Consider the following 265,895-nt stretch of genomic DNA (forward strand, 5'->3'; position numbering starts at 1 on the left):
GCTCTGCCTGGGGCCCCTGTGCTCTGCCTGGGGCCCCATGTTCTGCCTGGGGCCCCTGTGCTCTGCCTGGGGCCACTGTGCTCTGCCTGGGGCCCCATATGCTGCCTGGGGCCCCTGTGCTCTGCCTGGGGCCCCATATGCTGCCTGGGGCCCCTGTGCTCTGCCTGGGGCCACTGTGCTCTGCCTGGGGCCCCATAGGCTGCCTGGGGCCCCTGTGCTCTGCCTGGGACCACTGTGCTCTGCCTGGGGCCCCATATGCTGCCTGGGGCCCCTGTGCTCTGCCTGGGGCCACTGTGCTCTGCCTGGGGCCCCATATGCTGCCTGGGGCCCCTGTGCTCTGCCTGGGTGTAGGACACTGGTGACGTCACTTATCTCCGGACATTAGCTCCGGACATTAGCTCCGGACATTAGCTCCGGACATTATCTCCGGACATTAGCTCCGGACAAAGCCACGGAAGTTGGCACAAATTGCAGGAAGTAGTATTCTAGGCAATTATATATTAGATGCCCATGTTCTTGTATGCAAAAGATAAAAAGATGAATGTTTCCAGCCGTCTGACATCTCTTACTAGGTCTTCTACAAGCCACAAGACACTTTGCACAAGCCAATATGCTTAGCAGGTCCCAGTTGACCTCCGGTCTTCACCCTGTAACCCCTGATCAGGGAACTGAAGTTACACAGGGGTCCCAGTGGGCGAATGTCATTCTGTGTTGCTGTGCAGCCTTCTCTATAATGTCCTGCAGCTATAACATCCTACTGATCATACCTTCCAGTGGTGGTCAGCGGTTTACAGCGGCGCATAGTTATTTTCCATCTCCAGAGTTACTGGATAAGGCTCTCCCTTCTGTAGAGTGTAAGCTCTCACAGTCAGCTGGCTCCTCTCTCTCTAACTATCCTGTAAAGTATAAACATATTGACCATAGAGTCCTTAAACTCAGTCACGAAGTGTATTCAATCTTAAAACCAATCTTTATTAACACATAGACAATACAAAACATTAAAATAGTGCCTCAGAATCAGAATACATATACACTCAAGGTAAGCGACGGGAACTACAGATGCATTCTATCCAATAACTATAGACGAGACGCCTCTGTGCAACTCAGTGTAAACACACCAGCCATACAGGTGACCCCCTTATACTGTCAATGTTGAAATATGCAAAAAAATGGGCAATCAGCCCGATACATATTACCTTAGTGGATTCACTGTTCCCCTGCCTCGTGGCACGCTATCCCTTGACAACCCCTATCCTGTAAAGTGCAAACTTTTATGGTTCCCTCTCTCTCTCCTCTCCCAATATGCATTTTCTGATCAATTACAAGCTTTTCAGTATTGAGATTCTCTCAAATTTATTTGTCACAAACCGCATTTTGGGAAAAATTTGGTTAATTCTAATTTCAATAGATCTGCTCTTCTCTACCAAGCAGAAAGCTGGGAGCTTAAGTCACCTGTGGTGCTGCCTCATAGGCCACACCAGGGAGCCAACTGCTCCTGACGGATAACACACACCTATTCCGTCAGAATACAGCTCTGAGCCACACCTGTATATCTTTTTGGACAGACCCTTCGCTGCCCCAAAGCTACTGGCCATGGCAAGTCCTCCATCACCATCGCTGCCAACAGGTGGAAATGTGACACTTCTTCAATCCATTAGGCTAAGTTCCCACAGTGAGTATTTAATCAATTATTTTTTGCTTCATATTTTCATGAACAAAATATGCAGCGTATTACAGTTCTAGCAAAGTGGATGAGATTTATGCAAATTTCATGCCCACTCTGCTTTTATTTAACGCTGCGGAAATTGACCTACGTTGCGTTTTACAAATCCATAGAATGGCAATTTCCCTTCCAGTAAATATGCAATTTTGTAGATTTCCCCCATACACTTAAATGAAATGCAGATAATTCAGATATAAAAAATGCACATGGTTTTATTAAGTTTCCACAGCAGAAACGCAGTGAAAATGTATGTAATCTGTTCATCACTTAGTCAATAATTTTATCAACGCTCAGCAAAAGTTTACAAACAAAAATACTTAATTAAAACTTGACATAATAACAGCAAAAAAACAAATATACACATGTAAAAAATGTAATATAAAAAGCAACGAAAAAACACAAATAGCTTAGTTTAGCAAATTGGTGCAGAAATTATGTAGAAAATATGCAGCATCTTAGGCATAGGGATGAGATAGGCCTTCTTCTGAGTGGCAACTGTGTTTTTCATGGATAGCTCACATACCTATGACAGTTAATTGGATAGTTCACCTGTTTGGTCCACACAAAAGCATGGAGACTTACCCGATATTGATCCAAGGGTTAGATCAAACTTACCAATGCAAGTCTATTGATCTGTGAAAAATATTGGAGAGCACTTGGATGCCATCCACATGTTGCCAGGTTTTCATGGACTGTTTGATAGGAAAAGCTTAACTGGTAATAGCCATTTTATTTTTATCTCATTAATCAATAGTACATGAAAACAAGAATCATTGTGATATATGTCATCAGGGAGATCTGTTTATTTCTCTATAAGGACTGATCATTCATTTTCAAAAATCTCACTTCCCAGGTAAAATCTGTATTCAGTGAAGATAGATGACAGTTGGGTTTTATAAGAATCTATGAAGAAGGGGAGGGGAGGAAGAAGGAGGAGCTCTGCCTCTTCATTCTTCCTCCTTCCCCCTCTCCCTTCTACATAGAATCCTATCAATAGTAACTGTCATCTTCTATCTCAGAAATGTAAAAATCTGTCTTCACTGAATACAGATTTTACCCTGGAAATTAGAATTTTAAAATTGAATGATTGAAATGAATTTTGAAAAAGAAAGAAGCAGATGTCTCTGAAATATATTATAAAGTGTCTTATTTTAAGGTATACTATTGATTTCTAAAATACAAATTAAAAGATCCCACTCCTGACACGCCGATGCAGGTAGCGGGGGTCCCCTACCTTGGCCTGTTCAGGGGGCAGGAAGCACCACACGGCAGGGGGACTGCCTGTGTAGGTGTCAGCAGGAGGAAGCAGCCTTAGAATATAGGCTGGCTTCTATGGTGGCCGCAGCTGTACCTGCTGTATGGGGGGCTTGGTGCTGCATCTGCCGGTCCTCCGGGTCTGCCCGTGCCCTGCGGTGGGGGTCCATATCGGTCCGGGGGGTTTGCTGCCATCCTGGACAGCTTCTCTGCTTGCCGGCCGCTGCGGCGTCCGGAAGGGGCGTGTCCGGATGACGCGGCGGGCGGCGCGACTTGATGATGCGGCCGGGCATGCGCAGTAGCGCCGTCTTCCGGCCGATGGCGGCGCCCGGTGTCTGGGGCGTGCCTGGCCCCGGAGGGGTCCGTCGGTCCAATCGGTGGGCAGCGGCGCCACAGCACGGAGCAGCGGACCCTAACGATATTCATATAGTCACCGGCACCTGGAGCTCCCTGCTGACCCCCATCCGGGGGCGGTACCCTGGGGGCATGGAGGAGGCTCATTATTTAAAGCTGCGCACATGGGCTGCTAAGTGTTCCGGACGCAGTCCATAATGGAGTCGCCAGAAGGAACTCAGAGCGGCCAGCAGCAACAGCAGCCACTTCAGTCTGAGAAGCCTCGGAGAAGCTCCCAGCGTCGGTCTAGTGGCAGTAGCCGCGCTGGTGGAGCTAAAGGGGCCCAGAAACCAAGACCAGAGTCCTCAAGCCGTAAGGAATCATCGGCTACGAAGAACCCCCCGTCTACGGTACCACTCATTTCTGGCTGGGTAAGTGATCTCCGTGAAAGTTCACTTATTGATTGATTGTTCCCCTTATATTCCCTCTCTCCTTACTAGGGGAGGAAATGTCTAACTAAGGGTACCGTCACACATTGAAATTTTCATCGCTGCGACGGCACGATTCGTGACGTCGCAGCGTCGTATAATCATCGCTCCAGCGTCGTAGACTGCGGTCACACGTTGCAATCACGGCGCTGGAGCGATGCCGAAGTCCCTGGGTAACCAGGGTAAACATTGGGTAACTAAGCGCAGGGCCGCGCTTAGTAACCCGATGTTTACCCTGGTTACCAGCGTAAACGTAAAAAAACAAACCGTACATACTCACCCGTCGGTGTCCTTCAGGTCCCTTGCCGTCTGCTTCCTGCTCTGAGTGCAGCCGTACAGTGAGAGCAGATCGCAGCACCGCTGCGCTCTGCTCTCACTTTCCGGCCGGCACTCAGAGCAGGAAGCAGACGGCAAGGGACCTGAAGGACACCGACGGGTGAGTATGTACGGTTTGTTTTTTTACGTTTACGCTTGTAACCAGGGTAAACATCGGGTTACTAAGCGCGGCCCTGCACTTAGTTACCCGATGTTTACCCTGGTTACAAGCGAAGACATCGCTGGATCGCTGTCACACACAACGATCCAGCGATGTCAGCGGGTGATCAAGCGACGAAAGAAAGTTCCATACGATCTGCTACGACGTACGATTCTCAGCAGGGTGTCTGATCGCAGTAGCGTGTCAGACACAGCGATATCGTAACGATATCGCTAGAACGTCACGAATCGTAACGTCGTAGCGATGGAAATTTCAATGTGTGACGGTACCCTAAGGCCAAACATAGGCAGTGTGCCGAATGTGCAGAGCCGCTTCCGGATGGGCATTTAAAAAGATTATGCAAATCCTGTATACAACAGTTACTACAGGAAGAGGCTCCTGATCTAACCTCTGCAATAAAGGAGATGGTTAGACAAGAAGTTAGAAGTTCTGTGAGATCCAGGTCTCATATAACGGAAGTTAAAAATTCATCCCCTGTATCATCAGTGCTATCGGACTCGGGGGAGCTGAGCTCGGGGTCCCTTCCATCATCTGCCTCCTCTGAGGAATTGGAGTCTAGTCGGGCCTGTCTGTCCCTTGATAGAGTCAACCATCTGGTTAAGATGGTCAACAGTACGTTGGGGATAGAGGACACCCAGTCGGAGTGCTCCATTCAGGACGTTATGTTCAGGGGTATAGAGCGAAAATCTCAAAGGGCCTTTCCAGTCGTTGATAAGATTAAGACGCTGATTTCAAAGGAATGGAAGAAGCCCAAGAGAAAGGGGTCACTTCCGCCTGCATTTAAAAGAAGATATCCCTTCGAGGAGGAGGCTTCATCCTCATGGGATAAAGTCCCAAAACTAGATGCGGCAGTCGCCAAAGCGTGCAAAAAGACATCTCTTCCCTTTGACGACCTGGGGAGCCTTAAGGACCCATTAGACAGGAAAGCTGATAGCTTCCTTAAAGGAGCCTGGGAGACTTCGGCTGGATCCTTGAGGCCTGCTATAGCAGCCACCTGTACAGCTCGATCCTTGATGGTGTGGTTAGGTCACCTTGAAGATCAGCTCAGGGATAAAGTTCCCAGATCTGAAATATTAGCCTCTATGCCTATAATACAGGATGCTGCAGCTTTCCTCTCAGACGCGTCAGCAGACTCGGTCAGATTGGCTGCCAGGTCCTCAGCGTTATCTAACGCAGCAAGGAGAGCGCTATGGATAAAATGCTGGCCAGGGGACTTGCAGGCCAGAACAAAGTTGTGTAGCATTCCCTGCGAAGGAGCTCATTTATTCGGACCTGTCCTGGATCAACTGTTAGAAAAGGCGGGAGATAGTAAGAAACGCTTCCCTTTTCTAGGAAGACCCTTCTACAGACGGGACTCCAATAGAGGATGGTCTAACCGCAGAAGACCCAACAGGGATTCTAACAGGAATTCTAACAGATACGACAGTAACAGAAGAAGGGGTAAAGGATTTATATTTAATCCTTCACGAGATTTCAAGAAACCACAATGACTGGCGGACCAGGTGGGGGGTAGGCTTTTGGCCTTCTACCCGGCCTGGGTACAGATCACGAGCAGTCCATGGATTCTAAACATTGTGAAAATGGGCTTAAAATTTGATTTCCACCATATTCCTCAGGACAAGTTTAAGATGACACCTGTTCGTTCCTCCTCTACAGAGCAGTTGGCGCTGGAGTCAGAAGTCCGGGAACTCCAACAGAAGAGGGTTCTGATTAGAGTCCCTACAGAAGAGGAAGGTAGGGGGTTCTATTCCCCTCTATTCCTGATCAAAAAGCCTGACGGTTCATATCGTACAATTATTAACTTAAAAGGACTGAACAATTTTTTGTTGATTCCATCCTTCAAGATGGAATCAGTTAAAACGGCAATAAAGTTACTTTTCAACCGTTGTTTTATGGTCGTCTTAGACCTCAAAGATGCCTACTACCATGTTCCAATACATGTAGATCACCAAAAATTCCTTAGGGTGGCGGTTTCACTTGCCGGCACGGTAGAGCATTTCCAATATCAGGCACTTCCCTTCGGAGTCGCTGTCGCACCCCGGGTGTTTACAAAAATCATGGTGGAGGTTATGGCACACCTGCATGAACATGACATATTAATAATCCCATACTTGGATGATTTACTGATTGTAGGTCATTCAGAATCACATTGCAAGGATCAGCTAGAGAGGGTGATGGGAGCATTGCACAGGCTGGACTGGATTATCAACCTTAAAAAATCACGTCTACAGCCCCTAACATCACAAGAGATTCTGGGGTTTATTATAGACTCTAGTCGGCAGGAATGTCGCCTGCTGGATGCAAAAATAACTAAGATTCAACGACTAGTCACCAGGGCAATCGACAATCCCTTAGTGTCTTTGAGAAGTGCAATGTCGCTCTTGGGTTCCCTCACTTCTTGTATCCCGGCGGTTCTCTGGGCTCAGTTCCATACCAGGACACTACAATGGGACGTCTTACACAATTCCTGTCGTCTAAAAGCTCACCTCGACAGTAAATTTTCACTTTCTGCGGAAACTACGCATTCACTTGTTTGGTGGACATACGCGTCAAATCTTTGTAGGGGGGTCCCTTGGACAAATAATATATCTAGAGTGTTAACTACGGATGCTAGCCCTAAAGGTTGGGGGGCTCACTTAGGGGAGGATTGCGTTCAGGGGTTATGGTCTTAGTCGGAGCTGGACTCATCCTCCAATCTGAAAGAGCTATTGGCCGTACAAAACGCCTTAAAAAGGTTCCTTATACCCCTACAGGGTCGACACGTGAGGCTGTTATCGAACAACCGGGTAACCGTGGCCTACATTAATCGTCAAGGAGGTACGCGAGCCAGTTCATTAATGATGGTCGCAAATCATATTTTTCAGATGGCCGAAGAACATCTTCTCTCCCTAACGGCTCTTCATATAAAAGGAAGTCTCAATACCAAAGCCGACTATCTAAGCCGCAACAAGCTCAAACAGGGAGAGTGGTCGCTGAATCCAGCTATCTTCGAGCAGATCATACAGATGTGGGGTTGTCCAGAAATAGACCTTTTTGCCAGCAGGGAGAACAAAAAATTACAACAGTTCTGCTCCCTAGATCCAAGAGACAACTCATATGCAGTAGACGCTTTTCTAATATCATGGTTAGTGTTGAGCGATACCGTCCGATACTTGAAAGTATCGGTATCGGAAAGTATCGGCCGATACCGGCAAAGTATCGGATCTAATCCGATACCGATACCCGATACCAATACAAGTCAATGGGACTCATGTATCGGACGGTATTCCTGATGGTTCCCAGGGTCTGAAGGAGAGGAAACTCTCCTTCAGGCCCTGGGAACCATATTAATGTGTAAAATAAAGAATTAAAATAAAAAATATTGCTATACTCACCTCTCCGACGCAGCCTGCACCTTACCGAGGGAACCGGCAGCGTTGTTTGCTTAAAATTCGCGCTTTAACTTCCTTACGTGAAGTCCCGGCTTGTGATTGGTCGCGCGCCGCCCATGTGGCCCATGCGGCCCTGCGCTTAGTAACCCGATGTTTACCCTGGTTACCAGTGTAAAACATCGCTGGTAACGTTGCTTTTGGTGTCAAACACGACGATACACGCCGGTCTGACGACCAAATAAAGTTCTGAACTTTGTTCAACGACCAGCGATATCACAGCAGGATCCTGATCGCTGCTGCGTGTCAAACTAAACGATATCGCTAGCCAGGAAGCTGCAACTTCACGGATCGCTAGCGATATCGTTTAGTGTGACGGTACCTTTAGATGTAAGAAGATGCCTCCTTAAATATATTTCTGCCTCGAATGACTGGAAAAAAGATAACTCCTTATTTGTAGCTTATCAGGGAGTGAGGAAGGGTCTTAGAGTATCTAAGAACACCTTAGCCAGATGGATCAGGGAGGCGATCTCTCTCGCTTATACGGCAGGTGGCGAGTTCCAGATGGTATAAAGGCACACTCCACGAGGGCCGTAGCATCTTCGTGGGCGGAGAGAGCAGAAGTATCAATAGAAGACATATGTAAGGCGGCCACATGGTCTTCTCCATCTACCTTTCTTAAACACTACAGATTAGATCTGGGTAGTTCCTCGGACCTCACGTTTGGGAGAAGGGTACTTGAGGCTGTTATCCCTCCCTAATGTTTCTTATTTCTCTGAAAGTCTCTCGTTGTGCTGTCATGGCGACTGAATAAATACGTACGCTACTTACCTGGTAGCAGTGTTTTTTCAGGAGCCATGACAGCACCCTTATATTCCCTACCCTATTCTTTTCTTGGATGATGTGTCACTTTCGTGTTTTTCCTCTTCCATGTTCACTCATATAATAAAATGTACCTAATTGTATGCTGCATCTGTGTTACTAACCAAGGTGGTCCTCTCATGCTCTGGAACCAACTGATGCGGGAGAGAGGTACCGCCCTTTTATGTCTGTAGGTTTCCTGTCCCTGAAGGGTGGATCCCCTCTCTCGTTGTGCTGTCATGGCTCCTGAAAAACACTGCTACCAGGTAAGTAGCGTACGTATTTTTTTCTGTGCCCCTCCGTTCAAAACATGGCCGCACCCAACCGAGAGAAGTCCTGTGGTATATATTTAATTGTTCGACTGGAAATTTTGCACCATTAATGCTGGGATTATAACTTTGGAATGGAGGGGCCCAGAAGAAAAAAGAAAAAATGTTCCAAAATCAGCAGAGCAGTAGTTGATGGTGGTATTCAGTTTAAATGAAAAAATCCTTTGAAAGGTCCTCTTTAGTGATGAGCGAGTATACTCATTGCTCGGGTTTTCCTGAGCACGCTCGGGTGGTCTCCGAGTATTTGTAACTGCTCGGAGATTTAGTTTTTGTTGACGCAGCTGCATGATTTACGGCTGTTAGCCAGCCTGAGTACATGTCGCAGTTGCCTGGTTGCTAGGGAATCCCCACAAGTATTCAAGCTGTCTACAACCTGCAGTACCCACCGTTCGACCAAACCGCTGCATGACCAGCTCTATCCTCACCTACTGTATTCTCACCCATCCCTTGTAGATTGTGAGCTTTCGTGGGCAGGGTCCTCTCTACTGTACCAGTTGTGACTTGTATTGTTCAAGATTATTGTACCTGTTTTTATTATGTATACCCCTCCTCACATGTAAAGCGCCATGGAATAAATGGCGCTATAATAATAAATAATAATAATGAAAAAACGCATGTAACCGAATTTAAGGTGCAGAAATGGTGCATAAATTCTGCAACATAAAACATGAACCGAAAGCTCATCATGGTAATGTAGCCTAACAGTCCACCAATACCAACACTACTACTATAAAAAATGATAATAGAATGAGTGTTATCTAGCAATGGAATTTCTCAAATATTGATATATTAATTCATATAAAAACTAAATTATGCCCCACCCACAAAAAAAAATAAATGCAAGAAACAAACTAAAGCAGACATTTATGACACATTCACAGGACATGCCATAATGTCTAGAGAAGATGATGAATAAAATTAATGTCATTTTTTTTAACACATTTAATTGTGGATTTTTTTTTTAATTCCAAGATCTGTTAATTAAAATGTGCATTGTTCGTGGGCATAGCCCTTTAAAGAGGACTAGTGAGGAGCAAGTGTACTCGTTGCTCGGGTTTTCCTGAGCACGCTCGGGTGTTCTCCGAGTATTTGTAACTGCTCAGAGATTTAGTTTTTGTTGACGCAGCTGCATGATTTACGGCTGATAGCCAGCCTTAGTACATGTCGCAGTTGCCTGGTTGCTAGGGAATCCCCACAAGTATTCAAGCTATCAGCTGTAAATCATTCAGCTGTGGCAACGAAAACTAAATCTCCGAGCAGTTACAAATACTCGGAGGACACCCGAGCGTGCTCGGGAAAACCCGAGCAACGAGTACACTTGCTCCTCACTAGTCCTCTTTAAAGGGCTATGCCCACGAACAATGCACATTTTAATTAACAGATCTTGGAGTTAAAAAAAAAATCCACAATTAAATGTGTTAAAAAATGTTCCTGTGCTGAGATAATCTTATAAATGTGCCCCTGCTGTGTACTCTGTACACAAACCGACTGTGTCATGAGGAAGAAGTCTAGAATGACTTTGAAAACTCTGAAATAAAAAATCCTTTATCATACTTCCATTTGGATCTTCATTGCCTACCAGCAGTGCTAGTAAACCACATTTGGCTTCTCTTTTTTTTCTAAATAAAAATATCTGTTGGACACAGGTCCCACCACTGGAATCAACAGGTCAAGAAGATAACCTACATTAATTCTATTCATCTCTTAGACATTATGGCATATCCTGTGAATGTGTCATAAATGTCTGCTTTAGTTTGTTTCTTGCATTTATTTTTTTTGTGGGTGGGGCATAATTTAATTTTTATATGAATTAATATATCAATATTTGAGAAATTCCATTGCTAGATAACACTGTCATTCTATTATCATTTTTTATAGTAGTAGTTTTGGTGTTGGTATTGGTGGACTGTTAGGCTACATTACCATGATGAGCTTTCGGTTCATGTTTTATGTTGCAGAATTTCTGCACCATTTCTGCACCTTAAATTCAATTACCTGCGTTTTTTCATTATTATTATTTATTATTATAGCGCCATTTATTCCATGGCGCTTTACATGTGAGGAGGGGTATACATAATAAAAACAGGTACAATAATCTTGAACAATATAAGTCACAACTGGTACAGGAGAGAGGACCCTGCCCGCGAGGGCTCACAATCTACAGGGGCTGGGTGAGGATACAGTAGGCGAGTATAGAGCTGGTCATGCAGCGGTTTGGTCGAACGGTGGGTACTGCAGGTTGTAGGCTTGCCGGAAGAAGTAGGTCTTCAGGTTCTTTTTGAAGGTTCCAATGGTAGGTGAGAGTCTGATGTGTTGTGGTAGAGGGTTCCAGAGTAGGGGTGATGCGTGAGAGAAATCTTGTATGCGATTGTGGGAAGAGGAGATAAGAGGGGAGTAGAGAAGGAGATCTTGTGAGGATCGGAGGTTGCGTGCAGGTAAGTACCGGGAGACGAGGTCGCAGATTCTTGGTTTAGGAATGTACGGATCCGTGAAATATTTTTGAGTTGAAGGTGGCAGGAAGAGGAAAGGGCTTGGATATGCAGTTTGAAGGAGAGATCATTGTCAAGGATTACCCCGAGACAGCAAGCTTGTGGGACTGGGGAGAGTGGCAGCCGTTTACTGTAATGGATAGGTTCGTTGGGGGGGGGTGGTCGCGTGAGATTTCATTGCGCTTTTTGACGCTGAGTTTTTTGTCTGTGTTTGGTGTGTAATGCTTTAAATACAGCAGTTTTATTTTTGATACTTTGTGCTATTTGGCTATGACAAAATGTTATCTGTATACTTAGGTGTGTACTACATGCGTTTTTGATGATTTCCATCATGGAAATATACTAAAAACGCATGTGAGTTTTTTGACCAATTGATTTTCCACATCTAATCCAAGTCTATGGGGAAAAGTGGCACAGAAAACTCAGCGTACCCACAAGAGAAATTGAGACGGATGGAAACACGCACCGCGTGTCACATTACACTGAGTAAAAAAAAAAGCACACCACAATGGGCAGGAGATTTCTATAAATCCCCAAATCCCATCTTCTTTGCTGGAACTGTAAGTTGCAGAGTTTTTGACCTAGGGAAAACAGAGTCAAAAACGCACCAAAACTCATCGTTGGAATTTAGCCTTAGAGTCTGATTTAAAATAATGTATTACATTATTATTAGTGCACTTTCATCAGAAAGTACTTTTATTATATATTCCAAGCTGCACTAAGTATCTTTACATTTCTTACAGTGTTTTACTAAAAGCATGGAATGTTATAGAAGGACCCAGCTACCTATCAACAAACAATAATCCGATGACAGTTTGGCAATTGTGTTATTTCAATATCAAAGAAGACATGTAAATTAGTTACAAGGCCGACTCTATTCATATGCTATTAGGAACACATCCCTAAGGAACTGACTCAGCCGTTATTGTCCAATTGGTTCTCCTAGGCACGCACACAGCTTTATGCAGCATTTACCCCACTCTCCTTGATTTACTATAATGAGGGTTCAGAATACATGAACGTTTCACTGATATACTGTATATCCACCCTCAAAAGCAAATCTAAATTTAATTCTATGCAAAAACTGAACCCAAATTAATTTTCTAAAAAATGCCTTAGCCATTATAACATCGTACACAGGGCCGTGTTTTCAGTGGTAATTTTGTATGCTTTTTTTTAAATTTTTGATGTCTTTAAAGATCCCAGGTCATAATAAATCTTAACTGTACAAAACACAAACAACTAAGGCCTCTTTCACACTTCCGTCATTTAGCTCCTGTCAAAATCCGTTGTTTTTTGGAAAAACAGGATCCTGCAAATTGTTCTGCAGGATCCTGTTTTTTCCCATAGATTTGTATTAGCGATGGATTGTGACGGATGGCCATCCGTTTCATCCTTCGTGCACTGGATCTGTCTAATAATTGCTGTCCGTCGGGCAGAGAAAACATTCAGAGGAACGTTTATTCTGCACATCGGAAAATCCGTCGCTGACAGTCATAAACTGGAATTCAGTGACGTATCCCATTTTTTTATTCTGATCATGCATCGAAAGATTTTCTAGTCAGGGGAATCAATCAATATATTCTCTCTCGAACTTTATACATTGAAATTCAGGCAGCGCCTAATTCGACGCATCTGTCACAACACATCTGTCCGTTTTCCACTATTTTTCAGACATCCGTCGATACGTCGCAGTGACGCATTCTGACGGACGCCTACCGACGGAAGTATGAAAGCCTAACACTTATCGCTCACTGTCCCCTGTACTGTCCTCATGTTGTAAGGTCGCAGGACTTCTAGCCGCGACCACCATAGACATGTGCAGTCATACCAAGCCTACCTGCAGATTGAAGTCTTAGCATAGCATGAAGATGTAGCACATGGTGGCAGCAAGAAGATGCACTGAGAACCATACAAGGGATAATGAGCAGCAAAAGTGGCCATGGAGGTAAGCAGTGTGATATTAGTTTTGCTTTTTACCTCTTGCTGAATTCGAATAGAGCAAATTACAAAAACCCTGCAGAATACAGATTTTTGTAAAATTCGAGTAGAATTGAATTCCACTTGAATAAATTCACCCAACTCTAGTATATGCTACATTTGAGGCCACCTAGTGGTTGTGATAGGATTTTCAGCATATAAAGGGTTTTCATACCATACAGCAATATTTCATTGAATTTTCTAAGACACTAGAGTGCTTAACGAAATTCAAGAAAAGTTGAGTGTATATTTCCTTATATAAACTGTTAGGCAAACAAGACATAAAAGTTTTATATGGTAATAACCCCCTGCCTGACCGGGCGATGTTTCCATTTTTGCACTTGTTATCTTCCTCCCCTCCTGTGGAGAGTCATAATATTCATTTTTCTGTCGACATAGCTATATCAGGGCTTGTTTTTTGCTGGATGAGTTGAATGACACCATTCATGTTACCATTTCAAATACTGGAAAATGGGGGGAATTGTGAAAAAAGTTAAAGTGATCATTTTTTTTCCCCACATTCCAAAGAGGTATCAAACTTCTAAAGTTTCATTTTTTGTTTTCAAACTGGTAAAAAAAGCTTGCTTTTTTTTTGTGGCTGGCTGACATTTTTATTGGTGCCATTTTCTGACCTTACCCCCGCTGTACTACGGAACACCACTGACTGTCCGCAGTCTCCGACATCATGTCTGCTCTATCTGAAACTCAACCTTTCCAAAACTGAACTTCTGCTCCCGAAGTCTACTGACCTCCACCACAGTAACACCCCAGCAGCAGGTGCACTGTCTGGGTTCTGGTTGTTATGTATGACACTGATCTTTCCTTCACTTCCCATATACAATCTCTTGCCGGCTCTTGTCGCTTGCACCTAAAGAACTTCTCTAGAATCCGTCCCTTTCTCACAATGGAAACAAAATCCTCACTGTTGCCCTGATCCACTCCCGCCTTGCTATTGTAGTGCTTTCCCCTCACTTAACTTTCCCCTCTCCAGTCCATCCTTAATGCAGCAGCCAGGGTCATCTATCTGGCTAATCGGTACTTTGCCACGTCTGCTCTTTGTCAGTCTTTGCATTGGCTGCACATACATTACAGGACCCAATTTAAACTGTTTGTTCTCAGTAGGCCAACATTTCCGATTTTAAAATCATTTTTTCAAGCTGGTGTTATAAAGTATTCTAATTTACTGAGATTACTACATTTGGGTTTTCATTGGCTGTAAGCCATAATCATCAACATTAACAGAAATACAGTACATCACTATGTTTGTAATAACTATATATGAGTTTCACTTTTTGTATTGAAGAACTGAAATAAATTAACTTTTTGACGATATTCTAATTTTTTGAAATGCACCTGTACCTCCAAATCAGCAAAAGAATGACTTTTCAAGATGTTTTGGAATGGCCAAGTCACAGACCAGACTTGAGCCAAATTGAAAATCTGTGGGTTTACCTGAAGAGGGTGCTGTACACAGGATACGCCTTCGCAATCTGCAAGATGTGGAGAGCTACTGCAAGGAAGATTGGGCAAATATTGCCGATTCTAGATGAGCTATGCTGATAGACTGCTACCGTAAAAGACTGTATTGCGGTCATAAATTCAAAGGGCATTACAACAAAGTATTAGTTTAAGGGTGTTCACATTTATACAACATTATTTCAGTTCTTTTTCCATTTGAACAGTTTTCAGTTTATTTTTCAATCGATTTGTGTAATTTATGGGTGACAGAGGTGGAAAAAGTTCTGAAATTAATCATCTTGGTATGATTTTTTTTTTTTACATGACAAAACCTGACATCATAAAAGGAGCTTGTAAACTTTTTATATCTGCTGTATACTACTGCAAATGATCCAATAGATTTGTAGAAGAAATTGTGGCACTCACCTATGCATAAAATTTAGAGACTTTATTTCCAGATAGATAAAAGTAACAGCGTGGTAGTGAAGGGCATACTCCTATGTACGGACAACACTCATTTCACTCCGAGCATTGACACAAATCTATCTGGACTTTATCGATATAACTAACTAGGGACTTGATTTGTTTTTCTTTCTATACATTTACATCATTGTTCTGTATGGGCTATGTTGCTTCTTTTTAGTATAAGCTATGCACATTATTTTAGGTCTCATTTTATCTCCTGATGTTTTTGGCTTTTTGCAGTTTCTTGGTTGAAGAGTGCTGGCTTGGGAATTTGGAGGACAACTATTTGTGGTTCCTTCAGTACTTTTCCACCTTGGGATTCCAGATGTGTGCCAGGTTTGGTCACTACTGGTTATTCCTCCATGTTTGGCATAGGGACATTGTATGGGAATTTTTCATTCCTTGGAGAACACATATTTTCACTTTAGTAGTTGTAAATTTCTACACCTTGGATCTACGTCCAGGCTTCTTGGCTGGTTGGTTGTGGAAGTATTGCGCCCACAACATTAGGACGGTGCTGCTGTTTTTTTTGTTATTAGAATCCAACAAATCTATAATATAACCAGAGATGTGTCCTTCTGTCCAAAGCCTCCGGCACCTGTGTGCTGTCATCATCTCCAGGACTTTGGTTAGAGTGGCATCTTCACCTGAGAGAGAGAAGAGACACAGACTCTTCCATTTTTCCATGAAGTATTCAAATACACTGTCAACAGTGCATACGCACCGAGCACAGTCGCAGCATTTGCTGACTGAGGAGCAAAATGACATTGAGGCCGGCTGTCAGTCAGGGCCAAGGACACAGGTTAAAGCCGCTGCTCTGTATACTCAGACCGGTGACTGAACCGGCTTTACCCCCCATGACTGAAACTGAATGCTGGTAGGGACAAGATCATTTTCTCCCCACTGCGTGCAGGCGCCGGCAGCATAATAATGCAGTTAACCTGCAGATTAGCAGCATATCTACAGGTTAACAGCGTTATTTCTGGTGACAGGTTCCCTTTAACATAGCACAAAAATGTACCAATAACAATGCTCGCCTCCCAGGCGTAGAACGGGTTCAAAAGCAAGTATACATATAGATATGCCAAGGAAAAATCGGTAACAACTGTAAACTCAGTTTTACTTACTACCAATAGCTGAAATTAAATGGCACTGAAATGGAGAGAACAGAAATAATACCTTGCTAATAAAAATGTTTTCTAGAAGATTGTGATTTTTTGCTTGTTTTGCCTTTATGGCCCAGCATTTCCCAACTGGGGCGTTAAGTTATGTTGCTACTTCCAGACCCATTTTGTGGTGGGTTCTGCTGACCTTAGCCCCTATAAACTCTGCGTCTAGGGACCCTAATATTTGTCAGTATTGCAGGGTATATAATATGGTGTGTGGATCTTTATGGCTCCTGCAGTTGTAGCTCTTATCTAGTCTGCATAGAAGTAATCTATAAACAAAAAAGGTTAAAAAGCTATCTACACCTAAGTGCTTAGCACTAATATTATCTTCTAATTTCACTCCACGGTGTTTGATGTGCACGCATGTTGTCAACAGTAACTTGGCAATTGCCTTTAATTAGCTGCTTCGCTTGAACTTATTTTGCATAATAAACATATATTTGTATTTAAAACCAGAAACAACCCCTTTGGGAAAAGTGGTCTCCTCCAATCATTTCTTCTTTGACAAGTCATGTTTTAAGGAGAATTTTTTTATTTTTTTTTAAACAGCACTACATAGCTAGTTACTTCTACTAACAGGCTTCCCCATAGTGTTTACCGTCTATTGCAATTTGTGTTGATTTAAAATAAGTAATTTGTAATAGAGGAAAGATAAATATCTTTGCACCATATTAGCCAGTAGATAGAGTACCACAATTGGGATGGTCCTAACTAGTGATGAGCGAATATACTCGTTACTCGTGATTTCCTGAGCACGCTCAGGTGTCCTCCGAGTATTTGTAAGTGCTCGGAGATTTAGTTTTCCTTGCAGCAGCTGAATGATTTACATCTGTTACCCAGCTTGATTACATGTGGGGATTCCCTAGCAACCAGACAACCCCCACATGTACTTATGCTGGCTAACAGATGTAAATCATTCAGCTGCGGCGATGAAAACTAAATCTCCGAGCACTTACAAATACTCGGAGGACCCCCGAGCATGCTCGAGAAATCTCGAGTAACGAGTATATTCGCTCATCACTAGTCATAACCTCTAGTATTAAAACCTTACCATGTGTTAAAGTGATGTCAGATGCTGCTGTAAGTAGTGCAAGGAAGAAGTTTGACTGATAAACTAAACTTCCTTTTGTTAATCGGTACCCCCACAGCATGATCGCGGGGTGCCAATGTTTGATATGCAACGATGGCCTAAGTGCCTGCCATAAGCCTCCGCCAATCGGGCCTGATAGAGTGTGGGAAAAAAAAAGCCATCAAATATTAAAAACCTCAAATCCCAGTTTAATAATAAAAATGTGATTGTTAAAAAAAAAACAAACAAACAAACCACAACCCTCCTCAAATAAAACACGTCTTGTATTGCTCTGTTGTGAATTCTGTTCTCGAACTCCCTCCTGTGGTTATGAATGGTACTTCGGCGAGTTCTGTTCATGGACTCCCTCTGGTGGCTGAGAGTGGAGCTGCTGGGTCTGAGGTTCCTTCTCCAGCTGATCTCGTTTAGGCCTTGGCTGGCTGCTCTATTTAACTCCACTCAGATCGTTACTTGATGCCAGCTGTCAATGTCCTAGTACTGGTTCAGTTCTCTTGGATCTTTCAGATGACCTGTCTACTTCAGCAAAAGCTAAGTTTCGGCTAGCTTATTTGTTATCTTTGTTTTTTGTCCAGCTTGCTATCATGATTTTGTTCTGTTAGCTGGAAGCTCTGGGATGCAGAATGGCACCACCGCGCCGTGAGTCGGTGCGGTGGTTTCTTTTGCACACTCTGCGTGGTTTTTTGTTAGTGTTTTATGCTGACCGCAAAGATACCTTTTCTATCCTCAGTCTGTTTAGTTAAGTCTGGCCTCCTATGCTGAAACCTGTTTCATTTCTGTGTTTGTGACTTCCATCTTAACTCACTGTTATGACCCCAATGGCAGAGGGTCTCAAAGGTACATACCAAGTCTGCAAACATAAAAAACCAGCTCATAGGGCAGTGGTAACTGGGCTAACCGTATATCTAATCCTAGCACCACAAATAGCAGCAGCCGGGGAACGTGCCTACGTTGGTTCTAGATGTCTCGCGCCAGCCGGAGAACTAACTAACCCTAGAAGGGAAAAGATATACCTTTCTTGCCTCCAGAGAAAAGACCCCAAAAGTTGGATACAAGCCCCCACAAATAATAACGGTGAGGTAAGGAGAAAAGACAAACGTAAGAATGAACTAGATATTTAGCAAAGAGAGGCCCACTGACTAATAGCAGAAAATAGTAAGATGACTTATACGGTCAGCAAAAACCCTATCAAAATTTCCATGCTGGATATTCAAGAACCCCCGAACCGTCTAACGGCCCGGGGGGAGAATACCAGCCCCCTAGAGCTTCCAGCAAAATCAGGAATCAAATTTAGTACAAGCTGGACAGAAAATAAAAGCAATACAAATAACCAAAAAACAAGGAAGCAGGACTTAGCTTAATTTTGCAAAAACCAGGACCAGCAGACAGGAGCAAACAGAAAGGATCTGATTACAACGATGCCAGGCACTGGACTGAGAATCCAGGAAGTTTATATAGCAACACCCCTGGACTAACGACCCAGGTGGGTGCCAAACTGAGGAAAGACAATCCCAGAGTCATATCACTAGTGACCACAAGAGGGAGCCAAAAAAGTCTAATTCACAACACTCACAGTCAATATATGTGGGGGCTGCCTATTTCTTTGGGGAATTTCTCTGAGGCAAGGTAGGCTGTATTTTCTATCTTTAGGGGTAGTTAGCTCTTAGGCTGTGAAGAGGCATCTAGGCAGAGTCAGGAACGCTCCACGGCTATTTCTAGTTGTTGTGATAGGATTAGGGCTTGCGGTCAGCAGAGCTCCCACTTCCCAGAGCTCGTCCTGTGTTACTAGGTTGCTCATCTGGTCATTTCTAGTGCTCCTAACCACCAGTTCAATCATAACAGTACAGCTGGCCCATAAAGTGTTAATGCATCTCAATAGAGGGATAAGAGAAGTTCTGAGACCAATTTTTTTTTTTTTCCTCTGCAGTGTGTTTTGTTTCTCTTTTCCCCTAAATCTCTGGGTGGTTCAGGACACAGGTGTAGATATGGACATTCAAGGTCTGTCCTCTTGTATGGATCAACTCACTGCAAGGGTACAAAGCATTCAAGATTATGTAGTTCAGAACCCGATGTTAGAACCCAGAATTCCAATTCCTGATTTGTTTTCTGGGGATAGATCTAAGTTCCTGAATTTCAAAAACAATTGTAGACTGTTTTTTGCTTTGAAACCCCGCTCCTCTGGTGACCCCATTCAGCAAGTAAAAATCGTTATTTCTTTGCTACGTGGCGACCCTCAAGACTGGGCATGTTCCCTTGCGCCAGGAGATCCTGCATTGCGTAATGTTGATGCGTTTTTTCTGGCGCTTGGATTGCTTTATGATTAGTGTTGAGCAATACCGTCCGATACTTGAAAGTATCGGTATCGGAAAGTATCGGCCGATACCGGCAAAGTATCGGATCTAATCCGATACCGATACCCGATACCAATACAAGTCAATGGGACTCATGTATCGGACGGTATTCCTGATGGTTCCCAGGGTCTGAAGGAGAGGAAACTCTCCTTCAGGCCCTGGGATCCATATTAATGTGTAAAATAAAGAATTAAAATAAAAAATATTGCTATACTCACCTCTCCGACGCAGCCTGGACCTCACCGAGGGAACTGGCAGCGTTGTTTGCTTAAAATGCGCGCTTTTACTTCCTTCCGTGACGTCACGGCTTGTGATTGGTCGCGTGCCGCCCATGTGGCCGCGACGCGACCAATCACAGCAAGCCGTGATTCTAGGCATTCATGATTTTAAAATTACGTTCCGGCTTGTGATTGGTCGCGTCGCGGTCACCTGGGCGACGCGACCAATCACAAGCCGTGACGTCACGGGAGGCAGGAGACGCAGAATGCAGAAATAGGCATCAGGACCTGAAATTACGTCACGGCTTGCTGTGATTGGTCGCGTCGCGGTCACATGGGCGGCACGCAACCAATCACAAGCCGTGACGTAATTTTAAAAATGCGCGCGTCTCCTGCCTCCCGTGACGTCACGGCTTGTGATTGGTCGCGTCGCCCATGTGACCGCGACGCGACCAATCACAAGCCGGAACGTAATTTTAAAATCATGAATGCCTAGAATTAGGCATGGAGGACCTGAAAATTACGTCACGGCTTGCTGTGATTGGTCGCGTCGCGGCCACATGGGCGGCACGCGACCAATCACAAGCCGTGACGTCACGGAAGGAAGTAAAAGCACGCATTTTAAGCAAACAACGCTGCCGGTTCCCTCGGTGAGGTCCAGGCTGCGTCGGAGAGGTGAGTATAGCAATATTTTTTATTTTAATTCTTTATTTTACACATTAATGTTGTTTCGATACCGATACCCGATACCACAAAAGTATCGGATCTCGGTATCGGAATTCCGATACCCGCAAGTATCGGCCAATACCCGATACTTGCGGTATCGGAATGCTCAACACTATTTATGATGAACCAGATTCAGTGGACCAGGCAGAGAAAATTTAGCTGGCTTTGTGTCAGGGTCAGGATGAAGCGGAGGTATATTGTCAGAAGTTTAGAAAGTGGTCTGTGCTTACTCAGTGGAATGAGTGTGCCCTGGTGGCAATTTTCAGGAAGGGTCTGTCTGAAGCCCTTAAGGATGTTATGGTGGGATTCCCCACGCCTGCTGGTCTGAATGAGTCTATGTCCTTGGCCATTCAGATCGATCGATGCTTACGTGAGCGTAAAAATGTGCACCATTTGGCGGTATTTTCTGAGCAGAAGCCTGAGCCTATGCAATGTGATAGGACCTTGACCAGAGTTGAACGGCAAGAATACAGACGTCAGAATGGGCTGTGTTTTTACTGTGGTGACTCCACTCATGCTATCTCTGATTGTCCTAAGCGCACTAAACGGTTCGCTAGGTCTGCCACCATTGGTACGGTACAGCCAAAATTTCTTTTGTCCGTTACTCTGATTTGCTCTTTGTCGTCCTACTCTGTTATGGCATTTGTGGATTCAGGCGCTGCCCTGAATTTGATGGACTTAGAGTATGCCAGGCGCTGTGGTTTTTTCTTGGAACCCTTACAGTACCCTATTCCATTGAGAGGAATTGATGCTACACCTTTGGCCAAGAATAAGCCTCAGTACTGGACTCAATTGACCATGTGCATGGCTCCTGCACATCAGGAGGATATTCGCTTTTTGGTGTTGCATAATCTGCATGATGTGGTCGTTTTGGGTTTGCCATGGCTACAGCTCCATAATCCAGTATTGGATTGGAAATCAATGTCTGTATCCAGTTGGGGTTGTCAAGGGGTACATGGGGATGTCCCATTGTTGTCTATTTCGTCTTCCCATCCTTCTGAAGTCCCTGAGTTCTTGTCAGATTACCGGGATGTATTTGATGAGCCCAAATCCAGTGCCCTACCTCCTCATAGGGATTGTGATTGTGCTATTAATTTGATTCCTGGTAGTAAGTTTCAGAAGGGCCGACTGTTCAATTTATCTGTGCCAGAACACGCCGCAATGCGGAGTTATATAAAGGAGTCCTTGGAGAAAGGGCATATTCGCCCGTCGTCGTCACCATTGGGAGCAGGGTTCTTTTTTGTGGCCAAGAAGGATGGTTCTCTGAGACCTTGTATAGATTACCGCCTTCTCAATAAAATCACCATCAAATTTCAGTACCCTTTTGTTGTGAACTGTGTTTCTGGGCTCCCTCTGGTGGTCACTAATGGTATTGTATGAGTCATGTCTTTCTGCATGCCTGGGCTTCAGCTGTTTCATTAAGCTGTGGGTTTTCCCTATTTAGTCCTCTTTAGGACTCAGTCTCTTGCCTGGTATCGATGTATTCAGTCCTATTTGGTCTCCTCCTGATTCCTTGCCATCTGTCTCATGCAAGAAAAGCTAAGTCCAGTTTGCATACTTTGGATCATTTGCATTATCAGTGTTTTTTGTTCAGCTTGCTCAAAATATGATTTTCTAGCTCGCTGGAAGCTCTAGGGTGCTGATATTCTCCCCTCACACCGTCAGTCGGTGCGGGGGTTCTTGAATACTCAGCGTGGATGTTTTTGCAGGGTTTTCTGCTGACCGCATAGTTCACTTTCTATTTTCTGCCTATCTAGATTAGTGGGCCTCACTTTTCTAAATCTAGTTCATCTCTACGTTTGTGTTTTCCTCTTGCCTCACCGTTATTATTTGTTGGGGGCTTTCTATATCTTTGGGGTTTATTTCTCTGGAGGCAAGTGAGGTCTTATTTTCCCTCTAGGGGTAGTAAGTTCTCCGGCTGGCTCGAGACGTCTAGAATCAACATAGGCACGTTCACCGGCTACTTCTAGTTGTGTGTTAGGATCAGGTATGCGGTTAGCCTAGTTTCCACCTCCCTAGAGCAGTTCTATGTTATTGCGGACTTAGTCTGAATACCAGAGATTCTCTACCACTAGAATCATAACACCCTTTGCCGCTACTGTCTGATTTGTTTGCTTGGATTAAAGGGGCTAGCTGGTTCACCAAGATAGATCTTCGAGGGGCGTATAATCTTGTGCGTATTAAACGGGGCGACGAATGGAAAACAGCATTTAATACGCCCGAGGGCCATTTTGAGTACTTGGTGATGCCATTCGGGCTTTCTAATGCTCCATCTGTGTATCAGTCCTTTATGCATGACATCTTCCGAAAGTACCTGGATAGATTCATGATTGCATATTTGGATGATATTTTGGTCTTTTCGGACGATTGGGATTCTCATGTGAAGCAGGTCAGAATGGTGTTCCAGGTCCTTCGTGCTAATTCCTTGTTTGTGAAGGGGTCTAAATGTCTCTTTGGAGTCCAGAAGGTTTCATTTTTGGGCTTCATTTTTTCCCCTTCTACTATCGAGATGGACCCTGTTAAAGTTCAGGCCATTTATGATTGGACTCAGCCTACTTCTGTGAAGAGCCTTCAGAAATTTCTGGGCTTTGCTAATTTTTACCGTCGCTTCATCGCTAATTTTTCTAGTGTTGTTAAACCATTGACTGATTTGACCAAGAAAGGTGCTGATGTGGTCAATTGGTCCTCTGCGACCGTTGAGGCTTTTCAGGAGCTGAAGCGTCGTTTTTCTTCTGCCCCTGTGTTGTGTCAGCCAGATGTTTCGCTCCCGTTTCAGGTCGAGGTGGATGCTTCTGAGATTGGAGCAGGGGCTGTTTTGTCTCAAAGAGGTTCTGATGGCTCTGTGATGAAACCATGTGCTTTCTTTTCTAGAAAGTTTTCGCCTGCTGAGCGCAATGATGTGGGCAATCGAGAGTTGTTGGCTATGAAGTGGGTGTTTGAGGAGTGGCGACATTGGCTTGAAGGAGCCAAACATCGCGTGGTGGTCTTGACGGATCACAAGAATCTGACTTATCTCGAGTCTGCCAAGCGGTTGAATCCTAGACAGGCTCGATGGTCGCTGTTTTTCTCCCGCTTCAATTTTGTGGTTTCGTACCTCCCGGGTTCTAAGGATGTGAAGGCTGATGCCCTTTCAAGGAGTTTTGTGCCTGATTCTCCGGGAGTTCCTGAGCCGGCTGGTATTCTCAAAGAAGGGGTAATTTTGTCTGCCATCTCCCCTGATTTGCGGCGGGTGCTGCAGGAGTTTCAGGCTGATACACCTGACCGTTGTCCAGCGGAGAAGCTGTTTGTCCCCGATAGATGGACTAGTAGAGTTATCTCTGAGGTTCATTGTTCAGTGTTGGCTGGTCATCCTGGAATCTTTGGTACCAGAGATTTGGTGGCTAGATCCTTTTGGTGGCCTTCCTTGTCACGAGATGTGCGTTCTTTTGTGCAGTCCTGTGGGACTTGTGCTCGGGCTAAGCCCTGCTGTTCTCGTGCCAGTGGGTTGCTTTTGCCCTTGCCGGTCCCGAAAAGGCCCTGGACGCATATTTCCATGGAGTTTATTTCTGATCTCCCTGTCTCTCAGAGGATGTCAGTTATCTGGGTGGTTTGTGATCGCTTCTCTAAGATGGTCCATTTGGTACCTTTGCCTAAATTGCCTTCCTCCTCTGATTTGGTTCCATTGTTTTTCCAGCATGTGGTTCGTTTACATGGCATTCCGGAGAACATCGTGTCGGACAGAGGTTCCCAGTTTGTTTCAAGATTTTGGCGGTCCTTTTGTGCTAAGATGGGCATTGATTTGTCTTTTTCTTCAGCTTTCCACCCTCAGACAAATGGCCAAACTGAACGAACCAATCAGACTTTGGAAACATATCTGAGATGCTTCGTTTCTGCTGATCAGGATGATTGGGTGTCCTTCTTGCCTTTGGCTGAGTTCGCCCTTAATAATCGGGCCAGCTCGGCCACTTTGGTTTCACCTTTTTTCTGTAATTCTGGTTTCCACCCTCGTTTTTCTTCAGGGTAGGTTGAGCCAACGGACTGTCTTGGTGTGGATTCTGTGGTGGACAGGTTGCAGCAAATTTGGACTCACATAGTGGACAATTTTACATTGTCCCAGGAGAAGGCTCAACGTTTCGCTAACCGCCGTCGCTGTGTTGGTCCCCGACTTCGTGTTGGGGATTTGGTTTGGTTGTCATCTCGTTATGTTCCTATGAAGGTTTCATCTCCTAAGTTTAAGCCTCGTTTCATTGGTCCTTATAAGATTTCTGAAATTCTTAATCCTGTGTCATTTCGTTTGGACCTTTCAGCTTCTTTTGCCATCCATAATGTGTTCCATAGGTCGTTATTGTGGAGATATGTGGCTCCTGTGGTTCCCTCCGTTGATCCTCCTGCCCCGGTGTTGGTTGAGGGGGAGTTGGAGTATGTGGTGGAGAAGATTTTGGATTCTCGTATTTCGAGACGGAAACTTCAGTACCTAGTCAAGTGGAAAGGTTATGGTCAGGAGGATAATTCCTGGGTGGTTGCCTCTGATGTTCATGCTGCCGATCTTGTTCGTGCCTTTCATTTGGCTCGTCCGGATCGGCCTGGAGGCTCTGGTGAGGGTTCGGTGACCCCTCCTCAAGGGGGGGGTACTGTTGTGAATTCTGTTCTCGAACTCCCTCCTGTGGTTATGAATGGTACTTCGGCGAGTTCTGTTCATGGACTCCCTCTGGTGGCTGAGAGTGGAGCTGCTGGGTCTGAGGTTCCTTCTCCAGCTGATCTCGTTTAGGCCTTGGCTGGCTGCTCTATTTAACTCCACTCAGATCGTTACTTGATGCCAGCTGTCAATGTCCTAGTACTGGTTCAGTTCTCTTGGATCTTTCAGATGACCTGTCTACTTCAGCAAAAGCTAAGTTTCGGCTAGCTTATTTGTTATCTTTGTTTTTTGTCCAGCTTGCTATCATGATTTTGTTCTGTTAGCTGGAAGCTCTGGGATGCAGAATGGCACCACCGCGCCGTGAGTCGGTGCGGTGGTTTCTTTTGCACACTCTGCGTGGTTTTTTGTTAGTGTTTTATGCTGACCGCAAAGATACCTTTTCTATCCTCAGTCTGTTTAGTTAAGTCTGGCCTCCTATGCTGAAACCTGTTTCATTTCTGTGTTTGTGACTTCCATCTTAACTCACTGTTATGACCCCAATGGCAGAGGGTCTCAAAGGTACATACCAAGTCTGCAAACAAAAAACCAGCTCATAGGGCAGTGGTAACTGGGCTAACCGTATATCTAATCCTAGCACCACAAATAGCAGCAGCCGGGGAACGTGCCTACGTTGGTTCTAGATGTCTCGCGCCAGCCGGAGAACTAACTAACCCTAGAAGGGAAAAGATATACCTTTCTTGCCTCCAGAGAAAAGACCCCAAAAGTTGGATACAAGCCCCCACAAATAATAACGGTGAGGTAAGGAGAAAAGACAAACGTAAGAATGAACTAGATATTTAGCAAAGAGAGGCCCACTGACTAATAGCAGAAAATAGTAAGATGACTTATACGGTCAGCAAAAACCCTATCAAAATTTCCATGCTGGATATTCAAGAACCCCCGAACCGTCTAACGGCCCGGGGGGAGAATACCAGCCCCCTAGAGCTTCCAGCAAAATCAGGAATCAAATTTAGTACAAGCTGGACAGAAAATAAAAGCAATACAAATAACCAAAAAACAAGGAAGCAGGACTTAGCTTAATTTTGCAAAAACCAGGACCAGCAGACAGGAGCAAACAGAAAGGATCTGATTACAACGATGCCAGGCACTGGACTGAGAATCCAGGAAGTTTATATAGCAACACCCCTGGACTAACAACCCAGGTGGGTGCCAAACTGAGGAAAGACAATCCCAGAGTCATATCACTAGTGACCACAAGAGGGAGCCAAAAAAGTCTAATTCACAACACTCACAGTCAATATATGTGGGGGCTGCCTATTTCTTTGGGGAATTTCTCTGAGGCAAGGTAGGCTGTATTTTCTATCTTTAGGGGTAGTTAGCTCTTAGGCTGTGAAGAGGCATCTAGGCAGAGTCAGGAACGCTCCACGGCTATTTCTAGTTGTTGTGATAGGATTAGGGCTTGCGGTCAGCAGAGCTCCCACTTCCCAGAGCTCGTCCTGTGTTACTAGGTTGCTCATCTGGTCATTTCTAGTGCTCCTAACCACCAGTTCAATCATAACAGTACAGCTGGCCCATAAAGTGTTAATGCATCTCAATAGAGGGATAAGAGAAGTTCTGAGACCAATTTTTTTTTTTTTCCTCTGCAGTGTGTTTTGTTTCTCTTTTCCCCTAAATCTCTGGGTGGTTCAGGACACAGGTGTAGATATGGACATTCAAGGTCTGTCCTCTTGTATGGATCAACTCACTGCAAGGGTACAAAGCATTCAAGATTATGTAGTTCAGAACCCGATGTTAGAACCCAGAATTCCAATTCCTGATTTGTTTTCTGGGGATAGATCTAAGTTCCTGAATTTCAAAAACAATTGTAGACTGTTTTTTGCTTTGAAACCCCGCTCCTCTGGTGACCCCATTCAGCAAGTAAAAATCGTTATTTCTTTGCTACGTGGCGACCCTCAAGACTGGGCATGTTCCCTTGCGCCAGGAGATCCTGCATTGCGTAATGTTGATGCGTTTTTTCTGGCGCTTGGATTGCTTTATGATTAGTGTTGAGCAATACCGTCCGATACTTGAAAGTATCGGTATCGGAAAGTATCGGCCGATACCGGCAAAGTATCGGATCTAATCCGATACCGATACCCGATACCAATACAAGTCAATGGGACTCATGTATCGGACGGTATTCCTGATGGTTCCCAGGGTCTGAAGGAGAGGAAACTCTCCTTCAGGCCCTGGGATCCATATTAATGTGTAAAATAAAGAATTAAAATAAAAAATATTGCTATACTCACCTCTCCGACGCAGCCTGGACCTCACCGAGGGAACTGGCAGCGTTGTTTGCTTAAAATGCGCGCTTTTACTTCCTTCCGTGACGTCACGGCTTGTGATTGGTCGCGTGCCGCCCATGTGGCCGCGACGCGACCAATCACAGCAAGCCGTGATTCTAGGCATTCATGATTTTAAAATTACGTTCCGGCTTGTGATTGGTCGCGTCGCGGTCACCTGGGCGACGCGACCAATCACAAGCCGTGACGTCACGGGAGGCAGGAGACGCAGAATGCAGAAATAGGCATCAGGACCTGAAATTACGTCACGGCTTGCTGTGATTGGTCGCGTCGCGGTCACATGGGCGGCACGCAACCAATCACAAGCCGTGACGTAATTTTAAAAATGCGCGCGTCTCCTGCCTCCCGTGACGTCACGGCTTGTGATTGGTCGCGTCGCCCATGTGACCGCGACGCGACCAATCACAAGCCGGAACGTAATTTTAAAATCATGAATGCCTAGAATTAGGCATGGAGGACCTGAAAATTACGTCACGGCTTGCTGTGATTGGTCGCGTCGCGGCCACATGGGCGGCACGCGACCAATCACAAGCCGTGACGTCACGGAAGGAAGTAAAAGCACGCATTTTAAGCAAACAACGCTGCCGGTTCCCTCGGTGAGGTCCAGGCTGCGTCGGAGAGGTGAGTATAGCAATATTTTTTATTTTAATTCTTTATTTTACACATTAATGTTGTTTCGATACCGATACCCGATACCACAAAAGTATCGGATCTCGGTATCGGAATTTCCGATACCCGCAAGTATCGGCCAATACCCGATACTTGCGGTATCGGAATGCTCAACACTATTTATGATGAACCAGATTCAGTGGACCAGGCAGAGAAAATTTAGCTGGCTTTGTGTCAGGGTCAGGATGAAGCGGAGGTATATTGTCAGAAGTTTAGAAAGTGGTCTGTGCTTACTCAGTGGAATGAGTGTGCCCTGGTGGCAATTTTCAGGAAGGGTCTGTCTGAAGCCCTTAAGGATGTTATGGTGGGATTCCCCACGCCTGCTGGTCTGAATGAGTCTATGTCCTTGGCCATTCAGATCGATCGATGCTTACGTGAGCGTAAAAATGTGCACCATTTGGCGGTATTTTCTGAGCAGAAGCCTGAGCCTATGCAATGTGATAGGACCTTGACCAGAGTTGAACGGCAAGAATACAGACGTCAGAATGGGCTGTGTTTTTACTGTGGTGACTCCACTCATGCTATCTCTGATTGTCCTAAGCGCACTAAACGGTTCGCTAGGTCTGCCACCATTGGTACGGTACAGCCAAAATTTCTTTTGTCCGTTACTCTGATTTGCTCTTTGTCGTCCTACTCTGTTATGGCATTTGTGGATTCAGGCGCTGCCCTGAATTTGATGGACTTAGAGTATGCCAGGCGCTGTGGTTTTTTCTTGGAACCCTTACAGTACCCTATTCCATTGAGAGGAATTGATGCTACACCTTTGGCCAAGAATAAGCCTCAGTACTGGACTCAATTGACCATGTGCATGGCTCCTGCACATCAGGAGGATATTCGCTTTTTGGTGTTGCATAATCTGCATGATGTGGTCGTTTTGGGTTTGCCATGGCTACAGCTCCATAATCCAGTATTGGATTGGAAATCAATGTCTGTATCCAGTTGGGGTTGTCAAGGGGTACATGGGGATGTCCCATTGTTGTCTATTTCGTCTTCCCATCCTTCTGAAGTCCCTGAGTTCTTGTCAGATTACCGGGATGTATTTGATGAGCCCAAATCCAGTGCCCTACCTCCTCATAGGGATTGTGATTGTGCTATTAATTTGATTCCTGGTAGTAAGTTTCAGAAGGGCCGACTGTTCAATTTATCTGTGCCAGAACACGCCGCAATGCGGAGTTATATAAAGGAGTCCTTGGAGAAAGGGCATATTCGCCCGTCGTCGTCACCATTGGGAGCAGGGTTCTTTTTTGTGGCCAAGAAGGATGGTTCTCTGAGACCTTGTATAGATTACCGCCTTCTCAATAAAATCACCATCAAATTTCAGTACCCTTTTGTTGTGAACTGTGTTTCTGGGCTCCCTCTGGTGGTCACTAATGGTATTGTATGAGTCATGTCTTTCTGCATGCCTGGGCTTCAGCTGTTTCATTAAGCTGTGGGTTTTCCCTATTTAGTCCTCTTTAGGACTCAGTCTCTTGCCTGGTATCGATGTATTCAGTCCTATTTGGTCTCCTCCTGATTCCTTGCCATCTGTCTCATGCAAGAAAAGCTAAGTCCAGTTTGCATACTTTGGATCATTTGCATTATCAGTGTTTTTTGTTCAGCTTGCTCAAAATATGATTTTCTAGCTCGCTGGAAGCTCTAGGGTGCTGATATTCTCCCCTCACACCGTCAGTCGGTGCGGGGGTTCTTGAATACTCAGCGTGGATGTTTTTGCAGGGTTTTCTGCTGACCGCATAGTTCACTTTCTATTTTCTGCCTATCTAGATTAGTGGGCCTCACTTTTCTAAATCTAGTTCATCTCTACGTTTGTGTTTTCCTCTTGCCTCACCGTTATTATTTGTTGGGGGCTTTCTATATCTTTGGGGTTAATTTCTCTGGAGGCAAGTGAGGTCTTATTTTCCCTCTAGGGGTAGTAAGTTCTCCGGCTGGCTCGAGACGTCTAGAATCAACATAGGCACGTTCACCGGCTACTTCTAGTTGTGTGTTAGGATCAGGTATGCGGTTAGCCTAGTTTCCACCTCCCTAGAGCAGTTCTATGTTATTGCGGACTTAGTCTGAATACCAGAGATTCTCTACCACTAGAATCATAACACCCTTTGCCGCTACTGTCTGATTTGTTTGCTTGGATTAAAGGGGCTAGCTGGTTCACCAAGATAGATCTTCGAGGGGCGTATAATCTTGTGCGTATTAAACGGGGCGACGAATGGAAAACAGCATTTAATACGCCCGAGGGCCATTTTGAGTACTTGGTGATGCCATTCGGGCTTTCTAATGCTCCATCTGTGTATCAGTCCTTTATGCATGACATCTTCCGAAAGTACCTGGATAGATTCATGATTGCATATTTGGATGATATTTTGGTCTTTTCGGACGATTGGGATTCTCATGTGAAGCAGGTCAGAATGGTGTTCCAGGTCCTTCGTGCTAATTCCTTGTTTGTGAAGGGGTCTAAATGTCTCTTTGGAGTCCAGAAGGTTTCATTTTTGGGCTTCATTTTTTCCCCTTCTACTATCGAGATGGACCCTGTTAAAGTTCAGGCCATTTATGATTGGACTCAGCCTACTTCTGTGAAGAGCCTTCAGAAATTTCTGGGCTTTGCTAATTTTTACCGTCGCTTCATCGCTAATTTTTCTAGTGTTGTTAAACCATTGACTGATTTGACCAAGAAAGGTGCTGATGTGGTCAATTGGTCCTCTGCGACCGTTGAGGCTTTTCAGGAGCTGAAGCGTCGTTTTTCTTCTGCCCCTGTGTTGTGTCAGCCAGATGTTTCGCTCCCGTTTCAGGTCGAGGTGGATGCTTCTGAGATTGGAGCAGGGGCTGTTTTGTCTCAAAGAGGTTCTGATGGCTCTGTGATGAAACCATGTGCTTTCTTTTCTAGAAAGTTTTCGCCTGCTGAGCGCAATGATGTGGGCAATCGAGAGTTGTTGGCTATGAAGTGGGTGTTTGAGGAGTGGCGACATTGGCTTGAAGGAGCCAAACATCGCGTGGTGGTCTTGACGGATCACAAGAATCTGACTTATCTCGAGTCTGCCAAGCGGTTGAATCCTAGACAGGCTCGATGGTCGCTGTTTTTCTCCCGCTTCAATTTTGTGGTTTCGTACCTCCCGGGTTCTAAGGATGTGAAGGCTGATGCCCTTTCAAGGAGTTTTGTGCCTGATTCTCCGGGAGTTCCTGAGCCGGCTGGTATTCTCAAAGAAGGGGTAATTTTGTCTGCCATCTCCCCTGATTTGCGGCGGGTGCTGCAGGAGTTTCAGGCTGATACACCTGACCGTTGTCCAGCGGAGAAGCTGTTTGTCCCCGATAGATGGACTAGTAGAGTTATCTCTGAGGTTCATTGTTCAGTGTTGGCTGGTCATCCTGGAATCTTTGGTACCAGAGATTTGGTGGCTAGATCCTTTTGGTGGCCTTCCTTGTCACGAGATGTGCGTTCTTTTGTGCAGTCCTGTGGGACTTGTGCTCGGGCTAAGCCCTGCTGTTCTCGTGCCAGTGGGTTGCTTTTGCCCTTGCCGGTCCCGAAAAGGCCCTGGACGCATATTTCCATGGAGTTTATTTCTGATCTCCCTGTCTCTCAGAGGATGTCAGTTATCTGGGTGGTTTGTGATCGCTTCTCTAAGATGGTCCATTTGGTACCTTTGCCTAAATTGCCTTCCTCCTCTGATTTGGTTCCATTGTTTTTCCAGCATGTGGTTCGTTTACATGGCATTCCGGAGAACATCGTGTCGGACAGAGGTTCCCAGTTTGTTTCAAGATTTTGGCGGTCCTTTTGTGCTAAGATGGGCATTGATTTGTCTTTTTCTTCAGCTTTCCACCCTCAGACAAATGGCCAAACTGAACGAACCAATCAGACTTTGGAAACATATCTGAGATGCTTCGTTTCTGCTGATCAGGATGATTGGGTGTCCTTCTTGCCTTTGGCTGAGTTCGCCCTTAATAATCGGGCCAGCTCGGCCACTTTGGTTTCACCTTTTTTCTGTAATTCTGGTTTCCACCCTCGTTTTTCTTCAGGGTAGGTTGAGCCAACGGACTGTCTTGGTGTGGATTCTGTGGTGGACAGGTTGCAGCAAATTTGGACTCACATAGTGGACAATTTTACATTGTCCCAGGAGAAGGCTCAACGTTTCGCTAACCGCCGTCGCTGTGTTGGTCCCCGACTTCGTGTTGGGGATTTGGTTTGGTTGTCGTCTCGTTATGTTCCTATGAAGGTTTCATCTCCTAAGTTTAAGCCTCGTTTCATTGGTCCTTATAAGATTTCTGAAATTCTTAATCCTGTGTCATTTCGTTTGGACCTTTCAGCTTCTTTTGCCATCCATAATGTGTTCCATAGGTCGTTATTGTGGAGATATGTGGCTCCTGTGGTTCCCTCCGTTGATCCTCCTGCCCCGGTGTTGGTTGAGGGGGAGTTGGAGTATGTGGTGGAGAAGATTTTGGATTCTCGTATTTCGAGACGGAAACTTCAGTACCTAGTCAAGTGGAAAGGTTATGGTCAGGAGGATAATTCCTGGGTGGTTGCCTCTGATGTTCATGCTGCCGATCTTGTTCGTGCCTTTCATTTGGCTCGTCCGGATCGGCCTGGAGGCTCTGGTGAGGGTTCGGTGACCCCTCCTCAAGGGGGGGGTACTGTTGTGAATTCTGTTCTCGAACTCCCTCCTGTGGTTATGAATGGTACTTCGGCGAGTTCTGTTCATGGACTCCCTCTGGTGGCTGAGAGTGGAGCTGCTGGGTCTGAGGTTCCTTCTCCAGCTGATCTCGTTTAGGCCTTGGCTGGCTGCTCTATTTAACTCCACTCAGATCGTTACTTGATGCCAGCTGTCAATGTCCTAGTACTGGTTCAGTTCTCTTGGATCTTTCAGATGACCTGTCTACTTCAGCAAAAGCTAAGTTTCGGCTAGCTTATTTGTTATCTTTGTTTTTTGTCCAGCTTGCTATCATGATTTTGTTCTGTTAGCTGGAAGCTCTGGGATGCAGAGTGGCACCACCGTGAGTTGGTGCGGTGGTTTCTTTTGCACACTCTGCGTGGTTTTTTGTTAGTGTTTTATGCTGACCGCAAAGATAACTAATCCTCAGTCTGTTTAGTTAAGTCTGGCCTCCTATGCTGAAACCTGTTTCATTTCTGTGTTTGTGACTTCCATCTTAACTCACAGTCAATATATGTGGGGGCTGCCTATTTCTTTGGGGAATTTCTCTGAGGCAAGGTAGGCTGTATTTTCTATCTTTAGGGGTAGTTAGCTCTTAGGCTGTGAAGAGGCGTCTAGGCCGAGTCAGGAACGCTCCACGGCTATTTCTAGTTGTTGTGATAGGATTAGGGCTTGCGGTCAGCAGAGCTCCCACTTCCCAGAGCTCGTCCTGTGTTACTAGTTTGCTCATCTGGTCATTTCTAGTGCTCCTAACCACCAGTTCAATCATAACATTGCTCCATTTGTAAGGAACATGTACTATAAAACTCTTACCTTTTCATATATTTTTTTATGGCATTCACTATGCATAATAAATGATACGACATTGCCGTTTTGTTCAATTTTCATCAACAACAGGAAAAGAGAGAATATTATATAAAAACCAAAGAAAAAAATGAGCGGCACTATCTTCAATCTGAGACTCTATCCAGGGTCTATAATCCGATGTCACTCACACGTGCCGCTAACTCACGACTTAGGGTGCTCCTCCAGGAAACAAAGCCTTCTATGTATATAATATGAGTAAGAACAAAGCCGAGGGCACTCACCAGTCTTCAAAAAATTACTTCTTTATTCAATATACATCCAGATAAAACTCATGGCCGGGGGAGTAGGAGCCGAAGCTCGTGTGAGCACGGGAGGACGACGGCCGTTTCGCGCTGTGCCTGCGCTTCTACGGGTCTCGTAGAAGCGCAGGCACAGCGCAAAACGGCCGTCGTCCTCCCCTGCTCACACGAGCTTCGGCTCCTTCTCCCCCGGCCATGAGTTTTATCTGGATGTATATTGAATAAAGAAGTAATTTTTTGAAGACTGGTGAGTGCCCTCGGCTTTGTTCTTACTCATATTATATACAGAGAATATTATATGTATCCCATATTGGTACCAAACTTAAACTATCTCCTTGTGCAAAAAAACAAACCATTATACAGCTTTACACAGAGAAAAAAATAAAGAGTTGTGGCTCATGTGGTTTTTTTGTGCAAAAGTAGTAAAAAACAGAAAAAAACAATAAATTGGATAACACTGTAATTGTATCAAAACACATAATTAAATTACCATGGTAATTCTATAGCACAATGAACTCCTTGCTTTTGTCTACACCTCCTACTAAAAAATGAACTATAAAATGCTAAAAAAGTCATGTGCCCAAACATAGTACCAGTTGCAAAAGTGGCATTTATCACAAAATGGTAGTATTAACCCCTTCACGACCTTGGGATTTTCCATTTTTCCGTGTTAGTTTTTCGCTCCCCTTCTTCCCAGAGCCATAACTTTTTTATTTTTCCGTCAATATGGACATGTGGGGGCTTATTTTTCGCGGGAAGAGTTGTACTTTTGAACTTTATTATTGGTTTTACCATGACATATACTAGAAAATGGGAAAAATATTCCAAGTGCGGGGAAATTGCAAAAAAAAGCCGGATTACTCACCGGTAATGCTCTTTTAATGAGTCCACGACAGCACCCCACATGAGAGAGAGGGATCCGCCCATAGGAACAGGAAACCTACAGAATAAAAGGAGGCGGTCCCCTCTCCTCCTCAGTTTAGTTTACAGAGTATAAAAAGGGAACCGCAAAAGCTTTAGTATTAATTCTTATTCAGCAAAATATCTTAAAAACTCTATACAACCATTATTTGTGAATTAAAGAAAGGGCTGTGCATAATCAGGGAGGGTTGTAAATGGGTGCTGTCGTGGACTCATTAAAAGAGCATTACCGGTGAGTAATCCAGCTTTTTACCCTTCGCCACGACAGCACCCCACATGAGAGACTTTCAGAGAGTCATTATTCGGGTGGGATTACTGTACTAAGCACAGCTCTACCAAAGGTCAAATCAGAAGATGAAGATAGATCAAGTCTATAATGGTTGTAAAAGGTAGAAGGTGTAGACCAAGTTGCGGCCTTACATATTAGATGGATCGGGACATCCGCTTGTTCCGCCCAGGAGGAAGGCATGGCTCGTGTTGAGTGCGCTTTAATACCCACTGGAGGAATCTCGCCTTTTGATGTATAGGCCAAGCAGATAGCATCTCTGATCCACCGAGATATGGTAGCTCTCGTGACCCCATGTCCTTTCTTGTGGCCCTGAAAGGAGATAAACAGAGCCCTACTCTCCCTCTATGTTTGACACCTTTCTATATAAGTCAGGATGGCTCTTCTGACATCTAAGGTGTGGAACTTATGTTGTTCAGGGGTTACAGGAGAATCAAAAAAGGAAGGGAGAAATATTTCCTGTGACCTGTGGTAGGTGGATGCTACCTTAGGGAGGTATGAGGGGTCTGGTTTTAGGACTATTCGATCATGGAATATCAGTAAGAATGGTGGGTCTACTGATAGGGCCTGGATGTCGCTAACACGTCTGGCTGAGGTCAGGGCTACCAAGAGGGCTACTTTATATGTGAGGACATTTAGAGGTATAGAATCTAGAGGCTCAAATGGGGAGCTGGTTAAGGCTTCTAGCACTAGATTTAAATCCCACGGAGGTAGACGGGGAATATGTACCGGGTTACTTCTTTCACAAGACTTAATGAATCTGGAGACCCATCTATCAGCGGCTATATTATATCCATATAGGGCTCCTAACGCTGATATCTGGACTCTTAAGGTGTTCACTGATAATCCTAATTCTCTACCTTTTTGTAGGAACTCTAGAATAGGTGTTATCGGAACCTGATTAGTGAATGGTATTGTATGAAATTCTAAGAATTTTTTCCAAACCCTGCTATATATCAGGGTGGTAGATCTTTTTCTACTTAGTAGCAGGGTTTTTACTAGCTGTTCTGAAAAACCCCTTGAGCTTAGTAACTGCCGCTCAAGTTCCACGCCGTCAAGTGAAGCCCTTTCACTTGCGGGTGGAAAAACGGCCCCTGGAACAGTAGTTCCCTGTCCAATGGAAGAATCCATGGATCGCATAGACACATGCTTTGGAGGCAGGAGAACCACGGCCTCTTTGGCCAGAAGGGTGCAATGAGGATCACCCTTGCACGTTCCCTCCTGATCTTCCTGATCACTAGCGGAATTAGAGACATTGGAGGAAAGGCGTAAGCCAGTCTGAAGTCCCAAGGATGATGTAGGGAGTCCAGCATGTCTGGATGATCCATGGAGTTCAGGGAAGCGAATCTTTCTACCTGTCTGTTGCCTCTTGTGGCAAATAGATCTATCTGAGGCACTCCCCATGCTCTTGTTATTAGTCTGAACACGGTTCTGTTTAAGGACCATTCTCCCTGGTGCAGCCTGTTTCGACTGAGGTAGTCCGCTTTGGTATTCTCTACTCCTCTGATGTGTAGGGCTGTTAGGGATGTAAGATGAGTCTCTGCAAACTGGAAGATTTCCCCTGCGATGGTCATCAGACTTCCTGACCGTGTACCGCCCTGACGGTTTACATAGGCCACTGTGGTGGAGTTGTCTGAGAAAACTCTTACATCTGCTCCTTGAATCTGTGGAAGAAAATAATTTAAGGCTTTTCCTACTGCTGTTAATTCTTTCCAATTTGACGAACATGATGATTCTGACTGATTCCAGGTATCCTGGACTATGTCATCCTCCATATGTGCACCCCATCCCGTAGGGCTGGCGTCTGTAGTAATTATTTTGGATGGATCTACTATCCACGGTACACCCCCTGAAAGGTGTCCCATATCTAGCCACCAGGATAGAGATTCTATGACATCTCTAGAGAGAGTTAATTTACTCTCTAGGTGTCCTTTCCGTCCCTGGGCTGACAGTACTTCGTACTGTAATTGGCGGGTATGGAATTGAGCCCATGGTACAGCCGGGATACATGAGGACAATGATCCTAGTAAGGACATAGCCTTTCTCAGTGTCATGTAGGGGTTTTTTATTGCTTCTGACACCTTTGACTGTATAGTCATTTTCTTTGAATGCGGGAGGAAGCTTTTTTGACTTACGGAGTCTAGCTGGATCCCTAGAAACATTTGAGTAGTGTCTGGATTCAGTCTGGACTTTTCGAAGTTGATAATCCAACCCAACTCCTGCAGGGATGAGATTGTGTTAGACAACCGCAATTTACATTGAGCCACAGAATTCCCTATCACTAAAAAGTCATCCAGGTAGGGTATTATTAAAGTGTCCCGTTGGCGTAGATGAGCCATTACCTCTAACATTACTTTTGTAAAAATGCGGGGGGCCATAGAAAGCCCAAATGGCATTGCTACGTATTGGAAGTGACGAACCTGTCCCTCCAGGATGACCGCTACTCTTAGATACTGCTGGTGTTCGGCATGTATAGGAAGGTGATAGTAAGCATCTTTTAGGTCTATCCGGCCATGACACACCTAGGAAACAAAAGCTTGATGGTAGAACTAATGGATTCCATTTTGAAAGTGTGGTTACGTAAAAAGGAATTTAGTTTTTTGAGGTTTATGATGGTTCTGAATGAACCATCTGGTTTATTGATCAAGAATAAAGGGGAATAGAACCCCCTCCCTTCTTGATCTCGGGGAACCTCTATCAATACTTTTTTAGATAGAAGCGACAGGATCTCTGATTCCAGAGCTTCTTGTTGTTGTTGACCTCTCGGAGATGTTACAATAAAAGAATCCCAAGGGATCCTATCAAATTCTAATCTTAATCCGTTTCCAATAATGTCCAGAATCCAAGGACTAGATGTTATCAACTTCCATTTAGCAAAGAAATATTTCAATCTACCGCCCACTTCATAATTAACGGTACTTATTACGTTTTTGGTTATAGGATCCGGAAAACAGAGCACCTCTTTGTTTTGGATCCTTTGCTTCCCAGCGCTCCCTTTGTTCAGTAGGTTTGTTCCTGGTGAAGGGGCGCCTCCTGAAATCTCTCCTGTAAGAGGGAAGGTACTGGTTAGGGAAGCCTTTCTTCCGCTCTCCTGCCTTATTTAAGAGCTCGTCCAGAGTTTTCCCAAATAGGAACTCACCCTGGCAGGGGATCGCACAAAGTTTTGCCTTGGCCTGTGCGTCCCCTTTCCAATTTTTCAACCAGAGTGCTCGCCGGGCTGTATTCACTAGGCCGGCTGACCTGGCTGTTAGACGTAGCGAATCCACCGACGCATCGGCTAGAAATGCTACTGCATCTTTCATTAGAGGGATTTTCGACAGAATTGTATTTCTCGAAGCTCCACTTCTAATTTGTTCCTCCAGCTGCTCTGTCCATACTAGCAGTGACCTTGCAGTACAGGTGCTAGAGATGGCTGGTCTGAATGCCCCCGTATTAGCCTCCCATGACCTCTTAAGTAAGGCTTCTGCTTTTCGGTCTAACGGATCAGTTAGAGTGCCTGAGTCCTCCACAGGAAAGACCCACTGTTTAGAAGTTGAAGCCACTGCCGCATCAACTTTTGGTATTTTTTGCCAGGAATTAAGTTCTTCGTCACTGAAGGGGTAGCGTCTTTTAGCAGAGGATGGTAAGAATCCTCTTGTATGTTGTTTCTCCCACTCTTTTTTAACCAGCTCCTTAATTGTGTGTATGGCGGGGAAGGACCTTCGTTTTCTTTGTCCTAACCCCGCGAACATGATGTCCTGCGCTGACTTCTTTCCCTTCTCATCTGGGCACCCCATCGTGCTCCTGACGGCTTTAATTAAACTGTCTACACTACTATTTGGTAGACAAAGCCCTCCTTCATATTCTGATGAACTTGGCTGGGACTCCTCTTCATCAGAGGATTTTTGTACTACCTCTGACTCCGAGCTTACTGGAGATCGGGACCTGCTAGGCTGACGGGTACTGGTGCTGCTTGTATGGGCCAGACCCTGCATCTCTTCACGAATTATGGCTCTAATGTCAGACGGAGTCATTACGTTTTCTTGCCGTAAGGTCAATACGATGCACTCTGCACATAACCTCTTAGTATATGAGTCCGGGAGGGGTTGCAAACATAAGGCACATTCTCTGTGTTTGGTTTTATGTGTCCTTTTCTTAGTCTAGAGGAAGGGGATATAGGAGGAACATATATCAGCATATGGGAAGAGACTCTTAAAACTCACCCAGTGAAGCTGACAGGTACCGGTTCTGGAGGCGGATTCTTAGCTGAAAGACCTTTCTGTTTGGTGGCAGATCGCTTTTCCTGGGATCGATCTCCACTTTTGGTGCTGCTCCTGGTGCTTGTCTCCTTACTGGGAGACTGCTCTGTTGCAGACAAGTGAACTACATCGGCCGGTGAAGCCATACTTACACACACCGGCCGACGCTAGTGCTGCACTTTTAAATCTGGCGCCGAATCTCCTGCCTCCCCGGACCCAACCCGGAAGTGCTCCAGCGGCTTCCGGGTTAGACGCGCCGCTCCTCCTTACCATGCGGCGGCTGCTGGATAAGAAGCCGGCCACTGAGCGCGCGCGTCCTCATGGATCCGGGCGGACCAGCGGCACCGAACCCGGACCATGGCGATGATCAGACGAGGGGGGAGGCTGCAAACAGTGGCTCCCCCGCCGCTGCCTCTGGTACCGCAGCCCCTGCCGTTCCCACAGAGACCGACGCAGGCGGGTGCATGGCCCAGGAATCCTCTTGGACTGCAGGTACTTCGGGTTCCCATAGAAACAGGAAACCTAAACTGAGGAGGAGAGGGGACCGCCTCCTTTTATTCTGTAGGTTTCCTGTTCCTATGGGCGGATCCCTCTCTCTCATGTGGGGTGCTGTCGTGGCGAAGGGTAAAAGTGCATTCCCATGAGTGTTTTTTGTTTGGCTTTTTTGCTAGGCTCACTAAATGCTAAAACTGACCTGCCATTATGATTCTCCAGGTCATTACGAGTTCAAAGACACCAAACATGTCTAGGTTATTTTTTTTATCTAAGTGGTGAAAGAAAATTCCAAACTTTGTAAAAAAAAATAAATAAAAATTGCGCCATTTTCCGATACCTGTAGCGTCTCCATTTTTCGGGATCTGGGGTCGGGTGATGGCTTATTTTTTGCCTGCCGAGCTGATGTTTTTAGTGATACCATTTTGGTGCAGATATGTTCTTTTGATCGCCCGTTATTGCATTTTAATGCAATGTCGCGGCGACCAAAAAAAGTAATTTTTATCGTTTCGAATTTTTTCTCCTTACGTTAAGCGATCAGGTTAATCCTTTTTTTTATTGATTGATCGGGCTATTCTGAACACGGCGATACCAAATATGTGTATATAAATAAAATTCCCTAGCAACCAGGCAACCCCCACATGTACTCAGCCTGGCTAATAGCTGTAAATCATTCAGCTGCCGTGATGAAAACTAAATCTCCGAGCAGTCATAAATACTCGGAGGTCACCCGAGCGTGCTCGGGAAAACCCGAGCAACGAGTACACTCGCTCGTCACTAATTAAATGAAATATTTTTGTTAAAAAAACAGCTTATGTTTATGATATTTGGTAGCACCATTAACGCTAGATTTTGGGCACTGATCATGTCCTCTTCTGTATGCAAGTATCAGAGAGCATGCCTTCAACTGTGCTTCGCGCTATACTTTGTACTAAATGCACAGGATCCTTCATAAGACGTGTTATAACAAACGCACATTTATTGGGAATTCCCCCGGAAGAAGCCAGCCCAATGGGGTGGGGAGACGCCACTCATTATCTCCAAGTAGCTATACTACATATACCCTTATTGGTCCTAGGTGTACCCCTCCACTGTTGAGTGTTTCCATGCATGTATTACCTTAGGGGATTGCCAATGACTATTAGGTTCTTGCTATTTGCCTAAATTATTCTTATAGCCTGGTGTACAAAGGCATTATTTATTATACATTATAAACTATGCAAATAGATTTGGCTTTTTATATACCTGGTTATAAATAATGATGTACTGATTTTGTGGTGTCTCTGTGTGTGTCTGCGGTTTGCTTTTTCTTTTGTTGCTATTTTTTATTGGATTATTAATAAATATTATATATTTTTATATATTCTAGATCCCTTCACACTTCTATTGAGGATTGTCGGTAGAATGGTGGTTAGATGATTATGTCTGAAGTGCCAGTTCCACATGAATTTTGGACACATTCTTGTTGCTAATTTACATTTATTGGGAAGCAGGTTTGAAAAAGTAATGTTTATTAAGAATATACATGGAAATTATCTCTTGCTCCAACATCTTGCTTTGTTTCAGCATCAAACAGCAGCTTGTGATGAAAGAGAAGACACACAGTTTGTCCTATTTGTTTATTAAAGGAGAACATGATCATTTTTGTCAGAAAAGTCCAGAAAAAAAATCTTTAATACCAGAATCTGATCCAACATAGTAACAGGCATATGTTAGAACACAAACATACACTCCTTTTCCTAAACAGAACATGATGAGTTAACAATTGTATAAAAAAGTAGACCGAGTGTGACCCCAGGTTTATTAGTGCTCTGAACGCTGAGCAACAGGTAAGTAGACATTAGGGCAGGTTTTGGAACCTTACTTTACAGCAATTAAAAAAATTGCTTTTACCATTGAGACAGTAACAGTATTCAACAACGGGTTTGCAGTGTTCAAGACATCACTTCTTCAAAAGGTTTTCTCACTTAAAGGCTTATATTTTGTCATACACCTGAAAGCTAACCACTTTCCCCAAAATAGTACATCTTTAACAAGTATGCTCACAAATTTTCTTCTTCGCGTAAAAACTGGAAGACGGAGGAGAAGTCCTTCTGGGCATAGCCTTTGGCACACATTAGTCTGTAAACCTGGTGCGAGAGGGATCCCAGCGGAGTTGGACTCTTCGTGCTTGTGGCAGAGTCTTGGGCTAAACCCAGATCCTGTCATAAAAATAAGTAGACAATGTTCGATAGTGTACAACATAAATCAATGACTTGCATCAAATAATATCCTTGCAAAATGGAAAGATCTTGTTCCAACATTTCATTTTTTTTTTTTTTTAACAAAACAAGGGCGGTACATAATTAACGCATTTGATATCCCAGTTGCCACTTGGCAAAATATACCTATATTGCTTATTACACAAATGCAGCTAATTCTGGCTAGCTACTACAAATGTATTCCATAAACAATAGAGAGACAACAGGGGTTCCTGTTCTCCTGTCACTCTGTATTGCATGTTTAGAAGTAGAAACAGCATGGATGATATTATACAGTAGTACTGAGCAGTGTAGAAGTGAATCCAGCACTAGAGCAAGATATAAACTTACAAAAAAAACAGCAGCACCACCAATGTGTCTACCTCCAGTTCTCTCTCTTACTCTGATCCTCTCCCTTCACCTCTCCATAGACCTCAGTAGACAGTGTGTAATCTGATTCCTCACTAAGAAAACTATCTTGTATTGAGCAAGATTTTAGCTGTTTTTCAAAGTGAATGATGAGTTTAAAAAGCATGGTAAGGAAAAGGAGTGGCTCATAAGAAAGAAAAGAAACATCACTGATCAGATATATTTCAGTTTTTTATGTACACTTTACTGTATTTACATATACTCATATTGTGCAAGTATAAAGAAGCATTCCAGACAGAACCGATAGACTAAGTTTTTGTTAGGGATAACTTCCAACAACTTTCCATTCTTGCACCAACTTTATTAACTCTTGCCCTACACAATGTGCAATATACTATATACTACTAAAGTGCTCTCTGTGCAGCTTTGGGAAAGCAGATATTACACTGTTAATTAGTTAAAAAGGTACTGGCACCATGGCAGTGCTACAATAATAGAGGGATTGCTCCCTTTCAATTCATTTTCTAGCCTGGCAGTAGTTTGTTATAAAACAAAACAAACCGTACTCGCCTTCCCCAGGTCCACCACTGCTCCCCTGGCGTCTGAGCTCACTGATTGGGTGTCGCTTTGCCAAGTCAGCATCAGCATCGCAGACAATGTCAGTGAAGAAAGAACGCCCCTTCAGAACCACTGAGCTCATAAAAGGCTGCTGCGCTATCGATATGATGCCATGGCCGCAGCCAATGCCAAGCACCGGGAGCAAAAGCATAGACTTACCTGTGGACCAGGGGAAGGTGAATACAGAGCAGTAGTTATTTTATAACCAGCTGCAGCAAGGGTAGAAACTTAATTGAAAAGAAACAACCCTGCATTTATATGTTGTAATAATGGTATGTAATTTTATGCAGGTGATCGATTCACTCTCTCATGTCCATTATAAAAGATAAGATGATGTCTGTATTACATGAGTGGATGTACTGCTGACAATTGTTAGGTCAGCATAAAAGATGCAAATAACATCTAATGAGAGAATTATCTCCATTGTTCAATGGTTGCACAATTTTACATTTGACCATTATTGGGAACAACCTATTGTTTGGACAGTTATTACAAAAGGTATACTTCTTATTACATCAGATTCATTAACGGGATATATTTTGATGTCTCAGATACATGTAAACTTTGTCCAGGATTCACAAGAATTACCGTATATACTCGAGTATAAGCCGAGAATTTCAGCCCATTTTTTTAGGCTGAAATTGCCCCTCTCGGCTTATACTCGAGTCATTCCCAGGGGTTGGCAGGGGAGGGGGAGCGGCAGCTGTCTAATAATACTCATCTGCTACTGGTGCGGTCACTGGACATCCCCGCTTCTCCGGGCACTGACAGCTTCTTCCTGTATTGAGATGTCACATGGTACCGATCATTACAGTAATGAATATGGACCCGACTCCACTCCCATAGGGGTGGAGCCGCATATTCATTACCGTAATGAGCGGTACCATGTGACCGCTCAATACAGGAAGAAACTGTTGGTGTCCGGAGAAACAGGGATGGGCAGGGACCGCGCCGGGAGCAGATGAGTATGACGGGGGGCAGTGCGCGATATTCACCTGCCCCCCCCCGTTCCACCGTCAGCGCCGCTGTGTCTTCTGCATTCTCTGCAGTGATGCTCAGGTCAGAGGGCGCGATGACACGATTAGTGTGCCCGCCGCCCTCTGCCTGAACAGTCACTGCGGAGGACGTGGAAGACACAGCGGTGCCGACGGTGGAACGGGGGACAGGTGACTATAGCAAGTGCCGGGGGCCTGAGCGACGAGAGGCGAGTGCAGCAACAGCATATGGGACATAATAGTCTATGGAGCATCTTATGGGGCCATAATCAGCATTTGTGGAGCATTATATGGGGCAAATGTGTCTATGGAGCATTTTATGGGGCCATAGTCAGCATTTGTACAGCATTATATGGGGCAAATATCTCTATGGAGCATCTTATGGGGCCATAATCAGCATTTGTGGAACATTATACGGACAAATGTGTCTATGGAGCATCTTATGGGGCCATAATCAGCATTTGTGCAGCATTATATGGGGCAAATGTCTGTAAGGAGCATCTTATAGGGCCCATCATAAACTATATGGAGCATTATATGGGGCGCATTTTGTATGGAGCATCTTATAGGGCCCATCATGAACTGTATGGAGCATTATATGGGGCTCCTGATTCAACATGGATATTCAAAAACACTTAACCTACTGATGTCTCAATTAATTTTACTTTTATTGGTATCTATTTTTATTTTTGAAATTTACCAGTAGCTGCTGCATTTTCCACCCTAGGCTTATACTAACTCATTAAGTTTTACCAGTTTTTTGTGGAAAAATTAGGTGTCTCTGCTTATACTTGAGTATATACGGTATATTGATAAAGAAGGGTCCATGGATCACAATGTATGTATTGGACAACTTCTAGAAATAAAACATACACTAAACATATTAAGCCTATTTATGATTAACTCATTAGAAAGAAATTGGAGAATTCTGCATCCTACGACTGAAAATGTTGTTTAATTCGCATTCAATTTGATGGATGGTACAATTCATGAGAATAACCTCTTCTCTCAGGGGAGACCCATCTCTATAGGAAGGTCACCCAAAAACACTCAATTGATTAAACACTTTATTTTTCTCTAAACATAATAAACCCAGCATAGTCAATTTAATAAGCTTGCATTCAGAGTCACAATGTATCACCGCAATTTACATAATAATCTACCTTTGCCATAAGAGTTGTTCCAAATCCACCTTGGTAATTATTGGCCGAGGGAACCCCTTCCATCACGCCAGGAACAGGATTATAGGTATCGCTTGACCAGCAACGTCCAGAGCTCATGTTCAGGATTTTGGCCAACAGCTTTGGGTCAAGCCCTAATCTATAAAGGGTCAAGGAAAGCATATTAATTTCCAAATGCATCCAGACACGGATGAATTGTTTTACACACAAGCAATATAATGTCATTTTTCACTCTTTATTAGGTGTCCAAAAATGGTAGGGAATTGATATGAAAGATAGACTAGCCAATATAAATTAAAAGGCATAAATCCATCATCATGTTATGCTTCTTTGTTTACAACTTCAATTTAGAGATTTAGCACATATGCTACACAATGACCTGAGTGGTTTCATTATATAGCTAAATTTCCACAGCAAATGTCAAGAAGTGACTTCTACTTAGGTAAGAAAAAAAAACCAGAAAAAAAACAGAAAAAACCCAGAACACTTCACTTGATTGGATGTATCTAAAAAATATATATTTTCAATTTTGTTTTGCTTTTTTACATAGTTCTATGAGATACAGATTCTTTTTCCATAATCTGACAGTAAAAAAATGAGTCACCCATTAAGATAAGAAAGGCAGAAGGAAGTACATTAGGGACACAAATAAGTACAATGCTGATGGATTAAAATTATGTAAAATTCAGAGGTAATACAAAGCCATTACATAGTTATGTGAGCCCTTAAAGCAGATCTTTCATTTCAGTTAACTTCAGAAAAGGCTGTCATGAGAAATTCCACCATTTCTGGCTTATATTCGGCATTTTCCACTGTTTTTTCCCTCTACAGGCTCTCCCTCTGATTTTCACTGGTCTCTGAGCTGGTGAGCATAAATGCGATACTAGAATGTCTCCTATACAAGGCACACAGAGAGAGAGACAGAGTCCTGCTCTCTTTTATGCTCCATCAAAGATGGAAGCATATGCATGGAAAAGATCATAAATAGTACTGAGCTCTGTGGCTGTGAATCCATCACTGGAGAGACTTAAAATGATTGCTTGACGCTACAGTTCAATCAGTCTGTTTCTTCATGTGTCTCACTGTGCAGCGTGTTCCTTGCTCCTCCTCTCCTCTAACCACAGAGTATAAAATGAGGTATAACTCAGCACACCAGTGAGCTGGCAGTCCATCTTTAACCAAGACGGATTTGAGCTGGGTTTTTTTTTTATCTCAGTGGACAATGAGTTCATGGGAAGGGGATGAAGCAGCTTATAAGTGAAGAACCAATCTAATTTCTTGGACATGATAGATTGTAAAAGTTTCTTATATTCGCCTGTACTGTTGATGCATGCAAAGCTTATTGAAAGGACAGGGACTATAAAAAAAAATTTTAAAATGGTATCTGCAATGTTTAAACCCGTGTAAAGAAAGTTTTCCTACGTAACAAAGTTTTAACCGGGAAATCAATCCAAAGTAAAATGTTGAGGAACTTTTTTTTTTTTTCTTTTTTCTTCACAGAAACCGTACCAAGCTTTTCTTTGAGAATAGAATTTCCAGCATGTGTTAGTTATACGAATAGTATAGATATATTTTTGTGTACATCACTATGTCATAAATAATGCACACGACATGCAGAAATTTTATTGTATCTGCCATCCAGTTACAATTAATTAGCAAAATAAATAAAGTGAAATAACAGACTGGAAATAGGAAAAAATAATTCCAAGCATAAAAAGGAAGCACTTCCCACACTCACAGAAACAGAGCTGGAAAAGTACATTAATGGCAAAGTAAAACTGGCAGTTAACAGTTTACAAGATCCTATCCAGATAGCAGTCTCCTTGTACAGTTCTTGCATGTGCTCATTATTAAATCTTCATTAAACGGTGCTGCCCAGGAAGCAGTTTACATGGAGATGTGACATATGGTCTCCTTCTATTTGCAGACGTGCACTAGAGTTCTGGGTCAGCTGCTGAGAAGGTTACTGATCCTAATAAAACAAAGCTTGGCCATGCAGAAACATCATTTGTTCTACCTCTAGGATTATGTCATAAAATCATATCCATTGCAGCCAAGAAATTACCTTCCAGACATTAGCCTCTGCTAAAGCAAATAAGATGATCATTTAGGCAATTTTGGTAACAAAATTGAAGGTTTGTGAGTCACGGAGGTCGGTGGGATGAACAATATGCATGAAAACCAAACATCATGTCAACCAGTGGCCTAGTTATAAGGGTGCAGAGGTAAAGTTTCCACCTGTGCCCTGGAGCCTAGGGGGCCCAAAGGCTCCTCAACCATATAGGATGACACTAGTATACCATCGAAACCTTCAAAAAGAACCTGAAGACCCACCTCTTCCGACAAGCCTACAACCTGCAGTAACCACCGATCGACCAAACCGCTGCATGACCAGCTCTATCCTCGCCTACTGTATTCTCACCCATCCCTTGTAGATTGTGAGCCTTCGCGGGCAGGGTCCTCTCTCCTCCTGTACCAGTTATAACTTGTATTGTTTAAGATTATTGTACTTGTTTTTATTATGTATACCCCTCCTTACATGCAAAGCGCCATGGAATAAATGGCGCTATAACAATAAATAATAATAATAATAGCATCATAAATGGAACATTTTAGTTTCAGGGCTCCATTACGGGTTTTGCATTGGAGTCCACTAAAGTCAATATGAACTTGGTAATAACCTTTTTCTTCTTTTTTTTTTTTTTTACAGCCCTTTCACACAACTTTAACTTGTCATATGTGCATGTCATCAATAACACAATTCCTAGTTATTATATGACATATGGGCTACATTATTTGACATTTTTCCTCTCTGTTGACTCCATTGACAAGAAACTTCTTTTTGCTTGCTCTGCTTCTTTCTGCATGTAGCTTCTCCCCTGCTCATCCCCATAGACTATTATAGGCAGCAGCTGTAATTTGATCCTTCACTGAAGACAGAATTTCAGACAGATTAGAGCTTTGGAGTGCAAATGATCAGCATTGGTGTGGGGAGTGACATTGTAATATAGCATATTAAATAGAAATGCCTCTTTCCCCAATTCATTGTTTATCTTATTATCCTTGCTTGTAATATTAATTTATGAAAAATACATGAAAAATGTAGATACACTTTCAGCTTAGATACTGTTACACTTGTGAATGCATATGATATATACAATTGCCTTATAATTCCAACCTCAAGGAAAATTGCAACTTGTTTGGACACATAAATTAAAAAAAAAAAAATCACCATTTACATGGTGACACTGGTTGCTGCACCTAACATTCCATATTAGCATTAAATGCGAAAGTGAGGAAAAAAAAGGCCATTTAACATATGTAGCATGCCTCTTTACAATATTCAAAAAAATAAATTTGCATGTGTTGTCACATTATTATAAACCAGCCTACGTGCATCTTTCTTGTAGGGCCCGATTTATCAAAGCTTTTGCTCCAAAAAAGTGGCGTAAATGCTTGGAAAAGCCACAAACTTTGGGACTTCTGGAGTTTTCACACCAATTTCTCCCACCTGAAATGGAAATAGCAGAAGCACGACAAGGGTGCGGCATGTGCGTGACACCTCAGCCAGTCTAATTTGTAACTAGCTGTGGCCTTCCGTATACCAGAAATCTCACTCTAGTCCATGACTGGCTTAAGAGTTCTGGTGTAGCGTACGCCTCTCGTCAGAACACCAGATTCATAAAGAGGTGTGCGCCTCCACAAGAATCAGAAGTGTCTGATTCCTTCACGCCCCCTCATGAAGACCAATCAGAACATTGTCTTTTAAATACATTCATTTAATAATGCTTTTTTCCTTCTATTTCCAAACCACCTTTCTGTGAGTGTACAACAAATTCTACACATGACAAAGCATAGTCTCCTGCATAAAGACTGAATAATGCTACCCTTTTTCATTTCTTTATTAATGCCCAAAACAGGTATTTCATTCGAAGATGTAAAAAAACCCAAACAATGTGACATCTCTCATTGTTGTAAATACCGCATTTTTTGGATTATAAGATGCACTTTTTCCCCCATTTGGGGGGAAAATGGGTGTGCGTCTTATAATGCGAATATACCTTACCGATACTGTTGGCTGGGATGAGGGGGTGTCCGTTGCTGCTGCCTGTGTCCGGCGCTGCTTGTGAGGGTGCCCGGCGCTGAGATCTCATCTCCATCTGAGCATGCGCCACCCCCGGCGGCCATTTTCCCGGAGTCCATCTCACAGGAAACCATGGAACTGCGGGGGCTCTGGCCTGTCACAAAATGTCAGCTGAGCAGCAGCACCGGAGACACCCGCAGCAGCGCTGGACACCCCCGCAGCATCGCCGGGCACCCTACAGCACCGGACACCAGCAGCATAACCGTACACCTGAAGCGGTGCGCTGCACATCGGAACACCCCCTCATACCAGTCTGTGGCAACACCCCACTCCTGTCTCTTCCAGCAGCGACCCTGCTTTACCTCAGCCACCACCCCCGGTAAGCAATAAGACGCATGGATTATAAGAAGCACCACCATTTTACTTAAAAAAAAAAAAATTCCTATTTTGCCCCTCAGAATTTGGGGTGCATCTTATAATCCGAAAAATACGGTACACAAATCCAACAATTATAAATAAGATGCTTCTATGTGCTGAATGGCTAAGCATGTGGCTAATAGGGGATCCGGATCAATAAACTAAACCATATTGACCGCTAAGTCTATGCTGGAAAAATTCCTAAATGTCACCACTAACTGGGAGTCTCAAGCATCACAAAATATTTTAAAGAACTATGTACTAACTGCATTCCAGATAACAGCTGGCCGCTTTTTAGAGACCGTCAAGCTGAGGAGAATTATTAAATCCATACCAAACTTAACCTTGTGACAAATATTGGTATTAAAGCCTCTCAGACACGTTATACGTTTGTTTTACTATGACATGGATAGTATCATGCCTGACATACGTGTCTCTTCAATTGCTTGATAAAAAGAAAAAAAAAAAAAACGGTTGTGCAGAAATGGTCATAAATGTTGTTTTTTAAAAAATGGTAGAATGATGTACAATGTTCATCTGACAAGGGTCAGACTGCTCTGTCCACTAGTGGTTACTAGAATAAAGTGGCATTAGTGCTAAGAAAGTCTCTAGTTAATTCTACTAGGCATTTTCATCGCAATTGGTGGTGTTACAGTAGCTAGTCGATGTCTGAAAAATCACTGATGACATTTTCTAACAATATGCACTCCTGTCTGCAGAGACAACCAATTTTAAGAAGCACTCAAAATATCACCCAAACCAAAAATATATGTATGGATGCCATTTTCATTCCTGTTACATATATAAATAGATCTTCTGTGTATCCCAAAGCCACAGCCATGTTCCCCCCTACTCACTGTCTTGCATCTGGCTGTAAGACAACTGGCTGTAGCAGGGGTTTCTTCAATCTCCAGAAGATAAAACAATTGTTAACCTTCACCCCTTAGCCGGTCACTACTAGGCTACAATAAAAGATGAGTATGAGATTATTCCTTGTGTTCTCAGCAAAATTTCTCCACACAGTTTCTTTTAGCTACAGTTTATTTACGGTGCTTTACTCTAATAAGCTTCCATTTCTCAATTAGTTTATCAGAATAACAACCAATGGCAATATGGCAATACATCTACATAGTAACATAGTTAGCAAGGCCGAAAAAAGACATTTGCCCATCCAGTTCAGCCTATATTCCGTCAGAATAAATCCCCAGATCTACGTCCTTCTAAAGAACCTAATAACTGTAAGATACAATTCCATATCACTGTCCAATGCCTAATTTGCAGTCTGAAAAGTCCAGTTGCAATGTCCACCATGCTGGTGGTTCTAAAAACCTTCCAAAAAATATATAAATATATGAGGAAGCCGTTAATTAAAAATTGTAACTTGAAATTAAACAAAGATCTATAGGGGCAGAATGGTGGCTGTGGTTCACACTGTTGCTTTGCTTGGTGTCCTGGGCTCAAATCCCACCAAGGAAAGTATCTGCAAGGAGTTTGTATGTTCTCCCCATGTTTGGAGTGTGGTAGGAAATCAGAGTACCTGAAGAAAACCCACACAGACACACTGATAAGGAATTTAGAAAGTGAGTTTGTTACAAATCATTAAAGGGAACCTGTCACCCCCAAAATCGATGGTGAGCTAAGCCCACCGGCATCAGGGCCTTATCTACAGCATTCTGTAATGCTGTAGACAAGCCGCCGATGTTACCTGAAAGAGGAGAAAAAGAGGTTAGATTATACTCACCCAGGGGCGGTCCCGCTGCGGTCTGGTCAAATGGGCGTCTCAGGTCCGCTCCGGCGCCTCCCATCTTCATTCCATGATGTCCTCTTCTGGTCTTCACGCCGCTGCTCCGGCGCAGGCGTACTTTGTCTGCTCTGTTGAGGGCAGAGCAAAGTACTGCAGTGCGCAGGCGCCGGAAAGGTCAGAGAGGCCCGGCGCCTGCGCACTGCAGTACTTTGCTCTGCCCTCAACAGGGCAGACAAAGTACATAAACCTATAAAAAATCCGCTGGGTTGAAAAATGAAAAAAACAGATGTAGACAATAAACAGAAAACAACCGAGCAGAGAGGTACCAAACAAATTGAATAATTTTTTATTATAGTATCAAATACACAAGCACATAATAATGACATATAGACAAAAAACTGGTGAAGGGGAAGGCGTGCCAAGAAAGCCCCAGCCTAAAAAAGATGTGAACAAATGGCTGGGGGAAGGCACAACAAATCCAGGTAACCTGACCACGAACACGCCGGGAGAAATACCCAAGAGAAAAATTATTTGAAATTAAATAAATAATGGTATTGCACAGTACATTGAGCCCAACCGATGCCAAGAAGCAAGGGTAATAATGAAGATATCAACTACATATAAAAGTTACTGTCATGACAGAAATAATGATAAAAATAACATTGCTGTCATAGTTGTAGAGCAGCTCAATCAGACAATGTACCACTGGTACTGTGCATATTACAAGGAGGGCATACAAGATGGACCTAGTAACTGTCCCGCAATCCCAGGCATAATATGTGCATGCTAGAAGATGACCGGTACATTACCTTGGGACATGATGGCCCATACCCCGTGGTGCGCTGCTGCATCCGCCGGCCGGGTGTCTCTGCATCATGGCGGGGGCGCGCCGATTGGTCCTTGCACCGGGCGCCACCTATACAAATAGCCCAAACCCCCCTACATTAAGCCACGCCTCCTGACGAAGCCTGCAACGGCGAAACGTGCGTTGAGGCCCTTTCCTGCACACACCACGCCGGTGTCTCTGTCCATCATGTCCCAAGGTAATGTACCGGTCATCTTCTAGCATGCACATATTATGCCTGGGATTGCGGGACAGTTACTAGGTCCATCTTGTATGCCCTCCTTGTAATATGCACAGTACCAGTGGTACATTGTCTGATTGAGCTGCTCTACAACTATGACAGCAATGTTATTTTTATCATTATTTCTGTCATGACAGTAACTTTTATATGTAGTTGATATCTTCATTATTACCCTTGCTTCTTGGCATCGGTTGGGCTCAATGTACTGTGCAATACCATTATTTATTTAATTTCAAATAATTTTTCTCTTGGGTATTTCTCCCGGCGTGTTCGTGGTCAGGTTACCTGGATTTGTTGTGCCTTCCCCCAGCCATTTGTTCACATCTTTTTTAGGCTGGGGCTTTCTTGGCACGCCTTCCCCTTCACCAGTTTTTTGTCTATATGTCATTATTATGTGCTTGTGTATTTGATACTATAATAAAAAATTATTCAATTTGTTTGGTACCTCTCTGCTCGGTTGTTTTCTGTTTATTGTCTACATCTGTTTTTTTCATTTTTCAACCCAGCGGATTTTTTATAGGTTTATATATTTGATGGCATAGAGGTAAGCCCTCTGTCGGCCAAGAGGGCATTTTTTCGGTTTAGGGCAGACAAAGTACGCCTGCGCCGGAGCCGCAGCGTGAAGACAAGAAGAGGATGTCATGGAATGAAGATAGGAGGCGCCGGAGCAGACCTGAGATGCCAATTTGACCAGACCGCAGCGGGACTGCCCCTGGGTGAGTATAATCTGACGTCTTTTTCTCCTCTTTCAGGTAACATCGGGGGCTTATCTACAGCATTACAGAATGCTGTAGATAAGCCCCTGATGACGGTGAGCTTACCTCACCATCGATTTTGGGGGTGACAGGTTCCCTTTAAGGATTTGTGGCAGCTCTTGGTCAGCTGCAATTTAAATGTACGGTAGTTCTTTTCCTTTGGTCCAGCAAGAGTTAATGTCAGTCTCCTGCTGGCAACTTGGCTGATGTTGGTTGGTAACCATTCCCACCTCCTTTAACTATTTACCCATCATATGACTCATCAGCTGATCATCGGTTATAGAGTTACTTCTATGCAGCCCAGCTAGGTGAATGGAGTTCTCCTTTGGTTGTGATATTGCCGCTGTTAATGTCTTGTTTACCTCTTGCAGTTTACTCTGCTACTGTGGAGCTTAGCAGCAGACTCTGAGCTGAGTTGCAATCTGTCAATCTCTTGTTTGTCTCTTTCCCTGTGTATTATTACTCGCAGTGGCAAGGCTAGCATCCTTACCGGCCAGTACACTAGCTAGAGTTAGTAGAGGTGACTGCCAGAGACTAGGGCGTTAGGGGAGAAAAGGGCCAGGCACAGGTTGGTGTCAGGAGGTGTCCCATCCCCCTCTCCCTACTGTTAAGACCTTCCACTCCTTTTATCATCCCATTGTACGTACATGTTGTGTCTTCTGCCAGATATACCTGTGTCTGTTTGTGATATTATAACCGACCAGAACCATTTTCCTGAGTCCCTATGGCTCAAGCTGAAGCTTTTGGACAACTGATACAGTCCCTGAATGAGGTTACTAATTTGCAGCCACAGGCGGTGCAGCAGCTTCAGCTTATGTCTGGGTTCTGGGTCTCAGCTCATGCCCAGGCTCAACCAGAGCCCCAATTACAGGTGCTTCTCACAAAATTAGACTATCATCAAATAGTAAACTTATTTCAGTTCTTTAATACAAAAAGTGAAACTCATTATATAGAATCATTACAGAGTGATCTCTTTCAAGTGTTTATTTCTGTTAATGTTGATGTTAATGCTTATAGCCAACGAAAAGCCAAAAGATATTATCTCAATAAATTAGAATAATTAACAAAAACACCTGCAAAGGCTTCCTAAAGGCCCCGTCTCACATAGCGATTTACCAACGATCACGACCAGCGATACGACCTGGCCGTGATCGTTGGTAAGTCGCTGTGTGGTCGCTGGGGAGCTGTCACACAGACAGCTCTCTCCAGCGACCAACGATCAGGGGAACGACTTCGGCATCGTTGAAACTGTCTTCAACGATGCCGAAGTCCCCCTGCAGCACCCGGGTAACCAGGGTAAACATCGGGTTACTAAGCACAGGGCAGCGCTTAGTAACCCGATGTTTACCCTGGTTACAAAAAAAAAAAAAACAGTACATACTCGCCTTTCGGTGTCCCTTGCCGTCTGCTTCCTGCTCTGACTGAGCCGCCGTTCAGTGAGAGCAGAGCGCAGCGGTGACGTCACTGCTGTGATCTGCTCTCACTTTCCGGCCGGCAGTCAGTCAGAGCAGGAAGCAGACGGCAAGGGACCTGACGGACATCAGATGGTGAGCATGTACTGTTTGTTTTTTTTTACATTTACGCTGGTAACCAGGGTGTAAACATCGGGTTACTAAGCGCGGCCCTGCGCTTAGTAACCCGATGTTTACCCTGGTTACCAGTGAAGACATCGCTGGATCGGTGTCACACACACCGATTCAGTGATGTCAGCGGGACCTCAACGACCAAAAAAAGGTCCATTCCATTCCGACACGACCAGCGACCTCACAGCAGGGGCCTGATCGCTGGTATGTGTCACACATAGCGAGATCGCTACTGAGGTCGCTGTTGCGTCACAAAACTAGTGACTCAGCAGCGATCTCGCTAGCGATCTCGCTATGTGAGACGGGGCCTTAAATGTTTAAAAAGGTCCCTTAGGCTACTTTCACACTTCCGTCTGTACGGGGCTGTCGCAAACAGTCGGCCCGACGTACCGACGGACAGTGTGCTAAATGTAGCACAACGTGGGCAGCGGATGCAGATTTACAACGCATCCGCTGCCCAGTGTGATGAGTGGGGAGGAGGGGTCGGAGTTCCGGCCGCGCATGTGCGGTCGGAAAAAGCGGAACCGACGGACAAAAAAAGTTGCATTGAACTTTTATTGTGCGTCGCGGCCGCCAAAACACGACGCATCTGTCGCACGACGGATGCGACGTGTGGCCATACGTCGCAATGCTTCGCTAATGCAATTCTATAGTAAAAAACGCATCCTGCGGGCAACTTTGCAGGATGCGTTTTTTCTCCAAAACGACGCATTGCGACGTACACCAAACAACGCCAGTGTGAAAGTAGCCTTAGTCTGTTACAGTAGGCTCCACCATCATGGGGAAGGTTGAGACTTGACAGATGTCCAGAAGGCAGTCATTGACACTCCACAAGGAGGGTAAGCCACAAAAGGTCATTGCTAAAGAAGCTGGCTGTTCACAGAGTGCTATATCCAAGCATATTAATGGAAAGCTGAGTGGAAGGAAAAAGTGTGGTAGCAACCGATTGTTACTGACCGGTAATAGGATTTTACAGAGTCCACGACAGCACCCATTACGAGAGACTTTCAGAGACTATTCATCTGGGAGGGACCACAGCACTAAGTACTGAACGCCCAAAGTCTAGGCTGGAATTGGATGATAGATCAAGCCGGTAGTGTTTATAAAAGGTGGAAGGAGATGATCACTTGCTGACTTACATATTATATCAATGGGAACATCCGCTTTCTCTACCTAGAATGAGGCTATAGCTCGAGTGGAGTGGTCCTTGATGCCTTTTGGTGGCGTTTCCCCCTTGGCAGAATAGACAAGACATATCGCATCCCTGATCCATCTGGCGATAGAACTTTTTGTGACACTCGAACCTCTCCTTTGATTTTGGAAAGAAACAAACAGCCTTGCTCTGCCTCCAGCTTTGTGTCTTATTTAAATATTCTAGTACTGCTCTCTTAACATCTAGTGTATGCCATTTCTGCTCTTCTGCTGTAACTGGATTATCGTAAAAGGATGGTAAATATATCTCCTGGCTCCTATGGAACCTAGAAGCTACCTTTGGTAAGTATGCTGAGTCCGATTTCAAAACAATTTTATCCTGAAAGACCATTAGATAGGGAGGATCCGCTGATAACGCTTGGATATCACTAAGGGTACTGTCACACAGTGCAATTTTGATTGCTACGACGGCACGATCCGTGACGTCGCAGCGTCGTATGATTATCGCTCCAGCGTCGTAGACTGCGGTCACACGTTGCAATCACGGCGCTGGAGCGATGCCGAAGTCCCCGGGTAACCAGGGTAAACATCGGGTTACTAAGCGCAGGGCCGCGCTTAGTAAACCGATGTTTACCCTGGTTACCAGCGTAAACGTAAAAAAAACAAACAGTACATACTTACATTCCGGTGTCTGTCCCCCGGCGTTCTGCTTGTCTCCACTGTGTAAGCACCATAGCCGGAAAGCAGAGCGGTGACGTCACCGCGTCACCGCTGTGCTCGCTTTCCGGCCGGCAGGCGCTCACAGTGCAGAGAAGCAGAACGCCAGGGGAAAAACACCGGAATGTGAGTATGTACTGTTTGTTTTTTTTACGTTTACGCTGGTAACCAGGGTAAACATTGGGTTACTAAGCGCGGCCCTGCGCTTAGTTACCCGATGTTTACCCTGGTTACAAGCGAACGCATCGCTGGATCGGTGTCACACACAACGATCCAGCGATGTCAGCGGGTGATCAAGCGACGAAAGAAAGTTCCAAACGATCTGCTACGACGTACGATTCTCAGCATGGTCCTTGATCGCTGCTGCGTGTCAGACACTGCGATATCGTAACGATATCGCTAGAACGTCACGAATCGTACCGTCGTAGCGATCAAAATTGCACTGTGTGACAGTACCCTAACTCGTCTAGCAGAAGTTAAGGCTAACAAAAGAGCTGTCTTTAGGGTTAGAATCTTAATTGAGGCAGAATCTAATGGCTCGAAAGGGGGTTGTGTTAACGCATCTAACACCAAGATTAAATCCCATGGCAGCAATCTAGCAATATGAACTGGGTTACTATTCTCAGTAGCTTTAATAAATCTAGAAATCCATCTATTTCCCGCCACATTGCTGTTATTTAGGGCTCCTAAAGCTGACACTTGAACCCTAAGAGTATTAACTGCCAACCCCAATTCTCGGCCCTTCTGCAAGAATTCTAGAATAGCCTGAATTGGAACATGATCTGTTAGGGGGTGCTGATGAAATGTAAGAAGCTTTTTCCAGAACTTAGAATAAATTTTGGTAGTAACCTCTTTTCGGCTATTTAGCAAAGTAGATATTAAGGCCTCTGAAAATCCTCTCCATTTTAGCAACTCCCTCTCAAATTCCACGCCATCAAATGAAGACCCTCCATATTGGGATGACGAAATGGACCTTGAGAAAGGAGCCCAGGACTCACAGGTAACACCCAAGGATCGGTTACTGACATTGCTCTGAGTAGAGAAAACCATGGTCTCCGGGGCCAGAAGGGGGCAATTAGAACTACTCTCGCCTTCTCCTCCCTGATCTTCCTGAGAACTCGAGGAATCAAGCACATTGGGGGAACGCATATGCTAGAGGGAAATCCCAACGGGCTTGAAGGGAGTCTAATAGGCCGGAGACACACTGGTGGGAGATACGGCCGAGTCTCGCTGGTTAAAAGCAAGCTGTGGCACGGGCACTCCGGAGCGGAGCGTGCAGCTCCATGTATTGCTATGCAGCTGCACGCTCCGCTCCGGAGTGCCCGTGCCACAGCTTGCTTTTAACCAGCGAGACTCAGCCGCATCTCGCAGCAGTGTGTCTCCGGCCTTATGCATGGTCTGTCTGCCACCTGAAGCGATGCAAACTTCCTGACCTGCCTGTTTCTCCTTGTAGCAAACAGGTCTATAACTAGTAACCTCCAGAGCCTGACTATTTATTTGAAAATTTGTCCAGGGATCATTCCCCCTGGCGTAGGCAATGTCAGCTTCCACATTGAGTTCCCCTTTTATGTGAACTGCTGAAAGGGAAAGAAAGTGAGTTTCAGCTAAGGTGAGTATCTCTGCAGTGGTGGACATTAGAGATTGTGATCTTGTCCCCCCCTGATGGTAGGCTACTACTGTCATATTGTCAGTCTGCACCCGTACATGTGAACCTCGCAGGGCCAGTAGAAACTGAAGGAACGCATATTTGACTGCTGCGAGTTCTTTCAAATTTGAAGAACTTTGGGATTCTAGGATTGACCACGCCCCTTGGGCCAGAACGTCCCCCATGTGAGCTCTCTAACCCAATAGGCTGGCATCGATCGTGACTGCGTTGTCCGGTATGATTCCCCATTGAACCCCCTTTGACAAATGGTACATGTCCAGCCACCACTTTAGGTCGTAGAGAGTGGCGGTTGATAGCCTGAGTTTCCCATTTAGGCGAACTTGAAGCTTCCTTTCTGCCTCGAGGATCTCAGATTGTAGTACGCGAGTATGGGATTGAGCCCATTGAACAGCCGGTATACATGATGTCAATGACCCCAGCAGGGACATTGGGTCTCAAAGTTAGAACTGGATTTTTTCTCACTGCCGTGACCTTGTGAATAATCCTTTGTTTTTTGTCTTCTGGTAGAAAACATAACTGATCTTCCGAGTTTAGAAGAATACCGAGGAAAACTTGATGCGTTGAGGGTTCTAGTCTTGATTTCTTTAGGTTGATCAACCAACCAAGGTCCTGCAGAGATGATATTATACAGTTTAAGTGGGCCTTACATTGGATAACCGAATTTCCAATTATCAGGAAATCGTCCAAGTAGGGTACAACCAGGGTATCTTTTTCTCTGACATAGGCCATAACTTCTGCAATCATCTTAGTAAATACCCTTGGGGCCATAGATAGGCCAAAAGGCATTGCCGTATACTGAAAATGCCTAACCTGATCGTTTAGAAGCACCGCCATTCTGAGGAACTGCTGGTGATCCTTGTAAATGGGTAGATGGTAGTACGCATCTTTTAGATCCAGCACAGACATGTAACACCTGGGAAATAGAAGTTTAGTTGTCGACCTAATGGGACTCCATTTTAAAAGCACGATACTGTAGAAATGTATTTAATTTTCGCAAATTTATGATGGTCCTAAAGAATCCATCAAGCTTGGAAATCAAAAATAAAGGAGAATAACATCCCTCCCTTTCTTGATCCTTTGGTACTTCTACAATAACTTCCTTTTTTCTCAACTGCTGAATTTCTATTTCTAAGGCCTGCTGTTGGTCTGAAGAATTAAGAGTAGTCAATACATAATAACTCAGAGGTACTTCACGAAATTTTAATTTCAATCCTGATGCAACTATACCCAAGAGCCAGCTACTGGATGTTATCTTGGCCCATTGGTTAAAGAAATATTTTAATCTACCACCCACTGGGAGGTCTGTTTTATCTGTAGTTGCATCTGCGTCTCGATGATGAAGAGCCACCTTTTTTCTTTGGCTCCGCCGGTTCCCAATCTCGGTCTGAAAGGCTCCGGAAAGGCATACGTCTCCTGAAGGCATTTCTGAAAGTAGGATTAAATACTTTAGGAAATCCCTTTTTCCTATCCTCTGCTTTTGCAAGGATATCATCCAGCACAGGGCCAAATAAGTACTCACCCCTGCATGAAATAGTACACAATTTTGCTCTGACTTGAGCATCACCCTTCCAAGTCTTAAGCCAGAGAGCCCGCCGGGCAGCATTCGAAAGACCTGCCGATCTGGCTGCTAACTTTAAAGAGTCTACCGATGCATCCGCCAAGTACGCTACCCCTACACAAATCTGAGATAGAGAGTCCAGCAGTTTATCTCTAGGGACCTTAGCTTTTAGCTGGTCCTCCAACTGACTTACCCAGACCATAATAGATCTGGCAGTACAGGTACTAGGGATTGCAGGCTTAAATGCTCCGGATGACGACTCCCAAACCTTCTTTAAGAACATGTCCATTTTTCTGTCAGATGGATCCTTAAGAAGGCCTACATCCTCCAGTGGTAGAGTGGCTGACTTTGATGTGGAAGCCACAGCTGCGTCCACCTTAGGGACTTTTACTCACTGAGACAAAAGTTCATCATCAAAGGGGTATCTCCTTTTTGTGGATGATGGTAAAAACTCCTTATCCTGCTTATCCCATTCACGCCTAACAAGATCTTTAACTGTGTCTACCGCCGGAAAGGATTTGCGATTTTTCTGACATAACCCCACAAACATGATATCCTGGGTGGATCTGGGTTCCTTATTATCTGCAACCCCCATGGTTGTGCAAACCGCCTTCACTAACACATCCATATTTTCTACAGAAAAGCATGGTCTTCCCTCTTCATCCGAAGAGGATGGTGATGAAGAGTCTGAACTTTCGCCCTCTTGTAGAGATGGGCTGGAATCAGACAATAAGCCCACACTAGGTTTTTCATGCCGTCTGCTTTTCAGGGAATATTTTATTTCTTCCCTAATAACCGCTCTTAGGTCCGATGTACGGAGGGGAGCTTCTTCCTCTAAAGTACGGCAAATACACACCGCACACTGCTCAACTGCTCCGACTCTGTTTTTTGAAATGCCACGTGCCTCCTGCCCGGCCTCTCCTGGAAGTACCTGCAACTACTTCCGGGTCACAAGCGCTTTGTCTTCCCTGGATGAACGCCGGAGCAGCGCTGCACTCACGCGACCCAGGGCGGCATTTCCTGGCCCCTGGGATCGCGACATCCTTGTGCCCAGTCGAGGAGGGGTCTGTGAGCAGTACACCCCCGATGCTGCTTCCAGTGCCCCCGTCTCTGCCGTTCCCACAGAGACCGCACAGAGGCTGATGGACTTGGGTGAGTCTTCAACCTGCAGGCTCCCGTGCAGGACATTAACCCAAACTGGAGAGGCGAGGGGGACCACCCCTTTTTAACCTGTAGGTTCCTGTCCTGATGGTGGGCGGATCCCCTCTCTCATAATGGGTGCTGTCGTGGCGATAGGAAAAAGGTGAACAAGCAACCGGGATAACCGCAGCCTTAAATTATTAAGAAAAGGCCATTCAAAAGTTTAGGGGAGATTCACAAGGAGTGGACTGCTGTTGGAGTCATTGCTTCAAGAGCCACCACACGCAGACGTATCCAGGACATGGGCTACAAGTGTCGCATTCCTTGTGTCAAGCCAATCATGACCAAAAGACAATGCCAGAAGCGTCTTACCTGTGCCAAGGAGAAAAAGAACTGAACTGTTGCTCATTGGTCCAAGGTGTTGGTTTCAGATAAAAGTCAATTTCGCATTTCATTTGGAAAGGCATTTGGAGAGGCACACAATCCAAGCTGCTTCAGGTCAAGTTGTAAAGTTTCCACAATCAGTGATGGTTTGGGGAGCATTGTCATCTGCTGGTTAAGGCTAGGTTCACATTGCGTTAGGGCAATCCGTTAAGCGCATAGCGCTAGTGTATTGCGCTAACGCAATGTTATCTATAGGGATCGCGTTTGCCGATCCCGCTAGCGCAGATCCCCGATCTGCGCTAGCGAGGACCGGACCTCGGACGCTGCAAGCAGCATCCGAGGTCCGTCAGAAAATAACGGCACATCGCTAGCGCGTGCCGAAAATGGTATGTGCTAGCGATGCGCTAGAGATCAGAATCACATTGCCGTCAATGGGTGCGCTAACGGACCCGTTGCATGGCGTTAATTGTGACAATTTCGCCATGCAACGCAGTCCGTTAGCGTTAACCCATTAACGCAATGTGAACCTAGCCTAAGGTCCACTGTGTTTATCAAGACCAAAGTTAGCGCAGCAGTCTACCAGGAAATTTTAGAGCACATCATGCTTCCCTCTCCCTTTTGGAGATAGAAATTTCATTCTCCAGCAAAGAAACCAAGGCCTGGTTTAATAACAACAGTATCAATGTGCTTGATTGGCCAGCAAACTCGCTTGACCTTTGTCAAGAGGAAGATGAGAGAAACCAGACCCAAGAATGCAGACAAGCTGAAGGCTGCTATCAAAGAAACCTGGGCTTCCATAACACCTCAGAAGTGCCACATGCTGATGGCCTCCATGCCATATTGATACAGCAATTGATGCAAAAGGAGCCCCGGCCAAGTATTGATTGCATTTACTGAACATACATTTCAGTAGGCCAACATTTCAGATTTTAAACCAATTTTTCAAGATGGTGTTATAAAGTATTCTAATTTACTGAGATAATGACTTTTGGGCTTTCATTGGCTGTAAGCCATATTCATCAACATTAACAGAAATAAAAACTTGAAATAGATCACTCGGTTTGTAATGACTCTATGAGTTTCACTTTTTGTATAGAAGAACTGAAAATTTAACTTTTTGATGATATTCTAATTTTGTGAGAAGTACCTGTATCGCTCCCCGACAGTTTCTCTGGAGGGAGAGAGAAATCTATGGTTTTCAAGGAAGTCTGTAAATTAGATTTAAGGCTCCATCCTCATTCCTCATAGAGTGAAGTACAAATTTGGGGGGATTGTGGCCTCCCTTCTTGGGGGTGATCCCAAGTCCTGGGCCTTCTACCCGCCGACCGACTCTCCATCTTTGCCGTCGGTGGACAAGTTTTTTGAAGCTTTGGCCTTGGTGTACGATCCTGATGGCATCTCCCTGGCTGAGTCTAAACTCCATAAGCAGTGGAATGATCCAGCCCTTAGGAGTCATTTTGTCAGGGTCTGCCAGCTAGGTTTCAAGATTCTCTGGTTCAATATGTTACTCCAAGGTAATTGGAGGCCGCCATCGCCCTTGCTACCAGGGTGGATAGACGCCTCAGGGAGAGACCTACAAAAACTCTGCCCCCTGTTGTTCTTCCTAGAAAGGAGGTAAACAGGTGCAGTATGACGAACCCATGCAGTTGGGGTGGGAAGGGGGTGTGTCTCCTTTCATACTTGGATGCCCACGGTTCACCATGGGATGTGGGCATGTTTTTTCTGTGGTCTTACGGATCATTACATTAAAGTTCTGTCCACCTTGCACCAAACCTATTACCCCATCTCATAAGCTGCGTTCCCCTGGTCATGTGGAGGGACACTATCAAGGCGTGTATACAGGAATCTGAGTAAAGTGAAGAGGTGGCACTCTGCTTTAAGGTAAAAAAAAATCTTGTTTATTCAAATCATCAAGATTAAAATAGTGGAAGCAGAGGAGTCAGTTCTGTTGTGGATGACGGACGATTTGCGTGCTTTTTACGCTTCAACAGGTTCAGGTCCTTGACCCATTGAAGAATAAGGAGCACGCAAAATGGCCGAAAAGCAGAGTGTCTCCTCTTCAAATATTTACTCGGATTACTGATGACATTGTATGTTTGGGTTGCTGCACCTGCATCCGTGAAGCTGAAGCGCTCCAGACTGCAGTGGATCCATCAAGATATGCACATTGTGTTTAGTGTTGGTGTCTCTATGCTTGTTTTCAATGTGTGTATACATTTCCTCCATTACTAAGTCTCCGTTCACCATTTCTGCTGAAATAGTGGTTGCCGGGAAAACGGAGACTACTCTGGTTTGTGTGGATAGTGGATCTGGATTCAGTTTGGCGGATTCTCACTTTGCTCAGATCAATGATTTAATCAGTAGCTGCTAGCAAGATCCATTCCTGTTCTTGCTATTGATTCTGCTCCTTTCAGCCAGAAGAGATTGACCCAAGTCATACATAATGTGAACTTGCGCACAGGGACTCCATATATAAATAGAGTTCCTTTCGTGCTACATCTTGGAAGGGTCTGCCTACTCCCTTCGTCTTAGGCCTTCACTGGCTGAAGAAACACAATCTGGTCACTTATTTGTGGTTCAGAGAAATAGTTAGTTGGAGCAATGTTTGGAAAAACAGTTGTCTGCGTGCTACTACCTCTGCAGTCTGTGTTAAATCTACCCCTTCTTCTCCAGTTAAGGTAATTAAGGTGTTAAAGGAGAATTGGGGCAAGACTCCACACACACCTTAGGTTAACTCTAGACCTCTGTGTCCTCCCGGGAAGATTGGTCAGGGGAAGGTGGTGGTTCACACTGAATATCCTGACGGTAAGAGTTTTGTGACATGGGGAGACATAATCATACTAAACGTTCAGGTTTTCACCTGTGTGTGTACAAGTGTGGGTGTCCACTAAAAACATCCGATGGAAGTATGGATCTGGGACTCTGAGTGGTAGGGTGATCGGTCTGTATAGGGTGGCAACCATTCTCAGCGCTGGGACTTTCCAGTTGGGAGTTACCCCCAGTGAAGCATATCCATGTCATCGCTAAGGAGATTTGTCGCGCCTCCGAAGCCTACGTTATTACCATCACTGTCGGTCTGTGTTTGCTATGACCTTAAGGACCAGGTGACTATGGAGGTGAATGCTAGTGTTTTGATGTGTCCCTGCCGTACATCATTTCCAGACAAGTCTGGCCTTAAGGGTCTTGCGATCCCTCGTAGAAAAGGGGATAATGTCATGTATTATTAAATGATTGGTGGCAGTTATGGGTTTGCTGGTATTTAAAGAGTTAATGTCAGTCCCTTGATGGAAGTTTCTTTTAGGCTATTAAGCTGATGTTGCTAGGTAATTAGTCTTACCTTCCTTTAAATAGTCATATGACCCATCAGCTGATTGCAGGTTAAAGAATTACTTCTATGCAGACCAGCTAGGAGCGTGGAGTTCTCCTTTGGCTGTGATATTGCTGCTGTTGGAGTCCAGTTTATCTGGTGCCGTTCACTCTGCTGCTGTGGAGCTTAGCAGCAGATTCTGAGCTAAGCTGTATTCTGCCACCTCCTTGTTTGTCTCTTTTCCTGTGTTATATTACCTGCAGTGGCAAGACTAGCATCCTTGCCGGCCAGTGTACTAGCTAGGGTTAGCAGAGGTGACAGTCAGGGGACCAGGTATGTGATGGTGGAGGGAGAATGATGGCTAAGGACCCGCATAGGGCATTAGGGGAGAATACGAACAGGCACAGGTTGGCGCCAGGTGTCGTCCCATCCCCCTCTCCCTACCGATAGGGCCTTCCTCTACCTTTATCATCCCCTTGTACCTATATGTTGTGTCGTCCGCCGGACATACCTGTGTCCGTTCGTGACAGAACCCCAATGGTGACAGTGATGATAATGCCTGCAAAGTGCTGTGGAATATGATGGTGCTATATAAGCAAAGCATAATAAATACAATAAATAATAAATACAATGATTCCGAGTGATAAATACCATTTTACCCCACAATTACTACATCTCAAGTTAAAATGTTTTATTATACAGGCAAAGGAGCAACTACTTTACTTTTCGGAATGGAAAAGTAAAGGAGAAAGGCGCAGTAGTGCCATATTTGCCAGAAAATCTGCAAATAAACATCTTGCTTCATTTTTTATGGCAAGAAACATTGGGTAGAGCAGAATGAAGAAGTCATTCCTGCCTCCTGTAAATTTCCTTATCCATTGACATTTGGTGCACTTCCAACTTAACAAGCCTAAGGATCAGTTTATTTTAATTTTGTTGCTGTCAGCCAGAGAACCTATTACATCTGAAGATCCTGCGATACCGGCACAGCTTCATCAACATCAAATAAATACCACAAGAAAAATAAATTGGGAGCGTTGAAAGAGATGATGCTGGCGGGAAGAAAAAAAAAAATAAACAAAATTCTTGACACATAGTTTTAACAATTAATTACAGAGCTAAAAATTTACTAGATAGTCACTGGGAAGACTCTGATAAAGCAAGTCAGCTTATACTCGCAGTATGACATATCCCCCGCAAATGCTTATTTTCTTCTGAAAACCTGTACGGCGTTAAGCCCTTTTTTGAAAGCAAGTGTACCATTAAAAGAGCAAGCGGGAAGCATTTTGCATTTCATCTTTTTCTGTATTCTTCCTACTGGTTTCCACATAACTGACAGTGAAAATTAGACATGGTATTAAAATCAGTTACTGAAGTCCTCTGTCTTCCTCTAAGACCAAAGCATGTAATGGTCTAAAGCCGGCTGGAATATAATTGTCATTCAGTACGAGTCTTTCCTAGAAAGTCATGCTTCATTGGAGAAGACTGAGTTTCCATTTGAAATCAACAAATTAATCCGAGACAGGTATCTGAAAGGGCAAGTTTAATAGGAAGCAGCTACTGGGCTCTCAACCATGATAAAATGTTATTGCTGTTCCCCTGTAAATTGGCTGGGAACATATGATACTTTCTGCATAAGAGGCCCATTGCTGTTCGAGAGATATACTGCTGAAGCTATCAAAATGATGACAGTCTGTCAGTCCCCATAATAGGCTGCCAATGGCTTTGCTGTGTGAGCGCTACTGTTTACAATTGGGAACATTCTCCCCGCAGTAATAAAAATAACATAAAAGAAAGCCATTATTGTTACAAAATATGAAATAAAACACTGAATCGCTTGTCACAATTTCAATAAGGAAAAAATGGAATCGCGAACGGGCTTTAAAGTGTTAAAGCTTATTTTCTTTTCCGCACTTTGATTTTAATATTACGTGTGGGTTTCATATAGTCACAACAGAAGAAAAAGTACAAAAGCAGTAATCACACTACGCATTCTGAAAATCCTGGGTCAACTGCAATAGAGGATATGCAACAAACAACTATTTCTGGTCGCAAGATCACGATAGAAAAATCATTAAAGTCAAAACCTATAGGTTGGGGAGAACTCTATTCTACTCTGCAATTGAATGATCTACACAGACTGAAATTAAAGGGAACGTGACAGCTGATGCATGTCGTCCATGGATCATGTTTGAGACTAAAACACTGCAGCATTTTAGAGAAGAACATACTTTTAAGAGCTGCCGCGGATGGAGCCACACAGGAGACTAATCAGGCAGACAGTGTCCTTGCAGCTTCTCCACCACAGCGTCTTAGAGTTAAACATATATGGCTAAATTCATGCTGTCAATGCCTGACACATGCTGCTCGTGGCTCAGGCAGCATGTATCAACCATCAGGTTTCCTTTAACCTAGTGGGAAACCTCCATTAATTGAGTCTCCAAAAATTATTTCTATGACTAAAAATGGACTAAGGTGACATTAAAAAAGACCTTTTACATGCCCCCCAAAAACTGAGTTAAATACCTGTAATAAACCACAAAGTCCCCTGATTTTACCACATTTTTCCTTTTTGCCATGCGTTACTCCATAGATGAGATATTCACATTTGTTGTTTTTGGAGCACAGTATGTGAAATCTCTGAAGAAACAGCCAGTTGATCTCTGCAAGCAGACTCTTCTCTTTTACCCCTCCCCCTCAGATGTTGCCTCAGAGGGTTGAAAGTACACGCACCCAGAGACGACACTGAGGTAACGCCTAGATAATCTCTGCAAGCAAAGATTTCACATACTGTGCTCCAAAAGCAACAACTGTGAATAGCTCTGAAATGGAGCAACACGGCACAAAACGGAATAGATTGCCAGAATTAGTGGAGCGCAAAGATTTTCATTAAGTATTTAACTCAATTTTTTTTTTTTTTTATTTATTTTAAAGAAGGGTCAGCTCATCTTTAAAATATAGAGAAAAATGTGGTCAAAGATCAGGTAGCCTTGTCAAACCAGCTGTCTAAAAGGAACTAAAAAAGTAATGCGAGACAGGCAGGTTATTAGGGGCACTTTGTTGGACAACCACATTTAAAAAAAATTGTAAACGTCATGCATTAGTCCCATTTTTTCTGCACTATTAATTGGATTTTTATAAAAATAAATAACTAACTCCACAAAGAGCTTATCTACTATATATTTGTCTAAGGGTACTTCCGTCTGTCCTTCTGTCTGTCTGTCTGTCTGTCGCGGTTATTCGTTCGCTGATTGGTCTCGCCAGCTGCCTGTCATGGCTGCCGCGACCAATCAGCGACGTGCACAGTCCGGAAAAAAATGGCCGCTCCTTACTCCCCACACTCACTGCCCGGCGCTAGCATACACCCCTCCGGTCACCGCTCACACAGGGTTAATGCCGGCGGTAACGGACCGCGTTATGCCGCGGGTAACGCACTCCGTTACCGCCGCTATTAACCCTGTGTGTCCCCCACTTTGTACTATTGACGATGCCTATGTGGCATCAATAGTACAAAATGTAATGTTAAAAATAATAAAAAAAAAAAACCTGCTATACTCACCCTCTGTAGTCCGCTGAGCCGCTCGTGCCGCCCGCCATCTTCCGTTGCAGGTTGCGGTGGCAAAGATGGTATGGCAGAAGGACCTGCCATGACGTCACAGTCATGTGACATGTGACCGTGACGTCATCACAAGTCCTGCGCGGAAAGGACCGGACGTGACGTCACAGTCATGTGACTGCTACACGGTCATGTGACCGCGACGTCATCACAGGTCCTGCGCTCAGACCAACCCTGGGACCGGAAGCTGCCGTGGACTACAAGGGGCCCTCGGAAAGGTTAGTATATGTTTATTTTTTATTTTTTAACCTGTGACAAATGTGGCTGGGCAATATACTACATGACTGGCCAATATACTACGTGGCTCTGTGCTGTATACTACTTCGCTGTGCAATATACTACGTGGCTCTGTGCTGTATACTACGTCACTGGGCAATATACTACGTAACTGGGCAATAAACTACGTAATTTGGCAATATACTACGGCGCTGAACAATATACTACGTCGCTGGGCAATATACTACGTCGCTGGGCAATATACTACGTCGCTGGGCAATATACTACGTCGCTGGGCAATATACTACGTCGCTGGGCAATATACTACGTGCCTGGACAATATACTACGTGGCTAGGCAATATACTACGTGACTGGGCAATATACTACGTGACTGGGCAATATACTACGTGGCTGGGCAATATACTACATGACTGGGCAATATACTACATGACTGGGCAATATACTACGTGACTGGGCAATATACTACGTGGCTGGGCAATATACTACGTGGACATGCATATTCTAGAATACCCGATGTGTTAGAATCGGGCCACCATCTAGTAAATATATATTCAAACTGGGTCTAGAGGTACAATGTATACTCTTATCCAAGACTTCTAATAATAATGTACTAATTATGCAAATTGTCTCTTCATAGAGGATGAGAGCTAGAACTCTAGTGCCACCTATTGGAAGGTGGCAATCCTACAAGTCAATGTTGACCCTTTAACGAGCCTTGTCACATGACTAAGGGTACCGTCACACAGTGCCATTTTCATCGCTACGACGGCACGATTCGTGACGTTCTAGCGATATCGTTGTGTCTGACACGCTACTGCGATCAGGATCCCCGCTGAGAATCGTACGTCGTAGCAGATCGTTTGAAACTTTCTTTCGTTGTCTAGTGTCCCGCTGTGGCGGCATGATTGCATCGTGTGACACAGGTTGTATACGATGTGCGCACAGTAACCAACGGCTTCTACATCGCAAATACGTCATGAAATTATCGCTCCAGCGCTGTGTATTGCAACGTGTGACCGCAGTCTACGACGCTGGAGCGATAATCATACGACGCTGCAACGTCACGAATTGTGCCGTCGTAGCGATGAAAATGGCACTGTGTGACGGTACCCTTAGGATAACAGCCAAACCAGAATCTTAATTTGCAGACACTGTTTCGGGGTACTACCCCTCGTCAGTGCAAAGCGGAGATCTGGTTTGGCTGTGTGAGAGGCGTCAGACCGTAATCCAAGAAGTATCGTTTCTCCTTGCGGTGATCGACATGCTAAGCATGCCGAGATGAGGAGACTTAAAGCTGCAATGCTCCTCTGGGTAATATGCTAATTATGCAAATTGTCTCATCAGAAAGGAAGAGAGCTAGCACTCTAGTGCCACCTATTGGAAAGTAGCAATCCTACAAGTCAATGTTGACCCTTTACAGTTATATGAAAAAGTTTGGGCACCTCTATTAATCTTAAGCTTAATGTTTTATAAAAATTGTTTTTTTCAACAGCTATTTCAGTTTCATATATCTAATAACTGTTGGACACAGTAATGTTTCTGCCTTGAAATGAGGTTTATTGTACTAACAGAAAATGTGCAATCTGCATTCAAACAAAATTTGACAGTTGCATAAGTATGGGCACCTCACCAGAAAAGTGACATTAATATTTAGTAGATCCTCCTTTTGCAAAAATAACAGCCTCGTCTAGTCGCTTCCTGTAGCTTTTAATGAGTTCCTGGATCCTGGATGAAGGTATTTTTGACCATTCCTCTTTACAAAACAATTCCAGTTCAGTTAAGTTTGATGGTCGCCGAGCATGGACAGCCCTCTTCAAATGATCCCACAGATGTTCAATGATATTCAGGTCTGGGGACTGGGATGGCCATTCCAGAACAGTGTAATTGTTCCTCTGCATGAATGCCTGAGTAGATTTGGAGCGGTGTTTTGGATCATTGTCTTGCTGAAAGATCCATCCCCTGCGTAACTTCAACTTTGTCACTGATTCATGAACATTATTGTCAAGAATCTGCTGATATTGAGAGGAATCTATGCATCCCTCAACTTTAACAAGATTCCCGGTGCCGGCATTGGCCACACAGCCCCAAAGCATGATGGAATCTCCACCAAATTTTACTGTGGGTAGCAAGTGTTTTTCTTGGAATGCTGTGTTTTTTGGCCGCCATGCATAACGCCTTTTTGTATGACCAAACAACTCAATCTTGGTTTCATCAGTCCACAGGACCTTCTTCCAAAAAGAAATTGGCTTCTCCAAATGTGCTTTTGCATACCTCAGCCGACTCTGTTTGTGGCGTGCTTGCAGAAATGGCTTCTTTCGCATCACTCTCCCATACAGCTTCTCCTTGTGCAAAGTGCGTTGTATAGTTGACCGATGCACAGTGACACCATCTGCAGCATGTTGATGCTGCAGATCTCGGGAGGTGGTCTGAGGATTGTCCTTGACTGATCTCATCATTCTTCTTCTCTGCCTTTCTGATGTTTTTCTTGGCCTGCCACTTCTGGCCTTAACAAGAACTGTACCTGTGTTCTTCCATTTCCTTACTATGTTCCTCACAGTGGAAATTGACAGGTTAAATCTCTGAAACAGCTTTTTGTATCCTTCCCCTGAACAACTATGTTGAATAATCTTTGTTTTCAGATCATTTGACAGTTGTTTTGAGGAGCCCATGATGCCACTCTTCAGAGGAGATTCAAACAGGAGAACAACTTGCAAGTGGCCACTTTAAGTGGCTTTTCTCATGATTGCATACACCTGGCTATAAAGTTCAAAGCTCAATGAGGTTACAAAACCAAAAAAAGTGCTTTATTAAGTCAGTAAAAAGTAGGTAGGAGTATTTAAAACAAGAAAACGATAAGGGTGCCCATACTTATGCACCTGTCAAATTTTGTTTGAATGCAGATTGCACATTTTCTGTTAGTACAATAAACCTCATTTCAAGGCAGAAACATTACTGTGTCCAACAGTTTTTAGATATATGAAACTGAAATAGCTGTTGCAAAAAAAACAATTTCTATAAAACATTAAGCTTAAGATTAATAGGGGTGCCCAAACTTTTTCATATAACTGTAACGAAGCCTTGTCACATGACTTAGGATAATGACTTATGATAATAATTATCTCGGCATGCTTAGCATGTCGATCTCCGCAAGGAGAAACGATACTTCTTGGATAACGATCTGACGCCTCTCACACAGCCAAACCAGATCTCCGCTTTGCACTGACGAGGGGCAGTACCCTGAAACACAGTGTCTGCAAATTGAGATTCTGGTTTAGCTATTATCCTAAGTCATGTGACAAGTCTCGTTAAAGGGTCGACATGGACTTGTAGGATTGCTACCTTCCAATCAGCGGCACTAGAGTTCTAGCTCTCTTCCTCTCTGAAGAGACAATTTGCATAATTAGCATATTACCCAGAGGAGCATTGCAGCTTTAAGTCTCCTCATCTCGGCATACTTAGCATGTCGATCTCCGCAAGGAGAAATGATACTTCTTGGATAATAATAATGTACAAAATCTTGTACGCTGCTAAACAGATATTCACTTTCAAATACTATATACGTATTTCTTTCAGGTATTCAAGTAACTTAAATGTGGGAAAATAAAGATATCATAGGCAGAAATGCATTGGCTTTTCTTACTTACCTCAACTGCTTTCTAGATATATTCTCACAGCTTGCAACAATGTTACGGATATTGATAAACCAATTATCGCTGATGCAAAACAAATTTCTATTTTATCTCAATTACTCTATGACACAAGATAGTTTACTAACCTCACACTTCAATAAAAACTCAATTTCCAGCGTTAATTAATAGACAGTCCAAGTATAAAATTTAACGTCAGCAGTGTGATTAAGTCACTAACAGTGCCGTACTTCTAAATCTTCTCGGAAAAATGCAACCACAGTATTAAAAAAGGTAAAGAGCACTACAAAGGAGAAAAGCTTCTAAAGTCTTACTTTATACACCTTCTAAATTGGCTAGGAACCTTAGGCTGTGATTACGATTCAAGGCAGTGTTTTTTGAGGAGGGGGTATCGGCATGATTTTACAAAATTGTGGTAAAAAATGTTGTGGGTAATAAACTTAAGATATCTTCACACTGTCTTTTTCAATGTGGATTTAGACGCACAACTGATTTAAAATACACATAAAAAACTGATAAATATTTTTTTAATTCTTTTTTATGTGAATTTATGTGTATCAACTCAAAATTTAAAATAGAAAAATTTGGTATGAACCTACTCAGAGGGCTCATATGTGACAGATATTGTTGAAGAAAATTCTGAAACTCTCTTATCCATCTGCAGAAACCAATGTGCTTGCTCCCGGTTGTTGAACCGAGGGGCTGTCAGGATTTCACTGTCAGTCTGTGTTCACATGATGGGTCTGTTTTTGCAGCAATTGTCCGAAAACTAGGTAAAAAGGCGGAAACTTCACAATGAAAATCACAGTAAAAACAGGCTTTTTTTTCTCTGATTCTAATCCCTAGTATTGGGTGTGACTGCCAGTCTCATCTTCAACTTCTACTCTTGATCGCACAATTGTGCATGTCATCAGCTTTCAGAATTTGTCTATTTTGCTGACAGCTAAAGTTGGGTGCATCGATTTGCAGGACTCCGGTCCATCGTCCAGGTCACTAGTCTCTGGCTGCTTGATGGCAGGTCTGCAAATTTTTTATTTTCAGCATGACGCATAGATGATGTCACACTAGCATGGCTAATCAAAAGCACGCTGGGGATCTCAGAAGGTAAGAGACTTGCAAGCTTCTCGCTCAATGACCAGAGACTACTGACCTGGCTGATGGATCACAGTCCTGTGAATCGATTTTCCCAACTCTAACGACAGCCCATTGATTTGTGATGCTAAATTTCTACTGTGGAGACGCTGTAAAGGAAGAGATCACTTCCTGCCTAGTTCACCTACAGGTAACAACTAATCCAAGGGGGTGGGGAATGGGTCAAACAAGACATGATGTAATCAAGGAACCAGTCAAAAAGAAAGCAAATGCAACAGTCAGTCATTGTCATTTGACAATCAAATATTCAATAAAAATCTTACATGTTCTGGAATCAATATCACCATTATATGTTAGCTATTTCAATTAAGACTTTTAAAATGCTTTTTAACAACTCAAAAAAACAAATATATTGCACATACCTGATTCCAAGATTCATAGTTTCCGCTGTTCCAATCATACTAATAGCTAAAAGCATGTTGTTGCAAATTTTTGCTGCCTGAAAATACATTTTATAGAGTCAATTAGTTTGGAAACTCCAGAAGAGTCATATTAGATTACTAACTCATGAAACAACACTATAATAAGTGAGTAAGTCATACCTGCCCTGTGCCAACCTCTCCACAGTAGACCACATTGGCTCCCATACATGTCAATAGCTCTTTAGCTGCATCAAACTCTTGTTCAACACCACCAACCATAAATGTCAAGTTCCCAGATCTGGCGGCACCAACACCTGGCAGAAGACGACAATGGGAATGATCAGAACAGAACATACATAATACAAAATACAATAGGGTGAAAACTGACAATCGGAACTTCATAGAGGACTCATTTCTATTATTTTAGCATACGCTATAGTTCCAGCCTTGAACTGTGCTTGTCAGTCTACCACATATATGGGAATACCATATTTTTACAAATACCTAGCACAGTATACATTAACCATATTTCAATAAGTAGTAAGGGTTGTTCAGATGGCCGTGGTTTATAAAAACATGGGATGTTCGTTACAAATTGGTCAATCGGTAAAAACAATTTTCTCACTTGACATTTGATCGCAGGTCTTATTTAACTCTGGGCAATGATCAGGAATGAATATTTGTTCAAATGATCTATGGCTTTTATTAAATTCCCTTTAGGTAGTAGAGGAGTTGACACTTAATGAAAGTACTAAAGTTACTTTTATTCTGTATGTGTTACCGGTCCAGAGTTTCTGTATGGAGAGCGAGATTGCCTTGTCTCTTAGGCCAGTCCTGTTTTCCCTCCGGCTTGTCAGATATTACTGTACCTGGATGTGCACGAAATATATCATCCACCCAGGTCTATTAAACCAGGACGACACCTGAGTATTTAAAAACTGCACATCCCTGACTCTTTCAATCTCTTCACGGTCATTATTTTAGGACTGATGCATCAACCTCGGCTGCTGCTACTTTGGCATTCTAGACCTCACTATCCCAGCATTGCTACAACTCCAGTACATTAGTTGCCGCAGTACCTGCAGTACCAATTGCCACGATTCCAGCCCTGCAGTACCACTTGCCATGATGCCAGTCCTGTCGCACCACTTGTTGCGATTTCAGCCCTGTCGCACCAACTGCCGCAATCCAGCCCTGCTGAACCACTTGCCGTAATCCAGCCTTGCTACAAAAATTGCTGCTGTTTCAGCTCTGCTTCATTTTCCACCATTGTTCCTACTCATCAGCCCCTGCCACACTACCTATTCATGCTGCGTAACAATTGTTCATCCGGACCAATGGTTTTAAGAATCCATATTCCCAGGTCAGACAAAACCCTCTTGCCTGAGAATGGCCCAATATAAAATGCTCCTTAATGCTGAATAAAAACGGACTTAAAGTTGAGATGATAGAATAACATCAGAATTGCTAACAAGGCAGGGAAAATGTGCGCCATCAGGGCTATAAACTTGTGCACCAAATGCCTCTCTTGTAATCATCAAGTGACCCTGGTGTAAACAGGCAACAAAGCCAAACAAGCTTTTTCCTGCCCTTGTACATCCATTACACTGGACGAGAAGATGAAGCAGATTAGAACATAAACGCATTATATATTATATATTTTCAGAGATAAATATTTACTAAGTAAGGGATTAGTGAAATCGCTAATTCCTGGAGAAGGCATTCTGAATGTCTAGTGTCCTTTTCCAGTTTCAGTTCTCACTATTTGACAGGAGAAAAAACAGCCCATTAATTACTGGCAATGATACTTTACTGATCCTTTAGCTGTGTTTATCCACAGTGCATAATAATGAATTCGAGTAATCCTGTGATATGACCTGAAACAAATTAAGATGACAATTCAAGCCAGATCTTACAAACAAGACCCAGTATTATCCATCATAGGTCAACAGCTTTTTATCTCGATTACAAGCCACTAAATAGCTACAGAGAGCCATTTATTAGAGCAAAATTAATGCTGACAATGGCTCTCAGCTGGTTAATTTTTTGACAGCTGCACTCTCTCAGATATACAAACACTTTAGGTTGTAAATCGCAAAAACTGAAATTACTTTTAGAAAAAAAATGCAGTATAAAGAACAATTAATCATTTCAGGGGAGGGAAAACAAGAAAATTAATACTTTTTTTTTTCCCCATAGTGAATTTTATTTACAAAGTACAACTGTCCCTAACTGGCAAGAATGAATGTAAATTCTAAAACATAAAAAATAAGACATTAGAAATTTACAAAAAAATGTTTTAAAAAATTAAATGTTTTTGCCAATTCATTAAGAAACCATCTGGAAAACACGTTTAACTTAAGTAGAAGGCAAGATGAAATTAGATCAGTTGGTATTGTGGTAAATGGTTTCACCTTTAGGGTGGCCATAAACCATATTTTGGAAACGAAAAATAAAGGGAGTTTAAGCATATAATTATTGCCCGCTGAAACCAAGCATAGGCACTCGGTGCACCCTTGGTGTGGCCCAATAGTTCACTACACTTCTGTGGCCACTGTAAAACAAGAGTTGTCAATCCAGGATGAGGAAGGTGGAGACAGATGGAAAACACATGGGGGGGGGGGAGGTCCATTAAACTTTTTGGCCACACCTAGGGTGCACAGATTTCCTGAGCTCTGTTTTTTAGGGAGTTTTTTAGCAAATGATTATTCAAACTATCATTTCCTTTTCACTTTGAAAAAGGTAGGGTTGACCTCAGCTAAGTTGCTGACCACATAGAAGGTCTATAAAAGGGAGACTTCTCTTAGATGTACGGTATATCTCACTAAAAAATACAAGAATGGTTCTACTTTCTTGCCAGGAGTATTGTGTACTGACGGTACAATTAGTTTTGTAGGTCAAACCATTAATAGAAAATAATTACACAATCTCCATAGATGATGCTCCAAAATCAGTCTCTTTGATATTAGACCCTGTGTAATTCCATGGCAGACTAGGAAGGCATTGTTAAGCAACCCACGATACCCTCCCTCTGTAAAGCCACCGAGATGCCATTGTTAAAGAGAATCTGTCAGCAGGTTTTTGCTATGCAATGTGAGACTAGTATAATCCAGGGGAAGAGATCTTGATGCCAGTAATGTGTTATTTACTGGGCTTTCTGCCACTCTCTCAGTACAAGTCAGTGTTTTATCAGCAGGAGATTATCACTAGAGGACTAGGCGTCTTGTGCCTCCTGGTCCAACCATTGATTAGCAACGTTCTGTCGCTATACATAGAAAGCTTCCAATCAGTGGTGTGGGTGGGTTATACACATTTCAATATTCTGAGCTTTGCTAGATCCCCAGCAGAGAAAAATCTGATTCTATTACAACTGCCACACCAGTAATCTAACGCATCACTGGAATCTGGGTCTCTGACCCTACATCATGCTGCTGTCAGATTACATAGTGAAACCTTCTGATAGATTCCCTTTAAATGGCCAGCATGGGACTTGGGTCCTAACCCTGCCAGTGCAATATGTCAGCTGTATGTGACAGCCGGCGCCAGCTGCTGATGGCGTGGATGCAGCTCCTGAGCCTCTGCACCAACCCTATGCCATAATAGTACAATCTTCTGCAGGAACCACTCATGCACCACAAGACTAACACGAAGGGCTTATAGATCGGGTGCCTGGGAGAACTACAATACCCAGATAGATTAGCGAAATTAGGATTATTTAGTCTAGAAAAAAGACTGAGGGGCGATCTAATAACCATGTATAAGTATATAAGGGGACAATACAAATATCTCGCTGAGGATCTGTTTATACCAAGGAAGGTGACGGGCACAAGGGGGCATTCTTTGCGTCTGGAGGAGAGAAGGTTTTTCCACCAACATAGAAGAGGATTCTTTACTGTTAGGGCAGTGAGAATCTGGAATTGCTTGCCTGAGGAGGTGGTGATGGCGAACTCAGTCGAGGGGTTCAAGAGAGGCCTGGATGTCTTCCTGGAGCAGAACAATATTGTATCATACAATTATTAGGTTCTGTAGAAGGACGTAGATCTGGGGATTTATTATGATGGAATATAGGCTGAACTGGATGGACAAATGTCTTTTTTCGGCCTTACTAACTATGTTACTATGTTAAGATCATTCCCCTTTATCGCTGACCAGTTTAAATCTAGCATCAGGTAAAAAAACATCATGGTCACTAATTACTGGACCATGAAAGAAGATTTTTTTTTAAATTGGTTCTAGTGCTAGCTGCAGAATGCACTCCTGCATGACTATGTAATGGGCAACATGAAACATTATATGTAACATTTGGCTACCATGTATGCAGTATACAACTACTTAATATACAAATGGTATGCAGGTCAACAGATTTATCATCATAAAAAAACAGAGCAGCAAAACTATTAATAACTGACGCTTCGATAATGCTATTGTTTACTGTGGTAATGATGATTTGCTATTATGCCCTAGATCATCATCAGAAACGTGAGCATGTACGGCCATTCCTTATGGAAGCGGATACTGGATGTCATTTAACATTACATTGAGACATACTTTCAACATTGATACAAAAGACCATCAATTTGTGATCTATATATTAGTCGCTGTTATAAAAGTATAACGGTTTAGACCATAAATTGGGGTTATTCACAGGGGCTCCGGTAATGGTAATGGAAGTCAATTTCTTATGGTGTTAGGGACAACGATTACATGGGGACACACTTCCATTGTATCAGGGAGAATACATTTTAGTGTACAGCTTGTAGAACAAATGGATTATACAGCTCTACAGAGAGAACAACATGCTCATACTGTAATCCCACCGGGAAAGTATTGAGTTACAATCAATGGCCGCAACTGGGACCAAAATAAGGGAGAATTGACTGTAGCAGACTTCTACCATCTGGACGAGTTGTAGTGTTTGCAATTATGCACATATGATGGGTATTGTGAGGATGAAGTCAATGTATAATGTGCCGGATGCCCAATACTATGCATTTACAAACACCAGTTTAAGGTGCAATACATACATCAGTAGCCCGGAAACCAGACCCTAAAATGCTGAGGAGCTAGGCTCATGAATGAATGGAGATGAGGTGGGGAATGTTGTATATCTCCATTATCTCAACGCAATCGCCAGTGAGCCAAATAGAAAGGTTTATAAAATAAGAAGGATGAAAATTAGTAATTGTGTAAAAAATAACTGGCGGATGAAGAGGAAACAGCCATCTGTCAGGTTCGGTCGCCATAATAGAGTAGCATAAGGTAAGTTTTAGACCTAGTTAAAAGGATCCTGTCATTAGGCTTTCCCTATATAAACCATATCCACCACATTTAGGTTCTTTCTAGAATAGCAGGTTAGTAACCGGTTGGTAAGTGCCCAGTTCTTTGGTCTAAAAAAGTAAATTTTACAATCCTCCTGCACTAATTGGCATAGTTTGGTCCAATTCGGTGTCAGCAGTCTGCGTTGAACACCTCCTCTATCCCCGCTATCGGAGGCTATACTGCTTAGACTGACGTGTGGGATGTCTCCTACGTCAGCCACAGTCTGGTCCAATCTTGCACCTACACAGTAGTGCAACAGACTGTGGATGATGTAGGAGCCACGATAATGAAGGCAGGAAGGTCGAAAACGGCTGAGATAGAGGAGGCAACGAGCACAGACCAGCAACATCCATCGGACCAGGCAAATTGGCATATGGCATGGGAGGATTATAAAAAGACTTTTCTTTGATATGCAGCTAGGATTTTATGAACTGGTTGCTGGAGTGTGGTCCAAGATAACTTAAAAAGGATGTTGATTAAGTAGTCACCATTACAAGGAAAACACTAGGTAAATACGACCTGGGGTCAGGGGTAAGCAGTAAACTGACCCGTAGCCAACAATGCCAGGCTGCTGCTGCCAAGGCAAATAAGATCAGGTGAAGCATCAAAAAGCAGAGCACAGACATAAAAATATAGCTTAGCCTCTATGCAAATCGTTTGATCACATATGGCATATTGTGCAGCTCTGCATACTAACAAATATGAAAAATAGCAGATCTGGAGCACTTAAATGCGTTTTTTAAAAACAAACAAACAGAATTGTGCATCAATAAGGCCTCTAAGGTAAGCTCAGTGGTTGGCTGCAGCGCTGTCGACGTGACAATCACAGCAGCAGCCTACAAACAATCACCGGAGCAGCGGAGACACAGCACTGGACCCGAGCAGGGCAAATACCAGCTGATTGTTATTTTCATCACAGCAAGCAAGAATTTTTACAGGGATAATCCGCTTTAAAAAATTAAGGTATTTCAGTTGGAGATAAAAAAAAAATAAAAAATCTTAGGAGTGACTGATTAATACCCACCTATAAAGATGTGACAGGATAAAGCAGAAATCTAATGGACTTATCACATTGAAAAGACACATCCACTACATATATAGGAAAGAGGGCACTGACCAAAACAGAATGGGATTCACTAATCGAGCAGGAGAACTGACCACACATTATATTCAATGGATTTTAAAAGTTGAGCACAATTAACCCCTTCAGCCCCAATCCTGTTTTCACCGTCATGACCAGGCCAAATTTTTAAAAATTTTTCTGACCACTGTCACTTCAAGAGGTAATAACTCTGGAACACTTCAACGGATCTTACGGATTCTGAGAATGTTTTGTTGGGAAATAATGCTCTTAATGTCAGTGGCAAAATTTCTTCGATATGACTTGCGTTTATTTGTGAAAAAAAAAAATGTAAATTTGGTGAAAATTTAACAATTTTCAAGCTTTTAATGTTTATGCCCTTAAAAACCCCTTACTACCATCGGACGTACTATTACGCTGATGGCAGTACCCCCACTTTGATGTGGGCTTCGGCGGTGAGCCCACGTCAAAGCCAGGACATGTCAGCTGTTTTGAACAGCTGACATGTGCCCATAATAGGCACGGGTGGAATCGCGATCCACCCGCGCCTATTAACTAGTTAAATGCTGCTGTCAAACTCTGACAGTGGCATTTTACAAGCGCTTCCGGCCATCTGGCCGGAAATGCACGCGCGTGCCGGTGACATGATCGGGGGTCATTGGTGCATCATCAGCATGACAACCAGAGGTCTCCTTGAGACCTCTATGGTTGTTGATGCCAGATTGCTGTGAGCGCCACCCTGTGGTCTAAGCATTGCCACTATGTAGCAGAGCCTATCAAGTTGTGGCAGCTTCTAGCCTCCCATGGAGGCTATTGAAGAATGCCAAAAGTAAAAAAAATATGTTTTTAAAAATATGAAGAAAAAAAAATTATATATATATATATATATATATATATATATATATATATATATGTATATAAAAGTTCAAATCACCCCCCTTTCGCCCCATTCAAAATAAAACAAACAAAAAAAAAATCAAACCTACACATATTTGGCTTCGTCGCGTTCCGAATCACCCAATCAATAAAAAAAATAGAATTAACCTGATCGCTAAATGGCATAGCAAGAAAAAAAACTTCAAAATGCCAGAATTAAGTTTTTTTGGTCACCGCGACATTGCATTAAAATGCAATAACGGGCGATCAAAAGAACTTATCTGCATCGAAATGGTATCATTAAAAATGTCAGCTCGTCACTAGTGTTGAGCGATACCTTCCGATACTCAAAGGTATCGGTATCGGATGGGATCGGCCGATATCCAAAAAATATCGGATATCGCCGATACCGATACCCGATACCAATGCAAGTCAATGGGACACAAGTATCGGAAGCTATCCTGGATGGTTCCCAGGGTCTGAATGAGAGGAAACTCTCCTTCAGGCCCTGGGATCCATATTCATGTAAAAAATAAAGAATTAAAATAAAAAATATGGATATACTCACCCCTCCGGCGGCCCCTGGACCTTACCGATTTAACCGGCAGCCTCCGTTCCTAAGAATGAGGAGTTTAGGACCTTCGATGACGTCGCGGCTTGTGATTGGTCGCGTGACCGCTCATGTGACCGCTCACGCGACCAATCACAAGCCGCGACGTCATCGCAGGTCCTAAACTCCTCATTCTTAGGAACGGAGGCTGCCGGTTACATCGGTAAGGTCCAGGGGCCGCCGGAGGGGTGAGTATATCCATATTTTTTATTGTAATTCTTTATTTTTTACATGAATATGGATCCCAGGGCCTGAAGGAGAGTCTCCTCTCCTCCAGACCCTGGGAACCATACACTGGGAACTTCCGATTCCGATTTCCAATATTACAAAAATATCGGAACTCGGTATCGGAATTCCGATACAGCAAATATCGGCCGATACCTGATACTTGCGGTATCGGAATGCTCAACACTACTCGTCACGCAAAAAATAAGCCCTCACCCAACCCGAGATCACGAAAAATGGAGACGCTACGGGAATCTGAAAAAGGCACAATTTTTTTTTTTTTTTTTTTTTTTTAGCAAAGTTTGGAATTTTTTTTCACCACTTCGATAAAAAAGAACCTAGACATGTTTGGTGTCTATGAACTCCTAATTACCTGGAGAATCATAATGGCAGGTCAGTTTTAGCATTCAGAGAACCTAACAAATAAGCCAAACAAAAAAACAGTGTGGGATTGCACTTTTTTTGCAATTTCACTGCACTTGGAATTTTTTTCCCATTTTCTAGTACACGACATGGTAAAACCAATGTACAACTCGTTCTGCAAAATAGAAGCCCTCACATGGCCATATTGACAAAAAAATTAAAACGTTATGGCTCTGGGAAGGAGGAGAACGAAAAACTAGAACGTAAAACCAAAAAAAAACTCGGGTGTTAAGGGGTTAAATCAGAGAGTTATGTCACACAAAATATTTATTAAATAACATTTCCCACTTGCCTAATTTACATCAGTGTAATTTTAGAAAAAAAAAAAAATTCTTGGTAGGAAATTATAAGGGTTAAAAGTTAACCAGCGAATTCTCATTTTTTCAATATAATTTCCAAAACCTTTTTTTTTTTTTTAACATTTACATTTGAAGTGACAATAATAATAATAATAATAATAATAATAATAATCTACAGCACTTTACAGTTTGCACACATTACATTTAAGGGGTCTATCTAACAGAAAATACCTTAAAAGTGACATCATTCTAAAAATTGCACCACTCACAGTACTCAAAACCACATTGAACAAGTATATTAATCCTTCACATGCTTCATAGTAATATTTATAATGTGGAAGGAAAAAAAATTAACATTTAAGTTTAGACCCCCAATTTTTTATTTTTACAAGGGTAACAAGGAAAAAATGCACCTCAATTTGTTGTTCAATTTCTCCTGAGCATGCCAATAACCCATAAGAGGGGGAAAACTACTGTTTGGGCGTATGGTAGGGCTCTGAAGAGAAGGAGCGCCATTTGACTTTTTGAATAAAAAATTTGTTGGAATCATTAGCGGATGCCATGTTGCATTTGGAAGAGTCTCTGATGTGCCTAAGCAGTGGATACCCCCCACAAGTGACCCCATTTTGGAAACTAGACCCCTCAAGGAATGTATCTAGATGTGTGGTGAGCACCTTGAATTTTTTATTTACACAAGGGTAACAGGAGAAAATGGACCCCAAAATTTGTTGAGCAATTTCTCCTGAGCACTCAGATACACCATATGTAGTTGAAAACGGCTTTTGAGAAAGAGCAAAGCTCAGAAGAGAAGATGCGTCATATTGGAGTTCAGATTTCGCTGGAATGGCTTGAGGGTGCCATGTCACATTCATTGGCATAGCCCCTGAGGTGCCAGAACAGCAGAACCCCTCAATATAGACCCCATTGTACAAACTACACCTCTCAATGAATTTAACTAGGGGTGCAGTGATCATATTGACATCAAAGGTGTGTCACAGAATTTTCTACCATTGAGTAATGAAGAAAAAATAATAATTACATTTTTACCACCAAATTTTGTTTTAGCCCCAGATTTTACATTTTCACACTGGGAAATTGGTAAAATGTGTCCCACAAATTCTGCTGTATGTAGAAATACCCTATATGGCAGTACAGTACTGCTTAGCCATACGGCGAGACACGAAAGGGCCGAAGCGCTATTTGCCTCCTGGACACAGATTTTCCTAGAATAGTTTGCAGACTCCATATACAGAGCCCCTATGTACTAGAAGAGCAGAACCCCATTTTGGAAATTATACCCCCTGGGAATTATTCTACAGGTGTTGTGACAATTTTGACTCCATGGGAGTTTTCCAGAAACAAGCAACAGTGGATGTTGCTGACTGAAAATGGCAAATTGCCATCGTAGTGACCAGTATGTTGTAGTGACCAGTACATTGTGCCCAGCTCATGTTTCTGGAGACACGAACCCATACATTAGGCAGGCTCTTATCGCTACAGAAATGCCAAACATGTGAACGTTAAATGTGGTTTAGGCACACTGTGGGGCTCAGAAGGGACAGGGACATTTGGGTTTGGGAGCGCAGAAATTGCTGAATTTCTTTGGGGAAGGGGGCGAGGAGCCATTTAGATTTTCCAGAGCCTTTGTGCTACCAGTAACATGGAAGCCTCCCATATTTATATTGACAGATGATGGACCTGCGAGGGTACTTTTTTGTGGATTGAGTCAAAGTTTTATTGGGAACATTTTACATAACGTTTGGGATTATATTTATCCCGTGCTTTACGCTGAGCAGTTACTTTGGGGTTTCCATCTAAATCTGTGAATGACATGATTCCAATGAAAACTCCGAAGGATTCATTCAGTATAATGAGGCAGCAGAGTTACCTCTGGTCAGTGATGTCCTTTTTTTCAGAAGTGCACAAAACTCTGGTGGACCGTGTTTTTAAGCAAACCTAAAAAGACGGACACTGCTGGATCATAAGCCAGATGGAGTCCACAGTGTCTCCATCTGCGTCATCAAAGGGAATCTTCTGCCGGGGTTTCTATTGGAATCACGTATTTCCGAGATTTACACAGATTGCCCTGTAGAGCGCTGTAAAAAATGTGAGCCAAGCCTTACTGAGATCTTTGGAAGGCAGAATGAACAAATGAAGAATTGGTTTTATTTATTTTTTACGCCATTCCTCATGCGATTAGTGATTAGACAACTTTATTCTTCAGGTCGGTGCGATTACAGCGATACCAGATTTACCAAGTCTTGCATTGCCACATTTTGAGAGATATCATTTTTGCATATTTCGTCCGACAGTCATGTGAAAGCTTGTTTTTTGCGAGACGAGATGACTTTTTAATGGTACCATTTTCGGACACATGACATTTTTTGATCACTTTCTATTCTGATTTCTGTGAGGCAGAATGAACAAAAAACTGCAATTCAGACAATGTTTTTTTTGTTATGTTGTTCTACGTGTGGTAAAAGTGATAAGGCGGCTTTATTCTCCGGTCAGTACAATTACATAGGTTTTTTTGTGTTTTGGCGCTTCTACACAATAAAAACTATTTTATATAAAAAATAACTAATTTTACATTCCTGTATTTTGAGAGTTAGAACTTTATTTATTTTTCAGCTGATTGAGCTTCATGGCAGCTTGGTTTTTGCAGGACAAGATGAAGTTTTCAGAGATCCCATTTTTATTTACATTCGTCTTTTATGGCGTTTATTCCACTTTATGTTTGGAGGCATGAAGACAAAGCATCATTTTTTGCCTTCCTTTTTATTTTTTATGGAGTTCACTGAAAGGGTTATCTGGTGAGACAGTTTTATGGGTCCGGATGCGGCGACACCAAATGTGTACTTTTTTTTATTTATTTTTTTTCGTAAAAATATTTATTTATGGGTAATCTATTTATATAATTGCCTTGTAATGTTTTAATTTCCTGTTCTGTCCAAATGTCACAGTATCCCAGAATTCCAAGCGGAGGAAGTTCACGGACTGCCATATTGGACACCCATGTGATGGGTGTCTCAATATGGAAACTGCTGCTGGTACCAACCTATTCGCGGAACACCGTTGCACCACACACACTCTATATGCCGTACGCACCACACACATTCAAGCAGCCTCTTGTGCGGTATCACCAGCGGAACACCGTCGCGAACACGCCGCTGCCGAATCAGCCAAATGATTCACTGACCGCCGCCATCTTTGTACAGGAGGAGTGCATACGCAGTTTTAATGTGACCGCCGCGATCTGTCTGCACAAAGATGGCGGCGGTCTGATTTACTGCGCGAATTACGTGCAGGTGCAGTGAATCATTCGGCTGATCCCGCCGACAGATGCGCGACGTGTCAACAGGCAGATGAAGCATGTCACATTTAGGGTATGTGCACAAGAATAATGGTCCACTGCGGATTTTTCCGCAGTGGATTTGATAAATCTGCAGGCCAAAAATGCTGCATTTTTGCTGCAGATTTATCGCGGATTTACCGCGGGTTTTCTGCGAATTTCACTGCGGTTTTACAACTGTGGTTTTCTATATGAGCAGCTGTAAAACCGGTGCGGAATCCGCAGAAAGAAGTGACATGCTGCGGAATGTAAACCGCTGCGTTTCCGCGCGTTTTTTTCCGCAGCATGTGCACAGCGGTTTTTGTTTCCCATAGGTTTACATTGTAATGTAAACTCATGGTTAACTGCTGCGGACCCGCAACTGCGGAAACGCTGCGGATCCGCAGTGTTTTCCGCATCATGTGCACATACCCTTAACCCCAGAGGGTGGTTTGCACGTTAATGACCGGGCCAATTTTTACAATTCTGACCACTGTCCCTTTATGAGGTTATAACTCTGGAACGCTTCAACAAATCTTGGCGATTCTGACATTGTTTTCTCGTGACATATTGTTCTTCATGATAGTGGGAAAATGTCTTCGATATACCGTATTTTCTGGTGTATAAGACGACTGGGCGTATAAGACGACCCCCAACTTTTCCATATAAAATATGGAATTTGGGATATGCCTGCTGTATAAGACGGGGGTCATCTTATATGCCCAGTCATCTTATACGGCGTGTGGTTCCCAGGGTCTGAAGGAGAGGAGACTCTCCTTCAGGCCCTGGGATCCATATTTATGTAAATAATAAAGAATAAAAATAAAAAATATGGATATACTCACCCCTCCGAGAAGCCTGGCTGTCACCGCTGCAAGCGTCTGCCTCCGTTCCTAAGAATTGCAGAGCGTGAAGGACCTTCGATGACGTCACGGTCTTGTGATTGGTCCGTGACCGCTCATGTGACCGGTCACCTGACCGTGACGTCATCGAAGGTCTTTCACGCTCTGGAATTCTTAGGAAAGGAGGCAGACGCTTACAGCGGTGACAGCCAGGCTTCTTGGAGGGGTGAGTATATCCATATTTTTTATTTTTATTCTTTATTTTTTACATGAATATGGATCCCAGGGCCTGAAGGAGAGTTTCCTCTCCTTCAGACCCTGGGAACATCCAGGATCGCTCCTTGCACACGCCGTACCCAGCGAATAAGACGACCCCCGACTTTTGGGACAATATTTAGGTGTTAAAAAGTCATCCTATATGCCGGAAAATACGGTAACTTGCGTTTATTTGTGAAAAAAATGGAAATTTGGCAAAAATTTAGAAAATTTTGCAATTTTCCAACTTTGAATTTTTATGCCCTTAAATCACAGAGATATGTCACACAAAATAATTAATAAGTAACATTTCCCACATGTCTACATCAGCACAATTTTGGAAACTTTTTTTTTTGTTAGTGAGTTATAAGGGTTAAAAGTTGACCATCAATTTCTCATTTTTACAACACCAATATTTTTTAGGGACCACATCACATTTGAAGTCATTTTGAGGGGTCTATATGATAGAAAATAACCAAGTGTGACACCATTCTAAAAACTGCACCCCTCAAGGTGCTCAAAACCACATTCAAGAAGTTTATTAACCCTTCAGGTGTTTCACAGGAATTTTTCACAGGCATGTTTAAAAAAAAAAATGAACATTTAACTTTTTTTCACAAAAAATTTACTTCAGCTCCAATTTGTTTTATTTTACCAAGGGTAACAGGTGAAAATGGACCCCAAAAGTTGTTGTACAATTTGTTCTGAGTATGCTGATACCCCATATGTGGGGGTAAACCACTGTTTGGGCACATGGCAGAGCTCGGAAGGGAAGGAGCGCCATTTGACTTTTCAATGCAAAATTGACTGGAATTGAGATGGGACGCCATGTTGCGTCTAGAGAGCCCCTGATGTGCCTAACATTGAAAGCCCCCACAAGTGACACCATTTTTGAAAGCAGACCCCCTAAAACTTATCTAGATGTGTGGTGAGCACTTTGACGCACCAAGTGCCTCACAGAAGTTTATAATGCAGAGCCGTCAAAAAATTAAAAATCATATTTTCTCACAAATATGATCTTTTCGCCCCCAATTTGCGTTTGGAGAGCCCCTGATGTGCCTAAACATTGAAACGCCCCACAAGACACACCATTTTGGAAAGTAAACCCCTAAGGAACTTATCTAGATGTGTTTTGACAGCTTTGAACCCCCAAGTGTTTCACTACAGTTTATAACGAAGAGCCGTGAAAATAAACTTTTTTTTTTTACAAAAATTATTTTTAAGCCCCCAGTTTTGTATTTTCCCAAGGGTAACAGGAGAAATTCGACCTCAAAAGTTGTTATCCAATTTGTCCTGAGTACGCTGATACCCCATATGTGGGGGGGAACCACCGTTTGGGTACATGGCAGAGCTTGGAAGGGAAGGAGCGCCATTTGGAATGCAAACTTAGATGGATTGGTCTGCAGGCTTCACGTTGCTTTTGCAGAGCCCCTGATGCACCTAAACAGTAGAGACCCCCCACAAGTGACACCATTTTGGAAACTAGACCTCCCAAGGAACTTATCTAGATGTGTTGTTAGAACTTTGAACCCCCAAGTGTTTCACTACAGTTTATAACGCAGAGTCGTGAAAATAAAAATTAATTTTTTTTCCCATAAAAATTTTTTTTTAGCCCCCCCAAATTTTTATTTTCCCAAGGGTAACAAGAGAAATTGGACCCCAATAGTTGTTGTCCAATTTGTCCTGAGTATGCTGATACCCCATATGTTGGGGTAAACCCCTGTTTTGGCGCACGGGATAGCTCGGAAGGGAAGGAGCACTGTTTTACTTTTTCAACGCAGAATTGGCTGGAATTGAGATCGGACGCCATGTCGCTTTTCGAGAGCCCTGATGTGCCTAAACAGTGGAAACCCAAATTCTAACTGAAACCCTATCCCAAACACAACCCTAACCCTAATCCCAACCATAACCCTAACCACACCCCTAACCCTAATCCCAACTGTAATTGTAATCCAAACCCTAACTTTAGCCCCAACCCTAACCCTAACTTTAGCCCCAACCCTAACTTAAGCCCCAACCCTAATCCTAACTTTAGCCCCAACTCTAACTGTAGCCCTAACCTTAACTTTAGCCTTAACCCTAAACCTAGCCCTAACCCTAGCCCTAACCCTAATGGGAAAATGGAAATAAATACATTTTTTATTTTTTTATGTTTCCCTAACTAAGGGGGGGGGGGGGGGGGGGTTGATTTACTTTTATAGCGGGTTTTTTAGCGGATTTTTATGATTGGCAGCTGTCCCACACTAAAAGACACTTTTTATTGCAAAAAATATTTTTTGCGTTACCACATTTTGAGACCTATAAATTTTTCCATATTTTGGTCCACAGAGTCATGTGAGGTCTTGTTTTTTGCGGGAGGAGTTGACGTTTTTATTGGTACCATTTTTGGGCCTGTGACATTTTTTGATCGCTTTTTATTCCGATTTTTGTGAGGCAGAATGACCAAAAACCAGCTATTCAACAATTTCTTTTTGGTGGGGGGGCGTGTATACCGTTCCACGATTGGTAAAATGGATAAAGCAGTTTTATTCTTCGGGTCAGTACGATTACAGCGATATCTCATTTACATATTTTTTTTATGTTTTGGCGCTTTTATACGATAAAAACTATTTTATAGAAAAAATAATTATTTTTGCATCGCTTTATTCTGAGGACTGTAAATTTTTTATTTTTTTGCTAGTGATGCTGTATGGCGGCTCGTTTTTTGTGGTACCATGGTTATTTATATCTGTCTTTTTGATTGCGTGTTATTCCACTTTTTGTTCGGCGGTAGGATAATAAAACGTTGCTTTTTTGCCTCTTTTTTTTTTTTTAACGGTGTTCACTGAAGGGGTTAACTAGCGGGACAGTTTTATAGGTCGGATCGTTACGGACGCGGCGATACTAAATATGTGTACTTTTATTTATTTATTTTTTTATAAAGAAATTTATTTATGGGAACAATATATTTTTTTTTCTTTATTTAGGATTTAATTTTTTTTTTTTTTTACTTTTTTACTTTGTCCCAGGGGGGACATCACTGTACAGTGACAGACCGCAGATCTGACACTTTGCAGAGCACTGTGTCAGATCAGCGATCTGACATGCAGGGCTCCTGGCTTACCAGCGCCTGCTCTGAGCAGGCGCTGTGAAGCCACCTCTCTGCAGGACCCGGAAGTAGCCCCGCGGCCATTTTGGATCCGGGGCCTGCAGGGAGGAGACGCTCGGTACAAGGTGAGCACATCACCTTGTACCGATCATTTCAGGGAAGCATGCAGGGAGCCCCCTCCCTGCGCGATGCTTCCCTATACTGCCGGAACACTGCAATCATGTTTGATCGCAGTGTGCCGGGGGTTATTGTGCCGGGGGCGGTCCGTGACCGCTCCTGGCACATAGTGCTGGATGTCAGCTGCGATAGTCAGCTGACACCCAGCCGCGCTCCCCCCGTGAGCGCGGCCGATTGCATATGACGTACTATCCAGTCACTGGGAATTACGTCCCAGGTCACCTTGATGGGATAGTACGTCATATGGGATTAAGGGGTTTTCCCAGTTCATTTTAAAAATTGACTGTTTCTGTTTCTGACCGTGTATGGAGCATACCACATCTTCTGGGCAGGAGAGGAAGCAAATGATAATACTGACATTACAGCAGGGGATCACAGTGGATTCATTTTGTGAGGTAAAATATTTCACTGACTGTTTTTAAAAAATATTTAACCTCACAAAATGTATCCTCTGCGATCTCCTGCTGTAATGTCAGTATTGTCTCTTCTTCCTCCCCTGCCCAGGATCTGTGGTATGTTCGGTACATGTTCAGACACTGACAATTTATAAAATTAACTTTTGTTTGTGGGAAAACCCCTTTAAAAATATCAACGGCAACATGGCTCCTCATAAAAAGTACGCCAATGACAATGAAAGCAGCAAAGGCACAACGCTGCAGACAACAAAGGGTAAATGAGACTCTTGAAGAGCAACAGCATCGCTGGGACAAAAACAATGCATATACCGTATTTTTCGCTTTGTAAGACGCTCTGGATTATAAGACACACCCTAAATTTTGAAGAGAAAAACAGGAAAAAACTTTTTTTAATAAATTGGTGGGGCTTCTTACAATCGATGTGTCTTATTGCTTACCAGGGGTTGTGTATGCGGTGGATCAGGGTCCCAGGGTCGATACTGGAGGCAGGAGTGGAGCATTGCTGCAGGCTGGGATGAGGGGGTCTGCAGGGGGGCTCCGTGCTGCAGGGGGGCTCCTGTGCTGCAGGCTGGGATGAGGGGTGCTGCAGGGGGGCTCTGGTGCTGCAGGGGGGCTCCCGTGCTGCAGGGCTGTCTCCAGTGCTGCAGGGCTGTCTCCAGTGCTGCGGGGGGCTCTGGCGACATTTTGTGAAAGGCCAGAGCCCCCAGCAGTTCGTCAATGCTGTCCTGTGCGGTGGACTTCGGGAAAATGGCTGCCGGGATCTCGAGAGATGAGATCTCAGCTGTTATGATCTGGTGGCCTAGGAGCAGCATGGATGAGCTCTGGAGTAGGTGGCCTCTATACTGACCGCAGACCCTGAACTTAACACCGCAACTATAAGTAGCCGTGGGATGTTCCTGTCACTCCCTCGACACCTCGTCACAGCCGGAGGACTAATTACCCCTAAAGAAAGAAACAGGAAAACTATCTTGCCTCAGAGAAAATCCCCAAAGGAAAGACAGCCCCCCACAAATATTGACTGTGAGAGGAGAGGGAAATTACAAACGCAGACTGAAAACAGAATTTAGCAAAGGAGGCCACGCTACCTAGAAAGAAAAGACAGGACAGAGTACTGTGCGGTCAGTATTAAAATACTACAAAAATCCACCACAGAGAATACAAAAATCTCCACATCTAACTAAAGGCATGGAGGGTAACTCTGCGACTCCAGAGCTTCCAGCTTGGCTGAATAAATCCTTACACAGACAAAGCTGGACAAGAAAAAACATAGCAATTCACTGAACTATAAAGTCCACCGCATGTGGACTGCAAAAACAAAGCCAGGACTTATCTTTGATGATTTGGACAATCCAGCAGGAGAAACCAAGCAGAGATGTGAATCCTCCAGAAATACAATGGACAACTGGCACTCACTAAAGGGTGAAGCCAGACTAAATAGCCCCGTCCAAAGTGGAAGCACCTGATGACTGCTGTGAAGGACAAACAGCAGCACTACCACTTATAACCACCGGAGGGAGCCCAAGAGCAGAACCCACAACAGAATTCACAACACTCAGCCCTGAAATCTCATCTCCCGAGATTCCGGCGGCCATTTTCCCGGAGTCAGTCATACAGGAAAGCATGGACGAACTGCCGGGGGGCTCTGGTCTTTCACAAAATGTCGCCAGAGCCCCCCCGCAGCACCGGAGCCTCCAGCATCACCCGGGGCAGCAGCGGACAACAGCGGCAGCGGTGGCGGGTGGCAGCGGTGGTGGACAACCGCGGCAGCGATGGCGGGCGGCAGCGGTGGCGAACAACCGTGACGGCGGACAGCCCCTCATCCCAGCCTGTAATGGTAAGCGGTATATCCGCTTTGTAAGACCCACCCCCATTTCCCCCCCAAATTTGGGGGAAATAAAGTGCGTCTTACAAAGCGGAAAATACGGTAAGCGTAGGCGTCAAGCACGAGTCCCCTGATGCAAAAGTCATTAGACTATCACAGGATGCCATTAGGCAACAACAGCGCCGCATGCCTGCCCCCATCGTGACATTACCGCCCTCCCGATGCGATGTTCGATTTTGTCCGAAGGCAGAGACAGTGAAGCCAGCGCTGATTGGGCAATGGCATCACGTGTCAAAACAACTGCATGCAAGTCCTGTGACTGACTGTCGACACCGTAGGAACGGCGTCAGCACGGGAGGCAAGTATAGGCTTTATTATTTTATCGGCACAAAACATTTTGATCAAGAAGAGGTTGTCCTAGTAGTGGACAAACCCTTTAATGATATCTTGATATCTTATTCCAGAGAAATCCACATTTTTCCTATATGTAAATGAGCTGTGCGCCGAACACTGATCTGCATAACAACCCGCTTCCAGAGATTATGATAAATGGAAGGAGGCTTTACCAGTGTGCCTAACAGACATGTACCTAACAGACAACAGTAGAACTGAACTTTGTCTTCTTACAAACACATTTGATGCAGTTCTCACAGCTCTGCTGTATTGTAACACAGTCTGCAAGTGAGATGAAAGCTGAAGCTGAACCTGTAGACCTGTCAGGTATAAACACACACAGATCTGCAGTGAGATCAGAAGAGCAGATAGTGGCCATTACACACCACACTAGTAATACCCCCTCATATTTCTAATAATCTCTGGAGGCAAATTCTCAAGCAAATCAGTGTCCGGACCACAGATCTTAACCCCTTCATGACCTTGGGATTTTCCGTTTTCCGTGTTCGTTTTTTGCTCCCCTCCTTCCCAGAGCCATAACTTTTTTATTTTTCTGTTAATTTGGCCATGTGAGGGCTTATTTTTTACGGGACGAGTTGTACTTTTGAACGACATCATTGGTTTTACCACGTCGTGTACTAGAAATCGGGAAAAAAATTCCAAGTGCGGTGAAATTGCAAAAAAAGTGCAATCCCACACTTGTTTTTTGCTTGGCTTTTTTGCTAGGTTCACTAAATGCTAAAACTGACCTGCCATTATTATTCTTCAGGTCAGTACGAGTTCATAGACACCTAACATGACTAGGTCATTTTTTATCCAAGTGGTGAAAAAAAATTCCAAACTTTGCTAAAAAAAAAAAAAAAATTGCGCCATTTTCCGATACTCGTAGCGTCTCCATTTTTCATGATCTGGGGTCGGGTGAGGTCTTATTTTTTGTGTGTCGAGCTGTCATATCGCCCATTATTGCATTTTAATGCAATGTCGCGGCGACCAAAAAAAACAATTCTGGCGTTTCAAATTTTTTTTCTCGCTACGCTGTTTAGCGATCAGGTTAATGCTTTTTTTTTTTTATTGATAGATCGGGCGATTCTGAATGCGGCGATACCAAATAAGTGTAGGTTTGAGTTTTTTTATTGATTTATTTTGATTGGGGCGAAAGGGGGGTGATTTAAACTTTTATATATTTTTTATTTTTTTTAACTTTTTTTTAACTTTTTTTTTTTTTTTTACTTTTGCCATGCTTCAATAGCCTCCATAGGAGGCTAGAAGCAGGCACCACTCGATCGGCTCTGCTACATAGCAGCGATCTGATGTTCGCTGCTATGTAGCAGAATTGCAGGTGTGCTGTGAGCGCCGACCACAGGGTGGCGCTCACAGCTGCCGGGGATCAGTAACCATAGAGGTCTCAAGGACCTCTATGGTTACTATTCTGAAGCATCGCCGACCTCCGATCATGTGACGGGGGTCGGCGATGCAATCATTTCCGGCCGCCCGGCCAGAAGCGGTAGTTAAATGCCGCTGTCTGCGTTTGACAGCGGCATTTAACTAGTTAATAGGTGCGAGCAGATCGCGATTCTGCCCGCGCCTATTACGGGCACATGTCAGCTGTTCAAAACAGCTGACATGTCCCGGCTTTGATGCGGGCTCACCGCCGGAGCCCGCATCAAAGCGGGGCTTCTGACCTCGGACGTACTATCCCGTCCGAGGTCAGAAAGGGTTAATCGCTCATTTACATATAAGAAATATAAGAATTTCACAGGAATAAGACATGAGATTTAAAATATCAAGGTATAATTTTATACCTTCATGCCCATATAGACGGCTTAGGAGGGTTAATCCTACTGCCAGATTCCCTAAAAGAATATACTTGTCTGCAGCAGTGCCAGCCCAGCAACAATTATGCAATAAATTTGAGAATTTAGTGCACTTATAGTATCATTATCTTGTTATTAAAAATACATTTTTCTACATGTGTCTTTTAGACTAATGGTACAAAATAAAAGAAGAGTAAATAACAAAAAAAAGAAAAGTCTCAAATAGATATAAAACAATCAAGGAAGCAAAAACTCATCATTGCATATGGTCACAGAAGATTTCATCTCAAAAATAAAAATAACGAGTGAATGTATACTATACAAATCTTCAAATTGTGTATATCAAGAAGTTTCTGTATGTTACATATCTTCTATCCAGTAATGTAGGAGGAAAAGTATATGCTGATATACAGAAAGATACTGCATAATTGCAAAGAGAAATACATTTAACCCGGTGCCACCATAAACATTAAATCACAATGTTTGCTGAAAAGAGCCAATCTGCTTTCACCAGACCCACAAAAAGAGGGTGCCAATGGGACCCTGCAAAGCGTCTAAAGCATCTTTAAAATGCAATTGTTGTAATCATTTGCTACAGATGCAGTCTCACAAGGGGCTGCTGTCACTGGGACCATTTACGACGTATTATGGTGTCTCTATTGTTTACCAGCGACATTCGCTAACCAGGCGACAGCTGGGACTGAAAGCTGCTACTCAAGGAACAATATAATCCCGTGAAAGCAATCAACAAATTTAAGGGTGTTAATTAACTTTACACTTTATCATGTTCAATTAGTTGTCTTTTTTAGCGGCGATTGCCCGGCACAATCGGTTTAGAGCGTGCCATGTTTGATTTGTAAGTGATCACAGTTTTAGCTGCAATGTCAGATGTTCTCTTGGGTTTTGATGACACAGACGAACGACTTGCACACATGCTCAGCAATGGGATGATCTGGTTTAATATAAACCACCATAACAGAAACCCTTGTTAACACATGCTGGTCAATGTCCAGTATAGGAAATCAATGTCTGCACCAGTAATCACATTTCTAATTTACTGCATTTCTAGACAAATATTTCCCCAACTATTCTAAACTGTATATATATATATATATATATATATATATATATATATATATATATATATATATATATATTTTTTTTTTTTCACACGTGCGCACACACAGTGTGTAAAATTGTATAGTACTAACCAAAATCAATCCTTGCTATTGGGCACAAAATCACAAAATCTGTGCATATGATATAGAAGAGCAAATGTCTATGCAGACTAATAAGTGCTCTGCCAACAATGACGTCAATACTACAATACTAACTAGTTTTTGTGATCTACTAATGAAATGCTAGATTAACACACAGAAATCCAGTACAACCTACCTTCTTCAGAGATATTATATATCATTTTGCTTGAAAAAGTTTGGCCCCCATGTCTTAAAACTTTTACATCATGAAACACTGAGAAGTGGCAAAATGTTCGTGCAATGCAGAATTGCGCTTTTGTAACTTTTGCCATTTTAAGTTTGAAGCAGCTTCACTAAATTGGGTAGAGCCGGAGAGGAGTAGGGGGTGAGGCTATGTCCGCCCATCAAATTCAATAAAAGTGCCGGCATTTCTTTCTCCGGAATTCCTTCTTCAGTCCCTGACTTGAGCAGCATTTCTGTAGAGACACACGCCACTGAGAAGATGCGCCAAATTCATTCATTACCTCTTCTATTAGGAGCAGGGGGGAAAAGTTTACCAAAAATAATTTTACTGTCTTTTAAAGGGTTATATTAGTGAATTCATTGAATTGCTAAAATACGTCCTTTGGTAAATAAAGTACGTCCCTTGCAGCCATTGGTAGCGTGGTCTCGCAACGATTCTGTTTCCATGCCCGAAATCAACCACTACCATTTCATTCATACAAGGGACTTGGCTCTCCTGTTTTCAGGTATAGTGGGGGTCTCAGCAGCCAAACCTCAGCGGTCATAGATTTATCATCTATCCCATCAATGTGGGCTAAATATTGTTTAAAGGACAAGCTCTTTATAAAGAAACAGTCAGGTGCAGAAAAGCCATTTACCTGCAGATTACATCTATTTCTGCAGGGAAATAGGGTTTAAATCCTGTGCAAATGGCCTTCTGGAGCAGTGGACACAGGGAGAAAATGGAAGCATATTCTCCTTGCAGCCGCTTGCTTCCAATCCCAGGGGTGGAAGAGGAAGGTGTAGCAATCACCGCTCAATATACAATCAGGGCAGCTATAATCACTCTCTGACACTGAAGGGCTGGGCAATGTCTGTAGGCCACTGTGAAGTATGCTGAAGGTTTCTTGCAAATGTAGGGCTTCGTTTCAGCAATTGGGAGTTGGGAATTTCAAGATTAATGGTGTCCTCAATGTTCAGAAATTGAGAAATACAGCCAGATACTTATCCGTTATACAACTCCATCAGCGAGATGTCTGACAGGTTCTAAATTGGTTCTACAGCAGGACAACAACCCCAAACTTACAGCCAATGTCATGAAGAACAAGGAGTCCTGGAAAAGATGATACGGCCCATAAAGAGCCATGTCAATATCATCGAGCATGTGGGATTGAAGAGACAGAAGGACTTCTGTGAGCCTACATCCATAGAAGACCTGTGGTAAATTCTCCAAGTTTGGAACAACCTCTCTGCCGAATTCCTCTAAATCTATACTCCAGCATATCTAGCAGAATCGACAAGGAACCTTTCATGTCAAAAACACTAATAACCTACAGACAAGGGGTTAATCCACAGGTTAATATAATTTTAAAGGTGGGCGGCTGCCACACTGAAAGCCCGACTTCCGGGAGGAAATTAACTTTATTCCTCCCGGCAGCTCTGGCTTTCAGTCAGAGACACGGCCAACAATGCTTTAGTCACCACTCAGTACATAGTGAGCGCTGGCTGTAACCGCACCCTGGCACTGGCCGACCGCCAACTCAGCAGTGCATGAATGCTATGCCAGCTGTCAGTCAATGCCGCCGCTCACTAGGCACTTATCAGTGACTGAAGCCGTGCTGATTTTCTCCCGATAGCTGGGCTTTCAGTGCGGCAGCCACCCGGCTTTATAACGCTATTAACCTGCAGATTAACACCATTTCTGTAAGTTAATATTTTTTTACATCACAGATTTCTTTTAATGTTGTGTTGAAGGCAAAGTGTGGTCACAGCAAATATTAACTTGATTTAATTTTAACTTTTGCTCATTACTTTTCATTTTGTCAATTGATAAACTATCAACTCTTCTATTTCTTAAACCATTCTTACTTTGCAACATTTTCTCACCACCAGCCTAAACTTGTGCAGACTCCTGTACATGGGATCCATAGTTATCAAAAGAAAAGCTGAAGTAGAAGTAGACTAAATTGTCTTTTGTTCCCCCATTGTTTTTCTCCTGCTTGGGAATATTGGGTCACATGGATATTATTGATGGGAATGCTGTATATGTAATATTTTGTAATACATAAATATTGAAGAAAAAAAAAGACTTATTGTCTTCGCCTTTAGGGTTGTACAGTCTTTACAGACAGCATTTTTTTAAGCAATTAAAAATGACAGAATCTTTGTCCCTATATCATTCTGCTGATTCCAGCGATGTATCACTTAGTTTACTGAGTGCAGCAGTTCTGATATACGGTAATCACAGTTTTCTCTGCTGCAGATCTAGCAGTGCTCAGTGGTGGGGGTTGGACTAGGAGGCACAAGGACGGCTTGTCCTGTAGTAATCTCCTTCTGATAAAACATTGATTGTATTGCAACTGCAATACACATCCCAGTAATTGACACATCAATAGAATCTGGGTCTCTGCTTCTACATCATGGTGCTATCAGATTACATAGCAAAACCTGGTGAGATTCCCCAAACCAGGACTAGTCTCTGCTGCCTAGGCGCATCACTTTTAGACAATAACTTTATCATTGGTTCATTGGTAAGGAGTAACCACTGAATGTTGGCAACACAGCCCAGATCGATGTCGATTGACAGTCATTTTGTATTTCTTCCATTTTCTTACTATTGCACCAACAGTTTTTCCCTTCTCATCCAGCGTCTTACTTATGGTTTTGGAGCCCATTTCAGCTTTGTGCAGGTCTATGATCTTGCCCCTGACATCCTTATAAAGCTCTTTGGTCTAGCCCATGTTGTAGAGGTTAGAGTCTTATTAATTGAGTCTTTGGACAGGAATCTTTTATAAAGGTGACTATGTAAGACAGCTGTCTTTAATGCAGGTAAAGAGTTGATTAGAAGCGTCTAACTGGTCTGTAGGAGCCAGAACTCTTAATGGTTGGTAGGGGATCAAATATTGTGTGTGTGTGTGTGTGTGTGTGTGTGTGTGTGTGTGTGTGTGTGTGTGTGTGTGTGTGTGTTAGAGAGAGTGTGACTGTGTGTGTATACACACAGACAGTTGAGTGAAAAAGTGTTTGCCCCCTTCCTGATTTCCTATTCTTTTTGCATGTTTATCACACTTAAATGTTTCAGATCACCAAATTAATTAAAATATTAGACAGAGATAACACAAGCAAACAAAATGCAGTTTTTAAATGAAGGTCTTTATTATTTTATTATTACTAGTGTTGAGCATTCCGATACCGCAAGTATCGGGTATCGGCCGATACGTGCGGGTATCGGAATTCCGATACTGAGATCCGATACTTTTGTGGTATCGGGAATCGGTATCGGGATTAATATCAATGTGTAAAAGAAAGAATTAAAATAAAAAATAGGGATATACTCACCTCTCCGACGCAGCCTGGACTTTACCGCCGTAACCGGGAGCCATTGTACCTAAGAATGCGCGCTTGAAAGACCTTAGGTGACGTCACTGCTTTGTGATTGGTCGCGTAGCGGTCACGCGACCGCTACGGACCAATCAGAGCGCCGTGACGTCATCTAAGGCCCTTCAAGCGCGCATTCTTAGGTACAACGGCTCCCGGTTACGGCGGTAAAGTCAAGGCTGCGTCGGAGAGGTGAGTATATCCCTATTTTTTATTTTAATTCTTTCTTTTACACATTGATATGGATCCCAGGGCCTGAAGGAGAGTTTCCTCTCCTTCAGACCCTGGGAACCATACAGGATACCGTCCGATACTTGGTGTCCCATTGACTTGTATTGGTATCGGGTATCGGGTATCGGTATCGGATTAGATCCGATACTTTGCCGGTATCGGCCGATACTTTCCGATACCGATACTTTCAAGTATCGGACGGTATCGCTCAACACTAATTATTACAGGAAAAATAAATTCAAACCAACAGGGTCCTGTGTGAGAAAGTGATTGCCCCCTATGCACAAACACACACACACAGTTGTGTGAAATAGCGACAACTCATTCAAGAGGTCACAAAAGACCCCAAAACAGCATCCAGAGAACTGCAGGTCTCACTTGCCTCAGTTAAGGTCCGTGTTCATGACTCCACCATAAGAAAGAGACTGGGCAAAAATGGCCTCATGGCAGAGTTCAAAGATGAAAACTACTGCAAAGCAATAAGAACATAAAGGCTTGTCTCCGTTTCTCCAGAAAAACATCTTTGTGATCCCCATGACTTTTGGGAGAATGCTCTGTGGACCGACAAGACAAAAATGTAACGTTTTGGAAGGTGTTTGTCCCATTACATCTGGCGTAGAAGTAACACAGCATTTCAGAAAAGTAACATCATACCGACAGTAAAATATGGTAGTAGTAGTTGTTGCTACTAAGGATGGCCCAACCAGTTATTGGGCTTAGGGGGCAATCACTTTTTCACACAGGGCCCTGTAGGTGTGGATTTATTGTTCCCTTTATTATTTTATTATTAAGAGAAAAAAAAAATAAAGAACAGCATCTAGTAAAACAGTTGGGTGCAAAGCTTCTTAGGTACATACCAGTCCTTAAAAATATAGAAAAAAAAAGTTGTTTTAATGGCCCATTGTGCAACATTTCGACTGTGCGTGAGCCCTTTTCAATATACAGCATATCATACACTATATATATATATATATATATATATATATATATATATATATATATATATATATATATATATATATATATATATATATATATATATATATATATACACACACACAAACATATACACACACATATATATACACACACACAAACACACACACGTATGCACACGTATGCACTGTAAGGAGCAGGCCACCAGAAATTACCACTGTTAATACTCAAAGCCTAATAATGAGTTAAGTTAAATTTTAAAGAAGGAAATTATGGGCTGTATACAAAAAACAGCTGAAACCTCAATACACAGCAGCAGAAAACATTAGTTTTCTGCGGAAGATCTGCAGGGAGCAGGGAAGCGGTCGATAGATCCTTAAATTGGAAGCAATAGTCGTTCTTCTGTCCCAAGTTGGCAGCTGCTGCATTTGCAGACCTGGTTCATTATTTACCCATAATGACCATCAAGCTCCAGTCAAAGTCAGATCACAACAACTGTCAGCAGCGCTTTTAATTAGCCTTGTTTGAATTCAGATAAATATCACAATAGCCGAGCTTCTGCTGAAAAAGCAACAGAATGCAGCAAGGGCTGGAATTATCTGCCACTGGAGCGCAAAGCATTGTGAAAACATTCACAGACAAGATGGATTGCGGAGACACAGAACATGCCACTTAACCAAGCTCTGTATGTGAAGACACAGGCACAGGCTGTGGCACCGAGACGCTCCTCTGACTAGTGGGAAAATTTCAAACATCGTGTGAAAGAGGCGACAGCTTAGACATAAAGCATTGCAAATTTCAACTGGCCATATGTATACTGAAGGAAGCGCTATCTGCTATGGCCTGTAACGCAGAAGAGTGGTTTATCAAAAGGATGCGACGAGGGTGCACAGATAATACAAAATTATCAACATCTGTCTTGTGAGGCAAAATTACACAATCTGTATTCTGCTCTAAAGAATGGACCATGGAAGGGGGTGATCAGAAACTAACACTGATTATATCCGAAATGCATATTTAGTAAATATAACAATCTAATTGCTTTTCTAATACACTTTAATCTTTTTGTTCAACAACTTACTGTTTGATGCAACTTCACTTGAGAATCTCCAATGTATGCTGGGATACGTAAATGTCATCAGGGACAGTGGCTGTGGTCACTGCCGCCGCCTCTGTCCCCTCCCTGAAACAAAGCATCCATTTCAGGTGCTGGGTTTGTCCCTGGTCTAGTGAGCATGTATCGGCTGTCAATTCTGACATATATTTAGCAAAATCTTGTCACTGTGCAATATTCTTTTTACTGCACAGTGACAGTGCACTCCCTCGTCGACTGTGACGAGCTGGCAAGAAAGCGCACTGCTAGTGCTCATTGTAAGGAGATGACCCCGAGGGCAGGAAAAGCAGAGACCAGCCACACCTCTGAAAGTGACGTCACTAACATGCATTGGGGATTCTCAAACAAAATTTCATCAAACAAGAACTTATAAAATGTATAATATATTAAAGAAACAGGCATTTAGGATTAAATTAATGTTAGTTTCAGACCACCCTTTTAATGACTTAAGAACAGCATCAATTTTTGAATTATATGTAAGGCATCATGTGGAAGGACCCTGTATGTCAGCAGATAGCTCCGCATGTACTTGGTGCCACTGTATTGTTACCTTGTTCCTTTATTTCCTGAGGAGCAATCCTTCTGTAGAAAACACTTTGCCGATTCACTACATCATTTTTTTTCATATATTGTAAAAAAGAGTTACCGTATGTTCCCATTGGGCAGCTACACATTGGCCACAGAGAACGTGCACCTACACGCTAATTTAATACCATAGGTGTGCAGGCGTTATCTACGTATTTTCTGCATTGGGTGGTGTGGCTGCCCCCTTGGCTGTGTACTATCCATCAATCTTACCCAGACAAGTTTTCATTACACCTAAGCTGGATCCCATCTATTCCCCGGTTCATGTGAGGCATTGTGGCACAGAGAAGCAAGTCAAGAGGAGTTAGGATCCATCCAATGAATTCACATTGTTGGTGTCGGATGGCTATTACCGTATTTTCCGGTGTATAAGACGACTTTTTAACCCCTAAAAATTGTCCCAAAAGTCGGGGGTCGTCTTATACGCCGGGTACGGCGTGTGCAGTGGGCGATCCTGGATGTTCCCAGGGTCTGAAGGAGAGGAGACTCTCCTTCAGGCTCTGGGATCCATATTCATGTAAAAAATAATGAATAAAGAATAAAAATAAAAAATATGGATATACTCACCCCTCCGACGAACCCTGGCTGTCACCGCTGCAAGCGTCTGCCTCCGTTCCTAAGAATGCAGAGAGTGAAAGACCTTCGATGACGTCGCGGTCAGGTGACCGATCACCTGACCGCTCACGTGACCGCGACGTCATCGAAGGTCCTTTACTCTCTGCATTCTTATGAACGGAGGCAGACGCTTGCAGCGGTGACAGCCAGGGTTCGTCAGAGGGGTGAGTATATCCATATTTTTTATTTTTATTCTTTATTTTTTACATGAATATGGATCCCAGGGCCTGAAGGAGAGTCTCCTCTCCTCCAGACCCTGGGAACCACACGCCGTATAAGATGACTGGGCGTATAAGATGACCCCCGTCTTATACGGCGGGCATATCCCAAATTCCATATTTTATATGGAAAAGTTGGGGGTCGTCTTATACTCCCAGTCATCTTATACACCAGAAAATACAGTACATTTTTTTGAAGAACGAAGTTCTTCCTGTTCTAGCTCTAGTATATAGGTCAGTCACCTTGTCACTACATGCATCCCATCATTTCTCAGATGCAATCCTTCTATGAAGAATATGTTTATGGTTCATGACACTATTTTTCTTTTACATACTGCATATTAGAGTATATTCACACAGGGAAGCCATGCAACAGAATTTCTCCTCAGATATAATGAGTGGATATTATTTTTGTACGCTACATACACTGTGTGCAGAATTATTAGGCAAGTTGTATTTTGATCACATGATACCTTTTATACATGTTGTCCTACTCCAAGCTGTTCAGGCTTGAGAGCCAACTACCAATTAAGTAAATCAGGTGATGTGCATCTCTGTAATGAGAAGGGGTGTTGTCTAATGACATCAAAACCCTATATAAGGTGTGCTTAATTATTAGGCACCTTCCTTTCCTTTGGCAAAATCCGTCAGAAGAAAGATTTTACAGGCTCTGAAAAGTCCAAAATTGTGAGATGTCTTGCAGAGGGATGCAGCAGTCTTGAAATTGCCAAACTTTTGAAGCGTGATCACCGAACAATCAAGCGTTTCATGGCAAATAAGCAACAGGGTCGCAAGAAGCGTGTTCGGCCAAAAAGGCGCAAAATAACTGCCCATGAATTGAGGAAAATCAAGCGTGAAGCTGCCAAGATGCCATTTGCCACCAGTTTTGATATTTCGGAGCTGCAACGCTACTGGAGTAACAAAAAGCACAAGGTGTGCAATACTCAGGGACATGGCCGAGGTAAGGAAGGCTGATAAGATAAGATAAAGCTTCAAGACTAGGCCAAGAAATATCTTAAGACTGACTTTTCAAAGGTATTATGGACTGATGAAATGAGAGAGACTGGATCAGTAAAGGGCAGAGAGCTCCACTCCGACTCAGACGCCAGCAAGGTGGAGGTGGGGTACTGGTAAGGGCTGGTATCAAAGATGAACTTGTGGGACCTTTTCAGGTTGAGGTTTAAGTGAAGCTCAACTTCCAGACCTACTGCCAGTTTTTGGAAGACAACTTCTTCAAGCAGTGGTACAGGAAGAAGTCGGTATCGTTCAAGAAAAACATGATTTTCATGCAGGACAATGCTCCATCACATGCCTCCAACTACTCCACAGCGTGGCTGGCCAGTAAAGGTCTCAAAGAAGAAAAAATAATGACATGGCCCCCTTGTTCACCTGATCTGAACCCCATAGAGAACCTGTGGTCCCTCATAAAATGTGAGATCTACAGGGAGGGAAAACAGTACACCTCTCGGAACAGTGTCTGGGAGGCTGTGGTGGCTGCTGCACGCAATGTTCATCGTAAACAGATCAAGCAACTGACAGAATCTATGGATGGAAGGCTGTTGAGTGTCATCATAAAGAAAGGTGGCTATATTGGTCACTAATTTTTTGGGGTTTTGTTTTTGCATGTCAGAAATGTCTATTTCTAAATTTTTATGCAGTTATTTTGGTTTACCACGGTGGCGCAGTGGTTAGCACAGCAGCCTTGCAGCGCTGGAGTCCTGGGTTCTAATCCCACCTTGGACAACATCTGCAAAGAGTTTGTTCTCTCCGTGTTTGCGTGGGTTTCCTCCGGGCACTCCGGTTTCCTTCCACACTCCAAAGACATACTGAATTTAGATTGTGAGCCCCATCGGGGACAGCAATGATAATGTGTACAAACTGTAAAGCGCTGCGTAATATGTTAGCGCTATATAAAAATAAAGATTATTATTATTATTACCTGGTGAAAATAAGCAAGTGAGATGGGAATATATTTGGTTTTTATTAAGTTGCCTAATAATTCTGCACAGTAATAGTTACCTGCACAAACAGATATCCTCCTAAGATAGCCAAATCTAAAAAAAAAACACTCCAACTTCCAAAAATATTAACCCCTTCATGACCCAGCCTATTTTGGCCTTAATGACCTTGCCGTTTTTTGCAATTCTGACCAGTGTCCCTTTATGAGGTAATAACTCAGGAACGCTTCAACGGATCCTAGCGATTCTAAGATTGTTTTTTCGTGACATATTGGGCTTCATGTTAGTGGTAAATTTAGGTCGATAATTTCTGAGTTTATTTGTGAAAAAAATGGAAATTTGGCGAAAATTTTGAAAATTTCGCAATTTTCACATTTTGAATTTTTATTCTGTTAAACCAGAGAGTTATGTGACACAAAATAGTTAATAAATAACATTTCCCACATGTCTACTTTACATCAGCACAATTTTGGAAACAAATTTTTTTTTTGCTAGGAAGTTATAAGGGTTAAAATTTGACCAGTGATTTCTCATTTTTACAACAAAATTTACAAAACCATTTTTTTAGGGACCACCTCACATTTGAAGTCAGTTTGAGGGTTCTATATGGCTGAAAATACCCCAAAGTGACACAATTCTAAAAACTGCACCCCTCAAGGTGCTCAAAACCACATTCAAGAAGTTTATTAACCCTTCAGGTGTTTCACAGCAGCAGAAGCAACATGGAAGGAAAAAATGAACATTTAACTTTTTAGTCACAAAAATGATCTTTTAGCAACAATTTTTTTATTTTCCCAAGGGTAAAAGGAGAAACTGGACCACGAACGATGTTGTCCAATTTGTCCTGAGTACGCTGATACCTCATATGTGGGGGTAAACCACTGTTTGGGCATACGGCAGGGCTTGGAAGGAAAGGAGCGCCATTTGACTTTTTGAATGAAAAATTGGCTCCAATCTTTAGCGGACACCATGTCGCGTTTGGAGAGCCCCCGTGTGCCTAAACATTGGAGCTCCCCCCACAAGTGACCCCATTTTGGAAACTAGACCCCCCAAGGAACTTATCTAGAAGCATAGTGAGCACTTTAAACCCCCAGGTGCTTCACAAATTGATCCGTAAAAATTAAACAGTACTTTTTTTTCACAAAAAAATTATTTTAGCCTCAATTTTTTCATTTTCACATGGGCAACAGGATAAAATGGATCCTAAAATTTGTTGGACAATTTCTCCTGAGTACACTGATACCTCACATGTGGGGGTAAACCACTGTTTGGGCACATGGTAAGGCTCGGAAGGGAAGGAGCGCCATTTGACTTTTTGAATGAAAAATGATCTCCATCGCTAGCAGAGACCATGTCACGTTTGGAGAGCCCCCGTGTGCCTAAACATTGGAGCGCTCCCACAAGTGACCCCATTTTGGAAAGTAGACCCCCCAAGGAACTTATCTAGAAGCATAGTGAGCACTTTAAACTCTCAGGTGCTTCACAAATTGATCCGTAAAAATTAAAAAGTACTTTTTTTTCACACAAAATTTCTTTTAGCCTCAATTTTTTCATTTTCACATGGGCAACAGGATAAAATGGATCCTAAAATTTGTTGGGCAATTTCTGCTGAGTATGTTGATACCTCATATGTGGGGGTAAACCACTGTTTGGGTGCACGGCAAGGCTCGGAAGGGGAGGCGTGCCATTTGACTTTTTGAATGGAAAATTAGCTCCAATCGTTAGCGAACACCATGTCGCGTTTGGAGAGCCCCTGTGTGCCTAAACATTGGAGCTCCCCTACACGTGACCCCATTTTGGAAACTAGACCCCCCAAGGAACTTATCTAGATGCATAGTGAGCACTTATAACCCCCAGGTGCTTCACAGAAGTTTATAACGCAGAGCCGTGAAAATAAAAAAATAATTTTTCTTTCCTCAAAAATGAGTTTTAGCCCAGGATTTTTTAATTTTCCAAGGGTAATGGGAGAAATTGGACCCCAAATGTTGTTGTCCAGTTTGTCCTGAGTACGATGATACCCCATATGTGGGGGTAAACCACTGTTTGGGCACACGGCAGGGCTCGGAAGGGAAGGCACGCCATTTGGCTTTTTGAATGGAAAATTAGCTCCAATCATTAGCGGACACCATGTCACGTTTGGAGAGCCCCTGTGTGCCTAAACATTGGAGCTCCCTAACAAGTGACCCCATTTTGGAAACTAGACCTCCCAAGGAACTAATCTAGATGTGTGGTGAGCACTTTGAACCCCCAAGTGCTTCGCAGAAGTTTATAACGCAGAGCCGTGAAAATAATAAATGTGTTTCCTTTCCTCAAAAATATTTTTTTAGCCCAGAATTTTTTATTTTTGCAAGGGTAACAGGAGAAATTGGACCCCAAAAGTTGTTGTCCAGTTTCTCCTGAGTACGGTGATACCCCATATGTGGGGGTAAACCACTGTTTGGGCACATGCCAGGGCTCGGAAGGGAAGTAGTGACGTTTTGGAATGCAGACTTTGATGGAATGCTCTGCGGGCGTCACGTTGCATTTGCAGAGCCCCTGATGTGCCTAAACAGTAGGAACTCCCCACAAGTGACTCCATTTTGGAAACTAGACCCCCCAAGGAACTTATCTAGATGTGTGGTGAGCACTTTGAACCCCCAAGTGCTTCACAGAAGTTTATAACGCAGAGCCGTGAAAATAATAAATGTGTTTCCTTTCCTCAAAAATATTTTTTTAGCCCAGAATTTTTTATTTTTGCAAGGGTAACAGGAGAAATTGGACCCCAAAAGTTGTTGTCCAGTTTCTCCTGAGTACGCTGATACCCCATATGTGGGGGTAAACCACTGTTTGGGCACATGCCGGGGCTCGGAAGGGAAGTAGTGACATTTGAAATGCAGACTTTGATGGAATGGTCTGCGGGCGTCACGTTGCATTTGCAGAGCCCCTGATGTGCCTAAACAGTAGAAACACCCCACAAGTGACCCCATTTTGGAAACTAGACCCCCCAAGGAACTTATCTAGATGTGTGATGAGCACGTTCAACCTCCAAGTGCTTCACAGAAGTTTACAACGCAGAGCCGTGAAAATAAAAAATAATTCTTCTTTCCTCAAAAATTATGTCTTAGCAAGTAATTTTTTATTTTTGCAAGGGTAACAGGAGAAATTGGACCCCAACAGTTGTTGCCCAGTTTGTCCTGAGTACGCTGGTACCCCAAATGTGGGGGTAAACCACTGTTTGGGCACACGTCGGGGCTTGGAAGGGAGGGAGCACCATTTGACTTTTTGAATGCAAGATTGGCTGGAATCAATGGTGGCGCCATGTTGCGTTTGGAGACCCCTGATGTGCCCTAACAGTGGAAACCCCTCATTTCTAACTTCAACACTAACCCCAACACACCCCTAATCCTAATCCCAACTGTAGCCATAACCCTAATCCCAACCCTAACCCCAACACACCCCTAACCACAACCCTAACCCCAACACACCCGTAACCCTAATTCCAACCCTAGCCCTAATTCCAACCCTAACCCTAAGGGTATGTGCCCACGTAGCGGATTCGTGTGAGATTTTTCCGCACGACTTTTGAAAAATCTGCAAGTAAAAGGCACTGCGTTTTACCTGCGGATTTACAGCAGATTTCCAGTGTTTTTTTGTGCGGATTTCACCTGCGGATTCCTATTGAGGAACAGGTGTAAAACGCTGCGGAATCCGCACAAAGAATTGACATGCTGTGGAAAATACAACGCAGCGTTTCTGCACGGAATTTTCCGCACCATGGGCACAGCGGATTTGGTTTTCCATAGGTGTACACGGTACTGTAAACCTGATGGAAAACTGCTACGAATTCGCAGCGGCCAATCCGCTGCGGATCCGCGGCCGATCCGCTGCGGATCCGCGGCCGATCCGCTGCGGATCCGCGGCCGATCCGCTGCGGATCCGCGGCCGATCCGCTGAGGATCCGCGGCCGATCCGCTGAGGATCCGCGGCCGATCCGCTGCGGATCCGCTGCCAAATCCGCACATGCCATAACCCTAACCCTACCCGTAACCCTAACCCTAGTTCTAACCCTAACCCTAGTTCTAACCCTAACCACAGTGGGAAAAAAAAAAAAATATATTTTCTTTATTTTATTATTGTCCCTATCTATGGGGGTGATAAAGGGGGGGGGTTTATTTATTATTTTTTTTATTTTGATCGCTGTGGTAGAACCTACCACAGCGATCAAAATGTACCTGTAAGGAATCTGCCGGCCGGCGGGCGTACTGAGCATGCGCCCGCCATTTTGGAAGATGGCGGCGCCCAGCGAGGAGACGGCCGGACACCGGGAGGATCGGTAAGTATGAAGGGGTGGTGGGGGGTGGATCTGAGCACAGGGGGGGGTGATCGGAGGACGGGGGGAGCGGACAGCAGGACGGGGGAGCGGGCAGGAGCATGGGGCAGCGGAGCACAGGACGGAGGGGACCGGACCCCATAACGGAGCGGTGGGGGGGCGATCGGTGGGGTGGGGGGTGGTCACTTCAGGTTTTCCAGCCATGGCCGATGATATTGCAGCATCGGCCATGGCTGGATTGTAATATTTCACCTGTTTTTTAGGTGAAATATTACAAATCGCTCTGATTGGCAGTTTCACTTTCAACAGCCAATCAGAGCGATCGTAGCCACGGGGGGGTGAAGCCACCCCCCCTGGGCTGAAGCACCACTCCCCCTCTCCCTGCAGATCGGGTAAAATAGGAGTTAACCCTTTCACCCGATCTGCAGGGAAGCGATCATTCCATGACGCCACATAGGCGTCATGGGTCGGATTGGCACGGGTTTTCATGACGCCTATGTGGCGTCATGGGTCGGGAAGGGGTTAAGCTCTGATATTTATGAGTCTTTTGGGTTGATTGAGAACATAGTTGTTGATCAATAAAAAAAATAATCCTCTAAAACAGAGGTGTCAAACTGCATTCCTCGAGGGCCGCCAATAAGTCATGTTTTCAGGATTTCCTTGTATTGCACAGGTGATAATTTAATCACCTGCACAGAATGATTCCAGCACCTTGTGGAATGCTAAGGAAATCCTGAAAACATGACCTGTTGGCGGCCCTCGAGGAATGCAGTTTGACACCTCTGCTCTAAAATACAACTTGCCTAACAATTCTGCACACAGTGTATTTACACAACAACATGTGACTTTTTATCATTTTATGCCACTTTCACTACTTTTGGAAAAGTGGATGGGAAAGTAGACGTGGTTTACAGGAATCTGTCACATCTTGCAGGTGTAATACTTGATAAATGCCTCTCAGCAAAATGTACGCGCTGCCCATTTAAGAATGGGGAAGTGTGCACACGCATGTACTAGGCGGAATCAGGAGCATGCCAGTGACCGTGCCAAGGGCCGGAGTGGTGAGTAAGCCGGCGTTCCTGTATGGAGGAAGGAGACAACATGAAGGGGCGCCGGCAGCAGCGCTACAATATGACACCGTGACTCTGTCAATTAATTCTATATTATTCTCTTTTCCTCGCATATTAATCTTTTTAACTGCTGTATAATGGTGCACACACACTAGCTTTACTATTTTTTTCAGTGTTTTATTGCTTTCATTCCCATTTTCTATGGCTAAGCTGTGATGCTCTGAGCACGGTGGCTCAGTGGTTAGCATTGCAGCCTTGCCGCGCTGGAGTCCTGGGTTTAAATCCCACCAAGGACAACATCTGCAAGGAGTTTATATATAAACCGGAGCGTCAGTAAATAACTGCACATTGCGACTCAATAATACATAACTAATATGGAGGAACAAGAGTCAAATGAGCTAAATAAAACAAAAATAGTACCATCAAGTTATATTTATTGAAAATTTATAAGACAATAAAAACATCATATATATTAGTATCACAAAAGTGAAATAGTGACTATATCAAGGTGCGCCTAAAATTCCAGGTACATAAGATAGAACAGTGATGTCCAAATAATTCCGATAAATGCAGTTTATACCACATGTGTGGGAGCAATCAATATATGTGTGTGCTCACATGTGTGAAATAGTGGTAACATAGCCTCCACTATCTAGCACACCTTACATTGCCATGCCGCATTTACCGTATCACTACCAAAGACAAAAACATATTGTTATATAGAGATAAATTACCCATAGATGTCAGTGGTGGTCCGTCCTGGTCCTGGATATGTGTTCAGAATGTTGAGACGTGGTGGACATCTGAACATTGGGGTGGACTTATTATAAAACGCTAAAATTCCCCGGTCTGGAAAACACCAACATATGTACTTACTCTATTGACCTTAACTGTACTGTGTTTACATATATGATTTATATATTTGTTTTTATAAGTATTCTTCTCCCTCCATTAAAGTTCGTCCATTCATATCTTTAGCATATTTTAGTGTTTTGATGTTGTTTGTAAATGTGGAATTACATCATATTTATAGTATGCTATTATTCTGTTCACTTATCTATTGCTGTGCAACTGCGCGTCCGTCTATGTTGATAATCTCCGGAATATATTGTTATTTTCCGGGTGGGCACCAGGTTATGTTACCATCATATAATATACCGGTGATGTACGCATGCGCAGTTGCCCGACATTTGTCATTCTCACATTTGTTCACTTTTTTGCTCCATTTCACTTATTATATTCACGTTAGCACAAAGCACTTGTCACTTTATGCGCTGGTATATGCTGCTCGCTGTTCTGTGTCTGTCCCTCAGTGGCGATTCTCTGTTGTGTGCGGTGGGCGTGGCGCCGACCCACTCACATGACAGGGATCTGATCACATGGGGTAGGACCTGGATACGGCGGCGGCGTTTTCCAGCGGTCAACACAACGCACCGGTTATCGTTAATACCGTCACATGGCTTAATTTAGTCATTATATAAGAGGGGCTGGGATCCCTTATTAGCCACACCCCCTGAGGAAGCGGGCACATACCAACGCGAAACGCGCGTCGGGGCACATATCCAGGACCAGGACGGACCACCACTGACATCTATGGGTAATTTATCTCTATATAACAATATGTTTTTGTCTTTGGTAGTGATACGGTAAATGCGGCATGGCAATGTAAGGTGTGCTAGATAGTGGAGGCTATGTTACCACTATTTCACACATGTGAGCACACACATATATTGATTGCTCCCACACATGTGGTATAAACTGCATTTATCGGAATTATTTGGACATCACTGTTCTATCTTATGTACCTGGAATTTTAGGCGCACCTTGATATAGTCACTATTTCACTTTTGTGATACTAATATATATGATGTTTTTATTGTCTTATAAATTTTCAATAAATATAACTTGATGGTACTATTTTTGTTTTATTTAGCTCATTTGACTCTTGTTCCTCCATATTAGATCTGCAAGGAGTTTGTATGTTCTCCCCGTGTTTCCTCCGGGTTCTCCGGTTTCCTCTCACATTCCAAAGACACACTGATGGGGCTCACAATCTAAAATCCCTATCAGGGACAGCAATGATAATGTGTGCAAAACTGTAAAGCGCTGCGGAATATGTTGGCGCTATATAAATAAAGAGATTAATTATTATGCTCTCTTACTATACAGATTCTCCACAAAATGGCTGCTGAATTTGTAACTGTGGTATTATACAGACTAGATCAGTCCCTCCTAATTCAGCTATGCTTTACTATGTAATGTGATAACTACAAGGCATTACTCTGAAGTCCAGACATTTCATCACATTAAACACATCCTGTGCCATTAACAGCTGGATTGTGATTTCTAAAAACAGGAGAAAGGGTTTTGATGCACTTTTTTTTTTTTTAGTTTTTTGCAGCGGTTTTGGCATGCTAGATGTGTCTCTTGTGCATGCTGATAACGTTTAGTGTTGAAAAAAAGTCCTATTCTACATAATCATATATCAAGGAAAAGGGAAAGAAGGAAAAGTCTGCTCACCAGTCTCCGCAGAAATCCAAAGTCTATCCACGCAAGGAGCCACCCTGATTAGAGGCGTTGTCCATGGCAAAAGGATGAAAGAGTAATCTCCAGTGTGTGACTTAATAAAGTTAAAATCCCATTTTATTTAGAACATATTACAGGTGTTTGTCTAGGAACATGGTAGAGGTGGGGTCCCTGGTGTCATACCATCGCTTTTTGACAATTCAGGTCTTACTCATGGTACCATGAGTAAAACCTGAATGGTCGAAACGCGTTGGTAGGACTACCAGGGACCCCACCTCTACCATGTACCTAGACAAACACCTATTTTAATATGTTCTAAATAAAATTGGATTTTTATTTTATGAAGTCACATGCTGGAGATTACTCTCTTTCATTATATAGAATCAGGTTTTCATATAAAAAAAAAAGCAGCTAAACCTGATACCTGCTGTTTTTCACCATCCATTCATTTCAATGAGTGAAAAACCCTGAAAGAAGTGACATGCTACATTGTTCAAAAAAACATGCAAAGCACAAACTCCTGATGACAAAAAATACAAGCTGTGTGCATGCGATTTCAGAAATCTCAGACTTTGCTTTTACTGTAAAAAACAGAAAAATGTGCGTAAAAAGAAAAACGCATCAAAAAAACACTGCAAAAACACGTAGCATGTCCTAAGTCAGACAGCTATAAACAGCTCTATACATACTAGTTTAGTTGTGCAAACCGGAGCTCTTTCTGCACAGTAAGGATTGCACTAGCAGTATTATCTTATGGTTTTTTTATTATTTGTCTTCTCCTTACTGGCGTTGAGAAATTGCATATATTATATCATAGTCATCGATGAAAGCTGTAGCAGTTTATTAGTATTGTCTATGCCTTTTCATAAGTATTTTGTAATTTGTATTGCCATTTTTACTATGTATATTAAAGCAACTTGAGGTGGATTTACATGTGCCAGACTCTTATTTTTTTAACCATTATGCCAAAGCCCGTCTTGCCATGCTCAAGGTTATGTGAGCTTTCTCTGGCCAATGCAATCTTCTGTAAGGTGTCAAGTTGTGACAACCATTTTAAGCAATTCATGCAAATTCCTAAAAATTTCACAGAAACCTAATTCACATCAATTCTCTCATTTATAGAACATATATATTCACTTGCTACTTGTTGCTATAGTCTGTAGTTTTGAGCGAACGTGCTCAGATAAGGCATTATCCGAGCATGCTAGTGTGCTAACAGAGTGTCTTTGGCGTACTCGAAAAATATGGTCCAGTCCCCGCAGCTGCATGTCTCATGGCTGTTAGACAGTCGCAACACATGCAGGGATTGCCTGTTTGATAAGCAATCCCTGCTGTCTAACAGCAGCAAGACATGCATCCACGGGAGGAAGGCCCCACATAGGGCGTTAGGGGAGCTTAGGGACAGTCACAGGTTTGTGTCAAGAGGTGTCACATCCCTCGTTCCCTATCTTAGGGCCTTCCTCTCCCTTGGCCATTCCGTCGAACTTATATGCGATGTCGTCCGCCAGATTTTCCTGTGTCCATAATTGCAGCCAGGAATGTTTTTCTCTGTAATGCTCTGGAGTTACAGAGAAAATATAGCTAGAAGATCTGGTCGGGGACCATAGGGAGAGACAAGATCATTCCAGTGCCGCCCCCAGCAGACTCTTCCCTGCGTCGCTGGAGGCAATGGACAAGTCTCTCCCATAACAAAAGACATGTTAATCACCCTTAGCAGCACTGTTAAAAGCTGTACAGTGACAGCGTCTGTCTCATTTCGAGCTATGGTCCCTTCGAGCATGTCATTCATGCTACCCATGGTCTGTGCAGCATGAATCAGCTGGCAGGTTACCCTTACACAGGCATAAAGATAAAACCAGACTGATCCTCAGCAAATGGGGTAAACACAGGGACAGCTTCAGGTCACTGTGCCACTTCAAGGGCCTTTGTCCAACATAATTTTAGGAATTAATATCCCTAAAGACCTGTAACAAGATCCTCTGTCTACATTGTAAGGACCCAATATAAACCAGTCAGTGCATCAATGAAGACTCTTCAGCATGTCAACTCTTACAAAGTCTTCTGACAGACAAGTGAATATAACCAAAGGACACGGAGTGTCTAATACACTGCTGTCTGCAACCATGAACATCTGTGCCTTCAGAAAGTCTTTGCTTGTAGACAACACTATTTTTTCCCATCTTACTGGAGCATGTCCACATATATTTCATCATTTGAGAGAATATTATCTACATCTACACTGATATGGACAAAGTTGAGAAGACTCACAAAAATAATCCCAGAATATTAAGATAAAAGCCATTGGATTGGTTGTATTCATTCTCAGAGTTTGCTCCACAGGTCTACAAATCTGATCTGATGCCTGCAGTCATTAGGACAGTTTTATGGACAAGAATATGTGGTTGGCACAATATAAGTCCCATTCTCTGCATTCAGCACAATGATCTAACTGGGCAATTCTATCTTCAGGTTATTATTGTACGGACGCAAACATTTGGCCTACAGGCTATAAAAGCCCCAAAATGGGAGATAGTTGCAAGGCAGATCTAAAGTGTAGTAATATGTGATCCTAATGTTTGGAGTATGTTCAAGGTCTACTCTTTGGAACAAATCCGGGCTACTTGTGATATTAGACTAGAAACACAGATTATAACCTGGATTCTGGGGCAGCAGTTGTACTAGGGCCTTGGGGCCTGAAAGGTCCAAAATGATCCTGCTAAATGGCTATTCTCATACTTGTCTTTCATGGTCATGAAAAGAATAACTGTAATATTCTATGCCCCATCAGGTTTAAAAAAACAGCCGATCACAGCTGTGTTACAAAGAATGAACATAATGCACAGCAATGTAAAAATGACTTGCTGTACATATGTTCAGTCTTTTCCAGCTTCTTTTCATTGCTTTAGGCTTCAAAAGACAAAAATTATCCTTGTTCCTTCTTTGGGTTGCTGTAAAAATCTGTACCGGTGCTATCAGTGTCCGTGTGTAACATACGTATGAAATACGTTTGCTATATCAGATGTGTGACACGTACCGGCACCTGGGAAAGACAGTATAATTAGCGCTTTTCCCAGGTGCCGAATGCAGCTCTCATCATTGTCGCCTGGTCTCCCTGCGATCAGTGAGAACAGGCGATGCTGATGGAGTCAGCACACGCTGTGTATATATGTGTATTAAATAATTTAAAAAGAAAAAAAATATGACGCGGGATCCCCCTTCATTTTCCTAACCAGCTGATGGAAAGCAAACAGCTGGTGCACTGATGTTAATATTCTGGGAAGGGGCCAACAGACAGTTTTCCAGGCTATTAATATCAGCTCCCAGCTGTTTGCTTAGCCTTTACTTAAACATAGAAAATACCCCCAAAAAATGGCGTGGGGTCCCATCTATATTTAACAACCAACAAAGGCTAAACTGACAGCTGGGCACTGATATTAGTGGCTTAGGAAGGGGCCATGGATATTAGACCCCTCCCAAACTAAGAACATAAGCCCTCAGCCACCCGAGAAATGGCGCATCCATTAGATGCACCAATTTTGGAGCTTAGTCTCTGCTCTTCCCACTTGCCCTGGTGTCGTGTTCAAGTGAGGTAATAGTAGTGAGGTTGATGTCTGCTGTTTTATGTTCGCTGACATCAAGCCCAGGGGTTAGTAATGGAGAGGTGTCTTATCAGACACCCTCATTACTAACTCCATAGTCAAACTTAATAAAGACACAGAGTAAAATCCTAATTTAAATAAACACTCCCGACCCTCTATTACCCATTAAACCATAAATAAAAATTAAAAAATCCAAGTGATACTCACCTTTCCGCCGACAATCCATTAATGCCCATGTCCCATGACGATACGGATGGTTTGGTGAGCGGAGACATCAGTGATGCGACCACCCACCACGCCAACTGGAACACGCTGAGCTAAGCGTGAGAACCCTTGTGCCTGTGACCGGCAGTGACGTCCTTAATGTTACCGCCGGTCACAGGCAGTGGTTCTCACACTCAGTTCAGTGTGTTTCAGCTGGCATGGTCATATCACTAATGTCACCGCCCACAACCCCATCTGTATCGTTGTGGGTCATGGGCAATAATGGATTATCAGCAGAAAGGTGCGTATTGCTTTGACTTTTTTGGTTAATAAATGGGTAAAAGAGGGTTGGGAAATGTTTATTTCAATTAAAGAATTTTACTCCTGTCTTTATTAAATTTGACTATGGGGTTAGTAAAGAGTGTGTCTGATAGATACATCTCCATTACTAAACCCTGGGCTTGATGTCAGCGAACATAAAACAGCTGACATCAACCCACAAGTATTATCCCACTTGCCACTGCACCAGGGCAAGTGGGAAGAGCGCCAGAATTGATGCATCTAATGCGCCATTTCTGGGGTGGCTGAGGGATGATGTTCTTAGTCAGGTAGGGGCCAATATCAATGGTCCTTTCCTAGGCCATTAATATCAGCCCACAGCGGTCTGTTTAGCCTTTGCTGGTTAGTAAATATAGGGGAACCCCACATCATTTTTTCTGTGGTCCCACCTATAATAACCAGTAAATGCTAAGAAAACAGCTTTTGAGCTGGGAACCTTTATGACTATTGGTCCCTTGACAGAAAATTAACATCAGCCCACAGCTGTCGGCTTTCCATTAGCTGGTTAGGAAAATGAAGGGGGATCCCACACCGTTTTTTAATTATTTATTTAATACACGATACATACACACAGCAGGTGCTGACTCCAACTCCCTTCAGCGTTACCTAGTCTCGATGATCGTATTAAGACCTGCGACAATGATGAGCGCACATTCAGAACCCCGTCACCTGGGAACAGTGATAACTAAAGCTTTTTCCCTGGTGCCAATACATGTCACACTGATGACATACGGATGTCATCCTTGTGAATTTTGTGCAGCACACAATTTGTCCGTGGTGCGTGAAAAAAAAGGACTTCTGCGGGTTTATCGCATGGTCCGTGTGAAAAACCTGACATGTGCGCACCACCATTGAATACAATGAGTGTGCGTGTGTCCGTATTTGCAGTCATTAATAAAAGGACCGCATACGAACATAAAAAATGGATGTTTGAAGGTGACCTAAGACTGTGTGCCCATAATGAGTTTTTGACACTGCGTCTTACAGTTACAACAATGGGTTTGGGATTTCTAGAAATCTCATGCCCACGGAGCTTTTTCTGACTCTTAAACTGACCTGCGGTGCGCATTTCAAATTCACAACATGGCAAGATTCTCTAGTGGGTATCCTGAGTTTTTTGTGCAGATTTTCCTCATTGAATAGTATCAGATGAGTAAAATCTGCAGGTAAAAAATGCACATGCCTTTTTAGTGCTTTCCGTGGTGAAAAAGCATCAAAAACTCATAAATCCGCACATGACTGTATTAGTAATGTTCTGTTACAGCCAAATACAAAGCATCAAAAACAAAGCAATTTTATTGATCTCACACCGAGACAAAAAAATACGCACTTAAAAACGGAATGAAAATAACGCAAGTAACCCGATCATTGGGAAAAATAGTGCAGAAAATCTGCAACATAAACTCACCAAAAGCTCATCGTGGGAATGTAGCCTAAGGGTACAGTACAGACCAAAAGTTTGGACACACCTTCTCATTTAAAGATTTTTCTGTATTTTCATGACTATGAAAATTGTACATTCACACTGAAGGCATCAAAACTATGAATTAACATTGAATTATATACTTAACAAAAAAGTGTAAAACAACTGAAATTATGTCTTATAGTCTAGGTTCTTCAAAGTAGCCACCTTTTGCTTTGACGACTGCTTTGCACACTCTTGGCATTTTCTTGATGAGCTTCAAGAGGTAGTCACCGGGAATGGTTTTCACTTCACAGGTGTGCCCTGTCAGGTTTAATAAGTGGGATTTCTTGCCTTATAAATGGAGTTGGGACCATCAGTTGTGTTGTGCAGAAGTCTGGTGGATACACAGCTGATAGTCCTACTGTATAGACTGTTAGAATTTGTATTATGGCAAGAAAAAAGCAGCTAGGTAAAGGAAAACGAGTGGGCATCATTACTTTAAGAAATGGTGTCAGTCCGAAAAATTGGGAAAACTTTGAAAGTGTCCCCAAGTGCAGTTGCAAAAACCATCAAGCGCTACAAAGAAACTGGCTCACATGAGGACCGCCCCAGGAAAGGAAGACCATGAGTCACCTCTGCTTCTGAGGATAAGTTTATCCGAGTCACCAGCCTCAGAAATCGCAGGTTAAAAGCAGCTCAGATTAGAGACTAGGTCAATGCCACAGAGTTCTAGCAGCAGACACATCTCTACAACAACTGTTAAGAGGAGAATTTGTGCAGCAGGCCTTCATGGTAAAATAGCTGCTAGGAAACCACTGCTAAGGACAGGCAACAAGCAGAAGAGACTTGATTGGGCTAAACAACACAAGCAATGGACATTAGACCAATGGAAATCTGTGCTTTGGTCTGATAAGTCCAAATTTGAGATCTTTGGTTCCAACCACCGTGTCTTTGGATGACGCAGAAAAGGTGAACGGATGGACTCTACTTGCCTGGTTCCCACTGTGAAGCATGGAGGAGGAGGTGTGATGGTGTGGGGGTGCTTTGCTGGTGACACTGTTGGGGATTTATTCAAAATTGAAGGCATACTGAACCAGCATGGCTACCACAGTATCTTGCAGCGGCATGCTATTCCATCCGGTTTGCGTTTAGTTGGACCATCATTTATTTTTCAACAGGACAATGACCCCAAACACACCTCCAGGCTGTGTAAGGGCTATTTGACCAAGGAGGAGAGTGATGGGGTGCTACACCAGATGACCTGGCCTCCACAGTCACCAGACCTGAACCCAATCGAGATGGTTTGGGGTGAGCTGGACCGCAGAGTGAAGGCAAAAGGGCCAACAAGTGCTAAGCATCTCTGGGAACTCTTTCAAGATTGTTGGAAGACCATTTCCGGTGATTACCTCTTGATGCTCATCAAGAGAATGCCAAGAGTGTGCAAAGCAGTCATCAAAGCAAAAGGTGGCTACTTTGAAGAACCTAGAATATAAGACATATTTTCAGTTGTTTCACACTTTTTTGTTAAGTATATAATTCCACATGTTAATTCATAGTTTTGATGCCTTCAGTGTGAATGTACAATTTTCATAGTCATGAACATACAGAAAAATCTTTAAATGAGAAGGTGTGTCCAAACTTTTGGTCTGTACTGTATGTCCCCAAGGAAAATCAGCAGCTGCAAAACATGCACCACATTTTGAGATTATTTTTTCAGACATTTACCACTGATGTCATCCTGAGGAAAAAAAGGCAGTTAAAATCTGCATCCTGAATACGTCAAATCTGTCAGTATTAGCTGTGAATATGGTCGATCTGGTGGACAATGCCGGTACTGCAGTACTGAGTATCCGCAACCCTTGTGAACATATCAGAGGTGACTGGTGATCTAGTTCTTGCTTTGTCAGCAATGACTAAATGCTCGTTAACATTTCAAGTAAACAGATTAGAAAAAATTCCATGGCAAATATATAAAACTAGGTTTTCTTCCCTGTGTTTAATGAGAGGAGAAAAAACCCAATTAATACAAGCCATCTTCTGCGCACACCATAAGCACAGGTATACTGCCCTAGCCACAGAAATCTGCAAGCTAATCACTCCGGAATGACAATTATAGCATTGCCTATCAGATAAATAACTTTAGGGGAAAAACTACCAAGATGTTTGGAGGATGAGACATCCCTAGAGTGTAAGTGAACGGAGATCATCTGCATTTCAGATTACGGCAAGAATGAATGAGCACTACAGACTGCTACAAAGCCGGCGATTGCACAATTACACCTCTCTCACGAGTGCTGCTATGCCTGCAAGGTCACCCATTCTTCCTATGCTAGAACCATATTTAACTAAATGCAGATGTGGAAGAACAGAAATTTCGAACTACGGCAAACCAATTATCGGCTGCACATCCTTCAGGTCCTAAAGTCATTCCGCAACCGTTCTGTACTTTCTAGAATATAAAGACAACACTCACATCCTTTTTTTTTGTCTTTTTCTGTATATAAGAAAAGGACTGAGGGTAAGGAAGTTAATTATTCCTCATCATCAGTAATTATGATTAGATGAATACAGTTTTCGATAATAAATGGCTATAATGATGGAGGGCCCCATCCCAACAAATGCAGTGGTACATTAGCATAACTGTGCATGCATCCTCCAGAATACTGCTGCCGCTGCAAGCTTGTCATTGAGTGATTATTCTGGAATTCATAATTACCGAAAAGCACACGGTAATTTATTAGTCTCCGTGACAGTTCTAGTTCATTAAAAGTTGATTACCAAATAGTGCCCTCTAGTGGTCCTCCCCCAGGCTTTCCCAACATCTTGGCTCTTGTTAAAAAGGAACAGCAGGATGTGTAACAATTAAAGAAAGCATATGCTGCCTGTTCATATCTCTGGCTCCTAATAAGAGGTATTAAACCTGGGACAATTACTGTTAGATAACACAGGGTAGGTTTGATCCTCTTAAAGGGTTTCATTAAAAAAATAAATTGCAAACTAAAGTATAATTTACGAAAAATAAAGTAGAATTCTGCAAAGCATGAAATGTCTCAAAACATAACAAATATATAAAAATGTTTATAGTAATAAAAAACAAAGAACAATACAAAAAAAATGAAAAAAAAAAAACGGATAAAAATTATATATATTTATATACAAAGCTACAATGTATCACACTGAATCTGAAGGCATTCCATTCGATAATGAATATTGATATTAGAGGCTATGGAGTCCTCTGATCATGAGACAGTGATAACCTAGAATTATATGCAAGGGCACCATTTACACAAGTTAAAGCTTGTTTTAACCTCTTAATGACCAGGCTAGAAGAGGCCTTTAAGATCAGTCATTTTTCATTTATTTCCCCCCTCTTTTTTTTACTCTATATTTCAGTAGCCATTACTTTCACTTAATGTTTTAATGACATGGTAGGATGATATTTTCTTTAATTCAGGGAAAAAAATTTTTTTTCCTTTTTGAGTACTTAAAATTAAATTACTGTGCAATTTATATATTTTTTCTGTTCATATTTTACAACAAATAATTTATTGAATTACCGTAATTGTTTGGGTTATTACAGGCATACAGATGTCAAATTTGTTCAGTTTTTGTTGTTTTTCTGCACTCCCACACCACCCAATGTTTTCATATGATTTTTTATTATTATTATTATTATTTATATAATTTGTCACTATGAGATCATAATAGATCTAAGGGAAAATATATTTTTTTCTTTTATTGTGCATTTTTTCCACTGTAACTGAGGCATCTATAAGAGCTGCAGTTACAGGTGAAAACCGCCCATTGAAGATTAACAAGTCACTGCCGTACTTGATCTGGGTCTACTAGGAGACCGCTGCTATGGCGGTTAGTCACCTTGAGATCTTTTGATTACCGGGCCCAACACAACTGAGTACACAGCGCCTTCAATCGCTGTAAATTGACAATGACCAAGCGCCGTAAATTTACAGTGCTTGATTGCTATTGTATAAGAGAGGTTAGATGTTTTGTATTGATTCAATAATAGGAAAACTGTATACTAGGAGCGCAGAGATCCTGAATGCTGCCAGTCTACATTACAGCTGATAGAGCCATTACGTGTTATAGCTCGTCATTGCAATATATCGTTTAAGAAAAACAAATACAAATAACATATCCTTAATTTAAGCTTATATTCAACCAGGGATAAATATATTATATAGGTTTTCATTTTTTTCATTCACTTTGACCCTGAAGTGAAATGCCTCCAAAATAATAAAAAAATAAAAATAAATATATTTCAATTGTTTCATTTCCACGTAATTTATATATAATTCATATTATAATTCTATGTGATCCATGTCATTTTTTATGTATTTATATTGGTTACATTGTTTTTTATTCCTATACATACACCTCATGCTTCTTTTCACAACGCAGTACATTTCCTTTTTTAGGGCCTTAATTCATGACCTAATCTGTAACCTAAATGATACCCATAAATATTGCCTGTGCCGGTTTTAGTCTCTGCCATAGGAGTAGCTGGGAAGTGTTAGCAGTGATGATTTTATAGTGGCTACCTAATGAGTTGTGCTTCCTGCAGCCACTGAATCACTATTTAATGCCATTATCAACAGATCATGACCTATCAGCATGAAATGTCAACCTGATGAATCTAAAAACTACTGACCTGCTAGAAAGAAATGTACTCCATCGGGAAAGGGGGGTGTTTAGTGCCTATTGCTCTACTATAGGAGCCATCAGGCACAAGGACCACAGAGAATCAGCTTACAAGGCCATCACATGTACTATGGAAACAAAAATATACACCAGGAGACACTGAACTGGAATTCTAGAATCAGTCATTCTTATTTTAGCTTGTATTTGTGCTGGTAGTGGAATGGAGTAATGTTTTCCAGTTAATGAGATGTATACAACATTGGATTTCCTGCTGAGTGGACATTTTATTTTTTACACTCCATATACTTTTAAGATTACCATAGTTGAGCTCAATTGCAAAGTAAAAAAATAAATAATATGTAAAAACACAGTAGATAACATATCTAACATCACAAAATTTGGTGTTTCTGTGGCCAAACCCAAAAAAAAAAAAATTATATATATATATATTTATTTAATATATGTATATATATATATATATATATATATATATATATATATATATACACACACACTACACATATACACATACACAATGCATTTATGTATGATTTCATGGCGTGTGTGATTATGTATATGTGTGTATAATATACATAATTCGTGTGTGTGTATATGTGCGTGTATATGTATAATATATATATTACATATATACACACATACATACACTATATATATATATATATATATATATATATATATATATATATATATATATATATATATATATATATATATATATATATATATATATATATATATATATATATATATATATAGTTTGGCCACAAGAACTTCAAAAATAAAACTTTTTAACTTTCTAAACTAAAATTCTTTATTTAATAAGTATTTAAGGCAATTGTATTCTAGAGAATGTAATAAACTATTCCCAATAGTAATGATTCAGTTACTACAGCGAGTTATGGGGACAATAGATTTACAGCAGCCTGTATTCCTTTACCAGAGTTGTCACCGAGCCACTAACATGACCCTAGTGAGATGTCACATAACAAAGGCTGCAGTATACACGGCATGAATTCTGGTTCTGGTTGTTTGCTTTTTTTATATAAGCAGGGATTACATATATATATAATAAAATAATATATGTATCTATGCATGTTGTCTATCGAAATCCTGCGGGGACTACAGAAAAAAAATAAAATAACTGCACTTTTAACACAAAACACATTTATGAGGCTCGGCCCAATTTAAAAACCCACTTCTACTGTCTATGCGTTATCCTTATTATTCTTGATACTTGTACATTTTATTTACCATTCATGGAGTAAGACCTATTATAATAGAGGCCTGAAGTCCCATATAAATAGCATCTTATGTAGGGAGGTATAAGGGATACACAGTAATTAACATATTTAATCAAGTGACAATTTCATTGCACTTTTAAAAAAAAATTCGCCACTGCACAGGAATTTTACTGGCCTTAGGAATTTTTTTCTTTAAGCTTTTTTGTAACAAGTACATTTATAATAGAAAACTGCTGAGGATTTGGAATATCAAGTTTTTAACACAATGACAACAATTATTTGTTTATTACTTTTTACGCAGTTAAGAAAAACAAAACAAAAAAGTTAAGGGAAATAAGGCATTCAAAAGTAATGGAGAGTAAAATAATGAAAACATTGAAAAGCAGAGAAGTTTTCAGGGAATGACATGGTAGACGAGGACGGCTAATGGTTGAAAAGGGTAACTGCCATTTGAGACCCTGAATTTATAGCATTGTAGCAAATTATACACTATGTGCTAATATTAACTAATATTATAAAAATGTGTGACGAGTTATAAATATTCACACCGATATATTGAAGGAATATTCCCGTCTTCAAAGATGGGTAGAATTCAAAACTGCTTGTAAAATCAAGTAACATTACACCCTACCATTTATTAAAAAACTTGACACAGTTTTCCTGATGATCCTGTTGTTCAAGATACTGGCTTTCAATGTAAAACAAGAAAATCAAAATGAGCAAATACCCTGTAATAAGTGAATAAATAGTATGTGTAAATAATTTGGTTTAACATTGCTTTGATTAAAAAAACAAAAAAACGTAAAAGCAATCCTACCACAAGGTACATGCCAAACAGGACAGGACCTCACTTGGTAAACTACTAGAGTTAGGTACCATGCCAATCAGGTACACCTTGTTGTGGTGAGATTGCTTTTTTTTTTTTTAAATCAAAACAATGTTAACTATACAACGTGTTATTTACATGTACTATTACCATTTATTTACTTACTAAAAGGTATTTGCTCATGTGTTTTTATCTTGGGCTGTGCGTGTTACATGGTCACAGTGTGAATGCACACCTATGCATTGTACTTATACCAACAAATGCTCTGGATCAATTTTTTTGGTTCTGGCCTTCGTTATAGTCTAGCAGTGGTCGTTGAGCATGCGCAGTGCTTACAAGCTCTTTGCTATTGAAGCTGTTCAAGATCGCTGGAGCACAATGTCAGATTCCCATCTCTGCTGCTGTGCTACTGAGGCTCCAGAGGCTAAGCTGCAGAAATGCTGCAGAAAATACGCAACATCAAAAATAAAATAAAAAAAAGGTAATGGTGGGAATATAGCCTTAATATACCCAAATTATTCACTAACTTTGATTTTTAACCCTACATATTCAATTTCTAATCATCTGCCTGACTTATGTGGTACCATTTATCTCAGTATCTCAGAAATAAGCATAATGGGGGATATTAAAAAAACCTCTGATTATACATTAGAATAAATAAGGGATCAGTGACCCTATAAAGCAGTAAAATATATTAAAATTAAAAATAAGGCATTTATGGCAGGAATGTATGTATAGTTATATTTACAATTATGGGGTTGTAGCCTGCCCCATGTTATTCTTTGAAGATTGACAATTTTCACAAATTTACTTACTTTAGGTTAAAATAATGTCAATTGCCAATATAAGTTATAGACGAAACAAAGGGAAGAAATTAAGTTGTACTTTTTTGTGTAAGTACACCCCTCACAATAATTGTCAATAACATTAATGCACAAAAATAAAGCATTAAAGCATAAAAAAAAGCTGAAGAAAAAAAAAAGGGCTTCAGATATTTTGGCTTCAGAATTTGCTGATAATAGTAACACTCAGTTTGTGAATTGCGTTTGTCACGATATACGGTATAAACACAAGGACGAGAGAACTCCGAAGTTCAATGAAGCCGCTTCAGTAAAATGCAGTCCTCGCCTTAGGAAATTCTCGTTTCACACACAGACGACGATAATTCTGAAAAGGAATTTCAAGGAGTTAAAATAAAAAGTCTTTTTCTTTTGTAAAGGGTCAGTTTGGATAAGGGGAAAATATGCATCACGTTTTATCCTTCATGAGAAACCTCCACTGGAAGGGAAAGGGAGAAACAAGGCAGAAAAGAACAAAGAATGTAAACTAGGAGTTTAGAGTTTACAAGAGAAATAGTCTGAAACAATTGGGGAGGCTACTTGCTGCGAGAGCCTGAGAAAGCAGACATTTTATGGGAATCTAGCGCATAATTAACAGACCAGAAACAGAATGCGTGAGAGTAGAGAAAGTTATACCATGGCAATACAAGGGGGGGCAGAGAAAAAAAAAATTACAGACTACTGTGTAGAGATGGAGCCAGACAGTCAACGCTCCAGAGCAGACACTATGCTTAAAACTGGAGCCTACAGACCTCACCTAACAGACGGACCTCACCTAACAGCTCCTGATGTCAATGTAGAGTTTATCCTTAGCCTTAAATAGATTAAATGAGCAGATACTTGCAAATATTGGTTTCAGAAACATTTTCCTAGCCCTACAAGGGATCTCAAAGGGGAAAACTTCTGCTCGGGATTCAGAGTAGAGAGCAGTTAAAAAAAACACCTTTTGCTCTGGAGGACCTCTCCTGTCCTGTATTACACACACAACCCACTTCAACTGGGTGAATACCCAATTCCCAATTTACACCAGGCTATGAGCAATGAGGGAGACAGAACAATCGTACTAGCAATCGTTCTATCTCCATACAGCATTGAGTTATCGTCAACATATCACCTACTTACATGGGGTGATATGATGTCAATAAATGATTTTCAAGAATTCATAAAAATCCAATCACTCCAAGAACTAGTGTTTGTTGTTCAGATGACGGCATTTATTCACTGGCAAAAAATCAGGAAGGATCACTCCAAGAAACTCATGGAAATAGGCCTTTACTGACAGATTCCCCACAGAATATACAGTTAGGTCAATATATATTTGGACAGAGATAACATTTTTCTAATTTTGGTTATAGACATTACCACAATGAATTTTAACCCCTTCATGACCGTGAGATTTTCCGTTTTTCCGTATTCGTTTTTCACTCCCCTATTTTTCCGTCAATTTGGCCATGTGGGGGCTTATTTTTTGCGGGACGAGTTGTACTTTTGAACGACATCATTGGTTTTACCATGTCGTGTACTAGAAAACGGGAAAAAAATTCCAAGTGCGGTGAAATTGCAAAAAAAGTGCAATCCCACACTTGTTTTTTGCTTGGCTTTTTTGCTAGGTTCACTAAATGCTAAAACTGACCTGCCATTATGATTCTCCAGGTCATTATGAGTTCATAGACACCTAACATGACTAGGTTATTTTTTACCTAAGTGGTGAAAAAAAATTCCAAACTTTGCTGCAAAAAAAAAAAAAATTGCGCCATTTTCCGATACTCGTAGCGTCTCCATTTTTCATGATCTGGGGTCGGTTGAGGGCTTATTTTTTGCGTGCCGAGCTGGTGTTTTTAATGATACCATTGTGGTGCAGATATGTTCTTTTGATCGCCCGTTATTGCATTTTAATGCTATGTCACGGCGACTAAAAAAATTTAATTCTGGCGTTTCGGATTTTTTTCTCATTACGCCGTTTAGCGATCAGGTTAATGCTTTTTTTTTAGTGATAGATCGGGCGATTCTGAACGCGGCGATACCAAATATGTGTAGGTTTGATTTTTTTTTTATTGATTTATTTTGATTGGGGCGAAAGGGGGGTGATTTAAACTTTTACGTTTTTTTATTTTTTTCACATTTTGTTTAACTTTTTTTTTTTTACTTTTGCCATGCTTCAATAGCCTCCATGGGAGGCTAGAAGCAGGCACAACTCGATCGCCTCTGCTACATAACAGCGATCATCAGATCGCTGCTATGCAGCAGAAAATCAGGTGTGCTGTGAGCGCCGACCACAGGGTGGCGCTCAAGCTACCGGCGATCAGTAAACATAGAGGTCTCAAGGACCTCTATGGTTACAATACTGAAGCTTCGCCGACCCCCGATCATGTGACGGGGGTCAGCGATGACGTCATTTCTGGCCGCCCGGCCGGATGCGGTAGTTAAATGCCGCTGTCTGCGTTTGACAGCGGCATTTATCTAGTTAATAGCGGTGGGTGAATCGCGATTTCACCCGCCGCTATTGCAGGCACATGTCAGCTGTTCAAAACAGCTGACATGTCCCGGCTTTGATGCAGGCTCACCGCGGAGTCCTGCATCAAAGCAGGGGACCTGACATCGGATGTACTATCCCATCCGACGTCAGGAAGGGGTTAAACAAAAAACAATTCAGATGCAGTTGAAGTTCAGACTTTCAGCTTTCATTTGAGGGTATCCACATTAAAATTGGATGAAGGGTTTAGGAGTTTCAGCTCCTTAACATGTGCCACCCTGTTTTAAAGGGACCCAAAGTAATTGGACAAATTCAATAATTTTAAATAAAATGTTCATTTTTAGTACTTGGTTGAAAACCCTTTGTTGGCAATGACTGCCTGAAGTCTTGAACTCATGGACATCACCAGACGCTGTGTTTCCTCCTTTTTGATGCTCTGCCAGGCCTTCACTGCGGTGGTTTTCAGTTGCTGTTTGTTTGTGGGCCTTTCTGTCTGAAGTTTAGTCTTTAACAAATGAAATGCATGCTCAATTGGTTTGAGAGCAGGTGACTGACTTGGCCATTCAAGAATATTCCACTTCTTTGCTTTAATAAACTCCTGGGTTGCTTTGGCTTTGTTTTGGGTCATTGTCCATCTGTAGTATGAAACGACGACCAATCAGTTTGGCTGCATTTGGCTGGATCTGAGCACACAGTATGTCACTGAATACCTCAGAATTCATTTGGCTGCTTCTGTCCTGTGTCACATCATCAATAAACACTAGTGACCCAGTGCCACTGGCAGCCATGCATGGCCAAGCCATCACACTGCCTCCGCCGTGTTTTACAGATGATGTGGTATGCTTTGGATCATGAGCTGTACCAAGCCTTCGCCATACTTTTCTCTTTTCATCATTCTGGTAGAGGTTGATCTTGGTTTCATCTGTCCAAAGAATGTTCTTCCAGAACTGTGCTGGCTTTTTTAGATGTTTTTTAGCAAAGTCCAGTCTAGCCGTTTTATTCTTGATGCTTATGAGTGGCTTGCACCGTGCAGTGAACCCTCTGTATTTACTTTTATACAGTCTTCTCTTTATGGTAGATTTGGATATTGATACGCCTACCACCTGGAGAGTGTTGTTCACTTAGGCTACTTTCACACTGGCGTTAACTGCATTACGTCGCAATGCGTCGTTTTGCCGAAAAAACGCATCCTGCAAAAGTGCTTGCAGGATGCGTTTTTTCTGCATTGACTAACATTAGCGACGCATTTGCGACGCATTGACACACGTCGCAACCGTCGTGCGACGGTTGCGCCGTGTTGTGGCGGACCGTCGGGAGCAAAAAACGTTACATGTAACGTTTTTTGCTCCCGACGGTCCGCTTTTTCCGACCGCGCATTCGCGGCCGGAACTCCGCCCCCTCCTCCCCGCACCTCACAATGGGGCAGCGGATGCGCAGAAAAAATGCATCCGCTGCCCCGTCGTGCGGCGGAGACAACGCTAGCGTCGGTAACCTCGGCCCGACGCACTGCGACGGGCCGAGCCCGACGCTAGTGTGAAAGTAGCCTTAGTTGGCTATTGTGAAGGGGTTTCTATTCACCATGGAGATTATTCCGCAATCATCCACCACTGTTGTCTTCTGTGGGTGCCCAGGTCTTTTTGCATTGATGAGTTCACCAGTGCTTTCTTTCTTTCTTTCTTTTCAGGATGTACCAAACTGTAGATAATGCCACTCCTAATATTGTAGCAATTTCTCGGATGGGTTTTTTCTGTTTTCGCAGCTTAAGGATGGCTTGTTTCACCTGCATGGAGAGCTCCTTTGACCGCATGTTTACTTCACAGTAAAACCTTCCAAATGCAAGCACCACACCTCAAATCAACTCCAGGCCTTTTATCTGCTTAATTGAGATTGACATAATGAAGGGATTGCCCACACCTGTCCATGAAATAGCCTTGGAGTCAATTGTCCAATTACTTTTGGTCCCTTTAAAAACAGGGTGGAGCTGAAACTCCTAAATCCTTCATCCAATTTTAATGTGAATACCCTCAAATGAAAGCTGAAAGTCTGAACTTCAACGCCATCTGAATTGTTTTGTTTAATCCCTTCATAACCTTGGGATTTTCCGTTTTTCCGTGTTCGTTTTTCGCTCCCCTCCTTCCCAGAGCCATAACTTTTTTATTTTTCCGTCAATTTGGCCATGTGAGGGCTTATTTTTTGCGGGACGAGTTGTACTTTTGAACGACACCATTGGTTTTACCATGTCATGTACTAGAAAACGGGAAAAAAATTCCAAGTGCGGTGAAATTGCAAAAAAAGTGCAATCCCACTCTGGTTTTTTGTTTGGCTTTTTTGCTAGGTTCACTAAATGCTAAAACTGACCTGCCATTATGATTCTCCAGGTCAGTACGAGTTCATAGACACCCAACATGACTAGGTTATTTTTTATCTAAGCGGTAAAAAAAAAATTCCAAACTTTGCTTAAAAAAAAAAAATGCGCCATTTTCCGATACTCGTAGCGTCTCTATTTTTCATGATCTGGGGTCGGGTGAGGGCTTATTTTTTGCGTGCCGAGCTGGCATTTTTAATGATACCATTTCGGTGCAGATACGTTCTTTTGTTCGCCCGTTATTGCATTTTAATGCAACGTCGCGGCGACCAAAAAAACTTAATTCTGGTGTTTCTAATTTTTTTCTCACTACGCCATTTAGCGATCAGGTTAATGCTTTTTTTATTGATAGTTCGGATGATTCTGAACGCGGCGATACCAAATATGTGTAGGTTTGATTATTTTTTTATTGATTTATTTTGAATGGGGGCGAAAGGGGGGTGATTTAAACTTATATTTTTTTATTTTTTTCACATTTTTTTTACTTTTTTTTTTTTTTTACTTTTGCCATGCTTCAATAGCCTCCCTAGAAGCTGGCATAACTCGATCGCCTCTGCTACATAGCAGCGATCTGATGTTCGTTGCTATGTAGCAGAAATGCAGGTGTGCTATGAGCGCCGACCACAGGGTGGCGCTCACAGCTGCTGGGGATCAGTAACCATAGAGGTCTCAAGGACCTCTATGGTTACTATTCTGAAGCATCGCTGACCTCCGATCATGTGGTGGGGGTCGGCGATGCGCTCATTTCCGGCCGCCCAGCCGGAAGCACCAGTTAAATGCCGCTGTCTGTGTTTGACAGCGGCATTTAACTAGTTAATAGTGGCGGGTGAATCGCGATTTCACCCGCCGCTATTGCGGGCACATGTCAGCTGTTCAAAACAGCTGACATGTCCCGGCTTTGATGCGGGCTCACCGCGGAGCCCACATCAAAGCAAGGGATCTGACCTCGGACGTACTATCCCGTCCAAGGTCAGAAAGGGGTTAAAATTCATTGTGATAATGTCTATAACCAAAATTAGAAAAATGTTGTCTCTGTCCAAATATATATGGACCTAACTGTATCTGAACCACGGACTTGTTGGACTCAACATGTTAGGGCATGCTAGGCTATGGGTTGAACTAGATGGACTTAAAGTCTTCCTTCAACCTTAATAACTATGTAACTATGTAACTTAGTAGTGGGGCACTCTATAATCAGTTTAATGTCAACAAGAAAAGGAAATGGTCCAAAAAGAACAGTGTGACCCAAAATAAAGGTGCCAAGACAGTGGTGTAGCTTGAAGCTTGTGGGCCCCAATGCAAAATCTCCAACAAGTCTCCCAACTATCACAAGTTTTCAATATTTAGTATTTTCATGTAGGCAAAAGTGACCTTTTGAGCCCCCTAGGCTCTGGTGCGGTTGAAATCTCTGCACCTATTATATTTACACCCCTGTGCTAAGATACCAATAAAATTACTGTTCTGGTGCTAGAATCAGGGCAAGTGTGTGTGTGTGTGTGTTCTATTACACTGTGTGTGTGGGTGGCTGCATTATACTGTGAGTGGGGGGGCTGCATTACACTGTGTGTGGGGGGCTGCACTATACGGTGTGTGGGGGGCTGCATTATACTGTGTGTGGGGGGCTGCATTATACAGAGGGGGGTGCAGTATACTGAGTGTGGGGGGCTGCATTATACACTATCAAGGACCATGAGGAGTGCATTATACTATATGTGACCTGCATTATACTGTATTGAGGACTCTCTGTCCCCATCATTCTTCCTCAGCCGGTGTAAAGAAACTTGTGAACAAGCATCAAACGACCAATATTGTTGATCACGCTTGTTTAGCAACCTGAACTCAGCAACAGGTAAATACAACTGAAATGTTTCTTTGTGATGGTGCAATATGTGAGCATTTGAGGCCCCACTAAACTTTTGCCCAGGGCCCCACTTTGTATAAAACCCGTTCTGGCTACGATAGGCAAGTTACAACAACTGCTGAAGGTTATCAGAGTAATGACAAGTAACTTAATGTTTAAAATCTAGTCCAAACAAACATTTTCAGAAAAAATTGTTTAGAAATAGACTAAAAACATTTTTATTTTCTCTCCAGTACCCCAAATGCATGTTTTACAAAAAAAAGTTTAGAAACAAAAGTTGCATTAATAGAAGAACATTATTTCTCCTATCCATTACAATGTTAAATCATGGACAACACACGGAAGGCATACATGTGCTTCTTGTGATTTCATGGACTTGCATGGGCAATTTTGATACAAAGCTGGACATTATGATTTTTTGCAGATACGTGAACAGCTACATACACTGTGTACATACAGAATTATTAGGCAAGTTGTATTTTAGAGGATTATTTTTATTATTGATGAACAACTATGTTCTCAACCCAAAAGACTCATAAAGCTTAATATTTTTACTATTACTGTGTAGAATTATTAAGCAACTTAATAAAAACCAAATATATTCCCATCTCACTTGTTTATTACACCAGGTAAACCAATATAACTGCACAAAAGTTAGAAATAAACATTTCTGACATGCAAAAACAAAACCCCCAAAAAACTAGTAACCAATATAGTCACCTTTCTTTATGATGACGCTCAGCAGCCTTCCATCCATAGATTCTGTCAGTTACTTGATCTGTTTACGACCAACATTGCGTGCAGCAGCCACCACAGCCTCCCAGACACTGTTCCGAGAGGTGTACTGTTTTCCCTCCCTGTAGATCTCACATTTTATGAGGGACCACAGGTTCTCTATGGAGTTCAGATCAGGTGAACAAGGGGGCCATGTCATTATTTCTTCTTCTTTGAGACCTTTACTGGCCAGCCACGCTGTGGAGTAGTTGGAGGCATGCGATGGAGCATTGTCCTGCATGAAAATCATGTTTTTCTTGAACGATACCGACTTCTTCCTGTACCACTGCTTGAAGAAGTTGTCTTCCAGAAACTGGCAGTAGGTCTGGGAGTTGAGCTTCACTCCATCCTCAACCCGAAAAGGTCCCACAAGTTCATCTTTGATGATACCAGCCCATACCAGTACCCTGCCTCCACCTTGCTGGCGTCTGAGTCGGAGTGGAGCTCTCTGCCCTTTACTGATCCAAACAGGAATGAATAGCCCCAAAGAATATACGGAGGACCGCATGTGAATAGACAAAATGTAGGAACCAATAAAGTCCTCCAACACCAGTAGTCTCAAATATAAGGTAATTTTATTCATATACAAAATTTTTAAAAAACAATAAAAATGTGGGAAATGCAGATAAACCTTACATGTGATGGCAAAACGCAAACGCTGGACATGAAATTGACAAAATTGTGCCTTAAATAGGGCGATATAGGGTATGCCACATCCTAAAATAATCAGGCAACCAGTCTGAACAAGAATGTAAACAAGATCACATACAAAAAAATAAAGTGCATAGTGCAAAAACAGTTGAGTTATTTGTGCAGCTGTAGGGTGTCCAAAAAACTATAATAATGCACAGTAAGAATTGCTCTTGGTATAGAACCAACCCAAGTTTGTAACTGAAGACAAAAGATAACACAGATGTCTGAATGAGGTCTAAACAATTTGCAAATGGAAACGTGTTCCCAACTGTGCCTGGGGCGCAAGAACAACAATACGTTTTTAGCATTTTTATGTACCATAAACTGATCTGTGTGTGAAATCCAACATGTCGATTTCTCTTGCTAGTACGCAGAGTTTTATGTGCAGATATGGGATATAGAATTGAATTCGATATGGAAAATCCACAAGTAAAAGTTGCTTAAGTGTTTTTAGTAAGTTTCTGTTGGGGAAATGCAGTAAAAATGCAAGGAAACAACACAATTGTATCAAAGTTTTGTCAAAGCCAAATACCACCGAGTACAAAAAAAAGAAAGCAGCTTTATTTAAAACATGACATACCAAAAAGAGGCAAAAATCAGCAGCGGAATAAAATATATGATAAACGCATGAAAAAAAAGCATGCAAGTCATTTGATTTATTCAGTAGATGAAGAAATGCTAGAAAAAATCCATAACCTCAAAAACTCCCCAAATAGTTATCGTGTATAATAACTGTATGCATGCCACTAACATCTACCATGAAAAAAAAAAGAAACATAGACTGCAACATAAAAACATTTCACTTAGTTTACATTTTATAAGCAGATAAAAAAAATATAAAAATATACTATATTTGTCCTTCCTCTTCACCCACCAGCAGCCTTAAAGGGGTTGTCTGGAATAAAATGAAGAGTCTGCAGTCACATTGTGTGACTGCAGACTTTTGAATCTCCCCCAAAGCCCACACTGTGCGCTGCAAGTATTCACCAGTTTCTGAGAAGGTAATGCATGCGATATGCATGCTCCCGAGAAGAAGCTGTCTAGTGGGCATAGCCATCCAGTGGGCGTGGACTCGACCAATACTCTTGTACAGTTGAAACCAGGAGTTTCCATACACTATATAAAAAGACATGCATGTTTTTCCCAATAGCTGACATGAAATCAGAATAAATCTCATTTTAGGTCAATTAGGATTACCATAATAATTACTATTTGCCAAATGACAAAAATGAGAGAGAGCGAGAGAGAGAGAAAAAGTTTTAAGGCATTTTTATTACTTACTGCAAAGTCAAATTATACATACATTTCCTGAGTATTTGGTACCTTTGCCCTTAACCTGAATGATTTGGGTGAAACGTTCAGGATCTCCTTCCACAAGCTTCTCACAATAATTGGTTGGAATTTGGGCCCATTCCTCCTGACAAAACTGGTGTAACTGATCCAGGTTTGTAGGTCACCTTGCTCGCTCGGTCTTTTCAGCTTTGCCCATAAATTTTCAATAGGATTTAGATGAGGGTTTTGTGATGGCCACTCCAAGACATTGACTTTGTTATCCTTAAGCCACTTTGTTACCATTTTGATAGCATGCTTTGGTTCATTGTCCATTTGGAAGACCCATTTCCACCTAAGTTTAAAATTTCTGTCTGATGTCATGAGATGTTGCTTCAGTATTGCCACATAATCTTCTTTTCTCATCATACCATCTATTTTGTGAAGTGCATCAGTCCCTACTGCAGCAAAACAACCTCACACCATGATGCTGCCACCCCCATGTGTCACAGTTGGGATGGTGTTCTTAGGCTTCCAGGCTTCTCCCTTTTTCCTCCAAATGTAACGATGGTCACAATGCCAAAAAAGTTCAATTTTAGTTTCATCAGACCACAGGACGTCTCCAAAAATTAAGGTATTTGTTCCTGTGGACAAACATTATTCTGGCTTTTTTTTTTTTTAAATGTTTCTTTTCAAGTAATGGCTTCTTCCTGGCAGAGTGGCCTTTCAGCCCATGTTGGGGCAGTACTCGTTTCACTGTGGATATTGACACAATAATAGCAGCTTCCGCCATCATCTTCACAAGGTCTTTTGCTTTTGTTTTTGGGTTGATATGAACATGTCGCACTAAAGCAAGTTCATCTCTGGGGCATGGATCCCATCTCCTTCCTGAGCGGTATGATGGCTGGACAGTCCCATCTTGTTTGTACTTGTGTATAATTGTTCGTACAGATGAATGAGGCACCTTCAGGTATCTTGAAATTGCACCCAAGGATGAGCCAGACTTGTGCAAGTCCACAATTCCCTTCCTGATATCTTGGCTGATTTCTAGTCCGATGATTTCCACTCACCCATAGATTTGAACTGGTGCATGACATCCGATTTGCGCTACAAATTCGCAGCATGCTGCAAATTTTTTCCTCATGCTGAATCGATATAAGAAAAAAAATGCTGATTAACACAGCCCTGTATATTAACATTGATCCGAGTGCTATTTGATACAATCTTGAATATCATTCATCCGATGAATACGATAGTGTGAGCAAGCTCCAAGAGAGTTGCTGAATCTTAGCAAACCCAGATTAATGCTGCATGTGACTTATGGTCCATCTGGAATCAGGGAGAGGTTTTTTTCCCTGCAACTTGGGCTCCTATCGATTCCCCAGTTCCAATGGAAAACTGGGCAATTTATAGAAAAAAAAAAAAGAAACTTTTTTTTTTCCTTCAAGGGACGTATTGCGCAACAGATGCATGAAAATATAAATGAAAACAAAAATGATATACATATATTTGAATTCCACCCTTAATAAAAACTATAGAAAAGACAACATTGTTTTGTATAAAATAAATGTTATTCCAAAACAAATACGACATGGTAAGTGTCCACACAACTTTAATAACCTGAATATACAGTACAGACCAAAAGTTTGGACACACCTTCTCATTTAAAGCCTAGAGGTGTGTTTGGGGTCATTGTCCTGTTGAAAAATAAATGATGGTCCAACTAAACGCAAACCGGATGGAATAGCATGCCACTGCAAGCTGCTGTGGTAGCCATGCTGGTTCAGTATGCCTTCAATTTTGAATAAATCCCCAACAGTGTCACCAGCAAAGCACCTCCACACCATCACACCTCCTCCTCCATGCTTCACGGTGGGAACCAGGCATGTAGAGTCCATCTGTTCACCTTTTCCGCGTCGCACAAAGACACGGTGGTTGGAACCAAAGATCTCAAATTTGGACTCATCAGACCAAAGCACAGATTTCCACTGGTCTAATGTCCATTCCTTGTGTTCTTTAGCCCAAACAAGTCTCCTCTGCTTGTTGCCTGTCCTTAGCAGTGGTTTCCTAGCAGCTATTTTACCATTAAGGCCTGCTTCACAAAGTCTCATCTTAACAGTTGTTGTAGAGATGTGTCTGCTGCTAGAACTCTGTGTGGCATTGACCTGGTCTCTGACCTGCTAACCTGTGATTTCTGAGGCTGATGACTCAGATAAACTTATCCTCAAAAGCAGAGGTGACTCTTGGTCTTCCTTTCCTGGGGCGGTCCTCATGTGAGCCAGATTCTTTGTAGCGCTTGATGGTTTTTGCCACTGCACTTGGGGACACTTTTAAAGTTTTACCAATTTTTCAGACTGACTGACCTTCATATCTTAAAGTAATGATGGTCACTCGTTTTTCTTTACTTTGCTGCTTTTTTCTTGCCATAATACAAATTCTAACAGTCTATTCAGTAGGACTATCAGCTGTGTATCCACCAGACTTCTGCTCAACACAACTGATGGTCCCAACCCCATTTATAAGGCAAGAAATCCCACTTATTAAACCTGACAGGGCACACCGGTGAAGTGAAAACCATTCCCGCTGACTACCTCTTGAAGCTCATCAAGAGAATGCCAAGAGTGTGCAAAGCAGTCATCAAAGCAAAAGGTGGCTACTTTGAAGAACCTAGAATATAAGACATAACAAAAAAGTGTGAAACAACTAAAATTAAGTATATAATTCCACATGTGTTAATTCATAGTTTTGATGCCTTCAGTGTGAATGTACAATTTTCATAGTAATGAAAATACAGAAAAATATTTAAATGAGGTGTGTCCAAACTTTTGGTCTGTACTGTATAAATTAGGTTGAAACAAGGACAGTATATAAAAAAAAACAAGTGACACGCTTTTTCATGTTTGCATTAGAAAAAAAAAAAATCACACAAATTTTACTAACTTTCTCATGCATAAAATAAAGCCTTAACCAGCCTTGTTAGTGGGGAGGGGGGTTATGACTGCTGATATGTGGAAAGGCAATTTTTTTTTTTTTTTAAAGGTTGTTTATTAACATTTTTACATGTCTGTTCCTAAGGCTATGTGCACAGTTTGCGGATTGGTGTGATTTTTCCGCACTGTTTTTGAAAAATTCGCAGGTAAACCGCACTGTGGATTACCCGAGGATTTGCCGCAGATTTACAGCGGTTTCTGTGCAAATTCCACCTGCGGTTTTACACCTGCGGATTCCTATTGAGGAGCAGGTGTAAACCGCAGCGGAATCCGCACAAAGAATTGACATGCTGCGGAAAAAACACTGCTGCGTTTCCGCGTATTTTTTTCGCAGCATGTGCACTGCAGATTTTGTTTTCCATACCTTTACATGGTACTGTACAAAGCATGGAAAATAGCTGCAGATCCGCAGCAAAATCCGCAACGTGTGCACATAGCCTAAAAGGAACCAGACATTAGAAATGTGCATACTAAGCTCACCCCAGGGTCCTGTTATCAATGTAAAGGTCTGTACTATACAGTTTTTTTTAGTATCAGTTCAGATGTTGTGCATATATAAAATGCGTTTACTTGTTTACAAATCTGTTGGCCTGAGTTATCGGAACACTGCAGCATCCTTTTCGATGTATTTGAAACGATTGGTCTACAGGCCTATGACGTCAGAGGTGACGTCCCTGAAATCCTGCTCATCTTGATGGACGCAGTCAGAAAACCTCTGCCATGCACAGTAAGCGACTGGAGGCTCAAGTGTATAAACCTGATGTCAGGTTTCCTTTTAGGAATTCCCAAAATCATATTTTAACTTCCATCGCATATGGTTCATTCCCTTAGAGGACCAGTCCTGTAGTATAGAGGAACATTTTTCAATGCACTCCTAGATGTTCATCTCACAGAAGATTCACTGCCTTTTTGTGTGTGAGGATTTCCACTTCCCACCACGGGAAATTAACATGTTGATAAGTGGCAAATAGAGATGAGCAAACCCAAACTGTAAAGTGTCCGCTAATGAACTCCGATCATGAACTTCTCCTAGAAGTCCGTGTTAGTGTTCAGCGTTTGGATGGATAGAGGGATAGAGAGCGGGATAGTGAGAGAGAGCGATAGAGAAAAAAGTTTGGGTCCCCATAGACTTCTGTGGCGTTCCGGTTCCCAAGCCGAATTTGGACTAAAGTTCACTCAAACCTGATGAACCCAAACATCCACGAGTCCGCTCACCCCTAGTGACAAACTGCAGGGACTGATGTTCTGTGGTTCTCAGGGTTGGTGTGCTGAGGATTTTCATGCTGATATTTACTGATTTACTGTATCACTCTCACTGGTAATGATTCACAGCGTGACAAATCTTATGAACTAACACATAAAAACAAAAGTAGTAGTTATATTTGAAGAAGGGATGCAAAGTCGGCTAATAAAGCAAAATTCAGATGTCAGGGTGAAGAAAACCTTAATCTTGACAAATGCTAATTTATTGTACCAATTGTCAAGCAGACCCATCCAAATCCACAGGTATTATTCTGAACCATCATGGAACTCGACCAATGGAAGTGTAAATGCGAAAGTTAAACTTGGTAAGATAAGCAGGATATGCATAAAGATATGAGCAGCCAAGCATGCAGCACAATTTGTGCCATCTAATCTCTAAATCTCAGTTATAGATTTCTACAACATATCAAACTTTTCTCGGGATTGAGAAATGACATCTAGTGTCTAGGCTCACCTCTTCATTATCCCGTGCACCTTATTGTGGTACATCTTGGCCGTACAGCCTTGATTTCTATTTTATCTCAGGTATGCATACTTACAGTGGATCAGTCAGCTGGATATACTGCCTTGTGTCAGGATGCGTATTACTGCTACAGATTTGCACTCCAATAAGCAAAATAAAAACATACAAATTGTGCCACTCAGGTAATAACAGAATTCTTGCCATAACCCTCACCTAGAAATCAGATTGCACAAGGACCGATAAAAGGATCTTTATCTAGTCTCTGTTGACCAGATCAATTAGAGTGCTAAACAGCCGCGATCAGGGCTCAATTGTGTATTACAGCCAGCTCGCTTATGACACCACATTGAAAAAATAAATCTATAAACCAGCGGAAAGTAACAGAATAAGAGATGTGGGGTACAGTCACATTTAACACATTTGTGTTGCATTCCTACAGTCTATTAATTTCTTTTCAAAGCCAAAAAGGAAATAAAAACAGTTAAATACATGTGAAAATCCAGCCCCATCAGTTTTCAACTGTTGCTACAAAATCCCAAAACATAAGGTAGATCAGATGCAGAAATTTAGCTTCTGAGCCTCAATGTATCCACTATGAACCAACTCATCCAGTCATCTGTTACCGACATCTTAACTCTTCAACTCCACGTACAGAAGACGTGTCCCTTCTGCTTGAAAATGAGATTGCAGCAGCTTACAGGTTTACATGGATGTTATGCCATATACAACCAAACTTTTTTACTGGACTTTATCAACCTATGTGCGCATGTCTATTTCTTTTCCAAAACAAAGTATGACAGATGCATAACTTTAAAACTTTGGTGATGCAATGTAACTACTTTGAGCACACCCAACCTGCCATTTTATACTGCTGGGGTCTTCTTGATTGTGAGTGGGGCATATCAGCCCCTTAGGCCACATTCAAATTTGGTATATGGTCAGTATTTTACCTCAGTATTTGTAAGCCAAAACCAGGAGTGGTTGAAAAATGCAGAAGTGGTGACGTGTTTCTATTATACTTTTCATCTAACTTTTGACTTACAAATACTGATGTAAAATACTGATCATACACTGAACATGTGAATGCAAAGGCCTAGGCGTGACTACTTTACTACATCCCATATAACTACACCTCTAGGTAGGGTAAGATTTAAAAAAAAAAAAAAAAAAAAAACCTGGCCCTATTCCATGCCTTAGTTATACAAGAAAATAAATTATAAATTATCCAATACTCTGGACAAAAATAGACTAAGGGTATGTGCACACGATGTGGAAAACGCTGCGGATCCGCAGCAGTTTCCCATGAGTTTACATTACAATGTAAGAAAAACGCTGTGCACATGCTGCGGAAAAAACTGCGGAAACGCAGCGGTTTACATTCCGCAGCATGTCACTTCTTTGTGCGGATTCCGCAGCGGTTTTACAGCTGCTCCTATAGAAAACCAGAGTTGTAAAACCGCAGTGAAATCCGCAGAAAAACCGCTGTAAATCCGCGATAAATCTGCAGCAAAAACGCAGCGTTTTTACCCTGCAGATTTATCAAATCTGCAGTGGACCATTATACGTGTGAACATAGCCTAAGGGTACCGTTACACTAAACGACTTACCAACGATCACGACCAGCGATACGACCTGGCCGTGATCGTTGGCAAGTCGTTGTGTGGTCGCTGGGGAGCTGTCACACAGACAGCTCTCTCCAGTGACCAACGATCAGGGGAACGACTTCGGCATCGTTGAAACTGTCTTCAACGATGCCGAAGTCCCCCTGCAGCACTTGGGTAACCAGGGTAAACATCGGGTTACTAAGTGCAGGGCCGTGCTTAGTAACCCAATATTTACCCTGGTTACCATTGTAAAAGTTTTAAAAAAAGTACATACTCACCTTCTGATGTCTGTCACGTCCCCCGGCGTCCACAGGGTTACGCGCTGCTGCCGAGAGCTTCCTGCACTGACTGAATGTGTCAGGGCCGGCAGAGCACAGCGGTGACGTCACCGCTGTGCTCTGCTTTACGGCCGGCGCTGACACAGTCAGTGCAGGAAGCTGAGCAGCAGCGCGTAACCCTGTGGACGCCGGGGAACGTGACAGACATCAGAATGTGAGTATGTACTTTTTTTAAAACTTTTACAATGGTAACCAGGGTAAATATCGGGTTACTAAGCGCGGCCCTGCGCTTAGTAACCCGATACTTACCCTGGTTACAAGTGAACACATCGCTGGATCGGCATCACACACGACGATCCAGCGATGACAGCGGGTGATCTGACGACGAAAGAAAGTTTCAAACAATCTGCTACGACGTACGATTCTCAGCAGGGTCCCTGATCGCAGCAGGGTGTCAGACACAGCGAGATCGTAAGTATATCGCTGGAACGTCAAGGATCGTACCGTCGTAGCGACCAAAGTGCCACTGTGAGAAGGTACCCTTAGAAACAAATGGAGAAGGAATAAGAAAAGCAAGTCTAAATTTGAACTGCAGAATGATTACCATTTTTTTTTTAATATTTTACCAAGGTATTCCATTCATATTCGTACACAAATGTATAACATCTGAACCTTTTACAATAATTTGAATATTACAACTATATTACTAATAAAAAGTGCAGATTTAAATAATTCACATTAATGCAAAAAAATATATGAACATGCTACAAAAAGAAAATTGCTGAATATTTATTTGCACAATTCATTTGCTCCCATAATTTAAATGAACATCGTTTGGTATTAATCCCATGTGATCAGTGCAATCTTGTCCAAGTTCTGCCATGCATTCCTAAGCTTTTGAAATGTGACTACCATAGCTAATGAACAATTTTCTCCTAAATTTACCATAACAACATTACAATCCACTCAGCACCCACTGAATAAATACATCCCCATTGGCGCTCCATAGGCCATGAATAGATCCATCTTAAAAATGGTTTCTTATCCCTGAGGCCTTTAACTGTGGATTGCATTACATTAAAACAAAATGAATTTAATGTTATTATGAAAATGTAACCACCAAAATATAAAAATGATAAAAAAAGGAGTGTTACAAAAGTGAACAAAATTCTTTGCACACAATGCTATTACATAGTTCCAATGCTATGTGTGTACATACTAACAATATACACTACACATGCAGATAATTACTAACAATATACACTACACATGCCGATAATTATAAGCAGTTTTTTTCCACCTCAATTTTAAGTTATTAATTCTTAATAAAATGTGGGTAAAAAAAAAACAAATTTAAAAAAATAAAGATTTTTTTTCCCTTAGGCTTTACGACAAAGTAAAAGATAAATTGATCTCTAATCTAAAGGTGTTGCCCCCTTTCAACAATTTGTAGCAATGTGTAAACTGAGCTTTACAGTGCAGTGTACAGCCTCTCCAACGCTGCAGTGATCTTTGTTGATCGGCTGCAGTGATCTTTGCTGATCGGCTGCAGCAGGGACGTCACAGACAGAACTGCATCCAATCACTGTGCTCAGAGGCTCATGCAGTCTACTCTGCTGCAGACAATCGAAGGAGACAGGAGCTGCAGGGAAGCAGCTGTGCTGGAGAGGGGAAGGTAAGGAAAGTTTATTGTTTACATACTGCTAAGTCTGCGGACAGAGCATAGGTGAAAGGGGCCAACCTCCTTAATATACTTCGGACAGACCTATAGATCGTTAGGGGTTTTATCAAAAAGATGCATTTAAGTAGGTTTCCACAACATTCGTTAAAAAAAAACAGAAAAATATTTAATTATAAGTATTTTTATATTTTAAGACTTAAGTCAACTGTACTCCTAACATAGAACTGGGTGACTGGTAAGTCCAGGGTCACACAACTCTTCTAAATGATATTAATGCATTATCCACTACTGCTGCCCATTCAATGTTCTAAAAAAAGCAAGACTAAAGCCGCCCATACACATTAAATAGTTGCCGGCTGAACAATGTCTCAGGCATTTGTCTAACAGCCATCTCAGCCGATTCTCCCATACACAGGAGAATTTGGTTGGCCTAGCGCTCCTGTGTACTCCATGAGAAACCTGCTGACACATTGGTTGGCAGCTTATCCCCGGGAGAACCATGCCATCGGCAGGCTGAAATCAGACCTACGCGACCAACATCTCTCCCATTATTTGCCTGGTGCTCCTATACACGTTATATTGGCTGTTATTAGCCTAATGTGTATGGAGGGGCCTTGAGTCGCTATTAATATATTGCATAAATAAGCAATAGTGTATGTTAACGATTCTATTAGTGGCCCCAAAACATGACCCAAAAATTTATTAGCTTACCCATACTTACATAAAAGTTTACCATGACAATAAGGAACATTAATCACGTCAACACTTAACATAGTTGAATTAAAAGCATAGAGGCATACATTAGCTAAAATTACGACAAAACTTGCATACATCTGGTTATTGGGATGTCCATATTCGTACACTGGGAAAATTCCAACATAGTATCCAAATGGCGAATGATTTTAGCTTTACACTACTTATGTGTATAGTCCTGTCCCTTGTCACCTGGCATCTGATTCCATTTAGTATTCCATGCATTAATGTGAGGGAAAGTAACTTTAACGATGATTCAAGTCCAGACTCTGCTCAGTGTAAGTTGCTCCTTACTACATGTCCTTTGATCGGCTTAAGCACTAATAGCCATGCAATTGTTAATATATCCCTGGTGAGCATTACAGGGCAGGTTCATTTTCTTTTCACCTTTTTCATTTTTTATTTTTTTTATTAAGCAAAATACCTTTTTCAGAACAGTAAAAGAGCAAATTTATATTCAGAGCCATGAATACTAAACTTTATTAAGAGATTATAGGAGCCATTACAAAACATCAGAGTTCCTCTAAAATATTCAGAAATGGCCTAGAAATATGTAGAAGATATAGATAATAAGTATGACTCATCAAATTTTAGTCTAATAAATTGTAATTAACTAATCAAATTAAGTGTGAGGCCTCTGCATGTAAATTATGAGCAAATAAGTAAAAAGTATGTTTGTTATATGATTATTGTGACTACAATCACTACTTCATCCTAATATTGAATGAAGACCATACTTAGAGGAAATCTGTCAGGTCCTCAGACACTTAACGTGCCCTCATGATCTTTTTGAATGTTCATTCATATATTTCAGTAATGCCTTTATTATTTCATGGAACAGCACATATGTGAGATAAATTTATACACAACACCTCTAGTGTGCTAATGAATCAGGACTAGTCTGATGAGGCACATACTTTCAGAGACTAGTTCAGGTTCAATAAGGCCCCTTTCACACATCAGTTTTTTGCCATCAGTCACAATCCGTTGCCTCAACGGATCGACTGATCCGTCGCAGATTGTGAAAAACTGATGGGACGGATTCGTTTTTTCGACCGATCCGACTAGCGGATCTGGCTAAATAAATCGGAGGATGCTCAGTTAAAAAAAAAACAGACTCAGTCATTTCACGGATCCGGCCCCCATAGGCTTCCATTCGAGCAAACAACGTACACAAAAAACGTTAATTTGTCTGTTTGCAGCTGCCGAACAATTTTTGACAGATCCGCTGAACGACAGATGAAACTTGAGGCCATCTGTCACTAATAGAAGTCTATGAGAAAAAAATGGATCCAGCAGCATAAGTCGCTGGATTCGTTTTTTTTCAAAATTCGACGGATTACGACTGATAGCAAAAAACTGATGGGTGAAAGGGGCCTAACTGAAGTCTCTACCCCTGGCAATGATGTACAGCCACTGCACGACCCATCTCACAGTTTGCGCTTTCCCATTATCTCTTCACTTGTACTTTACAGTTCTGCCAACGCCCTGCCAATCCAAAAGCAGATTGTCACCGGGATATCGTGACAAAGCGGGGTCAGACGATCACAGCGTCTGGTGACACATACACCTGCGGTAGTTAGAACAACTTCACCATCCCATTAGCAGTTCTGGCTTTCTTTGCTCTGGCACTGTAAGGGTTACACTGATTAGCTGGACTCCTGGAACTCTCTGTCTTGGGTTTTATCAGCTGTACGGAGTTTGTCACTCCCAGCAGGTACAAGAACCTATGCTTCAGACCTTGCCAGTGATCATGTTTATCCTTATCCTTTCCTATTTGGTTTCTTCCTTCCTATTCCTCCCGTTTCCCACTCTGTTTTGTGAGTGTATTTGTATGATTATAGTTTACTTTTATCCCTGTCTGGTTAGTGTTTGCCTATACACTCTGGCCTCAAATCTCCTTGTGTGGGGGGGAGAGAACAGATAAATGCAAGATAGGAGCATAGCAAGGTATGAGAAGTTTAATACATAAATGTTACTTCATTGTTTTTGCACCATTATTTTCTAGTACCTTCTTATCCCTAAATTACAATCATGTACAAATATATTGGTATGTAGAGCTGTATCTTTATGTACCTGTACAATATTCCAGTAAAGATAAAGAACACCATTTAGATTATTTAATAGAGAAAATTCTCTTATACATAACAATGATAGAGGTGCAGTGTTACGACCCTGCTGTCGGGTGTCACAGGACCAGGGACTCCTTCCCTATCCCTAACGCTAGGCGCACCCTAACTCACCCCATTTCCCGGATTACTTCTGATGGTGAAGCTGTCGGGCCAATGTACCTTGCCTTAGCTCCTGAATCCGCCCTCATTCTGTATCCTTCCCCCACCCAGGGAAAAGGGGAGTAGTAGTGTACTGTAATACACCAACCAGACTAACAAGGTAATACCAACAAAGAGAAAGGAAAATACCAAATCATACAAATATACACACATAAACAACAGAAGTAAACACGGGAGTGGAGGAGGGGGTTAAACCAAAATTAGAAGGGAATTCTCACACTCAAAACCTAGCAACAGTCTCAGATAAATCCACCAAACGCCTTCTCCAATAACAACCACCAACAACCTCCAGCAACCTCCAGCCATGCTGCATAAACTAGCTCTGACAATGAGTGCTCGCCGGGACTCGTTTATATAGGATATGGGAATGGAAAACCAAGCACAGCTGAGAGCCTTAATGCAGGAAAGCTTCCAGGAGCACTCAAGTGAGCAGATTAACCCCTGCACTGCTAAAAGAAATTTACACCATTTAATATGAAGGTGAAGTGCAGTAGTAAGAGAAATCAGATGCTGCGGTCTTCTGGTTCATCTCTGCAGACTTTGTAGCTTACCATGAACCATGCCCAAAAGATGCTGACATGAACTCCACTCACCGCTGTTAACTCTTTAATCTATAACAGACAAGCAGTCCGGTGAGTGGTAAGCTTCTCCATTCACCAATGGTCCAACCCATGAAGCATTTGAGAAGTGCCAGTGTGTTGATGACACGAGATACCTGACATGACAGTAATCCTGACAAGATTAGTTTGTGGCTGGGATTCATAAAAGACCATGATTTTCACTATACACTGCAATACTATTGTTTTGAAACATAGCACAAGCAATCAACTGACAATTACAGATTTAAGGGAATTAAATTAAACTAAAAGAAGGTTTAAAAAATATATATATAAATTCACCCCTCTTTTCCTTCATTAAAAATAAAAACAGGTCACATATTTGGTATTGCTGCACCTGTAAGCTATCAAAATATAAAAATTAATTAAAAACCATAAAAAGGTAAAAACACTGTAAGGCTGTGTGCACACGTTCCGGATTTTTCGTGTTTTTTTTTTCGCTATAAAACCGCAAAAAAAACGCTCACATTAAGCATCCTATTAAAAGAATGCAATCCGCATTTTGTATGCACATGCTGCGTTTTTTTCTTGAGCGGAAACGCATTCCGGAGAAAAACGCAGCATGTTCATTAATTAGCGGAATCACGGGGATTCCGCACACATAGGAATGCATTGATCTGCTTACTTCCCGCATGGGGCTATGCCCACCATGCGGGAAGTAAGCAGATCATGTGCGGATGGTACCCAGGGTGGAGGAGAGGAGACTCTCCTCCACGGACTGGGCACCATATAATTGGTAAAAAAAAGAGAATTAAAATAAAAAATTGTGATATACTCACCTTCCGATGGCCCCCGGAGTCCTCCCTTTCTCAGCGGAGCACGCGGCGGCTGGGATGCTGTGTGTGAAGGACCTGCGATGACGTCGCTGTCACGTGACCGTGATGTCATCCCAGGTCCTTCGCACACAGCATCCCAGCCGCCGCGTGCACTGCTGAGGGGATCGGGTGACGTCGGAAGGTGAGAATAACTATTTTTTTTTTTTTTTTAATTATTTTTATATTTAGATCTTTTACTATTGATGCTGAATAGGCAGCATCAATAGTAAAAAGTTGGTCACACTTGTCAAACACTGTTTGACAAGTGTGACCAACCTGTCAATCAGTTTTCCAAGCGATGCTACAGATCACTTGGAAAACACTAGCATTCTGCAAGCTAATTACGCTTGCAAAATGCTAGTGTTTAGCGGGAATACGCATGCCAATTCCGCATACGATATACCCGCGGCAGGAGTTGCGGAATTGCTGCGGAAATTTCCACGGCAATTCTGCAACGTGTGCACTTAGCCTAAAACACAGGTAAACAAATAAAAAATAAAGATTCGGAATTATATATTTTTTGGTCACCGCAATTCTCTCAAAAATGCAATAAGAAGATACAAAAAGGTCTTACTGACTCCAAAATGGTATCAATAAAATGTCAGCTCACCATGCAAAAAACAACAACCCTCATACAGCTTCATTGAAGGAAAAATGTAAATGTTACGCATCTCGGAAAATGTCAACACTAGCAAAATGCTTTTTTTCCTCAAAAATTTCTAGTTCTGAAAAAAACAGTTGATATCACCGCAACTGTACCAGCTTGTAAACCCCCACCATAAAAAAACAACAATGTTGAAACTGTAGGTTTTTCAACACACTTGGACTTATTTTCCCATTTTCTAGCACATTGTGTGTTAAAATGAATGGAGTAATTCAAAGCTAAAACTCATGTCAACAACAAAAAAAATGAATGATGTGGCTCTTGGAAGGAGAAGAAAAGATTAAAGTGCAAAAAAGGAAAATTGCTTGGTCATGGAAGGGTTCAACATAAATATATCTACTGAACACGGATAGATGCCAGGAGAAGGACCCCTCCCCCAATGTCCTGTGTGGTCATTGGAGAGAGACGATGTGACACACAGTAGAGAGGACGGTGTAAAAGGGATATAATTGAAACAAACTATCGCCAAGATCAACTGAGCCCAGCATTCCCATGGGCCCCTGTGCAGCTGCACATGCTCTGCATTAGGCGGACATGCTGAACGATCTTAAAAGGCTTGAGAAAAAATTAAAAAGGAGAGTAAAAAACATGCAACAAGCAATAACAAAAATCTATTGTTTGCTAAGCAGGGTGACATTAATCCTATTTTCCCATTCTAGTAATTACCAGCTACTGCCATTTTGATAATGCTCACTTTCCCGAACGCTGGATCTGTGCAAGTATTTCACTTCAAGAAAGAAGATATAATTATTCCTTAAAGAAAAAGGAAAAAAAATTGACCTTGTCGAAGAGCAGAACACTATAGGCCCCAGCAGCTAACAAGCATCCACCTCGCAGAAGCAGATTCTCAACCCTGCTAACAACCCTCATTGCTATCTCATTTCATCCCACCACTGGTCCCTGCAGATAGCACAACCTGACAGCCAGCCTGAAAAGAATCTTTGACTGTGGACCCTGGCTGTCAGAAGCCACCAGCTGGCCTGCCAGGGCTTTGCAGTCACAGGGGCCAGCTGACAGCCTGGGCGTTGCTGACCATGCTGAGCCCTGTGCCGCCCAGCTGCTGTGTGGTCATGTCCATCTGGAGATCTCCAGGAAGACAAATATCTCTGCCTGTCAGATCTCTTCAGCGCCCTTGTTATGCAAATTCAATTACTCAAGTGTGCCTTATTAATGCTGGCTAACTGCTCCGAGAGCCATCTCATTGTGACAGTCAGTTCACATTTTAACTCGCCAGAAGAACCTCATTTATTCCTGCTTAACAACTCACGTGTAAAACTAAAGCAGAGCAGATAAGTACATCATGCTGTAACCTCTGAGCACATAGATATTGCTACTAACAAGGAAAAATAATAAGGAAATAAAGCCCATAATTAGCTGGAATTTTGCTCTGGGTTTCTTTCACTCAGAGGATCAAACGGATTTGCAGAGTGTTAAGAAACACACAGACTAATATAACACAAATTTACAAAGTGCAAGTGAAGAGGATTAAAAATGTTCACATAAACCACGGCAAGAAAGGCAAACTTTTTCATAGCACATTTCAAATAAGGAAATAGATTAGCATCAATTCCCTTAACCTACAGGTTATGCTTTTACGTCTACTCCCAAAACTCATTAAGAAAAATCAAGAAGGGTTTATTAAGCTATATCCTTCTAGAGTCTAGTACGTTTGTCCCTACACATTGAGGCGAGCACCAAGCTCAATGCTCCCCAGGAAAATAGGTATGCAAAGTAGGATTCTTCATAAAGAGAAAAAAAACAGGCCCTATAGTAGAAACTATTAGAGGGAGTCACTCTGTAGGTCAATGCTGATACTTTAATTATCCTTGCCACATAACCCAGGATAATTTATCTGGTGGCACGAGAGCACCAGCTTCCTTTTTCTTGGAAGAGAGCCAGTTTGCATCTCCAGACTTTGGCATGCAACACAAGCACCCATATTGTTCCAAAGGGTTAATCTTACATGACAGTGGATTATTTGGGTAGAAAACATCTACTGGACATAGTGGGAAAGGATAACCATCCAAGACTCTCCTGATTTGGTTGACCCATCACTCTTCTCGTTCTCCTGCAGGAGATGGCTATGCTTCTCCCTACCCCAAATCCTTTATTGAGCGATCGCACATGAAGCAACATCCTCTCTTAATTCAGACCTATTAAGACTTGAGGACCTGCCACATGATCCTGGATCAATTTTATTTAAAAAATAAAAAAACACCTCTGGATTGTGTTGTTACTCTTATTTCCCCTAGAAATGCCTAAATAAATTCATAACTGGGTGTTACTATTTCATTTGTCAAAGAGGTATGAAATTGAAAAATGGGCCTAAAGAGAGTTAACTCACTCTGAAAAGTAAAAAAAAATTGCTAAATCTGAGGCCCTGTGCACACGTTCAGTATTTTTCGCGTTTTTTTCGCTATAAAAACGTGATAAAAATGCGAAAAAAACGCTAACATATGCCTCCCATTATTTTCAGTGTATTCCGCATTTTTTGTGCAAATGTAGCCTTTTTTTTCCGCGAAAAAATCGCATCGCGGAAAAAAAAGCAACATATTCATTAAAATGCGGAATTGCAGGGGATTCCGCACACCTAGGAGTGCATTGATCTGCTTACTTCCCGCACGGGGCTGTGCACACCATGCGGGAAGTAAGCAGATTATGTGCGGTTGGTACCCAGGGTGGAGGAGAGGAGACTCTCCTCCACGGACTGGGCACCATATAAGTGGTCAAAAAATAAGAATTAAAATAAAAAATAGTCCTATACTCACCTTCGATGTCTTCCCGCCTCTCAGCTGCATGCTGCCGCTTCGGTTCCTGTAGCTGGTGTGCGGTGAAGGACCTGTGATGACGTCACTGTCTTGTGATTGGTCGTGAGCGGTCATGTGACCGCTCACGTGACCGCGACGTCATGGAAGGTCCTGCGCGCACACACCATCTATACGGAACGGACGCCGGTGAGGAGATCAGCTGTCTGCGGGTGAGTATAAGCATTTTTTTTATTATTTTTAAACATTCTATCTTTTACTATAGATGCTGCAAAAGCAGCATCTACAGTAAAAAGTTGGTCACACTTGTCAAACGCTATGTTTGACAAGTGTGACCAACCTGTCAGTCAGTTTTCCAAGCAATGCTACAGATCGCTTGGAAAACTTTAGCATTCTGCAAGCTAATTACGCTTGCAGAATGCTAAAAAAACGCGAAAAAAACGGAAAAAAAACCGCAAAAAAAAAATGCGGATTTCTTGCAGAAAATTTCCGGTTTTCTTCAGGAAATTTCTGCAAGAAATCCGGACGTGTGCACATACCCTTACAGAGGTAAGGGTATGTGGAAATTGCTAAGATACTGGGGAGTGATCACAGAATCAATAAAATGTTTTGCTGCAAATAATCCACAGGGTTGCAAAAATTGTGTTGCGAAAAAAAAAAGTATCATAGTAACTGCCAAAAATGTCAGAAGAATCAAATATGAAGCAACCGAGAACCCATTATCCTCCGGTGCTGTCATATTTCAGAACTGCAGCCTCCCTGGAGTGTCCAGAAATACAAAGGGTTCAGTGCTCAGAGACACAGCCGAGGTAAAGAAGGCTGAAGTCCAACCACCACTGAACAAGACACAGAAGGAGAAGCGTCAAGACAGGGTCACGGAATATCTGAAGAAAGATTTTTCAAAGGTTTTATAGACTGATAAGATGAGAGTGACTCTTCACAGACCAGATGGATGCTCCAGTGGCTGAATCAGCAATAATTACAGACCACCACTTCGACTCAGGCGCCAGAAAGGTGGAAGTGGGGTACTGCTATGGGTGGGTATTATTAAAGATGAGCTAGTTGAACCTTTTCAGGTTGAAAATGGACTTTAACCTCCTCACCCCGAAGCCTGTTTTCACCTAAGTGACAGGGCCAATTTTTACAATTCTGACCACTGTCACTGACCACTATGAGGTCATAACTCTGAAACGCTTCAACGGATCCTGGTGATTCTGACATTGTTTTCTCGTGACATATTGTACTTTATGATAGTGGTAAAACTTCTTCGATATGACTTGCATTTATTTGAGAAAAAAACAGAAATTTGTCGAAAATTATGAAAATTTAGCAATTTTCAAATATTTCGTTTTTATGCCCTTAAATTAGAGAGTTATATCACATAATATAGTTAATAAACAAGATTTCCCACATGTCTGATTTACATCAGCACAATTTTGGAAACAATTTTTTTTTGTTAGGGAGTTATAAGGGTTAAAAGTTGACCAGTGATTTCTCATTTTTGCAACAAAATTTGCAAAACCATTTTTTTTACGGACCACCTCACACTTGAAGTGACTTTGAGGGGTCTATATGACAGAAAATGCCCAAAAGTGACACCATTCTAAAAACTGCACCCCTCAAGGTACTCAAAACCACATTCAAAAATTTTATTAACCCTTCAGGTGCTTCACAGGAATTTTTGGAATGTTTAAAAAAAATTGAACATTTAACTTTTTTTTCACAAAATTTTTACTTCAGATCCAATTTGTTTTATCTTACCAAGGGTAACAAGAGAAAGTGGACCACAAAAGTCATTGTACAATTTGTCCTGAGTACGCCGATACCCCACATGTTGGGGTAAACCAATGTTTGGGCACATGGCAGAGCTCGGAAGGGAAGGAGCGCCATTTGACTTTTCAATGCAAGATTTGCTGGAATTGAGATCGGAACCCATGTCGCGATTGGAGAGCCCCTGACGTGCCTAAACAGTGGAAACCCCCACAAGTGACACCATTTTGGAAAGTAGACCCCCTAAGGAACTTATCTAGATGTGTGGTGAGCACTTTGAACCTCCAATTGTTTCACTAAAGTTTAGAATGTAGCGCCGTGAAAAAATCATTTTTTCTTTCCACAAAATGATGTTTTAGCCCGCAATTTTTTTTCCCCAAGGGTAACAGGAGAAATTGGATCACAAAAGTTATTGTCCAATTTGTCCTGAGTACGCTGATACCCCATACATGGGGGGAAACCACTGTTTGGGCGCACAGCAGAGCTCGGAAGGGAAGGAGCGCCGTTTGAAATGCAGACTTAGATGTTGCATTTGCAGAGTCCCTGATGTACCTAAACAGTAGAAACCCCCCACAAGTGACCCCATATTGGAAACTAGACACTCCAAGGAACTTATCTAGATGTGTTGTGAGAACTTTGAACCAACAAGTGTTTCACTACAGTTTATAACGCAGAGCCGTGAAAATAAAAAATATATTTTTTTCCACGAAAATGATATTTTAGCCCCCACATTTTTTTTCCCAAGGGTAACAGGAGAAATTGAACCACAAAAGTTGTTGTCCAATTTGTGCTGAGTACGCTGATACCCCATATATGGGGGGGAACCACTGTTTGGGCGCAAGGCAGAGCTCGGAAGGGAAGGAGCGCCGTTTTACTTGTTCAAAGCAGAATTGGCTGGAATTGAGATCAGACGCCATGTCGCGTTTGGAGAGCCCCTGATGTGCCTAAACAGTGGAAACCCCCCAATTCTAACTGAAACCCTAACCCCAACCCTAACCCCAGCCCTAACCCCAACCCCAACCCCAACCCTAGCCCTAATGGGAAAATGGAAATAAATACATTTTTTTTAATTTTATTATTTTTCCCTAACTAAGGGGGTGATGAAGGGGGGTTTGATTTACTTTTATAGCGTTTGTTTGGCGGATTTTTATGATTGGCAGCCGTCACACACTAAAAGATGCTTTTTATTGGAAAAAATAGTTTTTGCATCACCACATTTTGAGAGCTATAATTTATCCATATTTTTGCCCACAGAGTCATGCGAGATCTTGTTTTTTGCGGGACGAGTTGACGTTTTTATTGGTAACATATTCGGGCACATGACATTTTTTGATTGCTTTTTATTCCGATTTTTGGGAGGCGGAATGAACAAAAACCAGCAATTCCTGAAATTCTTTTAGGGGGGGCGTTTATAGCGTTCCACGTGTGGTAAAATTGATAAAGCAGCTTTATTCTTCAGGTCAGTACGATTACAGCGATACCTCATTTATATAATTTTTTTATGTTTTGGCGCTTTTACACAATAAAAACTATTTTATATAAAAAAATAATTGTTTTCGCATCGCTTTATTCTGAGAGCTATAACTTTGTTATTTTTCTGCTGATGATGCTGTATGGCGGCTTTTTTTTTGCAGGACAAGATGACGTTTTCAGCGGTACCATGGTTATTTATATCCGTCTTTTTGATCGCGTGTTATTCCACTTTTTGTTCGCCTGTATGATAATAAAGCGTTGCTTTTTGCCTTTTTTTTTTTTTGCGGTGTTCACTGAAGGGGTTAACTAGTGGGATAGTTTTATAGAGCGGGTCGTTACGGACGCAGCGATACCAAATATGTGTACTTTTCTTGTTTTTTTTAATTTACATAAATAAATGTATTTACTGGGAAATGCTTTTTTTTTTTCCTTTATTTGGGGATTTTTTTTTTTTATACATTCTATTTTTTTTTTTTTTTTACTTTCTACTATTGTCCCAGGGTGGGACATCACTGTATTAGATCAAATCGTTGATCTGACAGTGTGCATAGCACTCTGTCAGATCAACGATCTGACAGGCAAGTGTAGGAGGCTTTCCGGCGCCTGCTCTCAGCAGCTCTCAGCAGGCGCCGGTTAGCCAGGGCATTTCATGACCCGGAAGGAGTCCCGCGGCCATCTTGGATCCGGGGACTCCTTCCGGATCACCGGAGCAATGCGATCTCATTGTGTTGCTCCGGTGGGAGAGCGCAGGGAGCCCCCGTCCCTGCGCGATCCCCCTCTATGCCGCTGTCACTACTGACAGCGGCATCAGAGGGGTTAAATGCCCGCGATAGGCGCTAGCGCCGATCGTGGGCATTGCTGCGGGGTGTCAGCTGTCATATACAGCTGACACCTGCTCCCGATCACCATGGCGCTCAGCGTGAGACCGCGGTGATCGGTGAGCCGTACTAGTACTGCTGCTGGCACAAATGCAGTGCCCGCAGCGCAGTACTAGTACGGCGCATGTCGCGAAGGGGTTAAAAAAATAAATCAACTCCCAAACCTAATGCCAGTTTTTAGAAAACACTTTCCTTTCAGTGGTACAGCAAAAAGTCTGCGTCTTTCACAAAAAACAGAAATTTTTATGCAGACCGATGATCCGTCAACTACATGGAAATACTCCACTGCTTAACTGCCAGTAAAGGTCTTGACATAGCCACCTACCACACCTGAGAACTTGTGGGCCCTTCTTAAAAATCGGAGGTTTACGGAAAGGAAAAACAGTGATCTCTCTGAACAGTGTACTTGAAACTATGGTTTGTGCTGCCCAAAAAGTTGATATTCTACAGATTACGAAACTAACGGACTTAATGGATGCATAACTTATTAATTATTGAAAAGACGGGGGCTATATTGGTCACTGACATTTTTTTGAAACGTCATACAGTATGTATTTTTGTACATTGAGTTGTTTGGTTATTATTCTCAATGTATCAGATGAAAATAAACAATTGAGATGGGAAAATTTAGGTTTTTCATTTAGTTGCATAATAATTCTGCCCACATTCTAAAAAAAAGACAAAACTTATTTTCTTAAATTTTCAAGTTAATTAAACTTTCGGATTGACTGACAGCACTGCAGCTAATCAATAATATAATGAATCATTAAAAATCCAAATTGCCTAATAACAGTGCACACAGTATATATGTTACTTCTTAATTCTTACAGCGCACTTAAAAAGTGAAAGTTGCAATGGGAACTAAAGACCATCTTTTTACATCAGATATAAAATATTTGTACCGACATATACTTCAATGTACCCAAATCTTCTATGGTGCAGGAAAGATGTATGCCAAAGAGACAAACCTACTGAAAAAAACAGAAGATCTTTTGTACCTATATTCCTCCCTTCTAATAATGAAAGCTCCATGTTCTAAAAGCAATCACTATTGAGATCAAACATTTCTTGAGATTCCCTAATTTATTGATAAATTAGTTCTAAAGATGGGGCTTTCAGAAAAAAGGATATCCATCATTTCAAAAAAGCTTCCATATATTAATCAGGGCTTCAGCATGTTGACGATCAATGGGGATCTATGTTTTGAAAACCCCATAAATTGCCAAAGAAACCAATTTGAAATGTTTGCAGTGCCTAGTGTATTAATATTGAGCCCATACAGTGCTCTGTGTGCACACTCTTGAAATTAAACCATAGAAAACAGTAAGCAAGGCTGGATTCTCACATCAGGATTTTTTTTGTTGTATGAAGAAAACAGACCAGACTTATTCTCTTCAATGTGTTGGATCCAGTTATCTGTTTTTGGTTTTGGTTGTAAATCAGATCAAATATGGGTTATCATATTTTTGCAGACTATTAAAAACGTCTTGTGAAAAAGTTCATAGATTATAATTAGTGATAAGGCAGTGTATTCGTTGCTCAGGTTTTCCCCGAGCATGCTCGGGTGGTCTCCGAGTATTTGACTGCTCGGAGATTTAGCTTTCATTGCGGCAGCTGAATGATTTGCGGCTACTAGACAGCTTGATTACATGTGGGGATTCCTTAGCAACCAGGCAACCCCCACATGTACTCAGCCTGGCTAGAAGCTGTAAATCATTCAGCTGTGGCAAGGAAAACTAAATCTCCGAACACTAACAAATACTCAGAGACCACCCGAGCAACGAATACACTCGCTCATCACTAGTTATAATGACTACCTGTTCCATCGGCAAAAAGAACAGACTTAAATGAAACCTGTCACCAGCAAAAATGCCATTAACCGGCAGGTCAGTAGCGTTACTAACTTACCCGGCACCCACACTTAGCTGAACGCTGTGGGAGAAAATTAACTTCATTCCTCATGGCTGTGTTCAGGTTTCAGCCACGGGATCAGCGCTGCTGTGGGTTCAGTCACCTCTCTGACTATACAGAGAGGCATCAGTAACCGGTCCCCTGGCTGACACTGGCTCTGCATGGGGGCCGGGTGTCAGTGCCAGGGGCACAGTTACAGCCGTGGCTCTGTATTCTCAGAGCGGTGAGTGCTCCAGTGCCGCCTCAATGACTGAAACCCGACCGCTTCCGGGGACAAAAAAAAAAAAAGTTAATTTTCTACCTTCAGCCTTCAGCTAAGTCAAGGTGCCGGGCAGGTTAGTAACGCTATCTACCTGTAGATTAACCTCATATCTGCAGGTTAATAACTTTTTGCTGGTAACACGCTTTAAAGAGTACTTACACAAATCTCACACATGGAGCCATAGCTGCTTATACCCTATAACCCAACTTCCTTCCCCAATGTAACATCAAGCCCTGGATTTGAGCTTGGATTTGAGCTTTGTTAGGTGTATTCGTGGTGCTCATATGACTTGGTTCATAACCGTGCAATATGAAGCACAATGGGCGAAGGGCATTATTATTAACCAACTCGGCGTTATTAGCAGATTGCTCAAATGTTTAAAGGGAACCTGTCATGTCCTTTTAAGCATGTAAACCATCCTCAGCGCATTGGTAGTGATGCAATGTGCAGCACTAGCCCGTTTTTTTTTCATTAAAAACGGCTGTCTAATTTTGTGCAAAAAGCACTTTATAAAATGTGTAGCATCTGCTGGCGCCTCTGCATGGTTCTTCTCTTCCCACCATGCTGAGATGCCGACTTACTCCCTGCACCGGCGCTTTCCTGGGATACTTCCTGTCGGTTCCAGTGTACGCCGCACTGTATCAGCAAGCGCACCTGTGAGTGCGCTCTTTTGATCAAGGGGCAGAAAGAACATGGTTAATAACCCTTGCTAACAGCTGGGAGGCACTTACCAACACCTTCACCTGCAATATGTCTCCCAGCGAATGACATCTTATATAAAAAGCACACTCCCCAGTATGGAGATGCTGGAGAAACCTCTATAGTTACGGTTAGGTGGTTTGGTGTGTGCAACTGTATGTTGCAAATTCCCTCATCCCTAGTCTGTTATAAATATTCCCGCATCCTGTGTCTCATTAGTCTAGTCTAGGTTGTCCACGTTTCCTGTGACCGCTTCGGCAGTGTCCGTATCCTTAAACCGCATCAGCGGTATCTGCACCCGTGGCCGAAACCTGAACTGGCCACCCCTGGCCATCCTGCCTGCACTTCCCAGTGGCCATCCTGTTCTGTCTAGAAGTCTGGATTAAAGGCTTAGACACTTGAAGTCAGCTACTACGGTCAGGCCTGATCTCTCCACTAGATGAACCAGTAAACACCAAGATAGCTGCTTAGTTATGCCCCACCAGGGTAGGTCCACTAACCACATGCACTACCTGAGAGCGGGATTTTCACTGGGATTTTTTTTTGAGCGTTTGTTTTAGTTAATGTAAAGAACAAGCCTACAATTTGGTTTTCTTTTTATTGAGACGCAAATAACAAATAGAACTAAATAACTGAAAATTTCAGTGTGCATAATTATTCACCATAACTAAAGACAGTACTTTGTAGAGCCTCCATTTGCGGGAATCGCTGAGCTTTCCACATCTTGCCCATTCCACAAGGCAAAACTGCTTTAGCTCCTTCAAGTTAGATGGTTTCCTCTGGTAAACCGCAAACTTCAAGTCTAACTACAGATTCTCAATTGAATTAAGGTCTTTGACTAGGCCACTCCTAAACATTTACACGTTCTCCCTTAAACCACTCGAGTGTTGCTTTAGCAATATGATTTGGGTCATTGTCTTGTTTGAAGGTGAACCTCCGTCCCAGTCTCAAATTACAGACAGAAAGACTTTGCTCAAGAATATCCCTGTATTTTGCACCATCCAACTTCCCTTCAAGTAGGACCATTCTCAGTGTCCTTGCTTCCAAAAAACATCCACACAGCATGATGCTGTCACCATGTTTCACTGTGGGGGATGGTGTTCTTGGGGTGATGAGCTGTGTTGGTTTGGTGCCAGACATAGCATTTACCTTGGTGGCCAAAAATTTCAATTTATTTCAATTTTGGTCTCATCTGATCACAGCACCTTACTCCATACATTTACAGAGTCTACTACATCTTTTGGCAAACTCAAAACGAGCCTTACAATTTTTGTGTTTAAGTAAAGGATATTTTCTGCCCCCGCTTCCATAAAGGTCACGTCTATGGAGTGTATACCTTATTGTGGTAATATGCAGGGTTGCCTTCTGTCTGTGCTGCCTCTCTGATTAATGCCCTTCTTGCATGGGCTGAGTTTTGGTGGATGACTCTCTCTTGGCAGGTTTGTTTTGGTACATGCCCTTTCCATTTGATGATGTAAGATTTGATGATGCTCTGGGGGGGATCATCAGAGATTGGAATATTTTAAATTTTTTATTATAACATAACCCTGACTTTTCCTTCTCAACTTTGTACCCGATTTGTTGGAGATCTCCTTGGTCTTCATGGTTTGGTTAGTGGTGCCTTTTGCTTAATGGTGTTGCAGCCTATGTGGCTTTTCAGAAAAGGTGTGTACATACAGAGAGACATGTGACATTTAGATTACACATAGGTGGACTTCCTTTCACTAAGCACGTTTTTTGAGAAAGGAATTGCTTGCACCACAAATTTTTAGGGGCTTCATAGCCAAAGGGGTGAATGCACATGCCAATGTTTAGTTATTTTAATTAAATTTAAGTTATGCCTATATGTTTCACACTTCATCAACTTAGACTATTTAGAGTTGATGCATAACACACAAAACGAATTACAAAAATAATTAAACAGGTTGTAATGTAGCAAAATAGGTAATAAACCAAGAGGATAAATACCTTTCCAAGTGTGTGTGTATAAATACAGCTCTGGCAAAAATTAAGAGACCACCACATCAAAACCCTGTCATGGACAGCCCAATCTCCAGACCTTAACCCCATTGAAAACCTCTGGAATGTAATCAAGAGGATGATGGATAGTCACAAGCCATCAAACAAAGAACTGCTTACATTTTTGCGCCAACAGCAGTGTGAAAGACTGGTGGGAAGCACGCTAAGACGCATGATAGCGGTGATTAAAAATCATGGTTATTCCACAAAATATTGATTTCGGAACTCTTCCTAAGTTAAAACATTAGTATTGTTGCTTCTAAATTATTATGAACTTGTTTTCTTGGCATTATTTGAAGTCAGAAAGCACTAAGGTTTTTTTTTGTTTGTTTGTTTTTTAATTTTGACCATTTTTCTTTTTCAGAAAAAAAAAATACAAAATTTATTGCTTGGAAATTCGGAGACATGTCAGACGTTTATAGAAGAAAAGAACAATTTATATTTTACTCAGAAATATACCTATAAAAGGAGAAAAATCAGACAAACTGAACATTTTAAAACATATCTAACATATACCGTATATATACTCAAGTATAAGCCAACCCCCCTAATTTTGCCACAAAAAACTGGGAAAATTTATTGACTCGAGTATAAGCCTAGGATGGAAAATGCAGCAGCTACCGGTAAATGTCAAAAATAAAAATAGATACCAATAAAAGTAAAATGAATTGAGACATCAGTAGGTTAAGTGTTTTTGAATATCCATATTGAATCAGGAGCCCCATATAATGCTCCATACAGTTCATGATGGGCCCCATAAGATGCTCCATATTAAAATATACCCCATATAATGCTGCACAAAGGTTAATAATGGCCCCATAAGATGCTCCATAGAAACATTTGCCCCATACAATGCTGCATAAAGTTTGATGGCCCCATAACGTGCTCCACACATTATGGCCCCATAAGATGCTCCATACATTGTGGCCCCATAAGATGCTCCATACATTATGGCCCTATGAGATGCTCCAAACATTATGGCCCCATGAGATGCTCCACACATTAGGGGCCCCATGAGATGCTCCACACATTAGGGGCCCCATGAGATGCTCCACACATTAGGGGCCCCATAAGATGCTCCACACATTATGGCCCCATGAGATGCTCCATACATTGTGGCCCCATAAGATACTCCACACATTATGGCCCCATGAGATGCTCCATACATTGTGGCCCCATACGATGCTCCATACATTGTGGCCCCATGAGATGCTCCATACATTGTGGCCCCATGAGATGCTCCATACATTGTGGCCCCATAAGATGCTCCACACATTTGCCCCATTTGCTGTTGCTGCGATTAAAATAATAAAAAAAAAAAAAAAATCGCTCTGTCTTCCTTCCTCCACAATGACTGTTAAGGCAGAGGCGGCATGCACACTAATCGCGCCCTCTGACCTGAACAGTCACAGCCAGAGGACGGAAGACAGAGCAGCGCGCAGTGGTGGAACGAGGAAGGTGACTATCGCACAATGCTCACCTCCCCCGATATACTCACCTGCTCCCGGCGTGGTCCCTGGCAGAGTCTCACTGTCAGATGGTTTCCGGGAGCATCTTCCTGTGTTCAGCGATCACATACCGCTCATTACAGTAATGAATATGCGTGCATATTTATTACTGTAATGAGCGGTACCACGTAACCGCTGAACACAGGAAGAGCTGCCCGGAGACCATGGGACATGCAGGGACAGCGCCAGGAGCAGGTGAGTATGTGACAGCTGCCGCTCCCCCTCACCCGCCGACCCAACGCCGACACTGACTTGAGTATAAGCCGAGAGGGTCACTTTCAGCCCAAAAAAGTGGGCTGAAAATCTCGGCTTATACTCGAGTATATACGGTATATTATATATGTTAGACATATAATATATGTATATATATATATATATATATATATATATATATATATATATATGTGTACGTATAATTATATATATTACACACACTCAAACCTCTTCGGTTTCTTTTGAATAAAATATTGTAGCGCTATATTAAACAAAAACAAAGAAAACTTACAATTTCCTAGAATTGTAATGGGTTAAAGCATTCCTACCAACTTGTGAGGATAAAACCCACATCTGTATTGCTATGGGAGTGTTCCCATCTCAGTGTGAGAGCATCAGGGTTAGGCCACTGATTTCCAACATCAAATCTAATTGACACTCCTGGGATCTTGTCATCCATGAGCGTCAGACTTCCCAGATAAATGTAGAATGTTGTCAAACTTTACACAGTCCTATAATACAAACCATTGTTTCAGCGCTGCTTCAATCAACCAGAGTTCAAAACAACCGAATTCAAGAAATCTGCGAAGCATATTAAGCATGAAATATTTATTTTTTGCCCAGATATTAAATCAAACAGATACTAGTAAATTTCCTGTGTTATGCCTATTGGATCCAAATGATGGAATCTTATTTGCATTTGTCAATCAAAATACATCAGTTATGGTTTCTGTGACCAGAGACTTAAAATATATTAAAAGGGAATCTGTCACCATGTTTTGCTATGGCATCTGAGACCATAATGATGTGGGGCAGAAACGCTATTTCCAGCTATGTATCTCTTACTGGGCTTCTTTCTAAAGTTTTGATAAAAATCACTATGCCAAGCTTACATAGTGTACAGCTTCTTGCCAAAGAGCTCATCCACAAGTGCCTGGTCAAGTGTGCACAATAGATACATTCCAGGAGAGTAGTTACTAAGGATATAAAAAGTCTAACCTATTGTCATCATGTTAAAAAAAAAAAAATCATACTAAGAGTTAACTTTTTTCCTTTTAATGTTTCCCATATCTGTACAAATCCATTGACAAACAACAGAAATTATTTTGAAGGAGAAAATAAAAATAAAAAAAATAAAATAATGTAATTACAAAAGTATGAACCACCTCTTATAACTGGGAATGTGGGTGTGTTTCGTTCTTTCAAATAAAATACATGATTCCATAGTATAATACACTGCTCAAAAAAATAAAGGGAACACTAAAAGCCCACATCCTAGAGGTCACTGAATGAAATATTCCAGATGTAAATCTTTACTCATTACATAGTGCAATGTGTTGAGAGCAAAAAAACCTAAAATTTATCAACATAAATCACAACTAATATCCGACGGAGGTCTTGGTTTGGAATGATGCTCAAAATCAAAGTGAAAAATGAAGTTACAGGCTGATCCAACTTCAGTGGAAAAGCCTCAAGACAAGGAAATGATGCTTACTAGTGTGTGGTCTCCACGTGCCTGTAAAACCTCCCTTCAATGCCTGGGCAGGCTCCTGATGAGGCGGCGGATGGTCTCCTGAGGGATCTCCTCCCGGACCTGGACTAAAGCATCCGCAAACTCCTGGACAGTCTGTGGTGCAACGTGATGTTGGTGGATGGTGCGAGACATGATGTCCCAGATGTGTTCAATCGGATTCAGGTCTGGGGAACAGGCGGGCCAGTCCATAGCTTCAATGCCTTCATCTTGCAGGAACTGCTGACACACTCCAGCCACATGAGATCTGGCATTGTCCTGCATTAGGAGGAACCCAGGGCCAACCGCACCAGCATATGTGGTCTCAAAGGGGTCTGAGGATCTCATCTCGGTACCTAATGGCAGTCAGGCTACCTCTGGTGAGCACATGGAGGGCTGTGCAGCCCTCCAAAGAAATGCCACTCCACACCATTACTGACCCACTGCCAAAGCGGTCATGCTGAAGAATGTTGCAGGCAGATCGCTCTCCACGGCGTCCCCAGACTCTGTCACGTGCTCAGTGTGAACCGGCTTTCATCTGTGAAGAGCACAGGGCGCCAGTGGCGAATTTGCCAATCCTGGTTTTCTGTGGCTAATTCAAAGCGTCCTGCACGGTGTTAGGCTGTGAGCACAACCCCCATCTGTGGACGTCAGGCACTGAAACCATCCTCATGGAGTCAGTTTCTAACCGTTTGTGCAGACACATGCACATTTGTGGGCTGCTGGAGGTCATTTTGCAGGGCTCTGGCAGTGCTCCTCCTGTTCCTCCTTGCACAAAGGCTGAGGTGGCAGTCCTGCTGCTTGGTTGTTCCCTCCTACGGCCCCCTCCACGTCTTCTGGTGTGGGCCTGTCTCCTGGTAGCGCCTCCAGCCTCTGGACACTACGCTGACAGACACAGCAAACCTTCTTGCCACAGCTCGCATTGATGTGCCATCCTGTATAAGCTGCACTACCTGAGCCACTTGTGTGGGTTGTAGAGTCCATCTCATGCTACCATGAGTGTGAAAGCACAACCAACATTCAAAAGTGACCAAAAAAATCAACCAGAAACCATTGGTACTGAGATGTGGTCTGTGGTCCCCACCTGCAGAACCACTCCTTTATTGAGTGGGTCTTGATAATTGCCAATAATTTCCATCTGTTGTCTATTCTATTTGCACAACAGCATGTGAAATTGATTGTCAAACAGTGTTGCTTCCTAACTGGACAGTTTGAATTCACAGAAGTTTGATTCACTTGGAGTTATATTCTGTTGTTTAAGTGTTCCCTTTATTTTTTTGAGCAGCGTATATAAACAAAGTATCTCAACTTCAATTCCTTAACCCACCCTAAACTTAAATCCCAACATTTCGGAGAGTTTTCAGAGCAGTTCTAGAACAATGGAGTACAACATTTGTAGAAGGTTGGCATGAGGGGAGAAGACGGAAAAAATAGGTCTAACAATTAAGGGATAGCATCTTACATCTCTCTCTAATTAGAAGAACCGTGGGCAGTCCTGGGAGTATCAAAGAAAGCACTCCAAGTCGGGATCCACTCAATTTTCAAATAATCCCAACATAAATATAAGGGGATCTGTTAATTTCAGTTCATACACCTTTTCTATCAAAGAGATGACTTCTTTTCAAAATTGGCCTGTCTACATTCCCACATCATACTCCAAATGGGCCTCATCAATTGTACACCTAGGATATTGCCATGATCCAAAATGCTTTATCTTGTGTAAAGAGCTTGGAGTTTTGTATAACCTGTGAATTAAATATAGTTGATACAGCCTTTGGGCTGCAAAGGAAGATTTGGGAAGTTTCTAGAATCTCTCTCCATTGATCCACTAATATATGGCCTATATGCGCCTCCCATTTAGCTTTACCTGTCACAGGGTAATCATGCAGTTGGGATGACAATAGGCACTTATATATATGGTAGGAATTAAACCCTTTGTATGACCTGTAGAAGCAAACGTATCCATTAGGGGATGATGTTGTATGCCAAGATCCATCAGACCCGACTGAGCAGAGAGGGCATGTTGGATTCGTAGGCATTGGTAAAAAGCGTTAAACGATAAATTGGATTCCTGTTGGAGCAGATGAAAACTTAAGGACAGATTTTGTAAATAATTTTTCTTTTGACCAAATCCTTTTTTCCTCTCAATCAGAAAAACCCTCTAACTTTGATACTTAACCCAAATTGGGATTACGCCATAGTGATGAGGATTCAGTGAATCCAGTAATACCCATAATTTCTTTCCTCTGTTCCACATGTTTACTCCCACATTGGTGTTAGTGTATAGAGTAGAGTATTCCTTCCAGGAGAAATCCCAGATTCCAGAAGAAATCCCAAATTCCAGAAGACACAGGGGGTAAGGCTCATTTCATATTCCGTAAAAGAAGAGCACCTGACTTGCCCATGTCATCTCTACTTCCCCATCCATGAAGGTGTTTTAATTGGGATGCAATGAAATACAGACATGAATCAGAAATGGCCAGTCCACCCTCATCCTTATTACATTGGAGAGTTTGCAGTTTTTACTTGGAAATGCTGTTTACACCATATTAATTCCCTGAACATTGTTTGTACTTTATGAAATATGGGGGGCGTTAGCCAAATAGGAGCGTTATGTAGTGCATATAACAATTGTGGTCTAAGGATCATCGTAATAAGATTTCCTCTAACTGATAGCAGGAGTACAATGGCCAGGGCAATGCGAAAGTGGAATAACGGACATCCCTGTCTAGTGTCTCTCTTGGGAGACCATCGGCACCAGGCGCTTTCTCATTTTGCAATGTTTGCAATGCATCATCTAGTTTCTCCAAGTCCAGAGGATGATCCAAAGCCTCCCTTATAGCTCCAGACAATCTAGGAATAGCAATTCCATCTAGGTAAGAGGCAATATCGCCCGTCAAAGCATTAGTCTTAGATGTGTACATGTTAGCATAATTACAATGGAGAAGTTTAATAATCTCAGTGTCCGTAACCACCCTCCCATCTGTCGTGACCAGTCTATTTATATAGGCTATTCCAATTTGCGCTTTAACTATAGTTGCCGGTAGGTGGTCTGCACTCTCACCCTCTATAAAATAGTATTGCTTAACAAACATTTGTTTTTGTAAAGCTAATGACTGAGAAAATGGACAAAAATATTAACAGATCATTTGCATTCTATTCTACTTGTCACGTACATATCTGCCACAAAAAGTGAATCCTTTTCCCAAACATTCTGTTGCATTTTTTGGGTTAACTCCTTTGGTTTGGATTTTATGGTTGTGTTCAGAATTCGTCAAATCACATTTAAACTTATGTTACATAGTTGTGCGTACACAGCTGCCATCATTCACAGTGAATTAGAATAACCCCATATAAAGTTTAGCTATTCTAGGAGGATTTTCCTGACATTTTTAGTTGCATTTTACAGCAACAACGATGGTCCACAATCAGTTTAAAACACAGCAAAGAGAACTCATTGCTGGATGTTATCAGACAGGAGAAGGGTACCAATTTTGTCAAGGCATTAGATTTACAATGGAACACTGAAGACAGTCATCAAGAAGTTGCTTAAATTATGAACAACTGTGACATTATTTAGAACTGGACGTCACTCAAAATTGTAAGGAAATAAAAGAAGAAAATTGGTACAGGAAGCTGCTAAGAGGCCTACAGCAACATTAAAAGAGCTGCAGGAATTTCTGGCAAGCGCTGGTTGTGTACTGTATGTGGCAACAATTTACCATATTCTTCATATGTCTGGCATTTGGGCACTTGCAAATAGCCTGGCTACCTTTGCCAAAATCTACACCAAGGCTGTCTCTTGACGATACCAAGATTTAACATTCTGGCCATAATTCCAAAAGTTATGTGTGGTGCAAAACCAACACTGTATAACACCAAAAGAACACCAAACAGACAGTGAAGCATGATGAAGGTAAAATTATGCTTTTGTGGATGGTTTTTGACAGCTGGAACAGGGGCTTTAGTCAAAGTGGAGGGAAATATTACCAGATCCAAATTACTGAGACACAAAAATGTAAGCGAAGAAAAATCAAAAGGGATAATTTTGCATAAAGCTACACAGTGTTAGATTTGAACAGAGTAGTTGTTAATCAGAATAATTCTTTAGGGAGAAGAGAATTTTTGAGTCTGTACACCTCTGAGCGGCATACTTATGAACAGTATTTTGAGAGATCAGTGGAGATCTCAGGGCCACAACCGAAAGGCAGGGAATTTTAGGTCGCGAAAAATGTTATAAAAGTACCCAAGTCCAGCCACTCTAAGTCTATCTAGCTCAACCCAATGTTCATTGAATTTATCTGAATGATGATCCAGAAGAACACAAATCGTATCTAAATTTAAACATATATGTGTGTCACTGCATTATGAATAAGGTAGGAACATGACAATTCAGTGTGTGCCTCTAATATTTATAGCACCACTCCAATGGACTTTTATATTTCAGCACTAGAGTGGTGCTACTAACATTACAGCGTTCCACCAAGCCACAAACTACTGAAGACCAACCGGAGCAGGGCCAATAAGAGATGAAGTTGGCAGGTTGCAAGTATGAGAGTAGGTGCAGGGAACTTACATTAGTAGCACCACTTCAACAACAACAAAAAACAGACAACACTGGAGCTGTGCTTTATCAGCGGTCTTTTACCTGATGAGAAATACGGTAGTCGTATGGAATAAAAAAAGCTTGCACTACAGAGAGATCCAAAGCATTAGCTACTGTAGTCTTTTTCAATACTTAAAGCCACTAAGTGTCAGCCATGACGTCAAATACACCTGGCTACTGTCGTGTGGTTCTTCCTTCTTGTCTCCAAGACAGATCTGGCATGTTGAGGACGGAATTTCACAAGATCTCTGAAGGGGTTCTGTGGTCTCTGGCACGAAGACGTTAGTGGCAGTTTCTGATGTAAGTCATGAGGTTTGGCCCTTCTGAAACAGACGTGTTTATCCAGCACATCCCACATAAGCAAAGTCAGATTAAGATCTGGGGAATATGAAGACCAAACCAACAGCGTGAACTCTCCTTTTCTTTCTCTCCTTATCCTATTACTGAACAACTATCAGGCAGGGAGCATTATGTTGCTGAAAGAGACCTCGGGCCTTTGGGAATACTACCTGCAGTGAAGGGGATCAGAGTTGCAAACATTTTTTTTTATATTTCTCTGGGCAGTCAACATTTTTATGGACACATTAGAAAATCATAAATCATTAATATGTTAAGTTTTATACAGTACTGTGCAAAAGTTTCAGGCACATGCGAAAAAAAAATGCTGACGCATAAGAAAACGCTCAAAAATAGAAGTGTTAATAGATTATTTTTATCAATTAACAAAATTAAAAGTTAATTCACAAAAAAGAAATCTAAATCACATTACCATCACTGCCTCCAGGACTCCTTGTTCTTCTTTACACGGAAGATAATTTGTAACCCCTTCACGCCCTCAGATATACTATTACACCATGGAGCATAGCTGGGACTTCAGAACAACTTCCCTGCCAAGTTTCTACAAAAACGGTGTCCAATTGTACCTGGAAGAATTGATGCTGTTTTGTAGGGAAAGGATGTTCACACCAAATATTGATTGGATTTAGATTTCGCTTTTGTTTATTCACTTTGCATTTTATTTGCACAGTACTGTATGTCTACAGCACATAATTCTGATATGAAGACATTAGATACATTCAATGTACGTAGCTTTACCTCAAATCTTTCTGTAACCTCAACAGCTCTTTTGGTCACATGACCTCCGGCTGAGAATCCGCCCACTTCCTGTGATGTCACGTCAGATTCTCCCTGACTTCCTGGCTCTGAAATCTGATGTGACATAATGGTCATGTGACTGTTCATGCGGTGTAGGTGGGCGGGGCTCTATTCCGCAGAGCTCACTCACTACGTCTGTACATACAGCTGCAGACACAGCTCTCCCACCAGAACGCTCCCCATGTATTTGTATGTATACAGCAGAGCATATATGTACACCCTGCTGTATTCCCTGTTATAAACATACGTTCATACAACGCTCTCCATCCTGTTATAGTAGAACTTGATTAGTCAGTGATGAGGAGCAGGGGATATTCTTTATTGTCAGGGCTGGTGTTCTGGTGCTTTGTGTACTGTATCAGTGACTTGCCTACAGCAGTGTCCAGTACAGGATGTTATACTGAAGCTGTATGTAAAGCTGGGGGAGCAGTGGGAGGGATTGGGGCACAGTTACAGGGGGTGTGCTCACTGCTGGCTTACAGCCCAGAACAAAGGCTGACGGGAAATTTAGTCAGCAGGGAGCAGAGGAAGCAATGATTGTGAGCAACAGAGCTGATGCCAGGGCACAGGAAATAAAGCAGAAAGGTACAAAACCAGTGTGCTGTACGCAATTAATAGTGGAATGAAAAGGAGCTGATTTGTCATTCATTTATTTATACATGCATGAAAATGACTGATTAAACACTGATGGTAAAAAACGGACACTGATGAAAATCGGGTGCCAATCACTGACGATCGGACTATTTTTATTTTTTGCACACATTAAGAAACACGGATGTTTGAATGAAGCCTTAGGCCATGTTCACACATTGAGTAGTTGGTGAGATTTTTTTTACCTCAGTTAAGCGCGTGATAAATACAGAAGTGGTGACGTGTTTCTATAATACTTTCCCTCTGATTGTTCCACTCCTGGTTTTGGCTTATAAATACTGAAGGTAAAGTATTGACTAAATACTGAACTTGGCCTAAGACCAGACATTTTGGAGATACTCTAACTTGGTCGTCTAACCATCACATATTGCTCCATGTCAATACCTTGGCAGGTGCCACTGTAATGGGATTATCAATGTTATTTGCTGCATATGCCATGGTTTTCTTTTCCTTTAGATATTTTTGCTTACAAAAAAAATTTAAAAAAAGCTAACAATAATATGAAAAAATTCAATATGTGGCTCCTTTTAATGTTATGGCTGACCGAATGATAGCACAAATTAGTAATACATATTCTGCGGCTTTCATGGTGCTTGCTCAATGGCATCATTCAGGCTTACATGCACAGTGTTTGGTGCAGCTTTAACAACAAGAGATGCCTAATCTGCTAAATATTTTGGTCCCGATTTAGCATTGGCTTTCATCTGTTTTTTGTTTTTTTTTTAATCCAGTTTTGTGTTTCTTCTGTTTTTTTTGTTCTGGTTTGTACCTAAATTCGTTATTTTATACGTGCCTTTATGTATATTTTACACGTACTTGCCTATTTTTGGTTGTTTTAGCAATCCTAGATGTTTTTGGGTAATTCATCAATTGCAACTTTTTAAAAAGTCACAACATATAGCGCAACTCCTCTCCAGTCTTCCCCCTGGTGTTTTCTTGAGCATGCTAGTATTTTGGTGTAATTTCTATGCCATATTCACAACATGATAATTTTTCGGCACACGAAAAGTCAAACAGTTCAATTACTTGGTGCAAAATTCATCAATCGAGTATAACATTTTGTTGAATTTGAAGCCAAAAACAATTACCAGAAGACAAAAAAGGAAAGAGACTTAAAAAATTAGTTAATTAAAAAATAAAAAAAATTAATAACATAAAATCGCTAGAGAGGAAAATCGGGGTCTTTGAGTCTCTAGGGTCCTGTCAATTAGTTTGGATTATTTCTTCATTTTACCAGGACAGAACAATGAATGTTTTTTCAGTGTTTTTTGGCAGTTTTTAATGCAAATTAAAAGCCACTTTTTCCAGTACTAGCAAAAGTTTGGAGATTTCAGAAATCTTATACACACATATCCCACCCAACACCCCGAATTTGAAAACTGGAGCATTTTTTACTTTAAAAAAAAAAAAAAAAAAAATCTGCAGCATGTCAATTTTCTTTGCATTTGTGAAACATTTTTTTTACCCATAAAAAACAATGATATTGAAAAATCTTACAAAAAACACAATTTTATCGCAAAATTTTTTAAACATCTTTGCTGAATAAAACTAACTTTATTAGCCCCTTCACGATATTTAGCATACCCATACATCATGGTCAGAAATGGGTTCCTGATCTATAACAGGAGCTAGGCCAGCGCGATTGCCGCTGGGTGCTCAGCTTATATAATTGGAGTTTCCTTGGCTGTGTATTTGGGACCATCGTCTTGCTGAAATGTCCAGCCTCGTTTCATCATCATCATCATCATCATCATCATCATCATCATCATCATCGTAGATTTTTTATCAAGAATGACTTGGTATATCTGCCAATTCATCCTTCCTTCAATTACATGAAGTTAGCCAGTGCCTTATGCTGAAAAACAGCCCCACACCATGATGTTCCCGCCTCCAAACTTCACTGTTGGCATGGTGTTTTTGGCCTTCAAATATGGTGTGTATTATGGCATCAAAAGAGTTCAAACTTGGTCTCACTTGACCAGACTATATTCTCACAGTATTTCACATGCCTGTGGTTGGGCAAACTATAAAAGCACTTGCTTTTTGCTCAGCAATGGAATCTTGTGTTTCATGCCATGGAGGTTGAGTGCATTACTTACAGTTTTCTTTGAAGCAATTGTATCTGCCAATTCCAGGTCTTTCTGTAGCTGTCCACAGATCGGCCTTGAGTCTTGGACAACGTCTTGTACATTATTTTCACTCTTCTGTCTGAAATCTTGTTGGGAGCAACTGGTCATGGGCGGTTTATGGTGAAATGAAGTTCTTTCCGCTTCCAGAATATGGCCCCAACAGTGCTTACTGGAACCTTCAGTACTTTAAAAATTATTCTGTTACCAATGCCATCAGTATATTTTGCAACAATAAGGTGGTAAAAATTGAGATGGCTCACTGGTTTTACCCATCAGGAGAAGTTTCTTATGCGACACCTTGGTAATGAGATACCTTTTCATAGGCAGTTGATCCAACTGATATTTTCACTAATGGGCAGGATTGCTTTCTAATTACTGACAGAAAATCATGACACCAGATGAAAGCTATGGCTTTTTGCACCTCTCTTTCTTCAGGTGTTCAATACTTTTTCTCTGTGCCATTTCTCATTATTACACACAACCAAATTTAATGACATCTGTGGTTTGATTTATTTGACGGTGTAGATTGGAGTGGTTGTTACTGACATTTGAGAATTTCATGTCAAAAGCACTTTTAGAAATATATTTACCGTATTTTTGGGCTATAAAAACACACTTTTTTCCTCCAAAGTTTTGGAGGAAAGTAGGGGTGTGCGTCTTATAGGCCAAATGTACATAATCTTATAGTCTGGCTGTGGATGGGCGGGGGACCGGCAGGGGCAGGTCACAGGAGGCAGGAGCTGGTAGCTGCAGCACAGTGCCCTCTGATAAAGAAAATGAGTATTCTCTGCTCCCCACACCCATAGTCCCTCCCACCTCTATGCATTGAAGCCGGCGCTAAGAGGGCCTAAGGGCGTGGACAGCACGGTGGCTCAGTGGTTAGCACAGCAGCCTTGCAGCGCTGGAGTCCTGGGTTCAAACCCCACCAAGGACAACATCTGCAAGGAGTTTGTATGTTCTCCCCGTGTTTGAGTGGATTTCCTCCGGGTTCTCCGGTTTCCTCCCACATTCCAAAGACATACTGATAGAGAATTTAGATTGTGAGCCCCAACGGGGACAGCGACGATAATGTGTGCAACCTGTAAAGCGCTGCGGAATATGTTAGTGCTATATAAAAGAAAAGAAAGAAATATATTCTTTAATAGCGGGCACTCATGATCGCCCAGCCACTGCAGGAAGCTGGCGGCTGCGGCTAACAGTGTATCTTTTTAGGCATGCATAAAAATGCGGTCCACCATAGTTGTGTACTTGTGAAAAGGACTGAACAGAGGCCGAACAGAGGCCAGACAGAGTCCAGAGTAACTCAGCTGCCTTATCATAGGGATTTGTTTACACAGGAGTTTCATCTGTTACATCACTCAGACATTTAGATGAAAATCCCAAAGTAACCACTCAGCATAGAGCACAGGATAAATGTAATCCCAAACGTTATGTAAAATGTCCCCAATAAAATCTACAATTCAATCCACAAAAAAAGCACTGAGGTCTGTCATCGGAAATATAGGGGGCTTTCACATTACTGGTAGTGCAAAATGGCTCCTCGCCCACCCCTTCCCCAAAAAGACATCCAGGGAATTCTGCACATCCTTCTGAGCCCCAATGTGCATAAACCACTTTTAGAGTTCACGTATGGCAGGGGTATAATTTCCACAATGTGGTCACTTGAAGGAGGGAGGGGGGGGAGAGTTCTGCTCTCCAGCTCTTAGGCTACTTTCACACTAGCGTCGTGCACTGCACGTCGCTATGCGTCGTTTTGTAGAAAAAAACCGCATCCTGCAAAAGTGCTTGCAGGATGCGTTTTTCTCCATAGACTTGCATTAGCAACGCAGTGCGACGCATTGCCACACGTCAAAACCGTCGTGCGACGGTTGCGTCACGTTGCGTCGGACCGTCGCCACCAAAAAAGTTGCATGTAACTTTTTTTGGTGCGTCGCGGCCGGAACTCCGCCCCCTCCTCCCCGCACCTCACAATGGGGCAACAAATGCGTTGAAAAACAGCATCCGCTGCCCCTGTTGTGCGGCGCTTTCACTGCTTGCGTCGGTACGTCGCAATTCGTCGTGCGTCGTACGACGCTAGTGTGCAAGTAGCCTTAGGTGCTGTGTATATGGAGTCAGCAAACTATTCTAGGAAAATCTGCGCTCCAGGAGGCTAATAGCTCTCCGTGCCTCCCGAGTTTTGCCATGTGGCTAATCAGTACTGAACAGCCACATATGGAGTATTTTTTACATTCTGCAGAAATCGTGGGACAAATTTTGGTGCCATTTTTACCCATTTTCTTATGTGAAAATTTAAAAAATCTGGAGCTAAAAAAATTTTTGCGGTACAAATGTAAAGTATTTTTTCTTCACTGCCCAATGGTATAAAATTCTGTAACACACTTGTGGTGTCAATATGATCACTACGCTCCTACATGAATTCGTTGAGAGGTGTAGTTTGTAAAATGGGGTCACTTATGTGGGATTCTACTGTTCTGGCTCTCCAAGTGGGTCATGGAACCCTCAAAACTATAATAGTAAAATCTGCAAAATAATATGGGGCTTCTTGACTTTTGAGTTTTGCATTGTGCCACAAAAGTAGTTCCCGATTACATGCAGGGTATTGGAGCACTCAGGAGAAATTGCACAACAAACTGAGGTTCATTTTTTCCTATTAGCCCTTATAAAAATTTGTGGCTAAAACATTTTAGTGGAAGGAATTAATTATTCCTTCTTCACCGCCCAATAGTATATATTTCTTTGACACACATGTGGTGTTAATATAATCTCTGCACCTGTCACGGGGTTAACACAACGGAGCGGAGCCAGAAGACTGGAGAAGCTGAGAAGAAGCACTTCTTCATTTCAAATGTGTTTATTCCTTCTGACAGAACAGGGGTTAATCGCCCATGTTGGAATCCCTGTTTTTCACAACTGTGCTCGGTTAGCCACTCCTTTTCCCTTTATAATCTGGGCTCTGATACTAATCCTTGTCAGAGCTAGCTTTATTGCTGCATGGCTAACGGAGGGAGAGTAGTTCGTATGAGTAGGAAAGTTGAAGGAGTTATTTGTGTCTGATGCTTGGTTTGTATGCATGGCAATTCCTTATCCTTCTGTGTTTTGGTAAATTCCCCTTCACACCCCTTTGCACTCCTCTGTTATACGTGAGTGAATATTTTGTATGCCTTGAGTTTTTTGCTAACCCTTGTTTGTGTTGCCTTGCTTGTCAGATTGGTGTACTACGATGCTCAGTAGCACCCCCTCTTCCCTGGGTGGGGCAAGAAAACAGATGGAGGGCTAACTCTGGAGATAAGGCAAGGGCGAAGGCCCCAGCATCTTCGCCATCTTTAGTATCCTGGTGAGCAGGGCGAGCTAGGGCACCCCCTAGCGTTAGGAAGAGGGAAGTCCCGATCACCCGACAGTTGTGTCATGACAGCACCCTTAAATGAATTCATAGAGGTGTGTTTGTAAGATGACATCACTTATGGAGGGTCTCTACTGTTCTGGCATCTCAGGGGTTCTGCTAATGTGACATAGAACCCTCAAAACATTCTAGCAAAATCTGAACTCCAATATGGCTCTTCTTCCTTTCTAAGCTTTGGACTGTGCCTCAAAAGTAGTTTTCACCCACACATGGGGTATTGGCACACTCAGGAGAAATTGCACAACAAATTTTGATGTCCTTTTTTTTCCGGTTACCTTTGAGAAAATAAAAAAATTGGGGCTAAAAGAAATTTCTGGGAAATTGTTTTTTTTTTTTTTTTTTCAGCACTATGTTGTTATAAACTTTTGTAAACATATTATTTATTATTTATTTTTAAATTCTGTAACATAACTGTAACTCATAAAGTCCCATGGATTCCAGTACCACCTCTATGCTGATGACACTCAGATCTACCTCTCTGGCCCAGACGTCACCGCTCTGCTGTCCAGAATCCCAGAGTGTCTATCAGCCATATCCTCCTTTTCCTCTCGCTTCCTCAAACTCAATGTGGACAAATCTGAACTCATCATCTTTCCTCCATCCCATAGATCTTCCTTACCTGACCTATCTATCGCAATCAAGGACATCCTGCTTTCCCCCATACCGGAAGTCCGCTGCCTCGGAGTAACCTTCGACTCTGCCCTGTCCTTCAAACCGCACATCCAAGCTCTTTCCAACTCCTGTCACCTCCAGCTCAAAAATATCTCCAGAATCCGTCCTTTCATCAACAGTCAATCTACTAAAATGCTTGTGCATGCCCTCATCTCCCGCCTTGACTACTGCAACATCCTTTTCTGTGGCCTCCCTGCTAACACCCTTGCACCTCTCCAGTCCATCCTTAACTCTGCTGCCTAATTCATCTCTCTCCTCGCTACTCCTCTGCTTCCCCTCTCTGCAAATCTCTTCACTGGCTCCCATTCCCTCAGCGTATCCAGTTCAAATTACTAATACTGACCTATAAAGCCATCCATAACCTGCCTCCTCCATATACAGTGGGGCAAAAAAGTATTTAGTCAGTCAGCAATAGTGCAAGTTCCACCACTTAAAAAGATGAGAGGCGTCTGTAATTTACATCATAGGTAGACCTCAACGATGGGAGACAAACTGAGACAAAAAAATCCAGAAAATCACATTGTCTGTTTTTTTATCATTTTATTTGCATATTATGGTGGAAAATAAGTATTTGGTCAGAAACAAAATTTCATCTCAATACTTTGTAATATATCCTTTGTTGGCAATGACAGAGGTCAAACGTTTTCTGTAAGTCTTCACAATGTTGCCACACACTTGTTGGTATGTTGGCCCATTCCTCCATGCAGATCTCCTCTAGAGCAGTGATGTTTTTGGCTTTTCGCTTGGCAACACGGACTTTCAACTCCCTCCAAAGGTTTTCTATAGGGTTGAGATCTGGAGACTGGCTAGGCCACTCCAGGACCTTGAAATGCTTCTTACGAAGCCACTCCTTCGTTGCCCTGGCGGTGTGCTTTGGATCATTGTCATGTTGAAAGACCCAGCCACGTTTCATCTTCAATGCCCTTGCTGATGGAAGGAGGTTTGCACTCAAAATCTCACGATACATGGCCCCATTCATTCTTTCATGTACCCGGATCAGTCGTCCTGGCCCCTTTGCAGAGAAACAGCCCCAAAGCATGATGTTTCCACCACCATGCTTTACAGTAGGTATGGTGTTTGATGGATGCAACTCAGTATTCTTTTTCCTCCAAACACGACAAGTTGTGTTTCTACCAAACAGTTCCAGTTTGGTTTCATCAGACCATAGGACATTCTCCCAAAACTCCTCTGGATCATCCAAATGCTCTCTAGCAACCTTCAGACGGGCCCGGACATGTACTGGCTTAAGCAGTGGGACACGTCTGGCACTGCAGGATCTGAGTCCATGGTGGCGTAGTGTGTTACTTATGGTAGGCCTTGTTACATTGGTCCCAGCTCTCTGCAGTTCATTCACTAGGTCCCCCCGCGTGGTTCTGGGATTTTTGCTCACCGTTCTTGTGATCATTCTGACCCCACGGGGTGGGATTTTGCGTGGAGCCCCAGATCGAGGGAGATTATCAGTGGTCTTGAATGTCTTCCATTTTCTAATTATTGCTCCCACTGTTGATTTCTTCACTCCAAGCTGGTTGGCTATTGCAGATTCAGTCTTCCCAGCCTGGTGCAGGGCTACAATTTTGTTTCTGGTGTCCCTTTGACAGCTCTTTGGTCTTCACCATAGTGGCGTTTGGAGTCAGACTGTTTGAGGGTGTGCACAGGTGTCTTTTTATACTGATAACAAGTTTAAACAGGTGCCATTACTACAGGTAATGAGTGGAGGAAAGAGGAGACTCTTAAAGAAGAAGTTACAGGTCTGTGAGAGCCAGAAATCTTGATTGTTTGTTTCTGACCAAATACTTATTTTCCACCATAATATGCAAATAAAATTATAAAAAAAACAGAATGTGATTTTCTGGATTTTTTTGTCTCAGTTTGTCTCCCATAGTTGAGGTCTACCTATGATGTAAATTACAGATGCCTCTCATCTTTTTAAGTGGTGGAACTTGCACTATTGCTGACTGACTAAATACTTTTTTGCCCCACTGTATCTCTGAACTAATCTCCCGATATCTTCCCTCACGTAATCTCCGGTCCTCCCAAGACCTCCTTCTCTCTTCCACACTTACCCGCTCCTCACCCAACCACCTCCAAGACTTCTCCCGAATATCCCCCATCTTCTGGTATTCTCTGCCCCAACACGTCCGACTATCAACCACATTCGGATCCTTCAGATGGAACCTGAAAACCCATCTTTTCAGGAAAGCCTACAGCCTGCACTGACCCCGCTGCCTCCTCATCACTACCGAAGCTACCGCCTCACCAACACCGGAGCTCCTGCAACCCTCAACCTACTGTCTCCTTCCCCATAATCCTGTAAAATGTAAGCCCGCAAGGGCAGGGTCCTCGCCCCTCTGTATCAGTCGGTCATTGTTAGTTTGTTTACTGTAAGTGATATCTGTAACTTGTATGTAACCCATTCTCCTGTACAGCACCATGGAATCAATGGTGCTATATAAATAATAATAATAATAACAATAATAAATAATACACCTGGGGGTTCAAGATGCTCACCACATATCTAGATAAGATCTTTGAGGGGTCTAGTTTCCAAAATGGTGTCACTTGTGGGTGTTTTCTACTGTTTAGGTTCATCAGGGGCCCTCCAAAAGTGACATGGCATCTGCTCTCAATTCCAGCCAATTTTGTGTTCAAAATGTCAAACCTCGCTGATTCCCTTCCGGGCACCGCCATGCCCCCAAACAGTGGTTTTCTTCCACACATGCAATATCAACGTACTCAGGAGACATTGCTCAACAAATTTTGGGGTCGATTTTCTCCTGTTAGCCTTATGAAGATAAAAAATTGGTGCTAAAAGATCATTTTTGTGGAAAAAAAGTGATTTGTTTTCACAGGTCTACATTTTAAACTTATGTGAAGCACCTGGTGGTTCAAAGAGCTCATCAAACATCTAGATAAGTTTCTTGAGGGGTCTAGTTTCCAAAATGGGGGTCTCCAAACACAGCATGGCGTCCGTTCTCGATTTCAGCCAATTTTACATTCAAAAAGTCAAATGGCACTTCTTCCTTTCGAGCCCTGTAGTGATGAGCGAATGTACTCGTTGCTCGGGTTTTCCCGAGCACGCTCAGGTGACCTCTGAGTATTTAGGACTGCTCGGAGATTTAGTTTTCATCGCAGCAGCTGAATGATTTACAGCTATAATACATACAGCCCAGTATGGACCAAAAAGGATACAATCTCCCCCACACGCTCATAGCAGAGTGTTATACGTATCATAAAAAGAGATCGTATCACCAACCTATAACAAGGACACTCCTACAAGCATAGATAACACAATAGAAAAACAGAGTACACGTCCAAACCTCTTTGTAAAAAGGATATAAATACACTTTTTATTGAACCAAATCCGTACATAAATAACAACAAAGTAACAAGAAAAAATATAAGGAAATTCAGTAAGGGAACAGATAGAAGCACTGAAAAAACAGTGATATCCCCAAAGTACATCTGCAATCATTTAATACGTAAAGTGCCAAATAGTGCATGTCATCAACCAGAGGGAAGAGAAGGAGAACGGGTGCCTATCATATATCCTATAGTAGGTAAAGCGTCTAGATAGCAATCAGGTATCGTGCACTAAATACCACCACCCAGCTCCTCCAATCTTACCCATCATGCAGAGTACAAGGGGTCACCGTCCACGCCCCAACGCGCGTTTCGCGTTCGGCTTCGTCAGGGGGCAAGCCTTGTTATTTATGTACGGATTTGGTTCAATAAAAAGTGTATTTATATCCTTTTTACAAAGAGGTTTGGACGTGTACTCTGTTTTTTTTATTGTGTTATCTATGATTTACAGCTAGTAGCCAGGCTAAGTACATGTGGGGGTTGCCTGGTTGCTATGGAATCTCCACATGTAATCAAGCAGGCTAGTATCTGTAAATCATTCAGCTGCTGGGATGAAAACTAAATCTACGCGGAGGTCACCCGAGCGTGCTCAGGAAAACCCGAGCAACGAGTACACTCACTCATCACTAGTGCCCTGCAATGCACAGTGGTTTTTCTCTGTTCTTGAGGTGATGAGCTGTGTTGGTTGGGTGCCAGACAGCGTTTACTTTGGAGGCCAAAAAGTTAAATTTTGGTCTCATCTGACCACAGCATTTTCTCTCCATACATTTGGCGACTCCCCCATGTGTCTTTTGGCAAACTCAAAACGAGCCTTATAATTTTGTGTGTAGGTAAAGGCTTTTATCTGTCCACTCTTCCATAAAGGCCATCTCTATGGAGTGTAAAGCTTTTTGTGGTCGTATGGACAGATACTCAAGTCTCTGCTTGGGAACGCTGCAACTCCTTCATGGCCACCTTTTGGTCTCCATGCTGCCGCTCTGATTCATTTGCTCATTGCCTGGGATGAGAGTTTTGGTGTGCTGCCCTCCCTTGGAAGGTTTGTTGTGGTACCATGCTATTTCCATTTGATAATAGGAATTAATGGTCCTCCAAGAATCAGAGATTGGGATTTTTATTTTTTTATTTTTCCAAACAACCAAACCCTGACTTGCACTCCTCATACTTCTCAAAAACTTTGTCCCTGACTTGTTTGGAGATCTCCTTGGTCCTCATGGTCTTGTTTGGTTAGTGGTGACTCTTGTTAATGGTGTTGCAGCCTCTGTGGCCTTTCAGAAAAGGTGTGCATATACTGACAGACCATGTGACACTTAGGGTACTGTCACACAGTGCAATTTTGATCGCTACGACGGTACGATTCGTGACGTTCTAGCGATATCGTTACGATATCGCAGTGTCTGACACGCAGCAGCGATCAGGGACCCTGCTGAGAATCGTACGTCGTAGCAGATCGTTTGGAACTTTTTCGTCGCTGGATTTCCCGCTGTCATCGCTGGATCGTTGTGTGTGACACCGATCCAGCGATTTGTTCGCTTGTAACCAGGGTAAACATCGGGTAACTAAGCGGCGCAGGGCCGCGCTTAGTAACCCGATGTTTACCCTGGTTACCAGCGTAAACGTAAAAAAACCAAACAGTACATACTCACATTCCGGTGTCTGTCCTCCGGCGTCTCAGCTTCTCTGCACTGTGAGCGCCTGCCGGCCGGAAAGCGAGCACAGCGGTGACGTCACCGCTCTGCTTTCCGGCTATGGTGCTTACACAGTGGAGAGAAGCAGAACGCCGGGGGACAGACACCGGAATGTAAGTATGTACTGTTTGTTTTTTTTACGTTTACGCTGGTAACCACGGTAAACATCGGGTTACTAAGCGCGGCCCTGCGCTTAGTAACCCGATGTTTACCCTGGTTACCCGGGGACTTCGGCATCGCTCCAGCGCCGTGATTGCAACGTGTGACCGCAGTCTACGACGCTGGAGCGATAATCATACGACGCTGCGACGTCACAGATCGTGCCGTCGTAGCGATCAAAATTGCACTGTGTGACAGGAAGTCCACCTGTGTGCAGTCTAAGCATGTGAATTTTGAAGGTAATTGCTTGCACAAGAAATATTTAAGGGCTTCATTCCAAAAGGGATGGATACATATGGACATTTGATCCCATAAATTTAATTTATGCCTATATTTTCTCACTTCTTTTCAGCAACTTCGACTATTTAGTGCTGATGCTTCACACACAAAATCGGATTACAAAAATGTGTCCACACGTTGTACTGTAACAAAATAGGTAAAAAGCAAGGGGGGGGGAGGTTTAATACTTTCGCAAGCCACTGTATAATTAAATAAAAATAGATGTATACAAGTAATATTACTGTAAAACTCAATTGCATTTATGCTGTAACCATACAGCAGTTGTAAAATCTAAGTACAGTAGATTGCGCAGTGAAACAAGAGAAAAGGAATCAAATGCTGAACTTCTACAGACATTTTTTCTGTAATTAAAGTAATTGTAATTCAAAGTTAAACAGATTTTATAGTGAAAGTTCAAAACACCTTTTTTAAGAAAATGTATTTAAGAATTTTCTTTAAAAAAAAGCAAATACCTCGCACATTTAAAACTATACCCTACAATGTAAAATAGATGGATATAAATATGCCGAAAAGATCTGAACTGTTGGGATAACAAATTCAAATTATTCAATAATGAATAACAAAAGTATAACACTATTATCTATTCTACTCCTATCTATGTAGTATCCCAAGGATGTTAGAACGTATTGCCATCTTGTGGTGTAACAGAAAAAACAGTGAATGTCCTATGTTTTACAAATTGACTGCTAATCGGCTCTCAAAATCAAGCTTACATTATTATTATTTTTATATTCAAGTCTAAATTATTTCATATCTATTATGAGTAATAAAATAAGCTGAATAGATTCAATCACAAAAGGATAATACCGTACTTAGTTTTTTCGCAATCAGCAGCTACAATTTGACTGTTAGGTGCAGCCTCTCATCCCCCCCATGCAAAAGGGTAGGTGTATATATATATATATATATATTTTTTTTTTTTTTCTTATACATTTTATATTATTACTATATATTAATATACATTTATCTTTACACATGAGGAAAAAAAAAAAAAAATAAGAACAGATCCATGCCGAAGATGGTTAAAGATCCACTTTCTTTTGCCGCTGAGCGGGACAGCGCGCCTCATTTTCATTTCTTATACCTATAACATGTACAAATACCGCAAATAACATACTAAATTAATGACGTTATATAAGCAATCATGCATACATCTACAGTGCGTAGTACGACCATTGGATTTTGAAAGGTTGCGGTCAATAAAAGCAGTATAAACTCAAACAACAATGGGTGTTAGTATGGGAATAGAACAAAATAACTTTCCATCAAAAATAATGACATCTGAAGCACAAAAAAAAAAATCCTTCTATAGTGGTCAAGGTATGATTGAAACATGGTTCTTAGCAGTTCAACACTGTATAATTAATGCCATGGTAAGAATGTTTTTATGGTGTGTTTTGGTGAGGTTTTATTGCCATCAAGTTCACGATGTAGGTGGGCCGCCTTTTAATCCCTCCGCAGACAAAAGCCCTAAATAAACACAGATCCCTTCCTGGGAAAAAAGTCCACTTCGGTTAAATAGCAAGGAAATGAGTAAATCATTAGTAATCTTTAAAGCCAAAGCTATAAACTCAAGTTACCTTAAAGTTAAAATGAAAGTGCCTTGCGAAATTCTCCAAAGTTCTGAAGCAGATAGAAATCTTGAGCTCTCAGCTCCAGACTAGGCGCCAGCTGATAAACAAACAGCTTCAAGTCAAGAGCGGGAGAAATCCCAGCTTTTCATTTTAATGGTTCTGGTCAGGAGTATTTATTGCCTTTTGTGTTTTTCCCCCTCACTTAGTGGCAGAAATAGAAATATAAACTCATCCTTATCTCTTTGGGTCACAAATGGGTAAAGATTACGGTACCTCCAACAGATTAAAGGGGGCAGTCCAAAACTGACAAAGAGACACAGACACCAATTTAGCAGACTAATTAGCTTCATTAGAGGAGATTAAAGACACACATAATCCAGTTATTAATGGTCTGCAGTCGCTTACTAATTAACATGTCCTCATATATAAAAACAGCTGCTTCCAAACAGAATAAGAACTCAGAAATAAGCATATATAATTACATGGACAAAATAATTACAAAAATATAACGATGGCCAAATGTTCTTCTGTTCCTAAAAGGCACTGGTTTATTTTTTATTTTTATCTCCTATCATAATGTGTTTTAAGAACACAGTGGAATTTTTGGATCATATGGACACAGTTTTTCCCATTTTGCTGCATAATACAAATATTTTGTCTTGCAAGCTTTAGGCAGAGTTCAGATATCCATGAAACACGACCATGACTGGACTGATTGCGGGTCTCCAGACCCAAACTACAGCGTCTCACAAGCATATGTGATTAAGTTCTGGTCAGGAGACCCATAGCCAGGCCATACACATCACAGTCTGTGCACAGATGAGAAAATTTGGTTTAAGGCCATGTTCACACTTTGCGTTTTTGCTGCTTTTTCTATGCAAATTTTATGCTGCATTTTAGTACCAGCAAAAGCTATGAGTTTTCAGAAATCTCGCGCACACGCTGTTTTTTCTTCCTAAGTGAATTGGAAAAATACTGCGTTTTTGAAAACGGCAGCATGTCACTTTTTTCAGCATCTTTTCACCCATAGAAAGCAATGATTAAGTGCAAAAATTGAAGGTATCAGGTGCAAAAACCCAAGGAAGTTGCATCATGTTTTTTGGGGGGGCACTAAACCTTATCAGCATGCACAAGAGATAATAAGAACGATGCAAATACGCAGCAAAATCTGGTTTTTGGAAGCAGCTTATTTACTGACAAGAGAGCAGTTTTTGCCTGCAGAAAAAAAAGAAAAAAGCAGCAAGAACGCAACGTGTGAACATAACCTTAGACAATTTTGCTGTGAAATAATATTTAAATCACTGACGAGTTGCATAGAAGTCTCACTCACATGCAACTTACACTGAAGTCTGTGTCATGTGAATCCCGTGAGACTTTCTGGCCAGTGACAGACAGATTTGTAAATATTTACGACTGTCGCAGTCGCGGCACAATCACAAGTCGCAATGCGACACTATAGGAAATCATTAGATGCGATGCTGCAAGGTAAGACAGCAATCTCAAAGTCAAACATGCCTCCATGCAGCCATCATCCTACTTTGATGTACCCTATTTGTCATGCGTAGTTTAGGATATTTTGGACAATGTTTGTGCAACTAATAACTTTCAAATTTTTTATAATGTCTTTGATCAGCGGGTGAGACAAGATTTTTCTTAAGAAGGACATCCATTCAGAGGTAATCCGAGTCGAAGGCTAGACACACACTCTTATCAATTTTTACACCCATGAGAAATAGACAGCTTTTTTCCCTCAGGTGTCATCCGTATTGCAGTCGTTTTTTCTCATCCCTTTCCCCCCACCCCACAGAAGTTGGCAGACAGACAAAATTTTTTTTTTTTTCATTGACTTAACAATGGATCAGTGGAAAATGGAAGAAACTCTAAAGCACAAAGTATGTATGTTTTATATAGATCTCCTTAGACTTTGTGATCATGGTCAAGTCTGATCCGCAAAATGGCTAACAGGATATGCTTTCAGTCTCAGGTCAGTTTTCTAAACCTTTCCTGACATGGCCAATGTCCATTTTGGCATTTTCGTTTTGTCCTCCCCATTTTCCAAGAGCTACAATGTTTGTTTTTTTTCCTATCTAAATAAACGAAGGAGGGCTTGATTTTTTGCAAGATGATTGGTACTTATAAATGGCACCATTCATTTTACCACAGTGTACTGAGAAACATTAAAATAATTAAATAAATTCCATGCGTAATGAAATTGCGGAGAATTCTGACAATGGTAAACCATTCCCCAAAAAAAAAAAAAAAAAAAAAAATCAGGCTAATTAATTTTATATTGCTTTTACATAGATCAGATGATTTCTATGGGCATGGCGACACCACGTGATTCTATATTTTTAAATATATTTCGTTTTAATGGGGCAAAAGGGCAGCATTTTAAACATTTGATTTTGTCAAACCTTTTTTGTTACTGTGATTGTTAGTCCCCTTAGGGGACTTGAACCTGCAAAAACTTCTTTTTTATTGGGAGACCCAGGTTATATCGCTACTATCTCCTATGTTTTAGCAAAACAAAACTTTTTCTTACTTGCATATGAATGAAGCTGCTCAAGGACCTAGTTTAGTTCTTTCATTCTGGGGTGAGACAATTTGAAGCTAAAGGGAATCTGTCACCCCATTTTAAGCCTATAAGCTAAGGCCACCGCCATCAGGGGCTTATCTACAGCATTCTGGAATGCTGTAGATAAGGCTCCCCTTCCCCCCCATGTAACCTTAAAGATAAGAAAAACAAGTTATATTATACTCACCCAGGGGCGGTCCCAGTGCGGTCCGGTGTGATCCAATTGGCATAGCTGTCCGGGTCTAGCACCTCCCATCTCCATACGATGACGCCCCTGGATGGAGTATAATCTAACTTGTTTTTCTTATCTTTCAGGTTACATCGGGGGCTTATCTACAGCATTACAGAATGCTGTAGATAAGCTCCTGATGGCGGTGGCCTTAAGGTACCGTTACACTAAACGACTTACCAACGATCACGACCAGCGATATGACCTGGCCGTGATCGTTGGTAAGTCATTGTGTGGTCGCTGGGGAGCTGTCACACAGACAGCTCTCTCCAGCGACCAACGATCAGGGGAACGACTTCGGCATCGTTGAAACTGTCTTCAACGATGCCGAAGTCCCCCTGCAGCACCCGGGTAACCATCGGGTTACTAAGTGCAGGGCCGCACTTAGTAACCCGATATTTACCCTGGTTACCATTGTAAAAGTAAAAAAAAAACAAAAAACAGTACATACTCACATTCTGATGTCTGTCACGTCCCCCGGCGTCCACAGGGTTACGCGCTGCTGCTCAGAGCTTCCTGCACTGAATGTGTCAGCGCCGGCAGTAACAGCGGTGACGTCACCGCTGTGCTCTGCTTTACGGCCGGCGCTGACACAGTCAGTGCAGGAAGCTCTGAGCAGCAGCGCGTAACCCTGTGGACGCCGGGGGACGTGACAGACATCAGAATGTGAGTATGTACTGTTTTTTGGTTTTTTTTTACTTTTACAATGGTAACCAGGGTAAATATCGGGTTACTAAGTGCGGCCCTGCGCTTAGTAACCCAATATTTACCCTGGTTACAAGTGAACACATCGCTGGATCGGCGTCACACACGCCGATCCAGCGATGGACAGCGGGTGATCAGCGACTAAATAAAGTTCTGGACTTCTAGCTCCGACCAGCGATATCACAGCGGGATCCAGATCGCTGCTGCGTGTCAAACACAACGAGATCGCTATCCAGGACGCTGCAACGTCACGGATCGTCGTCGTTCTCGCTGCAAAGTCGCTTAGTGTGAAGGTACCTTTAGCTTATAGGCCTAAAATGGGGTGACAGATTCTCTGCAAGTTGGGACGTGCAGAGAGACGGTAGGTAAGCAAAGCTTCTAGTGAGGATCAGGGAACCCCCTGAAGTGAGGCTCAGTTCCACTCAATCCAGCTTCATGAGGCAAGTGGAGCTGATGATGTCGCCTCTCACCCTTTCTAGGGCGTGTGCAAAATCGTCAGGGACCTATTAAATATGCACAACACACCAGTCAATCATAAATGTATCACAACAAGTAAGTACACAACGTCACTGGCACAGCTTATCTTCTGATGCTGAAGTGGGTGGCACTGAACAACCCTTTTATAAAGCGACAAAGGCAATGTTGAATCGAGGACAATGCCTTTGTATTGCACATGTGGATTCAGGAATACCGGGTAGCTGCAATTACTGTATAAAAATTTTAATATAAATTGCTGGGAGTGATATATGAAGTTCTGTAAACATTTTCAAAGTATGTACATTTCTGTATAATAGAAGACGTTTAGTATCTTAAAGGGAATCTGTCACCCCATTTTTGACCTATAAGCTGTGGCCACCGCCATCAGGGGCTTATCTACAGCATTCTATAATGCTGTAGATAAGCCCCCGATGTAACCTGAAAGATGAGAAAAACAAGTTAGATCATACTCACCCAGGGGCGGTCTGGGTCCAGCGCCTCCCATCTTCATACAATGTTGTCCTCTTCTTTGCTTCCTGTCGCTGCTCCTGAGCAGAGCAAAGTACTGCAGTGCGCAGGCACCGGGAAACGTCAGAGGCCCAGCGCCTGCGCACTGCACTACTTTACAAAGTACGCCTGCGCCGGAGCCACGGCAGGAAGACAGAAGAGGACGACATTGTATGAAGACGGGAGGCACCGGACCAGGACCACGACGCCCATTAGACCGGACCGAACTAGGACCGCCCCTGAGTGAGTATAATCTAACTTGTTTTTCTTATCTTTCAGGATACATCGGGGGCTTATCTACAGCATTACAGAATGCTGTAGATAAGCCCCTGATGGCGGTGGCCTTAGCCTATAGGTCTAAGATGGGGTGACAGATTCCCTTTAAAGCACCACTCCAGTGTTTGTTTGTCTTTTTCATTCACCCCCAAAGTGGTATTGATAAGTATAATACTGAAATAGGTAACTTATATTATCTGCCACCGTCTTCAGCTACTCCCAGGGTCGCTCCGGTCTTGTTCCACCAACCTGTGACTGCAGCTCCTGACTGGCGGGAAGAAGTCAGAGGTAACAGTCACAAGCGCTCAATGAGAGTCTATGAGAGTCTCGTTCTGGCTTCCAGAATTACATTGAGAAGTGACCTCCGTCTCGCCCAGCAAACACTGGAGTGATCCGACAAGTCACAACCTGCAGAAGATGACCAGTGTGGTGCTGAGAACAGATGAAAACCTGAGGCTGGTACATGTATTACTACAGCAGTGAACCTGCACTAGTTACACCACTCCAACACTGCAATTAAAAAAATAAAAAATATATACAAAGAAACGTGGCACTCACCCCAATGATGCTGTAATGAAAAGTCCTTTATTCGCTGCGGTCAGCGGTTAGGTGTACATGGAGAGGCAATAAGACGCAGGCAAGAGAGAGTGCGGGGAAACAGGTGAGGACAACGGCCGTTTCGCGCTGTGCGCTTCAACGGGTCCAAGTGTGGACTTGGACCCGTTGAAGCGCACAGCGCGAAACGGCCGTTGTCCTCACCTGTTTCCCCGCACTCTCTCTTGCCTGCGTCTTATTGCCTCTCCATGTACACCTAACCGCTGACCGCAGCGAATAAAGGACTTTTCATTACAGCATCATTGGGGTGAGTGCCACGTTTCTTTTTATATATTACTACAAATGAACGTCTCTCATCGTCTTCTGGTGTGCACCACTCCTGAAATGCTTTGATCTGGATAGTGTTAAAGGTCTGTGTTCTCCAGTTCACTATACTGCCTGTGAAGATTCATTCACCTGGTGCCGCACGAACTCTATTTTTTTTGCTCCTCTTGTAAAAAAATAAAAAAAAATGTGGCTATCCACGCGAGAAGGAGTATATAAAATTCTAACGTCCAACTTGCAACCATGCATACAACTGCTTAGAAATTACTGGTCTTCCATGCATACAAAACAGCTCAGATATAATAATCCAAAGAACACTACTGCAGAATGCCAATGATAGTGTACTATGGCTGTATGTATAAACTGTATAATCATAGCCAATGGCCTTCTCTGGAGAATGCTATACTGATCTCACCGGATGGGATTGGATTCCTTCTTTGGCACTAGATATACAACTCATGCACAGACAAGTGATACAAATAATTTTTATATATTATACATACAATCATGCATACATCCATACGCATACTGTATATGTATATATAAATTACAAAAAGCAAAATGGGCTGATACAAAGGTTCTGGCACTCCACACAGTTAGTATCTAGCAGCAAACCCTTTTTTAAAACATCACTGCATGTAAGGAGCCCAACAAGAGTCTTCCAATTCTTATTTATGGAATTTTCAGCCATTCTTCCTTGGAAAATTCTTCCAGTTCTGTTAGATTCCTGTGACGTCTTGCATGCATTGCTATTGAGGTCTAGCCACAGATTTTCAATGGAGTTCAGAAAATGGGACTATGAGGGCCATTGTAAAACCTTCAGCTTGTGCCTTTTTGAGGTAGTCCATTGTGGATTTTGACGTGTTTAGGATCATTATCCATTTGAAAAAGCCATCCTCATTTCAACTTCAGCTTTTTTTTTTTTTTACATATGGTGTTATGTTTGCATCAAGAATTTGTTGAAATTTAATTGAATCCATTATTCCCTCTACCCATTAAATGTTCCCAGTGCCATTAGCTGTAACCCAACCCCTAAGCATGATTCATTCACCTCCATGCTTAATGGTTGGTGAGATGTTCTTTTCCGGAAATTCTGTGCCCTTTTTCCTCCACACAAACCTTTGATGATTGTGGCCAGAGAGCTCTAATTCAACCTCATCAGTCCACAAGACTCATTTCCAAAATGCATCCAGCTTGATTAGATGTTCTTTTGCATACTTCTGATGCTGAATTTTATGATGAAGATGCAGGAGAGGTTTTCTGCTGACAACGCTTCCATGAAGACCGTATTTGTTGCGGTGTTTCTGAACAGTAGAACAATGTACCACAAATGCAGAGTCTGCTAAATCTTTCTGAAAATCTTTTGCAGTCAAGCGGGGGTTCTGATTTGCCTCTTTAGCAATCCTATGAGCAGCTCAATTTAATTTTTGCTTGGTCTTCCAGACCTTATCTTGACTTCGACTGCTCCTGGTAACTGCCATTTCTTAATTACATTTCTAACTGAGGAAAGGGCAACTTGAAATTGCTATGCCATCTTCTTCTAGCCTTCTCCTGATTTGTGGGCCTCCCCCATTTTTAGAGTGCTAGGCAGCTGCTTAGAAGAACCCATGGCTGCTGTTTTTGGCACTAGAGGAGGTTAGAAGACGCTGGATTTCCCAACGATGACATTGAACAAGCCATAACCCTAACAATCTAATTAAGATCTGAAACCTTGGTCAAAGTTATCTGAGCACATAAATCTCCAAGGGTGCGCAAACTTTTGCATCATCCCATTTTCCTTTTTAGAATTTGTAAAATGTAAAAAGAAAAAGACGTTTTATATATTTTTTTTTTTGCCTAAAATACAAATGAAATGCGTCATCTTTAACTTTAGGCCTTTTAGACATCATTTAAAATTTCAACTTGCTTAACTGTTCACAATAACTAATTTTGGCAAGGGGTGCCCAAACTTTTACATGCCACTGTACATACATATACTCATTCATGACTCAAAAGTGTTGGCACCCTTGAAATTGTTCAATAAAATGCATTATTTCTCAAAGAAAACTGTTGCAATTCAACATGTTTTGTTATACATACGACTATTTTCTTTGTGTGTATTAGAATAACATGAAAAAACAGAGGGGTGAAAAAAGGCAACATTTTACATCATTTCACACGAAGCCCCAAAAATGGTCCGGACAAAATTGTTGGCACCCTCAACTTAATATTTGGTTGCACACTCTTTGGAATAAATAACTACAATTAATCGCTTCCAATAACCATCAACAAGCTTCTTACACCTCTCAACAGGAATCTTGGACCTCTCTTCCGTTGCAAATTGCTCCAGGTCTCTCATACTCGAAGGGCGCCTTCGCCCAACAGCAATTTTAAGATCTCGCCACAATTGGATTTAGATCCGGATCCATTGCTGGCCAGTTCAGAATTCTCCAGCACTTTTCCATCTATTTCTGGGTGCTTCTTTAAGTATTTTTGGGGTCATTATCCTGCGGGAGACTCATTATCTAGGATACAAACCCAGCTTTCTGACACTGGGCATTTCATTGCAACCCAAAATCTTCAGTTTTCATGATGCCTTGTCCACAGTGAAGGCTCCCAGTGCCAGAGGCAGCAAACCAGCATCAAAACATCTTTGAACCTCCATCATATATAACTATAGATACTGTGTTCTTTTCTTTATAGGCCTCATTCAGTTTTCGGGATAAAGTAGAATAATGTGCTTTAGCGAAAAGCTCTATCTTGATCTCATCTGTCCACAAGACTCTTACCCACAAGGATTTTGGCTCAGGTACACTTTTTCCAGCTTTTTTATGTCTCTGCGTCAGCAGTGGGGTCCTCCTGGGTCGCCTGCCAAAGCATCTCATTCATATGTGGATGGATTGTTCGCCCTGGCACTGACGCACTCCGAGCCTGCAGGACAGCCTGAATATCTTTGGAATTTGATTGGGGCTGCTTATCCACCATCCAGACTGTCCTGCATTGTATCCTTTCATCAATTTTTCTCTGCCACCATTGTCCAGGGATATTCGTTACAGTGCCAAGGGGTTGTAAGCTTCTTGTTTATGTTGAGCACCGTGGACAAAAGAAACATCATGATCTCTGGAGATGGACTTGAGAACCAAAATTGTTGACATTATCAACAATCTAAAGGTTATAAGGCATTAGACAGCTCTCTTCTCTTTCTGTTCTCCATACTTATTCTGGCACAAACAGACACACAATACAAAGACTGAGTCAAAGTCTCCTTTTTATCTGGCTTCAGGTGTGATTTTTAGATTGCCCACACCTGTTACTTGCCAATTTTTGGGGCGATATACTTCATTTTCTAGGTCAATTTCAAGGGTGCCAACACTTTCAGCAATGAGGGGAAAAAAAGATATATGTATTGAACTTTTTGTTCAGTGCTTATAACTCAATCACTAACATTATTGGAAAATTGGGCAGACGATCATCTGAAGAAAAAAAACAAAAAAAAACAAAAAACACAGCAGCGTGGAGAGCTGTATAATTGGAAAGAGTTTCTACATTTTATTTTATGTATGAAATAACAGAGGTATTAAAAAATATATACTAATATTACTATTTACTATGCCAACACTTACCACCCGAAACAGGTGCATCCATGAACACAGCTCCCATTTTTTCAACTGCTTTTGCTAATTCTTTAGACACTGATGGGTCAATTGTGCTTGAATCAATCAGTAAAGAGCCCTTTTTCACTTTTCTAGGTTAAAAAAAAGGGGAAAAAAAATATTGAGAAAGATTGGCACAATTAAAGAGTTTGTCCTATAATTTAAGAAAGAAAACTCACTGCAGGTTACAAAAAAACACAACTGTAACTTTGAAGTGAATTCAGCAGTCAACTAGTAAAGCATGTTGTAGATTCAAAAATCTGCACAATGTCTAAAATGTAATCCTATTTTTTGTAGTATTTTATTTTGCTTTAAACATTGCACTCTACACTGTTTGCAGAACTTCAGTGAGAATTCCACAAAGCAAATTGAGCAGCAAAGAGGCAGTTTGTGAACCTTAAAGTGGCCCTTCAGTCCACCACCGAAAGGGACTGATGCCCTCTGTTTGCCAACCACTGCCTCATCTGCTGAGACCAGCACTCCAGTCTGGATGTATCCAATATGGCTGCTATGGTATAGAGGGTAGCATAAAGCCTCCATAGGGTGGGGTAGCAGAAAAGATCAGAATCACTGGCTTTATCAATACAGTTTTGGATGCAGGAAACTAAAAAACCATATTCAGCAGTGGCAGAAGAAGGTAGGAGGACAATACATATGTATAGCCACTTTTCAGTTCCAGGGTGGAAGATCACTTTAAATTCACAGAAAAGCACTAAATTAAAGACCCTGCTCCCCTTCCTTCACAATGACACATTTGCACAGGCTCATTAGACACTTTAGTACAAAGACAAAAGTTAGGGCCTGACTATGTATATGTGTTGTTTCCTGAAACAAGAAGAGTAATCATTACAAAATTTATATCTTTTTAATGTTTAATACAGATATGGGGAAAAAAATGCTGAATATATAAAAAAATACATTTAAAACAGAAAAATCTAAATTTAAACAGTAGATCCATTTCTGATGATGTCTTCTCTTTACCACTGACAACCTAGAAAAATACAAATAATCCTGACAGTCTAAAAGAAACATTTTACAAACATGAAGGTTAATGAATTAAGGGAGGCACGTCTCCTCAGACATTGCATAATGCTAGATTACCGTACTTTGAATGTGAATTTGGATAAACCAAGTAAGCCAACAACGACTCCTGATAATGAAAAGCCCTAATTTGCATCATTGGCTCATACACGATTTGAATGTAGAGATCATATGTGTTCCGACACAAAAACTAAAAACTTCATACACATTACAAAGGAAAAAAAAAAAAAAAAAAAAGGACCTTAGTCAAACCAGCTAGGAAAACATACTTCAAAATCCCATTTGCTCCTGTGTAGGCTTCAATTGCATTCAAGCTTGATGGCAGCATGGTAATAATGCGGTCAGCCTTGTCTGCCACATCGGACGGTGAATCCACGATCTAGTACAGGGAAAACAGTCTTTGTTATATCAAAGTTTTCTGCCTGCATTACCAGGAAAAGTCTTTTGCATGGATAAAAGCATATTACAGAAGATCAGAATAACTCCAAATTAGAATAATAGACTTATTTTCACTTAAAATAACCAAAACACTATATTTAAAGCGTTTGTCCACTACTCAGACAACCCTTCTTCAAACACTATATTCCTTAAGTAAAATAAAAGCCACTTGTACCATTCCAGCGTGGTATACACCAGGTCTCCTGTAGCATGGTTATGTCACGTGTGCCCTGCAGCAAACCACCAGCCACTAATGGGCCGCTTCATACTGAAAAGGATGCAACGGACATACAGAAAAAGACAAAACAGAAACAGCTTTCACTTCTTCCAGATGTCAGATTTATCCAAAGGAAGAGAGAATGAAGCAGAAGCAAACTGGCTGCCGGGCTCACGTGAAGTTGTCATTGGAATGGCGCCAACAACGAAGGCGATAAAAGGCAAATTTTATTTTATAGTAGGGGAGTATAGCGATTGAGAAGGGATGGTGTAGGTAGTGGACAACTGCTTTAAGGTGCTGCTGCCGGCTGATTCTTGGAGCAAGTCACTCTGCTATCCCCACAGAGGTCATAGGAATGAGAGCTCAGCTGAGCGATGTATCCATGAGTATGGTGGTGGCTGTGGTGGTGGTGAAGGGGAGACGAAGAGTAGGGAGAGTTTCCAATCAAGGATTGTTCAAGTAACAGATCTGATGTGTAGGTCAGCTATAGACAGCACATGGCCGGCAGTTGTCCACTTATAGGCACTGTAGGAGATTAGGAGAAATAATGGCAATGAGCACTAAGGATAAGCATGCTTCTATATTGTAAGCGTGAAGTTACAATGGTCCATTATTTTGAACTCGAGTTCCTAGAAAGGCTTGTTTCCGGATAATTATGCAGTGTAAGCAGGCCTCCAATAACCCGATCAAGCAAACTGCTCATCTGTTGGGTGAAATGATTTTTAAGCCCACTTAAAAAGAATAACCACTCTTGGCAGCACATTGTCCTCTGTAAACAGGACACGTGCTGCCGAGAATGACAGTATATGCACACAGAAGAGACTACTACTGATCATGGTGTGTGCATTCAAAGCTTAGTCGACCTATCTAAACAGGCTAGTAAACAACTGCCAACACGTAAGCATGTAGCCGATCGGTGGTTGTATAATGGCTGCCTTCTGGAAGTGTAAAGGAGCTTAAACAGACAATGAATGGCAATGCAAGATTGCTCAACACCTACGGCACGTACTTTCTGTGCTTTTGTCTTTTCCTCTTTCTTCCAGGGGCCAAAAAAAAAAAAAAAAAACTTTTCCACAAATGTGTTTTGGCGTTTATTCTGCGGTAATAATGTCTGTGTATCTTGATTACACAGGTTAGTATGATTACTGAAATACCAAACCTGACGGAAAAAAATAAAAAAAAATTTGTGTGCATAGCTATTTTTCAAGATCCATATCATTTCCACACATAGGTTGATGGACTTGTGTAATAAAGTAATAAAGACGTCTGATGCCACTGCTGTGTGTTCTAGTATTCTGAACAATTACAGATTCACAGCCTCAGACCCAGATTGCACTGGGAGACCACCACAAATCTGATTAGTCCTGTCTAGTCTGCTCCTTTTCTGAATCTCGTTGCGACTGCCCCCTGCAAGCGATGTACGGCTATTACCAGTCTGTCATTGGTGTCTCTCCCTGCAGCGGGATGGAGCGTGCTTACTAGCCGTGATACGCACAGTGCACGGCCTGCAGCACCTTCTAGTTATGAGGTTAGGGATTTGTATAATATGGTGCCCTGCTATCTGCTCACACTGCACCCCTGTCGCTGTTGTACACATTAATCCACATTTGATGGATTCAATATACATTAGCGAGAAATGTTACTTATTATTTCTCCTTGGAAAACATTGCCACACAGTGCAGCAGATAACAGGGACACGTGGGGATAGTGCGTGCGACCATGAAGGGTCCATCCACACAGATTTGCCTTCTACATAAGCCCTCAGACTTGCATCAGGGGAAATGATCACAATCTGGAATGATTGGGGGAATGACCTCACGGAAAACGAGATGTAGCGTAACAGAATGGAATGCGGCCGAAATGTGATACAACGCACCCCAAAAAAATTACGCAAAGTTGGTGCAAATACTTGGCCCAAAGTGAGCCAACCAATAGATAAATTGGCACATTGATGAATCTTGTGCATTTTCAAAGGGTTTTTTCACTACATTTTAACTAAATCTCATTTAGCACAGGTAGGAGTAAGAAAGGGGGGGGGGGATGGGGAACAACAAAAATAAAAAGAATGAAAAAAAAAATAATTGTATTCACCCCCCTGGGGCTCCTTGCTGTTTATCCCACTGGAATGCTGGAGTCAATAGTGGGTGGGAGAGTCATGTGACACCTACAGCCAATCAACCCTTGCTGCAGCCTTACTGTTTCAGAGATGAGATTCTTCACTCGCTCAGACGGAGGGGCTTCACCTGCCGGCTGCAGCCAATCAGGCACTTCTGAGTGACTGTAGCCTTCTTATTCCATCCAAGTCAAGATTCCTGACTCGGACAGAATGCTGGCAGTTCTGCAAGTTACATAGCTGTGAGCGATGAGGAGCATGACCCCTCAGATAAGTACAGGTTTGGGCTAAATGAGCTTTAGCTAAAATGTAGTGGAAAAATCACTTCAATCCTGTCTTGTTTATGTTTGAACTGTTTAAAAATTAGAGAAGTGAGCAAGGACCGGTTGCGGCAGGGACAGATTGCGGCAGGGACCGATTGCGGCAGGGACCGATTGCGGCAGGGACCGATTGCGGCAGGGGTTTGAAAAATAAAAGTAATTGAAGCCAAACTTCCCTCTTTGTAACCCATCTTAAGAAACATCCTAGCGCATCAATTCATATTTACATAATTAGACAGGCCTTACGTACATGGAGAAATTAGGCTTTCCAGATAATAATTACAGGATTTTAAATTCTTAAAGAATGCAAAGAGTATTTTCTTTTTTGTTAAAAGCCTGGGCACTCCATCATAAAATAGGTATGCACTAGTAAAAATAGAGTCCTGGAAAACATTTTATTGTTGGGAAAGGATGGCAGTGCCTTCACACTTTTATGCCAAGTAAGAAACTGTGTGGAAGTCACGGTCCAAAGTAACAAGAATGCCTAGTACCCTTCAAAAGCTCAGCGGGGAGTTCCTTTCTGCTTAGGCTGAAAAGGAACATTGCTGTCTACCACCAAAACGCTCAATGAAAAAGAGGGATCTTTGCTCGCTAATTAGGCCTGTTGGAATACATCCACGACGTTCCAGACTTACGGGCAGATGGCCCCAATAAGCAGGTGGAGACCAGCAATAAAATTTCTAGGACCCATTTTTGCGATGACTTACGTCATCAGTCTAAAAACCTCATTAAAACACAAACAGGTGTCTATTCTAAGCAAATGAAAGGTTATCAGGTGAAGCTCAAACTAATATCTGACATATACTGACCAGTCACTCCCTTCTATTCCTTCATCTATCAGAAATAATATACAGTCATTCTGCTCCTACGCCAACAAACAGGAGACTCTTCTTGTTTTCATAGACAAAGTGAGTAAAAGATAGAAAATTATCCTATACTCAGCCACAAACAATCTTAAATTCCCGCTGTCTAAATGTATTTGTGACTTGAAAGCTCATTGTCAAGGATCTGATCGAGATCTCAATCAGGATATTTGTCACTGCCAAAAACAGTCTCAAATTCACAGCAAATACCAGAGTTCCAAAAATTGTCGAGCAACACAACTTGTCGATATGTCTAAATATCGGATATGGGAATATTGTGTTACAAGTTCCTAAAAGAAAAAACAAAAGCAACGCCCTTGTGATCCTACAATGACAGATATAATATATAAAACCGGCACAAAGATCTCATGTAATTATTTCAACAAAAAAAGTGGTCAACTCCTATTGGCCAATAAAAAAAAAGAAAAAATGTTTTATTGGTTTAAAAGAAAAACAAAACAAAAAAAGCCCACACAAGAGATTAAAGCATCCATCTCCCCCAATCTCTAATAAAAATGCTTTAAGAAATAAAAAAACGGAAAAAGAACTGTACATAATTAGCATTCCCAAACTATTATTACCGTATATACTCAAGTATAAGCCGAGATTTGCAGCCCATTTTTGGGGGCTGAAAGTCCCCCTCTCAGCTTATACTCGAGTCATACCCAGGGGTCGGCAGGGGAGGGGGAGGGGGGGCTGTCTAGTTATACTCACCTGATCCTGGCGCGGTCCCAGCATGTCCCTGGCTCCCCGGCACCCCAGCTTCTTCCTGTACTGAGCGGTCACATGGTACCACTCATTACAGTAATGAATATGCAGCTCCATCTCCCATAGGGGTGGAGCCGCATATTCATTACTGTAATGAGCGGTAACGGTGACCGCTCGGTACAGGAAGCTGCAGCACTGGGGAACAGACGTGTAGGGACCGGGCCAGGAGCAGGTGAGTATAACGGGGAGGGGAGCGCTGCACAATATTCACCTGCTCCTCGTTCCGGCGCCGCTCCGTCTTCAGCGTCTTCTGCAGTGACGCTCAGGTCAGAGGGCGCGATGACGTGGTTAGTGCGCACCCTCTGCCTGAACATCAGTGCAGAAGACGCTGAAGATGGCGCGTCGCCGGAACGAAGTCAGGTGAATATTGAAAGTGCCGGGGGCCTGAGCGACGGAGAGGCGAGTATGATTTTTTTTTTTTTTTTTCATCTCAGCAACAGCAAATGGGGCAAGTGTCTGTATGGAGCATCTTCTGGGGCCATAACGTTTGTGCAGCACTATATGGTGCAAGTGTCTGTATGGGGCCATAATCAACGTTTGTGCAGCATTATATGGGGCAAATGTGTCTATGGAGCATCTTATGGGGCCATTATTAACCTTTATGCAGGATTATATGGGGCATATTTTAATATGGAGCATCTTGTGGGGCCATCATAAACTTTATAGAGCATTATATGGGGCTCCTGATTCAATATGGATATTCAAAAACACAACCTACTGATGTCTCAATTAATTTTACTTTTATTGGTATCTATTTTTACTTTTGACATTTACCGGTAGCTGCTGCATTTCCCACCCTAGGCTTATACTCGAGTCATTAAAGGGAACCTGTCACCCCGTTTTTTGAAGATGAGCTAAAAATAGCGTTAAATAGGGGCAGAGCTGGGCGTTACATTAGTGTCTTTGTGTGCCTTTATTACCCACCTATGCTGCCGAAATACCTTTGTAAAGTCGCCGTTTTCTGCTGTCACTCACGCTGGTCTGGTCCTATGGGCGTGGTGACAGCGCTGTTTCTCCCCCAGAATCCTGCTCATCATTACGTTGGTGGCGTAGTGGTGTGCGCATGTCCAAAAGGCTAATCCACTGCCCAGGTGATGAAAAACAGCGCGATCTGCGCTGTTCAGCCGTTTACCGGTGGGCGCGGCCATCTTTCCTGTGGCCGCGCGTGCGCAGATGGAGCTCTCTGCTGCCCGGGGCTTCAGGAAAATGGCCGCCGCGATCTCCATCTGCGCACCCGCGGAATCCCGCGGCCATTTTCCTGAAGCCCCGGGCAGCAGAGCGCTCCATCTGCGCACGCACGGCCACAAGAAAGATGGCCGCGGCCACAAGAAAGATGGCCGCGGCCACCGGTAAACGGCTGAATAGCGCAGATCGCGCTGTTTTTCATCACCTGGGCAGTGGATTCGTCTTTTGGACATGCGCACACCACTAAGCCACCAACGTAATGATGAGCAGGATTCTGGGGGAGAAACCGTGCTGTCACCACGCCCATAGGACCAGACCAGCGTGAGTGACAGCAGAAAACGGCGACTTTACAAAGGTATTTTGGCAGCATAGGTGGGTAATAAAGGCACACAAGGACACTAATGTAACGCCCAGCTCTGCCCCTATTTAACGCTATTTTTAGCTCATCTTCAAAAAACGGGGTGACAGGTTCCCTTTAAGTTTTCCCAGTTATTTTGTGGCAAAATTGGGGGGGGGGGGGGGGGTCGGCTTATAGTCGAGCATATATGGTAAACTATCAGGTTATTGATCTTAAACCATGAACACAGTAAAAGAAAAAGATAGAAAAAAAAATACAATGACAGATTTAGTCTTTAGTTTTTCTGCTACCCCAAAAAGGAATTAAAAAATAAATACACAAGTACCCCGGAATAGTATAAAATCTAACCAAAATATAAAAATGCCTCAAACTAACACTTTGGTTAACGGGAAGAAAAAGTTTGACAAGTCAAAAAAAAAAATATATATATCTTTTTAAGAAGGCGATTAAGTGTTTTATTACTTTTGTGCAATATAGCAGAGCACATATATTTGATGATGGCTCCATACTGACCCACAGAATACGCAATTTTTACCAAAAAGTAAAAATAACACTCAAAAAGCTGTGGAAAAGAGAAGATAGCCGTGTTATGAGGGTTAAAACTGACTGCAGCAACCTAGACTTAAAAGGGTATTTTAGATAAACAAATAAAAGCTACCGTACTAACACCAATTTGTCATATTTTAATTTTTACTAGCAGCCACAATCCTGTAGAATGTAAGCCCGCTAGGGCAGGGTCCTCGCCCCTCTGTATCAGTCTGTCATGGTTAGTGATATTTGTATTTTGATGTAACCCCGTCTCATGCACAGCACCATGGAATCAATGGTGCTATATAAATAAATAATATTAGAATAGATACCTTAAGGGTATATTCACACAGGCAATTGGGCTGCATTTTTTAGCCAATTAATCTCGCAGCATGAGATTGTGTGAACATACCCTTAAAGGGAATCAGTCAGCAGGTTTATGTTATGAAATTTAACAGAAGCATAAGGCAGGGACAGCAAACCAGATCCAAACGATGTATCACAGTTTACTAGGTGCAGCAGTTGTAATACTGTAGAATAAGAGATTTCTATGCTGCAGATCTAGCAGAGCTCAGAGAGCTGCTAATCAGTGCTGAGGGTGTAGTTGGACTAAGAGGCAGGAGGCAAGTTGTGCTCTAGTGATAATCTCCTAATGATAAAACACTTTTTGCACTAAAACAGCAAAACACAGCCAAGTAATCAGATTACATAGCAAAAACCTGGTGAGATTGCCTTTAAATGTCCACTAGTGGACAAAAGTCTGTTCTGGTTATGTGATGTAACAAACTGTACAAGACAGTTCTGAAACGCAGACCTCACAAATCCTGGACCGATTACCCACTGGAAAATAAGGAAAGTTCCTATAGATTGATTGCAAGCAAGGATTTTGAAAACCATAGAAATTATGCAAAAAGTATATTTAAGTAGTTGCATAACTACAAACAGTACTGCTATAACCAACATTAACAGCTATTCCATAAGTTACAACAAGGCATTAATGTAATTGCAGCTCCAACTTTCCGAGTAGTAAAGACCAAGTAAGTAACAAATATTTAGAAAGATTTTGTTTATGAAACAATATACAGGACAACCGATTCTATGGCAAAATAAACTGTACTGAGCTATATGGCTGGGAATCCAGCATTGAATTGAGGTAGGGGTGCTTTCACGCTGCGCTTTGTCCAAAGTTCGTAGATCTCGTTGGGCCAAAATGGGATTCGGGTGTACATGGGACCATTGACTATAATGATGAAGATGGAGTCAAATTGTAATTAGGTGTAAATGTTTGAAAATAAAGACTCTGCACACATTTACTTCTTCAGAATCATTATAGTCAATGGCCCTGTTACCACATATGCCCGAATCCAGTTTTACGGGGGTTCTGACACAAGCTCCAACCCCCCACTGAATAGTGCCCTGTGAAAGAGCCCTAAAGCAATTGTTTGAAAATGCAGCTTAAAGGGAGGGTGCCGTGATTTTAGTTTTTGTATTAATAATTATTGATTATATAATCAATTATTTTCAATACAAAAGTAAATGTACCTCTTTCATACTTTTTTATTTATTCACTTTTACTTTCACCACTGGAGGCCGCCATTTTCATTAGTGTGGGTGTAAGTGTCTGGGCACGACACTTGCACACCTCACTTACGGCAGCCATGTACATAGGAGCCAACGGTCGGGCTCCGACCGCATCTCCTGCCTCTCAGCTGTGACTTGGCCACGCCCACTGAGCTGCCGCGTCACAGCTGTGAGAGGAGATCGCGGCCATTTTGTTTATTTCCCTCTGCCATCGCACACACAGCTCAGTGCGTGCAATGGCAGAAGCTGCTGCTGGGAGAAGCTGCTGCCGAGGGTCCAGGGTAAGTATCTGCCGCGAGGAGCTGTGATTGCAGCCTGTGCTTAGTATTACATTACAGGCTGCAATCACTGCCGACCTGTTCAGAGCACAGCAGGGAGATCGTCACACTGCTCTGCCCTGAACATGACTCAGCACTTCCTGGTAGAGGAAAGAAGGTAAGTACAGCGTTTTTATTTTCTTATGCATCTACCACTGCTACCAGCCCCTATATACCACCTAGCACTGCCTGCCTGCCTCTGTATACCACTGCTACCTGCCTGCCTGTCTCTGTATACCACTGCCTGCCTCTGTATACCACTGCCTGCCTCTGTATACCACTGCCTGCCTGCCTCTGTATACCACTGCCTGCCTGCCTCTGTATACCACTGCCTGCCTGCCTCTGTATACCACTGCCTGCCTGCCTCTGTATACCACTGCCTGCCTGCCTCTGTATACCACTGCCTGCCTGCCTCTGTATACCACTGCCTGCCTGCCTCTGTATACCACTGCCTGCCTGCCTCTGTATACCACTGCCTGCCTGCCTCTGTATACCACTGCCTGCCTGCCTCTGTATACCCCTGCCTGCCTGCCTCTGTATACCACTGCCTGCCTGCCTCTGTATACCACTGCTACCTCTGTCCTGTGTAGCTAATCTAGTCCTGGGTAGCTAATCCTGTCCCGTTTACTGTGTCCTCAGCAGTCAGTATCACACAGGACAGGATTAGATACATGGCTCAGCAGTCGGTATCACACAGGATAGGATTAGATACACGGCTCAGCAGTTGGTATCACACAGGACAGGATTAGATACATGGCTCAGCAGTCAGTATCTAATCCTCTCCTATGCACTCCTCTCCCCCCTGTGTGTCTTTTCCCATTGTGGTTTATTATTTTTGTTGTGGGAGATGTGGGAGTCGAGGATTATGCATTCGGTATGGTTTAAAAAAGATTAATAAAGGACTTTATTCTGGCCGAGTCTTTATTTACAATACAACTATAGGATTGGTAATGGATGGGTGCCTCATAGACGCCTCTCCATTACTAAGCCGTGGGCAATATGAAGGTGACATTAACCCCACAAATATGAACCCCACTTGCTACCGCTACAGGGCAAGTGGAAATTGCCAGGCAAAGCGCCAGAAAAGGCGCATGTAAAAGGCAGCTGAGAGCTGATGTTTTTAGCCTGGGGGGGGGGGGGGGGACAGTATCCATGGCCCCTTCCTAGGCTATTAATGTAAGCCCGCAGCTGTCTGCATAATATTTCATGGTTATTAATTATAGGGGGCCCCACGTCTTTTTTTGGGGGGTGTCCCCCATTTTAATAGCCAGTAAAGGCTATAAGTATACAGTTGCGAGCGTGTGAGTGAGCACACCCTCCCACCCACAGACCAGTACACTGCTCTTCTGAAATACTGTGCTCCTGTCACCCTGCTCCTTCCACCATACGTCTCTCACCTCCCTAGAGCAGCACAATACCATATGGATCACGTATAATGTATATATATATATATATATATATATATATATATATATATATATATATATATATATATATATATATATATATATATATATATATATATATATATATATATATATATCACATAATACTCCCATAAAGACCACACATTATGCCGGGATATTATAATATATATATAATATCACACATTATGCCGCCAAGTATTGTGTGATCTATGTGACGGTATTATATGTGATCTATGTGACGGTATTATATGTGATCTATATGGCAATATTATGTTTAATCAGTGTTGTGGAATGATGTAAAAACTATATGACGGTGGTATATGAGAACTATATTGTGGGATTATGTGTGATCTATGTGGAAGTACTAGGTGAGAATTATATGGCGGTATTATGTGTGATCTATATGGTGGTATGTGAGAACTGTATGACAGTATTGTGTGATTTGATAGTATTGTGTGTGATGTATATGGCGGTATTATGTGTGATCTATATAGCGGTATTATGTGAGAACACTATGGCAGTATTATCTTCAGAAAGTGGACCCATTCTACGGTGGTTCTGGCTGAGCACCTGCACGCGGGTCTGGGGTAATAGAGGGGGCAGCATGACCTCCAGTTAGGTGCAGTCAGGGCTGGTGAGGCAGCTGAAGAGAGGGGTCTCATTTTTATCATTACTCTATGGCTACATTTCCCCCAGCGTCACCCCAGACTGTGCCTGTCGTCTTACTTTCACACATCGCCAGGACAGGATGGAGAAGACAGGATGTGAGGAGGGGAATGGGGTCTTTGCATGCAGAGTCTGGATCAGAACAGGCCATCAATCCGCAGAAATGTTTCCTGGATTTCTGTAGAGCAGACGGTCCATCCATGTGTATAAAAGACAGCGCTCTATGTACAATCCCTGGCTGCTCTGCGCACTGAACATGGTGCCCCCTCCATAGACCAGCACACTGCTCTCCTGAAATACTCTGTGCTGCTGTCACCCTGCTCCCTCCACCACATATCTCCCAGAATCCTTGCTGCCTGCCATCCTCGGTGACTGTCTACTTGTCAGTATAAGGCTGCCGTCACACTAGCAGTATTTGGTCAGTATTTTACCTCAGTATTTGTAAGCCAAAACCAGGAGTGGGTGATAACTGCAGAAGTGGTGCATATGTTTCTGTTATACTTTTCCTCTAATTGCTCCACTCCTGGTTTTGGCTTACACATACTGAGGTAAAATACTGACCAAATACTGCTAGTGTGATGGCAGCCTTACTCTGCAGTCACCAACAAAATGGCTGCTCACTGGGTTCCTGAATATCATCCTCTTATCCCTTAGCAAACACCCAGAAGGGGAGGAGGAGACATCACACAGGTCAGCAGACTCCGCCCATAATTACTGCAGTGCAGTAATGTGAGCTAGTTGTACACTAGGTTTTTCTGAAATTTCAGCAGCTGCTCCCCCTAGTGTTTAAAAGTGGAAATTCCAAAACTTTTCAAATTATTTTTCATATTTTACTAAATTATAAACAAATGAAAATATTTTTTAAGAAAATTTAAACATTAATTCTTTACATTTTTACAATTGCTGTAAAAAAAAATTTTTTGATGGCACCTTCCCTTTAAGCTGCCTTCTACCCTTCCACCATTTTCCAAAATAAAGTATAATAGCAGCTGTAACCCGACACCTCACTGTGCTGGCAGACCATCTGGTTTTGACCAACATGGATTTGAACTTTTTTTCTCCTAAGGGGGATGATGAGCTCAAGAGGCAAGCTTTGGTGATGTGTTGTGAAAGAAGTGGCTCATAAGTGGGGAAAGCAGCAGAATTATGTGATCAAAGATATCACATTTTTTATATTCATATATAATATTGATTTATGCTAAGCTTGTTGAACTGACAGTAACCATTTTGTAATGGAGACTACAGCTATGGTTCCTGAGATACAGATGGGCTTCAACCGGTTCCAGCAGATTAATTCAACGTGGAAGCAAAAACGAACCATACATGACAGTCATTAAGAATAATATCCTTACATTTCTTCAAAAAAATACTTTTATTATTTGGGTTGTGTTTTAAAATGACACGTTTAAGACTCAGATAAAACTATATGAAGTCTGAAGAAGTTCTCTGTCCAGTTCCAGAACACAGAATTCGAAAACCCAATAAAAAAAAAAAGAACTTTTATTGAAGAAATCCATGGATGGTCCATTTTTTTTTTCTATTCCACATTGAATTTAACTATTTGTATGGAGCTGATCACATATTGACCAAGTACATTACAAACTACCGACATAAAATAATACAAGACTATACCTGTGCACCAGAATCTTGGAATTCTTTGCAGGCTTCTGGGAAAACATCATATGCAATAACTGGGTAACCATGTTTCAAGAGGTTTTTTGCCATTGGATTGCCCATGTTCCCTAGTCCGATAAATCCGACAGAGGTTTTAGATGCCATGGACCTGGATACTGATAGAAGAGAAGAAATCGATCAGATTCATATTGTGTAATTGCTCAAATGAAGCCTAGGGAACTCCAGTTCAGGGCATGTTTTTTTCTTCTTCTTATATTCCGGATCATCTATGACTTACACAGAATACGATTCATGGAAAACAGAGGTCTGTATTCAGGTGACAAGTCTGGCAAATGTCGATGGCTTTCACTGGGGTTGAGCGACCTTGACCTTTTAAGGGTCGAGTCATGTTTTGCGAACCCCGACTTTTTGGAAAGTCGAGTCGGGCGAAATCGGCCGATTCCTGCGAAAAGTATGGAGGATCGGCCGGAACACGAAACTAACTCTCTCTCTCTCTGCTAAACGCGTCATACGAAACGCGACTTTGGCGCCAAGATCGCGTACCGCATGGCCGACCCCACACAGGGATCGGGTCGGGTTTCATGAGACGCCGACTTTGCCAAAAGTCGGCGACTTATGAGAATGAACGATCCGTTTCGCTCAACCCTAGCTTTCACCATTATATTGCTGTCACTCAAGAGAAATGTTGCATCTGCATAATATGGATAATGCTACCAAAACCCTTCTAGACATGCCTCTATGTGAAGGGCCTACGATGCTAAAACGAGAGAACAATTCAAGTCTGAAAATGTGACCAAAGTGTGGTATTGTCATACAGCATTGATTTGTGTTCGATGTGGTCTTTCAAGAGGTTTTCCAATTAATAAACTCAGTGGCTCCAAGCGCCTCATACAATCTAGATAGCGGGAATCTCACTAAGGTCATGGCAGTTCAGCCCAACAGGGAACTCAGCCGCTCATTCCCCAGTGGTTCTCAGCCTGGACTATCGCATCTTAGCACCATCCAGGTTGAAAACTACTGTATTTTTTTTTCCCCCCAGACATGGATTACGGCGTGGGACAGAGCGGCGAAGGAAATTGTTGTTTTTTCATTTTTGGTTCATTACAGGAGATCGAGGGCTTCGAAAGAATTAGGCGAGTATAACTGTGTTTGTTATTTTTAAATAAAAATGGAGAACTGTGTTTTGTTTTATTTCTAATAAAGACACAGCCAGAATATAGTCCTTTATTTACCATATAACTATAGGATTAGTAATGGAGAGGTGTCTTATAGCCATCTCTCCATTATTAATCCGTGGGCTTGATGTCACCTGACAATACAAAGGTGACACCAACCCCACAAATATGAACCCCACTTACCACCGCTACAACTGGGAAGAGCCAGGCAAAGCGCCAGAATTGGCGCATCTAAGGCTACTTTCACACTAGCGTTGTTTGCTGTACGACGCAGCGTTGTTTAGGAGAAAAACCGCATCCTGCAAAGTTGTCCGCAGGATGTGTTTTTTCCCCATAGATTTACATTAGCGACGCATTGCGACGTATGGCCACACGTTGCAACCGTCGTGCGACGGTTGCGTCGTGTTTTGGCGGACCGTTGGCACAAAAAAACTTTGCATGTCGAAACTCCGCCCCCTCCTCCCCGGACATTACAATGGGGTAGCGGAAGCGTCGTAAGACTGCTTCCGCTGCCCACGTCGGGCATCACTTTCACAACGTGCGTCGGCACGTCGGGCCTTATAGATGTGCCTTTTTGGGCAGCTGCGGGCCGTTATTTTTAGGCTGGGGGGGGGATATCCATGGCCCCTTACCAGCCTGAGAACACCAGCCCCCAGCTGTCTGCTTTAGCAAGGCTGGTTGTCAAAAATGAAGGAAGGGGGGGTTGGGGGCCATGCCGTTTAAATTGTTTTTTTAAATAATTGAAAAAAAACAGAGTGGGGACCCCTCTAATCTTGGTAACCAGCCTTGTTGAAGCTGACAGCTGAGGGTTGCAGCTCCCAACTGTGAGTTTTGCCTGGCTGGTTATCAAAAATAGGGGGGGAACTTACACCATTTTTTTTTTTTTTAAATTTATTTACAGCGCGTGATACTCCCATCAGCCACTCCTGCTCTCTGTTATTAGCGGCGGCAGGTGTCAGATGATTAGTATGAGTAGTAGTCCCAGGCGTTGACACCAGTGACCGGAGATAAAAATTAATACCTCCGATCACAGTGGAGCACTCACGTTGTCTTTTGACAGCGTGGGAACCGCGGCTCTCTGACTGGCGGGGATGATTTCACCAGAAGCGGTGTTTGCCACACTGCCATGCACATGACAGCGCAACAAACACCCGGTGTTCAGGCAGCCGAACCCGAACAGTAAAACGGACTTCCTGGTGAAGTCTGTGTTCAGTGTCCATGCCCGAACAGTAGATGTTTGGTACGGACGCCGAACTTTACTGTTCAGGTTTACTCATCTCTATCAGGCATGTCACTCTCCACAAGAAGAAACATTAACCCATAGAGCACATAACTGATTTATTAACACCCAGGGTCGGAATGAAGCACCAGACAATTCTCTGATGGGCCCCGGGTCCTCGGCAGGCTCTTGAGCAAGATGTAGAGGGGGCCCACAAGTTTCAACTGCATGTGAGTCCAAGGACGCACATTCAGTTGAAATGTGTTTCGGTGCACAAAGTCTGCACAGCAATAGTTAACATGGCCGCTGCCGGCTGATGTTCAGTGCGCCTGTCGCAAACGGCACATGACAGTGGCATCGCCAGCATATAACGTCACTGTTACACGCCGCCTGTGATAGGCACACTTTAGTCAGCCACCAACCTATGATACTTCTGGTCATGTTGGCTGCCGACCTGAAGGAACAGAACGCCGCACGGCGCTGGGAGCGCAGGTCGGTTAAGCAGAATCTTTTACTGCGGATGCGGGCCAAGAACAAGGGTAATCTATATGGGGCAACATAGGGTCCCAGGATGGGGGGGGGCACTTATTAAAGAGGCTAGGTTGAGGGACTTTTTTACAGTATGGAGGCCAAAATGAGGAACATAAATTAATGGTGGCAAGTGGGGTACATAATTACTGCTGCAATCTAATTTACTTAATAGAAAATAGTTTTCCATGGGGAAACAAATGGGAGGTCCTGTTACTGTGCGGGGCAGCATTATGTCACTTTTTTTCTTCATCTGGCACAGTGTATAAGTCACGGAATGTGCTCTAAAAGCAATCAGCTATTAATAACAGTTATTTTTTGCAGAGATGAGTCCCGACTAGAAGAAGTGATGGCGGTCTGTGCTAAATGAAGAAGAAAGGTGAAGATGAAGGAGTTCACATAGAGTTGTCACGGCTAAGTCAGTGTGTTACTCGTACACGGACACTATATACAGAGTTCCTGTGTATAATGTCACTGGTGTTTACTGGATTACATGTACACTATATTCAGAGCTCCTGTATACAATGATAGATAGATAGATATATCTATCTATCTCTATAATAATTTTTATTTATATGGCGCCAACATATTCCGCAGCGCTTTACAACTTATAGAGGGGACTTGTACAGACAATAGACATTGCAGCATAACAGAAATCACAGTTCAAAACAGATACCAGTAGGAATGAGGGCCCTGCTCGCAAGCTTACAACCTATGAGGAAAAGGGGAGACACGAGAGGTGGATGGTAACAATTGCTTTAGTTATTTGGACCAGCCATAGTGTAAGGCTCGGGTGTTCATGTAAAGCTGCATGAACCAGTTAACTGCCTAAGTGTGTAGCAGTACAGACACAGAGTGCTATTAACTGCATAAAGTGTATGAGAACATGATGTGAGGAACCTGATGGTTTTTTTTTGTTTTTGTTTTTTTAATAGGCCACACAGGGATAGTTAGGTTAATGCGTTGAGGCGGGAGGCCAGTCTGAACAAATGCGTTTTTAGGGCACGCTTAAAACTGGGGGGATTGGGGATTAATCGTATTAACCTGGGTAGTGCATTCCAAAGAATCGGCGCAGCAAGTGTAAAGTCTTGGAGACGGGAATGGGACGTTCTGATTATTGAGGATGCTAACCTGAGGTCATTAGCGTAGCGGAGGGCACGGGTAGGGTGGTAGACTGAGACCAGAGAGGAGATGTAGGGTGGTGCTGAGCCATGGAGTGCTTTGTTGATGAGGGTAGTAGTTTTGTACTGGATTCTGGAGTGGATGGGTAGCCAGTGTAATGACTGGCACAAGGTAGAGGCATCGGTGTAATGCTTGGTGAGGAATATGATCCTGGCAGCAGCATTCAGGACAGATTGGAGCGGGGAGAGTTTGGTAAGAGGCCGATTAGTAGAGAGTTACAATAGTCCAGACGAGAATGAATAAGTGAGACAGTAAGAGTTTTTGCAGAGTCGAAAGTAAGAAAAGGGCGAATTCTAGAAATGTTTTTGAGATGCAGATAAGAAGAGCGAACCAATGATCGGATGTGGGGGGTGAATGAAAGCTCGGAATCAAGGATGACCCCAAGGCAGAGGGCATGTTGCTTTGGAGTAATGATGGAACTGCACACGGAGATGGCAATGTCAGGCAAAGGTAGGTTAGTAGAGGGAGAGAACACGAGGAGTTCAGTTTTTGACAGGTTCAGTTTCAGATAGAGGGAGGACATGATGTTAGAGACAGCGGTAAGACAGTCACTGGTGTTTTCTAAGAAGGTCGGCGTGAAAGCAGGAGAAGAGGTGTATAATTGGGTGTCGTCAGCATAGAGATGGTACTGGAAACCAAATCTACTGATTGTTTGTCCAATAGGGGCAGTATACAAAGAGAAGAGGAGGGGGCCTAGGACTGATCCTTGAGGATTACACTATGTTCCAAATTATTATGCAAATTACATTTTTATCAGATTTTCCTAAATGGTCGGTGCAAATGACAGTCAGTCTAATAAAAGTCATCACCTGTTAGATTATACATCGAATTTTATTGAAGAAACCTCCCAATGATAACAGTATAATCTCCAAAATGAATAAAAACTCAAAATGTACTGTTCCAAATTATTAGGCACAGTAGAATTTTTACACATTTGATATGTTTTAAAGAACTGAAAATGTTCATTTGTGGAATTTGCAGCATTAGGAGGTCACATTCACTGAACAAAAAAGCTATTTAACTCCAAAACATCCTAACAGGCCAAGTTACATGTTAACATAGGACCCTTCTTTGATGTCACCTTCACAATTCTTGCATCCATTGAACTTGTGCGTTTTTGGAGAGTTTCTGCTTGTATTTCTTTGCATGAAGTTGGAATAGCCTCCCAGAGCTGCTGTTTGGATGTGAACTGCCTCTCACCCTCATAGATCTTTTGCTTGATGATCCTCTAAAGGTTCTCTATAGGGTTGAGGTCAGGGGAAGATGGTGGCCACACCATGAGTTTATCTCCTTTTATGCCCATAGCAGCCAATGACTCAGAGGTATTCTTTGCAGCATGAGATGGGGCATTGTCAGCATGAAGATGATTTTGCTCCTGAAGGCACGTTTCTGCTTTTTAGACCAAAGAAGAAAGTTGTCAGTCAGAAACTCTATATACTTTGCAGAGGTCATTTTCACACCTTCAGGAACCTTAAAGGGCCTTACCAGCTGTTTCCTATGATTCTGGCCCAAAACATGACTCCTCCACCTCCTCGCTGATGTTGCAGCCTTGCTGGGACATGGTGGCCATCCACCAACCATCCACTGCTCCATCCATCTGGACCATCCAGGGTTGCTCAACACTTATCAGTAAACAAGACTGTTTGGAAATTAGTCTTCATGTATGTGTGGGCCCAATACAACCATTTCTGTTTGTGAACACTGTTTAGGGGTGGCCGAATAGTAGGTTTATGCACCACAGCAAGCCTTTGAAGGAGCCTACACCTTGAGGTTTGAGGGACTCCAGAGGAACTAGCAGCTTAAAATATCTGTTTGCTGCTTTGTAATGGCTGTTTATCAGCTGCTCTCTTAATCCGATAAACTTGCCTGGCAGAAATCTTCCTCATTATGCCTTTATCAGCACAAACACATTTGTGCTCAGATACAGCCACAAATCTCTTAACAGTACGATGATCACGCTTATGTTTTTGGAAAATTTCGAATGTTTTCATCCCTTCACCAAGGCATTGCACTATTTGATGCTTTTCAGCAGCAGAGAGATCCTTTTTCTTTCCCATGTTACTTGAAAACTGTGACCTGCTTAATAATGTGGAACATCATTTTTAAGTACGGTAGTTTTCCTTTAATTAGAATCACCTGGAAAACCAATTATCACATGTGTTTAAGATTGATTTCAGTGATCCATTGAGCCCTGAGACAATACCATCCACGAGTTTATTTGAAAAACAAAACAATTAAATCTTTGTAATACAAATCCAATTTGCATAATAATTTGGAACACAGTGTATATATTGAAACAATACAACAATACCACTGGCGCTCAGCACTAAAATGCACCACCTACTAAGACTATCTGAAGAGATCACCCAGCTGCTGGTATTCTCAGAAATGTGCCCCTTTCTGTGAAAAAACCAAATTTACTACCAAATAATACCGCGCTAGGGTGATACTGAACGTACACTGGAGTGTAATGGTTAAGGGAACATACCACACACTGTGCACAGAAATGCAATAGATTGTACGCTGCTAGGCCAGCTGTACGACTCCCTAGTACCTATATAGTCCGAACACCACGGACCACACGGTCACTAATAAAACAGTTGATTAAAACACTATCAATGTCTGAGAAGCAAATGCTGCTTGTAGCTCTTACCGAATGTTGTCCTGTATGGCCTCCTGGTGCGTGTCCAACAAGGGGTATGCAGACCACAGCGGATGATGTTGGCACGTGCAGGGGTAGGGCTGGACGCTACACGGTAATGCTTGGATGAGCGGGTGTGCACTGGTAAGCCGTGACCAGCGTGTGGTGCAGATACTCAGTGCAGCGCCAGGAAACGTCCCGGCCGGAGACGTCCCTGGATGCACTAGTGCATCGTAGTGCATCCAGGGACGTCTCCGGCCGGGACGTTTCCTGGCGCTGCACTGAGTATCTGCACCACACGCTGGTCACGGCTTACCAGTGCACACCCGCTCATCCAAGCATTACCGTGTAGCGTCCAGCCCTACCCCTGCACGTGCCAACATCATCCGCTGTGGTCTGCATACCCCTTGTTGGACACGCACCAGGAGGCCATACAGGACAACATTCGGTAAGAGCTACAAGCAGCATTTGCTTCTCAGACATTGATAGTGTTTTAATCAACTGTTTTATTAGTGACCGTGTGGTCCGTGGTGTTCGGACTATATAGGTACTAGGGAGTCGTACAGCTGGCCTAGCAGCGTACAATCTATTGCATTTCTGTGCACAGTGTATATATATATATATGTGTATAATATATATATATATATACACACTATATAATTGTCTAAGGGTCACTTCCGTCTGTCTGTCCGTCTTTCTGTCACGGATATTCATTGGTCGCGGCCTCTGTCTGTCATGGAATCCAAGTCACTGATTGGTCGTGGGCATTTTGCCATGACCAATCAGCGACACGCACAATCCGGAAGAAAATGGCCGCTCCTTACTCCCCGCACTCAGTGCCCGCATACACCCCTCCGGTCACCGCTCACACAGGGTTAATGCCGGCGGTAACGGACCGCGTTATGCCGCGGGTAACGCACTCCGTTACCGCCGCTATTAACCCTGTGTGACCAAGTTTTTTCTATTGACGCAGCCTATGTAGCGTCAATAATAAAAACATCTAATGTTAAAAATAATAAAAAAAATAAAAAATCATTAGATACTCACCTTCCGCAGCCTTTTCCGCTCATAGCGATGCTCCGGCCGGTCCATGCAAGCGGCACGTTCCGGTGGCAAGGATGGTCTGGGAGAAGGACCTGCCATGACGTCACGGTCACGTGACCGCGACGTTATCACACCCTGGGACCGGAAGCTGCCGCCTGCACCCCACACAGGCAACAAAACTACAACGCACATGTGGAAGGTGAGTATATGTTTATTTTTTATTCTTTTTAACCTGTGACATACGTGGCTGGGCAATATACTACGTCGCTGGGCAACATACTACGTGGCTGGGCAACATAATACATGGACATACATATTCTAGAATACCAGATGCGTTAGAATCGGGCCACCATCTAGTATGTATGTATGTATGTATGTATGTATGTATGTATGTATGTATGTATGTATGTATGTATGTATGTATGTATGTATGTATGTATGTAGATAGATAGATAGATAGATAGATAGATAGAGAGAGAGAGAGATAACTCCTGTGTATAATGTGACCAGGGATCACTATTACCTGTATTTTATATACAGAGCTCCTGTGTATAATGTAACCGGTGGCAATAACAGTGTCATATTGTGTTTTTATTAACGATCAGTATTATAGTATTCCATCAATGTGTTGCAATAAGTGGTCATGGTGTGGTGGTATTTATCCCTGTATGTGGTATTATCAGTTCCGTACATGGTCTGGTCACGGTGTGTGCCCCTTGTATGTGATATTATCCATTCACTATGTGGTGGTAATATATGGTCTGGACATGGTGTGGTGGTATTTCTCCCTTGTATGTGGAATTATTTGGTCGCGATATGCTGGTAACATATTTTTCTCCCTTGTGTGTGGTATTATTGGTCTTACTATAGTGGATTGTGTTGTGTATGGCGGTCATTTGTTCTCTCTGATATTAATTAGGAGTAGATTCTTTATTTCCATTAGAGATTAGATACTTGGCACACAGCGGCACAGATGCACTTACAGGGGTTCTTTGATGAAAACAAGTAATTACCTCTCCACAGGATAAGTGACAACTTATTGATTGGAGAGGGTCCGACTGCTGGGACCCGCACCGATCGTCAGAATGTGGAGCTTTTATCCCCATTAGACTGAAGCGGCATGTACGACTTCACCACTGATCTATCCATTCCCTTAGTGACTGGGAGCGCTACATTTGTTTTTTTCTGGAAGCCCCAAAGAGAATAAATGGAGCTGCGGTCAGACATCTGACCTGCCGCTGCATTTTAAAATGGGGATAAAGTGTCCTGTCAGGGATACAAGTTCCCCATTCTTCCGATTGGTTTCCAATGCATGGACACAAACAATCAATAAGTCATCACGTATCCTGTAGAGCCCATGGATTGGTGTATTTTGAGCCAAAGAACCACTTTAATGCAAACTACTATTATTGTACATCCCAGTTATAGCGTGTGCACAGTAGATGTGCAGGAGCCACTTGTGTTTTACAGTCGATGCTCCACTATATCGGGGAGAATGGCTAACAGGTATTTGCATATAGCTGTAGGGTGGGCCCCTAGGGTCAATTCCTCCTGTTGGCCCCAGACACCCCAGTCCGACACTGTTAACACCCAGGACTATACACCAAGAACTTTAAAGCTCAATCTTTTTTTCTGCTCATTAAAATAATTTGTAATATTGCGCAATTAAGAAAAGATTCTAACTGTCTTGGTGCTGGACTTAAACCCATTGTCTGGATTTGAGTAGGGATCCACAGTGGTTAAAATGCACATATTTTGTTGTATTTGCTACTTCTTGCGACTTGGCTTTCATAAACGTCTCATCAGTTGGATCCGTAGGCCAAGATCTTCTCCCTTCATTAGAATATAGACTTTTAGCTCAGATCTTCTTTTCTAGCTCACAGACCCCCACTGATCTGTAACCTCAGAAAGAGGACATTGTATTGTTAACGGATAGCTGACAGCTTCCCTAAGTTCCCCAAACTACCACTGCATATTTCATATCTTTATACCTTATCAATCACTTTTTATTGTCTTATTGATGGCTGCATATGCCAAAAACAATTCTATAATTCCAGTAGCGATATGCTAACTAGTGGCTTACTAGTTGTGGGGGTGTTTTCCCAAGGATAGTGACATGGGTGTGTCAGATGCTACAGACAGTTGCTCTGCCTCTGGCTGCAGAAGGTCCCTGCATTTGGCTTTGCAGACATCTTAATCCTTCTGATTTTTGGACCCAGTGGCAACCTCCCTCCAACTATAATTGACACTCCTGGACCTGGGTATTTATAGACTCTCAGTCTGCTTCAGGGAACTACCGGAGATATTCACATTTTCCCTTGTGAAGGCTTGGAGCTATAGCAGTTGGCTTACTTTCTTTCTGATACTGTTGGAGGACGTTGTTGTTACCTCTCTGAGTCTGCTCAAGATAAGTTGTTTCTCTCTTGTTTGTCTCCCTTTTTCTCTTTAGTTTACAGTGGGGATTGACCAGCACTCATCCCCCGCCTTCCCTATTAGGGATATACAGGGCTTATGTTCCTGCTCAGCAATTCGTGTGGAACCAATATAGGGACGGTAGAGGTAGCGTGTTGTTTAGATGCCTAGGGGTCTCCACTCCCCCTTTCCCTAGCGTTTGTGTTTCCTTTCCCTCTTCCCCTCGTGTTGCACTAAGTCATCCCATTAATTATGTTATCACACACTATTGGCGTGAGTAATGCGATTTCTAAAAATGGCATCCCTACTGGCTCTGTGCACATCTCTGCTTCCCTGTGTCCCGGATACATCAGCATACTGCACATGCCCAGCAAGGAAGTTGTGACATAGGCCATAGCTTGCCGTTACCACCGGCTCTGCAAATCTCACGGCTACCAGTATATATCACCGTTGCCTCCCTGAGCATACACAGTGTGCCAATGAAGGAAGCCGGGCTGCATACACACTGCTTACTGCGCCTTGTCTGAGAGGCATAGATTTGCAGAGCTGGTGGGGATGCAGTTCTAAAATTTTGGGGTATATGAAGAAATGAATAAGACTATAAAACAGGCTTTTTGGAAGGATATAAAAGATAGCAATAAATACATGGTGGTGGTTTGGAAGGCCTGAGAAAGCCGTCAGGTTCCCTATAAAAGATGGTCTGACAGATAGGTTGGTTAAGTAGATTGATGGTTATGCCGATAGCGTCATACACATATTAGTCCATATTGTTTGTTACAGTAGTCCAAACTGGTCACACATTTACTGACACTAGGCAATTAACAGATAATATATTTGGGAACCTTCCCCAACTAGCATTATGACTATGCAACTGGTCTACAAGCTATCCATTGCCCCGATATGAGACAATGTTGCCTCTGCAGCACTGGAGACATACAGAGGGACTAAAGCTGGCCAAAGCGCTTCCAAGCGCTGTGCTCCTTGCCCAGTAGGCCACTGCTAATGGACTGATCGACTTTAAAGCGAATATGTATGGTCACCTTCAACCACGTGATGTTTCAAACAATTCAACTCGCATGACTACCTAGAATAAATATCCAATATAAGTGAATTTTCGCATATTAGCTGTTGAATAAATGACAAAAAGGTCAGTTTTTTGGAATTCTGCAAACCGACAAACACAAATATAGAGCAACTGTCGTGATCAATGTTTCACACATCAGAGGCCCTTGCAGAAGTACTGAGAAAAAAAATGTGGAATTGTAAAATGACTTTAGGGCTTCACACAATATACAGCTTATGTACAAAGGTGAACGATGAACATGCAAAATCCAAGTCATATGCTCTTCTCAAGACCAGGCAAACATAACATATTAACTGAAAAAAGATAACACGCACCAAGGAAAAGCAATAAGAAATAAGTGGAACTTTTAGTAATCATCCTGTTTCAGTATCCGCCGTTCGATACTAGAGTTTATGTCTTACAGGTCACCTTCGGATTATGTACTACGAGTCCTCCATGATTGAGCGTTTTCTAATAATAGATAGAGGCAGGGCCGGACTGGGACTAAAATTCAGCCCTGGCATTTGAAGTCACACAGGCCCACTTGTCGCATGGTGACTGTATAATATCTTTGTACACTTGTAGGCTACAAGAAGTGAGGGGAGTGTAACACGACTATATAACATATAATCACAGCTGTATCCAGCATTACAGCTCAGTCCCCATAGAATGTAATACAGCACAGCCCCCATAGACTATAATACAGCACAACCCCCATAGAATGTAATACAGCCCCCATAGAATGTAATGCAGCCAGCCCCATAGAATGTAATACAGAACAGCCCCCATAGAATGTAATGCAGCCAGCCCCATAGAATGTAATACAGAACAGCCCCATAGAATAAAATGCAGCACAGGCCCATAGAATGGAATGCAGCCAGCCCCATAGAATATAATGCAGCACAGGCCCATGGAATGGAATGCAGCCAGCCCCATAGAATATAATGCAGCACAGGCCCATGTAATGGAATGCAGCCAGCCCCATAGAATATAATGCAGCACAGGCCCATGGAATGGAATGCAGCCAGCCCCCATAGAATGTAATGCAGGCAGCCACCATACAATATACTGCAGCACAGCCCCCATAGAATGTAATGCAGGCAGCCACCATACAATATACTGCAGCACAGCCCCCATAGAATGTAATGCAGGCAGGCAGCCCCCATAGAATGTAATGCAGGCAGGCAGCCCCCATAGAATGTAATGCAGGCAGGCAGCCCCCATAGAATGTAATGCAGGCAGGCAGCCCCCATAGAATGTAATGCAGGCAGGCAGCCCCCATAGAATGTAATGCAGGCAGGCAGCCCCCATAGAAAGTAATGCAGGCAGGCAGCCCCCATAGAATGTAATGCAGGCAGGCAGCCCCCATAGAATGTAATGCAGGCAGGCAGCCCCCATAGAATGTAATGCAGGCAGGCAGCCCCCCATAGAATGTAATGCAGGCAGGCAGCCCCCCATAGAATGTAATGCAGGCAGGCAGCCCCCCATAGAATGTAATGCAGGCAGGCAGCCCCCATAGAAAGTAATGCAGGCAGGCAGCCCCCATAGAAAGTAATGCAGGCAGGCAGGCAGCCCCCCCCCCCCCCCAATAGCTCCAATATGCCAATCCAGTCATCACTCATTGATAAAAAAAAACAAACACACTACTCACCTCTCTCCTCGTGTCCCCCGCTGCTCCTGGCTCCGGCCTCAGCAGTCGCAGTCTGCCCGCCCGGTCACACAGCAGGTGCGCGATGATATGACGTCATGGCGCACCCGCAGTGTCAGCGGCAGGCAGAGCGGGGAATGATGGGAGAGGGGGCGTCAGACGCTCTCTCCTCCATCATTGCATTCAACTGTACCGGCGTCTATGACGCCAGTATAGTTGAATGCGTGGCCAGGAGTGTGCCGCGACAGCGTGGGGAGTGTGCCGACAGCGGCACACTCAAGCGGCCCACTACTGCCATCGGCCCTTCTGGCATTTGCCAGAACTGCCCTATGGCCAGTCCGGCCCTGGATAGAGGAGGGGGCTACAAGCTGGAATGGTCTTCACCTAGAAAGGGACATTCGTTTTTCCAGCCCAACAATAGGTTATAGAAGGTCCATGCCCTGACAAACCATAACCAACTGCAACGAGATATCAGAGAAAAAAAATATATAAAATTATATTACATATTTTATATACCGTAATAAGTTCATGAGTGTATTAAAATAAAACAAAACAATATTCATCCAGAAAACAGAAAAAGAAAAGCCAAAAATAAAATACAATAAAATAAAAAAGGCCAAGTGTAAATTGTGATGGCCAGACAACTAGGTCGGAGCATCTTCAAAACAGCAAATATGGGTCGTTCTCAGTATGTACCTACCAAAAGTGGCTCAAGAAACAATAATTGGTGAACCAGCCACAGGGTCTTTGGGCCTATGGTGCCTGTGCAGTAGCATCTATTGGAACACCATTTTGATATTTTATTTATTTTTTTAAATGAATACATGTATATCACCAAATAAAATAGTTACATGGTCATTGTACATGCGAACATGAAACAGAGCAGGTGCAACCGCCTGCTGTAATCTTTACAGGAGTATCGCCATCGTATGCATCCTCACTGCCAAGGCAACCTATTAGCACCCCATGATAACATTGCGGGGGATTAACAGACTACTGGAACAGATGCTGAACAGAATCGGTAATGGACAGTGGCATTTCATGGGTTAGCAGCTGCTCGTAGTAGAGGCTTGCATGTTAACACAGCCCACTCCATACACCCGCCGCATGACGTAATAGTACAGCAAGGGTATGAAGGTGTTATTGTGCGTGTCCTCTATATGTGCGGCGCTTGTCTTATATCCACTATGTGCCCTGCACTTGTCCGATTTGTGTCCAGTGTGTACTGCGCTATATACATACAGGACCGGCCTAGCAGACAGCAGCCCTGCGGGTGCACAGTGTGCTGTCCCACCATCTACCATGCAGTTGGCTGCATAATACAGAATACAGAACTGCAGCTCTGTATTTTAGGGGAATGAACAATGTACACAAGTCATGATAATGGCGGGTTCCACAGCCCAACTAGTCAGCGAATGCTTCTTCATAATGCTGCTGTCACCAGTTCGTGAAGGAATTCCCCGCTACTGTTTTCAAGTATTTGAATGAGCCCCAAATTCCCTAGAGATCATTGGTCAACTGGGTCTAAAACCGGCATCAATAGGTGAAAACACCTGTACGCTGGTCAGGAAGCATAAGCACACACAAAAAAAAGTCATAAAGCTCAATATAAAGTCTATAAGCTCATACACCGCTTGGTGCAGGCTTAGGCCGGCGTCACACTCGGCGTAAGACAATACGGTCCGTATTTTACGGCCGTAATACGGAGAAATGTTCCCAAAATAGTGATCCGTAGGCAGGGTGTGTCAGCGTATTTTGCGCATGGCATCCTCCGTATGTAATCCGTATGGCATCCGTACTGCGATATTTTCTCGCAGGCTTGCAAAACCGACATCTAATGGATTTATGTGCTCAAATGTTCGGGAAAACATATATACAGTATATATATCATTGACACACATATATATATATATTCTGTATTTATATTTCATTCAGCGCGATATCTGTGAAAAGCCGGTAATTCAATTGCCGGCTTTTCATTTCTCCTGCACAAACCCGACAGGATATGAGACATGGTTTACATACAGTAAACCATCTCATATCCCCTTTTTTTTTGCATATTCCACACTACTAATGTTAGTAGTGTGTATGTGCAAAATGTGGGCGCTGTAGCTGCTAAAATAAAGGGTTAAATCGCGGAAAAAAATCATTATTAATCCAATAGTACGAAATGGCTAATAAAACACACACACATTATTAAAAAGTATTTTAATGAAATAGACACACAGGTTGTTTTAGTATTTTATTGTTCTCTCAATCCATTTGCAAACCCTCGCTTGGCAAAATAAACGCACAAGATACATACCCTCAGATGAACCGTCACGTCCCACGAGGTAATCCATCTGAAGGGGTTAATTATTTTACAGCCATGAGCTGCGCTAAAGCACTCGCTCGTGGTTGTAATCCCCGGGGAATGAAGGAAATCTGAGTGATCTGTACTTACATTGAGTCGCGGTGAGGCGCCCTCTGGTGGATGAACTCATATGAACTCGAGCGTGGGAACTTTTCCAAGGCTGCAGTTCATGAGTTCATCCACCAGAGGGCGCATCACCGCAACTCAATGTAAGTACAGATCCAGCTTTCATTTCATCACCCGGGGATTACAGACACGAGCGAGTGCTTTAGCGCAGCTCATGGCTGTAAAATAATTAACCCCTTCAGATGGATTACCTCGTGGGACATGACGGTTCATCTGAGGGTATGTATCTTGTGCGTTTATTATTTTGCCAAGCGAGGGTTTGCAAATGGATTGAGAGAGCAATAAAATATTAACCCCTTAGTGACAGAGCCAATTTTTACAATTCTGACCAGTGTCACTTTATGAGGTTATAACTCTGGAACGCTTTATCGGATCCCGCTGATTCTGAGATTGTTTTTTCGTGACATGTTGTACTTCAAGTTAGTGGTAACATTTCTTCGATATTACTTGCGATTATTTATGAAAAAAATGGAAATATGGCGAAAATTTTTAAAATTTTGCAATTTTCAAACTTTGTATTTTTATGCCCTTAAATCAGAGAGATGTGTCACAAAAAATAGTTAATAAATAACATTTCTCACATGTCTACTTTACATCAGCACAATTTTGGAAACAATTTTTTTTTTTGTTAGGGAGTTATAAGGGTTAAAAGTTGACCAGCAATTTCTCATTTTTACAACACCATTTTTTTTTAGGGACCACATCACCTTTGAAGTGATTTTGAGGGGTCTATATGATAGAAAATAACCAAGTGTGACACCATTCTAAAAACTGCACCCCTCAAGCTGCTCAAAACCACATTCAAGAAGTTTATTAACCCTTTACGTACTTCACAGGAACTAAAACAATGTGGAAGAAAAAAATGAACATTTTACTTTTTTTTGCAAACATTTTACTTCAGAACCATTTTTTTTAATTTTCACAAGTGTAAAAACAGAAATTTAACCACAAATTTTGTTGTGCAATTTTTCCTGAGTACGCCGATACCCCATATGTGGAGGTAAACCACTGTTTGGGCGCACCGCAGAGCTTGGAAGTGAAGGAGCACCGTTTGACTTTTTCAATGCAGAATTGGCTGGAATTGAGATCGGATGCCATGTCGCGTTTGGAGAGTCCCTGATGTGCCTAAACAGTGGAAACCCCCCACAAGTGATACCATTTTGGAAACTAGACCCCTTAAGGAACTTATCTAGATGTGTGGTGAGCACTTTGAACCCCCAAGTGCTTCACAGAAGTTTATAACGTAGAGCCGTGAAAATAAAAAATCTAATTTTTTCTACAAAAATGATCTTTTTGCCCCCAAATTTTTATTTTCACAAGGGTAACAGGAGAAATTAGACCACAAAAGTTGTTGTACAATTTCTCCTGAGTACGTCGATACCCCATATATGGGGGTAAACCACTGTTTGGGCGCACCGCAGAGCTTGGAAGAGAAGGAGTGTCGTTTTACTTTTTCAATGTAGAATTGGCTGGAATTGAGATCGGACGCCATGTCACGTTTGGAGAGCCGCTGATGTGCCTAAACAGTAGAGACCCCCCACATATGACACCATTTTGGAAACTAGACCCCTTAAGGAACTTATCTAGATGTGTGGTGAGCACTTTAAACCCCCAGGTGCTTCACAGAAGTTTATAACGTAGAGCCGTGAAAATAAAAAAATCGAATTTTTTCTACAAAAATTATCTTTTTGCCTCCAAATTTTTATTTTACCAAGGGTAACAGGAGAAAATGGACCCCAGAAGCTGTTGTACAATTTGTCTTGAGTACGCCGACACCCCATATGTGGGGGTAAACCACTGTTTGGGCGCATGGCTGAGCTCGGAAGCAAAGGAGCGCCATTTGACTTTTCAATGCAAAATTGACTGGAATTGAGATCGGACGCCATGTCGCGTTTGGAGAGCCCCTGATGTGCCTAAACAGCAGAAACCCCCCAAAAGTGACCCCATTTTGGAAACTAGACCCCCCATGGAACTTATCTAGATGTGTAGTGAGAACTTTGAATGCCCAAGTGCATCACAGAAGTTTATAATGCAGAGTCGTGAAAATAAAAAATATATTTTTTTTAACAATAAAGATTTTTAGCCCCCAAGTTTTTATTTTCACAAGGGTAACAAGAGAAATTGGACCCCAAAAGTTGTTGTCCAATTTATCCCGAGTACGCTGATGCCCCATATGTGGGGGTAAACCACTGTTTGGGTGCACGGCAGAGCTCGGAAGGGAAGGAGTGCCATTTTGGAATGCAGACTTTGATAGAATTGTCTGCGGGCGTTATGTTGCCTTTGCAGACCCCTAATGTACCTAAACAGTAGAAACCCCCAACAAGTGACCCCATTTTGGAAAATAGACCCCCCAAGGAACTTATCTAGATATGTGGTGAGAACTTTGAATGCCCAAGTGCTTCACAGAAGTTTATAATGCAGAGTAGTGAAAATAAAAAATATTTTTTTTCCCACAAAAAAGATTTTTAGCCCCCAAGTTTTTATTTTCACAAGGGTAACAGGAGAAATTGGACCCCAAAAGTTGTTGTCCAATTTATCCCGAGTACGCTGATGCCCCATATGTGGGGGTAAACCACTGTTTGGGCGCACGGCAGAGCTCAGAAGGGAGGGAGTACCATTTGACTTTTTTAGCGCAAAATTGGCTGTCGTGTTTGGAGACCCCCTGATGTACCTAAACAGTGGAAACCCCCCAATTCTAACTCCAACCCTAACCCCAACACAGCCCTAACCCTAATCTCAACCCGATCCATAATCCTAATCACAACCCTAACGATAATCACAACCCTAACCCCAAAACAGCCCTAATCTCAACCCTAACCATAACCCTAATCAAAACCCTAAATCCAACACCCCCCTAACCCTAATCCCAACCCTAACCCTAATCCCAACCCTAATCCCAAACGTAACACTAATCCCAACCCTAATCCAAACCCTAACCCTAATCCCAACTCTAACCCTAACTTTAGCCCCAATCCTAACTTTAGCCCCCGTCGTCACAAAAAAAGTTCAATGTAACCTTTTTTTTGTACGTCGCGTCCGCCATTTCCGCGGATGCGTGGCCGTAACTCTGCCCCCTCCTCCCCAGGACATAGACTTGGCAGCGGATGCGTTGAAAAACTGCATCCGCTGCCCACGTTGTGCACAATTTTCACAACGTGCGTCGGTACATCGGGCCGACGCATTGCGACCGCCCCGTACCGACGCAAGTGTGAAAGAAGCCTAAGGCTACTTTCACACTAGCGTCGTACTCGGCCCATCGCAGTGTGTCGGGCCGACGTACCGAGGCTAGCGTTGTAAGCGCCGCACAACGGGTGCAGCGGATGCTGTTTTTTCAACGCATCCGCTGCCCCATTGTGAGGTGCGGGGAGGCGGGGGCGGAGTTCCGGCCACGCATGCGCGGTCGGAAATGGCGGACACGTCGCACAAAAAAGTTACATGTAGTTTTTTTTGTGTCGACGGTCCGCCGAAGCACGACGCATCCGTCGCACGATGGATGCGACATGTGGCAATCCGTCGCAATGCGTCGCTAATGCAAGCCAATGGAGAAAAAACGCATCCTGCAAGCACTTTTGCAGGATGCGTTTTTCTCCAACGACGCATTGCGACGGAAGCCAAAAAAACGCTAGTGTGAAAGTAGCCTAACCCTAACCCTAGCCCTAACCCTAAATTTAGCCCCAACCCTAACCCTAACTCTAACCCTAACTCTAGCCCTAACCCTAACTAACCCTAGCCCTAACTCTAACCCTAACCCTAACCCTAACCCTAACTCTAACCCTAACCCTAACCCTAACTAACCCTAACCCTAACTCTAACCCTAACCCTAATTTTAGCCCCAACTTGTCTTCTCCTGCCGGCCGGCAGATGGCAGCAGATGGCGGGCGCACTGCGCATGCGCCCGCCATGATGAAAAAGCCGGCTGGCAGGAGAAGACAGAAGAGGACCCAGGGACCCCGGGTGAGTATGATAGGGTCCCCGAATCCCCCTATTTCTCTGTCCTCTGATGTGCGATCACATCAGAGGACAGAGAAATAACTGATCGCTTTTTTTTTTTTTTTGCGGTCGCCGGTAAACTGTTAATTACCGGCGATCGCAAAGCAGGGGTCGGTGCAAACCGACCCCGATCATGTTCTTTGGGGTCTCGGCTACCCCCGGCAGCCGAGACCCCAAAGAACATCCGTGTCCCGGAAAAAAGATGGCGGCGCCCATGGGGAGACACGAGGAGCACCGGGGGAGGTAGGTAAGTATCGGGGGGCTATTGGGGGCCATCGGGGACCACATTTCTCTGTCCTCCGATGTGCGATCACATCGGAGGACAGAGAAATTAAACGGCAAATCGCGTTTTTTTTTTTTTGTTGCGACCGCCGGTAAACGGTTAATTACCGGCGATCGCAACTCGGGGGTCGGTAAAAACCCCCCGAATCATGTTCTCTGGGGTCTCGGCTACCCTCGGCAACCGAGACCCCAGAGAAAATCCGACTCTGGGGGGCGCTATTCACTTTTTCCACAGCGCCGTTAATTAACAGCGCTGTGGTTTAAGTACCCTTAGCGGCCGCCGTTAAAAGGCGTATCGGCGGTCGTTAAGGGGTTAAAACAACCTGTGTGTTTATTTCATTAAAATACTTTGTAATAATGAGTGTGTGTTTTATTAACCATTTAGTACTATTTGATTAATAATGGATAGGTGACATAATTGACGCCTCTCCATTATTAATCTGGCTTAATGTCACCTTACAATAGCAAGGTGGCATTAACCCTTCATTACCCCATATCCCACCGCTACATGGGAGTGGGAAGAGAGTGGCCAAGTGCCAGAATAGGCGCATCTTCCAGATGTGCCTTTTCTGGGGTGGCTGGGGGCAGATGTTTTTAGCCACGGGGGGGGCCAATAACCATGGACCCTCTCCTGGCTATTAATATCTGCCCTCAGTCACTGGCTTTACCATTCTGGCGGAGAAAATTGCGCGGGAGCCTACGCCAATTTTTTCCGCCATTTAACCCTTTATTTGCGCAGCTACAGCGCCCACATTTTGCACATACACACTACTAACATTAGTAGTGTGGAATATGCAAAAAAAAGGGGGATATCAGATGGTTTACTGTATGTAAACCATGTCTCACATCATGTCGGGTTTGGGAAGGAGAAATGAAAAGCCGGCAATTGAAATACCGACTTTTCACTAACACCGCTGCGTATTTCTCGCAAGTCACACTGCTGGTCCGTGTGGAATCCATATTTTTCTCGCCCCCATAGACTTTCATCGGCGTATTATTTGCGCAATACGCTGACAAACGCAACATGCTGCGATTTTGTACGGCCGTAGAACGCCGTATATTACGGATCCGTAATATACGGCTGATAGGACTAGACCCATTGAGAAGCATTGTGCCGTATGTTATGCGAGTTTTACGCACGTAGTTTCTGCGCTCTTACGTCCATAAAACTCGCATGTGTGACGGCGGCCTCATACAGGAGCAGAGCCCTCATACAAGTGTAGGTGTGCGCTCTGTCAGCACAGAATGACTGTCCAACACTTCATGGCGGAGCCAATCATTTATACATACCTTCCCACCTGCTTGGTTTCCATCTCCCTTCACTAGCTCTATGAGGCCAGAGGAGCTGTCAATCAAAGAAAAGGGGTGCAGATAGATGGAAACAAGCAAGTGGGAAGAAATACAGTGCCTTGCGAAAGTATTCGGCTCCCTGGAACTTTTCAACCTTTTCCCACATATCATGCTTCAAACAAAGATACCAAATGTAAATTTTTGGTGAAGAATCAACAACAAGTGGACCACAATTGTGAAGTTGATGAAATTTATTGGTTACGGTATTTTAAATTTTTGTGGAAATTCAAAAACTGAAAAGTGGGGCGTGCAATACTATTCGGCCCCTTTACTTTCAGTGCAGCAAACTCACTCCAGAAGTTCACTGTGGATCTCTGAATGATCCAATGTTGTCCTACATGCCTAATGATGATAAATATAACCCACCTGTGTGTAATCAAGTCTCCGTATAAATGCACCTGCTCTGTGATAGTCTCAGGGTCCTGTTTGAAGCACAGAGAGCATCATGAATACCAAGGAACACAACAGGCAGGTCCGTGATACTGTTGTGGAGAAGTTTAACCCCTTCCCGACATTTGACGTACTATCCCGTCGAGGTGGGGTGGGCCCGTATGACCGCCGACGGGATAGTACGTCATAGCCGATCGGCCGCGCTCACGGGGGGAGCGCGGCCGAGTGTCGGCTGCATATCGCAGCTGACATCCGGCACTATGTGCCAGGAGCGGTCACGGACCGCCCCCGGCACATTAACCCCCGGCACACCGCGATCAAACATGATCGCGATGTGCCGGCGATGCAGGGAAGCTTTGCCCAGGGAGAGGGCTCCCTGCGGGCTTCCCTGAGCCCCCCCGCAGCAACGCGATGTGATCGCGTTGCTGCGAGGGTCTTACCTCCCTCCCTGCCTGCTCCAGACCCGGATCCAAGATGGCCGCGGATCCGGGTCCTGCAGGGAGGGAGGTGGCTTCACAGACGCCTGCTCAGAACAGGCACTGTGAAGCAGCCTGTACTTCTCGCAGATCGGTGATCTGTCAGAGTGCTATGCAAACTGGCAGATCACCGATCTGTATTGTCCCCCCCTGGGGCAAAGTAAAAAAAGTAAAAAAAAAAAATTTCCAAATGTGTAAAAAAAAAATTAAAAAAAATATTCCAAAATAATGAAAAAAAAAAAAAATATATTATTCCCATAAATACATTTCTTTATCTAAATTAAAAAAAAAAACAATAAAAGTACACATATTTAGTATCGCCACGTCCGTAACGACCCAACCTATAAAACTGCCACACTAGTTAACCCCTTCAGTAAACACCGTAAGAAAAAAAAAAAAAAAACGAGGCAAAAAACAACGCTTTATTACCATACCGCCGAACAAAAAGTGGAATAACACGCGATCAAAAAGACTGATATAAATATCCATGGTACCGCTGAAAACGTCATCTTGTCCCGCAAAAAACAAGCCGCCATACAGCATCATCAGCAAAAAAATAAAAAAGTTATAGTCCTGAGAATAAAGCGATACCAAAATAATTATATTTTCTATAAAATAGTTTTTATCGTATAAAAGCGCCAAAACATAAAAAAAATGATATAAATGAGATATCGCTGTAATCATACTGACCCGACGAATAAAACTGCTTTATCAATTTTACCAAACCCGGAACGGTATAAACGCCTCTCCCAAAAGAAATTCATGAATAGCAGGTTTTTGGTCATTCTGCCTCACAAAAATCGGAATAAAAAGCGATCAAAAACGGTCACGTGTCCGAAAATGTTACCAATAAAAACATCAACTCGTCCCGCAAAAAACAAGACCTCACATGACTCTGTGGAGCAAATGTGGAAAAATTATAGGTCTCAAAATGTGGAGACGCAAAAACTTTTTTGCTATAAAAAGCGTCGCTGGTTTCACACTTCCGTTTTTGTCTGCAGCGTTTTTTGCACAAAAAAACGCATGCGTTTTTTCCCTATATTTAACATTGAAAACGCATGCGGTTTTTTTGTACGCGTTTGGTCGCGTTTTCAAACGCATGCGGTTTTTTTCTGCATGCGTTCATTTTCAGAAATACAACCTGCAGTATTTTCTTGCGTTTTTAAGCACATGCGTTTGTTTGCGTTAAAAACGCATGCATTTTTATCGAAAAAAACAGAAAACACACTGAAAAGCCACCCACCACCATCAAGGTGATAAAGGGATCCAAACCCTAACCCTAACTCTACCCCTACCCTCACCCCTAACCGTTTAATGAACATTTTCTGACAGTCATAGTGCCACGTATTTCAGTGCCACGTATTTCAGTGCCACGTATTTCAGTGCCACGTATTTCAGTGCCACGTATTTCAGTGCCATGTATTTCAGTGCCACGTATCACGTATTTCAGTGCCACGTGTTTCAGTGCCACGTATTTCAGTGCCACGTATCACGTATTTCAGTGCCACATATTTTAGTACCACGTATTTCAGTTGCACGTATTTCAGTGCCACGTATTTCAGTGCCACGTATTTCAGTGCCACGTATCACGTATTTCAGTGCCACGTGTTTCAGTGCCACGTATTTAAGTGCCACGTATCACATATTTCAGTGCCACGTATTTCAGTGCCACGTATTTCAGTGCCACGTATTTCAGTGCCACGTATTTCAGTGCCACGTATTTCAGTGCCACGTATTTCAGTGCCACGTATTTAAGTGCCACATATCACATATTTCAGTGCCACTTATTTAAGTGCCACGTATTTCAGTGCCACGTATTTCAGTGCCACGTATTTCAGTGCCACGTATTTCAGTGCCACGTATTTCAGTGCCACGTATTTCAGTGCCACGTATTTCAGTGCCACGTATTTCAGTGCCACGTATTTCAGTGCCACGTATTTCAGTGCCACGTATTTCAGTGCCACGTATTTCAGTGCCACGTATTTCAGTGCCACGTATTTCAGTGCCACGTATTTCAGTGCCACGTATTTCAGTGCCACGTATTTCAGTGCCACGTATTTCAGTGCCACGTATTTCAGTGCCACGTATTTCAGTCACGTTTAGGGTTAGGGTTAGGGGTAGGGTTAGGGTTAGGGCTAGGGTTGGAGGTAAAGTTAGGGTTGGGGCTAAAGTTAGGGTTGGGGCTAAAGTTAGGGTTAGGGTTTGGATTACATTTACGTTTGGATTAGGGTTGGGATTAGAATTATGGGTGTGTCAGGGCTAGGGGTGTGTTTGGGTTAGGGTTTCAGGTAGAATTGGGGGGTTTCCACTGTCCAGGCACATCAGGGGCTCTCCAAGCGCGACATGGCGTCCAATCTCAATTCCAGCCAATTCTGCGTTGAAAAAGTAAAACAGTGCTCCTTCCCTTCCGAGCTCTCCCGTGCGCCCAAAAAGGGGTTTACCCCAACATATGTGTTATCAGCGTACTCGGGACAAATTGAACAACAACTTCTGGGGTCCAAGTTCTTTTGTTATCCTTAGGAAAATAAAAATTTGGGGGGCTAAAAATCATTTTTGTGGGAAAAAAAAGATGTTTTATTTTCACGGCTCTGCATTATAAACTGTAGTGAAACACTTGGGGGTTCAAAGTTCTCACAACACATCTAGATAAGTTCCTTGGGAGGTCTAGTTTCCAATATGGGGTCACTTGTGGGGGGTTTGTACTGTTTGGGTACATCAGGGGCTCTGCAAATGCAACGTGACGCCTGCAGACCAATCCATTTAAGGCTGCATTCCAAATGGCGCTCCTTCCCTTCCGAGCTCTGTCATGCGCCCAAACAGTGGTTCCCCCCCACATATGGGGTATCAGCGTACTCAGGACAAATTGGAAAACAAATTTTGGGGTCCAATTTATTCTGTTACCCTTGTAAAAATACAAAGCTGGGGGCTAAAAAATCATTTTTGAGAAAAAAAAAAAAAATTATTTTCACGGCTCTGCGTTATAATCTGTAGTGAAACACTTGGGGGTTCAAAGCTCTCAAAACACATCTAGATAAGTTCCTTAGGGGGTCTACTTTCCAAAATGGTGTCACTTGTAGGGAGTTTCAATGTTTAGGCACATCAGGGGCTCTCCAAACGCAACATGGCGTCCCATCTCAATTCCAGTCAATTTTGCATTGAAAAGTCAAATGGCGCTCCTTCCCTTCCAAGCTCTGCCATGCGCCTAAACAATGGTTTACACCCACATATGGGGTATCATCGTACTCAGGACAAATTGTACAACAACTTTGGGGGTCCATTTTCTCCTGTTACCCTTGGTAAAATAAAACAAATTGGAGCTGAAATAAATTTTGTGTGAAAAAAAGTTAAATGTTCATTTTTATTTAAACATTCCAAAAATTCCTGTGAAACACCTGAAGGGTTAATAAACTTCTTGAATGTGGTTTTGAGCACCTTGAGGGGTGCAGTTTTTAGAATGGTGTCACACTTGAGTATTTTCTATCATATAGACCCCTCAAAATGACTTCAAATGAGATGTGGTCCCTAAAAAAAAATGGTGTTGTAAAAATGAGAAATTGCTGGTCAACTTTTAACCCTTATAACTCCGTCACAAAAAAAAATTTTGGTTCCAAAATTGTACTGATGTAAAGTAGACATGTGGGAAATGTTACTTATTAAGTATTTTGCGTGACATATGTCTGTGATTTAAGGGCACAAAAATTCAAAGTTGGAAAATTGCAAAATTTTCGCCAAATTTCCATTTTTTTCACAAATAAACGCAAGTTATATCGAATAAATTTTACCTTTAACATGAAGTACAATATGTCACGAGAAAACAATGTCAGAATCGCCAAGATCCGTCAAAGCGTTCCAGAGTTATAGCCTCATAAAGGGACAGTGGTCAGAATTGTAAAAATTGGCCCGGTCATTAACGTGCAAACCACCCTTGGGGGTGAAGGGGTTAAAGATGGATTTGGATACAAAATGATTTCCAAAAATTTAAACATCCCAAGGAGCACTGTGCAAGCGATCATATTGAAATGGAAGGAGTATCATACCACTGCAAATCTACCAAGACCCGGCCATCCCTCTAAACTTTAATCTCAAACAAGGAGAAGACTGATCAGAGATGCAGCCAAGAGGCCCATGATCACTCTGGATGAACTGCAGAGATCTACAGCTGAGGTGGGACAGTCTGTCCATAGGACAACAATCAGTCGTAAACTGCACAAATCTGGTCTTTATGGAAGAGTGGCACAAAGAAAGCAATTTCTGAAAGATATCCATAAAAAGTATGGTTTAAAGTTTGCAACAAGCCACCTGGGAGACACACCAAACATGTGGATGAAGGTGCTCTGGTCAGATAAAACCAAAATCGAACTTTTTGGCAACAATGCCAAATGATATCTTTGGCGTAAAGGCAACACAGCTCATCACCCTGAACACACCATCCCCACTGTCAAACATGGTGGTGGCAGCATCATGGTTTGGGCCTGCTTTTCTTCAGCAGGGACAGGGAAGATGGTTAAAATTGATGGGAAGATGGATGGAGCCAAATACAGGACCATTCTTGAAGAAAACCTATTGGAGTCTGCAAAAGACCTGAGACTGGGACGGAGATTTGTCTTCCAACAAGACAATGATCCCAAAGTAAAATCTACAATGGAATGGTTCACAAATAAACGTATCCAGGTGTTAGAATGGCCGAGTCAAAGTCCAGACCTCAATCCAATCGAGAATCTGTGGAAAGAGCTGAAAACTGCTGTTCACAAACGATCTCCATCAAACCTCACTGAGCTCGAGCTGTTTGCCAAGGAAGAATGGGCAAGAATTTCAGTCTCTCAATGTACAAAACTGATAGAGACATACCCCAAGCGACTTGCAGCTGTAATCGCAGCAAAAGGTGGCGCAACAAAGTATTAAGTTAAAGGGGCAGAATAATATTGCACGCCCCACTTTTCAGTTTTTGAATTTCCACAAAAATTTAAGATAACCAATAAATTTTATTCAACTTCACAATTGTGTTCCACTTGTTGTTGATTCTTCACCAAAAATTTACTTTTAGTAGCTTTATGTTTGAAGCATGATATGTTACATATAGTTATTAAGGTTGAAGGAAGAATTTAAGTCCATCTAGTTCAACCCATAGCCTAGCATGCCCTAACATGTTGATCCAGGGGAAGGCAAAAAAAAACCCATGTGGTAAGAGTAAGCTCCATCATGGGGAAAAAAATGCCTTCCCGACCCCACATACGGCAATCAGACTAGTTCCCTGGATCAACGCCTTATCAAGGAATCTAATATATATACCCTTTAATATTATACTTTTCCAGGAAGGTATCCAGTCCCCTCTTAAATTGAAGCAATGAGTCACTCATTACAACATCATACGGCAGAGAGTTCCATAGTCTCACTGCTCTTACAGTAAAGAATCCGCGTCTGTTATGCTTAAACCTTTTTTCCTCCAGACGTAGAGGATGCCCCCTTGTCCCTGTCACCGGTCTATGATTAAAAAGATCAGCAGAAAGGTCTTTGTACTGTCCCCTCATATATTTATACATTAAAATAAGATCACCCCTTAGTCTTCGTTTTTCCAAACTAAATAGCCCCAAGTGTAATAACCTATCTTGGTATGGCAGACCCCCCAGTCCTCTAATAACCTTGGTCGCTCTTCTCTGCACTCGCTCTAGTTCAGCTATGTCTTTCTTATACACCGGAGACCAGAACTGTACACAGTATTCTAAGTGTGGTCGAACTAGTGACTTGTGTAGAGGTAAAATTATGTTCTCCTCATGTGGGAAAAGGTTGAAAAGTTCCAGGGAGCTGAATACTTTTGCAAGGCACTGTGTATACAGGTGCTTTTCACTAAATTAGAATATTATGAAAAAGTTACCGTATTTTTTGGCATATAAGACGCACTTTTTCCCCCCAAAAAAAGGGGGGAAAATGGGGGGTGCGTCTTATATTCGCAATGCAGGCTTACCGTGGACCGTGGCGGCAGAGGTGCGGCGGCAGAGGTGCGGAGATGAGGAGGCGCAGTGAGCGGGGTCCCTTTCCCCGGTGAGGTGATGCAGCAGCACCGGTAATGCAGCAGGGCCGGGTGAATCCTGTTGTTATCGGTGCGCGCGGCCATTTTCCTGAGGCCGCGCATTCGCAGATGGAGCTCTGCTGCCCGGGGCTTCAGGAAAATGGCCGCGGGATGCCGCGCGTGCGCAGATGGGGTTCGCGGCGGCCATTTTCCTGAAGCCCCGGGCAGCAGAGCTCCATCTGCGAACGCGCGGCCTCAGGAAGATGGCCGCGCGCACCGATAACAACAGGATTCACCCGGCCCTGCTGCATTACCGGGGCTGCTGCATCACCTCACCGGGGAAAGGGACCCCGCTCACTGCGCCTCCTCATCTCCACACCTCTGCCACCACGGTAACAGGATTCACCCGGCCCTGCTGCATTACCGGGGCTGCTGCATCACCTCACCGGGGAAAGGGACCCCCACTCACTGCGCCTCCTCGTCTCCACACCTCTGCCACCGCGGTAACAGGATTCACCGGGCTCTGCTGCATTACCGGGCTGCTGCATCACCTCACCGGGGAAAGGGACCCCTCTAACGCCATACCTCCTCATCCCAACACCTCTGCCGGTAACCACTGCTGCCACCCTCCCATGGACACCAGGCTGTGGCGTCGCCCACCTAAGCAGGAATGGACCCTGCTCAGGTGCACGCCGTACCGCCTCACCCCACCTCTGCCAACACCATGCCTCCTGTGACCCTGCTCTGCCACCGCCAGCCCTCAGGTAAGATACTGTAAATTCGGACAATAAGACGGACCCCCATCTTATAAAAAATCTTTTTTTCTGCAATTTTCACCCCAAATTTGGGGTGCGTCTTATGGTCCGGTGCGTCTTATAGTCCGCGAAATACGGTAATTTATTTCAGTTCTTCGATACAAAAAGTGAAAATCCTAAATTATATAGAGTTATTACAAACAGAGTGATCTATTTCAATTGTTTATTTCTGTTAATGTTTATGATTATGGCTTACAGCCAATGAAAACCCAAAAGTAATTATCTCAGTAAATTAGAATACTTTATAACACCAGCTTGGAAAAATGATTTTAAAATCCGAAATGTTGGCCTACTGAAATGTATGTTCAGCAAATGCACTCAATACTTGGTCGGGGCTCCTTTTACATCAATTACTGCACCAATGCGGCGTGGCATGGAGGCGATCCGTCTGTGGCACTGCTGGGGTGTTATGGAAGCCCAGGTTGCTTTGATAGCATCCTTCAGCACGTCTGCATTGTTGGGTCCGGTGTCTCATCTTCTCTAGACAATACCCCATATATCTCTATGAGGATAAGGTCAGGCGAGTTTGCTGGCCAATCAGGCACCGAGATACTGTTGTTTTTAAACCAGGTATTGGTACTTTTGGCAGTGTGGACAGGTGCCAAGACCATCTCCAAAAAGCTTGTCGGCAGAGGGAAGAAGTGCTCTCAAATTTCCTGGTAGACAGCTGCGCTGACATTGGTCTTGATAAAACACAGTGGACCTACACCAGCAGATGACATGGCTCCCCAAACCATCACTGATTGTGGATACTTCACAAGCAGCTTGGATTGTGGCCTCTCCATTCTTCCTCCAGACTCTGGGACCTTGATTTCCAAATGAAATGCAAAATTTACTTTCACCTGAAAACAACACCTTGGACCACAGAGCAACAGTCCAGTTCTTTTTCTCCTTGGCCCAGGTAAGACGCTTCTGGCGTTGTCTATTGGCCATGAGTGGCTTGACACAAGGAATGTGACACTTGTAGACCATGTCCTGGATACGTTTGTGTGTGGTGGCTCTTGAAGCAATGACTCCAGCAGCAGTCCACTCCTTGTGAATCCCCCACAAACTTTTGAATGACCTTTTCTTAGCAATCCTTTCAAGGCTGTGGCTATCCTGGTTGCTTGTGCACCTTTTTCTACCACAAATTTTACTTCCACACAACTTTCCATTAATATGCTTGAACACAGCACTCTGAACAGCCAGTTTCTTTACCAATGACCTTTTGTGGCTTACCTTCCTTGTGGAGTGTGTCAATGACTGCCTTCTGGACATCTGTGAAGTCAGCAGTCTTGTCTTCCCCATGATTGTCGAGCCTACTGAAACAGACTAAGGGACCTTTTTAAACACACAGGAAGACTTTACAGGTGTTTTTTGTTAATTCTAATATACTGAGATAATATCTTTTGGGTTTTCATTAGCTGTAAGCCATAATCATCAACATTAACAGAAATATACACTTGAAATAGATCATTGTTTGTAATGACTATATACGAGTTTCACTTTTTGCATTGAAGAACTGAAATAAATAGAATATTATCAAAAAGTTAAATTTTGGGAGACGCACTTGTATATGATTGGCCCTGCCATGAACTCAGCAGGGAACTTTAGTTTCAACAGTCATTCTGTGCTGACAGTCCCTTTAAAGCTTTGACTGCAGTGGGGCCCCTGGCAATAATTAGCACCCATCCTGGGAATCATTTACATATAAAATTGCTGGGAAAATCCCTTTAACACATACTGGTAGATACCACAATCCACTATACAGTACTGCCTCCGTTCTTAAGAAATTGAAGTTTAAATTAATATGCTAATCAGGGTGTGACCAAGAGGCTCAGTGCGCCCTCTGGGTTGCACGTCCTTGGGACCCTTGCTGGTGATCAATAGCACAGATATGCCTAGAGCAAGAGATGTCTGCAGAGAAGGCTCAGGGACCACAACGCTGTCTCCACCAGAGATGGAGGCAGGGAAGGAAAGGCGCCCTGATCCTCCTGGCCACACCACGGGTGCATCAAGCACCCTAATAAGCATATTTCAGTTTCTGTAGAGAGGAGTCAAAGCTTAGATCACATAAGGGTTCATATCTAGGTTTTGTGCACACAATGGGCCCGATTCATCAAAGCATTCACACCTGACATCTGGCGTAAAAGCTTTGAAAAGTCGAAAAATTTAGGAGCAACTCGGAGCATTGGTTAAACTTAGCAACTTCTGGCATCTTCACGGCAGTTTCCCCCAATTCACAAATAACAGAACTGGGGTGGGACGGGGGCGGCATTTGCTACATCACCAAATCTTACTCCAGTAGGGGCTGGAGTAGGATTTGAAGCACAGGCCATTCATCTGGCAGGGGCTCCTGACTCATGAAGCGGTGTATGCATCTCCATAATCAGGAGCTTGTGATGGCGGCACACCACCTCACCAAGACCAGCATGAACAACACTGGGTTTGATGAATCGGGCCCATAGTCTTTTAGATGCCAATGTATCCACCACATTTTTCAAGGTAGAAGACACTTCAAGAATGAGCCGGCGCTGTTCTGTGCTGAAGCATCTTTACAGACGTTTTTACTTGTATGAAAAAATAAGTGGCTTTTAAGCTGATGCCGTCTGAAGACTGGACCAGGCTCCTTGTTTAACAGCTTTGCATCTTCACAGATACAAACTGGGTAAATAAGATCAAATGACTGGACATATTAATACATTACAATGCATTATGGTCAGTTTTTTAATATTTATTCAGCGTGTGCACATACCCTTACAGGGGCCATATCCCCTCCAAAGCTGTGTGTTTAGCTCATACTGTCAGTTCGGGAGGACAGATGCCCACTAATGTTTATTTTTCAGTCCCTTAGGAGACCTGTGATCATTTGATCGCTTGTCCTACATCCTGCAAAGGTGCAATACTATGAAGGAGGATCGAGATGGGGACCGTCCACAGCCCCTCGGCGACCACTGCAACCCCATTAGCACCCTGCTAGGGTTGAGCGACTTTTGCTTTTTTAGGATCGAGTTGGGTTTTGTGAAACCCGACCTTCTCAAAAGTCGGATCGTGTGAAATCGGCCGATTCTACTGTAAAGTCGGGTTCCGGTCCCGGAACACGAAACCCAATGCAAGTCAATGTGCATTCATATCTCTCTCTCTCTCTCTCTCTCTCCTCCGTGCATATATTGTATTTGACTCCGGAAATCACTGCAGCCCAAACGGTAATATGGCTCTATGACGCCGCAGAAACTGGGCCGGAACCTATGTCATCACGCTACCCACAATTAATTGGCTGAAAAAATGGCGGGGAAGGCGTCATTCAAAACGCGACTTTGGCGCCAAGATCGCGTACCGCATGGCCGACCCCACGCTGGGATCGGGTCGGGTTTCATGAGATGCCGACTTTGCCAAAAGTCGGCGACTTATGAAAATGACCGATCCGTTTCGCTCAACCCTACACCCTGCAATTACCTCAGAAAATGGATTCAACCATGTAAATACCGTTATCAGTGATTGACAGCGACATCAGAACAGTTAGACAGCAGCAACTACTGATGTGAGAGGCTGATGGTGGCTGTGTAACTCAGCTGGCACCTGCCTGGAATGGAGCAGCCTCAGTGGTGACACTGTATAGACCCTGTAGACAGGTGTAGCGCTGGTTATGGATGGAAGTCGCCTGGCTTCTCTAATTCTGTGCTAAAAATTTAGGGGAAGTGAGGCGGGGAGGGAGGGACACCGGCAACGCCTTTCATTTAATAGTGTGCATGATGGTATGATGTGGGCGAGAAGCCAGGATGGGCAACTATGGAGAGTCCAGGTGAGGAGGACCTGACGGCTATTCTTCATGCCGGCGGTGACACATGGGCTATGCGCCGGCGGTGACACATGGGCTATGCGCCGGCGGTGACGCATGGGCTATGCGCCGGCGGTGACGCATGGGCTGTGCGCCGGCGGTGACGCATGGGCTGTGCGCCGGCGGTGACGCATGGGCTGTGCGCCGGCGGTGACGCATGGGCTGTGCGCCGGCGGTGACGCATGGGCTGTGCGCCGGCGGTGACGCATGGGCTGTGCGCCGGCGGTGACGCATGGGCTGTGCGCCGGCGGTGACGCATGGGCTGTGCGCCGGCGGTGACGCATGGGCTGTGCGCCGGCGGTGACACATGGGCTGTGCGCCGGCGGTGACGCATGGGCTGTGCGCCGGCTGTGACGCATGGGCTGTGCGCCGGCGGTGACGCATGGGCTGTGCGCCGGCGGTGACGCATGGGCTGTGCGCCGGCTGTGACACATGGGCTGTGCGCCGGCTGTGACACATGGGCTGTGCCGGCGGTGACGCATGGGCTATGCGCCGGCGGTGACGCATGGGCTATGCGCCGGCGGTGACGCATGGGCTGTGCGCCGGCGGTGACGCATGGGCTGTGCGCCGGCTGTGACACATGGGCTGTGCCGGCGGTGACGCATGGGCTGTGCGCCGGCGGTGACGCATGGGCTATGCGCCGGCGGTGACGCATGGGCTGTGCGCCGGCGGTGACACATGGGCTGTGCCGGCGGTGACGCATGGGCTATGCGCCGGCGGTGACACATGGGCTGTGCGCCGGCTGTGACGCATGGGCTGTGCGCCGGCGGTGACACATGGGCTGTGCCGGCGGTGACGCATGGGCTATGCGCCGGCGGTGACGCATGGGCTGTGCGCCGGCGGTGACGCATGGGCTGTGCGCCGGCGGTGACGCATGGGCTGTGCGCCGGCGGTGACGCATGGGCTGTGCGCCGGCGGTGACGCATGGGCTGCGCCGGCGGTGACGCATGGGCTGCGCCGGCGGTGACGCATGGGCTGCGCCGGCGGTGACGCATGGGCTGCGCCGGCGGTGACGCATGGGCTGCGCCGGCGGTGACGCATGGGCTGCGCCGGCGGTGACGCATGGGCTGCGCCGGCGGTGACGCATGGGCTGCGCCGGCGGTGACGCATGGGCTGCGCCGGCGGTGACGCATGGGCTGCGCCGGCGGTGACGCATGGGCTGCGCCGGCGGTGACAGCAGCACCACAGATCTGATATGCTGACACCTGACAGCACCAGGAATCAATGGATGAAGTGCCCTTGTGTGATCACAGGCTGAAGTCACAGGAGCCGGTGCCCTGGTGGGGTGAGGGCAAACATAACGCACAGCATCTCATAAATGAGCAGAGTATATGGTGCTGTGTAATGCAATGCACAAGGGATGTACAGCACGGGCTGAGCCTTACCCACTGCCAGGCGGGCATGCCTGCTGATAGAGCTGTGCAGGGCACTGCCAGACCTCCAGAACAGAGCTGCCATGCTTCTTCCTCACAGCTGACCTCCACTGCTAGGATCCTGGATAAGACGCTTGTGGTGACGTCAGAGAACCCTATGACTGACACCTCCTGCAGCCAATCCCTGGCAAAGTTCAGTATCCACGTCCAATTAAGGGACGGGAGCATGCCACGCCCACCTCGCTCGTACAGCTACAGAGCGGCCCGGCTCTGCCCCGCGAAGCGCACTGCAGGATTGGCTGAGAGGGAAGAATAGGGGGCGGGGATTACAGCGCTGTATATACAGTGACGCGCCGGAGCCAGGACCAGAGCAGCGTGTGAGGCTGAGCGCTCAGCACCATCGCTTATTATTCTGCAGTACAAGCCTTTAGTTACAGATCTACGTCTGGGAAACTGCCAAAATGAAAAAGGCAAATCTATGTGCATTGTCTGATGTAAGATGCTAAACACTGAAGAAATGGGATTACTTTATCCTCCATTTCCATCAGAGAGAACAACTCTGTTTATTTTTTTTTTCCTGACACTTTCCGAAGTGGTTTGCATCTCAGCAGACAGGTGCAGGCTAAACATGGCTTGTGATTCACACACGATAGCATGAACTCTACAGAATACACAAAACTATACAATGTGTACAAACTCTATACTATACACTGGTGTGAAAAAGTGTTTGACCCCTTCCTGATTTCCAATTTTGCATGTTTGTGACACTGAAATGTTTCAGATCATCAAACAAATGTAATTATTGGGCAAAGATAACACGAGTAGTGATGAGCGAGCATGCTCGGCTAAGGTGATACCTGAGTATTCTCGTGTACTACTTGAATATTTTCAGCTTGCTCAAAAAAAAAATGCTGATGTCGGTGCAGCTGTTTGACAGCCGAAACACATGCAGGGATTGCCTAACAATCAGCCAAGACATGCAGCCGCGGCGACTAGAGCATTTTTTTCAAGCACAGCTAAAATACTCGATTAGGACACAAGCGTGCTCGCTCATCAATAAACAGAAGTAAACACAAAATGCAGTTTTTAAATTATGGTCTTTAATATTAAGGGAAAAATAAATCCAAACCTATAGGGCCCTGTGTGAAAAACTGATTGCCCCCCTAAAACATAAATTAACTGTGGTTTATCACATCTGTGGGAAACGGAGTTCAAATTCCCTAGCCACACGCAGGCCTGATTACTGCCACACCTGTTCTTAATCAAGAATTCTCTTAAATAGGACCTACCTGACAAACTGAAGGAGACCAAAAGATACTCAAAAGTTAGACATCATGTCGCATTCCAAAGAAATTTTGGAACTAGTGAGAAGCAAAGTAATTTAGATCTATCAGTCTGGAAAAGGTTATATAGCCCTTTCTGAACCTTTGGGATTCCAGTGACCCACAGTGAGAGCCATTATCCACAAATGGCGCAAATATGGAACAGTGGTTAATAGTGATGAGCGAATATACTCGTTGCTCGGGTTTTCCCGAGCACACTCGGGTGGTCTCCGAGTATTTATGACTGCTCGGAGATTTAGTTTTCATTGCCGCAGCTGAATGATTTACAGCTATTAGCCAGCTTGATTACATGTGGGGACTCCCTAGCAACCAGGCAACCCCCACATGTACTTAGGCTGGCTAGTAGCTGTAAATCATTCAGCTGCTGTGATGGAAACTAAATCTCCGAGAACTAAAAAATACTCGGAGGTCATCTGAGCGTGCTAGGGAAAACCCAAGCAACGAGTACTCTCATCACTTTTGGTTAACCTTCCCAGAAGTGGCTGTCTGATTGAAATTACCCCAAGAGGGCAGCAACTACTCATCCAAGAGATCACAAATTACCCCATAACAACATCCAAAGAACTGCAGTACTCACTTGCCTCATAGAGGCCTTTCTGACTGTTTTTGAAAGGGTCACCAAAGGGAGAAGCTCCCGCCTTAGCAATGGGGCGAAGTGCTGGTGCCATACTTAACGGGGAAGCCCCAGAAGACCTACTGTGACTTAGCCTTACAAGATGCCAGGAAATATGTAAAACTGAATTTTTTTGCCGCTTGAGGAGGCAACCCACTCCATACTGGGGGTCCTAACAGGGGGTGGAGGACCAAAAGGGAGTGGGGGTCCAAAGGGGAGGGGGACGTAATGCTGAAGGTCCCAGTTGGTGATATTATATGCTGGAAATGTCACAGCACAGGCCATATAGCCGCCCATTGTCCCCTGACCTCCAAGAAGATGGACTGTAGCCTGAGACGCCTCTGTTCATACTATGCATATCTGGCCTGCAGTGTAAACTGTCCACCAAGCGAGGGGCCACAGGTTTGTCCCATAAAGGTGAATTGTCAGCAAGTGACTGGACTCAGGGAATTTGGTGACTCTCGTGAGGGCCAGACTTCCTCTCCAGCTGATCCCTGGGAAGAATTTTGGAGTCCCCTGCATTCACAGGGATAATAATAATAATAATAATTTTTATTTATATAGCGCCAACATATTCCGCAGCGCTTTACAACTTATAGAGGGGACTTGTACAGACAATAGACATTACAGCATAACAGAAATCACAGTTCAAAACAGATACCAGGAGGAATGAGGGCCCTGCTCGCAAGCTTACAAACTATGAGGAAGAGGGGAGACACGAGAGGTGAATGGTAACAATTGCTTTAGTTATTTGGACCAGCCATAGGTATGTAGCAGTACAGACACAGAGGCTATTAACTGCATAAAGTGTATGAGAACATGATGCGAGGAACCTGATTATGTTTTTTTTTGGGGGGGAGCATGCTAAAGACTATCTAGTGGCCAGAGTGAACATTAAAACAGCCCTTGGTATTGAGTCCCACAAGGTCGACGTGGTCCAGGATTTATTGCACCACATTATCATAGGCCAAGATTTTTGTTTGTTTTGGGACTTGTGGGAGAAGGTGACAGGGTTCAGTTGCTCGGATGAGAGATGGGTCGCCCGTAAAGAAGTGTCATGACACCCAGAGTTTGACGGGCATCCCTTCTGTGTCCTTGTGGGAGATAAGGAAGTAGTGTCACATGAGGCTGACATTCCTGAGTTAGCGGTTACTGGCAAAAATGTGGGGTCCACCTAACTTTAAAGGAGGCATTCAACAATGTAATCGTCATAAACGGGATAGCGCAGAAGTAGGGGGCTGACACCAGGTTTCCCTATTTTATGTTGGATGGGGACTTAGTGTACCAAGTTACTAAGGTGAGGGAGTAGATAGTAGAACAATTGTTGTTACCAGGACCCTAACGAATGAGAGTGTTGAACATAGCCCATTCACATGTCCTGGGTGGCAATCTGGGGGTGGACAAAACTCAAGAACGGGTTATGCGGAGGATCTATTGGTCCAGATGTCACTGGGAAATCTTAAAGTAAACGGGTGGTCTGAACATGGTCCAAAGGTCAGCAGCAGATCAGAACTTACAGCACAGGGTACAGGCAAACACACCAGAGAGCACAAGCTTAGAACAAGCTTTTGACTGGCAATGATCTGGGCTAGACAGCTCACCTACATATAGAAAAGGATTGTTACAAACATAGTCATGCAGAGATACCTATATGCATTAATACCAATAAACCAATATCTTAAGGTACCTCAATGCATGTATATCCAGACCGTAGTCAGGAAAAAACTGCCAACCATATGGTAAAAAACCTCACACACATGCAGTCCAAGATTTGCCATAAAAACATAACTTTATTAGTGCATAAATAAACACATAAAACTGTGAACAAAGTTAATGGACAACAGGGAGTAACAGGATACGCACTAGATGGCGGTACATATGCCCACAGGCTCAAGGCTAACTAGCTGAAGCAACATCAGTGCGGTAAGATCAATACAATAAATAGGGGGCCTAAGGTAAGTAATATGAAAAGTCAATAACTCCAAACACCGCATCCAAGTAGCACAATAATGAGAAACCGATGTGTATGGTATATGTTGTGAAATTGGATTCTGGGCTCCCCCGGTGGCCACTGGTGGAATTGAACTTGTGTTCATCATCCTCTCTGTTCACCTGTTCCCATCAGGATGTGGGAGTCTCTATATAACCTTGCTCCTCTGTCAGTTTCATGCCGGTCAACAATGTAATCAGAAGCCTTTCTTTGCATGTTCCTGCTACTAGACAACTCCCAGCTAAGTTGGACTTTCGTCCTTGTTTGTTTTTGCATTTTGTTCCAGTTCACAGCTGCTGTTTCGTTACTGTGTCTGGAAAGCTCTTGTGATCTGAAATTGCCACTCTGGTGTTATGAGTTAATACTAGAGTCTTAAAGTAATTTCTGGATGGTGTTTTGATAGGGTTTTCAGCTGACCATGAAAGTGCCCTTTCTGTCTTCCTGCTATCTAGTAAGCGGACCTCGATTTTGCTAAACCTATTTTCATACTACGTTTGTCATTTCATCTAAAATCACCGCCAATATATGTGGGGGCCTCTGTCTGCCTTTTGGGGAAATTTCTCTAGAGGTGAGCCAGGACTGTATTTTCCTCTGCTAGGATTAGTTAGTCCTCCGGCTGGCGCTGGGCGTCTAGGGATAAAACGTAGGCACGCTACCCGGCCACTGTTAATTGTGCGGCAGGTTTAGTTCATGGTCAGTTTAGATTCCATCTTCCAAGAGCTAGTTCTTATATATGCTGGGCTATGTTCTCTAGCCATTGAGAATCATGACAGTTTGACCGGCCAAAAAGGGTTAAATTATTGGCTGAGAAAGGAGAGAAAAAAGAAGTCTGCTGAAAATTTTTTATTTTTTTTTTCTCTAGTTCTGAGTGTGCTCATAATTGAATCACTTGCTAGTCTGCCTATACTGCAGCCTTCCTCTCTTTCTCTCCTTCTAATCCTTGAATGGCTCTGTGTTCACCTGTTTGAAATGGATCTTCAGAGTGTAGCTACAGGTTTGAATAATCTCGCCACGAAGGTACAAAATTTGCAAGATTTTGTTGTTCATGCACCTATGTCTGAACCTAGAATTCCTTTGCCTGAATTTTTTTCAGGGAATAGATCTTGCTTTCAAAATTTTAAAAATAATTGCAAATTGTTTTTGTCCCTGAAGTCTCGCTCTGCCGGAGATCCTGCACAGCACGTCAGGATTGTAATTTCCTTGCTCCGGGGCGACCCTCAAGATTGGGCTTTTGCATTGACACCAGGGGATCCTGCGTTGCTCAATGTGGATGCGTTTTTTCTGGCCTTGGGGTTGCTTTATGAGGAACCTCATTTAGAGCTTCAGGCGGAAAAAGCTTTGATGTCCCTATCTCAGGGGCAAGATGAAGCTGAAATATACTGCCAAAAATTCCGTAAATGGTCTGTGCTTACTCAGTGGAATGAGTGCGCCCTGGAGGCGATTTTCAGAGAAGGTCTCTCTGATGCCATTAAGGATGTTATGGTGGGGTTCCCTGTGCCTGCGGGTCTGAATGAGTCCATGACAATGGCTATTCAGATCGATAGGCGTCTGCGGGAGCGCAAACCTGTGCACCATTTGGCGGTGTCTACTGAGAAGACGCCAGAAAATATGCAATGTGATAGAATTCTGTCCAGAAGCGAGCGGCAGAATTTTAGACGAAAAAATGGGTTGTGCTTCTATTGTGGTGATTCAACTCATGTTATATCAGCATGCTCTAAGCGTACTAAGAAGCTTGACAAGTCTGTTTCAATTAGCACTATACAGTCTAAGTTTATTCTATCTGTGACCCTGATTTGTTCTTTATCATCTATTACCGCGGACGCCTATGTCGACTCTGGCGCCGCTTTGAGACTTATGGATTGGTCCTTTGCCAAACGCTGTGGGTATGATTTGGAGCCTTTGGAAGCTCCTATACCTCTGAAGGGGATTGACTCCACCCCATTGGCTAGTAATAAACCACAATACTGGACACAAGTAACTATGCGTATTAATCCGGATCACCAGGAGATTATTCGCTTTCTGGTGCTGTATAATCTACATGATGTTTTGGTGCTAGGATTGCCATGGCTGCAATCTCATAACCCAGTCCTCGACTGGAAAGCTATGTCTGTGTTAAGCTGGGGATGTAAAGGGACTCATGGGGACGTACCTTTGGTTTCCATTTCATCATCTATTCCCTCTGAGATTCCTGAATTCTTGTCTGACTATCGTGACGTTTTTGAAGAACCCAAGCTTGGTTCACTACCTCCGCACCGGGAGTGCGATTGTGCCATAGATTTGATTCCGGGTAGTAAATACCCTAAGGGTCGTTTATTTAATCTGTCTGTGCCTGAACACGCTGCTATGCGAGAATATATAAAGGAGTCCTTGGAAAAGGGACATATTCGTCCTTCGTCATCTCCCTTAGGAGCCGGTTTTTTCTTTGTGTCTAAGAAAGATGGCTCTTTGAGGCCGTGTATTGATTATCGGCTTTTGAATAAAATCACGGTTAAATATCAATATCCGTTACCACTGCTGACTGATTTGTTTGCTCGTATAAAGGGGGCCAAGTGGTTCTCTAAGATTGATCTCCGTGGGGCGTATAATTTGGTGCGAATCAAGCAGGGGGATGAGTGGAAAACCGCATTTAATACGCCCGAGGGCCACTTTGAGTATTTGGTGATGCCTTTTGGTCTTTCAAATGCCCCTTCAGTCTTCCAGTCCTTTATGCATGACATTTTCCGCGATTATTTGGATAAATTTATGATTGTGTATCTGGATGATATTCTGATTTTTTCGGATGACTGGGACTCTCATGTCCAGCAGGTCAGGAGGGTTTTTCAGGTTTTGCGGTCTAATTCCTTGTGTGTGAAGGGTTCTAAGTGCGTTTTTGGGGTTCAAAAGATTTCCTTCTTGGGATACATTTTTTCCCCCTCTTCCATCGAGATGGATCCTGTCAAGGTTCAGGCTATTTGTGATTGGACGCAACCCTCTTCTCTTAAGAGTCTTCAGAAATTTTTGGGCTTTGCTAACTTTTATCGTCGATTTATTGCTGGTTTTTCTGATGTTGTTAAACCATTGAGTGATTTGACTAAGAAGGGTGCTGATGTTGCTGATTGGTCCCCTGATGCTGTGGAGGCCTTTCGGGAGCTTAAGCGCCGCTTTTCTTCCGCCCCTGTGTTGCGTCAGCCTGATGTTGCTCTTCCTTTTCAGGTTGAGGTCGACGCTTCTGAAATCGGAGCTGGGGCGGTGTTGTCGCAGAGAAGTTCCGACTGCCCCGTGATGAGACCTTGTGCTTTTTTTTCCCGTAAATTTTCGCCCGCCGAGCGGAATTATGATATTGGGAATCGGGAGCTTTTGGCCATGAAGTGGGCTTTTGAGGAGTGGCGTCACTGGCTTGAGGGGGCCAGACATCAGGTGGTGGTATTGACTGACCACAAAAATTTAATTTACCTTGAGTCTGCCAGGCGCCTGAATCCTAGACAGGCGCGCTGGTCGTTGTTTTTCTCTCGGTTTAATTTTGTGGTGTCATACCTACCGGGTTCTAAGAATGTTAAGGCGGATGCCCTTTCTAGGAGTTTTGAGCCTGACTCCCCTGGTAATTCTGAGCCCACAGGTATCCTTAAGGATGGAGTGATATTGTCTGCCGTTTCTCCAGACCTGCGGCGGGCCTTGCAGGAGTTTCAGGCGGATAGACCGGATCGTTGCCCACCTGGTAGACTGTTTGTTCCTGATGATTGGACCAGTAGAGTCATCTCTGAGGTTCATTCTTCTGCGTTGGCAGGTCATCCTGGAATCTTTGGTACCAGGGATTTGGTGGCAAGGTCCTTCTGGTGGCCTTTCCTGTCACGAGATGTGCGAGGCTTTGTGCAGTCTTGTGACGTTTGTGCTCGGGCCAAGCCTTGTTGTTCTCGGGCTAGTGGATTGTTGTTGCCCTTGCCTATTCCGAAGAGGCCTTGGACGCACATCTCGATGGATTTTATTTCGGATCTGCCTGTTTCTCAGAAGACCAAAACCACAACAATAAGCAGCATGGCAAAAAATAAGGTTGTTCAAAATCCAAACTATCTATGCCACAAATGACCACATAGAGGGACTAGTCGCTAACTAATATAACAAAGAGAGATTATGGATCTCAAGGACCCAAAAAAAACGACCATATGCCCAAACAAAGATGTATAAAGGGTTTAAATTTTATTATTTGTAAATATACATCATATTAATACGACACAGGTGACGTTAGGTGCTGCAAGATGTGCATGAACACCACAAGGAGCATACCAAGGGCGCACGGAGCCAGGAAACACAAACCCATCCATATAGAAATAATCAGCAGGGGGTAAAAGTGCCTCAAATTATAATACATACAAACACCCTGCTGAAACTAAGGTAGTTTCATCTTGCCTATATAAACAGCAACCCAAAGGTCCGGGTATTGGAAAAAGCAGTCAGCAAATGCCCATTACCTTTCTAGTAGCAAGAGTGGGTGAGATGTGTCCGGGGTCCGTGCGCCCTCCCCGACGCACGTTTCGGTAGTTCACCTTCCTCAGGGGGAGTCCCCCTGAGGAAGGTGAACTACCGAAACGTGCGTCGGGGAGGGCGCACGGACCCCGGACACATCTCACCCACTCTTGCTACTAGAAAGGTAATGGGCATTTGCTGACTGCTTTTTCCAATACCCGGACCTTTGGGTTGCTGTTTATATAGGCAAGATGAAACTACCTTAGTTTCAGCAGGGTGTTTGTATGTATTATAATTTGAGGCACTTTTACCCCCTGCTGATTATTTCTATATGGATGGGTTTGTGTTTCCTGGCTCCGTGCGCCCTTGGTATGCTCCTTGTGGTGTTCATGCACATCTTGCAGCACCTAACGTCACCTGTGTCGTATTAATATGATGTATATTTACAAATAATAAAATTTAAACCCTTTATACATCTTTGTTTGGGCATATGGTCGTTTTTTTTGGGTCCTTGAGATCCATAATCTCTCTCTGTTTCTCAGAAGATGTCTGTCATCTGGGTGGTGTGTGACCGTTTCTCTAAGATGGTCCATTTGGTTCCCTTGCCTAAGTTGCCTTCTTCTTCCGAGTTGGTTCCTCTGTTTTTTCAAAATGTTGTTCGTTTGCATGGTATTCCGGAGAATATCGTTTCTGACAGAGGGACCCAATTCGTGTCTAGATTTTGGCGGGCATTCTGTGCTAGGATGGGCATAGATTTGTCTTTTTCGTCTGCTTTCCATCCTCAGACTAATGGCCAGACCGAGCGGACTAATCAGACCTTGGAGACATATTTGAGGTGTTTTGTGTCTGCGGATCAGGATGATTGGGTTGCTTTTTTGCCATTGGCGGAGTTCGCCCTCAATAATCGGGCCAGCTCTGCCACCTTGGTGTCCCCGTTTTTCTGTAATTCGGGGTTTCATCCTCGATTTTCCTCCGGTCAGGTGGAATCTTCGGATTGTCCTGGAGTGGATGCTGTGGTGGAGAGGTTGCATCAGATTTGGGGGCAGGTAGTGGACAATTTGAAGTTGTCCCAGGAGAAGACTCAGCTTTTTGCCAACCGCCGTCGTCGTGTTGGTCCTCGGCTTTGTGTTGGGGACTTGGTGTGGTTGTCTTCTCGTTTTGTCCCTATGAGGGTTTCTTCTCCTAAGTTTAAGCCTCGGTTCATCGGCCCATACAAGATATTGGAGATTCTTAACCCTGTGTCCTTCCGTTTGGACCTCCCTGCATCTTTTTCTATTCATAATGTTTTTCATCGGTCATTATTGCGCAGGTATGAGGTACCGGTTGTGCCTTCCGTTGAGCCTCCTGCTCCGGTGTTGGTTGAGGGTGAGTTGGAGTACGTTGTGGAAAAGATCTTAGACTCCCGTGTTTCCAGACGGAAACTCCAGTATCTGGTCAAATGGAAGGGATACGGTCAGGAGGATAATTCTTGGGTGACTGCCTCTGATGTTCATGCCTCCGATCTTGTCCGTGCCTTTCATAGGGCTCATCCTGATCGCCCTGGTGGTTCTGGTGAGGGTTCGGTGCCCCCTCCTTGAGGGGGGGGTACTGTTGTGAAATTGGATTCTGGGCTCCCCCGGTGGCCACTGGTGGAATTGAACTTGTGTTCATCATCCTCTCTGTTCACCTGTTCCCATCAGGATGTGGGAGTCTCTATATAACCTTGCTCCTCTGTCAGTTTCATGCTGGTCAACAATGTAATCAGAAGCCTTTCTTTGCATGTTCCTGCTACTAGACAACTCCCAGCTAAGTTGGACTTTCGTCCTTGTTTGTTTTTGCATTTTGTTCCAGTTCACAGCTGCTGTTTCGTTACTGTGTCTGGAAAGCTCTTGTGATCTGAAATTGCCACTCTGGTGTTATGAGTTAATACTAGAGTCTTAAAGTAATTTCTGGATGGTGTTTTGATAGGGTTTTCAGCTGACCATGAAAGTGCCCTTTCTGTCTTCCTGCTATCTAGTAAGCGGACCTCGATTTTGCTAAACCTATTTTCATACTACGTTTGTCATTTCATCTAAAATCACCGCCAATATATGTGGGGGCCTCTGTCTGCCTTTTGGGGAAATTTCTCTAGAGGTGAGCCAGGACTGTATTTTCCTCTGCTAGGATTAGTTAGTCCTCCGGCTGGCGCTGGGCGTCTAGGGATAAAACGTAGGCACGCTACCCGGCCACTGTTAATTGTGCGGCAGGTTTAGTTCATGGTCAGTTTAGATTCCATCTTCCAAGAGCTAGTTCTTATATATGCTGGGCTATGTTCTCTAGCCATTGAGAATCATGACAGGTATAGCTACCTGATGATGTCACAGCCAGAAGCCAGGAGCGCACCCGACGCGCGTTTCCGAGCTAACTGCTCCTTCCTCATGGGGCCCCCACAAAAAGACCCTGATAGAAATGACTACTGAGCACGGGGTCATTCCACTTAGTATTCGTAGACCACCTACAGAACTGAAAGCAATACTCCTTCCCTGGCCTGTCTTCCTGCTGAAGCCGATGTAATTTAGACTTGGCCAGAGAGACGTGGTTGGGGTCATCATAGATATAGCACCATGGATTCAATGGTGCTATATAAATAAATAATAATAATATAATCCAGAGCCTGAAAAAATTCCTCAACCATCCAAAGCGACTGAGAGTCAGACAGGAGAGAAAATGCCCAGGCTTGAGGGTCACCCTGGAGGAGAGAAATTACAATCCCCACCTGTTGCTCCACAGTATCTGAGGAGTGAGGATGTAACTTAACATAGAGTTTGCAGTTCTCCCTGAAAACAACAAACTTATCCTGATCCCAGAGAACCCAACCAGTAGAGAGATAATGGGCTCCACCAGGGGTTGTCCAGGAGCACCAGGCCCTAAGTCTGAAGTGTATGGGTGCTGCAAAGCAACTGCGTGCAAGTCTGCCACATCCAGACTAAGTTGTTGTAGTTGCTCTGCCAGAGCGACAACTGGATCCATAATGGATTAAACAAGGTAAGGCCAGTTATAACTTCACTGTACTGTTCCAGGATTTCTCAGGGAAAAGGTCTCCTTTCCTATACCCCACGCTAGTCTATCCCTGTCTCCCGGATTATGCTGGGGTTATGTGTTATGCTATGCTCCTAACTTACCTTTATCTGTTCCTTCCCCCACCTAGGATGGTGTGAGTCCAAAGTGTATAGGATTACACTAACCAGACAGACAAGGGAAGACAAACAGGAATAAATAAAGACTGCAATCATAGAAAATGTACTCACCAAACAGCAAAGTGGAACAGGGAAGGGTAAGGTAGGTGAAACCAAATGGGAAAGGATGAGGCTGAATATGCAAACAAACTCCTCGCACAAATTGCCAGAACAACTCTCCAAATGCCAACTCCAAACACTGAACAACTTTTCCAGCTCCAAACCAGGCAGAACTACCACTGGCAATTTCCAAATGCCAGTGGCAAGCATATATACCAGAGGGGAGTGTCCAACACAGAAAAGCTGAGGCAATCCATGAGGGAGAGCTCCAGATCAACTGAACTGATTACCCCTAGCAATGCCAGACAAGAATATTCATCTTCTTCTACTTCTGCCATTGTTTTCTACTGCACCTTCTCATAGTTATTCCCATCTTCAGTGAGTAATATTATTGGAAATTGCTTGTAAAATAAAACACTTTTGTAATTCACTACTTAGTAAGCAGCCTGACTCGTTCGGCTGAGAATTACTAATTTATTTGTTATTGTATATTGCTTTATATCTAGTTTACTGGCTGCCATTATGATCTAACAGCAGTTGCCAAACATGCACATTGCTTACAATCTCTTTCCAATAGAGGTTGTAAGTGCTGCTCTGATCCTGGCCAGCTTCAGTACCACGGAGCTTCTGATGCTGTTGAGCCAAAGCTGACTCGTATAGCAGCATGGAAGCACACAGATCCGGCCACTGGTGTAACAATACTGCTGATCCGAACTGTCAATGAAGCAAGAGTGCACTACCCTAGTTATAAGAAAGTCAGGATGCTGCAGAACAGTGTACTCATGAACAGACAACTGGTACCAACCTTTTATACTGCCAATTTTGGCAGGACCAACAGTCCATCTAATCTGTAACGGGGTGTCCTAACTTTCCACTAAGGACAGATCTAAGTCATTTCATTTTCAAAAGAGGTATCTGACAACTGCTTGCTTCCCCTATCTCATTAAAAACATATGCATACTTAGATGTGTGTACATGTGTATGGGGAGTGGGTCTAACAGAAGAAATAGTTCAAAGGTGGGTTGATCAACCTCTAATTTATGTAGCAAAGAGGAGATTGGGTACATATTCCACATTACTCCCTAATTCATCAGAAAATGAATAGTGTATACAAGAAATAGGACACCTGTGGCCTGCTTAATAATGTGGAACATCATTTTTAAGTAGTTTTCCTTTAATTAGAATCACCTGGAAAACTAATTATCACATGTGTTTAAGATTGATTTCAGTGATCCATTGAGCCCTGAGACACAATACCATCCATGAGTTTATTTGAAAAACAAAACAATTACCGTAAATCTTTCTGACACTTAAATCCAATTTGCATAATAATTTGGAACACAGTGTAAACTATTAGTGGGGTGGTCTGAAGGCAAAGCATTTTTCTCCTAACTTCCTATCTATCCAGTCCCATAATTCTAAGCTATTTTTTTGTGTAAATCAAGTTTATTGAATAAAGTCACTTTCACAAAAACTATTGAAACAAGATAATAGTAGAATAATACCATCTGAAATGACATTTAAGATATTACCACTGTAATCAAGAGGAAATGTGTAATAAACAATACTCTATGATCCCACACCATGACTCCGTTATCTTCTTGCTGTAATCTATGATGGCGGCATATGTCTATATTCACCGTCACAGTATGGATCCGTTTCTCCGGAACTTCGTTTAATAACCACGTTCAAATATATTATCGGAGTAAATTATCCCAATTAAGTCCTAATCATAACTCAAACTCCTTTATAACATATACAACAATTAGCAAACAAAGAGAAGAAAATGGGAAGAGACAGAAAGGAAAGAAGAGATAAGAGGGGAAGGATGGGGGGAACTGACTTCCGCTATCCCGCCCAACGCAGCCTGGAATCAAATTCAGTGCTTATTGATTCACGACCCAAAGGGTCCAAACTGAAAAAGATTAAAGGTTTGAATCAGAGACCCCGTTAAGCCACGCAATCAGGCCCGCGGTCTCCCTAAACATTATTCAAGGGGCCCATACGTTCAGGACCTTGTCCAAGGTCCCGGTGTCCTGACCAACCAACTGCTCCATTCTGAAAAGGAGATTCAGCTCCGTCACAAGCTCGGATCTTGAAGGGATATTCGTCTGCTTCCAGTAGCGAGGTATTAAATTACGCGCAGCTGTCAAGAAATGTCTGAGAAGGCTTTTTTTAAATTTGGCTACGGAAAGCTCACAGATAGATAGTAGAGCCACTTCTATTGAGGGTCTGGCTTTATGCATAGATAGCTTATTATGTAAGTTAAACACATCCTCCCAGAAAACTTTAATACAAGGGCAAGACCACCAAATATGAATGTATGAACCCCTCACCCCCCAACATCTCCAGCACGTGTCTGGGGTATTTGGGAATATAGAGTGGATGGTATGTGGACATCTATACCATCGAGCCAGAAGTCTATAACTTCTCTCCTGATAGTCTGCACAGAGTGAGGATCTAAGTGTATAGAGAAGACTCCTATTCCTGTCATCTGATATTAATGACTTATTCAAGTCGATTTCCCATTTCTGGAAGAAAGCAGGAGGGTCCAATGTAGATATCTGGTGCCCCTGGAACATTTTATACAGGAGCGATACTGTGTGTGATGGAGGGTCCCCACCCAGACACGCCGACTCGAAAGAAGTGACCGGAAAAGGTCGACCCGTTTGGATACCCTGAGAACGAAGCTTTTGATTTGTTCATGAAGAAACCACATCCCAGGTGGAATCTCTGAGCCCTCAAAGAGGGAATGCAAAGGTTTTACACATGAAGGGGTAATATAGTCATGAACTATTGGATGGCTATCCCTATGCTTATGAAGGAATATGGTTTTATCTAGGCCTGCAGGGAATTCCAGATTGTCAGTGATCGGTGTCAAGGGGCCAGGTATAGATGACAAATTAAGCTTTAGATGATTGCGGTTGACGAAAAGAATCAGATTTCTAGTAAGAAAGGGAAGACTCCCCCCCTGAACCCCGCCCCCCCCCCCAGATGTTAACTCTGGGATTGACCCCTAAAAGCCTCGTCTCCAAGTCCACCCACTTTTTTGTTAATTTATTGTGATATAAATCTAGTAGGCATGTTCCAATGGAGGCATGGTTGTAAAGCTGGAAATTAGGCAGACTCAGACCCCCCTCTTGTTTAGGTCTACTCAGTAATTGATAAGATAGGCGAGGTCGTTTGCCCGACCAAATATATCTTGTGATGGCTGACTTGAGTCTGAAGAAGTAGGAAGCAGGCAAAACCATCGGAATGGTCTGAAAGTAATAGAGAAGGCGTGGCAATAGAACCATTTTTATAGTATTGATCCTGCCAAGCCAGAACAAATGCAATTGATTCCAACGCTCCAGGTCAAGCTCAACCTTACGAAGGGCCATTTTATGGTTAATTTCGTACAGCCGTGATGTCTTAGCAGTCAGAGCTATACCCAGGTATCTGAGGGAGTCAGGGCGCCACTTAAAAGGAAAAGAACGTAATTGTGAGACTAATTCAGGGGATAGGGAGATATTTAGCATTTCTGATTTGTGAGAGTTAATTTTAAAGTTGCTCAGTTGGCCAAAGCGATGCAGCTCTAATAAAACATTGGGTATAGTAGTTAAGGGCGAGATGATATACATAAGCACATCATCAGCAAATAGAGCCAACTTGTGTTCTTCTGATGAGATCTGCACCCCTTTGATTGATATATTATTGCGAATCGCATTGGCCAAGTGTTCCATGGATAGTATATACAACAGGGGTGACAAAGGGCACCCCTGTCTCGTGCCGTTTCGAATGTGGAGGTGGTCCGACAGGGAGCCATTAACTTTGATTTGCGCCGATGGAGATTCATAGAGTGCCATAATGCTTCTCAGCATTTTCCGTTTTATTCCAATACCCTCTAGTGTTAGATACATGAAGTCCCAACCCACCATTTCAAATGCTTTTTCAGCATCAATTGATAATAAGCACATGGGGTCCCCAATTCTGTTTGCTCTGTCTATCAATGAAATGGATCTGATAGTATTATCTCTAGCCTCTCTACCCGGGACGAATCCTACCTGATCTTGATTAATCAAATGAGGCAAGAGACCACTCAATCTCTTAGCGATCATTTTGGCATATATTTTGACATCTATATTGATAAGTGAAATGGGACGATAACTACTACACAGGGAGGGATCCTTATCTGGCTTTGGAATAATTATTATATGGGCGGCTAAGGCCTGTGGGGGAAACGCCCCCCCCCGAGGCGACAAAATTGCACGCGGCCAGCAGCGGAGGGCCCAGAAGGTCCGAGAATTGCTTATAAAACCCCGCTGAATAGCCATCAGGACCAGGGCTTTTCCCTGATTTCAGGTCTCCAACTACCGAGGTGACCTCCACTATTGAAAAGTCCTCCTCCAGACCCGCCAGGCACTCCTCCGAGACCGCAGGCAACTTGTTTGATTGAATGTAAGATTTTATTTTATCATGGAATAAGTGAGTCGGGAGATCCCCAAAGTGACCTTTTATATTATACAGGGAGTTATAATAGTCATGAAAACTGGATAAAATGTCCCGTGTACTATGTGCCATCTTACCTTTGGCCGTTTTTATGAAAGGGATAAAAGTCTGCGGACCCCTTGGGTGTAAGACCCGTGCTAAGAATTTGCCGCTCTTGTTTCCCATATGATAAAACCGACTCGTAATTTTCTCCCTAACACACCGGGATCTCTGATCCAGAATTGTGAGTAATTTTTGTCTGGCCGTGGATAGATCTGATAGGGTAACCGGGGAAAGGTCTTGTTTATGTTGTAACTCGAGTTTAGAAATTTTAGAAGAGAGATCAGCTATTTCTGCTATGCGGATCTTTTTAAGGCGGGCACCATGGGAGATAAGGACACCCCTCAAGACACTCTTCAGTGCCTCTCATTTTATCGCAGGAGATGTGGGGTCCAATGCATGATCCACCACAAAGCCTACTATGGATCGTTTCACCTCTGAGGCGCATAACGGATCTCGCAATAAGTTCTCATTTAGTCGCAAAGAGAATCCAGGCCTCACTGAGGTGTCCAATTTTATTGGAAAATAAATAGGCGCGTGGTCGGACCTCAGCATCGACCCCACCTCCGCCCCCACCTCCGAATCCAGCAGAGAATGGGACACAAAGAAATAATCGATTCTGCTATAGATGGAATGTACCTGAGAATAGAAGCTATAGTCTCTTGTATCTGAGTGAAGGGCCCTCCAAACATCAACCAGGCGTAGATCACTCATCTGCTTTCTTACCTTTTTGATGATAGATAGGGGATACGAGGACTTACCCGATGATACGTCAACTGAGGGGTTCATTGGAAGATTGAAGTCACCTCCCAGAACAATCGGTGAATTGCCCGCAAAATTCTCCAGGCGTTTCTTACACGAGAAGCCAAATTTCTGTTGATCCTGGTTAGGAAAATAGACATTCGCCAAAGTGAGCTCACGAGATCCCCAAGTCAGTTTTAAGAAAATAAATCTCCCCTCTGGATCAATCGTCGAGTCAAGGACCCCCGGGAGGAAGGACTTGTGGAAACCTATGGATACACCCCTGGACTTAGCATGGGGGTTCGAGCTATGAAACCATTTCGGATAATAAGGAGATGTACAATCAGGAGTCACCCCAGTCAAAAAATTAGTCTCCTGAAGTAATAAAATTGAAATACGTTGCTTATGACTGGAATACAAAATCTGCCTTCTTTTTTCTGGAACGTTGAGCCCCTTAACATTGTATGAGCAAAATCTGATCTCAGCCATAGTCAAGGTAGTTTTTAGAGAACTGGCAGTGCGGGTGTGGAAGCCGGGTCCCCCTGGCCCCTACAGGTGAAGCCAGAATTGGAGATAGGCTAGGCGATTGAGATTTGAGCGACAGAAAGGGGAGGGAAGAAATGAAGATAAACAAGTAGAGAAAAAGGAAAAAGAGTACAAAGTAAGGAGTAAGTACACCTAGATGAAGAGGCCGAGACGCGATGGTGTGTCCCATATCCACCAAGCGCATCTATATGAGTGAGGAAAAGCCGACGGTCGGATCCGATCTCCACCCGCCACCCCCACGACCCAGACACCCCAGAAACAGGTAATAAACAATTACAGGTCAACAAGAGAACTGCTTGATCTAAGTTTCAAGCCATGACTATTTAACGATAACTGTTAGAAAGTAAGATCTTATATAACATCATAGGTAAGAAGCCGGGGTGTCCGTCAAGGCGATAACCAATCGTACAAATGAGCACGGGCAAACCAAGTATATATCGGACCAAAAGTCCAGATGTCCTGTTGGAACATAAGTGTGTTGGACAGAAAACTTCGAGTGAGATGAGGAACACAGATGTCCTCTCAGGTTTGATAGGGGGCCGAACTGTTCTTTTTAGGATGCTTGACGTGAGGGGATCTCAGCCATCTGGGTGGAATGTCTGGGAGCTGTAGCGGCCTTGGCCCGTCAGGAAGCTCAGTCAATGGTAATTCGAAAGTTCCCAGGAAGGTGGGAAGGTCTCCCAGGTTGCGAAAAATTGCTGATTTCCCCCCCTTAAAAGCGATCAGTTGAAACGGAAATCCCCATTTGTATAGAATATTTTTTTCCTTAAGGAGGGATAAAAGTGGACGCAGAGCTCTTTGTAATTGTAGGGTCCGCCTAGACAAGTCTGATAATATTAAGATCTGTGCCCCACAAAAGGTAATGGGGCCTTTCTGTCTAGCGGCCCACATGATGGTTTCTTTGACTCTATAGTAGTGTATTCTGCATATGACGTCTCTGGGTCTAGAGTCTGATTGCGGTTTGGGTCCCAGGGATCTATGGATCCGATCAAATTCTATGGAACACGCATCTTTGTCGTTCAGAATCTCAAGGAACAATTTTTGAACTGTACTGTCTAATTCAGTTGGGCCGACAGACTCAGGGAGGCCGCGTATTCTAATGTTATTGCGTGTGTTGCGGTTCTCTAAGTCTTCTAATCCTGTAGCCATGTCCTCCAATCTCATAGTATGGTTTACTAGAACCTTTCTGTGGGTTTGAATTTCCTGCAAGATAATTTCCTGGGATTTCTCAACGTCTTCCACTCTAGACGTGAATTCTGATTTAAGGACCTGCAGTTCTTTTTTGTATGAGCTTTCAATTCTGAAGGCGAATGTCTCTAAGTCATTTTTGGTGGGAAGAGTTCTGATAAATTTACTGAGATCCTGGATAGTCATGTCATCAGGGAATTCAGAATTATCGTCCCCTTCGTATGTAGCTCGATCAGGGGAGCTGTGGGAGACTAGGGAGTCCTGTGATGATGAGCAGTCCCCAGGGATTTTGGAAGAGGACTGGGATCTGGTATTCCTCTGCTGATTTTTGGTAGTAACGTAGCGATCCATGTCATCTGTGTGAGCCACAGGGTCTAGAGACAGTCCAGCACGTTTTTTGGTTCTGCCCATAAATATTAGTAGGTTATGGCTAGTCACATCTGGTCATGGGGGTGCACATGGAGCCAGAACTGCTACATCACACAGCCCGAACCCCCATCAGCACACTCCTCTCCTCTAAAATGACCTCCTCTCTATATAGAGAGATAGCCTAGGGACCTTCAATTGTCCGGCAGATTATGCGCGGCAGCACTGACCCGGGGGATGAGCTGAGCCCCAGGCCGTGTCTTTGTCACCTCACAAGATGGTGGCTTTTGGCGCCAAGAAAGGGGACCAGGGAGAGGGAGCACCTGATTAGCGCCTCTAAGGGTCTGCTGGCGCCCTATCTGGACGTCCCACCTTATGTAGTGGCCAATGGGTAGGCAGTCACTGAAATAATGCAGCAATGCAGTACAGCGGGGCCTTACCGCTGATGAATAGAGCCGCGTTCCGCCTGTCCTGCAGAGCGGTGCTCCAAAATTAAAATGGCCGCCGCGTCTTCTGGGAGCCACTGACCTCCCGTGCTACGTATTCCCCCACTCACCGGATCTTCTCGGAGCTACGCCGCGATCCCGGGCGAGCTCCTCTGCGCCGGCACACGCACCACCGTTCCTCTGCTCCCTGAGCAGCGCGCCTCCTCCTCTGGGTCTCGGCTGACAGACTGAGACAACAGGTCTCAGTGGGAGCGCTCCGGCTCCCGTCAGCACCGGGGATCCGCAGGTACGTCGTCCTGGGTGGGTGAGGGGCACCAGGGGTCTCTTGTTCCGAGGTCCACTGGGTGAAAGAGTGAGTTTTCACCCTGTATTTCGTGAGGAACCGGGGTGCTCCTCCAGTGCACGTTTGCTCAGCTCCCGGTCCAGGCCACGTCCCCCCTAAGCTATTTTTTAATATAATTGTTTTAATAATTCCCCATGTTCCCTAACTACACTGTTAACCCCTTAAATCCCGGAGGTATTTTAGTTTTTGCGTTTTCATTTTTCATTCCCCCTTCTTCCCAGAGCCTTAACTTTTTTATGTTTCTGTCAATATGACCATGTGAGCGCTTGTTTTTTGCGTGACGAGTTGTATTTTTGAACAACATCATTGGTTTTACCATGTTGGGTACTAGAAAATGGGGAAAAATTTCCAAGTACGGTGAAATTGCAAAAAAAGTGCAATCCCATACTTGTTTTTTGCTTGGCTTTTTTACTAGGTTCACTAAATGCTAAAACTAACCTGCCATTATGATTCTCCAGGTCATTATGAGTTCAAAGACACCAGATGTGTCTAGGTTCTTTTTTATGTACCGTAACTAGTGAAAAAAGATCCAAACTTTTGTTAATAAAAAAAAAAAAAAAAAAATGCGACATTTTCTGGTACCTGTAGCGTCTCAATTTTTCATGATCTCGGGTCGGGTGAGGGCTTATTTTTTTGCGCACCGAGCTGACATTTTTAATTATACAATTTGGGTGCAGATATGATCTTTTAATCGCCAGTTATTGCATTTTAATGCATGCAATGTCGCAGCAAATAAAAAAACGTAATTCTGGCGTTCTGACTTTTTTTCTCACTACGCCATTTAGCAATCAGGTTAATCCTTTCTTTTATTGATAGAACGGGAGATTCTGAACGCGGCAATACCAAATATGTGTATGTTTGATTTTTTTTTTTTTATTATTTTGAATGGGGCAAAAGGGGGTATTTAAACTTTTATAGATATTTTATTTTTCTTATATTTTAAAAAACCTTTTGAATTTACTTTTGGCATGCTTCAATATTCTCCATGGGAGACTAGAAGCTTCCACAACCTGATCGGCTCTGCTATATAGAGGCGATGATCAGATCGCCTCTATGTTATAGAATTACTCACTTTCTGTGAGCGCCAACCACCATGCGGCGCTCACAGCAAGCCAGCAGTGACAACCATAGAGGTCTCCAGGAGACCTCTGGTTGTCATGCCAACGAATCGGTAACCCACGATCACGTGACGGGGTCACTAGTGGGCAGGTTTCCTACCCGATGGCCAGAAACGCTAGTTAATTGCAGCTGTCATCATTTGACAGTGGCATTTAACGGGTTAATAGCCACGGGTGGATCACTATTCCACCCGCGGCTGTTCCGGGCACATGTCACCTGTTCAAAACAGCTAACATGCACCGGGAAAGATGCGAGCTCACCGCCGGAACCCACATCAAAGGGAGGGAGTCCGACATCTGCGTAAATGTACGCCCAATGTTGGTAAGGGGTTAACAGCTATTGTATTTTTTCCCCTATTTCCTGCGTGATGACAATTTGTTTGCGTATCACTAATGCATGCTGGGATACTCAACCGAAGCATCATCGGGGGGCAGAGACTGCAGTCACTGTCGCTGTGTCCGAGTGTCTCCCTAGTTCAGTGTCTTTCCGCATGCGTAGTCTCCCCCAGTGCCCTGTACAATGAGAGCAGCGTCCGGCCTGCTTAAATATTAAGCCGGCAGCAGAGCAGTGTCACTATCACTGTATGATATGCGCGCCTCATCAGAGCTGTTTCCAGTTTTCTATTTTGCACTATTCATTTCACTGTCTGATTTACTTCTTGTTCAGCAATACGTCTGAGGAAGGTCTTATTGTTAGCGCAAAACATTTTGTTTATTTGGATTGCGGTTCTAATGAAGCTACAGTTGTGCTCAAACGTTTACATAACCCAGCAGAATTTTTGCTTTCTTGGTGTTTTTTCAGAGAATATGAATGATAACACCAAAACTTTTTCTCCACTCATGGTTAGTGGTTGGGTGAAGCCATTTACTGCCAAACTACTGTGTTTTATCTTTTTAAATCATAATGACAACCCAAAACATCCAAATGACCCCGATCAAAAGTTCACATACTCTGGTGATTTTGGCCTGATAACATGCACAGAAGTTGACACAAATTAGTTTGAAAGGCTACTAAAGGTAAAGGTTTTGTCTCACAGTGGCACTTTGGTCGCTACGACGGCACGATCCGTGACGCTCCAGCGTCGCTCCATTATCGCTCCAGCGTCGTAGACTGCGGTCACACTTCGCAATGCACGGCGCTGGAGCGATGGTTACTGTGCGCACATCGTATACAATATCGTGCACACCTTTGTTACACGATGCGATCATGCCACCACAGCGGGACACTTGACGACGAAAGAAAGTTTCAAACGATCTGCTACGACATACGATTCCCAGCGGGGTCCCTGATCGCAGTAGCGTGTCAGACACAGCGAGATCGTAAGTATACCGCTGGAACGTCACGGATCGTGCCGTCGTAGCGACCAAAGTGCCACTGTGAGACGGTACCCTAACATCCGGTTTGCCTTTTATGCACACACATTGATTACTTTGCTTGTAATCAGTGTGTGTGCATAAAAGCTGAGTGAGTTTCTGGGATCCAGACAGACTCTTGCATCTTTCATCCAGCCACTGACGTTTCTGGATTGTGAGTCATGGGGAAAGCAAAAGAATTGTCAACGGATCTGTGGGAAAAAGGTACCCGAAGTGCATAAAACAGGAAAGGGACACAAAAAGATATCCAAGGAATTGATAATGCCAGTCAGCAGCGTTCAAACTGTGATTAACAAATGGAAAATCAGGGGCTCTGTAAACCAAAAGAGAAGACCAAAAAAAGAGAAAACACAGTAGTTTGACGCTCCTGCCGGGGATTCAGAAGCCTGTGGTGACGTCACGTCTACAAAGTAGATTGAAAAAAGTAAGTTGAATCGGTTTGGAATAACGCTGCTATACTTTGAAATTTTGCGTGACATGCTGTGAAATATTCGTATGTTTCATATTTTGGAGTGGTGTACAATATTTTTAATGAAGAAATAAATAGAGACTGGTTTAACGTCAATCCTGCTGGATTCAACTTACTTTTTTCTGTGGATCGTTTGCTCAAACCTTTCCATGCAGGAACAGATGAGGAGTAGCCTACATTCAGGTGAGCTGACTATATGTGTGTTTTTTACAAAGTAGATTGATACGCTCTGTCGACAGGGTGGGACTTCTGAAGCCATTCCATTTGACAGCTGGATTCCCGCTGCCTAACTGGGGGGAGTCACTGTCGATTACAATGACCTTGGAAGTCCTGCTACGTCGCGTCATCAGAGCCAGCTAAATCCTCTGCAGGATTTTTTTCTAATACTTCCTCATTGTTGACCCTTTATTTGAGAATCCCTAGTGCATGCTGGAATACTTAAAGCATAATGAGGGGGCAGAAGCTGCGGTCACTGCCGCAGGCTTTGTCCCCTCCCTAAAACAAAGTGTTATCAATGACCTCTGTTTCTGGAGCTGGGCTAGTCCCTCCTCTACTAAGAATGTGTCAGTTTATCATTTCTGGTGGATGCTCAGTAGATTCCTGTAACTGTGCACTGTTCTTCTCAGTACACAGTGACAATGCGCTCTTTCCCCGGCTCTGATCAGCAGTGAAGTCACTTGTGGGGGCGGCGCTAGTTTCTGCTCCTTCATTCTTTACTTACTCTATGCAATGACAGTGCTCTCTATTGCTATCTCATGACTGCTGAGTAGAACCAGTGAAAAAGCGCACTCCAGAACATACGCACCCTCATACCTCCACTTGTGTGAGACAGTGCAGCACTCTGCTTGTCTAAATAGGAGTCTCTGTTTCTTAGAGTTACCCGTCTTTGATCCCGCTCAAATACATTCCCCTGATGATTATTTGGGATCGAGGTTGAAACGTGCTGGAGGGATTAAGGGTCTTTTCAAGGTAGTGGCAGACCAACACTTGGGTATTTCCCTTATAAGCAGGGCCGGCGTTAGTGGCAGACAGACCAGGCAGCTGCCTAGGGCCCCTGCTCCCCCAGGTGCCCACAGCCAGTCGCCTGCCACCAGAGACGACTCCCCCCACCAGCACCGACTGCCGCCGCTGCATTGAACAATACGAGTTCAAAGCAATGATGGAGGAGAGAGCATCAGCGGACGCTCCTTCTCCCATCATTCCCCTCTGCCTCTGACACTGTGTGTGCGCGATGACATCATTGCATACCTGCTGTGTGCCAGGCAGACTGCAGCTGCTGAAACCGGAGCCATTTCGGGAACACTGAGGAACACAAGGAGAGGTGAGGATTGTGTGTTTTTTTAATATATCAATGAGTGATTGCTGGACTGTGGGGCCATTCTCGGGATGGGGGGTCGGCTACATTATATTCTATGGGGGGCTGTATTAGATTCTATGGGGGAGGGCTGTATTATATTCTATGGGAGGATGTAATATTCTATGGGGGAGAGCTATATTAGATTCTATGGGGTAGGGCTGTATTAGATTATATGGTGGAGGGCTGCATTAGATTCTGTGGGGGAGAGCTGTATTATATTCTATGGGGAAAGCTGCATTATATTCTATGGAGGAGGGCTGTATCAGATTCTATGGGGGGCTGTATTACATTCTATGGGAGGGCTGTATTATTTTCTATGTGGGGCTGTATCAGATTCTATGGGGAAGGGCTGTATTATATTCTATGGGGAGCTGTATTATATTCTATGGGGGAGGGCTGTATTAGATTCTATGGGGGAGGGCTGTATTAGATTCTATGGAGGAGGGCTGTATTAGATTCTATGGGAAGGGCTGTATTATATTCTATGGGGGCCTACATTATATTCTATGGGGGGCTGTATTATATTCTATGGGGGAGTGTTATGATCCTTAGTGGTTGAGGATCACAAATTACTCCAGCTAAGTAACAAACATAGGACAAGCTCTAGGGAGGTGGCAAACTGGACAGACCGCAAATCTGAACCTATCCAAACACACTAGAAGTAGCCGGTGAACGTGCCTAAAAATCCTAGACGCCTCGAGCCAGCCTGAGGAACTAACTACCCCTAGAGAGAAAGAAAGACCTCTCTTGCCTCCAGAGAAATAATCCCCAAAGATATAGAAGCCCCCAACAAATAATAACGGTGAGGTAAGAGGAAGGCACATACACAGGGGTGAAAGCAGATTCAGCAAATGAGGCCCACTAATACTAGATAGCAGAAAATAGAAAAGGGAATCTATGCGGTCAGTAAAAAACCCTTACAAAATATCCACTCTGAGATTTCAAGAACCCCCACACCAACTAACGGTGTGGGGGGAGAAACTCAGTCCCCTAGAGCAACCAGCAAGCGAGGAAATCACATTTTAGCAAGCT

At 43.1% G+C, this 265,895-nt stretch overlaps 1 protein-coding gene across 1 annotated transcript; it reads right to left on the minus strand.

Annotated features, from left to right (window-relative positions):
- Positions 1–41,700: 41,700 nt before the first annotated feature.
- Positions 41,701–240,918, minus strand: HIBADH (3-hydroxyisobutyrate dehydrogenase). The gene is made up of 8 exons (XM_077268819.1): positions 240,761–240,918; positions 206,855–207,012; positions 194,711–194,820; positions 193,371–193,492; positions 74,286–74,419; positions 74,106–74,182; positions 45,481–45,637; positions 41,701–42,296 (listed from the first exon to the last, which is right to left on the minus strand). The coding sequence occupies exons 1-8, from the start codon at positions 240,831–240,833 to the stop codon at positions 42,138–42,140; spliced, it is 990 nt and encodes a 329-aa protein (XP_077124934.1). The 5' UTR covers positions 240,834–240,918; the 3' UTR covers positions 41,701–42,137.
- Positions 240,919–265,895: the final 24,977 nt, after the last annotated feature.

This window comes from Ranitomeya variabilis, chromosome 6 (assembly GCF_051348905.1).
Source record: "Ranitomeya variabilis isolate aRanVar5 chromosome 6, aRanVar5.hap1, whole genome shotgun sequence".
Classification (NCBI taxonomy): Eukaryota; Metazoa; Chordata; class Amphibia; order Anura; family Dendrobatidae; genus Ranitomeya; species Ranitomeya variabilis.

What these genes read in the sequence shown, in the direction of transcription:
- HIBADH (XM_077268819.1), bottom strand. Translation starts at nt 240,833, where the DNA reads ATGGCAGCTCTGTTCTGGAGGTCTGGCAGTGCCCTGCACAGCTCTATC. An exon ending in GCATGCCCGCCTGGCAGTGG is followed by an intron (nt 207,013 to 240,760) that starts GTAAGGCTCAGC and finishes CTCTTCTATCAG; the next exon opens with TATCCAGGTCCATGGCATCT. An exon ending in TCCAAGATTCTGGTGCACAG is followed by an intron (nt 194,821 to 206,854) that starts GTATAGTCTTGT and finishes TCCCTGTACTAG; the next exon opens with ATCGTGGATTCACCGTCCGA.